Source organism: Aphelocoma coerulescens, chromosome 8 (genome assembly GCF_041296385.1).
Source record: "Aphelocoma coerulescens isolate FSJ_1873_10779 chromosome 8, UR_Acoe_1.0, whole genome shotgun sequence".
NCBI classification, from domain to species: Eukaryota; Metazoa; Chordata; class Aves; order Passeriformes; family Corvidae; genus Aphelocoma; species Aphelocoma coerulescens.
Window position 1 is genome coordinate 21968650 of NC_091022.1, and position 234509 is coordinate 22203158.

Here is a 234509-nt window from a genome sequence, read left to right on the forward strand (position 1 = left end):
TGTGGACATGTCATATACCATATACTTTATATACTTACATGTAGCACGTATTTTTTGTCATCTCTTAAATGTCCTAGAAATGCTTTCTACACCTACCTCCCCCTTTTCAAATAGTCCATCACAGCAAAACATACTTCACCAGTGCCAAAAAAAGATATGCTGAAGCACATTGCTAGGTTTCCTTCTGTTCCAAAAAGCTGTCTACATGTGCAGTGTATCTGCCTCTAGCCACGACTTCTTTTGGGAGTACCTTACCATCTCCTCACTGGACTGGGATGCACCTAGCAAGGGTTGTAGTCATTTGTCTGCCCCCAGCACTAACTTCACCAAAATGCTTCCTAATGGCTTCTGAGCAGCCTGTCCATCTGGTGCCCCAAGGTGAACTGACAAACTCCTCTGCAGCAGAGAACAGGCAGCAGCTCCTTTTAATTTGAGCTGATCTGCCTTCTGTGCACAGCATTGCAAGCGCTACTGAACTGCCTTTGCCTGGGTGCTGCTCCTATCCCTCCTTCCTTGGCATCATCACCTCTATTTTTATGCTTCTGGCCATTCCACAGTGACACCAAAGGTGCTAGAGGATGATCTTGTGCTCTTTCAGACACTTTTGGACCATACTGGATCTCTCTAACTATGCCAAAGGCCCATACGCATTATTAAATCTGGAAAAATACTTGGTAACTATTCTAAATTTAATTCAACTGCACACCTTGAGCTGGACACATTCCTAATGATTCACTTTCTCTGACTCTAAACAGAATTATTCAGATGCTATGTGTCCTCTTCATCTTGAGGTTTTGACATAGCTTTCACGTTAGCTTGATATCCCACTCCCAGTGCCCTGCTTGGAGCATTTCATCTTGGTACAGTGCTGAACACTTTCTTCACTGGGGCCTCCTTCTGCTGCAGGAAAAGCAGTATCAAGTGCAGGCTTTGTGCTTGAGGTTCCCTCTAGCCCTAATTTCTACTGACAGGGAAACTCCTCTTGTGGCACACTGATGGCCAGAAATGTTTTTGGGGGGTTGGGCTTTTTCTGTTTGGTTGGGGGTTTTTCCCCTTTTTTTTTGAGAACATCTCATGAAATTCATGGTGAAGGTTGTTAAGGGGCTGATACTTCTTTCTCATATTAGGGTCCTGATCCCAAAACTGAGCAGTGCAGGATGATCTATACCTTACAGAGTAATTGAATGAATATTACACTTATGACTTTTTGCCTGATGTTTCTGAGGTATTATATTTTATGGAGGCCTTGACACTTTCAGGACAAGTGTCAAAACCTGATTATAATGTATTTTGACAATATTTCTATTAAAATATATAGGTCATCACAAACAATATTTTTGACCTTGTACTTTTTTGAGATCTGAGAGTGCACAAGACTTTACAGCAATCTGTCAAAAATATTACTTTACCTCTAACATGAACTCAAAATTGTTTCTACAGAGCCATTTTTTTCCTTTATTTTTAAAACAAAAGGAAGACATGTAGTATTTGTCCCAGAGTTTAACTGACAGCAATAATTATGGCTAATGAAGACAATGGGACAACATTTTATGAAAGTTTGTCATTTTGACATGACTGAATCATCTGATGTGTTCTATTTTAAGTGGGGATTTTATGTTAAAATAGCCATAGCTTGCTACCATCACTGGTAAAAGGGTTAAGGTTATTGCAAGGTGTTCCAGTTTGGCCAAATCTAGAAGTATATCCTGAGAGAAGGCAGGCTATAACCACCCCTCCCCCACCAGGTTCAGGAAAAATAAATTTTCCTCGAAGGAAAGTGAAAGAGATAAAAACTATTTATTTAACAAACACACGGGAAAAGGGATAATGATGCTAAGTAATAAAACCTCCCACTCTCCTGAGAGAAACCTGGGAAAATTTCAGAGTCCTTCCATAGGTCTCTCTCCCCCCCTCCTTGGAGCTGGGATGGGGTGGTGGGCCCACCTCCAGGGCCAAGGCCTTGGTGGAAAGTCCTCCCAATGTATTCTGATGTTGAAACAGTCCAGCAGAGAGAAAAGGAAAAAATGGAGTCCCAGGAAAAAACCAAAGTTCAACTCTCCAGAGGAAAAGGAGCTGAGAAAAAAAACTGCCGAAAGCTGGCTGGAAAGAAAAGCAACCCGGGTGCTTCCCTTCCCTCTCGCTCTCCTGCCACAGCTGGAAAAAAATCTCTGTCTCTGTGTGACCTTGAACAAGCTGCAAGCTGCTTTGAAAAAGTTTTGTTCAGTTTTTCCTTTCCCCTCTCAGGCTCAGTTTAAAGGCATAGAAAGGCACAAAGTTAATTTCTGGGCATAGGGCAGCACCATGGGATACACATCATAAAGTCACCCCAAGACACAAGGTCTCTCTCATCTGGAGAGAAAGCAGGTAAAACCCAATTTCAAAGCTTCCTTCTTTATTACTAAATTAGAGCTGGTAACATCTTTGGTGTCATGCATTATGCATTGACATTCTGGCAATTAATTACTAGCTCATTGCTCAAGATTCAAGATCTGTTTTTAAAATTTACTTTGTATTGCCAAGTGTCAGTTGAAAGTACCTGATGTTATTATGGTCAAATATTTTATTACAAGATGTCCTAATAATTCAACACAAGCAAGAAAGTAACTTACCTGGAATGTTTTTATGGAACAACTTTAAAACAGGCTGATCACTACATACTCTCTTCCCAGATGAAAGCTTTAGAATTTGTTTTTTAATCCAAGTTATTCTCATTAATTCACATAAATGTTTTCCATATTTGATTTATTACATTCAGTAAGTCTGTCCAGCCTTCACTTGGAAATACTAAAAGATATGTGATGCCTCACTTTTGTGAATTATTAGCTACTGGAATAACCTTAATAACTTTTACTTATGTTTTTACTTTGATGTCTAGCATTGTCTTCAAATATGTCATACCCTCTCTAACCTGATATTTGATTAGAGAGAGTCACAGATCTTTCAATAAACAAAACAGCATTCAGAATCGTTAAAGACCTGGACCAACTCCTAACCTCCAACTGAAAGTCTGTGCAAATCCCCCTGTAATTCTCAGGGTATTTATAATAATTTTGGGGGAAAAAAAATTCTGTGTCCTATAGAAAGCTGATATATAGATAGCCCAGTGGCTTAAGAAGAGTAGATGGAAGATGTGGTTTGTGTACACATTCACCTACCTGTTGACAAAAATCATACATTTTGAGAAATAAGAGGGGAAAAAAATATTATGAACTCCATAGCATTAAAAAAAAGCTTAATTAAAAAATCTTAAACAAATTTCTCAGAGGCATTTTTATCATACCTCTCATTGCAGAAATATTGTAATAAACAATTTAGTAAAAACATGTGCTACCTTGGAACCCAGTCCCCATTAGGAAGCTGTTGGTGCCTGCCCAGCTGGCACCCCAGAAGGGCTCTCATGTTCTTTGGCACATCTGACAGCCCCCTGTATCAACACCATAACAAATTTACAAGAAAAAAAAACAGATAGTGCAGTATTCAATATTTATAAGTGAAAAACTACTCTTAGAGTTATCAACTTATTTTGCCTCTATAACCAGAGTTCATAAATTATATACTAGTCAGTAGCTCAGCTAAAATATTCCATCCAACATCTTATGATTTGTAATAGAAAGAAGCATAAAATAATCATATAGGAAACAGCAAAATAGAAATTTTACACATCTAAATGCAATCTCTAGCAATTCAGGTCTTTTCTCATGCTAATAACAGAACTGCTTAGATTTAACAGCAGAAGACAATTATATGTCACAGAGTGGCCTAATATAAAATGAGAAACTTGTAATATCTGCAAGAAAAATGACATTATTAGCATTCATAGCACAACCAATAATGTACTATATTTCCATTACTTAAGAGTAGCATTTTTTTGATGTATTCAGAGCAATTCTGGATATGAAGGTCTAATTCCTGGACACAATCTCATTACAGCACCCGAGACCTACAGGACTATTGCTGCCTTTCCTGTGCTCACAGGACTTGTGGGCACAGGCTGTGAGGACACATTCATGTTTAATTATAATGAAAATGTCACATAAAGAACAAGAAGGGTGTTAAATCACCATAAAAAGATTTAAACTGGAAGCTGGTAAGGTTTTAATAACACTCTGTTTGTGAATTATGCTTCCAATAACACATAAATGTATTATGGAGCTTTAGCTGGTATAGAGCAGTTTCTTATGGTTTAATGTATTTGAAAAGAGAATGGCTGTACTTTGTGGTAACAGAAATACCAATTATGAATCAAACTCTTCGTTTAATTCACTTAATGATAGCTGCAGTTAAGGCAGATGTTTAAATGCTTTCTCTTCAGTTTGTGAAGAGAGACAATATTCATTCCCCATATTTATGGGAGTGGAGTAATGGAATCCCTCTTTTTCCGCAGGGATAGGACCAAGCCATTGCTGCTGAGCCAAGTGCCCTCACAGAGCCTGTTCTGTCACCTGGGCTCCGGCTTCACCAGGGACCAGCTCCTGCCTCTCCCCTCGCCAGAGAGCCTCCAGCCTTTCCTCTCATCCCAGGAGATCCAGCGTGCACTCTGCAGGCGAGGGTAGTGGGGCACTTCAAAGGGCACTCACACTCCTGGTTCCCGGTGTTTCAGCTGTCCGAGCCCAGGTGCTGGTGGGAATCTCTGTGAGGAGCGGTCAGGGCTGCCCTGTGCCCAGCCTGGCCAGTGCCAGCACAGCTGAACCACTGGAACAACAGACTGAGGGGGGAAACTGCAGGGTATGAGGAAAACTGTGGGAGAAATGAGTACCTCGGAGCACCCAGGTGGGAGGGGAGGAGATGCTCCAGGTCCCTCTGCAGTCCCCAGAGAGACCATGGCAGTGCAGACTTTTCCCTGAAGGAGCAGAGCCTGTGGAGAAGATCCACACAGGGCAGGGGGGAAGCACGAGCTCTTAGCTGTGCAAGATGAGGATGGCACAGGTGCTTGCTCTGACAGTTTCACAGGAATTGTTCCTGCAAAAACCCAACCCACTGAGCCCACCTTGTCTCAGCAGGTGAAAGCTGATAGCCTCAGGCAGCCTCATGTAAAAAGCTACTCAGTCTTCAGATTCTTCATTTTACTGACTTAAAGAAGAGAGGAGGAGGAGCAGCTCTGTTCTTCCAGTACAATCACCACAGTAAAAAGTTGTGGGGCTTTTTTTTTAATCCCATGGTGATGTACTGAGTTCTAGCTCTAGACAGTACCTCTGCAAGAAAAATTAACATGCTATGGAGAATGTGGAAGAAGGGATAATTATTGTATTAAGGGAAGCATTATTCTATTAAAAAAAGGTCTCATCATAAACCCAACCAAAGGGGAGCCATGAGAGAGCCTGACAGCTCAGATTTGTCCTGACTGCTTCTTTTAGGATTTAAATAGCAGCCTTCAAACTCAGCACCCGTTCCTGTATCTGCTTTAGCTGGAAGTGAGAACATCCAAAATTTACACAGATGGACACCTTTTGGCCTCAGAACCACTGCCAGCCCTTCAAAAGCCACAGCTATTCTGCTCCCACAGTTCCATCACTGAGAAGGCATCCACAATATTTCATGTAGATTTAATACTAAGTGAAATATTGATTAACCTTTTCATCTTTAAGTTCTGTTTAGCATTTTATCTCAAATTGGCACCAACCCCCCACATACAACTGGAAAGATTTCAGTCCCTAAATCCATGAAAGCTGCAGTTAAGTGAGTTGCCTCACAAAATCACAATTAAAAGTTTATTTGCATTGTACATAATCACCTCTCTTACACTCTAAATTATCTTGCAATTACAGGGGTACAGGAACTTTTTAAGAGGTATTAAAGGATTTGAACTTGCATTATCTCATCACTCTTACCTAATCAGTCAATAAATCAGTGCATTGTGTATGACTGGGCATGCCTGGCATATTCTTCATGGCTGTCTACCCCAACAGTAAAACTCACTTTAACATCCTGGGCATTTCAGATCCCACACTTAAACCTCCAATGCAACACACAGCCCTCACATTGCAGCATCCCATCTTTAAAAGCCCACAGGAGTACTAACTGAAACCAGCCCCCTGGCCAAGCACATGGTTTGGGATTTGCCTTCCATAGGCTCCAGCTCCACCTCCAGGTACTTTAATCCACTCCCCACGAAACTCCTTTGAAGAAACAATGTCCTAATACATTAAGGACCTCTCTGAATAATAGTCACACTTCTCTCTTAGACTATTGCTTCCTCCAAGACTCTACCTTCTCAAGCCCAGAAAAAAAACAACACAAAAAACACACAGACAAACAAAACAAAAATCCACTAAAAAATACACTAAAAAATAAATTTTAAAATCTTATCAAAGTCTGTTTTCTATTATGTTAACCACTGGCTAGTCAACATCCTTTCCTGGCTTTAAGGAGAGCAGCTGCCAAGAAATGGCCTTCAACTTGCTTACACTGCAGAGGCTTTTTTAGAGACATTCCCCTGCAAGAGACAAGTTCCAGCTGGATGTTATTTTATGTTATTCCCATATGTAAAACATCTTAAAATATACAAGTTACTTTAGCTTTAAGCAAAGTGCTAAAATACAAAGACCAAAACTTCTACTTTATTAAGAGGACAGTATATTAGTTCTGCTCGTCTCTGCTTTTGCTGAAACGAGTGAAGTTACAGCTCACTTCACATGTCCTTAGCCATTATTCTCTATTGCACATTCAAGTTCCACCTTATTAGTCCGACATTTTTTCCAGAAGAAACTCCCATCTGAATGGGAACCTCACATGTTTAAACAAGAGGGGGTCCCACCAGCACCCATCTCCTCTCCCCCCCTTCTTGCTCATGGGGTAATGAATATTCACAGTTCTTATAGTTCCATAATTATGGGTATAAGATGTAGGACTTCCTCCTATTTTTAGATAGTGACACCTCATCTCAAAAGGTTAAAAAAAAAAAATCACATCTTATTGTATGCAACAGCCTAATAAAAATGCTATGTATCAGCATAACAGGCAGTGTGCAACTCTGACAGTTCTGCTTGTGGAAGGAGTTATGCAAAGCCTCCTGGTGTCAGACAGCAAGAACAGCTCTTCTCTTGCAGGAGAATCAAGTATTCCAGATATTTAGCACTGCTTTCCCTTATGTCAGCAGCTTCTGTGAACAGTCCATGCAAGCAAAGGAGACACACTTTCCATCTCTCAGCAGTGGTATACTTGAAGAAAGGCGCACAGGTTTCAGTCTATATGTGCAGAGAATAAAACACAATTAGCAGGCAGGAGAGAACTGTAGAGACGTCTCTCAGGCACATCCTTGTTCAGTCATCTTGTTTACTAGAGTTGCATTTGTGACACAGGAGTACTCAAGGCTGTGGGCTCAGAAGGGGTCTTCAGAAGCCTTCCAAATTCCAAAGGCATGAGATGGGGATAGTTCTACATGTCCAGAGTTATCTGAATGAAGCAAACGTCTAAAAAATTTCCTTTGACTTTGTCTATGTCATCAAATATACACAACAAGATTGCTGCATCTCAGCAGTCTGTGCTGACACCTCACAGAGACCACCAGAGCATTCTCAGTTGCACTTCCAGTTCTCCTTCTCATCAGCATCTGAATGGGTGTGTAGTGAATCCTTTGGGGAGTAAGAAGGAAAAAAAAAGGCGACACATTTATTTTGTGCTTACTTCTCCTTCATTCCTTCCTGCAAGAGGAGGATCAAAGAATCCCAACCCATCCTTTCACCCAGAGGGCCCAGCAAGTGTTACACAACCCCAACACTACAGTAGATATTTTGTCACCAAGAGCTGCCCTGCCACATGCCCTCTCTGCAGTTTCATCTCTCTTGCCACTGCAAGTGTTGATCTTGCTTAGGAAGAAAAAGAAACATCTTGGTGGGAACATGTCTATCCTGGTTGCACAAGGCAGGCTGTGCTAGTGTGAGATTTTTCTTTACCTGGCTTAGAAGCTGATGACGTCTCAGCTGTCTGTAGAATTGCAGCACAGCAGGATCAGCTCTCACTACTTTTGGGTCAAAATCCAGAACACGGAGACCTGCGAGGCTTCGAGCTCGGGAGAGGGCTACGTAAGCCTGCCCACTTTCAAAGACACGAGACAGGGAGATTTCCACACAATCTAAAGACATGCCCTGGCAAAGGCACAAAGAGCTTTGTTACAGAGCAAACAAACAAGAGCATTGTGCTGTACTAACACTAACCTAACCCGTGAGTCTGTACAGGGTACCATCTTTGGTATAAGGTTTTGATTTAAAAAAAAGGGAATCAGTAGAAAGCACAGGCAGTTTTCCACCGTCAGGAAATTGCTAGTAGATAGTAGGATCCACTAACTAACTCCAGTGAGCCTCTTGTTGTGTGAAACTCCATAAATCCCATCTAATCAACACAGCAGGGAAAGAAATCCTGCTGGCTTCAGTCCTAGTAGTTAACTGGAGCAGGCACCATTCTCAAGCAGTCCTCAGGCAGACCTGAGAGAGTCTGGGTAAGGCCTGGCCAGCCCTGTCTCATGGGTTGTCCCAGGTGCAGCAGAATTTACAGAATGGCCTGGTTTAAACTGTGGCATGGGAACAAACTCGCAGGTCTCTAAGACCAATCATGAAGTCTTCTGGAAGGGAAGGAACTTTGAAAACATTACACTGTTATATTGAAAGTTATACTGAAAAAATCCCCACAGCACAGCGCCAGAGGGCAAGTCCAGCCCAAAGAGCACAGCTGTGGTGCCAGCAGCTTCCTCAGTTACACTGCAGAGCTCAGGGTCCCTAATGCTGGTGGCTCTCAGGGAAACACTACTATCATCAGCCCACAGTGGTAAATAATGCTGCTTTATAGTCCAACACCAACTCTGCAGATGGCAGTGCCCTTAGAGAAACCCCAGTAGTACTGACAGCCCATCTGTGACCCTACAGGCAAGCATCACAAGCAGAAGAGATGCTATCTCTCTGCAGCTAGACACATATTCTAGAGTTCCCCTCCAATAAGGGCCTTTCAGCTTTCCCTCCTGTTTCACCAGCAATGCAAGCTCACCCAGGAAATAAGGTTTATAATGGTGTAAAAGTCTAAGACAGCTGACACCCACCTGGCTCTTGTGAATGGAAATGGCCCATGCCAATTTTAAAGGCAATTGCTGACGACTCAGATGAATTCCTGAGGGTCCTTTGAAGACCCATTTCTCCATTTTTATGAGCTGCGTGACCCCACAGAGAAACCTCACTTTAGGCAGCCCTGTAGGAATGGGAGCAGGAAAGAAACAGGGATGTGCTCCTGAAGCTCAACAGCCAGGATGTCAGCAGCTTAAGAACACCTTTTTTCTGCCTAAACCAAACCTAAATCCACAGGCAGTATATAGCATGTCCTGAAATTATGTTTGACACCTACTTAAGCAGGAGAATTTAAGTCAGGTATTTTAGCAGTTGAGATGCAGAGAAAAATACATTTTCCAGGTACCAGAACATTATTCTTTGAGAAAAACAAACAAAAATCCATCAAAACTTGCTTCAACAGAACAAACAGGAAATTCAAATGAGCATACACATTTACATACAGAATACAGAAGAGAGAACACAAGAAGCCTACAGATAGCTACAGCTGATGCAGTGCATGACATCACAGCTCGTGAGAGCCCCAAGCTTGCAGAGATCTCCCTGCTTTCCCTCAAATTATTACCAAGCTGTAAACGAAATTAAGAAGCCATCAGGCACCAATGACAAACTGTTTTGCTATTTTCCCACTTCCTTCAACAAAAGATCAAAAGGCTTACTTACCCTTCTGTTCACTTTCAAATCCTGCAACAACACCTCGTGCCCCATTCACCAGCCCTCGAGATACATCCAAATTCTTTGCTAGCATCACCTACAGCAAAAAAGAAAAATCTTTAATGCACTGCCTGTTCAGCCACCTGCAGCTAAACTTCTTGCCAGGAAGCATAAGCACATCAGGCTGATTTGGCCAAATCATCCTATCCTGCCTATTGCAGCACCATCTCCAATTTGATTGAAATTGTTTCACAGCCTTTCCTTCCTAGGATTCCTAACTACATCATTTTACAGCACTGAACACTTTACTTGAGCTATTTCTGTCCACAGCTGTGAACTCAGATCCAGGGAGCAGCTTCCCCTTCCCCAGGCACCAACCAGCCTATGCATATATAGATTCTGGGAACAACTAAGGAGCAAGTTTCCAAAGCAAACAGTGTTACTACTAAGTACAATCCCACATCCTTTCCACTCTGACAGCCCTAGCTCAGAGCAAGGTGCCCAGTCCAGCAAACATGGCAAGCTGTGCTATACCTTTACAGGCTGGGACTCCTGCTGTACCTGGAGCTGAGACTGCAGGCAAGGACTGCTTGTGCTCTCTGCTACTGGAAAGCTTCCAAATTTGATTGGACATGTCTGTCAAAGCCACAGCAATCACCACTGTCCCCAGGACATGGACCTGTACTCATCCTCTATCTGGGGAAGATTCTAAGCAGAAAAGATACAAAGATTGGGAGTCTTCTTGTGGCCTAGCACAGCCATTCTAGATTGAATTTGCATTCTGTATATTAATCTACTCTATACATTTCTCTGACATTCCTTTATTTTTCTTATGCCATTTGATCTGGTCTATCATACATGTATGTACACACACTTACCTGAGCTCCAAGCTTTAGCTCAACTCTACCACCCACAGGACACTGAGCATCAATTAACTTCCCTAGCATTGGGTCACTATCCAAAGCCTCAAACACATGCACTTCTCCTGTTAAGGAAAGAAAGACAGAAATTGCAACCATTGAACATACTCTATACAGCATTTCAGGAGGTTCAGCATTTATTTCTAACAGCAATTCATCTTTTAATATCCATTTTGCTCTGCTGCTAAGACATCCTCACACAAACCTTGTCACATCTAACAGCAGAGATCTCACTATTGCCTCTCTTCCCTGTATAACTTCCAGAGCATGAGAAGGCACAGGAATCAAAGGTCAGCAGTAAATAAGATCTGAGCAGACAGCATTTTGAGCAGTTTCACTCACTACCAACACCAGATCTCCAAAGCAGAGTAAGGAAGAATCCAAGGGCCAGCAAGGGAGACAAAAAATTAAATATCCTTTAATTCAAGTCATGGCTGGAGAGAGCATGGCCTTTCTAAGATGCTATAGAAAGAAAAAGCAGGGGTGTGGAGGCCATAAGTTACCCACCCCTTCCTCACAGCAAGCAATGAGATTTCTGTCTATTACAAACTAAATAGTGACATTGTGGATTTTTAAACAAAAAACTGTGAAGTTTTTCCCCAGACAGCTCAACTCCAACACACAGAGCTTGGACTGGTGCTGCTGTGCATGACAGAACACTAGTTCCACACCTGACACCCAGGACCCCCATTGCATCCACGCAGAGCTCAGCCCCAAAGCCAGCAGTTTCCCCACGGAGTTCACCTGGTAGCTGGTGCAAGCGTCTCTCATTGGTTACTTCTACATCATCTTTATGGGTGCAGAGCCGCGTAGCCAGGATCCCATCACGCTCAGACCTGTGAGCAGCCGTCTGCATCAGCTGTCTGGTGACCTCCTCTGTGCACCTGGTAGGCAGGAAAAGGGAATTATTCTTTAAAGTGATCAGGAACAGATCTGAGCAGCAGTAACCGCCACACAGCTGGATCTGTCTGTGCAAGCTGCAGGCCTCCAGAGAGGAAGGATGTCAGATAGCAGAGCCAGAATGTGCCCCAGCCCTGTCCTGGCCACTGCCAGCTCAGGATCCTTTGAATTAATTCATAGAAATTGCAGAGAGACCCTAGGAAGTGTCTTTGCTTACCAGAGCAGCATATATGAAACCCGTCTACATTAACTAAAGCATTTATAGCTTTTGCCCACAGCTACACATTCCTGATGGAGCACATGAAAGTGACAAACTGCTCTTTCCTCTGCTCCATCAGTGGGGAGCAGGGATTACAAAGAGAGAGGAGCTTGCCCTCACCTGCCCAAACGGATTGCATTCAGGAGCGAGACAAAGGTCTTGTCAGTCTGTCTCCGCACTTCAGTCAGCTCCATGTTTACGTGGATGCATTTTCTCCAGCTTTTTGCCTGGAAAGATCATTCTCTTGTTAAGAAAGAGGCAGACGTGAAGTATGAGAATGAGTTTAGGAACAGTTTTGTACCTGGAAGCAGAACTTGGTTTCTTCATTAGCCTTGCAGACTGGGGGTAGCTGTAAGAAATCCCCACAGATAATTAGCTGAATTCCTCCAAAAGGCTCATCCCGTTTTCTGACTGCCCTGAAAGGGATGGAAGAACAGTTTTGAATGTCCTCCAGAACCTGGACATAGTCAGGTCCCAGAAGTTATTTCTTAATCTATCAGTATATTCAAAGATAGACCACCTGCAGTGAAAGATGTTTATCCCCAGCTGCATCAGAAGAGCTCAAATAACTAAGCAATGCTAGTAGTGCAAGACATTAAATTTGCTTTGCTTACCTACCCCAGAGGTCATTTACCAGTCTTGGTTGCTTAGTGGCTGTTATACTACAGCTACTTCCCTTTACAAGAGAGACCTTCTGGGCACAGCTGTATATTCTGGACGCAGCTATGTAGACAACACGTAGCTCACAAGATGAAGAGAACAACCTGAACAGCCACAGCTGTGAGTGAGGAGGGGACATGACCAAAACCTATCTCATGGTAAAGGTCTGCCCAGATACTCTGATTTCATACTTCCTTACAGTCCTGTACCAGCAGCTGCCTTGTATCCATTCACAAAACTAAAGAAAGGAAGAAGCCTGAAGTTTAGGGAAATTCATTTCCACTAGTTGTTTGACCTGACAACTGCTCACCTTGCCACTGCCTCCAGCTTGTCAAAGAACTTGCCATCCACCATTGAGATCTCATCGATAATTAAGTGCTGGCAGGCCAGCCAGTGCTGGCGCACCCCTGGCCTCTCTGCCAGCTGAATGCACTGTTCCAGCGGTGCCTTCCCAGAGCCAATCCCTGTCAGAAGAGAAAAAAGTAATGCTTTAGGATGCTCCTGATTCTTCGGGAAGGGAGTGAGAGCTCCCAGCCCCTTGCTGTCGGGCAGGCCATCACCTGCAAAGGCATGGAGAGTAGTGCCACCGATGTGACAAGCCGCCACTCCCGTACTGGCTGTAGCGTAGGTGATGTTCGGAGGGAGGGAGCCCACGATTTTCTTCAGCAGGAACGACTTCCCAGTCCCTTCGAGCGAGAAGCAACAGGTCAATGGCCAGGACTTTCCCCGGAGAGCCGATGAGAGTCTCCAGGGCCCCTCACCTGCAGAGCCGGTAAAGAAGATGCTCTTCCCGCTCCTCACGGCGCCCAACACCGCCTCCTGCTCCGCCGAGAGCCTCGCCGGGGGCCGCCTCTCCGCGCGGGGCACCTGCGGGACAGGCGGGGGTGCGCTGTGAGGGCAGGGCCGCTACCCGGGGCGGCCCCCTCGCCCCGGAACTCACCTCCGCCGGGCGTTCCCCCGGCTCTTCCCCGGCGCGGCGGCGGCCGGGGCCGCACAGCAGGTCCCGCTCCTGCACCGGGCTGATGACGGAGAAGGACGGCGGCGGCCGATCCAGCAGGCGGGGACGGCGCGGCGCGTCCCGCGACCCGGCGGCCACCTTGAGCCGCAGGAGGCGGAGGAAGCGGCGCAGAGCGTCCGGGGGACAGTCGGACAGCAGCACCTGGGCGCCGTCCGGCCCCACGCGCACCGCCGCCCGCCCCTCGCCCGCGAACCGCGTGAAGAGCCTCACGGCGTCACCGACCAGCGCGAAACTCAGCACCGCCGCCGCCGCGCCGCTGCCGCCGGCCACCCGCAGCACGGGCTGCCGCAGCTCGTTGCGGCCCAGCAGCACGGTCGCGTCCCGCATCACACGGCGGCGCGGAGCGAGTCCCCCCGGCAGCGGCTGCTCCACAGCCGCCGTGCAGCGCAGCTCCGCCGCCTCCATCGCCCCGCCGGCCGTTCAAACGCGCCGCGTGCGCCGCCGCCAATCAGCGCCGGGGCTTTAACTCGACGGCCAATAGCAGGCGGGAAGAGAGGGGCGCGAGGCGGGGCGCCGGGCGGGCCAATCAGCGGCCTCGGCGGCAGCACGTGTGCGTTGCCATGGGCGCGGGACGCGCGGCGCCGGCGCGGCCATGGCCGATGGCAGCAGCGACAGGGGACCGCCGGACGCGCTGCAGAACCGCTTCCACAGCGAGCGGGCCAACAAGGAGCGGCAGTGGCAGCTGGTCTTCACGAAGTACACCGTGAACCCCCTCCAGCCCGGTGAGGCCCCGCGGCCACAGGGAACTGGCGTAAAGCCCCGGGGGCAAGCCAAGCGGTGAGGGGAGCAGGGAGGGCGAAGGCAGGCCCGCAGCGCTCAGCTGCACGCCGGAGACAAGCGGCTGCACCCAAGCACGGCAGCAGTGGCCAGTGAGAGGGGTAAAGCTGCAAAGGGCAACTGGTGGTCCTTCCTGTTGTCTGAGGAACTGGTCTGCACGCTCAGAAACAGAACGGAGACAAGACCCATTTGCCCAGATGGTGCCTTTAGTAACCATGTAGAAGTGAGGCAACTATTTAGGACGTGGAACCTACAAATTCTGTGTAAATACAGAGCCAAGATGGGGTAGAGGACCCCAACACTATACCATGTTCCTTCAGCTCCTGGTCTGCTTCCTACCTGCCAATTCACAGTCTGTGATAGTACAGACAGGTGATGTGAGTATTCTTTCAGGTCTAGGTTTTGCAATAGATCAACAAAGGAAAATAATTTCCTGAGACTCGGCACTCTGCAGGCCACTCCTTGGGTGGGGCAGGACTGATGTGGTGAGCACAGGCAGCATCCTGTAAAAGGGCCTTTAGCACACAACGCCATTCCCTTCCTACAAGTTGCCATTAGTCAGTATTTGTAACTCATTATCTTATATTCACATGCAGTTCAATAATCACATATTGGCTGTGATGCCAAATTCACATTGAAGTAATTCACCTGCCTCGTTTCTTTCCAGTTCACATGGTTGCTAGGAAGCCAATGTCTTGGCATGAAAATGTACATGAGCCAACAGATGGTAAGAAGTTTTTCAAAAGCTTGTGATAATTACGTAAGAAAATTAACACGTGAGATTTAATAATTGTAATCAGTCTAAAATATCATGTATGTGTAAATGCCTCTGTGATCATATAAGTACGTTAAATGCTTTTATGATTGTTGTTTGTGAAGCAGGTTTTTTTTCACCTTAAGGCCCTTTCCCGTTACTTTCCATTTTCAGCACAAGTTTGCATTCATGCAATTATGCTTTTATTTTTGTTTTTAATTAAAATAAATATATGCTGTAAAATACACTTAATTCCTTATATTCATACTATAAAATTTTGCTTGAGAATCTAAACCTCTCAAGGGAAAACAAAAATACCTAGAAGCATGTTCTGTACGTACATGTTGCCTGCCATTGCAGATTCTACCTAACCTCCACACAGGTTAAACTGCTGAAATGGCTGCCCAGTCTTACTTCAGAGTACTGTAACAAGAACCCATTTAACAGTTGCTCCCTTAATTCTAACATGCTAATTTTGCCTAAAAATCTTAATGGGTCAGGTAAGGTTGGCCTTTTCTAGTCAAGGACTGAGGAGGGTAGAAAACCAAACCAGGGAAAGACTGCAGGTCTCAGGCAACTGAGAAAGTCAAGAGCTGTCATGGAGCACTGGTTTGTACTAGATGTGGTGTAGGAAAAGTAAGATGGTGCAGTACAGTAGACAGGGATACCAGAACTAACAGGACAGTATTGTCAGGCAAATCTTGAAACTTCCTCAGGAGATATTCAAGTAGAAACGTCACCATGCATTCTGACAATATCATCACAGCAGCACAGAGGCTGCCTCTACCCTTGGCCTTCTTGTTATGGCTTGGAGAGCGTTAAGATTCTAACACAGTCTAACACAGGTGCACAGGTGACTGATTTTTAAACACGCTTTCTTTCATTTGTATTTGTGTCTCGTAAAACAACAGACGAATTCCTGAATCTTCTTCACCGTGCAGTACTGGTGCCAAGAAAGAAATATTCAGAGCCACAAACTGAAAGCCAAGAAATTGGCTGGAACACAACACCTTTGGTGAGTAGGGTGCTTAAAGATTCAGCTCTTTACAGGATTCAGAGATGTTAAGCCTGTCACACTGAAAAATACTCATGCAGGAAAACAATTTGTGACAAACACGGAAAACAAGAATTACTAGGAATGAGCAGAGCCATTCACAGCTAACAAATTTTTAAAGTTTACACCTAAGAGGACTCTTCACACTGGCACAGACTTGTGAACAGAGAAGCAGTACACTTCCCCTGAGAAACCTGAATGCAAAACATCTACAGTGACAGTGACAGTGCACTGCCAAATGCCACAGGTGTACTCAGGGCTGTTTATTAAAGCATTCAGCCATGAGAAATGGTATAACGAGCAATGTGAAGTAATGTACAGAAGTACTGTGAAAAGAAATGTGCTGCTGCACAGCCTCTTTCAAACAAATTGCAAGCAGAACCATAAAATTAATAATCACATAAGTATATCCAAAGCAGATACACCAGCGAGGATTCATCTGGGGAAGTGTGAATAAGCAGGAAGAAAAGAAATATGATTAACAAGCTGAGACATCAATCATATCTGACAAACAGATGATCACTGACTTTGTAGATGAGTGTTTTGAGAAAGGCAAATTTTGGCCTGTTATAAAGAAAACTAAGATAAATAAGAAAATAAGACAGTCTTCATTGACTTCTCATATTACACATCAAGTAAACTAGTTACTCATGACAAAGGTAGAGACAGACATCCCTGCCAAGCTCTATGATATTAAGTAACTGCTGGAAGGATTAGTCTGGCAGGGAAGATGCAACTAAAATTGTGTGTAGGGCAGCAAGTTCAATTTTTAGAGTCAGGACTCAGGATGTTAATTTGTTAAGTTTTCCTTTTTCAGCAGGTTTGACCATGACAAAGCAGTGAACAGCACAGTGGTACCCTGCTCTTCTGTCATTTGGACATTTCTCAGCAGCAGAACTCTGTGCATCACTCTCCTCAGGAGGGACTACCACTATTAATTTTAGTAAAAGCACATGACTGTTTGTCATTTTTGTTTCCCAGGTTCCTTTGGACTGCAGATTCTACTTCCCACGCCGGATAACTGAGATTACAATCCATGGCTACCCTGCACCACGGGGAGAGAAGTCTTAAGGACTACTATGGGGGGAAAGCCACAGATAGAATGTTAATGACATCTAGTGTGTTTGTTAATGACATCTAGTGTGTTAGGCCCTGCTCCTTATCTAGAGAGTCTGGCAGATTTCTGTTGAGAAACAATAGAAAAGAGAAAAGAAAACCTCAATCTGTCCAGATTTGCAACCTGACAACAGTGACACAAATAAACCTATCTGCAAGGCTCTGTATTCGTCTCACTGCTGTTTCTATACCCATCTACACAAAGAGTCTAAAAAACCACTCTAACATCTCAAAAATTTTCAGACTTCTTTTGACATCGGCAACATGACCCAGAACTCAAGGTCACCAGCTTCATCTTAACAGTAGTGGTGGAAAAAGCTGTCAGAATGAAGGGAACAAAGGGCAGGCTTCAGCCACTATTCACAGAGCAGCTAAATATGAGTTACACATAGTTCTGTGCAAACCATTTAATGCATTCACACACCAAAGGTTTAAGTAGAAAACAATCCTTCAACAAAACACACAGTAAGAAGAAATTAGTGATAAGGCACCAGTTTCCACTGACTTCTTTTCCTTGCCATTGTAAAGCATCCAGCTTGCTCCAGAGTTAGTTGCTTCATGACAGCAGAAACACATCTTGCAACACAAAGAAACACAGGAACCACACTGGGGAGCATAGTCCTCTTAACGGGCTCGGTTCTTCATTTTCTGCCTTGCTCTCTTTCCAGGTCTCTTCTGCAAAAAATAGGACAGATTCAGATCTTTATTTTCATGTTCTCCATCTTTGTTCTAGCTCTATAGCTTGGGGAGGATACCCAGGAGAGAGTATTTGTCAGTACATCTGGAGAGGGAGGTTTTGGCATACCAGTAGCAAACAGCACTTTTTAATTCCCCTTCTCATTTTCCTGCTGATACCAAACCAGTCCTCAACTCTGTTAGTAACTGAATTATGCTTAGCTCCCAAAGACAGGCATCACTTCCAGATGCTGGAGGCACCCATCACGTGCTCATTTCTCCCTGCCAGACATGGCCTGGCTTCCTAGACAACCAGGATTATTTTCATGAAACATTTTACTTACATTAAGGGCTTTTTTCCCTCCTTTTCCTCCTCTTCCTCCTTTCCCTGGGCCTTTGTTGTGAGCCACTTTTGATTGGAAGCTGGATACATCATTAAAACTCTCTTTTGTGTTCCATTTTGAGCCCTTCTTCTTCCCACCAAAACCAAACTTCTGATTTTTGTATCGTCTTTTGGCATTTGGTCTGAAAAACAACCAACCAGCATCACTGCCTATATTCCTTGTTGCAAAAAGCTCTCAAAACAGACATAGATACTCATGCTCTCCCATCAACCATCATAAACCTTTCCCCTCATAACAAAGATGATGCAGAAATTAGCACATTTCAGTCTCTGTTCCATTTTGGCCATAGTTTTCTTCTCTTTAGGGGCAGAAAGCCACCTTGGACTTACTTTAACACTAAGCAGAACAGTTTTCTTGTTGCCCAAAATTATCCCCTGAGAAGACTGAAAAAATGAGACATTCTGTGTTTAACTATCTTTTGTTTCTGGTCTCACCCCTTCTTTGTCCGTTGACTTGCATTGCCTTTCTTATTCCCCTGAGACGATGTCTGCTCTTCATCTAGAAAGTCCAGCTTGTCAGAGAGACCTGCAAGAGTGAAGACATCACAGCTACACCTCAGAAAATACTAATTTTCAATCTAAACAAGTAATAGCAACAGGTCACCCACCCTCACTGAAGAACAGCTGCTTGGGAGCCTTTTCACTGCCACTGGCACACGATTCTGCACAGCAGCAGCTGGCCAAGCTCAGGGCCGAGAAGTAGGGATGTAGTGACCACATCACACTGCCCTACACTGCTCACACACCAATACTGCCATTACACATTTGCTCTCTTAGACAAGTTGACTTTACCTTTCTGGTATTTCTTGACTGCATTCAACATATTTTTCTTCTCCTTTTGTCTCCTCTGCAGAATCTCAACTTGCACCTGAGATTAGAAGCAGAATGTTAGTGTTGCTTCTTGCAGTATCCCATACTTTTTTTTAAGGTATCCTATCTTTTGCTCTGTTTTCCTTCAGAACAGCTAGACAGAAGACTAGACAGATTCTGTATGTTTTAGCCAGACTCCTGTCTGGCTCCTGTGGTCTCACTTTTCCAATTCCTCACTCAGGCTCTAAATTCTTGTCACAGATCCTTTTGTACATGTCCTTTTTGTAGCTCCTCACCTTCTTGCCATATTTTCTCATTGCACGGAGTTGTTTTGCTTTCTCAGACCTTTCCATTGCCTCCTGTTTACTCTTAAGTTTCTGTCGAATCTAGTAAGGGAATAGAAAAAACAAAATTTATCAGTAACACAAAAGAAAAAAAGATAATTTTATGATTACTGTACAGTCCCAAAGTCAGGATTTGTGAGCTATCTATGAGTGTAAAAAAGAAAACATCTCTCAATCAGATAATGCCTACAGGCATAAGATCCTTTCAGCTCAAGGAACAATTACAGAAATTCCTGACCTGATCTGTAGCCAAAATCTGGCTAAAAAGACAAAACTCACACAAGAGAAGACAAAGCCTTATAATAGGCTCTAATGGAACTGAGAGTGTCTTGCCAGTCTATTTGGGTGTATAAAGAAGACTTGCTTGTTTCTTTCTTGTCATTATTAAAAGTAAAGCACTGAAAAAAAGTCAGCAATCCTGTAGAAAACATCTTTTCCATTCCCTTCTTGTTCACAAACATTTTTCTAAGGATGCTGCATTACGAAGGATTACAAAGATTTCAACACAGATCTTCGTGATTCAGTGTGTGACTCCACTAGGAGATAAGGACTGTTCTTCAAATGGAAGTCAGCAAAAGAAGAGAACAGTAATGTGCAGGATTGACTTAAGCCTTAGCACAACCTAATTATTGTTTTTCATCTTCTCTAGAAAGGTTCCATCCGAAAGCAAAAGTGACCCAGTCATACATGAACCTTCAAACTAGACTCCAGCTCATGTTTGTTTAACTTATACAATGTAGTCTTTTTTCCAAATCTAAACCAAAAAACAGAGTTCCATTTTGAGCAAAGACTACAGTCAAGAAACAAGTGTGTGAAAGTCTTATTTCCTACACCAGTCTGATTCTCCAAGGCAGATTCATTCAATAACATACTGTTTAAAATCACAGAAAACCAGAACACACTGACAGTAAACAAAAGGTGATACTTAAATAGGAAAAAAGGATTGCATTAAAGCCACAGTCAAGTGCAAGTCTTATGACAAAGAGCAAAAACACAGGAAAGTTTACATCCACTGTTACACATACTAAGAAAAAATCTCCTTTTCTAATTTATCATCCAACCTGTTATAAAAATCCCCACATTGCACTGAAATACCTAAACAGAAAGAAATCTCCTGTCACAAAGTTTCAAACACAATCATTGTCACAGGAATCGGAAAAGAGATGAAGGCCAGTATTCACACATTACACCTTAAATTTACTCCCTACCACAGGCTAAAACGCACACATTACACAGGAAAGAAAGACATTCATTGCACGTACCTTCTGCATCTGTTGGTCTGATTTGGCCATCTCTGCAAAGTAATCATCCGGCCTCCTCGTAGGAACTTGGAGCTTATGCAGCCTAGGGAGGGCTTCCAGGACAGCTGCCTGCGCCTGCCGGTAGCTGGGAGAGAGCACAGCACAGCTGTCACTGCACCAGCTCTGTCACTGCACTGACTCTGTCCCCACACCACTCTGTCACTGCACCAGCCCTGTCACTGCACCAGCCCTGTCACTGCACCGGCTCTGTCACTGCACTGACTCTGTCCCCACACCACTCTGTCACTGCACCAGCCCTGTCACTGCACCAGCCCTGTCACTGCACCGGCTCTGTCACTGCACTGACTCTGTCCCCACACCACTCTGTCACTGCACCAGCCCTGTCACTGCACCAGCCCTGTCACTGCACCGGCTCTGTCACTGCACTGACTCTGTCCCCACACCACTCTGTCACTGCACCAAGCCCTGTCACTGCACTGACTCTGTCCCCACACCACTCTGTCACTGCACCAGCCCTGTCACTGCACCAGCCCTGTACCTGCGTGTCAGGCGCCTCACAGTGCTGACACAAACTGCTCACACAAGCAGGCTGATACTGGGATCTGACAAGCATGGGTCCAGAATTATATATCAACATTCTGTCCATGTCCAGTGCTACTGAAAGCAGCTCAGGTGCCAGTACAATATTAACACTTATATCTTGCACATATACATTTATCTTCTTTCCAGTTAAAGTTTTACATGTTGGAATATAAAAGGCTAAGCAAAACAAGAGAACTATAAGAACACCAAAACAAACCCACAAAGAAAAATCCCTATCTTGTGTTAAAGTCCTGCTATCAAGGAGCTTTTAAAATAAACTTCTCAGCAAAGGATCAAAGTCTGCTATGAAGAGGGTAATTCTTTATTTTCAGTCACACAGCAGCTAAATATACTAGCACTAATTTGTAGTTATTTTGGAAAACATTCAGAGCCATCGAATGCAAAATAACATAGCCCAAGAGTGCCACAGTGACAGCCAGTGTAGCAGTCTGTAGCACACACTAGTGAAACATAACTCCAAAACCGAAGCAGCACGCTGGGACACTACATGAAATTTCTCTTTGACACTTACAAACTCATCTCTCTCTGGAAATCGTTCTCAGGGTCAACGGCAGCAGGCGCAGGAGCACTCTGAGAGACGGGGTCCGTGACCGGGCCCAGAGTCACGTCCAGCCTTTCCACCCACGCGAGCTGCTGCCTGAATTCGGCCAGGCACTGCTTCAGGCCGTCCTGTGAAAGGAGCACAGCTCTGCACAGCACCGCACGGACCGGTCCGCACGGCTGGCCCGGCTCAGTGTCCGCGTCACACCGCGGGCTGCTCTCGGGGCCGCCGGGAGAAACCCGAAATCCCCAGCAGTGCAGGGCACCGGAGCCCGCCCGGCCCCGACTCCCGCGGCCCCGCCGCGCCTCCTGCGCCCCGCACCGTTCCCACGCCGCAGCCCGCGCATCCCCGCTCACCGTGTCATTGCGCCGCTTCGGCCGCTCCTCCAGCACCACGTTGAGCCCCGGCTTCAGCGCGCCCCTCGCGAAGGCCTCCTGGAGCTGTGAGAGAGTTCGGTCACTCCGCGCCGCCGGCACCGGGCGGCCCTTCCCCACCGGTCCCGCCACCGCAGCCACGGGCCCACCTCCGAGTCCGAGAGCGAGGAGTCCTCCGAGTCCGAGCCGGAGTCCGAGAAGGACCCACGCCGCGCCACCGCTGCCGCCATCGCTGCCGCCGCCGCCGCTTCCGGCCGCGTGCGCCGCCGCTTCCGGGGCCGCCGGGGCCGCGGTCACCACGGCGACGGCGGCGGCGGCAGCATGGCGGGGGCGGCCGTGCTGCCCGTGGCCGTGTTCGGCTGCCGGCCGCGGGTGGCCGGCGGTCTCTGCTTCCTGGAGGAGCGGGTGGTGCTGCACGCCGCGGGGGCGGGCTGCCTGCGGCTGCACCTCGAGCACAAGTGGCACAACTTCATCTCAGGTGGCACCGACCCCGGTCCCAACCCTGATCCCGGCCCCGATCGCGGCCCGCCCTGACCGCTCTGCTCCCCGCAGGCACGGAGAAGAGCCGGGGCGTTCAGGCGCTGGCCGTCAGCACCAGCCGGCGGTTCCTGGCGCTGTCGGAGGCGGCGGGGGAGCGGCCGGTGCTGGCGGTCTATGAGCTGACGGCGGAGCGGGCGCGGCGGCGGAGGGTGCTGGCCGCCGCCGAGCTGCCGGCGCGGCAGGTGGTGTCCCTCGCCTTCTCCCCCGACAGCCAGTTCCTGGCGGCCGCCACGGCCCCCCCCGAGGGACACCTCACCTTCTGGCTGTGGGAGAAGCAGCAGCTGGCGGCGTCCGTCCGCGTCCCGGCCGCGGGCGATGGCCCCTGCCAGGTAACGGCTCCACCTCCGCCTGCTTCCGAAACTTCCAAACCCGGGCTGTGCCGGCGTCTCGGCGGCTCATTATTAACACTCCCGTTCACAGTTGACTGGTTCTTCGGGAGCATACTTCACTTGTCAAAAAGGTGCATAAAAGGATCAAACTTTCGTTCAGCAAGTAGCAGGTGCGAGGCTGGACATACTTCAGGACATGTGCACAGTGCATTTTCCCGTTGCCACATGGCTTTTATCCAGGGCAAAAGGAGGAGAGGGCTCTACACTGTAGATTTCATAGTTTTTCTGACCTCTCTTGACATCTGCTGTTGGCCACCCTCAGCAACAGGACACTAGGCTAAATAAAGTTTTCATTGACCCATAATGGACATTCTCACATTTGTATCTGTTGTATCACATGAGATTCTCTCATGAGATCTATGTTACGGGGCCAGTACAACAGGCCAGTGAGTGTGCAATGTGTCCCTCATATCCCTGCAAAAGCACACACTAAATATGTTGGCTGTGCTCAGTAGTTGCAACACACTTCTTGGAAGTTCTCAGTGCACCTTTTCCTTCCTGCAGTTTTCTGTGTGTCTTCTGGTCCCACTTTTCAGGAAGCTTGCTACTGGAAAAACTTGCTAATCAGTAGTAAAGAGGTATTTTGGCCTTCCTTTTGTAATTTAATTTTGATAGACACACTTTTGAAAGGTGGAAAACTGCAATATGTAGTTGTGGAGGTTAATTCTTAGTCTCTTTGGTATTCCTATGTGTTTCTATGAACCACCTTCCTTTGTTTGTTTTCCTGTATCTGGTATAGAAAGTCTTCAGAACAGGTATAATACTTGCTTATTTGTGAACATAGTTGAAAAAAATACTTCCTCTCTTTTTTGTTCCTTAGGTGAGCTTTAATCCTCAAGACAATACCCAGGTTTGTATCACTGGAAATGGCTTTTTTAAACTTTTCACGTATAGTGAAGGATATTTAAAGCAGATGAATTTACAAAGGGGAGAGCCAGAAAACTACTTGTGCCATGCCTGGCTGTCCGAGGAGGAAGTTATATGTGGCACTGATAAAGGCAAACTTAGCTTGTTTGAAACTGGACAGCTGGACTGGGAAATGAGTTTGGAGTACAGAAAACCACCCAAGGAACTAAAAGAAGATACAACAACAAAAGAATATGAGAGGTAAATCTGTTAAATATTATTAGTAAGAGTTCCATGCTTTTGCCTGCAGATTAGTTACTTCCTTCTTGTCCAGTTTATGATGTTGACTGCTGCCTAGCCTTTTTTGATTTGTGCTTCTTTATTTTTAAGTCTTTATGTACTTCCTAATTGCATTTCTGGTGTTTCTAGTGGCCTGGCCTTTGAAGATAATGGTTTACAACAGCATTCTCTGCCTCAAATATCTGCAGTTGCAGCATATTCCAAAGGGTTTGCATGTTCACCTAGCCCAGGAGTTGTTCTTCTGTTTGAGAAGAACGAGGAAAAGGAGGGCTATGAGGAGAGTCAAGAAGTGTGGGTAAGGAGGAAACAAGCTTTTCTAAGCAATTATTCAGCAGAGCCTTGTTTAGAGAACTGTGAGTGCTTCTGATTCAGTTATTAATAATAGCACATTGCTAAATTGCATTGTAAGCATTAGCTAACTGTCCTGGTGATGTCGAAAGGAGTTGCCAAAGGTCACACTGAAAGTCAGTGACTGATGACCTTTTGCAAGGTAGTTATGTATGTTCCCTTCCCACATGTAAAATGTGCTTTGGGGCTGCTAAACTTCAGGAAACCTTTAAGGAACTTTTATTTGTGGAGGCTTTTGGGACTAAGAAGTAGCTTGCATCAGTTTTGAAGAACTAGGCTGTTTGTTTTTTTTCCAAGAAGACGCTGTTCTCCCCTCAGGTATTTATTACAGCTGTCATGAGACTAGTGCACTCTTAAATAATCCTTCTAACTGTTCTATAGCAAACTGTATGCATTGATTTATTGCAATCCCTGGATAAGAACATTAATGAGCTGGTCAAGACTTCATATTCTGGTTCTAAAAGGTCAGATCTTCCCTCTGCATGGGACCCTGTAATAAGACTTGTCTACCGTAACGATACATTACAAAGAACTGTTTTTCTGAAATCACAATTTTTAGGCAGTTCTCATTCTGACACTTGTTAGTTTTTTTCTTGATATTTTTCTACTACCATTTTAATTCTTGTTTAGTGCAGTACTTCAGATTATTGCTGAAATGCTCTCTGATACTTTATTTCATCCATAATGTTATAGATACTGTTAGGTTGTCCTCTTGTCCTCTATTTCCTGCCTTGCAGCAGTAATGTGCTATTAAATATCCAAGCTGTCTTGCTGATATTATGTATGTGTTTATTAGAGGAGCATTACAAGGAAAGTTTGTGTGTGTGCATGCCTTCTACCAAAACATGGAAACCTGGCACAACCCACAGGATGCCTTTCTTGTGCAGCTTCCTCAGGACCTGTTCAGCACTGAGCCAAAAAAGTCAGGCAGACAGGACATTACATGTATATGCTTCAGCCCCTCTGAGGAAACGATGGTTGTTAGCACAAATAAAAATCAGCTCTACATGTTTACCATGTTCTCCACCAAACTTAAAAGGGTAAGTGCAGTTCACATTCACAGCTTTCATGCCCAGTATTGTAATGACACAGGCTAATCAGTGTTGTTTTCTATGATGCATGCTCATAAAATCCTTCAAAGGAACCCTTAAAGCTCAAGATATGAAGAAGTGCTGGGTGTGCATCTCTGAGAGCAGTATTTGTGTAGCCCCTTGCTCAAGCATCCCCCCATGCGAATACCTGATGCTATTCAGCAGAATGATAGAGGACACTTAAGACCATTTAAGGGTGCCTGTTACTGCTGAACCACTTCACTGAGGCTTGAACTGAGGTTTCCTCAATGTAACTGTAGTGGTTTGTGCTCCACTGTAATATGCAGAAATTTTAATGCAATGTTAAAGCTGGAACAGCCATGGGAATCTCATTTGACTGTAAAATGATAGTTGTTGAAGTCTTAGCTAGAAGTGAAACCTCTTTGTGAAATACACACATAATAAAAAACCTTCCCTACTCTGTAGGAGTTAAATAATACAAAGACAAGTGAAAAATGTATTATCATGAAATAGACTTATATGGAATTGAGCACCTAAGCTGTGTACAGGCATATGGGAAGATCTTCACAGGAAGAGGGGTTGTAGCTAGGGGTCCTGTTTCCACATGCAGCCTAAAATTTTATTGGTGCTTCACTTCCAGCATGTGGTAGCTAGACATCCTGGTGAAGTTTTCTATCACTCAGCGCTAGACTTTTTTTAAATATCTGCATGACCAGAAGGTGTTAACTGAATTCTTGCAGGTCCAGTTTTATTTATTTATCTAACTTGCCTTTTTTTACATACGTACAATATGCTCTCACTGCTCTGCCCTGCACCACTTTTCCTGATGATTAATTATAAACTTAAAACTAACACAGTTAGGTTTTTAACACTGTTATGTTCAGACCAGTGCAGTGAAAGGATTAAGTGGTTCCCTCAAATCTATTCTACAACTGTATGCAAAGACCCATGATAGATTATTTTTATCTGACTTACTGCCTGCAACGAAATATTTGTGATTTCCTTGTGTTCTCATTCCTTCTCAGGAGAAGACATCTTATTTTGCATATATGAATTTCCCATTGCATTCTAATTCAATCACTGGTCTGGACATGTGTACTTGGAAACCCATTCTTGCTACGTGTTCCCTGGATAGATCTGTTCGCATCTGGAATTACAAGACGAAGTAACGAGTTGTTTGGATTTGTTATTACCTCTTGCTTTTTTGTATATTGTATTTAGCAGGCAACAGCAGCAATCTCATATGAATGAGAGTGTTGTTCTGGTAAAATTCTTGTGTGGTGTGGGATGTAAATGGTATTACTGACATGATTTGGCAAGTGTGAATATGCAGTGCCTTTAAAATCGGTGCCAAAAGAATACAAAGCTTTTTATATTAAGCTATTTTTGTGTCAGACTTCTTGTGTTTTGGAAAAAACTCTTCAGGAAAGTTTCATTCAGCTTTGTCTTCTGATACTGTTGTCCCATCTCCTTCTTCTTAGCCATAGTTCTTAAGAAAAATTACTCCAGCTATTGAGGTTCCCTGGAGAGAAAAACAAATCTCAAGAGATGTTTGTGTAGGATTGCAATCAGCAATTCATTTGCCTTCTTCATTGTATTCCAGTACACAAGGATTTGCTCTTGCACCTTCCACACCTTCTCTGTGAATCAGAAAGTCAAATTTACTTCTGTTTCCTGTAACATCTGTGTGATGATTACTTAACTGAATAGCAACACACTTCCTTAAGGACAAGGCAGAGTCAGACTGTAGCTGCAGATGTCCTTGCTGGGCCAGATAATGTCCTGTCAGGTGTGAAATTGGGAGTTTGTCCTATTCCATACTGCTAAGGGTTTTCTCTTTCAGCACTTTGGAGCTGTGTAAGGAGTATCAGGAGGAAGCATACACAGTATCACTTCATCCCACTGGCCTTTTCTGTTTGGTTGGGTTTTCTGACAAACTACGATTCTTAAGTCTGCTGTACGAGGACATGCGTATTTTCAAGGAGTTTGCTGTGAAAAAATGTAGAGAGGTAAGGAGTGGTACAAAAATGAAATTGGGCAGTTATGGGGAGCAGAGTGGTGAAGAATGTGACAGAAAACAGAAACTTCTCCAATATATCCTCGTAGGATATAGGATATCCTATATCAAAGCATCGAGAAATGGATTCTGACTATTGGAGAACAGGCCCAGAGGCTTATGTGTAACTGTGGACTTGGGAAGCAGCAGAAGGGATAATTTGCTCAGAAATACTCAAAAACTGAATTTTACAGGGCAAAGCATTGATTAAGAAAACTATAAGTGGCTAATTATGTCATGGAGTTCTCTTTTCATGTAACAATTTGATATTAAAGGATGTAATTGAAATTCATTGCAGGAATGTTTTTATCCATTCCATCTACAGTAATGGGTGGTTATGTTCTTTTTGTAGTGCTCATTCAGTAATGGAGGCCATCTTTTTGCTGCAGTTAACGGAAATGTGATTCAAATTTATTCCAGCATCACCTTTGAGAATGTTACTAATCTGAAAGGACATACTGGGAAGGTTAGTAAACAAATCTTATACAGTACAACTTATTAACATATTAACTAGTTGATAATATGCACATTGAATAGGTAAAGTACAACTTTGGATCTTGAAATTGCCCCAAAAAGTAAAAACAGAAATAGAAAACCCCATTTTCTTTGGTCAGAAGGCAAAGTGTTCATGCACTAGATACATCTGAAAAGTCTGTCCTTAAACTGGAGGTGAAGGATTGGCAGCTGGCTGAACAAAATAAAATATCCCAGTAATAAATTACAAAAACAAAATCTACTCAGTATTGCAATGAACTTTTTCCTGGCAGTGTGTTCATAAAGTAGTTCTTACTGTTGTTTTTTTTAATGCTAAAATAGAATTGGTTGAAAAACATCTAGAGGTTTTGCAGTAAGACTTTGAAGTATGATTCTGAAGTTGTCACAGATTTACCAGTACAGTGACTCCATGCTGTATATCTATAACCTACACATCAAGCTCCTTGGTGTGTTTTGCTTTTGCCAGGTTCAAGCAATTAAATGGAGTGCAGATGACACTAAATTTGTCTCCTGTGACACACATGGTGCTGTGTATGAGTGGAACTTGTTGACAGGTAAAAAGGAGTCAGAATGTGTGCTCAAGACCTGCATCTACAGCAGCATTTCCCTGACTTATGATGCCAAAATTATCTTTGCTGTTGGATCTGACCAAACTCTCAAAGAGATTTCAGAGTCTTCGGTGAGCTAACAAGCACTCTGGATTTTGTTAAATTCTCTGGGGAGGGTACTGGTGCTTTGGTTTCCTTAGCATCCATTTGGTAAATAGGCATCGGTCTGGTTCTGAGAGCTATGACATTCACTGACAGTTTTGTGTTCTTATGTCCTTTACAATGAAACCTGAGATTTTGCTGTAGTTTTATATTTTTGTAATTTTACTTGGATTTACCTAGAAATTTTCTAATCCAGTTAACAAACTAAATAGGCAATATTGTATCAACTGTTCTGCTGAAATACAAGTGCATCACATCTACCACTGTATCTACAGGACTTTTTCTTTCAGAAAAGTAGTAAATTGTATGTAATAACCATTACATCTTTCAGATCACACCAGCTTGGCTTGAAATTTTAATACTGCATATCTATAATAAATACAGAAGTTTTATATCTAAATATTTCTTTTAAATCTAAATTTTTTTTTTTTAAATGTATAAAGTTTGATACTAATTACCGTTCAGGCTATACTTCTATAGGCATATAGATTCTTTTAATTGCATCATTTGCTGCAGGCAGAGGTATAACAATTACTCATGCAATACATAATCAAATACTTAATGTAATGTAAGGGTTTTGTGTGGTGGTTTGTGTTGTTGGTTTATTTTTTAGATCCAGCAAGAAGTGCCTGCTTATGATGCTGTTTATACGACTGTCGCTGTCTCTCGTTCTGGGAGCATGATATTTGTTGGTACATCCCTGGGGACAATTCGAGCTATGAAGTACCCATTAACTCTGAAGAAGGGTTTCAATGAGTACCAGGCCCATGCAGGTGCTGTTACAAAGGTAGCACAGAGTTCTTTCTTTTCCCTGTGGTACCAGCTGCACACAGCTCCTTTAGGGATGATTCTCCTTCCCAATTCATAGCATAATACATTAAAATTAAGGCTGAGTCTGCACATGGAGAATGAATATTGCAGTATTCATAGTAGTCCTGTCTCTAGATATGTCAGGGAATAAGCTGTTGGCTAAAAATTGGCTTGCACCAGGTTATAAAACATGGCATATTGGATGAAGAACTTTGATACAGCTCCTTGTGGAAAGAGGAAGGTAATTTTGTCATAGAATTGTTTAGGTTGGAAAAGAGCTTTTAGATCATCAAATCCAACAGTTAACCCAGCACTGCCAAGTCTGCACTAAACCATGTTCCCAAGCACCACATCTACACGTCTCTTAAATACCTCCAGGGATGGTGACTCCACCACTTTCACTTGTAGATGAGCATCACATTTGCCCATTCCCAGACAGCTGAGACTTCCCTAGTGAGCCAGTACTGCTGCCAAATGACTGAAAGGGCTCGGTGAGCACTTCTGCCAGCTCCCTCAGTGTGCTTTGGTAGGTCCCCATGCTCCAGGAAGCCACATGTTCTGTGTTTTTAAAACTGGTCATAATTTTGGCGTTTTAAGTATCACTGCCAAGTACAGCACCTTGACTTATCCTTGCACAGTCCAACATTAGAATATGAACTTCAGTTACTGTAACTCTACTTTCACCTCATTTGCAAGCTGCATCATCTCCCAGGTACTCTATGCCAGATCAGGCAGCCACAGGAGGTCTGGAGGAGGTGACAGCAGTTATTACTAGATAGTTCTTGGTGAGCCTAGTTATAGTTTCAAAAGAAAAAATTTAGCCACCTGTTGCTCATGCAACTTCTCAAAGAAAAACTCTAGAGACCTTTGGAATTGTAATATAAATTGCCTGCCTGAGCTATAATTGTCTAGAAGGTCTTTTCTGTTTCAGGTTTTTAAAAATCTTCTCTGGCTTTGAGACCAGAAGCAGATCCAGTGTCTACACATACTCTTTCCCTTCCCTTTGTTGTTTCAACCAGGGTGGAACAGAAGTAGAGGACATAATCAAAATGTTGGTAGTGGGGCTATGTTACTATTTCAGCTGTTGACTTTCTGTGGTAGAAATGAAGGGAGTATGTGGGTGGGGAGAAAAATGTGGTGTAAAATAAAACCGTGTCTCCATTCTTCGATGTCTCATCTGTTATTTTGTTGTCTCTTCCTTCTAAGATGACAGTAACAAATGATGACCAATTTCTACTGACTGCTTCAGAGGATGGCTGTATATTTATCTGGAAAGTGCATGATAGAGAAGGTGGGGGACTGAAAGGGGAACAGGAACTTCAGTATGCTGAGGAAGTGTTGATCATGAGATCAGATATAGATGAGAAGGTAGGAGGAGCAACTCGTGAACATCAGCCATAGGATTTCTGCGAATTGCATTTGCATGATGCTTGTTACCAGCCAGTCCTATATGGCTTTGGTCAAAGAGGTTACAGCAAGTTGCTGCAGCAGCTTGTCGATATTCAAGCAGCATTTTACAAACAGGGAGTGTGGAGAAAAGTTTAGACTTTTCTCTAATACTTCCCCCAATCTCTTGAAAACACTTTTAATGGAGTAGAGAAGTAAGAAGATGCATTTTTATAAACTGTCTTGTAAGATAGCAAAGGAGCCTTACTTCTGGAACTTCTTGGTCTGTCTGAAGATTCTCTGTAAAGGCTGTTCATAAATACATGCATGTAAATAAAACATCCTTAACAAGCTGTTGCTAGTGGCAAATATTCTCTCTCTTAAAACTGTTTTCTCATCCATGTCCTAGCAGAGTCAGGCAATACTAGACCTGCAGATTTGTGTGAAAGATCTGCAGACAGAAAGTGATTACGAGCTACGTCTCAAGGACATGTACTGTGAAGGAAAAATAAAAGCATTGGAAGAGAATTTCGCTCAGGAAGTAGACTCCCTTAAAACCAAACACCAGGTATGATTCATATTGCAGAACCAAATACTAAGATATTTTTCACTGAAGAGTTGAACTCAAGCTTGCATTACATATATAGAAATGCCATACAGCATCTGAAGTTATTCCTTTCCAGTTAAGATGTTCTTGATATTTGTAAAGCATGAAAGTACCTTTGAGTCAAGTATCTTATAGGTACAAGGGGATGCAAGAATTGTCCTAGGTGGCCTGTAAGTATCTTCACATAAAAACAGCACAGTAAATACTGCCTGAGACTGAGGATCAGTAGTAGAAATGGGACTCTGCCTTAAAAGCTCCTTTGCATATAAGGTTGCAGCTGCTGCAGGATCTAACAGTTATTCTCCTTAATGCTGCTTTCTTCATGTCCTGTCTGCTTAGAACTTTTTAAGAACATCTGCTGAGGTTTCTTGTATGTTTTTTGAAAATAAAAATATATTTTGAAAATAAAATATACTCCCTGGATGTCTTCTGTTCGTGTGCTTATTGACTTCTTTGTGGTCGTTAAGCAGGACTCCCCTGAAAAGCAAAGGCTGTGATAATTCTTCCCAGCATCTCATTTGTCTGTGTCTGATAATGCTATTCTGTCCATCTGTCTGGAGCACACACTGGATTTCTGACCTGTAATTTGTTATATTTCTGGACTTCTTTTAGATGTAGAAGGCAAGGGATCCAGTAGTAATTTCTCTGTCAGTAAAACAACTTGAAGTAAGAGATTATATACACATGATTCAATCCTGTCAACCTCATGTTCTTTTTGAGCTTTTGGGTGAATATTGTCCTGTTCTGGTGATTTGTTAGTGCTTATTTTGTTGAGTTGTGCATAGTCCCTTCAAGCAGTATTTCTGTTTGACTCCACATAAAAAAGTTCAGTATGAAAACTTGCCAAGTTACTTATTAGTTGTAATATTTTACAGGCTTGTAATTTTGAAGTGCTCTTTTTATGCCTTTCTTGTCTTGTGGCCCTACAGTTGCTCTAGCCGGTTTTTGATAGTTATTTTTTGAGGAGGTTTAATTATTCATTTTAATGTTTTCTTCAAGTATTTTTTCAGACTCTTTGGCTTGTCTCACCGTGGTTTTTTTCATCTAAATAACCTGAGTTTCAACCTTTCTATTTTTCCTCTCTTTTGTAGAACCTAACCTTGTACAAGAAAGCCATTTCAATTCTTGTGGATCCCTCTACCTCTGTTTTATCTCTGCTGGTTTTTTTCTGGGGTTTTCAGGTCTTCTGATAAGTAGTGCTTAGCTATAAAGTTATAATAATCCCAGCTACACTGAAAATTCTTTAGACTTGTTGATTATTGCAAGCAAGTGCCTTTGAAGGTGAATAAAAGTTCTCTAGGCAGGCAAATGGTACTTCCTGTCCAAGTATCAGTACATGTTAGGATTAAACTGAATGACAGCTTTAGACTTGGGGCTAACCTTTCTGGTTGTATCCATCAGACAAACAGAATATTTCTGCTTATGCAAGACCCATGCAGTTGTTACAAGAAGAAAGTGGAAATATTGTAACTATGTTACAATTCCTAGCTTCTCTGGAAAATTTCTCAGCTGTTTTCTTGCTCCAGTTCTTTGTGCTTTTGTAGAAGGTTAAGTAATTTTTAGTGGCAGTCTGACATTCCAAGCAAATGGCATTCAAAATTCACTCATGCTGAGCTTTATGTCATACTATGCAAATGTCAGCATTTTAGGACCTCAAGGTTGCTTCAAGTGAGACAGGGAGCAGCTTGAACTTTAATATCTGGACAATAATTTATGGAACCACAAATTCTCCTCAAGCAGACATACATACAGGAGTGGGGGCTTTCGTCACTCACAAACTTTTCTTGTTAGATTAGGGTCAGTACCCTGTATTATATGAACTTTGTTTGCTGCTTTTCCTTAGCTTTCATTAGCTTAACTTGTCAAATCAAACTAATATCTGGGAGAACTTGTTTTAGTGACATACGGCATCTCAGTTTTGGTGAGAGATTTCACACATATTTCTGTTGTGTATGTATTCCTCACCAGGGGCAAGCACACAAACATTTTGGACATTACTTTGCCTAGTTTCAAATTAAAATATATTTTTCTTTTTTTCTTTCCCTAGATTTTACAGGAAGAGAAAGAAAAACAGGAGCTACAACACCAGGTTCAACTGTCTGAGCTGATGGATCAACAGGCTAGGGAGGTGCAACGGCTAGGTTAGACTCTAACAAGTGTTTATAACTAGAAACAGGGGAAATGCTTTATTGATAGCAAATGATGTGACAGGGAGGCATTACTAGAGTAAAGGTATAAAGAAAAATGAATGTATGTCATGTAGGTATTTGGTGCAGCCCAAATGGTTGTCTAAACTGCACCATACACACACGTGCAATGATGAGAACATGCACATGGGCCCTGTATCTTAGAGGTTTAGTTCTTGAGATTAGTAATTTCTTAATTTTGTTAATAGCTCACTGTGCAAGAACAGTGCAGTCATTCAGTTCAGCAAGGAGGTGCACACAGCCTGGAGAAAACCTGCATTACAAATTCCAGATTTGTAATCAAGATAAAAATACTGCAAATTAGTACCAAAGAGCAAGTTCCCCCCATAAATGAGTCCACTGCCAACTCATACTTTGTAGCAGTTGAGCTTATACCGCTCTGCCATGGTTGTCATCCCAAGGAAATGCCTAAATCAGTCGTCAGTTATGTATGGCTACAGAGTCTAAAGCCCCAGTATATCTGATGAAGAAAGTGATGAAATACTTCTACTTGTAATTTATTGCAACCAGCTGCCAAAAAGACAGTAAAGAATAAGACAGCCGCAGAAGGATAGGATTCATCCCTCTTTTCTATTAGTTTTATCCATTCCATGTTTCCTGTTAACAGAATCTGACAGTAATCAGAAACTCTTAATGGAAAATGAGAAATACCAGGAGCTGCAGGTGAAATCTCAGAAGATGGAGGAGGAATATGAGAAACAATTGCACAATTTGGAGGAAAGCAAAAGCAAGGCTGTGGCGGAGTTAAAAGAACATTATGAGAAAAAACTTAAAGATAAAGCTGTTCTGCTGGAAGAGGTAGGAGGCTTGATTTGCCCTTTGATTTGTTGACCAAGTTTATCTTCAACTGTGATAAAATATTCCCTAGGACAGGAGAGGCTGGCATCTTCCATGCAAACCCTAATCTGCTTGTAACCATGGGAAAATATTTTGACAGGTAGAATAGTAATAAGGAAGACCTAGCTGAGTCACTAACTTTTCAGGGTTTCATACCTTGAGTAACTTGCTAAGATTAATATCCTTGGGCTTTCTCAACTTCATCTCCATTTCTCCTACATCCCAGAATTCCTGTTTATTAATGTGACTTAGATAATACATTTACTGTAATTGAAGAAAGAAAGATTCAATCATGTTGTTCTAGTGAAGAGATAACATTTTGAAAATGGTGAATTACATTCCTGAGCCCTTGAGGTTCTTACCTGCATAATTTGGGGAACAAAGATAAATGTCCTGAATACTTCAAAAATTCCTGTGGTCAAAGACTTCGCTTGAGAAATGCCAGCCAGATAACTGATACTTACATATTTAGAGTCAGTAAATCCTATCACCATTACTGTTTGCAGCCCTGTGTTGCAATACCAATTTGAAGAGAATGTAAGAAGAGAGGCATACAGAGACTGAGGCAAACCCAGGTGTTTATTGGTCCTAATGCATCAGAAACAGCAATTTTAAAAGATCCTAAGTGATACTGGTTTGTTCTGCAGCCAGAACAAGTTTGCTGATGTTAGTATCTCAGCCAGATTCCTAACTTGAAGCATTCAAGTCTTAAGAATTATATATTTTAAAAAAATTTAAAAAAATGAGAACTTTTAATGTGTATGTTATCAGTTTCTAAAGTTACTTTAATCCACTAAGAAGTTATCTTAGATGATATTGCTGCAATTGAATATTCCACTAAATATAGATTCTCCAAGAAGAAACACAGTTACAAATAACCTTTTATTTCTCTCCTTTATTGGTCTCTTACTATTGCCTTCTCTAAGTTTTGTTTTCCTTAACTCCAGGCAAAGAAGAATATGAAGAAGCAGATTCAAGCACAAGAAGAAATGGAGAAACAAATTTATGAAGATGCAGACAAAGAAATCTTGGAAATCAAAGACAAGTATGAGAGAGAGCTCTTGGAAGAAAAGGAGTCCAACATACAACTGAAAGGAGAAATAGGAGTCTTGAATAAAAGGGTATCTTTTATTCTGTGCTAGTATCAGACCTGCACAAGACGACCTGTAACTGAGGGTTGAATGTGATTAATGGCATGTCAATTTATTCCATTAATCTAGTCTGTAAATATGTGGCATTTCATATGAGATCAGTAGTCCATTCTTAGATTAGTTTGAGTGTTTAGAATATTTGGGCAGAAGAAGAAGCTGTCTGCTGGTTGTATTGATGATATGATAAGAGATAGATGATAAAGGAGGTGTGTTTTTATTAGTACACTTTCTCTTATCTACATAGTTTTAAACTATAAATAATATTGTTCATCCTATGACAGGAAAGAAACAAACCTTTTAATTTTTCTAAGATCTAATACTTTGCTTTATTAGTAAAATCCTTATACTGCTTCATTTGTTGCAATAATCCTCATGTTTTGTTTGCATCATCATTTTTTATTGGCTTTACTAGGATTTTTAAGGAGGCATAAAATCTTTTACCTCTTTTACTGTCTGGGTATTACATTTGCCTAAGGATGTTAGAGGGACATTTTTTCTTCTTCGTTTTCTTCAATATTTATCTGGAGACAGAGAGGTTCTTTTCATACCCTCTGCTATCATGGTACTGTCTTTAGTTTCTTTGTCTTTTAGACCTCAGGAATTTCTTCATGTGTCCTTACAGTTTGTCCAGCACCATTCATTGGTTCCAAGTTTCTTGGCTTCACAGATCTTAGTACTAAGGCAGGGATTTTGAGGGTACCCAAGAGCTATGAACTGGGCACCCTTCCAGTCTTCCATCTTTAAAGATGTATGGCAAATGTTCACCTTATAAGAATTTTCCATGGATTGAGTGTTATTTGCAGGTGATGCTCAAATATAATATCCATACCCTTCTTGTTTCTGGATGCAATTTCCTTGCTTCCTTGTAGTGCAGTAGGTATTCTTGTCAGAATATACAGAAAAAGCAAAAATGGATATTCAATCCCCTTTTGAGTTGCAGTTTAACTGATGTGATGCTCCTTCATCATATCTTAGTTTGATATCCTTTATCCCACACTGTCTACAAGGTATCCCACAGAATAGGATGGCCAGGTTGTGCACAGCTTTTGGAGACTGTGAAGTTCTTACTTGTTTGCCTCTCTAGTTGAACAGCCTACAGAAAGAGCTCAAGGACAGAAACAGGGATATTGAGGAAATGAGACTGGAACAGCAGAAGCTGCAAGACATCATTAAATCACTGGAGAAGGAAATCACAGCACTAAAGACAGAGGTTAAAGAGAGAACAGACACTATCCTAGAGAAGGTGAGAAACTGGACAATTTGATGACATCAAAATCACCTCCCTTAATGAAATAGAGATATTTATTTTAATAGTATTTGTTGTGGCAGTATCACGTGACTGGAAACTCAGTTTCAGCTTAAGGAATTTGTGATCTCCAGTTTGGGATTTCAGTATTTAATTTGCATTCTAAGCTTTTCTTGGAGAGCTCAAGTTCAGGATGTTGACTTTCTCATCCCCTGTTCTGGGATCTGTAGATGGTTCAGCATTATTTCCTCCCTCCCATCTAATCTGTAGATTTGCAGCTGAAGTTCAGTCTTCCACAAGATCTGTGACTGCTGGTTTTGCCTTTTCCATGTTTGTGCCTTGTCCTAGAGATCTGTTTGAGAGTGCTGGGTCTGATTTGGATCTCTGTACCCATTTCTTCCAGGAGAAGCATATATATGATCTAAAAATGAAAAATCAGGAACTGCAAAATTTCAAGTTTGTGCTGAGTTACAGAATAGAGGAGTTTAAGAAGCAAATAGAGTCACGTGAAAATCATATTGAGACAATGAGGAAACAGATCGATGAGGTGAGTAACGCTCTCATTTGGCCTCTGCTACTAAACCCCTTGTCTGAATACACAGATGACCCAACAAGTTGATGAAAGATTCCACCCTGTTTGTTCCTTGACTTCATTCAAGGATACACAGTACTGATTCAATATCCTTGCAGCTAATAAAAATATCTGCACACAATAGCTATTTCATTTTCTATCACGTGCTACCAATAATCAACATAGTTTCTGTATGTAATCCTAGATTTTGCTTAAAAATAGATCTTGTCCTTACGTGGTTGCCCTCCATGTGCCCTGAAGCATTTGCAAGATACTGCTTTTATTGATCTGGTGAAAGAGAGTAAATTTCTTCTCTCAGAAATGTTGCAGATTTATGCAAACATAACTCTGCTTAGGGGTTAGGTACATAGACAAATTATATTAATCAGTTGATACATTGGAAATTTGAATGTATTCATACTTAGCATGCAGCAAATTCATTGAGGGAACTTATTTATGATAGAAACTTGCTATGGTCTCTGCATAGATGTATCCTTAGTCAAACTAGGACTATGGTGACACAGTCTTTTAAATAAAATGCAAACTAATGAACAATTTGTATGTACTCCAGACTAGCAAGATGAAATCCCTGTTGTCTTTTTTGGTCACCATCTTGTGCCATAAGTAAATGTGGTAGTACCCTTATTGGTTTTTTCCTGTGTGTTCTACATATGTACCCACAGTTTTCAATCCATTTGTTTCTTTTCAGTTCTAGTTATTGTTGCCCTTACTCTTTCCAGTATTTACTGTTCATTTCCATCTCATCCATTTTTATTCAGATGGAACAGTAGAGCTCCAGTTCAGCTCAAGGAAATGAAGGGGCATCACATAATTTAAATCACTGCGACTCAACAGGGATTTGCACATTCATTCATGTGGTTTCTGTATATTCTGACAGAGGGCAGTGTTGTTACAAAATTGACGTTTCTCATGTTGTCATTCAACCTGAAGGGGGACCTATTCCCTCAAGTCTGTATTTCCAGTTTCTGGTTTTCCTGTTATGTGTTATTTTTTCACATCTCCTTTTAGCCCTGATTTCCTCCTCCTGCTTCCTTTCAGATGGAGGATGAGCTGGAACAATTCCGCAAGGAGAGCACAGAGCTGAAGATGAACATCACACAACTGCAACAGAAACAGAAAGCAACTGCTCGTGAGGTGCACAGAGAGATGGAGAAGGTATGGGGTACCCCCATCATGCAGGTCCCACAGAATTACATTGGTGGAGACAGAACACTGGTGAAGCATTCATCTGAGCAAACAGTTACTTCAAGGGTGCTGTGTCCAAGGACCAAGAGAGCCTCTGGTCAGTGGGGACAAAGAAAGAAAACTCCCAAGCCTGCAACCAGCTTAGATCGTTCATATTAAAAAAAAAAAAAAATCCAGTTATTTATGTGTCAACACACACTGTCCTGAGTTTAACAGAACAGGGAGGCAAATGCTGAACTACTTGTTCCTGCCCAAGCCTAAAATCTGGGGACGCTTGGCCTAAACAGGAGCAGCATGTAAGATACCACCTAGGCATTAATTGGATGATACAAAGGATGGTCTCATTAATGGAGGAGTCAAGGACCCCTTGTTTGACAACATATCAGACATGAGGGAGGAAAAGGGAGTGCAGGTGAAGGTGGAGGAGCTTAGCAGGCAGTGCATGAGTGAGGAAGTAGGTAGAGAGGCCTGGCAGAAACCAAGAGAGAATGAGAAGGCAATCTTGATGTGAAATCAGCAAGCTGTGCATGTGTCTGATGTGTTTTGTCCCTTGCCTTCTCTTCTTAACTGTTGGTGTGTTGTTTCTAAATAAGAAGGTAGGACAGCATTTGGACAATGCTCTCAGGCACATGATGTGGCTCCTGGGAATGTCCTGTGCAGGGCTGAGTTGGACTCAATGATCCTGGTGGGTCTCTTCCAACTCAGCATATTCTGTGATTCTGTGTTTGGGAAAGGACAGTGGGTGATAGCATAATGAGCCACTGGTTTTCAGATGTCATCTCTGGATGCTGGCACTGATATTACCTAGTGCAAGTATCTTGGCTTATTATTACTGCTAAAATCGATTCAACATAGATTCAACTGCTACTGCTATTCAACATGTAGTGCTCACATCCCCAGTGAGTTTTTAATTAATTTTTTTTAATGAAGTGGAAGGAAGTATATGAGAGTTTACACCAGTTCCACTAGACTTTCTAGAAAATTGCACATGATGGAGTGTTCTGATGAACCAAGTAAGAATGTGACTACGTCATTCTTGCAGAAGCAAAATATGGAAACCCTCATCAAACGATTTAAGTCAGATCTTCATAATTGTGTGAGCTTCATTGATGATTCCAAAAAAATGAAAGATCGTATCCGTGAACTCTACACCAAGTATGTGCATCAATCAGACCTGGTGAGTCAGGACCTTTGCCTTCTCCTTGTCCATGACTTTGTCTGGTAGTGTAATTACTGAGGCAACATGCTGTGCCCTCTCAGGTGGAGGTTCAAGCAGTAGATGCAGATTTGCAGCAGCAATACGAGAAACAGCAAGAGTATCACGAGAGGAATTTGGCAGTTTTAAGGAAGAGGGTGATGAAGGATAAGGAAATGCAGCACGCTGCTTACATGCGCATCTTGCAGGTAATAAGCCTTTCCTTGTGGTGTGGAGGGGGAACAAAGGAAGTGGCTGCACAAAAGAGACTTTAGTAACCTTGCTGTTGTGGTTTCTTAGGACTTTGAAATAGTTTTGGTTGGCTTTTGTTTCAGACATTCCTACATTTTTCAAGTGCCTCCATTAAATTTTCTGAACAAAAAGAGCAAGATCTCTGAAGTCAGAAATGGCTGCTGTTTTGTGGATACTTTATCTCCCACTCCCTAAAAGGAGATAGGGAACTTCTGTTGCATGGATGTTTTTAAGAAAATTACTGTACTTATTTTTTATTTCAAACAGTATTTATAGTTGCCATCATAGTCAATTTGCCCTTGTTTGGGTGTCAAGCTGTATCTGCTATGTGGTAATGTTCAGGAATTAATTTTGGAGGAAGAAAAAAAAAAACTTTGTCCACATAGTCCCATGCCTACTGGTCTGAATTCAGAAGAACTTTCTGCTTTTCACATCCAAATTTTTCAAGGAAGTTCAGAAATACATGGGGGATATGTCTATTTGGACTAAGATCTCTTGTTCAGAATCCTTGTAATCTCATGACTGCTGGGGTCAAAGATTCAATTTGTTTTCATCTGGAGTGGGAGGACCTAGAGCCCCACACCAGACATCCTAGGAGGACAGCTTTTCTTCTTAATATGATCTTCTGCTCAGTCAGCATTTCCTTTTCCCCTCACTAGCCCTTTCTCCATTGTTACTTTATTATGCTTCCTCAGGATCATTAAATCTCAATCCCCTCCTAAGTCACCCATTGTTTGCTATTTATTCATAATTTGCTTCTTCAGGGCTAGACAGCAGCAATCTTCTTCCCTGCCCCTGTTTTAATTTTTTTACTCTTTCTATGAGTTAGCTGTTTTCTTTGGCACAAAAGGAGGTAGCTTCAGAAAATAACCTGAAGAATTTCCTTGCTGGAATAGGGTGACAGATGGTGTTCATAATGATAATACTTGATGTCTTGGATCAGTAAGCCTAACATGAAATGATGATTAAAACCAAATTAATAAAACATCTGGAAGATGAAGATATCAAAGATTCTAACCAGCCTGGTTTCTTCAAAGAAAAAGCAGTTCTCTGAAGTCCAGTAGATTAATGAGATTTTTACAGCCAGCAGGAATTATCATGGTCTTCCAGTCTTTCACAGGGGGCTTTTAAGACTAGTTTAGACAAAGTTCTGTCAGGATTTGCTTTGAAAAAGCAAATGACATCTTGACAGTCTTCTAGCTCTGTATTTTTATTATTCCTCAGTTGTGCTTACATTTGCAGAGATATTCCTTCCTCTCTGGGAGATTATTCATAGGTACACTCCACTAGTGACTGCTGCAACAGATGATTAGAACTGTCAAGATAATTTTAATTATTTTTACCAGTTGACAAGTTGCCTGTAATTCAACTATTAGTTTTTCCTCCAGCCTTCTGTATTGGTAATGGCTTCTTTGGATACATGAAAACAGAGACACTGAATAACCTTGAAGTAGTGCTGCTTAAACTGAAGCCCATATAGGATGAAGTTTTCTATATGTCCTACCTGTCTCTGACAGTCAGCACTGTAGACTCTTCCTAGGCTGTAGATGGCATCCATATCACGTGCCATTGTACCTGATGGCCTCATCATCCATGCATTTGATCAGTCCCTTTTCTGAAACAATTAGTTCTTTGCCACAACATCCCGTGACAATGAGTTTTCCCATTAACTTTTATTTTAATCCATTCTGTGACATTGCATTGCAGTGCAAGCATTCTGTCAGAATGCAAATATTGAATTAAAGGCTAATCTGTCTGGAGAGAAGGCCTCTTCAGAAAAATATTATCAGTGTCAACCAACAGCCTTTTAGCACCAAGCAAACCAAACAAGACATTTATACATAGCCCAGATTGCCTCATACAAGATACTCTGTATTATATTTCCTGATAGACCAAAAGCAAGATCTTCATTTGATAGCAGCAGGCAATCACTTGGACCAAACCTATGAAGGTGCTCATGACTAAAGTACACCTAAATGGAAATGCTGTGACCTAACCCTGAAAGCTGGTCAAAAGAAAATTACCTTGACTGATTACTGGAAGTTACCTTCTTTCATGTGTTCTTTCAGGATCAAGCTCTGGAATAAATGCATAGAGTCAAATGTCATCTGTATTAAAAGGCTTGAATTAAACAAGTCAGACTCAACAAAATATTACAGTTCCAGAGCTGCCTGAGCACACCAACTCCTGCTGCATTTATAGTCCAGCATAACCACTGCAAGAGCGACTCTTCCTGCCCAACAAGCTCAGATCTTAATGAATCCACCACTCTTCCTCCAGTCAGTGATTTTCAGCTGAGGAGGAAGTAAAGCACAGCTGCTGTACTTGCCTTAGTGTGAAGTATTGATAATCTTGCCACACATGTGCCCTGAGCTATTGCTGCCAACCTGAACTCGAGTGCAGCCACATACAGAGAGGTGCAGTGAGCTTTGTACTTTGCTACTGACCAGTCTGCAGTTGTGTGGTGCCAATACTTTTACAAGCATACTTGAAGGAACTGAGTCATACGCTTTGCACAATCTTTTATGGCAACACAATTATCTCTATCAACCAAAATTATCATTAAAACAAAAGTAAAAACAAGATTTGAAGACACCTTTTTCATGGAAATATTTCATTAATCCTTGTTCTTATCTCCTCTTGTTTTAGTGGGTTCCCTACTGCTTGAGACAGGTATTATGTGAGGTACCCTAAGTATGCCTTTTTGCCATCTTTTTAAAATATTGCTACATATGATGAAGTTTCAGGGGTTGGAATGGGGCTGTGTTCCAAAAGTTCTAAAAAAACCACCACAGGTAGCTGAAATAGCTATTCGTAGTTCAAGTATGATGGCAGGTGTTTAACATTTGCCTTTGTTATTGATGTGGTAAGGTATTCACTGTCCTTGTAAGAGGCAAATACACAATTTCACTTCATTCTCTTGAATACAGAAAAAAAATATTTAGTTAAAGGTGCTCCTGTTTCTGAATCATGAGCAGCAGTTTTATCATCCTTCACTAGTATTAGCCCATACTGGTTTTGCTGAAGTCTTTGAACCTGTTGCAACAATGGGTAAATTTCATTTACTGGCACTTTCACAGCTCTTCAGCAAGATGCTTCATGGTAGGCTACTAAAAACTTAGAGGATTGAACTTTTATGAGCTGAAAATTGGCTGAAAAAAGAACAAAAGACGAATACATTGCTAACTTTTCCTTATAACAGCATGTTAGCAGTAAGTATCTCAAATCTCCAAATGCTTTATATATTTCTCAGTTTGGAGGGAGTGTGGAAAAGTGATGTCTGTCAGAACTAATGAAGAGGGCTTTGAATAATTGCAAGGAGATAAAGATCATTTGAATGAACAAATACATAGTGACAAATGAAAAGCAAAATAATACACACTGGAGGGAGAGATGGGAATTCTTCGCATTAATTCTGAATTAATTGGATCAATTTAGGAAGGCCCTGAGCTTCCCTTTGGACTTGGCAAGGAAGATGATACCTTGGAGTGCAGCTGAAGTCAGAAAAGCAAAACAAATAATAGTTTTTTGAGCTAACGTGGTTCAAATACTGTCATGTTCTGTGTCACATCTACTGTGGTCTTACCTGAAATGTTGTGTACTCTACTCACTGCCCAGCACCTTCTGCTTGTGATATTGATTCTATACTGTCCAGTGTCTTTCTCAAAGATATGAAGATACATATTGCTCAGCCAGATAGTACCTGTGCTTTTCCTTACAGAGCACGTTGTTTTTGCAGGAAAATGTGAGTCTGATTAAGGAAATCAATGACTTGCGGCAAGAACTAAGGGTCGCCTATGCCCAGGTGCACGACCTCCGGTCAGCACTGAAATTAAACAAGGACAAAAAGGCAATTGAAGACACAGGTGAATAGTTCTTGTATATTTTCCATATTGTCAGTACTCATTGCAGAAGCCCTTTTTGTCCTTGGTGAGCAATTCTATTACTGTGTTTCATTCTAGCTTGTCTGCTTGGTGGTACCTGTTATATTCTAATGTTAACTGTAGAAGCTGCTAATTCCTGCAGATTCTTACTGTTTAGATCTACTCCTTCAGCCCTGAAAGATGCCTTCCCTTGTTCATGCCAAAGAACTGTATGAGCTGGACCTTTGTTACAGTGCTAACTCCTCTCTATTTTATATTCTAGCTCCCTCCAGTGAACTTCTGTTCAGCCCAGCTGTCCTAAGGTTGAATCCAGAGATGGAAAGTGAAAAAATCATAGAAATGCAGCAGCTAGAAATTCAATATCTGCGAGACCAAATCCAGGAGAAGGGACAAGTCGTGAACTGTCCAGGTTCAGTCTCTCTTGGTCAGAAATCTTCCTGAACTGAATCTGGAAAGACACCACAAGACAGAGCAACACTGATGTGGTTCAAGGATGCCTTATTATATCCTCCTGGCAAGATCAGAAATGCAACAGCATAGATTAGATTTACATGGTCTTACACTCTTCCACTAGAAGCATTTGTGCATCAATCAGTGTTCTGAACACTTCTTCTACTTTCCTGAAATCTGCTCTTTTCATGACCTAGGAGCCAAGAGAAAAAAAAAAAAATTGTGTTAGTGTAAAACTAATCTTTGTGCCTTCGTGCTAGGTACTCATCTTTCCCTTGAAAACTAATGTGTCCTAATTCAGAAGAGCTAATCAAACTGTAAGCCTTTTCTGCTAGAATTCTAGTTTGGTGTAATTGTGCTGCAAAATTCAACATCGGCCTTTTATTTTCCAGTATTAAATTGTCCATGTCCATACAAAGGACTGCTGCTCTTAAGACAGATGTCATTGTTATTCCAAGCAGGTATCCAGTCACAGATTAACAACCCTTGTGAGGGCAACCTTTGACTCAAGTACGCCCGGGCTAGAGCCCTTGCTCAAGCATCTGCCTCCTGTCTAGAGATGTGTTGCCTCATCTGCTACAATAATTTCAGCAGGACAAAAAAAGGCAGCCCCGTTTCAGGCTCCCAGAATCTGGAATGAAGTTGAAATCTTATGTCATAACTCCTATAACTTTGATTAATTGATTTTTTTTTGTCTTTTTTCCGACATCCACAATCCCTTTAGTTCAGTTTTTCAGTGAAATTCTCCTAATAAGTCACTCTGCAAAGTACTCATACACAGTACAAAGTACTGTACTCAAAGTACAGTACAAAGTACAAAGTACTCATACAAAGTACTCATACACAGAAAAAGGCAGGGAGTCATTTCTTTAATAATGAGGGGGGGAAATCCTCTGAATTTTTCATCTTTTGTTGTCAGTGCATGACACGCTGTCCCACTGAGGAGTATTTCACATAGATCAGAAGTTTAAGCTACTGGTTGAGCATGGAATGATATGGTACTGTAACAGCCAGTATGTCGCTGGTCCATTTCCTATCCTGAATTGTGGAAAAGTGATGAGTGCTTTCATATAGTTCTAATAATACTATACCGAAGTAGGTGGTGCCAGGGCTGGGTAACATGTAAGCTGCATTGCCATCAGGAATACTAGACTCATTTCCAGGGTAATACCATGGCAAAATAGATGGTTCCATGAGCTCCAATGACTTTGGAGATTTCAGCTGAGTGCTTTGTCCCTGAATGTGGAATTAAGTTTCTTTAGTCTAATTTTTTTTCCATTTTGCATCTTTAAACTGTATGGAGCATAGGTTTCACAGGAGCAAAAGGAAGAAGTTAATAGTTTGTTAATGGGCTAGCTTAACACCCTTTCTTCCTCCTCCCCTCCCCATATAATCATCTTGATACTTCCTGTACAGAAAGAGGATGTAATTAATGTAATTAGTAAATATTTTAGAAACTAGTTCCCTCTAAAATTTTCAGGACACACCCATTTTAATTTGCTAGGCTCTGGTGTGGTATAATTTTCCCCTCTCTCTGTCAGGACAAATTGAGTGCTAGAATCATACAACACACTGCTTTAGTAGTTGTGGTTTAGAGAACTGCAATCAACCTCTCTGAAAAAGAAGAATCTTTTCCTAATATGCATATACAGGTAGAGAATTATTTCTAAATGGTGACTGGTAAGCTTAAAAATATGCCCCTATGTCACTCTTGTTAGAAAAATTTTAAAGGCAATACAAAGCCTGTCAGATGAAGCCCAGATAGCTTCAGCTGCCAGACTAGGCTGAAGAGGATTTTGAACTTGATCTTAGTGGCTAACGGGCAGCTAAAACAGTGCTCGTATAGGGGAGCATTAAACATCAGGCACAGCAGAGTGTTACAACTAAAGTTCATCAGACCTGCTGGAAGCAAAATAGATGTACAGGCCCCTCCTATACTGAGAAAATCAGACCAAGGTCAAACTTCCATGCATATACTCTATAAATGTTTTATAACTAAGTTGTAACTGGATTATGGTTTGTGTGCTAATGGTCTTCTAAATTCTCTCAGGGTGCAAAAACATTTTCCCCTTTCATTCTCTCTTGATTTGCATTGTTCTGTTTCTCCTTTTGGTACCTCCCTAAAGGAGCTGGTAAGCATCTCATGCTCTTATAAATCTACAGCCCACTATTTTAAATGAGTGTATGGCTATCTGAATAAGGTTTCCCCTTAGATGATTTCTTTCCTAACCAGGCCAACTAAAAGACCAGGTTTTTCTGGATAGGGTCAAGCTCATTGTTCAAAGGTGTTTGTATAGTAAAACCCATCACATCTCATTTGTTTTTTTACGTTTGGGACAACAACCTCTGGACTGATGGTATTTTACAAGTCTCAAAAGATCTATCGCATTTTTCTCAGACAAATTCCTGAAGCTGTCACACTACTTGGTTTCTATTTGATTAGCATATCCCAAGCTTCCCTTCTCACAGCCTGATAAAAAGCAAGCATGTGACTTAATAACTGAGCCTCCCTTTCCATTAGCCAGGCAAGAGCTGTTGTTCAGTCCCATTCTCTTCTTCCTGCATTTCCCTGGAGATTTTCCAGCTGCTCAGACTAACGGTAATGATCCCTTCTGCTATCATGAAACCCAGCCAGAAAGGAGGGGACATTCCCCAACAAACTTCAACATTCCTGCTACTCCCTTTTTTAATTCTTCAACTCTTAAATGAATCCTTTTCTGTTTCCCTAATTCCTCTCAAAATGGTTACTCTTTTTTTTCTCCAATGGACTACCAGGAAATATGCTCTTCTGCAGCATGGTAAACTCTGCTGGTGCTGCTGTTTCCCAGCGAGGGGGCTTCTGTAGCTCTCTTTTGATGGGAAGATAGCATCACAATGACATCTTCGCTGACTTGAGTGCCTGCCTGAACTACTACTGTAGAAAGATCAAGCCCCAATATGACTGGATGGCCCTAACCTATACAGTAGAGCAGGAGCTACTTTATTTAATACTAAATATTTGCTGAATGTATCAAATGTCTCCTAGCACTGCCAGCCTGGCTGCAGGCTTCTTCTCACCCTGCTGCCTGGGAGCTGCTCCCTGGCTCTGGCACCCCTTCACCTCCAGCTGGGAGGAAATGAGCCACCTTCCAGGATCGGTGTGTGGCCGGAGGCCAGATCCTGCCCGAGGAGGGAGGGAGGGGTAGCACCTGCACACCGGCGCGGCTCTGGAGCGTCTCCAAGAGCAGCAGCAGGTTTGCTGAGACGCCACCCAGCTGGGGAATGCACCTGCCCGGGCAGGAGGTGACGGCTGCAGCCGGACCTCGGTGCTGCCGCGGCACCAGGAAGGGGAGCCTCACCTGGATCTTGGCAGGCACTTGCAGGAGGAAGGGAAGAGATTTTCCCCGTGTGCTCCCTCGTTAGCTGGATCCAGTGGAAGGAAAAGCAGGAAAATCCATTGCTGCCAGCCAGGAGCAGGGAAGTGTGCTGGGTTGTCACGTACGGGCAGTGTCTTCCGCAGGTGAGTGATCCCTCCTCCCTGGGAGCTGTGCGGGAAGGGCTTCAGCAGCAGCTGCTGACAGGTTTGAGGCTGCTTCAGACTTACTTCTTAAGAGACCCTGCTTCTTGCCTCCAATTCATTCCTTGCACCACTGTTTCCTCTCAGCACGTAAGGCTTGGGAGTTTTTTGTTCCCTTGGAACTCCCAGGCCACCCTTGGCAGAGGTGCATCAGGACAGGCTCTGCGGGGTCAGGATAATGGATGCCTGTTGTGCATACAGAGAGGAAAGGGAACGTGGCATTTTACGATGGAGCGTGCCAAAACTGTCTAGATCTGTGTAAAAGGCAGCTGCACACTGACCCCACTACAACAAGCCCTCCACCATCCTTAACCCCAGAGCCCCTGGGCTTAGGGAAAAGAAAGGACAGTCCACCATCATCCAGGGCTTCCCTGGGGCTTCCCAAATGGTGTCTCATGGCAGGAGCACTGGGAGGACAGATGCTCACTTCTGGGAAAGCATTATCCATCTGTCAGGGGAGAGAGGATGGGATCTCCCCAGAGGTGCAGATTAAACTGCACAGGTTTGCATGGATTTTGAGCAGCCCAGGAAAGGAAGAGCATTGGGAATCAGTGGTTGGTGTGGCAGGCAAAGGAGTGTGGATCTCTTGCTAGGATTTTGGGTGAGACAGATAGATGCCACATAAAAGCCCCATTACTCCCATTGCAGGTTCCTCTATCCCCAGCCCTGAGTTCTCGGAGAAGAAACCTTGTCACATGCTCCCAGGGGCACAGCCAGGCCTTGAACACCATGACATTCAGAGCTTCTGGTTTGTGCATTGGCAGTGATTCAGGCATAAAACAAGATACATGAGCTTCATTCTCTTTGAGCCTATAGGGAGTTAGAACAGAATCAAAGATGCTTAGGAAACATTTCTTCACTGAGAAGGTGGTCAAACACTGCAACACACTTCCTAGAGAATTGGTTGATACCCCAAATCTGTCAGTATTGGAGAGGCTTCTGGGCAATGCCCTAAAAAACATTCTTGAACTTGTTCAGCCCTGAATTGTTCAGGCAGTTGGACTAGATGATCTCTTTGGGTCCTTTTCTATTGAAATACAATTGAATAGACAGAATACAATAGACTAGATTACAATAGACAGAATAGAATGTACTGTTTCAGTTGGAAGGGACATAACAGCAGTTCAGGGCTGACTCTCTTGGTAAAGAAAAGCTTCCTAAAGCATTGGAAGTTGAAAAAATTACATGAATTTATGGGAAAATGTTTATGCCTATTCTGGACTAAAGATTTTTGTGAGGCACGGAGTGGTGGCAAGTCCAAACAGTCTATGGCCAGACCAGGCCAAGAAGCAAATAAGCTGTGATAGACTGGGAAAGCAGGGGGCTGAGGTGGCTTGGATTTGTTTGAGATTGTGAAGCTCTGTTGGCTCTCATCCACGTTGCTCCTGTAAATCATTTTATGTATTGTTATTTTACAGCAAATCTTGTTGGACTCTTTCAGTCTCCATGATGCTCACGAAGTCCACATAAAAGCTGCATAAAACCCTTCCAAGGCTGGAAGTACAAGGAAGTACTGCAGGAGCCTGTCTCATCCCCAGACTTCCCCTCCTGAACCCTGTGGGTAAGCGCTGTTTCAAGGGGTACCCCGGGTTTGAGGAGAGGAGGGAAGTGAGGAATATTTCAAGAGCTGAATTGTATGTGGCTCTGAACTTAAAGTCTTAATTCATATACCATCCATGGTCTGTCTGTCAGATATCACACAGTCAGGCACTAAAAGTTTATAAGTAAATAAATATATGCATGTATCATTCTGAGGCAATCAGCCAGTGTACATATCCCACACCTGCAGCCAGGAGTGGCCAGAAGCACATTGATGATGACCCTCAATTTCCAGTTAAAAAATTGCCAGAGTAGGGGAAAAAAAAAACCCACAATGAAAAAGGAAAAACATGAAAATTTTTGTTTTCCTGCATTCCCAGTGCTTTCCTGTTCTTCCTCCACAGCTGCCAGCCAGCAGTGGGGAAGGACAGCATGTCTTTTTTTTCCTAAAATGTGCCCTTTGGACTTAAAGCATTGTGTGGCTGGGCCAGTCCTCTCCTCCTTTTTCTCTTGCCTACAGAGATGGCAGCACAGAAGGTGCTGGCTTCAGTAGTGAGTAAATGTAGAGATTAATGACCTGTGATCCACAATATCAAATACACCAATCTGATGGGCCAACTGGCTTGTTATGGTCTGTACCAGACCAGGGAGACCAGGTAGCCCAAAGAACACCAATGGAAGGGACAACAGCTTTGGATGGATGTCCTCCCTCATGGCAGAGCAGACATCTGTATTCCTTCCTTTCTCTCAGTCTGATCTGTGCAAACCGATGTGCTGCACGATGCCAAGAAAGCAGATCAGCAAAGCTGCTGTGAGATCTAGGTTCATCCCTTCTCCAAGGAGTGGTGGGTGACAGCTCAGGATAGGGCTGCTTTGGTTTAACATATAATGACAGAGTTTTCTGAAGAGGGTGGAAGGCAACCACCTTCTTCAGAAGAATGAGAAACTGTAACTAGATTTAAGGAGGAATGTTTTCATGGTGAGGGTGATTTAACTCTGGAATGATCCCTGAGGGGCTGTGGATCTGCCATCGGCACCTAAATGAATGGGGCCCTGACCTGCTCAGTCTGACTTTTAGGTGAACTCTGCTTTAAGCAGGTAACTTCACAAGGTCCCATCCCACCTTAATTATTCTGTGATTCTAGGAGTAAAAATACTGTTATTAGCAGCACAAACCCTCACGGTCTAGAGAAGCAAGTGTGGATGGTTTTAGAGCAAAGGTTATATTCCCAGCACATTTTCAAACAGACACAAGGAAACATGAAAGCACACTTCAGTGGAAACCTTTGCGTCTGCAAATAATTTGTTTAATAGAGGTTAATGTAAGTCTGGGAAACTCTCCAAATAATTTGTTTAATAGAGATTAATGTAACGCTGGGAAATACATACTTGTAGAGGTGATACCTAATTTTGTTCCTTGGCCAGATGCCCCTAAGGTTTTATTTTGCTCCCTGTCCTTCTTCTGAGTAAATAAAAAGCTAAAATGGTTAAATTTTAAAAAGTAACATGAGAATGCAGTGCTGTGGCTTGGTTTTTGATCACATTTTCCCTCATTGTGGTTTAGGCCATTGAGATTTTTTTTGTTTACTGTTTGACTTGCAACTTGTGTGCATAATTTGGGTCAAGCAGCAGAAGGACACAGACTTTGCACTTCTCCAAGCTTTATGTTCCCTTAGTCCAAAATCTCAATCTAATCTACAAACTTGCTATCTACTAGACTCACCCGGTAAGGAGGAGATAAGGCCCCTCTGTGCTTGGAGAAGGAAAGGCAGGAGGGACCAGTGTTTAGCACCAAGCTGATTTGCATGGGCTGAGGAAACAACTCCAGACTCAATGTCTCCTCGCCCCTCTCTACTTTAATAGTGCTCTGTGACATCCTCACCTTCCTGGGGACTCATGTCCTGGGCACACGCGGACAACACAAGGTATCTGCTGTCCAATGCAAAATCAAAGTGTGTCCCAGCAGGCACAAACCAACATGCTCAACCACAACAGCTCTTTTCTCTCTCTAATTTATGCTTTCTGATCATTCTGGCTCTAGCCACGAGCTGTAGGTCTCCCACGGGCCTCCCAGCAAGGGTCCCCCCTCTGGAGCCCGGGTTTCTGAGCCGCAGCCCATCGCTGCCCGGGCACTCCAAGCAGCAGCAGCAGCAGCCGGGCAGGAATAGCCCTGTGCGGCTCCCAGGGCGGGTGGCTCCCGGGCCTGCAAACCCGCCGTGGTCACAGACTTCCTGGACACGTGCTGCCGCTGGCAGCAGGCCCCGAGCCACGTCCAAAGTGACCTCATGCTCCATCACAGCCGGGGAGTGACTCAGGAGGAGCTTGGCCTGACACTGTCAGGCGGTGTCTGGTTCGGGCACTCCCCACACAATTGTCCTCCCTCTCCCCCCGCCCCATGCTGGCTGGGCCCTGATGGAGGGGGTTATGAGGGGTTTGCTGGCAGCAAAGGCATTGCCATAAGGGGATGCAGTTTGTGGAGAACAGAGACAGGGAGAGCGATGGGAGGAAAGATCCCTGGTGTGTGCAGAGCTGCCATGTGTGGAGGTCATAAATTGTCCCTGCCTGTGTGTAATGAGCCCCGAGCCCCAGCGCCGAGCAGAGCAGGGTACAGAGTGTGTTTGACATGGGCTGATGGGCTCCTGAGAGCCATTTCTAGCAGGCAGGGTGGCCGTCCCCCCACCCAGGAGAAGTGACACAGCTCTGACACAAGGGACCTGCGTCAGTTCCTGACATGGGCTCCTGCAGGACTCAGAGCAGTTCATGTGTGTGCCTGTGGTGGTCAAGGGTGCGTTATCCATGAGTAGGAGGTGACCAGAGAGGCTGCTCTTGGGTCTCCCGGGTTCAGCCATACCTGACACGTTCCCGTGCTGTCCTCCCCAACACCTCTCCTTGGTTTGGGTACTAGCTGTTCTGGAAGGTCTCTGTGGTGCTGTGGGACTGGCTGGAACACTCACATTGCCAGGGAGGAACATTATAGGAGAGAAATGAAAGTGGTTTCCACTCTTGGTCTAAAATTGTACCCAAAGAAGCATTGAGGGGGGCCAGGATAGTGGGGACACAAGCCTGGGAACCACAGGCTGTGAGCTCATACAAGGTGCTGTGCCCAAGGGAGCCCAGCTAGGCACAGCACCTCGGAGCCACCACTGCCCTTCCCATGCTCCCCTCCAGTGGCAAAGTGCTTCACAGACCAGCAGTGAGGAGAGTAAAATCTCAGGGTGCCAGCTGTCTGAAGGCTCTTTCCAGGGAAGTGCTGAGACCACTGGAGATGAAGCTACCGTATTTCTGTAGGGGACTTGTGTGGGGAAACCACTGGCAGTGCAGGGATAGGGACAGGGCTGAGAACATGCAGTTATGGCAGCTCTCACTCTTCTCAGCCACTGGAGTGGAAGGGTTAAACCCTGGTCCTGACCCCCACCTCCCGTTCAGGGCAGCAGAGCCAGTTGGTGACAAGAGGCTGATGCTGATGAGGGAGCATGTGAAGCCAGAGCTGTGAATGGGGCTTTATCCCAGGAGGGACCTGCCTCTGCTGCATCCCTGCCCTGCTGCCAGCACCAGCTGCAGGCAGAGTCCTGTGGGCAGCAATGTGCCAGCAGCCTCTGAGCGGGGCACACGGCGTTGGGGAGAAAGGAGACTCACCCTTGGGGCAGGCCAGGGTTCCCCGCAGCGCGTGGAGGTCTCCCGGGAAGACGAGTGGCTGATTTGTTCTCCAGCACACGTGGCTTTTGTGAGGAAAGTGCAGTAAGGTCTGCAGGCCAGCCTGGAGCGACCACGGCCCAGGGTTTGGCAGGGCAATATTTGGTACAGGGGAGCAGGGTCTCTGTTTAATGATATCTTCTCTTCTTGACTATTTCAGATGAAAGACACAGGAAAGGAAGGACACAGCCCTGGTTGTTCCCCTATGGTGCTGCTCTGGGAACGCTCCATCATGCTTCACAGCCCAGCCTGGGTGGTGGGCTCAACCCCAGCACATAGACCATAGCTCTCCAGGTGGCACCACTGCAGAAGGAAACTCCATCAGGATCCAAACAATGAGACAGAGACATCACTGCTGGAGAAATGCAGCTGCCTTCACCATCGCTGCTGCCTTGACCCTCCCTCCATTTGCTGTAAAGGTGTAAATTCATCTGTACCACCACTGTGCCCTCTTCACCCAGCTGCCCATCATGCCAGAGCTGGCAGAGCTGAGCAGCCCCCGCACCCCTGCGGATGTGGACCATATCCAGAGGAATATCTTGGAAGAGCACGTGGAGCTCTGGTGGTTCCAGGATCCCAAAAAGTCCATCCTGTGCTATGGCATGGCCGTGGTGCTGATCCTGGCCTGCGGGATTGGGGGCATCATCCTGCTGTACAGCACTAGCAGCCGGTCTGGAGAGTGGCGGCTCGCCGTGGGCACCACACTCTGCCTCCTGGCCCTGCTCGTGCTGCTGAAGCAGCTGCTGAGCTCTGCAATCCAGGACATGAACTGCATCCGCAGCCGGGATCAGATCGAGCTCCTGAAGAGTGGGGGCTTCTCGGACTGCCTGGTGCTGCTGCTGAGCGCCCTGGTGCTGCTGGTCTGCGGGGTGGTGCTCACCATCCTCTCCACCACCACCATGCAGCTCAGCCCTGCACGGCCGCTGGCCAGCATGTTCACCAGCGGGGTTATCCTCCTGACTGCTGGCAGTGCCATCCTCCTCTGCCTGCTGCTATACCTGCTGTGCACCTCCTGCCGCCGGGCTGCCCCTCGGAGCCTGGAGACCGGAGAGATCCGCGTCTTCACCATCTCCGGCCGCCTCGCTGGGAACAGGCGGCTTCCTCCCACTTCCAGCATGGCCAACCTGATCTGACCCAGGACACCTCTGCATGAGCCTTAGCGGATACAACCTGTCAGTGGTGGCCTTTCCCAAGGAAGGGCGAGAGCTGCAGTGTGCCCTGTGTTCCTGTTGGAGATGACTGGCATTTGCTTTACCCCAGGCTGGTGGCACAGCAGAGACTCGGGGTGCTTGGACGGGCTCTGACCTGGCTGGCATTTTATCTCCACAAAGCCTTCTGTGGCAGCTGCTGCCTGCCCAGCTGTGACCCATGTTACAGAGCGAAGGTGAGCCTGTCCTGTACCCCTGGGGACCCCAGTACTTGCTTGGTTCCTGCAGTTCCTGGAACTGTGTCACACATTCTCCTGGCAGGAGAGGCTGTGATTGTGGGTGGTATAAAACCAACCTTTGCTCTGTGCAGAGCTTCCAGCTCCTGAGTGAAGTAGAGCCTCTAGCAGCTTGTGAATAGCAGGAAATATTCTGTGTGTCAGCAGGCATGAGGGAGCCTGGTGGGAGGTATGGCTGCAGGAGCTGCTCCCAAGAAATCACTTGTGTGTCTGTGGGATTGAGTGTGGGATTTGCATGGGATTGCGTATGCCAGAGCTGCAGCATGGCTGGACCTCACATGAAATGCTGTTTGTGTTTGCAATGCCAGGATCTGTTCCAGTGTTACATTTCTGCAGCCCATCACCACCTGTGGTTTATCAAAGGGGTGATCAAGGGGTGCTGGCGTCAAGGCCCTGATGGGTTATCTGTGCTGGACTGAGTGTTGGGGCTCCGTTATCATGCCAGAGTGCTCCAGCTACATGAGCCACAAACAGCAAAGTGCAGTTGCTGGGGGATGGTGATGGGATGCCCAAATGTTGGGGCTAGGGCTGCTCTCTGCAACTGGGGAGTGCCATGCCCTCCCACAGGAGTTTCCCAAGCAGAGGCACCTCTGCTGCCAGGAGCCCTGCAGCTCATCCTAGTCCCTGCTTGTTCCCATGCTGTTTCTGTCTCCCAAGTGCTGCAGCTGCTGCAGGGCAAAAAAGTTCTTCTACTGTCACCTGGACCTTACCTGGAGCTTTTTTGGTGTTCTATCTCTACGAGGTGTCTTGTTTTTATCACCAAGGTGTCTCTCCCAGAGGCAGACTAACAATTAACCCCAGGAACTTTTCCCGTGACTTAAGGCTAATTTACCTGTCAAAATTCTCATTTCCTTCCTAGACTCATTAACCTTTTCACTGCCCTTTCCATAGACATAGATCCCAACCTCCTGCTGAAGATGCTCATGGCATGACCTTCTCTTCCTCTTAGCCCAGTTGGTCAGAGCAAGGTGCTACCACCACGGGCATGGGTTTGAACCCCATGTGGGCCATTCCCTTAAGAGTTGGACTCTTATGTTCCTTCTGGGTGCCTTCCAGCTCAGACTATTCTGTGATTCTTCATCTTCCTGTCTGCTCCCATTTCTCCCTCACCTGAGGTGCTCTGCCCCAGATGTTGGTTTTGCTCATTATTTGCCAAGTTTCCTCTGCAACGGAACAAGACTGAGCTATTATTTTTTGGAGCCTGGTATGAAATTCTTTTGGAAGAGGATGGTAGCTGATTCCCTTACTAACAGCATAAATCACTTTCTGTGTTACACCTGGAGGCAGTGTCAGAGTTCACCATCAGTGAGTCCCCCCAGCTATATGCTGGACAGTGAGGGGTTCATCCCTTCACAGCTCCACACCAACCATCCTCAGTGCAATGGGATCTCATGAGACCACACCTGTATTCACCTGCTCTTGCCCTGCTCCTGCCAACTTTCCTTTGCCTGAAGCCTTGGATCGTTTCCCCCAATGTACAGGTACATCATTTGGGCTTTTCTCTCTGTATCTCTTATTTCTACATTTTCCTCTGCCACTTTCACATCATCTGTAGATTTTATTAAACTGCTGTTTCCTCTTCTCTCTGCATCTCCTCCCTTAATCTGCCCAAGAGCCCAGACAGTGGTGGTGAGCTGAAATCCTCCTGTACTAAATCTCTTCAAAGCTGAGCTATTCTTCCCCTCTGGGCTGTTTGGCCCCAGGTCCACCAGGGACCCCTGTGCCTACACAGGAGGGGACAGGCTAGAGCTGAATGGTTTTGCACCATCACCATTGCTGCTGCTCTGCACATCTGTGTCAGTGCATGTGCACTTATTCCAGGCTGCACCCCCTCTGCCAGCACCAGTGCTCCAGCAGTGACTGCCAGCTCCCCCAGCCTGCACGTGCTGACGGGCCACAGCTGCCTGCACACCAGCTATTTTGCACATCTGGGCATTTCTGTGAAGAGGCCTGACTGTGCCCAGCTTGCAGCTCTGTGCTGCCTGCATGTCAATGTGAATCCTGTCCCCCCCATAGCCCCTTCAAAATGTGCCCCAAGTGCCTGTGAATTGTGCCAGAAAAGGGTGACTGACTGTGGGCCACAACAGCAACCCAAGGAGATAATGGCTGAGAGCAGGCTGTGCCTGAAGGTGGTGGCTGGGTGTCCAGCTGCCCAGAGGGACAGCCTGTGCTGCCCAATCACTCACTGACTCCCCTCTGCAGCACAGGTGCTGGTTTGTTTCTTGGTTCCTGTGTTGTGTGTGGGAACACATAATAAAATGTTAGAGAAGCTGATTGTGTTGAAGGCTGATACTTGAGCGCAGGCCTCTCTGCAGAGCGGGAGGTGTCAGGGCTTTGCAGAGTAATCCCAACAGCCCAGGGTCCCTCGTGCGGCTGTGGTTTCGGATCACCAATTAGTGTGACAATGCCACCACAGCCCCAAAAATGCATGTACTTCTTTCCTGATACACAACTCCCACCTCCAGCTGCATGTTAATCTCCCTCTGCTTAAGAACCCTGACATATCCAGATCCCCTTACCACTGCTCTGTGAACCTGAGACCTGGCCATGCCCCTGAAATATGCTCACATGTAGCACACAAAGCCTCCTGAATATGTCAGTGCTGGCTGGTTTGTTTACAGAGAAGCTGTTTCACCCTGTGGCAGGGCTGAGCCTCGCGGCAGCAGCTGCTGCCTGACACGAGCCTGGAACCAGTCTGCCTGCATGCCTGCTCCTGGTCCCGGCCAGCCTCAGCCCCGCCTGCAGAAACCTGACAGCACGGCAGCTTCCTGGGTGGACACCTGGAGAAGGATCCTCCTTTTCTGCTCTGACCCCTTATATTCCCAGCTCTGCCTGCCAGATGTATTTCCCTCCAAACATGAGTTGCCAGGTTTCACCCCACTTACACTGCAGCTGCCTGAGAGAGAGAGCAGAAAAATACGCACAGACACACACACACACAAGAAAACCTGCCATGTCTGCTTGGTTAAAAAATATGTGGGTGGGCCTATCAGCAGGGTCAAAGTAGACAAGCCATCCAGCCAGAGTGCTGAGGGACTGGTGACATCCTGGACGAATAAGCCTGGGCTCTCCTCCTGTCCTTGTTCCCTGCAAGCAGAGCCCAACCCCCCCCCCCGGCTGCCCCCTCCTGTCAGGGACTTGTGCAGAGCCACAAGGTCCCTCCGGAGCCTCCTTTGCTCCAGGCTGAGCCACACCAGCTGCCCCTGGTGCTCCTGTCCCTATAGCCACCAGCAGGATGTCCCCACAGGCCTTACAGACAGGCCCTGACCTCAAGTGACCACCCCACACAAGCAGGACCCCCCCAGTGTTCCAGTAGTGGGGTCAGGGAAGGTCAGCATTAGCAGCGCCTTGAAGAAGCTGAATTTTGTCATAGCTCTAGTTCTCAAAAGAATGGTAACATTCCAGAAATTCAAATTACCTATTACAGATCCTTTTTCTCCTAAATGTCTCCCCTCCAAGAAAATAAGCTGCTACCTCTGTTCATACCCCTGTTAAAAAGAGAAGCTGGAATTTTTCTGTCTTGGTGATACCTGGATTTGGAGCAAAATGGAAAAGACTCTGCACATCACACAACCAAGATCTGTAATCTCACCTCCTCCAGGGCAGGAAAGGTAGAACCTGCTATGGAGAGTTTGCCTACTAAGTCCCCGCTTAAAAAACTGCATCATGAAACTCTTCCTAGCAGCAGCAGGATCAGAAAATAAAGGAGGTTCTCTGTGTATTGCTGTGCCATGTTTTTTACCTGCAGCAAACCCAACTCTTTCCACGCGCGGCGATTTCTCAGCTAAGCCCTCCTCTCAGCTTTAACCATTCCTTTCCTAAAAGGCAGAGAGTTGCAGATGAATTCCTGCCACATCTAAAAAGGCTGATTTCACAAACAAAAGAAACGTAAATAATGCACTGCTCAGTTTGTAGTGTCTGTTCCACACGGAGTGTCTCATTATTTCCCGACTCTTCCTTAGGCAAGGAGCTGGGAATTTCTGATTTACCCACACCTTGCCTGAGGCAGCATTGGCAGAGCTCAGTCAGAGCTAAAAATCACCAAATATGTTTTGGGGCCTCCACTTCTTTTAGACTGTTCTGAAAATGAAAACAATACCTGTGGTACTCGCTAAGGAAAAAATATGGAAAGCTAGAAGCTCACCAGGAATCCTGCCCCAGCACCTGGCTGCAGTGTGTAAATCAGAGCCCAGCTCTCATTTTGCCACTGACATTTACTTGCCCAGTGTAAGATTACAGCAGAGGAACAGCAGAGAGCAGGAGTTAGGGCAGATAAAAATTGATTTGCAACACTACTTGCTGCCCTCACACAGGAGGTCACATCCATTTAATGGCTATCTTAAACTCAAACAACTTTTTAAGCATCCAGTGGCCAGGGTCATCATTTTTTTCCACATTAACAGATATTTAGAGAAACCAGAAAAATAGAATAAGCAGAATGGTTTTAGTACCTCAAAGCTGGTTTTCATTGCTGTTGCAGCCTAAACTTAGGGCACTTCAGTCTTCTTATTTCAGCTACCTGGGAATAATTAATTGCTGTTAACAGTCAAGAGCCCAAGACAAACCTCCATGTTTCTCAAATGATGTTATTTCCTTATTGCATATGAAAAGGCAGACTTTATTGTATATAAAAGAGTATAAAATCAGGCAGTAATTACAGAACAAGTGGAAGATGAGGATTATCGGCAAATTACAAAAAAAAAAGGGAAAGAAGCAAATCCTTTATCAGGTGACAAAATAAAATGAGCCTCAGCCCTTTACACTTCTCACATCAAAACCACAAGAATGTTTAATTAGGAACCCGTTCAACAAAGTTTTTCCTCAGTGAGGCAGTTCCAGCCTGCGATGGAACTACAACCCATGGTATGGAAAACAAGAGCAGATCTAGGGAGAGCAGCCTTTATGAAGCACAGTTATGTTACAGCTGGATTACTGAACAGCACTAATTTTTATTGTGCCTCAGTGTTTTCGTGCCAAGATCATCAACAAGTATAAAGGTATGCCAGCTTTTTGAGAAGGATAAGACTATAAATTGCCTAAAAGCTGCCTGAAGCCGTTCCTGGTTCACTGTGGCTGCTCCCAAGCCTGGCACTGGGAGGTTTAACATGCAAGAGAGTGCACACAGCTGTAAATCCACTCTTCCTGCTCCTTGAGGGGCATCACGTGCTGAGAGACCTGGCACAAGAGAAAGCAGAGGTGAAAGAGAGTTCTCTTTACTGGAAAACTCCTACCCAATGTGCTGTGCAGGCAAAATGTTCAGTACTTGTATCACTAAATGATTAACATTCATCAGATACACTGACAGCTGATATTTAAGAACTACTGTTGAACTTAACAGTAAAATATCCGTGAGGATTGAGCCTACAGTTTATATTGAATGAAGCCTAAATTCAAATGTAAAACCACCTTCCAGGATGAGGCTATGGATATCTAAAGTGTCAGCAGCAATTTAAATAGGGCCCAGCCTTGCCTGTGTCATGGGACTGCTCTGTTGACAACAGGTTTGAATGAATCCACCCCGGAAAGCTGGGAAATATAAAATAGCTTGGATGCCTCTGCTTTTGAACAAAGAGAGTGTACTTTTAGAAAAATAAAAACAGGGGGTTTATTCATAAATAAATGAAGAAAAACATCATCTGCATTTGTAATGCATTTCCCATCACATCCCATCCCTTAGAACCCTCATTTGGAATTGTCACTAAAGCTCTGCAGCAGGGCTCAGCAATAAACTGTCTCATGGTTAACATGATCCCTAAATCAGGTTTAACAAAAGTTAGCCACCTGCAAATCTCACTGTGCACAAGGACTGCAATACATCTATTTCTGCTTCTGATCAGTGCATGCTTGGTCTGTTTCTCACAGGCATCAATACATGGGATTAAAAGTGGCTAAGTGAAAAAGAAGTAAAATACAGCCTTAGAAAAAGATTATTAAAAATATCACTCAATTGTGCATGTATAGAATGGACAATTGAAATAGGCTCATGTATGAAAAACTGAGCAGTTATGGATTTTTATAGCAAACTGCACAGGAAAACAGGGATACATCAAGTTCATGATCAGCTTTGAAACACCAAGAACTGCTGATGTGTTCTGGTCAGAAGATGCCACTCTCCACATGCTCATTATAATGCTAAAAGTCCCATAAAAGGAAACTATAAAGGTGTCACTTGTTTTTCTCTAAAGTTGGCTAAGCAATGAAAGAACCTCACCATCATGGATTTTGGAGCCACTTCCACAGCAAAAACTGTCAGTCCCCTACTGTTGAGGCAGTTCTTACTCTTCTCATTGTTGACATGAATTATCACTTTCTTTTCAGACTGCAAGTGAAAAAACATGAAGAAACCATTAGTCTTTACAGTCTGTTCTTTGTGTTAACAACTGCACACTCCTTGTACTTCCTGTGACTTTGCTGTGTTACAGGACAGAAGTGCTTAAGGATACTCTTTGAAGAGTAACAGTTTCAAATGGATCTTAGCACCACATTCCTGGTCAAAAGTCACTTAAGACTCACTGAAACAACACAAGGATTTGTGAAGATACAAGTTGGCCTTGTTGAAGCTCACACCGCTGGCCTCAGCCTGTCCAGATCCCCCCGCGGAGCTTCCCCAGCATTCCCACCCAGCTTGGTGAGATCTGCAAACCAAACCCAACCGATACAAACAGAGTGGGCAGAGATCTGAAGCAGAGAGCATCCAGTTGTCTCAGTGCAGCCCTGATCTCCCTCCCTGACATATCCTCAAACATATAAATAACTCTGGAATATCCACCCTAAAGGGCAAAGTGCAAAGCCAAATCCAGAGTTCCAGGAGCCTCAGCATCCACTCCTAATATTAGTCCCCCAACCCACCCCCTTTTGCATGGCTATGCACTAAAAAATACACTTCTTGCTGTGATCTTGTAGGATTTAAAACATCTGAAGTTTAACATCTTACTGTGCTGTGTTTATTCACAGTTCCTGCTATAAAGGAAACTGACAAGGAACAGCACATTCATTGTGGTCTATGGAAAAAGGTTTAAAATCTCTGCTTCTCACCAACCCCTTCTACTTGGATTCACAACTTTCAGCTTGAATTACTAATAAATTACACCTGGAAGAATAATCAGGTAAAAACTCATCCATAACACTCCTAAAATTCACTGCTCTTTGACCTTCTTGTGGACACTGGAAATATTCAATAGCATAAATGCTGTGCTCTTTGCTCTTGCTCTAATTGCATTTCCTGCTGTTAGTGTTTGTTTTCTCATTTGACGATCATATTGTGTCAAAAGATTGAAAAATTGGAATGTGAACACAAAAATATTCACATTTTATATGGTACTTAGAACTGCTTGCCTCATTATAATAATCTGTCCCTGGAACACTGATCCAGGCTCTTCTGAAGTCCCAAGGAGCACAAGCACATCAGGAGGGTTTTTTAATGAAACAGACACAAAAACCTGATTTCAGGAGAAGTAATTCTCAAATATGACCCAAGGAAGGAGAAGGAACAATAACAACAGACATAAACACAAAGTACCTTATGGAAGTTCCAGGCCATACGTTATTTTCAGTCGCAGAGGTGATCCTGCTGCCTGATTTGTAAGTGTGGCTGATGATGTTCTCAGAGCCATCCAGCACTTTGGCCTCTCCTTTATTAACCACAGACCTGCAGACAGCCCTGCTCAGCTGGGAGCCTCCTCCTGGCTTTGCACCTCTCTGCACAGATGTCAATGACAAAGGGCCAGGCCTGCAAGGGAGAATAGGAGTTTTACCATCACTTGAGCTGTAGTTTTTCCCCCTCAGATTTTCCCCCACAGCTCCTAAGTATTTTCTTATCTAAACTAGAATTACCCAGATAGAAATATTTCCTTGAATATTAAATATTCCAAACCTGAGAGCTGTGGCAGTCTTTTACACCAAATGAAAGCTCAGGACAACTGGCATTTTTAGGCCATTTACAGTACACCTGACATGCAGTTCAACACAGCAAACCCTTCCTTGGACAGCAGAATGGCCAGGAATTAAGATGAAATATGAATGTATTCCAGCGGCTGAAAGAAACCTTTCTCCTTTACCTGTCACACTCTTGCTGTTTGTGCCACTTCACACAGATTTAACACCTCTGCAATGTTGCATTGAGCACTCTGGGACTATCTTGGCTACATTTTACTCCTGGTGTAACGACCTGGAGTTTGCATTTTCTTAGACTCCCTCACAGCACCTCAGTTCCTTTCTAAAGCTGTTGGAATCCAGCAGAAATGATTTCTCAAGCTCTCTCTCAGTGCTCCCAAAACATCAATCTTAAATTATTTGAAATCAAGGAATTAAAGAGGCAAGTGAGAGACACAAGTTAACAGCTGGAGATTTTTAGTTTAATTACTGAAGCGTTTGGAGAGCTGTGCTGTCCTTTGGAAAGCAAAGGCTGGAGCCAGAACCCACAGCTGGAATAAGGCACAACACACCTTCCTGAAATTCCTAACTGGAGAAAAACCTCCCCAAAATGCTCTTTCTTGGAGCAGGGCTCTCTCTTGTGGCTGAAATGCAGAAAAACAGCCTTGCAGGGGCTCTGCCAACCGCAGCTCGGAGGAAAAGGACAAACTGCTCATCCTTAAATCCCTCAGCACCATCCCAAGATTTTCACTGACAGACAACTGATATCTCCCATACTGACTATTTTTAGGTCTTCCTAGATTTTATATAGTGACTACACTGACCCGTTTAACAAAGTTAAATACCATTATCAGACTGTGATCCTAAAAATCAGCTTTTCCTCGGAATTAAATTATTTAATTATTTGCATATTCAATGCTTTAATTTTTTTCTCTTCATTAACGACATCCTCTTTCCTTAGAGAGAACTATTAACATCAGAAGTAATATTATTTCTATAAAAATAAATAAAATAATAAAATAAAATCTGTAAGTGCACAGAAACATCAGAGAAATAATCCCTGGTCCTGTAAACAGTGTGTGACCCAAACCCAAAAATTTTAATGAAGCATTAAAATTTCATGTTGAAAACCTTCAGACACTGTTGTGAAAGCCAACAATAACAGAAATAGTTCTGTCTGGAAACTAGGAATTCTAAATCATGTGGAAAAAAATTATCTTTATCCACTTCTGTTATGGTTAGGGCCACAAAAGTGACTTTTTTAAGGAGAAAAAGTCCTGTATTTTCTAAATTTGCTGACAGGTCACAGTTTACCATCCTTATCTTCCTATCACTCCCCACCAGCAGAGTGCATGGATTCTTCCAACAGATAGAATCCAACATTCCTTCCTCTATTACCCCACAAAATCCTGGCTTTCTCTAAAGCAAAGGAAGATTTCCTCTTTCAAGGATCCAAGTACTATCTTAAGAATTAGGAGAATGACAATGGCAGTGGATCCCCACCCTCCTGCAATCAGTCTGTGGCAGACACAAAGAGTGCAGCAGAAAAATGTGCAGTGATTTTTGCTCTGTGACTCTCCTACCTCTGTCATTTCTAAGGCTTTGTTGTAGCCCAGGGACAACAAAGTGACCCAAAGGTCCCAAGGATCCCCATCCTGCTCGTTGGCTTCCATGAGATTCAAAGCCATAAATCCTTGTCTTGTTAGTTCATTTTTCTTCATCTCAAAATTATCTGTTTCAAAGGAATAGAAAGAGAACTTCAAAGTCTCTTCTCTCTGCAAACACCTTTATCCTTCCAAAGCCAAAAATCCCACTCCTGTTAACAAGGTCTAAAAGATGGAGCCAACTTGCAGCCTCGGGGTGGCCAATATCATTTGGGAAAGAATCACCTTGACCAGGCATATGCTGTTTGCAGAGCTTCCCTGTGGATTTGGGATAATGCCTACAAACAGCTGGCCCCTTGGATAACCCAGAAAAGGGGGAGATTTCAAAACACAAAGAGTTCATATTGATTTCTTTTTCTAAAAGTTTGGGGCTAAGCTTTGCAGAATGGGGTATTTTAGGAATGGGAAATGAAAATCAGCTGGAGACAGCACCTTTAAATGCTTCAGGTCCTTGATACAGAAGTGATTTACTTAGTTTCTAAAAAGTAATAAAATTCCAGTAATCCTAACACCCCTCTCCAGAGAGAATATCATAGATCCACAACTCTAATGTCAGCAAACACATAATTGAAATGTCCTCGTGTCAGGGACTTTTAAAAATGGTTTTCTCATCTTCATAACAATGCTAAATCTTTACTATATATTATTAAAAAGGGATTACCAATTTAATAAATCTATCCAAGGCTACAGATGCTGTAATAAATGGCTTGAACTTTGGTGTCTGATGATATTCATGTGAACCCTTCCACTGATTGATGACCTGGTGAAACATTCCCCCGCCTTCTCCTCTTTCCTCTCTTATTTATTCACACATGTCTACCCCTCCTACTTGTGTGGAGATCAGAGGCATCACCCTGACAAAGCCATCAAGTGTGGAAAAGCACATGCAGGGATGAAACAGAGGAGAAATCCAGTAATAGAAATGTATTTTTGTAGGAGTTTTCCATAAGTTAGGAAAAATTCTGATACGTCAGAATTAGTATTAATAGGGCTTGCCAGATCCAAAGTATTTTGGCCAACGTGCCACAGCCTGCAAAGGAATGATGTCAAACCTGACATGTAGTATACAATGAGACACTGGCAACCCACATAAACTCTGGATGCCATTTTATAGGACCAGATGCACACTAATTAAATGTCCCTCTCCACACTTTGTGAGATAAAAAAGCAGCACCAGCCCAAGCTGCACAAAGGAGATCGATTCAACAAATACCTGTGACAGTTTCCTTCCCCATATGATCCAGGATTACAAACCCTGTAGGTTTTGGCAGCTACAGAACAATTAGGAAGGGGAAGAATTCTCTCAGCAGAAGGTCAGTGGCACACACACCAGAATGAAGCAAAGCAAAGGACAGGAGACTGGAAGAAAAGAAAAAGAAAGGAGGAAGAGAACAATATCTACACATGTTCTTGGAATAGGCTACAGAATACCCAGTTCTATCCAGCTGGAAAGTTAACTGATAGTCTTAATTAGTTTTAGGCCTAATTACCACAGTAATGAACTTACCCTTACACACAGCCCAGGCTTCCTGATCACACTTCTCCCCACTAGTCCTCAGCTCAAAGAAGTTGTATTCCTCCAGACTCAGGAGGCCATTCCCATCCAAATCAATTGTTTCAAATATATCCAACAAAGCAGCTCTGAGGGATGAAAAAGGCCAAACTATTTCCAAAGGCTTCCATTTCCTTTTACTGGCTCACAATATTGCCAAGAACTGTTCAGTCTATTTGAGAATATTCTCTACAAATAGTACTTTAGGAACATCCAGATTTAAAAAGCCACATTTTAGCTGGAAAAGAGATTTTTATAGAGGTTATCATGTTTGCGAATAAAACTCACCGGAATTCTTTGGTGAGAGAGAGCCAGCTCTCCATCTTCATCTCTCCACACCAGTTTGGCTTCTCCAGGAATTTGGGGTTTTACCTTCCTCAGCCTACAGCCACTTGTGAAAGGGAGCAGCCAGTAAACCCCAGATCCAAGCTCCCCTCTCCATCCAAACATCTGCTCTTAAAGGAAGACAGAAAAGTTTGGAACAACTTCTCAAATGATGCCGCTCTTTGTTGCCAGTAATATTCATATAGACCTGATGAATTACTTGAAAACCCTGGCAATGCTGGGTTCCCTCCTTAAAAAAAAAATTGGCCGTGTGATGCCATTTGAAGGATAAAAAACAGTGAATCTCTTAGAATGAAAGTTAGAAAAACATGCAGGAGAGAGATGAGGGGAGAAGGGGACAAGAAGTTTATGCTGCCTTATTTCTGCCACAGAATAAGAATATTCTGTGCACTATGAAGTTCAAATGGCAAGGAGAAAGAAAATGAAATGTAAACAAATTTTGCCTTGAAAATGTTGTGTTTGAAGGTGAAGAAATATAACTGAGTTTCTACAGAGTAGCTGTAAATATACCCAGCAACTCAGCAATACTGGGCACAGCTGGAATTCTTTCCAAACACATGGAATTCACACCCCCAGCATTAATACATACATGAAAAAGTAACAATTAAAATAGGAATACACCAAAAATCTCTAACCTCTTTGTGTTGGAGTTCAGTAAAGCTCACAAGCTGTAGATTCTCTTGCGTTTCATTTTCCTTCAGAATAAACAAAGCTGCATCCACTGACAACCAGCGACAAGATTTTCCTAAAAGGAGAAATATCCCCCAAAAATGCTTAATAATGACACAAAACTGTTTTTATTTGCGTGTCAAAATAGGTATTCCCATGGTATTTATTGATGCCTGCTGATGAAAAATGGGAAAAAATAATCTATCCTACACTATTGGGATTTCCTTCCTGTTTAGGCCAAGCAGATAAATTGTTCCAAGCCTTGTGATTGTCTCACAGATAATGATTACTGTTCCTACCACAGCTGGAGAGAAAAGTTGGGTGGCAGAAATAGGGTCTGGCAGGGCTGGGAATGAATGCCCATCTCCAGGTTTGTCCCCCTGGCAGGGGCTGACCCTTCCTTTCCCAGGGAAGTACACACTAGCCACCAGGATTGAGAAACTTTCTGTTCAAAGGTCAGCTCCTCAAAGCACACCCAAATCTGCATTTTATCTCTACTGTCCTGCCCCTGCACCAGGAAAAGGGGAGGGATTCCAGCTGGATTTCCTCAGTGCTCCAGGATTTCTGGCCACAGCCTGCTGAGATAGAGCCCCTGGCCCTGGATCCTCTTGGAAACCTGTACCTGAACCCAAAAAACACCTTCCATTATCCTGTGTTGCTCCAAGCTCTGTCCAACCTGGCCTTGGACACTTCCAGGGATCCAGGGGCAGCCACAGCTTCTCTGGGCCTCCTCCCAGGGAGGAATTTCTTCCCTACAAAATGACCTCAGCCATTCCTGCTGGAATCTCCCACATCCAGACTGGCTCCTCTCTGAGGGCTGGTGCTCCAGCTCAGCATTTGTGCTCCTGGTGAGGCTTTATTTCCTGATTTTCACTTACAACAACCTTACTTTAAAATCGGGAAATGATGTTTCTCTGGATAACTGGATGATCCAGCCTTTGTCCTTTACTCATCACATCTGCTGTTTTCATTTGTTACTCTGCAACTTTTACTATGAATATGTGCCATAAATATACATATTACAGTTTTATTACTTCAGAATTCTTTGAGCTTCTTACTGATATCCAAGCTCTTTCTGTTTATTTCTAAAATACATTCCAGCTCCTCAGCTGAAGCATTAATCAATATTTTGGCTAACTCAGGACCATGACAGGATGGCAAGGACTCCCCACAGTGCATTTCTCAATCCTGGTGAGTTTGGATTTGGAATAACACATATGGATAGCAGCTCTCCAGCCCAGCTCCCTATCCCAAACTTCGCCCTGACAAAAGGAAGGCACTTCCTTTTCCCCTGCTGCCCTGCCAGCCCAGCCCCAGCTGAGGTGTCTGCTTGTGCAGAGTCATTGTCCCAGGAGATTACAGCTGAATCCCTGCTAGGGTGAATTTCAACTCTGCCTGCTGGATTTGCAGATTAACAGCAAAGCACCTTAGCTCTTGCTCTGAGCTGGAGTTTCACGAGTGCAGAGTTTAAAATTCCAAAGGGGCACTGAAACTGGACAACGTGACCACTTAATCACCTTGCACTGTAAACTGACATAAGCCAATTAACTTTACAGGCAAAAAGAGTCTAAGCTGGTGTCAAAAGAGGCTGTGAGAGTTGTTGCAGCTGCTGTCTTCTAAAATCCACATCATCTGCAGCCAAGAAATATCTACAAGTGGTATTTACTTCCTCACTTTAAAGATCACATCTCAATTTCCCCTTCTGCCTCCGAGAAAAACAGCACCATAAGAAAGCCAGAAACAGAGGTTTTTCCTACTGGCCTGGAGGATCCAGCATCACCACATCTAACCCTGGCACACTGGGAGTGCTTTTTGGAAGAACTTTCTTTATGATCACTGTATTTTGATGATTTTGATCCCAGGAGCTTTTATTCAAAGGAAAGATCTTAGTAGGGACTGGTCTGGGAGCTGTGGTAGAACAGCACAAAGGAAAAGGGAGCTACCAAAGGAGAGCAGTGGCAAATAAATGCAACAAGTTCGAACACTTCGTTTCCCTGGATAACTGAGGGGGGGGGAGAAATGTTAGAGCAGCCAAGCCAGGAACCCAAAATTCCTGGGGGAGAGAGCAGCATTTCTAATAAAAGCCCTGTTTGTCCTGCAGCTGAGAAACAAAAGCAGGCACTATTTAACATGCAAGGCACAGCCTGGCACTCAGAACACCTTCCAGCACGTGCCTGAGTGTGGCAACTTCGCAGCACTTGGAAAAGTCGTCAGTCAGGAAGGAACTTTTATAAATGTACTGTGGTATTGGCTTTTCACATGTTCCAGAATTGTTATGAATGGATAGTGATATTGGTTTTTTCATGTTCCTTAACGTGAGAAAAGCTTTGCCTGGGTTCTGTCATGGAATGCTGTAGAATGGCTGCAGTTTGTGTGGACAGTTTGGCAAGGATCGGGGGGGTCTTCACATTCCTGGAAAACCTTATCAGAAGAAAAGAACCCGAAACCAGTCGGAATGAAGCCACGGAAAAGATAAGACTGATAAGATGATACTCAGCAACGCCAAAGAATTAATGAATGATGCATGACGGTGATGAATAGGAAATAAGCGATGGACTTTCAAAGACGATCTTTTGGCTGTAGAGTTGTGCCTTTGAATCTCTGCCGAAGCAGCCGGCCCTAACACCCTTTGTGCTGTTGTTATAAACATATACTGTAATATTGGCTTCTCGCAAGTATTAAGGTAGATATTATATAATGTCAGAAATGCTTTTTGCTGTGTGGATGTAGTTTTCTTTCTTTTTAGCAAGAATATTAGCAAGTGCGAGCAAGTAAGATAACCTCCAAGCGAACAGAGGATGAGGCCCAAGGAGCTGCTAATCAACACTTTGTCCGGGGAACAAAGGGGCCCCAAGGCGGCTCCGCCCGGAGAACGGGGTCCCAGGGGGGCCAGAGCCGCGATCCCCGCTCTGCCCGGGGGGCAAAGAGGCCAAAGCTGCCATCAGCCCTGACTGTCTGGGGAATTAAGAGGCCCACTCAACTATCAACTCCCACCTAGCGAGCCCAAGCCAAGAATCAAAAGGAATAAAAGCACAAGGCAGAAGACTACGCATGCGCTAAAAAGGCGGGACCAAGGAGGGGCCATGCAGAACGGCTCCGGGAAAAGTTTGAATATGCATAAAGAACAGACAGTAAAAATGGTCTAAAAAGGACTCAGCTCGAGCATCAGGTGTGCTCTCTCACACTGTTGTCTCCTAACTGTCCCTTTTGTTAAACTTTCCTTCAAATTTTACAAAGAGAGAAGCTCGTTTTTCAGAGCTCCGCGGGAGGGCCGCCTCACCGCTAATTCCTCCTGGAGGATCCTTCCGCGGGCAGGACCGCATCACAAATAGTCCCTCCCAGCGGATCACTCCGCGTCGGGACGCATCACCGGTGATCCCTCCGCGGGCAGGACCGCATCACAAATAGTCCCTCCCAGCGGATCACTCCGCGTCGGACGCATCACCGGTGATCCCTCCGCGGGCAGGACCGCATCACAAATAGTCCCTCCCAGCGGATCACTCCGCGTCGGGACGCATCACCGCTGATTCCTCCGCGGGCAGGGCCGCATCACAAATAGTCCCTCCTGGCGGATCACTCCGCCTGCGCATGCGCAGAACCGCCGATCCCTCCGCGGGCGGGCCGCAGCACCGCTGATCCCTCTGTTCTGAGCGGTGTTGTGATGTTGGCTTTGTGCGTGTTCCAGAATTGTTATGATTGGATTGTGATGTTGGTTTTGTCATGTTCCTTAATGTGAGAAAAGCTTTGCCTGGGTTCTGTCATGGAATGCTGTAGAATGGCTGCAGTTTGTGTGGCCAGTTTGGCAAGGATGGGGGGGGTCTTCACATTCCTGGAAAACCTTATCAGAAGAAAAGAACCCGAAACCAGTCGGAATGGAGCCAAGGAAAAAGATAAGACTGATAAGATGATACTCAGCAACGCCAAAGAATTAATGAATGATGCATGACGGTGATGAATAGGAAATAAGCGATGGACTTTCAAAGACGATCTTTTGGCTGTAGAGTTGTGCCTTTGAATCTCTGCCCAAGCACCCGGCCCTAACACCCTTTGTGCTGTTGTCTCCTAATGGTCCCTTTTATTAAACTTTCCTTCAAATTTTACCAAGAGTGAAGCTCGTTTTTCACAGAACCAAGGGCACAGTAAATTTGGGGAACAGCAGGTGACAATGCCACCAGATCAGCCTGGGGCTGGTTCTGTGATCACACCCGGATTTACACTTTCTGTCATTTTGGACATAAAATTATTGCCTGGACACGATTCTACTGCTCAGTGATGCTCCAACAGGACCTGTGAAGATCTTATTTGAGCCAGTAAAGCGTCAGACTCACCATGTGGCAATAATGCCAAGGAAAGCTGGCACACAGACCAAAACAAAGCTGGTAGGCTACACTGGATGTCAAATGGGACTGGCAAATAACCTCGATTTCACTTTACTTACAGAAACGCAAACCTAAAAATAAGATAAACACCCCTTAATCTCACAACTACAAACTGAGTTGTTGCTAGTCAAAAAGAAATACTTCCTTGCAGCATACGAACCATTCCAGGTGGAGACAAAATTCAAACTCATTTCAGCATCCTTCCCTTTCATGTTGTAAAACTAAAGATCATCACCTGTGGTGCTCAGGTCTCTCCTGTGGCTGGAGAGCACCATTCAACCAGACCTTAACACCACGTGATTTTAAAGCATTCCTCAATCATATCTCAACCCCCAGGACCAGAAATGCACTTTTCCAGCAGTTTTCTTGGCATTATTCAGCTTTTCTCAGGATGAGGCCACTGAGTTTTCCCCCAGACCTGGCTGCAATCATGAGATGTTCAAGAGTCCCAGCACCTGGACGAACCCACAGTTGCAGCAACAAGTTTCCATGTGCTGTTCCTGTCCTGCAGGGCACTTCCTTACCATGAATGAAGTTGTCCATCCTTCTCTTTGAAGGACAGGGAACTTCCAGTCACTTCATATTTACTATGAAGAAAGAGGATTTTCAGAGACTTTTACTCAACTACACTGTGGTAACCACCAGGGAACTGATGCTTGCAGTTACAGAGAAACCCCACAAACCAAGCATCCCTTAAGCACTCCAAAACAAGGCAAACACATCAACATTTATTGAAATCCAGTGCTTTGCATTTGCTAAAGAAACCCTCTGGTTTTAGTCACCTCATTTCTTGGGACCAGAGGATTTTGCCACTAGGGAGTTTGGCAATGCAGTTCTTGCACTGCTTTCTTTAGGGCAGCACTGCTAAAATGTAGCAAATATCTGGAATCAAGTTTCCAGGGGCTTTGCCCTCTGTAGATCAACCCCCCGGATCTCCGGTTACATAGCCCGGCTTTACCTGCTGCTCATTTACTACCCACATCTTCTTCCACGCGTTTCTCTCCTCCACCTCCCATTTTCCCTGCCTTTGCAGAACATTTTCTGACTTTAGAGCCAATTCTGTCCTAGCACTTGGAATTCCCGTGGACAAAATGCTCCAAGGCAAATTCCTGCTGGCAAGGGCAGCCCTTGGGACCCGCTGCTGCAGCTCTGGCAGCGAGCTCGGCTCTGCATGGACGTGAGGGACTGCACGATCCAGGGCAGGATCCGAGACATTGCCGGCCCTCCACGCTTCCCAAAACACCTCATCAGAGCCCAGCACGGCTTTACCCCCAGTTCTCTGCTTCTGGGATGGAGCTGAGGTGTCAACGATGGAGAACTCGGCGCTGGAATGCTGCTGCCACATCCCACGAGGCCCTGGCTCCACATCCAAAAACCTGCACAAACTAACACTTCGTCCCAGGGAACAAGTTTCCCAGGCTGCTTATTCACAGTGATCCACAGGGATCGTGTTGTGTGTGCACTCAGGAATGCTGCATATTCCAACTCCAACCCCTTCCTAGAACCAATTAATAAACCAATGCCTGCTGCTTTTCCATCAGGGAAGGCTGCTCTACCCATCACTTTCAGAGGTGCACACAGCATCCAGGGATGCTGGCAGATGGAATCAAAGTTGAACAGCTGCCACACATCACAAAAGACAATTTTCTACATGGCTTTTTAAAAATCCCAAACCAGTTATTTGCTCCTTTATGCCCTAAGAAGGCAGCAATCCCAAATTATCTTTTTTTTTTTTTTTTTTTTTTTTTTTTCCGAAGAAGTTAGATATTTACAGGCATTGGGGCACCTCCGAATTTGAAATAGCTTACTCTGAGGTTCTACCCTAAGCACCAAGCACCCTCAGCCCCTCTCTCCTTCATGGTCCACGAGGAAGAAAGTTTGCTACTGGTGCTGGTGTCCCAGGGGAAGAGAATATTTGACATTTGGAAAAGAGCAAATGTAGGGAAAAGCCTCCCTTTGCACACTCGACTTCAGCACACCTCTTCCGACCAACATCACATCCCCCGCTGGGATTGCCTTGGGCTACCAAGTGACAGGAGCAGGACGAACCCACGGAGGAATCCCCCAGCAGTGAGATGCATTCCAGTGCTGTGGAAGGGAGCGCTGCTCCCTCCCAACACCTCACCGCCTCCACGCTGTGCCCTTGCTTTACGCTTTAGCTGGAAAACCCAGCGATGGGCAGAAGGAAAAAGAAGGAAGTAGAGCAAAGTCGTGTTTGCTTCCATCCCTCCGCCCTGGCCAATATCCACTCGCTCCCGCAGGCAGGGAGAGGCTCCCGGGGGGCTTTTCCTACCTGCACCGCGAGCTGTCCCCCGCCAGCCCCGCCAGCTCATCCGGCACTCCCCGCGTTACTTCCACGCCGCGGACGCGCCGAGCGCCAGCGATTTCCGCCGCCGCTGCGCGGCCCCGCTGCCCGCGGCCGGGGAGCGCATCCCGGAGCCGGGGAGCGCATCCCGGAGCCGCGGAGCGCCCGCGGCTCGTCCCGTTGGCGGCGGCGATGCGGGCGGTGAGCTGGATGGCGTCCTTCATGTAGAAGCGGCCGTCGCCCCCCACCACGAGCGTGGCGTCCTGGCGCTCCGCGGGCGGCACGGTGGCCAGCGTGCTCTGGATGAAGTTCTCGCTGTAGTTGGCATTGCTCTGCAACACCGTCACCCGCTTGCGCAGCCCGCTGCTGCCCGGCTTCTGGTCGCCGTAGGGCTTCGTCTGCACGGTCACCATCCGCACCGTGGCCGGCGCCGGGCGAGTTCCGGGAGCCGGGGGGCGACCGCGGCCGCCCGGCGCCGCCGCCGCCACCGCCCCTTAAAGGCACCGCCCGCGCTCCCGGCCGGGCCCGCAGCGGCCGCAGGCGACAGCGCCCGTGGGCTGCTCTGCCCTGGCCCGCTCTGCCTTGCCCTGCTGGCACTGCCCCGTCCTGCGCTGTCCTGCCGATGCTGCCCTGCCACAGCCCCGAGCACCTCCGTGTCCCGCTGCTCTGCTCGATCCGAGCCACTGCCATGGAACTATGGAAAGGTTTAGGTTGGGAAAGAGCTTCAAGGTTTTCAAGTCCAACCGTTCCCCAGCACTGCCAAGGCCGCCACTGCCCCATGTCTCCAAGTGCCACATCCACACGGCTTTGAAATCTCTCCAGGGATGGGGACTCCACCACTGTGCCAGGACCGGACACTTTCCCTGAGATCCAATTTAAACCTCCCCTGGCCCAGCCTGAGGCTGTTCCCACTTGGATTTTTAATTTCTTTTAAGACATCACCAAGACTAAAAAGAAAAGACTGCATCTAGCACGAATCCATGTGATTGAAAAGCATGTTGAAAAGTCCAGAAAATATCCTCCAAAAGATAACAGAAATGCATTTTCCCAGCCCTCAGATTTAAATTTCTTACCCAAAAGATATTAGAAACTTCCAAAAATTACAATATATAATGTATTTTCATGGGTAGCTGATGAGCCCAGAAGGCAAACAATAAGACAGTAACTGAAGACGTACAGTTGAGTTTAGAAATACAGCCTGTAAGAGCAAAAGCTGTCTGACCACTGAAAGAAGCCAGCAGGTTTTCCTCCTGCTCATGGCTTCAAGTGGCACAGTTGCTCTCTGGCCTGTATCACCCATCCAGTGCCTGACCCATTTGTCCCCTTTGGTTTACATCCTCTGAGGTGCATTATTTACTTTTTTTATACACTGTAAATGTTTTAGTGAGTGGAGAAAGGCAGTTAGCAGTGAAATGGAGATTTGAAGGAGGTGGGGGAATTAGCTGTGTGGCAGAGCTTTGAGAAATGCTGTCTTGTATTGATATCTCATGCTCTGGAGCATGATGAAGAGACTCCCGAGCTATCAGAGATGGTAATGACTGGGCTGCGCCCTGGGAAATCTTCCCAACCAGTTGGTACCAGCCTTATGAATCACTTACTAAAGGTGAATGCCACTGCTGCTTCCTGCTTTTAACTCCAGCGTAACCCATGAAGGCAGAACCAACTCCAGCAGAAATAACTTGCAGTTACCTGTGTCTCATGTGCTGTTCATCGCACCACAAAGATGACAGGAATGTAAAAATTATCGCATTCACACTACTCCCCAGTTAAAGAGGCATGTGGGACTCTGTAATGGGTGCTGGGGGAGAGGGTCGTCTCGCCCCAGTGCACATTCCTGGCACTGCAACTGGCACCACTGACAGGTTCGCTCAGCTCTGCAGAGCTGACAGGGCAAAGGTAAGTGTCTTTTAGCTTGTCTTCCTGAAGAGGCAAGAGAGAAATGAAAGAAGGGCTGTGGTGGGACTCAGCACTGGAGAAACATGCACAAAAACACTGATGATGCACAAGGACTGCCTGCACCACAGCAGGTGAAATATGTTTGGACAAGAGCACTCGTTGTGCCACAGATGTAGCCTCTCATTACCACACTTAGAGGAATGTATTTATGGTCCTTGAAAGCACATGCAAAAAAAGCCACATCCCAGCTGTGGGCTGGGGGTCTCCTCCCAGCACTGCCACTGGGAGAGTCCCAACAAACCACTGCAGGCAGAGGCAGGGATAAATCATGCTTTAATCACACCTCAGAATGACAACGCATTGAGGGACTGAGCAGGGCTGGGTCTGGTGCCATGGGGCAGTGGGGCCAGTGCCCAAGACCCCGCAGGCAGCACCAGGGCAGGCTTCTCTTCCCATTGCACTGGGCTCCCTGCGTGCGATAGGCACCACCTCCTTCATCCTCAGCATCCGAGCAAGACTGGGAAAGCTGCAGCTGGTTTGGTGTCCCTGTGACAGTGCAGCCTACTGGTGTCATGCTGGGACACTCTGGGACCAGCTGCCTTCAGCCTCCATCACCATTCCCAGCCCAGCCCTCTCTCCCCTCCTCTCTGCTCCTTTTCTCCTGCCCCAAACATGTGGGGCGAAAAGCCAAGGGCAGGTGGGAAAGGGGTGGAATTAGGGAGACAGCAAGAGGCAGTGGTGGCTGAGTTCTTGTAAGCTCAGCTGGAACGATGCAACTCCCGCTCCTCCTTTGCTGGCAGCTGCTCACTGGGCTGGATGTAGTTGTCCTCAATGAAGCCATCATCATCCTCAGCTTGCAGGTCGGCAGCATCAGGTATGGAATGGCTCCCAAAGGAGCCCCTGTCCCAGCTGTTGCTATCCTCCATGGGGCTGCCTCCAATGGAGCTGATTTTGGGCAGTGGCCGGTGGCGGTAGCTGGCGAAGTTCTTGTGGACAAGCTTGCACTTGGCAGCCAGCGCGATCAGGATGGAGATGCCAATCGCTGTCACTAGGAATCCCACCAGGTATGGCCAGCTCCTTCCCCCCTTCCTGGCAGGCAGTGCAGTGGCTGTGGCACAGGAAAGGCACATGGTCAGCCTTGTGGCACATGCATCCCCATCCTCCAGCTCTCTGCCTGCCTGTGGCATGCAGCCAGCACTGGATCACTTTCATTAGGAGCAACACGTATGCTCTTCACAAAACCCAGCTACCAAGGGGGTGTGAACACTGGGGGCAAAACTGCCTGACAGCTGCCCGATACTGCTGCCCATCACTGTGGAGTCTGTGCTCCACGTGGCTTCATGGCACCTGTTAATTTTCCTGTCACAAAGCCAGCAAACCCCTCCAGGTGTCGGCCACCCTCCCACCAAGCCACTGCACCAGCGTGGCCCAGCAGCCTGAGCCTCTGGGACTGTGGAGCAGAGCAGGGAGCCTCCATCTGCGGGCCTGTCCAGTATGATGGAGGAGAGGAAGGTGCTAGACCTTATGGACACCTCTGAATCTGCACAACTTACTATTGTTCTCGGTCACTGTGATCTGCTGTGCCGTGCTGAGCCCACGAGCAAACCGATGCTTAATCTGGCAGCCCAGGTCCCGAGAATCCAGAGCTGCGATCTCCTGGCCCCTCAGCCCCGGGGGCGACACGCAGGTCACCTGCACAGCTGGGAGACAAATGTGCTAAAGTGGGATGGGGGTCTGCACCCATTCCCTCTCCAGTTTAGGGATGATCCCCACTTGCTCCTGGATTGAGGGGATGCGTTGCAAGACTGGCTCTGCCTTACAGACTCATTGGCCCTCGGCATATTGTAGGAACAACCAAAGGGAAAATTCCCTGACCAAGGAACCATATATGACTCTATCCTTTTAACTGGATATGGACAAATTCATGGATACCTATAGAAACCTCACTGCTCTTACTGGGAGCTGAGCTCAGATGGTTGGAGCCTGACCTGGCTCCAGAGAAGGAGCTGCCAAGCCCTCAGCAGTGAAAATGTGGTTGCTCCACAAAGACACATAAAGATGGATTTAGAGGCCAAAGTGTACATGCAGCCCATTGCCCAGAAGAGTGGCTAAATTATCCTGCTGACATTCTTAGAAATCCTTGGTGTATCTGTGGAACTGCAAGAAAGGAACAGACACATCACATTTTGGTTTGCTGTCCCTCAACAGGGTAGGTAGGACAGGTCCCTGGAGAGCCATCCCAGAGCTTGCCCTGGGGTGGGAGCAAGCGGACTCAGGGTTCCCCCTGCCCGACACCTCCATCCCCTCCGCTCACCTCGCCTGCGCTGCAGCCATTGCTGCAGAGGGTGCGTGCTGCAGTTGCAGACCCAGGGGTTCCCTTCCAGACAGACCTGTGGGACTGTCTCCATCAGCTGCAGGCTCCAAGTGTCCACAGAGACCAGCGCGTTGTGCTGCAGGTCCAGGTGGATAAGAGCCTTCAGTGGCAAAAGGAAAGGGACATCGAGCTCTTGCAAGCTGTTGTTTCTTAGAAGCAGTGTGTGCAAGTTTCCCAGGCCCTTGAAAGTGTCCATGTGGATGTAGGTGATGCCACAGCTGCTCAGGTCCAGCAGACGCAGAGCCCCAAGGTTGGAGAAGACTGCTGGGCTCAGCATGAGCTTGGCATTGCTGGAGAGGTTGAGAGAGTGCAGGGAAGGGAAATGCTTCAAGAGAGTCCTGTGATGGGGCATGACCAAGGAGTTGAAGGAGAGGTCCAAACTGGTGATGTTTCTTGGAAGGGAACTTGGAGCATGCTGAAGGCTCTTCCCACTGCAGTTGGCCCATCCCTGGGAAAAGAGCTACTGTCTGAGATGGGCTATCCATGATGGGGAGCATCTCTAGAGAGAGACTCCCCAAGGGTTCAAATGTTTTAACTAATTACCCTTGAAGAGTTTAAAAAAAGCAAAGACACACACAAGTTTAGAAAACACATGAGCTGCCAGATTGGTGTAGGCCTGGATAAATGGAGAAAGATGAGCAGGACAGCCCAGGACTGAGAGCAGTTGACTGGAACAGTAAAGGAGGAGCATGCAGGGCTGGGGGGAAAACCCAAACGGATGAGGTGGGTGTGAAGGCAGCAGGTTGTCACCCCCCCATCCTTCCTTACAGTTGTCATATGGGGTCAGTGTGCAGAGGGCCTTCCTTTTCCTCCCCTGGATCCCCACCTCCAGCGCCCTGGGAGCTCTTGTGTGACACAGGGGCATCCTCCCAGCTGGAGCAGGGAAGCAGGCAAGCCCTGCCTGATGCAAGGGCAGGCAGGAAGCTGACTGGGCTGCAGAGCTATAGGCACCTGTACCAGGCATCCGTGTCAGGAGCAGCTCCCTGAGCCCTGTGCAGGACAGTGCACCCCTGCTTCCATCTGCCCCACGTTCCTGAGAATACACAGTCAGTAGCTGTGGCTTACTGCTGGCTGGCTGTACCAGTATTAGGAAACAAAACAGACCAAGGACAGTTCACTATCCCAAAAGACCAGCAGTGCAGGATGGAAGGATCAGTCAACCCAAATGGGTGGATTTTTTTTTTTGTTTTACCAGTAAAACAGGGTGCCCCAACTCAGCTAGTTTTGGGGAGCAGTCCCCAGCATGGGTTGCTCCTGCCTGGGCTTTAAGTGGGAGGGGGTCAAACATCCAAACTGAAGCTGCCAGAGAGCAGGTCAGCAATTTAAATTTGGTTGGGCAAGCAGCTTAGTGCTGTGTTTGGATCCTGCAAGCAGAGATGCTGTGCTGTTAAGTTTACTGTGGTCCATACTCCTGGGTTTCTGTGTCTGGCTACATTCCAGCTAGCTGGGCTTTCCATTTCTTTCACCTCTCCTTTCATCCACCTGTCCACCTAAATCTCCTATCAGACCCTGCTGTTCCTGCTTGGTAGAGGAACAGACATACCCTTAAAAACCTGGGATGCTGAGGACTGGGTTATAAGGGGGCCAAGCCACAGGGGCATCACATGGGTCTTGTCTCCAGCTCAAACACAGCTGGGCTCAGGGAGGCTTTGGAAAACACTGCAAACCTTTGGGTGGAATAACTGAGAGGTCAGTGGAAAGGTCAGTGGCCCATGACAGCCACTTTTCCTTCATTCTCTCAGCTCGTGCCTGATGCAGCCAAGCTGCTGGCTGCAGTGCTTGTCCCAGTGGGTTAGTTGTGTTTCCTGCTCCCTGCTGGATGCTCAGGGATCCTGGCCCCATCCTTGCCATCACCCTGGCTCCAGTCACTGGGGAAGGGAGTGAGGGGCTGGGAGCCCTCAGGGATGTGTCTCATGGCTGCTTGCCATGCACCTCTTACGGGGAGCTGTGTTACGGCTGCAGCCAAGAGACCCCCCACAGTCAGAAATGCCATGGATCAGACAATGCCTTGCCAGGCTATGCTCTGGTGAACAGGCTGGACAAGATGATATGTTCAGCCCAAGGCTGTGAGCAGGGGTGCTGCAGGGCTGGGAGCAGGACAGCCAGGCTTTGGACAAGGGTGAACCACCCCTGTGGCTGTTGGCCACTGGCACAGCACATCTCCCAGTTAACTCCACTAGCTCCCATGGGTTTTCATCGCTCATCTCCTCTTAAGCCGTGCAGAGCAGGAGCTGCCTGCCAGGCCCTGCTGCCCCATGGGCACCCCAGCTGTGCTGGAAGGACCAGGAGCGGGGGCCCCTGCCCACCCCCAGCTGCTGACCACACCGCAGCCCCCACGGTCCCCCTACCTCGCGGTCCAGGCTGCAGGGGTGTCCCATCACCGCTGACCAGACGCAGAGGAGGCTGCAGACCCAGCAAAGCCGGCAGGTAGGAGCCATTTGGCTCCAGGAAACTTCCGGCCAGAAAAACAAGTCTCGGGAAAGCTGGGAAGCCGGCAGAGCCGGCCGTGCTGGGCGAGGTGTGGCCGCGGCCGCACGGCTCGGGGCCTCCACCGAGTCCCCACACGCCGGCCCCGCAGACGGCAGCGCCCGGGATCCAGCCTGGCCGCCGCCCCGGCCCCGCTGGCGCCCCGGCCCCGCTCCTCCCGGGCCGGTGAAAGGTGGCGGTGCCAGTTACACATTAACAGCCGCTCCCCATCACCTCCCATCCGTGTGGCCGCCCGTGCTCGGTGACCAGGGGACAGCCAGCATCTGCCCGCCGCACTGTGGGGTGTCCTGGGGGCTGCCGCAGTGGTAGCAGGACACTGGGAGGTGCTGGGGGCCTCCAGAGGAGGAGGAGGAGGAGGAGGGGGCACCCGTGGCATCTGCCCTGAGACGCCGCGTTGGAGGAGAGCAGCCTGAGCCTGGTCCAGGTGTTGGTCCACGGACCTGGGGCAGGGGTACACAGCCAGCCCCGGCCAGGGAGGCTGGGGCTGAGGCAGCAGGAAAGTGTCCTACAGGAAAATAGAAGTCTTGCTGGGATTCCGGCAGAAAGGTGTTTAAAGCAGGCAGCAAACTGGCAGGTCTCTGGGCCCAGCAGCAGCAGCTCAGTGAGCAGCACCTGTCTGTGAAGGCCCCTGAGGATGTGGGTGCCCCACCACCTTCGGCACCCCCCACTGCAGACCTGCCACTTATCAGTAGTGCTCCCTGCCAGCTCTGCCATGGAGTCAGTGAAGTCTGAGAAATCATGTCAAAGCAGCATCTCGTGGTTGGTTTTGGCACACCAGACCTGCTCCTGTGCCCACGGGTGATGGGACAGGTGAGTGGGCAAGGCTGGCAGAGCCACAGGCCAGGCAGGGAAAGTGCTGGCTGCCTCTGCAGCAAGAGGGAGCCCCAAGCTCTCTTCCTTGCTCCCCATTCCCTGGTCCCACACCTGCTCCACAACAGGAAGCCGATTGCCAGCAAGAGCACTTTGGAGCTGTCAGTAACTGGGACAGTGTGGCCCCTCTTTCCCCGGCTCTCAAAGGTCTCCTCCACAGCCGCACGTCCCACCCTTTCCTCAGGGAAAGGGCTTCCCAGCAGCCCGTCCTTCATCCTGTGGGCATGTGCTGGATGCCAACACAGCCAGGCAGCTCCTGCTTCCCAGCTGCCCGGGTGGGCTGGGGATGCTCAACCACCTCACTTCCAGGATGTTCCTATGCCTGGTGGGAGCAGCCCTTAGCCCAGCCTTGCGGGGCCTCCCCAGAACCCACTGAGCATGAAAAACAAAACAAGCATCCAGAGAAGCAGGGCTAGAAAATGTTGCTGAGGCAGCCCAGTCTGTCGGTGGATCTGCAGGGCGTTTGCATTTCCTATCAGGAAATGTATCTGTGCGTTATGGTTTCTGGTATGTGGTGCCATGCATTAGAATGTGCAAATGATAACAAAAAGTGGTATTTTTGTCAGTCTTTGTTTGTTTGTTTTTAGTCTGTTGTGATTCAGCAAAAAAGCTGAGGCCTGTGAAATCAGCAGATATTCAGGTGCTTGGAATGTCCTGTGGATTGGGCAGCTGGAGGTTTCCACATTGCAGAAGAGCAAGTGTGGGGAGCTGCTTCAGCTGTGCTCAGCTGTACCTATCTCTCTGGTGCCTCCTCTGGAGACAGATAAGGTTTAACCGGAGCTGTAAAGTCCTGGTTGAGCATCCCCACAAAACTCCCCAGAAATGTTTCCTACCCTACCTCCAGCCAAAGGAAACTGCACAGATAGACAGCACAGCTCTTATCCAGGTGCTTCTAGAAAAAACACAAGCAGACAAATCACATTAGGTCAGATTCCTCAATGGATCCCTGAGATCTCCTGGGTATGGCCTGGTGCATATGACTCCCATTCTGCAAAAATTCTGTGTAAATAGTCCCATCCCCAAATGGATCCTCCTGAAAGAGGACATTTCAGGGTGCACTGTAACTCAGGCTCTGTGTGATGTGCTCGCCCACAGCTGCCAGGGGAGCACAGAACAAGTTGCACATGTAAGCACATGATAGCAATTAACAGTTCTGAGCCTGACTGGCCTCTACAACCAGCTTCGTTTTCCAGGCAAATGGGGGCAGCTGCACCTGGTGCCCACCTTCTTCAGATCCTCTCCACCCCTCCTGCCGTGGGGTAGCCGGGTAGCTGCACTGTGGAAGCCTCTGCTCACTGCCATCCCTCCCTCAGCATGCCATGGGCACCGCGCGGCCCCAGAGCACTCTGTAAATAGTCGGAAATGATGAATGGATTTCCCTTTCCTCTCCATGTGTGCTTTAGATTTTTGGCCGGATACAGCATGGGCTCAGGACACATCAAAACATGAGACTCACTCCCTGGCAGCCCTGGCTTTCACATGGGAACAGTTTGATTTGTGAGGCAGTGTGAGGTTTGGTGTGTGAAGCTTATGATGATTTCCTGGGGAACATTTTTTTTTGCCAGGCAAAGAGCCTGGAGCCTGCTGGTGGCTGGCACAACCTCCCTGGGATGCTGGGTATGAGACCCTCTGAGGTTGGGTTGTAGCAACGCCATGCCTTGGACAGCACTGGGCATGGGAAAGTGCTCAGGGAAAGCCAGGCTTTCTCCTGCTTCCACTTCCCCTCAAACACGTTTACCACAACACGGAGAGTTTTCTCCCTGGGCAGTGGCCACCCTCCCATGTGGGCTGGGCAGCTTGTTGCCACCCTGCTTGTGCTCCCACTCAGCCCCTTTCAACCCAGACAGTGTCCCCACGATGGGCCACTGCAGGATGAGTCAGGCCCTGGCACAACACGGAGCCCGGGTGGGCCATGCCTCGCACCCCGGCTCGTGGTGGCGGGAGGCTGAGGTGTCGCGAGGTGTGCACGGCCTCAGCCTCGCCGCATGCTGCTCCCCAGGGGACAGCCTGTGCAGGGCTGCTCCCGACGGCTCCTGGAGTCAGGGCCGTCTCCAAACAATGGGTGGAGAGCAGGAAACGCCGCATGGGAAACAGGATTTGGCTCCGCCGCCGCCGCCAGCCACGGCCCCTTGGCCCCTTTCCTTTCCCTGCTCCAGAGAGCCCTTCCCACAGCCGCCAGCCACGGGGCTGCACCGAGGGGATGGGGATGCCACCGCCCGGGCGGGCTGGGGCATGAGGCACTCTGAACCTTGGACAAAAAGCAGGGTCGGGACACCTCCTGCCTGGGCTAGGGGCTTAGCATGGCTCAGGGAACCCTGAGCACGCAGCCCTAGCCCTGGAGGGGTGGGTGGGTGACTTTTCCTGGAGGAGCTGCTGCCAGACGGGGGACCCCAGTGGCCCCCTGGCCAGCAAACCCTGCTCCTGAGCAGCTGGCTGGCCACTGAACCAGCAGGAACGAGGGCATCTCTCTTTCTGTGCCCAGCCTATGCACCAGAGGAGGTGATCCCAGCTGCCCTGGCAGTCAAGCAGCAGCATGGAGAAGAGATGGGGGGCACGGGCAGGGAGCAGGGGTCCTGAGCCTCCGCTCACGTGGAGCTCCTAGGCAGCCACAGCCTCCAGCTCTGATCTCTGTAGCCAGGAAATGCCGGGGATTTTCTGACCTCTGCCAGATTTGGAACAAGCTCCGAGGACATGGGACTCCAGGTTTATCTTCTACTTCTCTTCCCACATCTGGCAGGTAAATCGCCCCTTTTCATCTGCCCCAAGTGAGCAGCCCCTGCCTCAGGGTGGCTTGGTGGGACGAGGAAGCTGTGGAAGCTCAGTGGCGCCATCGGGGCAGGGTTGGGAGGGAGGAAATATCCCTTTGTGATCAGCCATTTGGAGCCCTCAGAGGCCCCTGGCTGCCTCTCCCCGAAATGGGAGAAGAGGCACCCTGAGACCCTCGTTCTGATGCATGCTTGGCTCATGCTGGGGAGCTGATTCAGCTGGGGTCTCCAAAAAGAGAGCAGAAATGCCCATTGTGTCATCCCAAAGGGGCTGCAATGCACCTCGCTTTGCACTGGCTGTGCCTGCTGGACTGAGGGTAGAAAAAATGTCCTGGAAAGGGGGAGACATCTGAGTGACAGGATCTGGCCCTGAGGCAGGGCTGGTGTGGCCATGCTCTTGCCCATCTGTGATGCACCCTCATGCTCCCCCACCCCAGGGGCCATCCTGGACATCACCCTGATCGCCAACGTGCAGAGCCTGTCCCACTCCGACTTCTTCCTCTCCTGCGTCGTGGGGGAGCGTGACGTGAGCTACCTGCAGATCGAGCGGGAGAACAAGATCGTGATGACACACCCCAAAATGGGCTTCCAAAACTACCGCAACCGCAGCAACCAAGTCCAGGCCAGGGGCTTCTCCAAGGCCGACCTGGTGGGGATCCTCTACTGCTTGGGGCGCACCCCGACCGAGCAGGCCCAGGTGGTCTATGTGCACAACAGCCACAATGGTGAGTGGCTTTTGGGGGCAGCAGGAGGCCCCTGCCTGCCAGCCAGGTGCACGGGGGATCTGCCCACCTTGTGCTTCACAATCCCAGCACCAACCGGGGTGGTGGGGGGGCAGTGGTGACCCATAGGCTAGGTTTGGGTTCCACCAGCACCAGTGGGGTGGAGATGGAAGGGAGATGGAAGGGATGTTCAGCTGGAGGAGCATGGCTGAGCCCCATGGAGGAGCCATCTGGGTTTGTAATGGTGACTGGCGGAAGGGCAAGGTCCAAGAGGAAGTTGAGTGCCCTTGGGTTGTGGGGTCTGGAAATCATTAACCAGAGCAGGGGGCAGCCCTTCGGAGCTGTGCCAGCCCGTGCTCCCACCAAAGGCTCAAGGGGAGGAGGTAGTTCTGGGGCAGATCTTTGGCAACCTCCCCGGGTGCTGGACAAACACCATCCCAGGGCAGCACATTGCTGCTACAGCAGTGGGACTTGCTGAGAGGCACTGCCAGGCTGCCCTGTAGCCAAGAGCAGTGCTGGGCTCTCCCACTCCTATTTTGGGCCATAAAAATTGAAAGGGCCTCCCTGGGCTGACCAGCAGTAGGGCTACCACTTGGGGCAGCCCTCTCCCACACTGCCCCCCTGACTTCCCCTCCCTCTGCTTGAGACTTTGCAAAATTATTAGGAGTGAAATTTTCTGTGATGTTTGCCTCAGGATGCTTTTTAGCTCTTTTTTAGAAAGTCTACCTAAAACAGTTGACTTTTTGCTGAGAAAAGGAGGGGATACAAATTTCCCTGCCTGTATTAAGACACAGCTTCAGCAGGGAGCTCGAGTGTCTCCAAGCTGGGGCACAGAGGCTGCTGGTGGGGCCCAAGCATCCCCCAGGGAGCAGGGCTCAGCCTGTGTCCTTGTAAAGAGGCTCAAGCTGAAGAATGGCAGTGGTCCTATTGGAAATGGAGCTGGGTGGTCTGAGCAAGCAGGGCAGCACTGAGGGAATGGAGCAGAGGCAAATGGAGACGGTGTGGGAGGCACGACCACCAGCAGGGGGTGAGGAGCACAGAGAGGTTTCTGTACCCCCAGGTGTCCTTGTTTATAAATCGTGGATGGAGGTGATGGCTCTGGGGCTCCATCCTTGGGACAGTGTTTCCCATGGTGGGGTGTTCTCAGCCAGCCCCCAATCCTGGGTCCACTTACCCAGGCCAAAATAGTGCTGTGGAGGAGCTGGTCAGTGCCTGGGTTCAAGCCCCTGTGGGAATTACAAGTGCCAAAAAGGTGTCTCTTTCACAAGTTCCAAAGAAGCTGCCATTGCTCTGTTTAGAGGAGAAGTTAAGAAAATAAAGGAAAAAGTAAGCAAAAAAATTACATGTTTGCAGGAGGGCTGGATACAGAACCCACTGGGGGGGCTTGGTGTGTGTATTCTCTCCTGTTTAGCCTGAGAGCACACCAAAGCAGGCCAGGGCGATGAAACAGTGGGTGGGGAATGCTGTTAGAGGAAAGCTGGCAGCTCCCAAAAGGTCATGCATGGGGAAGAACTTAGGAAGTTTGATAAATTTTGGAAGCATTGCTTAAAAAACAAAGTAAAGCAACCCAAAGAGGTCCTGAGGAGTACTTTCAGAAGTATTTAAATCTGTTGGTAAACTATTTTTTACACTATCCAGAGCAGAAAGACACTCAGAAAAACAACTACAGAAAACAATTTTTTTTTTTTTTTTGCATCCATGTGCACAACAGAAAAGTTGGGAGAAATGCCAGTGTTGATAGCAGGAGACAGGTGGTAAGCAGCAGAACGGAGCAGCGCAGCACTGCCAGGCTGGGCATGCCGTGAGCAAGGCTGTGTTGCTGCCCGTGGGACACCAGACTTTCCTAAAAGCTTCTGGGTAGGGAGTTACAGGCCTGAAAACTCAGAAACCAGAAAATTAGCAGAAACTGTAATAAAGAGCAGAATTTGTGGTTATGTGGTCCCTGAGAAAGAGGCAGCTTTGTTTGTGGGAGTCTCGGAGGCAGCAGCAGTGAGTATGCCGTGGAAGACCAAAGCAGTGAGGATGTTATGGAAGACATTGTCCACTCAGATTCCTGAAGAAAACTGGGAAAACTCCCTTTCAAAAGTTCTTTGAGAGAAACTTTGCACCCAGGGGGTGGCAGGAGAGATCTCTGCATGGGTAAATAACTGACTAAAAGAAGGGAAAGCAGGAATAGCAGTGGTCCTTGTCACACGAGGGAGTTCCTACTGGCATGGCACCATGGACCTGTGTCACCGACTTGGGTACAAAGAGCTGAACAAGCAGCTGTGCTGGCTGCTGTCCCCGAGCTGCCTGGGGAATGATGGATGCACTATGGAGTGACAGAGAGGGGAGAGATGCAGTCTGGGAGGGCTGCAGTGGTGGAGTGACAGGTAAATCAGTGTGCACAAATGCGAAGTGTTGTGTTTGGGGTCCCGGGGAACTGTCGGTTCTCATTCCAGGGAGTGAGGTGGAGTGAGACAGAATGAGGGCCATATCTGTGAGCCCTCCACTGGGGCTGCAAAGTCCAAGGAAGAGAGATCCCAGCTAGAGGGATAGGTGGGGAGGCGATTCTGGGAAATTACTGCGAAGTGTGACCTCCGGTGCCCTTCCCTGGGCGTCTGTGGCTTGGGCTTCTTCCTCCTGGTCCTTGGCCTCAGAGGGGCAGGACACAGGGCTGGATGTGTTTTAGCTGCAACCCGGTGTGGCTCCTTTTATTGTGTGGAAGCTGGAGTACTGCCAGGCTCTGAAAGCCAGCAGCCGCCTGTGTCCTCCTTTGTGTCTGTCCTGGCACACCCAGGGCTTGGTTTCCCAGGCCTTAAGGTATTTATAGACCCATTTGTGCTCAGGCTGGGGTCTGGCTGACTTATATTAATACTCCAGGAGTTCATTGCTGCAGCACCTGGGGAATCAGGGAAACAGCCATGACTGGGCTGCTGGTCCTGGGGGCTGGAGTGCAGCCTCCTGCACACTTAATTCCCCTCACCTGCTCCACTGTCCCTGCCTGCAGCACTCCACACCTCCCCAGCTGGCAGCAGGCAGGGTGCACCATGCACACTTGTTCCAGATGTGACCTCCCGAGACTACTGCCACCAGCATCCTGTGCAGATGGTGGGCTGGTCAGAGGGCAGGGTGCCAAATTCCATTCTTTGGTGTCTGCCTGAAGGGGCTGAAGGGGCCAGAAAGGGAGCCCTGTCCGTGCAGAGGCTTGGGGGGTCCTGGGTCCAGCATGGAGCTGAGAGACTCCATGGGTGGGTCTCATGGGTGCTGGGCTGTGCCAGGGTGTGTCCTGGTGTGGTTGGTCTGAGGGTGTCACACTATCCTCGGGTGTGAGTGCCCTCAGGGGTGACTGCTGTGAAGCCTATTCCTCCTCCTTCTCCTCCACAGCCCACCTCTTCCCGGTGAAGGCCACACAGTCTGTGAATGTTGCCGAGGCGGCCACCTTCTCTGCCAGGATCCTCAAGAGGAAGGAGACAGATGTTATGTGGAAAAGAAATGGCAAGTAGTTCCAAGAGCAGGCACAGGGCCTGGTGCTGGCCCTGGGGGCACGGGAGGTCACAGATAACCCTCTGTCCCCTTGCAGGCACCTACTACCAGACCACGGACCGGGGCGAGGTGCAGGATGACCACGTCATCCTGACACTCCCCAATGTCAGTGTCAGTGAAAACGGTGTCTACAGTGCCACGTTCATGGGGGACAGCCCTCTGTGGAGTGCCTTCTACCGCCTCATCGTGAGAGGTGAGCAGGGCCCTGACTGCCTGGGGGCTGGGGACAGCCAGCTGTACCCTGCCCTGTGGCAGGTGGCACTCTGGCCCCCTCTGCTCTCTCTGCAGCCTGCCCTGCAAAGAAGTGGGGACCATCCTGTGAGAAGGACTGTCCCGACTGCCTGAATGGCGGCATCTGCCATGACCATGTTGGTGAATGCATCTGCCCTCCAGGGTTCATGGGCACCCGCTGTGAGAGAGGTGAGTTCCACCCGCCCAGCACTGGGTGCTGTGCCCAGGGCATCTGTGGGGGCTCTCTTGCACCCCCAGAACTGAGCACTGTGTCAAGAAATAGCATGTTCATCCCCAGCACCTCCCCATCCGCAGTGCCCTCTGTTTCCAGGCCAGGGCTGGACCACCCACATGGGTCCCAAGTCCCTCCAAGTGGTGATCCAGGACTTGGGGCACCCGAGCCAGCTCTGTGCCATGCACAAGCAGTGCGTGGATGAATGATGGGTGAGGGCAGACCATGATTCTTTTTCCAGCCTGCCAGGAAGGCCAGTTTGGCCGCAACTGCCAGGAGACGTGCCAGAGAGCCCAGGGCTGCCGGGGGCTGAGCTTCTGCCTGCTCGACCCCTATGGCTGCTCCTGCGCCTCAGGCTGGAGTGGCTCCCGCTGCGACCAAGGTACACGGACATGGGTATCCATCAGCTCTCCCTCCCAGCCTGGGCTTCCTCCAGGGCCTGGCTGCTCTGCAGCAGCACCTGTGCAAACCTCTCCCAGTCTGAGGGTTGGCACAGGCTGAGCAATACTGCTGCCTGCATCAGCTGCTTGCTGTCTCTGTCTCCATGGTCCTGTGCCATGGCCAGGGGTAGCAGCGAGCTCTCCTCTTCCCACAGCCTGTCCCCCAGGATTCTATGGCCCTGACTGTGCCCTGGGGTGCACCTGCCAAAACGGAGGCAGCTGTAACCGCTTCAGTGGCTGCGTCTGCCCTGCAGGCTGGCATGGGCAGCACTGTGAGAAGTCAGGTGAGACTGGCACAGGGCTGTGACGGGTTTCCATCCCCCACCCTCAAGTGGGCGCTGGCTACTTCCTCACTGGTGACTGGGAGGGCCATTGGCTATCAGTCTCACCAGCTGGTTCAGCAGGACCCCTTGCCTGCAGAAATAGCCTCCAAGTCTGTGGAAACCAGGACACTGCAAAGGCAACATCTGGTCTGGCATCCCAGCATTATCTGTGCTGAGAGTGTTGCTGAGCCCAGCAGGTGGGGTGGGATCAGGGCTGGACCATAGCATCCATCACCTTCCCCTTGGCACCACAGTCTGATGCAGCTGGGTCCAAGGAAAGGTGCCAGGCTTTCTTGTGCCTGGGGAGGAGCAGGGTCAGCCCTAATGTTGATTTCTGTGTACCAGACCGGTTCCCCCAGATCATCCAACTGGCCTCAGAGCTGGAGTTCAACCTGGGCTCAGAACCCATCATCAGCTGCGTGGCCATTGGCAACCCACTGCCCACCAGTGACAGGGTGGAGCTGCGCAAGGCTGACGGCACTGTGCTCAAGGTCGTATTCCGTGCCCTTGCCCCACCACCATCTCCATGTTGCCAGCTCCCTCAAGAGTACCTGGAGCTGCTGGGCAGCTTCAAACTGACAGGGGGGCTGAGCCAGGGGCTGAGTGTAGAGGCTGACAGCACCCTCTGTGCCACAGCTCATCAAAACCATCATCGAGCCGAAGCAGATCACCTGCGAGTTCGAGGCGCGGCACCTGACGAAGGCGGACACGGGTCTCTGGGAGTGCCGGGTCTCCACAACTGGGGGCCAGGACAGCCGGAAAGTCAAAGTCAATATCCGAGGTGAGGAAAGTGCGGTGGCATAATCAGGACAAGCCAGGCTTGCTGGGGGAGGCTGCCAGCATGGTGTGGCAATACCACCCCTGCCCCAGGCTGGGTGCCTCCCATCATGGGCTGCAGTGCCAGCTGACAGGTTTGGGTGATTATAAAAGACTCTCCTGACAAAGCTGGAATGAGCCAAGAGGTGGCAGATGTATCCATGCTCTGCTCCTTGTTGCTCCCAGTCCCACCAGTGTCATTCCCTTCTTCCCCCCAAGTGCCACCAGTGCCCTTGAGGGCCCCCCGGCTGTTGGCCAAGCAGAGTCGTCAGCTTGTGGTGTCGCCTGTGGACTACTTCTCTGGTGATGGACCCATCACCTCCATCAAGCTCTTCTACAAGCCCAAGGATGACAATTCAGCCTGGTCATCCATTGTGGGTATGTGTCTGCAGGGCTGGAGGGCGCAGTTGGGACCTGCGTGGGAGGGTGAGGTCTGGGGTGGGCAGATGTCTCCACACCAGGCCCCCCACAGTGACGAGGAGGGTGCTGGTGGCAGGGCAGACTGTGGATCATGGGCATGGTTTTGACGTGTCCTCTTGGCCAACAGTCGACAACAGCGAGAACATCACCCTCATGAACCTCCGGCCAGTGACCGCCTACATCGTCAAGGTGCAGCTGAGCCGGCCAGGGGCTGGTGGGGAGGGCAGAAAAGGGCCTGAAGCCATCATGGTGACCGACTGCCTTGGTGAGACTCCATCTCCCCCATCCTGACTCTGACCCTGCACAGCACAGAGCCTGCAAAGTCTCATGGCTGATGCGCTGTGAGGCTTTGCTGCCTTTTTTTTTGCAGAGCCCACAGTCAAGCCTGTGATTGAAGGCTGGTCCATAGAAGACAAAAACATGCTTCATGTCAACTGGAAGTTGCCAAGTAACCATGAGCCAGCACATGGGTTCATTGTCCACCTCTTTGACTCTGCAAGGCAGTTGGTATCTGAGAAAAACATCACGTCCATCTCTGTGCTCTCTGCCCGCATCGGGGACTTGGAGTTTAACAAAGAGTACAGGCTGGAGGTGCTGGTGTACCACTGCACCAGCCTGGGGCCGCCCTCTGACCCCTATAAGGTCATGATCAACAGCAAAGGTGGGTCCAGCAGAACCCAGGGAACTATAACAGGGAATTACAATGATAAATCAGTTATAATTGTAACAGCAGCCATCCCCAGGTCCTGCGGCTCCTGTATCCCATCTCTGATAGAACATGAACAGCTTTTTGGGGAGAATGTGCCCTCCTTTCCTCACTAGACCCTGAAGCCTCCAGCACCAAGCAGCTGAGAAACATCCTAAGCTGAATATAACATTCAGGCCATCACAAACAGATCTGCTCACAAACAGATCTGTTCTCTGTACCCTTGCCCAAACCCTGATAGACTTGTCTATACTTGCAGCCTTTACAATATCCTGTAGCAACAAGTTCCTGATATAATTATACTCTGCATAAAAAAAATATTTCCCTTTGGTTTGCTTTAACCCTGCTGCCAGGTAGTTTGCTGGGTGGTCACTAGGGCCTGGGGAGCCCTGCAGTCCCACCTGTGGGCACACACACACACACACACACAACCCCTGAAGTAGGTGGAAGACCATGGGGAGTTGGAGCACCAGCCTGACCAAGCTTTCTGACAACCAAGGGGAAAGGCATGCACGAGGCCTTTGGGGAGGCTTGGCACCAGCCTGTACACATTGAGAGGACTGGTAGACATCAGGCTTGAGGGATGAGAGGTTTCCTCTTCTCTCTGCTTGTAAGAGCTTTGTATGATTTGGGGATTTGGGGTTAGGGATGTGGGCAAGCAGGAGAGGGTGGTGGGAACTCAGTGTGTGCGGGAGGCCTGAAGAAATAAAATGTCACATGAGTTAGTACACAGGCATTTAGACCTCAGATGTTCTCTGTGGCTGGGAACATTTGGGGGTACAGTCCTGCTTCACTGTGGTACATGGAGAGCAGCTCCACCTCCTCCAAGCAGGGGCCAGGGGTCCCTGGAGGTCCCTCAAAGCTGGCCTGGCTCTGGTTGCCATTGCCACAGGGTCCAGTCCTCACAGCAGCACTGAGCCCCTGCAGCACCAGGAGCCCCGTCCCGGGACTGACACTCTCCCCTCTCTATCCCAGGGCCCTCCTCCCCGCAGTTGCTCTCAGCAGAGCCCGTGTCCGACACCGCTGTCAGGCTCTCCTGGCAAGTGCCTGAGTACCCCAATGGGGGGATCACCAAGTACATTGTGGAGCTGCAGCAGCTGGGGGGCACCAGTGAACCCCAGTGGATCGACACCGACAGCGGCGCCGAGACCACCAAGATCGTTGGGGGCCTCAACGCCAGCACCAGCTACCAGTTTCGTGTCCGTGCCAACTCCCATGTCCCAGGGGAATGGAGCCAGCCTGTGAAAGCCAAGACCCTTGGGGATGGTGAGAGGGGTGTCCCAGCAGGCAAGGGGCTCACAACTCTGCTGCAGCTTGGGCTCAGATTCTGGGTCAGCAAAAAATGATTGGGGTGACAGTGGCTCTGAAGCAGCAGCCCAAGACCAAAACACTTTGGTGTCTTAAGAAAACCTGTTCCTCCTAGTCCTAAAGGGGCAGGCGTGGCATGATGACAGCATGGCACCTACAGGGTGGCACTGCCTTGGCCAGAGGGGAATGTGAATTGAGGGGCCAGAGGAGCAGAGCTGAGCCAGCATGGGAGGAGATAATGGCTTGGCCCAAAGCTGGTTGGAGGTCCAGAAACCAGTAGTTCAGTGTCAGGAGCTGGGCTGTGACACCTTCCCCTCTGTGCCACTGTGGCACCGGGACCTCGGACATGGTTATGGTATCTTCACTGGGGGCCTGGGTGCTGGGAGAGGGCTGCTGTCATGGTGCTTGGCCACTAGTGCGGGCTGGGCAGGGCTCGACCATGGACCACAACCCTGCATCCCTCCTTTTGGCAGGAGCGCTGAGCGTGCCGCCCAGCCTGGGCAGCCAGAGCACTGAGCAGGCGGGAACAGACCAGCAGCTGCTCTTGGCCATTGTTGGCTCTGTGTCCGTCACTTGCTTCACCATCCTCTTTGCTCTCCTGGCGCTTTTCCTCATCAAGAAGAATTTTTTCCACCGGCGCCGCACCTTTACGTACCAGTCTGGCTCGGTGAGTGCCGCCTGCCCCACCAGGACCGTGTCCCCTGCTCCCCACGTCCCAGCCCGATCCAGGTCACGTTCCATAGCCTCCAGTCCGGATGCAGCCAGACCTCACTTCCACACGGAGAGGGTGCGGAGCCCGCCCTTGCCCATGACTCCTGTCCTGCTGGGACTGCCGCATGGGCAGAGAGGTGCCCGGTGCCTCTAACCTCACCTGCTCCCATCTGCCAGGGGGAAGAGACCATCCTACAGTTCAACTCAGGGACCCTGACCCTGACACGCCGGCCCAAGCCACAGCCGGAGCCCCTCAGCTATCCCATCCTGGAGTGGGAAGACATCAAGTTTGAGGACATGATTGGGGAGGGCAACTTCGGGCAGGTAATCAGGGCCATGATAAAAAAGGACGGTCTGAAAATGAATGCGGCCATCAAGATGCTGAAAGGTGAGTGCTGGGGGAGGCAGGCAGGGTGGGCTGAGGGCTGCAGCTGTGTCCTGGGCCATGCTTGTGCTGGGGAGCATCAGGAGTCATTTGCAGAGAAGCAAAGGCCCTTGTTGTAGGCCTGAGGTGTCCATCCCTTCTTTGTTTCCAGAGTTTGCTTCAGAGAATGACCATCGGGACTTTGCTGGGGAGCTGGAGGTGCTCTGCAAACTGGGCCATCACCCCAACATCATCAACTTGCTGGGTGCCTGCGAGAACAAGGGTGAGGCTGTCCCATTCTACCCTCTCCCCAGCCCCACAGCCTCTGCCCAGCTGTGTATTCCTTTTTGCTGGGGAGAACCCCAATAGCCCAACCTCCTCCTGCCCCCAGGCTACCTGTACATCGCCATTGAGTATGCTCCATATGGAAACCTCCTCGACTTCCTCCGCAAAAGCCGAGTCTTGGAGACAGACCCAGCCTTTGCCAAGGAGCACGGCACTGCCTCCACCCTCACATCCCAGCAGCTCCTCCAGTTTGCTTCAGACGTGGCCAAGGGGATGCAGTACCTGAGTGAGAAGCAGGTACATCCCAGCAAGCCCCTCAGATTACCCTTCCCCTGGGGGTTACCCATTGGGTCATGAGGTCCCTGGGGCCAGCAGGAGGCAGTGCGTGGCTCCTGCTAACTGCTCTTCCCTTTCAGTTCATTCACAGGGACCTGGCAGCAAGAAACATCCTGGTGGGAGAAAATCTGGCCTCCAAAATTGCTGACTTTGGCCTCTCCAGAGGGGAGGAGGTCTATGTGAAGAAGACAATGGTGAGGCAGGAGTGAAACATCTCCATGGGGCCTGCAGCAATGTGGTGGGCAGGATGCCCACCATCAGTGTGACCAACCCACCACGGCGGGACTGGCTGGATCACAGCTGTCTTCCACCCAGGGGGCAGCCCCCAGCCCTGATGGTGGCTCTCCTTTTTCCCAGGGCCGTTTGCCGGTTCGCTGGATGGCCATTGAGTCCCTTAACTACAGCGTGTACACCACCAAGAGTGATGTGTAAGTCCTGCAGGCGAGGGCACTGGGCTGGGGCATGGCTGTGGCCCCTCCACCCCTCTCTGGCACAGTCAGAGAGGCAAGGGTGTTGCTCTGGGTGCTGCAAGGGCAGGAGCTGATGCTGGTGCATCTCCCTGGGGAGCTGCTGGCTCTGCCCAGCCTCTGAATGCCTGTTCCACCCTGGGCTTTGCACTGTGCCCATCAGCGGGGCACAGCTGGGCACTCTGTCACAGCCTCAGCTCCTCCCCTTTCAGGTGGTCATTCGGTGTCCTGCTCTGGGAGATTGTCAGCTTGGGTAAGGCTCTTCTCTCTCCCCTGCCTTCACTCAGGCCCCTATAGGTCTGGTTATCCTGGAGCCCCGGGGGAACACCCTAGGGACTGTCACCTCCTCAGCCCCCGCGTGTCTCTGGCTGTAGGGGGGACACCTTACTGCGGGATGACGTGCGCCGAGCTCTACGAGAAGCTGCCCCAGGGATACCGCATGGAGAAGCCGCGCAACTGCGACGATGAGGTGTAAGTGGACAGAGCCTCTTACAGAGCCCCGGCTGATGGTGGCACCCACGTCCTGCCAACCCCACCGCCCCACAGGGCTCACACCAACTTTCAGTAGCTTCTGCCTGGTTGCCTCTGCATTGTGGCTGAGGGATGGGCTGGGGTCCCACACCCCAAACACCTTTCCTGGGCTTTAGTTTCCCGCCTGCTTTCCCCATCTCCCTCCAAGAGCTTTTCTGTCCCCTCTCCTCCTGTGCGCCCTGAGCCGCCCGCGACTCTCCGCCCCCAGGTACGAGCTGATGCGGCAGTGCTGGCGCGACCGCCCCTACGAGCGCCCTCCCTTCGCCCAGATCTCCATGCAGCTCATCCGCATGCTAGAGGCCAGGAAGGTGAGTGCTAGCGGCTCAGTGGGAGGGATGCCCACGGGGCACGGGGCTTTTCCACATGCTCGAGCATCCCTTGGACTCGAGGATGGACAGCCAGCAGCAGAACCATGTGTGGGGGTTAACCCCAGCATCACTTCTTGGGTGTGGGGAGGCAACAGGGCACAGTGCCCATGAGCATGCTAATGGGGACGGGACGTAGGTGTGGACATGCTCACAACTGGCTCCTAACTGGGGTTCCCCACAGGCCTACGTGAACATGGCCCTGTTCGAGAACTTCACCTATGCAGGGATTGATGCCACCGCCGAGGAAGCGTGAGGCTGCGCTGGCACCGCTCAGAGGGGCAACGCTGGCCCCAGCCTGCTGGAACAGTGCTCTGGGGACACAGGGCTGCTCGTCCCGCTCCAGGGCCAAGCAGCCAAATGCCGGTGCCCCTCCCCAAGAGCACCTTCCCCACAGCAGGACTGTGCCATCCCCTCCCTGGCATGGTGCCAGCCACCGACAGCCCCACACTGCTGCGGACACACTGGGATGGCCCCCAAGGACAAGCAGCAGCAGGGTGCTTGCAGCAGAACAGGCAGGAGGGGACCTCCCTCGGGAGCCAGGGTGCTGCCCAAGCCCACGGACACAAATGCTCAAGCTTTGGGGCGAGAGGAGGAAGCAGCAACACAACAGCAGCCCGCCCTGCAGCTCTCAGCGTGCTCTGGGCCTGAGGTGGTGCCAGGGGACTGTGAGCAGTGCTGCTGGCATGGCATGGGGCCACACCAGCAGGTGCAAAGGGACCGTGTTGGCTGTGCACAGCCTCCAGCTCTGCAGTGGCCCTTCGGAGGTGTCAGCTCTGCCTTACGGACAATAAAGATCATGCAACAGCCGGGTCCAGAGGAGTGTTGGTGGGGACCCAGCCCTGCTCCACTGACAGCACTGGGGAACAGGATGTGGGGGCCCAGTGATCTGCTGCTGTGGTGGGCACTCCTTGGAATCCTGTTCCCATTGGGGTCCTCTGATAATCCCCAGGAGTCTCCCAGCATTCCCAGACAAGTCCCGGGTCTCATCCTGCCATGGAGATGGGTTTTCTTAGGATCCAGCTGGGATCCTTTCCCACAGAAACAATTTAAGACTTGGTCCTGTCCCCAAAGGGATATTGAGACCAGACTATGTCCTTCTTTTGCACAGCTGCCTCTTGCATGCTTGAAAATTGTTCCCGCAGCTTCCATTCGGTTGCCTGCTCTTCAAAGGGATGGTCCTGCTCCCCCAGCTGGGTCCTGTGGAGCTGTGCAACTCCACACCCTTCCCACCCTGGCCAGCTGGCACCTCCCAGCACTGTGCCGAGCCATCAGGTAACTTCCCACATCTGGCAAAGTGATGGCTGTGTTTGACCAGCCTGCTCAAACATGTGCTGCCGGGGTAACCCTCACGTGCCCATCCCTCGAGGGTCGACTGGGCTCTGAGCTGACCCTCCTGCAGCAGCTCCTGTTCCAGGCTTCAGTCCCCCACCTGCACTGCTGCTGTTTGTTACCCTGACAGTGGGGGGCTTCACCTCTGCTGGCTTCAGCTTGCTCAGCCCTGGACATGCCATCCAGCTGCCTGTCCATCCGTCTTCTGCAGTCCCACAAGAGGCAAGAGCAGCTCCTGCAGAGCCTGGTATCCCAGCTGGAGACAAGGGCATTTGCACTGTCCTTCTGGGCAAGAGTCTTTTATCCCCAGAAGGTCTCTGAACCCAGTCAATACCATTCTGATTTTATATTCTGGGCCCCAGTGCTCTTTGGTGACAACTGCAGCTGTTAGTGAGCAACCTCTCTGCCCCATCCCTGAGGTCCCCAGTGAACCAGTGGTGGGGACTGGCCCTCACAAACAGCCTGACATGTGCCACTGCCTCTGCACCTCCTCTGCTCCTAGCTGGGAATTGTGTCTGGGGCAGTGTGACCAGTCCTACTCACACCTAGGTCTTTCTGCTTTTTTTGACAACATTTGTCTCTGGCAAGTGGGAGCTGGCTGCTCCTGTCTCCCCTGAGTGCCCCTGGTGCTGTCCCCAGCTGCTGGCCTTGGTGCACTGTGGACACATGTGCAAGTGACTCCTTGTGCCCTGGCTGGTGCCCCCCGGGGCTGTGCAACAGTGCTGTGCCCTGGCAGGGTGGAAGACCCTCCAGCCACCGGTACCAAGCGGAGGTGGTGGACTGGCATGAGGTTGAGCATGACTGTGGGACCTCACTGTGGTGGCTCTGCTCCTGCACCACCACCACCAGCACCTCTGTGGGCTCTGCCAGTGCCCCCTGTGCCTGCAGCTCTGCTCCCAGCACAGCCACAGAGACGGTGCCGCTGGCAGAGCAGACCTGCAGTACACCAGTGCCAGGCGGCACAGGACACAAGGGAGACAGATTAGCTGTCCCATATCCCATGTTCCCATGTGACAGCAGCCCAAACAGCGTGTCCTGTCCCACACAGGGGCCTCCCTGGTTTCTTGGGGGTTGTTTTTCTTCCTACCCCATCCTCCCAGCATGCCAGTAGCCACAAGGGCAGGACATGCCCCCTATCTGATAGGAGCAGTCTCTCTTGGTGCTGCGGCCAGCAGCAGAGGGGTTGTGGCATAGTGGTTTCAGGCACAGGGAAGTACTGGTGGTGGGGAGGGGGGAGCCCCCAGCCAGGCTTCCTGAGCTGCACAGCCACCACTTCCCAGATAAAGGTATCGCCCGGAGGAGCCGCAGCTGCTCCCAGGACACTGGCAAGGACCAAGTGCGGCACGTGTGGCCCTGGCACACAGGTTGCAGGATGGCAGCCTGCCTGTGCCAGGTCTGGCAGCTCTCACTGCTCCCTGCCATCCTGCTCAGCCTCCAAAGCCCACCACCAGCCCCTGAGCCAGTGACATCCCAAGGTAGGTCCTTGGGGCTATTTTCTCCCCCAAAGGATGGGCCAGGGAGGAGCTAGAATGCCAGGTGTGGGCAGCGAGCACCTCACAGCAGCCAAAATCTACAGGATTGGGAAGGGGACATTCCAGGAGGGTGTGCGGGGAGTGTTCAGGGTGAGCAAGGGAGTGCTCTTCTCACTTGTAGGACACCCTGTGATGTTAGGAGTGAAGGAACATCCATGCTCTCTGCAAGCAGAGTTTGGCAGCCTGTGGGTGGTCCCTGGGGATGGCAGCCTGGTGCTCCGAGTCCTGCTCAGGTAGCAGAGGGGCTCTCCACTCATCAGAAGTTCTCAGATGACTTGATGAGGGTTTGAGTGAGACTTAACATCTGATGGCACAGCTCTGCACCACGGGCAATGCAGTGGCACTTCCAGGCTGACCCCAGTGCTCCTACACCAGCCTTGCCATGATGTTACTGTGCTGCCGGGCACCCTCATCTTAGCTGATAGCTGGCCTCAGTCTGGCTCACTGCACCTGCCAGAGCCACTCCCCATCTGTCTCATTTCAGGCTTCTCAATGCATTCTTTGAGAGCCTCTTTAGCTCCTTTAGAACTTTCTGTAACACCATAAAAAGCATTAACTGAATAAAAGCCTGTGGATCTCCTGCTTGTGTCTCCAGCCCTACTCCAGGTCTCTGGCTAGGACAGGCTCGGGAGCAGATTTTGCGTCACCCCCATAGGGGCAGTGGGACTAGGAGGGAGGCAGAGGGTCAGGGTTGGGCTCATCCTCTTTCTGCCCATTGCCTCTGCAAAATCGTTGTGCCCTGAGCCCTCCACTTGCTTGGCAGCACTGCCCAAGCATGGCTGCTGTGGGCTGCAGAATTGGGCATTTGCCCTTCCTAAGAAATGGCCTGTGCTCAGCAAAGATGCTCTGGTAGCCCACAGGACCAGGGTGGCCTCCCACCAATGCCATGGGCCCCTGTGCCACCGAGCTGCTGGGACCTGGCCCCTTCATCTCCTGGTGCTTGGAGCTGGGTGAAGTCATGGAGCCAGCATGAGGCATGGGGTGGGGTAATGGGGGACAAAAAGGAAAGGACGGGGGCGGGGGCAGTGGGGGAGATGGGACAGTGGGCAGAGGGAAGAAGGAAACACAGGGCTGGGGGGATCCAGGCAAGAGAAGAGACAGGGCAAGAAGAAGGACACCGAGAAGGTGGCAAGGACATTTGGGAACTGTGCCCGTTCTTTACCCAGGGTGGGCTCAGCTGGCAGTGCAGTGGATGTGTAGCAGAGAATGGATACACAGCAAATGGAGCAGACATTGGCAGTGGGCTTGTGGGGTCCCAAAGCTGGGGGCAACCCCTGGGGAAGGCAGCAAATCCCAGTAGGAAGAACAATAGGAAGAGGGCTGGAGAGGGTCCGAGGGCAGAGGGAGTGGGGGAGAAGGGAGTGCTGAAGCAATCCTGGGGGCAGCAAGACTACCCCTGTGCATCACACATCTGCATCTTGGGGCTGTCCCCTCTTCCATGACAACAGGGGCAGACACCCATGTGTCAGCAGAGCCACCAGTGCTCTGCATGGAGATCCTGCAGGGTGTGATTCTCCAGTTTGTCCATGCAATGACAAGGAGCATGGTTTTCTGAAGGGGGCAGAGAAACCCACAGGCCCCCAGGACAGTCCCTGGGCAGGGGTTTGGGCCACCCCCCCGTTCAGGACCACATGGCCCCACACCAGCCCCCAGACCCTTTCCCTGGGGTGCTGCTCCTCCTTATCTCACTTCCGCACACCTTCCGGCATGAGCAGGGCAGGGGTGCTTCCCCCTGATCGCTGGGCCCTGAGCACCCCCCCGAACCGCAGGGCTATTTCAGGATGTTTGCTTGTCCTCAAGGACCTCGTGTACTGAGGAGGGGGGCGTGGTGGGGCCGAGGGGAGCCCTGCACCAGGCAGGGCCCCAGTGCAAGCCAGCAGCCAGCATTTGTGCCATGTCCCTCCCCAGTGTGCCAAGTTGGTCGGGAGCACCTGTGCCCCAGCCATGCTCAGGCTGCCCCAGATGCCAGCAGGCATGGGGCGGGAGGAAGCAGGTGGGATGGGGACAGGTTTGTGCCCAGGGGCTCCTTCATGCCCACACTCTTCCCAGATGCTGCACTGCTAGCAGGTGTGTCCGAGGACATCCTCTGTTTCTCCCGCTCCTTTGAGGACCTCACCTGCTTCTGGAACGAGAAGGAGGAGACAACAACTGGGATGTGCCACTTCTACTACTGGTACAGCAGGTAGGAGATGGTGGGGACACAGCCCAACCTCCTCCTTGCTGCACAGAGAGCAGCAGGGTCGGGGTGTCACAGCAATCTGTGCCATCCCAGTAGCTCCTAGCTGCAAGGGGAGATGGAGAGCCCATGGGAGCTACACAGCTGGGGCCTTGGCTGTCCCTCAGTCCCATGGGGATGGCACCCTGCAGTGGATGGTGGCACAGGAAAGGAGATGGCGACACCGAGGTCTCGGTGCTTTGCCCCACATCCCCTCTCCTCAAGCTTGGCCCGAGGCAGGCATGAGGTGCTGCAAGACCCCGCTCTCCATTCCTCAGGGGTATGCCCACAGCGTGTGTGGTCTCTACGTGGCACTACGGGGCTGGTGGGAAGCGACATGTCTGCGTCTTCCCCAGCCAGGACGTGCGGCTCTTCACCCAGCTCCACCTCCGTGTGCTGGATGCCACCACAAACCAGACCAAGTATTGGCGGGAGCTCAGTGTGGATGCAGTGGGTGAGTCCCTCTGACTGGACAATACCTTGTGACAACAGGACAGTCCCCGGACCTGGGTCCCCTGACCCCCTGCCTGCCACGGGGGGTGGCAACACCCTGAGCCCTGCATGCTGGGCACAGAGGCAGCCTTGGGGGGCACCTCCAGGTGTCCCCCAGCAGGACCAGGCATTGCCCAGACCGGGGCTGCTGCGGGAGGGCAAACACCCTGGCATGTTCCCTGCAGGTCTCATTGCCCCCCCAGCAAACATCACGGCCCGCTGGGCTGGGGCTGCGGGGCAGCTCTGCGTGTCGTGGCAGCCACCACTCGCTGACTTCCCGAACTTCTTCCTCTATGAGGTGCAGTGCTGCCCTGCCAGCTCCTCGGGGATGTCCTGCAGCACCACACTGAATCCCAGTGACCCCTCCATCCAGTCAACTGTCAGCACCCACACACCCAGGGCCGGGGCAGCCTCCCCAGGAGTGGGGCAGGTACATAGAGGGGTCAGGGACGGGCAGGGGGGTTTGTGGGCCGCAGTTGCTCCTCAGCCTGGCTCCTCTCTACAGAGGCTGGTCCAAGCCAACACCTGGGTGGTCCTCCAGGGCCTGCTGCCAGGGATGAGGTACCACATCCAGGTGCGCAGCAAGCCCGACGGCACGTCCCTGGATGGCATCTGGGGGCCCTGGTCACAGGCAGTGGCTGCAGAGACACCCCACTCCTCCGGTGAGCAGCCATCCCCTCTGCAGGGGTGCTGGCAGGAACCGCAGGGAGGCACCCTGGGGCTGCAGAGGGTGGGGTCCTGTTGTAGGCAAGGTGCAACACCCAAGTTTTGGGGAACCAAGGGGAAGCAGCTCCCTTCCTTCCCTGGCTCTTGCCTGCCCAGGAGACATCGGGCTGTGCTGCAGTACTCCTGACCTGCGGCATGTGCGCTGCGAATGGAGCTGGGACCCTGCAGAGCCCCACAGCTCCCACCAGCTCTTCTACCGGCCACCTCCAAGTGGGGCTGGCACAAGGTAAGGGGCATGGCAGGCATATGGCACTCGGGCAGGCACATCCCAGGGACCACTGGTCCTGCTGTGTCCCAATATCCCACACTGGGCCACCTGCCCATGCCCTGTTCTGTCCTGCCCTACCACCACCAACCTCATACCTCCTCACCACTCCTCCCTGGCCACATTGTACCTCAGACTTCAGGCAGCAGTAGCTTTCCGGGGCAAGTGCAGGAGGAATGCTGGCTGTGGGAATGCTTTGGTGGGACTGACTGGCTCGCCACTTCTCCCACAGGGAAGATGCATGGCAACAGTGCGAGGAGGTGAGCAGGGGGACAGAGGCCACCCACACCTGCACCTTCCATCCCAGGGCTGGCAGTGCCATCTCCGTCCTGGTGAATGTCACCCGGACCCACATGCTGCCCACACTCAGCTACTTCAAGGAGCCCTTCTGGCTGCACCAGGCTGGTGAGTCCCAGTGCCACCACAGTCCTTGCCTGGCTCACAGGGGACATGGTGTCCCACGTCCCATTTCACAGGAGTGACACATGCCTGTCCCCAACACCAACAGTGCTCACAGATGCCCCACAGCTTGTGCAGGCAACAGTGTCACAGGGCCAGCTGAGCCTGCAGTGGCTGCCCCCCCTGGAGGTGCTGGCAGAGGAATTGGACTACCAGGTCCGCTATGCCATGGAGAACAGCCATGACTGGAAGGTAAGGCCTGGCCAGGACACCCCAAGCAGCCCTGCCCGCCTCTGCTGCTGACACATGCCAGGCATGGGGGCAGGCAAGCCAGACCCTCCCCTTGGCTCCTCGGCCACCTCACAGCAGCCATGCCTCCAGCTCGGCTCTGCCCCACAGGTCCTCCAGGTTCCACGAGCAGCTAGGAGAGAAGTCCTGGACCTACGGCCAGGCACCCGCTACCACGCCCAGGTGCGGGCCCGGCCGGGCGGGCCGTGGTACCAGGGCAGCTGGAGCGCCTGGTCCAAACTTGTTGTGGTTGATGCCATGGGTGATGCAGGTAAGGGACGGGGCAGGGGTGGAGGCTGTGGCCAGGAGAGCCACACGGCTGACAGCAGGAGACGGAGAGTCTGGAAATGGGGAGCACCGGGCAGACGGTGGCAGGGCTGTAAAGGGCTCGGCGTTGGTGGGTCTGGGAAGGGCTACAATTCCAGCGTTCCTCCCCCGATACAGGCTGGCTCATCCCCAGTGTTACGGTGGTGCCGCTGCTCTTCTTAGCAATGCTCCTGGGGCTGCGGTGCACCTTCCCCTCCCTCTACAGGTAAAGGGCTGTGCCGGGGGCAGGCGGGGAGGCCCAGCACCAAGCCTGGGCACCTTTCCCGGGGGGATCAGGGCACCCGACGCCTGGGGTTACCTTCGATGCCCCTTCCCCCGTAACCAGCAACGTGAAGCAGAAACTCTGGCCGCCCGTTCCTGACCTGCACCGTGCTCTGGGCAACTTCCTCCAGGAGAGCAGCAAGCACGGCCAGGTGAGGGGCTGGGGCAGGGCGGCTCAGCTCCCCCCGGGGCAGCTGGAAGGGCAGCCCCCACCGCGTCCACTCCGTGTCCCCCCAGGCCAGCGCCTTGGACAAGCAGCCGCCGGAGGAGGCCGTCCTGCCCTGCCTGCTGGAGGTGCTGCCCGGTCCGCGGGGCGAGGCGGGCCCGCCGCCGGAGCACGCTGGGGGCCGCCTGTCCAGCACCGACATCGCCAACCAGTCCTACCTGCTCATGAGCGACTGGGAGCCGCGGGGAGCCGCGACCGCCCCCGCCCCGCCATAAACGCGCATCCCCATTCAAACACCCGCCTGGTCCCTCCTTCGCCGGCCCGTCCCTGACCCGAGATCGCCCCGCCCCTGCTCCCGGACCGCCCCGCCCCTGCTCCCGGACCGCCCCGTCCCTGACCCGGGACCGCCCCGCCCCTGCTCCCGGACCGCCCCGTCCCTGACCCGGGATCGCCCCGCCGCTGCTCCCGGATCGCCCCGTCCCTGGTCCGGGTCCGCCCCGCCGCTGCTCCCGGACCGCCCCGCCCTCAGCCCGGGACCGCCCCGCCCTCAGCCCGGGACCGCCCCGCCCCAATCCCGCCCCCAACGGCACCCGCGGTCGCCCCGCCCCGCCCCGCGGCTCAGCCAATCGCGTTGCGTCGCGCGGCCGTCGCCTGGCAGCGCGCGGCCGTTGGGTTTGAAACGGCCAACCGGGGCCCCGTCCGCGCGCCCTTTAAAATGCTGCGGCGCAGGCGGGGCGGGCGAGCGGCAGCGGCGCGGCGGAGGTGAGAGCGAGCTGGGGCCGGGGCGGCCGGGGAGGTGCCTTGAGGCGCAGTTTCGAGCAGGGGAGGCTGTGGTGAAGCGGATGAGGGGAAGGGAGAATGCCCGTTAGCGAAGAGAATCCCGAGTTGCGGCTGGAGGAGGTGTCGGCTGATGGAAAGGGCCCCCGACAGGCGGAGGGAGGGGGTGTCGGCTGATGGAAAGCGCGCCGGGGAGCGGTTGGGGAGAGTGGGGGGTGTCCGGTGGTGGGGAGCATCCCGAGGAGCGGCCGCAGGGCTTGGAAGAAGGTCCGGTGGTAGGGAGGCTCGCGGGGCCTGCCGGAGCAGGCTGCAGCCCGGCCGGTGTCCCCGGTGGGCCCGGCTGACGCCGCCCGCCCGCAGGACCATGGCGCAGTTCCTGTTCGAGGCGGACCTGCATGGGCTGCTGAAGCTGGACACGCCGATCCCGAACGCGCCGCCTGCGCGATGGCAGCGCAAGGCCAAGGAGAGCGGCCCCGGGCCCAGCCCCGTCGGCGTGTCACCCATGAAGCCGGCCAATCGCTCCCACAGCTCCAGCAAGACGCCGTCCAAGACACCCGGTGAGCATCGGCCACCAGCGGCAGAGGCTGGGTGCGAGAGTCTCGCCCAGGCTGCTTGTCTGTAGCCATGAGGCTCTGGGCTCCCTGCCACGCTGCCCCACTGGCTTGCTGGTTAGGGAGGAGGAGGTGGGCTGTGCTCCTGACAATCACCCACCTCCTCCCCAGCATGAGGAGGGCAGAGCTCTGAGCACTGGGGCTGTCGAACTGCTAATCCCCCAGCTGACCCTTGCTGGCACAGCTGCATGCTGGGACAAGTGTGGGCAGGACTGTCAGCTGACAGCTTTACATGCTACAACAGTGTTTTTGTATCCTCCCCTTATCTGTGGACTCTGGAATTACTGCTCTAGACCCAAGGAGTTGTCTCCTGACAGTCCCTAACCAGAGCTTGGGGGCAGGGGGGAAAATATAAGTTAGTTGTGGCTGGGCGGCATGAGATCTCAGAGTCCTACTTGTCTACAACTTGTCTGGTGGGTGTGATGTGGAAGAGTGCTGGCTTTGCTCTCATGAAAGCTCTAATACAGGCTGTTAAATAGATGTAAGACAATATTTTCATATGTGAATGCAGGTAAATCTGGATCCAAAATTCAGAACACCCCCACAAAGGCTGGGGGGGATCGCTACATTCCCAACCGCAGCACCTTGCAAATGGAGATGGCAAATTTCCTCCTAACCAAAGAGAATGACCCTGCTGAGGAATCACCTACCAAGAAGGTGAGCATATTGCTAAGTTAAAATTACTTCAACAACCACTACCAAACACCTAATCCTTCCTGCCCCTTTACAGAGAAGTAAACTATAGACACATGGGACTGAGAAGCCCCTGCCATCACTACTTCCAGCTCTGGGCTTCAGGAGCCTGGGATGAGATTGAAGCTGTAGAGATTGCCATGCACTCTAGCCTATGCTGCTTCTGGTAGAAAATTTAGCTTTTGACTAATGAAGCTTTAAAATATAGCAGGCAACAAAAACACAAAGCTGTGGGCATACGCAAAGTGAAACTGCTGGTGGTAGCTATTCTAGGACAATGTCTACACAGGGAACAATTCTGGAATGTTTGACACTGTGTTCTGAAATCTGTTTATGAAGCATTTGGTCACTTGTGGCTGTGGCTTTTCCCACTGGCAACGACACTGAATTTGCCACTGTGTGAAAATGTGAGCAGGACAACGTGCGAAAGTCTGAGGAAAAACTGCTTTGACCTGCCTGTCTGTGACTGACCCTTGCATCACAGTTGTACACCTCCTGATTCTAAGAGAAGGGGACTTAGGTGTCATTTTAACTGCAGTGTGGGGGTTGTGTTTCAAATGCATTGCACTTGAAACACAAGTTTGGGTGATTTGTCTCTGTAGGAGCAACAGAAAGCCTGGGCAGTGAATCTGAATGGTTTTGATGTAGAAGAGGCAAAGATCCTCCGCCTCAGTGGAAAACCACAGAATGCTCCAGAAGGTATGATACAGGGTCTGTGTGAGCTGAATCAGCGGGGGAGATCTGGTCAGGGGAACAGCAACAGAGGTCCTGTGTGTGGTCACAGGAGAGATCAACTGGCTTCTGAGTACTATACACACTGGAGTCTCCTTTCTTAGGGCTCCTGAGGTTGAGGGAGGGCGTAACAGTTACAGTGAATTTATTTAGGAAAGGTGCAATGAACTGCAAATTGCTCACGTGTACTGCAGGTGGCAAGCCTTCATGAGGTCTGTAAGAGATTCAAACTCTCTGCTGTGCACTTTCTGCTTAACTGTAACTAAACATAATGGGATACAAAAACCCAAGTGTTTGTTAAACTTGTTTCCATGAATGAGGAAATTGCAGCTCACCCTGGATCCGCAGTTCAGCCTGTCAGTGATGTTAGTACACTGTACTCCCGTGAGTGTATCTCTTAGGACTTTATTTTCACTCCAAGGGATTCCTAGTTGGGTGAGCAACACTGAGATGGGAGGAAACTAACTCAGGTCAACAAACCTGTTCCTCTGCACACAGGCTATCAGAATAATCTGAAAGTACTCTACAGTCAGAAAATGACGCCTGGATCCAGCAGGAAGAATAGCAGATACATTCCCTCGATGCCAGACCGGATCTTGGATGCACCAGAGATCCGCAATGACTACTGTAAGTAGGCTGCAGTGTTGAGTGCTGGGCATCCAGAACATTCTGCACCAGAGTGCTGTTCCTGGGACAGTGTAACTGGGCTGTTTGTATTATTTTATGCACCCAGGCTAGCACAGACCACTTCCAGAGTGCTCCTGTGTAGCCTTACAGGAACAGTGGTCTAAAGCACTGCATAGGTGACTTGGAGCAGGGTACCTGACCCCACTACGAGCTGGGCGTAGTGACACCCAGAAGGCTACCCCTTACTTGTACGTGTGTGCATGCACATGTGTACACACACACACACACCTGCTGCATCAGCATGGGTGAAGGGCAGGGCTCTCTAAGTAAGCATCGTGTGACCTGCATTGCTCTTTCAAATTGTAGATCTGAATCTCATCGACTGGAGCTCCCAGAACTTCCTGGCAGTGGCTCTGGACAACTCTGTTTATCTGTGGAATCATGCTTCTGGGGAGATTATCCAGCTACTGCAGATGGAGCATCCAGATGTTTACATTTCCTCTGTGTCATGGATTAAAGAAGGAAATTACCTTGCTGTTGGCACAAGTAGTGCTGAGGTCCAGGTGAATGCAGGACTAAAACTAGAAGTGTTGTCTTAGGGATTGACAGAACTGTGGGGCCTGAGGACAAAAGATTGGCTAGCAGGGGAAGGATACCATGCATCTGACTTGTCTTGCCTGGTGTGGGGTGGAACTGTCTGCAGACAAGTACAGGATGCAAGGCAGGGTTTGGTTTGGGGGTTTTCTGAAAAGGGGGTGTTACCTTCTGCGAAATAGTCATGAGATACAAATTTTCTCTGCTCCCATATGGCTGAATGCCAGAGCCTGTGCAGTGACATCCCTAGGGCATAGAGACAGGATTGGATTTCCTCTGGAGAACTTATTGCTTTGCCTCTCTAGCTATGGGACATTCAGCAGCAGAAACGTCTCCGAAACATGACTAGCCACTGTGCCCGTGTAGGAACCCTCAGCTGGAACAGCTACATCCTCTCCAGGTAAAGCAGTGGGTGGAGATGAGTGGGTCAAGGGCAGTTGCCAGTTGCAAATTTCTATACCTCAAGCTATGCGTGGTGTGGGTTAGGGATGGCAGAGAGTAGTTTCTGTCCTGGCTTGGGATTCTTACTCAGCATTTTCTGTTGGGACTGTGAGGAGAAGGTCTCTCATCTGTATTGCACTTTGTGCTGAAGTTGTAAAGAGCTGTTTCATTCACACCAACAGACCAGTGTTGCTGGTAACACTGGTTGAAATGCAGTGGCAGGTAGTCTTGCAACAACAAAAAATGGATTTGAGTGAAAACATGTCAGCCTGACCCTGCAAACCTTCTCTTTTCTCTGCAGTGGGGCACGGACTGGCCACATCCATCACCATGATGTCCGAGTAGCTGAGCATCATGTGGCCACCCTTGCTGGCCACACACAGGAGGTGTGCGGACTCAAATGGTCTCTAGATGGCCGATACCTGGCCAGTGGTGGCAATGACAATCTGGTGAATGTCTGGCCATGCACCCAAGGGGGTGGTGGAGACTTTGCTCCTGTACAGACCTTCACTCAGCACCAGGGTGCTGTCAAGGTGAGCACAGGGCTGCCATGGGCAGATGTCTGTGTGCAAGGCAGATGTGCAGCACTGGCTGGGTGCAGGTTGCCTCTTGCATGTCTTAAACTGAACTCTTCTCTCAGGCTGTGGCGTGGTGCCCCTGGCAGATGAATGTTCTAGCCACTGGAGGTGGCACTAGTGACAGACATATCCGCATCTGGAACGTGTGTTCTGGCGCCTGCCTCAGTACTGTTGATGCCCATTCCCAGGTGAGACATGAACATCAGCTTGGAGACAAACACCTTCTGGCAGCACACCTACACAGAGCTGCTGATTCCTCAGGCCCAGAGGCATGGGAAAGGAGGGGGACCATGCTCACCTCTGACTGGTGAGCAGCAACATAAGCAGCGTGTCTTACCTGTGTTACGGCCTCTTCTCAGGTCTGTTCTATCCTGTGGTCAACAAACTACAAGGAGTTCGTTTCAGGCCATGGCTTTGCACAGAATCAGCTGGTTCTATGGAAGTATCCAACAATGACCAAGGTCGCAGAGCTGCAAGGTAGGTGGACAGGGCCTGGGGCAGGACTGCTGTTAGAGGTTGAAGGCAGCTGCAATCCTTTGTTTGAGCCTGCAGCATCACTGATACAGGACGGTATCCAGGGGGCCTGGTGCTAGGAGCAAGGCATGCCCATGGGCTGTGGAAGAAACACCATTGCTCTGAATGTATGCTTGGGTCTGAATTCATGCTGCCACAGCCAGTGGGGGAACCAGCTATGCAAGCTGGCATGGCTCATGGGAGCATACAGAAGTAAATGTGCGGTGTGCCAATCAGCTCAGCCCTGACTGCACACTCCTCATCCTCAGGTCATACTGCCAGAATCTTGAACTTGACCATGAGCCCTGATGGTACAACAGTGGCCTCGGCAGCTGCTGATGAAACACTGAGGCTCTGGCGCTGTTTTGAGATGGACCCCATAAAGAAGAAGGAGAAAGAAAAGGCAAACAGTGCCAAAAGCAGCATCATTCACCAGAGCATCCGCTGAGAGCACTGGGTTGTTGTGGGGAGGGGGGATATGTGGTTTACACACTGTACAGTATTTTAAATGTTTAAATAAACTGCTTAACTTGACTTTTTCTTAATGGAATCTGATGGAAGAAGAAGCCATTGCTCCCAGACCCAAGTCCCTCCTCCCTGAGGTTGGGGAGCTGGGCAAGGGCTGGAGCCTTTGTTCTTTAGGGCCAGTTTACAGGCAGCCTGAGCCTAGCACAGCCTAGCAGAAGGATGCTGTGCAAGGGCTGCAGTTGTTTCTGTCCCAGCTATGCTAGGTATGTCACCTGCCCCATCTAGATGCTGACTAAAAGCACAGCAGCTCCACCACAGGCTCAACTGAAAGTATAGTGTCTGTGGCCCCAGTTTCTCATGTCCTGTCTCATGACCACATGGTCTTACTGTGGCTCTGCAGGCAACCTTCAGTTTGTCTTGTTCAGCTACAGGCAGGCATCAGTGCCAGCTTAGGGTGCTGGAGTAGAACAGCTACTTTTGCAGTGAGCTTAGTACTGAAAGCTAAGAAAGTACTTTCTTGGAAAAGAAAAGGAGGAGGGGAAACATAGAGCAACAGCTGTCATTACCCCAAGGGCCAGAAAGGGGCTGGCACTGGCATAAAGCCTGATGCTAAACAAAAGGTTAGTTTACACTGCCACAGCCAGTCTGGATGTCATGCAAGAGCCATGCAACGCACCACCAACCCTGTGCTCAGCCCTTAGTCACGTATTCTTCCAACAACTCCGATGTGTCTTCCCCTCCTGCTGACAGGAACCCCTGGTGCCTAGCTGAGGCTTCATGCAGGGAAGTAGGCACTGGGGCTCAGCTGACATTTGTTAGAGCTTGACTCCCCTACACTTGGAAAAATGCCTTTTTTCCAGGCTGAATTGTGCTGGAGCAAGTTGCATGGAACATATTTGAGGCCTTACCTGATATGAGCAAGAGCTGGCTCAGCCATGCTGCTCTGCATAGTGGAGACAGTGTCTGAGGTTGTGGGGCTGCACCAGACCCATCAAGCCTGTCCTTCAGCTGCTGCACCAGCATTGCCAGGGTCTGCTGGGTACACTGCACAGCTGATTAGCACCTTGGCCAAAGCAGCTCCACAAAGCCTGTACCTCCCATCAGCCCTCAGTGATTAGCTGAGGGTGGATTATTAACTGTTTTCACCTTCCCCTCTGCACAGTACCACGCTGTACCTAGCACCACCTCTGCCTCCTGAGCTTTAAACCAGCTGGAGCCTTCAAAGGTGACCAGTGGAAGCACCAACTTGTGCTGTGCCAAGACCAGTGAGGGTGCAACCACACACAGCTGATTTGGGGGGCACAGTCTCAAAAAACAGCAGCTGAGCCCAGCACCTTCCCAGCAGGGCTGCTGGTGCCTCCCCATTTGGCCACTTGGGAAAGATCAGAGGAGGTCCAAGGAAGGAGCTCTCCCTCTTCAGACGCAAATCCTAGGGCAGCAGCTGTATCTAATGGGGAAGCAGACAGGAACCCAGATGCAAGGTTGGGCTCTTCTCCAGAGCTGTGCTGCTGTTGTAGGAGCCCTGCCCCACATCCCTGAACTTAGGTGCTGGGAGTTAACACAGGCTTGCCCTGTAGGCCCACAGCTGATTAAGCCTTCCCCTGGTCCCTGACCTGGAAGGAGGGCTTTATATGCCTCAAAGTTGCTGTAACTTTTTCACTCCCATATAAGAGCAGCTCAGCTTTCTCTGACAGGCTCTTTCTCCTTAGCACATATCCCACCCCCATAAGTTGGGCATTACCCAGCCCTTGAAGGTCCTCTGAGCATGACTAGAGGGTAATGATGTTGCAGGGTCTTTGGCCCCATACTGGTCCCTACAGTCCTGGAGTGAGGAGGAGCAGAAGAAGGAAATTGGCACTGATCCAGCAGGCCCAGTAAACACAGCCCTATAAGGTGTGAATTCAGTTCACAGCATGACAGCATATTAATTACCAAGTGCCATGGCAAGTCCATAGAAGAGCACAGCTAACAGGAACAATTGGAGGAAGAGAGAGCAGAGCACATGCAGGGAACAGCCCATTCTAAAATACCAAGCAGAAGTAGTTTAAAGCATTGTTACTATTTTGAGCAAAAGCAGAGACAGTCCTGCCTTTACCAAGAGGCACCTGGAGGGGAGGAGGCTTGACAGGAAAACACCCATGGCAGCTGGACCATCACCTACAGTTCCCGAAGTGGTTGACTTCTGAGCACTGAACTAACATTACACACCACTTCAGCACAGACCAGAACAATTTCTCGTCCAAGCCTTTACTCCCAGAGAAGCAGCAACAACAGTGCAGCAACCAGATCCTACTTTAGGGCTTCATACATACAAGGACACTGAGCCCTGTAGAAGAGGGTGATGCCCATGTGTAGTTTAGGCATATTAGTCACCCCAGTTCAGGTCACTTGAATATGCTTTCCTACATTTCAGAGCATGGCCTTGAGGTGTACAGCAGCCCAGGTGGGAGCAGCAGAGCTCTCTCACACCAAGCTCTGTTCCAGGGCTTTGGCTGGAGATCCACCAAAGCCTTCCCACCCCACAACCAAACCTACGGTGAAACCCAGCATCTGGAAGCTGCTGCCCTAACACATTCCTCCCAGCCACAAGCTGCCCAGCTGGCTCCCCACTCCTCTTCCCAGGCTTGAGTCAGCACCCAGACTGGCCTCTACTCAAGCGGGGGCCAGTCATGGTGTGATGGGGGAGGCGGCCCTGCACACCCAACAGCACTGAAGGGACACCAGAATGAGACAGTTGGAAAGATAACAAGAGCCTAGGCAGGCAAATATGCACTGCTGCAGCAAAAGCAAGGCAGCAATAACATCAACCTCACTCTGGCCAACCTGAGCTACATCCTGCACAGATCCATGCTGCAGGGGCCTTCATAGATGGCAGCAGTTTTTGCTTCAGCAGATGCAGTAAGCAGCAAAGTGCTGTTTCCCAAGCACTCAAGTTTCCAGAGTTTCTATTCCCTGCTCTGCCATACCTCAAAAATCCCCTGATTTCTGAAAAGCAGGAGTTCCACCTGGGCAGGTGGCCCAGAGCCCAGCCCACACCCATGCTCCACCCCAGTCATTTTTTGACAGGGTGGAGTCACTTTCACAACAGAGGCCTTGACACATATCCAGCCCTAAGCACTGCTCTACCAAAACACTTGGAAACAATCTGCCATCTGCTTCATCAGCACACAACTATCACTCTCTTCCTCCAACACAAACCTGTCACACCAGCTCCTTCTCCCAAGCCCTGCCTCCAACCACACTGGGTAGGACCAAGCACCTGGAACAGCTTTTGCTTACACTGAGCCAAGAAAACAAGAGGACAGAGCCATTTCTCCTTCTGTTTGTTTATTTGTGATAGAAGAGCAGCCCAATCTGACAGGGCCTGGCTCCTTCACCTCATCCTTGAGGCCATCAGCATGTTTTGGTTACAGCCAGAGCAGGTGACAGGCACCAGGCCAGGAGAGCTGCTGCACTGCACTGCAGAAGAGCAGAGCACATCTTCACCCAGGCCCAGCCAGATCCACAGAGGAAAGAGGTGCTCACTCTTGCACCACAGCTGAGCACACTAAAACTGCCCTCTGCTGTGCTCAGGCTAGGCCAGAGCAGGGCCGGTCCCAAGCAGGAGAGCCCAGGAGCTGATCCTATGGGCACTTATTGCTCAAGTCTTGAATTTACAGGAATGGAAGTGGTCCAAGACTAGGCTGAGCTTGGTCTCCCCATTCCAGAGCAAGCCACCAGCTGCCACAGAGGATCAGGTAAGTGTGGCTTAAGCACACACTGAGCACCCAAGCCCAGGCACAAGAACAGCAAGGCAACCTGGGCTTATCATGTGGGGGAAGCCTTTCAGGCTGTCACAGCCCCTGCTATGTACTAGGCACAAGGTATGTGTACTGTACTGGGCAGGTCTGGGCCCTTAAGTCCCGTAAGTACTGCCCCTACGTTCTCCACAGACACACCTGGGCACAGATATGCCAGGGCAGGACTCCCAAGCTGGGCACACAGGGACCAGAAGGGACATGCAGCACTGTGGCATGGAACAAAGTGGCACAAGGCATCGTAGAGCAGGAGCACTCACACATGAGCTGGCAGTGGCAAGCAGCCAGGGATGAATCTGCTCATCCACAAAGGCTCTTGTGAGACAGGGAAGAGGAGAGGGCACCAGGACAGGACTCGGTCTCTTCTTTTGGTCCTACTCAGAAGGAAATGGCCCCTAGGCAGAAGAGCCAGATGTAGGCACTTGGGGGAAGTTCCTTTGGAAACACTGGAATGGGACTGCAGCCCCACAGCTGTGATGCAGGCAGCTGCCTCTCTGCTCAGCAACACTGAGAAACAGCACAAGCCCTCCCAGGAGGGGAAGTGGCCCATGGCTGCTCAGAGCAGAGGGGCTGAGCATGCAGACAGGGGACAGCAGGACTGGGCACAGGGGTACAACAGTCTGTAGGCACTTGACTTGGCTAGTGGCACCCAGGAGCAGAGGGACAGGTCCCAGCTGCCTCTGCCCCGGGGCTCTCATTGGCTCTGGGAGCGCTTTACCCTCTAGTTGGCTTTGACCTTGCCATTGATGACAGTGCCATTTTCATGGATGCTGCTACCGTTGTGCTGGGCTGCTTGTTGAGCCACCCTGGGCAACCGTTTGCCCTTGGTGTAGGACTGGTACCAAAAGTTGGAGAAGAGGATGAAGAAGATGGTCCCATAAATCCAGATAAGGTGAATGAAGATGGGGAACTGGTACTGGCAGTTGGGCATGAAGTAATACTGGGAGATGTGGACGGAGACAATCACAAACTGTGCCTGGGAGCAAGGCAGAGTAAGAACAAGTTATTCACAGGAGCAGGATCGGGAACCCACTAGAGACCTTATTTTTAAAGGAAACACCTAGAATCCTTTCCCAGTCTGAAGCAGAGGTTCTTATGGTGAGGCAGTCAGCAGCAGCTGGAAGAGGCAGGCACAAGTCTCGGGGCAGCATATGCCTCTCACCCTCCCAACACAGCTGCAGCCCAGGGGCAGCAGGCTGAACAGCACCCACACCCCAACCAGGCTGGTAGGGCTATCAGAGGCCTACAGTGGGGCAGAGCTGCTAAAAACTCAGAGCAACATGCTACAGAGGGGACAGCTACAGCTGCTGGCTGCACCTTTCAAAGGTACAAGGGCTGGCCTGCCCTTCACATCGGGCACGTGCTCTGCCCCACCACACAGACTCACCAGCTGGATGGCTGTGATGTGCTTCTTCCACCACAGGTACTTCTGAAAGGCAGGTCCTGCTGCTGAGAGCCCATAGTAGAAATACATGACCACGTGCACCATGGAATTGATCATGGCATGGAATGAGCCCATTCCCCCTGTTAAGATAGATTTTCCTTAGTGTAAGCCAATACTCCACAGCAATCAGCACTACACAGAGCTGCTAAGAGCCCAGCAGGGCCAAAAACCCCTTCTCAGCATGCTGGGGTAATCCCACCCAATCTGTGTACCCAGACAGTTGCCATCTTACCTGGACCAAACTTTGCTCCCCACCACCAGCTCCATGGCAGAACAGAGTGGTGAAAAAGGTGCAGGAATGTGACCTGTTCATTCTTCTTCCGCAGGACAAAGATCACCTGCAATGAAAGCCCAACAGCATCAAGGACCTGCAGCCCTGGGAGCAGCTAGAGCTGGGTGGGCCACTAATGCAATGTCTGATCTCAGTGATGCTTCTCTCCCTCCCTCCACACTCACTGTCATCACACATTAGGTCACTCCACAGATTCCAGAGCTGTAGCATGTCAAGAGTGGCCTCAGCAATACTCCAGAGTGGCCTCCTTGGCAGTGATGCCAGGCAGAAGCACTACCCTGTCAGACTGGAAGGGCTGCAAAAGCACCTATCCCAAATACACTAGGCCTCAACTCCCCACCCAGCAAGTGGTGACAAGGCCTTCTCAGTAACTCACTCACCGTGTCTGTCAGTTCAATGAACTTGGAGAAAACAAAGAGCCAAGCAACACTGACCATCTGTAACAGAACAGGTTAACATTAGAGACCTCAGCCTGAACATGTCCAGTGACCAAAGGGCTTCATACAGTTACCCTGGCATGAAACCAAGGCTCAGAGACTGCAAATCCTCTGCCTCAGGAAAGGCAGGAGCTGTGACCCTGCTGTCCAAACAGAAGCACTAAAGGCCATCCCCACTTATCAGGAGAGGGATGAGAACTCACCCTGAGGGCCTTGGGGTCCTGTGAGAAGTCCACAGGGTCACATCGCCAGGTATACCCAGTAAGCCACCCTGCCATCAGGAACTGCAACAAGAGCATCATCAGGGTGAGGTCCAACACATCACCCACTGCACATCAAGCTCTGCACAGAAGGGCAGGGAACAAGCCAGAAAAAGGGCTCCCCATCACCCACGCAGCTTGCACACGCTGCTTTACACCCACCTGACCAAGCTACCAACAACTCACCTCATAGACTATGTAAAGGGAGAGTCCCACCAGAAAGAAGTTGTATAGCACCATGAACTTCTTCAGGTTTAAAGGCTTCCTGTTGGCCATTAGCCGGGGACCCAAGGATAGGACAAAGTAGACATATCCCAGAAGGATGCCCATCACAAGGAATGGGGACTGCATCAGTGGATAATCAGCGATGCGGGGGTCTGCAGAAAGAGCCACAGTGCAGAGCAGTTAGCATCCTCACCCCAGCCTGCTGCCAGCAGTGCTACTGCCACAGTGGAGGCAAGGACACCGCAATCCTGTTCTAGGACACAAGTGCGAGTAGAAAGCAGTCTGGGAGCAGAGGCTGGTGAAGTCAGCTAGACTCAGCACAGTATAGCCTGAAGCCATGCTGCAGGGCAGCCTGGAAATCTTCTGCCCAGGAGAGCACAAGTGCCCCAAAACAACTTGCACAGGCACTGAGATAAGACAGCCTCATACCAGGCAGCACAAAAACCCCAGAGTTGCATCTGTGTAAAGGCAAAGACAGGACACAGTTAGACCCAGGGATTCTTCAGGGATGCCAGACCATCCCCCAGTGCCTCTGGCAGTAAAGCATGTAGTGCTCCCTGTCTGATAGCTGGGCAGAGCCAAACGCTCACCTGCTTTCTTCATGAAGTCCTGATACATAGTCACAATCCCCTCCATGGTGGTGGCAGTATCTCTGTGGAAAGAGGCAGGGAAGATCAGATAGCTGTTTGCCCAGGAGGGCTGCCTACAGAGCATAGCCCTGCAGATCAGCAAACTCCAAGTCCAGTTTCAGAGAAACAGTCATGTATCTGGCCCGTGCTGCTCTCAGCTGATCATGCACCAGCATCCACTTTCCAGTTGAGCCACAGGCCTCCTCATTTCTCACAGAGCCTGGCCCTGTTCCCCCAACTCTGTTGGAAACCCCATCATCCAATGTCAGCAGTCTTTCCAAGGCAAGAACCCAATATTTCAAGCCAGCTAGGGAAGCTTCCAACCTCAGCACTGTATCTCTAGCCCCTTAATCTTGCTCCTGCTGTACAAGCTCAAGCATTATCACCCACAAGCACTATGACATTGCCACCAGCCTTGGCACCCATACCTATTCAGCACACTTGCTCCATCTGACCCTGGTGAAGAGATGCAAAGCTAGCCCACAATCCCCACAGAACAGTGCCTCTATTATCATCTTTGGGCTCCTGCCAACTGATTCCCACCACAGAAGCAGCACACCATCACTGGCCGGCCCATTACATGAGGAAGGAAATCCATAGGTTCAGAAACAAACATCAGTTTCTGGTGTCAAAGTTCCTGGTTTCACATCCTTGCACAAAACCTTCCTGACAAGAAACTACTACCACGTAACCTAGTACCTCAAAGGCCAGGTGCATCCTGCTTGGCAATGGCATTTCCACTCCCCTTCCAGACAAGAGAAAGCCATATGATACAAGGCTGCAGGAAGAAGAACTGGCAATCCCCTCACTTGCTCAGCCTCACTATGAGCACACATCAGACAGTGATCCAGGCAGATACTCTCCAGAAAAGCAGGAAGGGCCCAGGCTCTTCCTCTCAGGCAAGTTTGAAACACCCTCACCCATCCCCCTTGTGCTCCTCAACCTCTCCCCAGCCCACAGGGCACCAGAGCAGCAGGAAGGGAGGCAGAGCACAGGCCCAGCCTCACCTGACTCATCCACCTGCAAGGGAAGCATTCCCAAGAGCTGCTACCAGACATTCCACCTACCCCTTTCCCTGCAAAAAGGTACAGAGGAGTCACTGCCCACACACAGCCCAGGGAAATGGGTCCCCAGTCCAGTCTCCCCAGGAGGTATATTGCTGCCACCACCAGGAAACACACAGCCTCCTCCAGACCAGCAGCCAGGAGGCTGAAGCCAGAGTACCCTTCTTCACAGTAAGGTCCCTGAGTACTCAGCAGCCACTGCCACCTCAAGCCCTCACCAGCCAACATCAGCACTGCTCCTTTAGCTTCACAGCAAGAGGAAGAACTCATTGTCATCTTTGCTGCAGGCAGGATGGCAGCAGACACTTCCTGTGCAGAGCTACCAGGCACCTCCATGCCAGGCTTTGCTGGCAGTAATCTTCAGGGGGGCCTGACACACACCATTCTGGATCACCATTCCCTGCAAATCAGTTTGGTGCAGCAGCAGCAGCACTGGCTCTCTGCCTGCGCAGTCATACCCTCTGCATTCCTCCAGACTGGGGAGTGCCACCTAACGTCTCTGCAAGACAAGCAGGCAGGAAGAGGTCTCCTCCTTCACCTCAATCCCCCAAAACACCCATTCCACCAAACAAGGCTCCACAGCAGCCTGCACAGCCATGCACAAAGCCCAAGAAGTTTTGCTGTGTTTCAGAAAGCATGGAAGGTAGTTCCTTTTGCCATCTTGGAGGCAGATGGAACAATAGGACAAAGCCCACCTAGGACTGATCCCCCCACACATCAGGGGCACCTCAGCAGCAATCTAGCTGTTCACCCTCCCAACCCAAGGTTTCAAAGGGTTTAATAGCAAGTAATACTCACTTGTAGTATCACCGTGATACAGGTAATATTTAAGGTTCTGGGCACTGCCAAGATAATCCGCTCTCCACACACAGCAAAGGCCAGCTACAAGTGTAGCCGGAGCTATCGCACCCTTAAGAGCCACTCAAGGCTCAGCTGTGGGAAATGCAGTAAGTACAAGTCCAGAAAGCTGCTGAGCTTTATGTTGCTTTAATGGCTAAGAGCAAGCTCCAAACTTGCCTGTCTAGTTTCAGCTTTCAACCACTGCATCCAGCTACACCTTTATTTGCTAGATTGAGGAGCCCTCAAGAGTCAGTTCCCAGCAGAGGCACCTGACTATTCAAGCTGTGTTTATCTTATCAAGGTGAATGAGTCAGCCTTACTACAGGTCCAAGGCAGAGACAAAAATCCTGCCGAGTACTTGCCTGTTTTGGGCAGGCTAGGATGAGAAGAGAGTATCAGCTGTCTGAACTCAAAGCTACATCTCACACTGCAGCAAAACACTTCAGCTCAGGCACCTTGGATCACTTTGCTAACCCTGGGCCAAAGGCTCCAGAACCACTGGCCAACCAGGACCCCAGCTCAGAACAATTTGGGGTCCATAACAACTACTCCCCCAAGTAGTGGGAGAAGCCCATTTCAATCCAGGGCTAGCACAGAAGTCCCCACCAGCATGAACAGAAACAGGTCCCTCTTACTGCTGTTTTGTGAAGCACCTCCAACACTCCTACAGCCACACATACCACAGGAAGTTGAGAAGGATTGGACTTGTCCAGAAGACAAGCTCTGGGCAAGCACCTGGGGCAGAAACAGTAGAATTATGCTACATGCCCTTATGGAAAGGACTTATGCATTTTCCACAGTTTCTCTAGGCAGAACAACATCCTGCTAAATTAAGCTAACAGAGCAACCACAGCTCTAGGGAAATCCCTGAGATCTTCAGGTCTTTGCAAGACCTGGCATCCATCCACACTGGTATGCTACATCATCTTGCACCAAAGTGGACAAAGTATGCCTTGCCCAGCCAGCCAATGCAGGTATGTCTTGCCCTCCTCTGTCCCCCAGTGGGCAGCCACTGGCCACGGGGCATTGACAGCTGAGCGGTAAAGTGGGAGTTGCAGGGCAGGCCCAAGTGTCACCTTTACTAAGCAGGGGGGTGTGAAGTGCACCGGCCTGCCTAAACCATGACTGCTCCATGCCAGCCTTTCTGCTGTAGGCAGGGGTTTTTCCAGCACAGAGCAGCAAGTGTCCAGGAACCTGAATTCCCCCCTGCCACCTCCTCTGTGCACAACACCCCTCTGCTCTTCAAGAGGGGTTCACCATCCAGACAAGCATCTGCTCTTGCTCTTACCGCACTTCACACTGCGCCGCACATCACACACTGTAGGCATTCACAGCTCAATGGGTGGATCTGTCCTCTCTGCACATGGGGGACACTTACTTTCCTCTGACTCCTCCTAAATCCTGACCTTCTTAGGCAAGGAGATGAGGAACCCAAAGCTGAGCCTTGAACAGCTGAAGAGAAATCAAGCAAACACGTCCAAGCATCCCAAATGAGCAGGAACCCTAGGGGCCCAAACACGCCCTGCATGATACAGAGAAACCTTGCAACACATCTATCTCTCAGCAACAGGGAGTCACTTCCCCATGTCAGACAAAAAGTTCCCACTCTTTGCAAACTAGAGTATCAGGCCACAATCTGCTCCAGTAACCAACATCAAGGATTAAATACTTGCTTACACCAAGCAATGTGTACACTGCATATTTCCAGCAAGCTATACAGCTAATTAGTGCAACTTCAGCAACAGCAAGGCCTTTTATGACCAGCCCCAGTCCGACCACAGCACTGTCAGAACCATGACACTGGCAGAGACCAGAGCTCAACCCAGGTAGCTTTGTTAACAGCCTTGCAGAGCACATATCTCCCCACACAACAACCATCTGCAAGCAACAGACTCTGCCCCAGACATCCAGCACTCCTACTCCTCAGCATTCAGGTCAGAAATCAGTCCTGTAATAAGTGCAAAAGCAAACACCCTCATCTCCCCACCAGTTTAATTAAAGGCAACACCAAAATCATCTGGTAGGTGGCCACAGAGCTGCCACCCCAGGGAGAGCTGGCACACTGCCCATGCTGAACTGGCTAAAGCCAGCCTAGCCCCTGGGGGGCTTCCAAGGGAGTAGCAGCCCTCAAAGGGCAGGAGATAACCAGTTGGCCAGATGTGAAACCAACTCACATCCCTGACCTACAAGCTGGCATCAAGGCTTGCTGCCTGATGCAGCTTTGAGCTCCACAACCTCTCAGGAAGAGGCATCTCCCTCCTCCAGCTCCCCACCATAGCACCTGCCCAGTTGCCTGGAGTTCCAGAAAGTCATTGTGGGGTCCAGCAAGGCCTGCACACAGCCCCCTGTGCCCATGGACTAATTTCCCTTCAGAAGAGTGGAACTGATCAAGCCATGCTCTGGCGGCCCCAGACAAGGGACAGAAAGGGATGTGTACTACACATATAAGGCACCTCAAAACATCACCACCAAGAGCTGCCGGTCACAGCTCCAGAAGCTTTCCTGAGCTTATGCGCAGCAAGATGAGGAACACAAAACTTTATCTGCCCCAAACAACACACAAGCAGCAAGGCAGTCAGAGCAAGACAAGAGGGAGAAGGAGCCCTGCCAGCCATAAGCTGCAAGCCCCTGTTTTTTTATCAGCTCTGCAGTGGGATCACTCAAAGACTGAAGTGTACAGTGAAGCACAGAAAACTGCATTTGGATCTCCTCTGCTGCTCTGTGCCCAGTGAAAGGGAGAGAGGTCTGTAACCAGGCAGTATACACTTATTTCACACATGGCATCTCATAACACCAGCTCAAACACATGCAGCAGAGGCCACTCAACAGGAGGGCTGTATTCAAGTACACTTGCATTACTGCTAATAATTTCAGCCATTCTCTGAAGACTCAAGATAGCGTTGTCCACATACTTCTAAAGCAATGTTTTTTTCTCAAAAGAAATCAATCTAAAGACATACCTGTCACCAGCCACAGAAGTCAAGTCTGGCAGAATAACCAGAGCTACGTCTAAAGTGTGGAAAGCCATACCAACAGATTAGGGCAGAGCAGTAAAGCAGCCCTCCTAGCCTGACACCTTAGCTCTGAGGACTTGGGGCAGACTGATTAGTGTTTGAGAACAACCAGTCACAGAACTCAGTCCACAACATAACTACAAAGACTGCCAGTAAACTTAATGCTAGCAGCACCAGATAAGTTTTCCTATTTGAATCATATCCATTTGTCACTTCCTCTGGTTCACCTGCTTCATGCTGAGTGTCAAAGGACACAGCCAACAACCTGGTACCGTATGTTCTACATCAGCATATTCCGAAGTCAGTACAGGAGGTCTGTGTTCACAGAAGGGATGCAAACCCTCAAAGTCATGATATGGAACAGCTCTTGCAAGAGCTGCCCTTGCAACCAGTGTAGGAGTCACACTAGCTGGGTGATGCTCCTGGTACGCTGGATCCAAGTGGCAGAAAGTGTCCTGCCTGAAGCTGAGCAGTTTCCTCATCTTCACCAAGTGTGTGTTAATACCGTACGGCTCTCTCACAAAGTGGCTGTAGAACCCTGAGGCCTTTGGATAGTATCCTACATACAGATTAAGCTCTCCCCTTCCCATACGCACTGGAAGCGGAGAAAGCAAGAGGAGACACCCAGATTAGCAGAAAGCTCTGACTGACAGTCACAAGCTTTCAGGGAAAGGAGGACACCCATTGCAATAGGGTACTGGTAACCTTGTACAAAAATCAAGGTACGCAATCAGACCTCAAGGTCCCACAAGAGCACACCTTGCAGCAAGAGGTTTATATGCACAGCATACTTTTTTCAGGGGCAGCACCTCCCCAAGCTGTTAAGAGTAGGTTTACTCCTTATCACATTCAAAGCTGGTGGCTGCATATTCAGAGAACTGGTGTCAGTAGAGGTGAGACCAGTCAGAGAAAGAAACAGAAAAGGCAACATTAGGCAGAAAATCTGACATAGCAAGGAACAAAGGAGTAAAGAAGTGAAGGAAGAAAAGAAACAAAGTGAGATAAGTACAAAAGCTGTGTCACTCCCTCATACAGCACCAGGAGAAGGGAGAAAGTAGAGATGGCTGGGCTCCCTCTCCAAAGTGAAGGCACCCAGCAGCCTCCCAGAGTGCACAGAGCACACTCAGGAAGGACAGAACTAGGCAGGTGACAGACGGCAAGCCAGGCTAGATTAAGCAAGGCCAACTTCTAACACCTGCATCCAAAATCAGGTCAAGCCTTCTAAAGCCACCTAGCAAAGAAACAGTGTACCCCTGTCTGGAGGTGGGACAGGCTGTACCACAGCATTCATCTCTGATTTTAATCACTATGCAAATGCCTCAATACAAGGCTTCATCTCTGTTCTCACAGCACTGGCTGTAATAATGATACAGTAATGATTAGTGTGCTCTGCCCCATTCAGGCCTGTGCATTCATTAGACAGGCACATCAAAACAAGGTGGACATTAAAAGTCTACAAAGCAAGATGCAGAAAGGAAAGACTCCCAAATTCCCTCCAACGGCTTTATTTGGGCTATTCAAGAAGCCCAGGTGTGAATCCAGAGCCACTTCTCAACAAGACAAGGGGCCACTGCCTGGAACTTATCATGATATCAGCTTTGGGTCCTGTACCCTTCAGACCAAGAAGGGAGTGCAGTCACACAATCTTCTAATAAGAGAGCAGGATGTTCTGACAGTATGAAGATGTCATACTCCAGTAGCACAGTATATGCATCTAGAACCCAACAAGCCTGAGGCTTAATGGTTACCACTTTTAAGCAGGTTCACAGCCTTCCAAGCACAAAAAAAAGTGAAGCATGAGGCCCGGTTATCTCAACACAGGTGCAGATAGACACTCAAAGTCAGCACACTTGCTTCTCCTGCTGCTCCTGTACAGACAGGGAAAGCCTCTTAGGGTTAAGTAGAAGCAGCACAAGTTATAAAATCTGTGTATGTACAGAGCAAATCTTAAACTATGAGAGAAAGCTAGCTGATCTTCTCCACAGGGCAAGAGCTCTCCTTGCAACAAAGCTGGAGAACTTGCTGCCAACGACAGCTCACCACCCTGATCCATCCCACAGGGAAGAATCAACCCTATGAGACACTAAGGGAAATCAAGAAACATCAGACCCAGTTACCACCTCTGCCAGCCTCAAGCCACTAAAGGCTCAAAATGCAGACAACAGGCCTGATGGTGGGGAACAGGCTGTGGCAGCTGCAACTTGTCATCTCTGAATGATAGCAGCCCCACAACTCCTGCAGGGAAGAGTCCTGGCTCCTGGGGACAGTCTCCTCCCTATAAGAGCCCAAGCTGCCTCACCTGTTTGACTGGCAAGAACCAGACTTTCCAGCCCTAGTACTCCCACCATCTGACAGCTACCAGCACTCCAACACAAAAGCACAGAAACACAGAGCATCTCTTGGGCCATCACAGGTACCACTCCCCTGTAAGTGTCTCAGGCTGAGTGTTGACTGTGCTGTAACCCCCAGCAGAAAAGGGGACAGCATTCACCTGCAACATTCAAGGACAGTGCCCAGCCAAGTACCTGCTTCTGACACCACCTTCAAAGGTTCCTCAGGATGCAAAGTTTTCTCTACCAGGAGAGAAAGGAGACATCATGCAACTCCAATAAGCTCCCTTATTTTTATCTCTAACATATGGTATGAGACACCTCTAGGTCAGAGTGGGCTTTTACTCCCCAAGTCTCAGTTTTAACAGTACTTTCTCTCATATTACACTTCTGCCCTGAAGGACCACATAATCCCCCCCACCCAACAGACTTTCAGGAAACAAAAATAAGAGTACAGCACAAGCCAGGACTACAGAAGCCCAGGCTGTGTGGGTGGCACAGCTTAATCGCCACAGCAAGATGCAGCAAGTAGATGCTGCAACAGCTGGCATCTTCCTGTTTCTCATAGGAACAGGCCATAAGCAGCAGCTCACACCTACGAGCTAGAGGGGCTTCCTAGGAAAGAGATAAGGCACAGCAGTCCCAGTCAAGCCCCAAGGGCTCAGCCAGCTGTTTGACTCTAAACTATACTCAAGAAGCTGCCCAGCAGGTCTGGTGGGGAGGTCAGCTCCATCCAGCTAGGAATCTGCCCTGGCTGCATTCTGGTAGAAGAGAAGGTGGTCAACTTGGGACAGCACAGCAGGATGGATGCACTGTTTCCAAGAGGGCAAGAGATGCTCTGAGGAAATGCACTAGTCGGTAAAGCACCCAGTGTTATCCCATGCTGCCCACTGAGCATAGCAAGGGGTATTCACCCCCTCCTCCCTGCCTTTAGGACTTCAGAACCAATACAATCAGTCACAGGGAAAGCACCTGACAGCCCCCCTGCAGGCAGCAGGCACTGAGGCATAGACTGCCACCCCCAAAGCCTCCCCTCTTGTTGCAATGCCTATTTATGCTGTCTCATTTAGTCTGTTACAACGTAAAAAACAAGTAGCTTTCCCAACTGCCCCTTCGTTACAACAGAGGAACTGGCCCACGTAAAGCAATCTACCGATCAAGCTCTGTACTGCCAGTGGTTATTGAGCCCGCAGTGGCCCAGGAAGCACAGACCCCTGTGCACGACCACACCAGTGCCAGGTGAGCCCGAAGCCAGGCGACTGCTGCCACCAGGGGGGTGACAGTGACGACCTCCTCCTCCTGCCACCGCGTTCCAGAGAGGGCCAGCGAGAGGCCAAGCACCTACACGAGCCGGCACTCAAAGCTGACATTGTGTCGCAGCAGCGGGGGAGGCCTGGTACTGCCACCCTGCCCGCAGGAGGAGGGAAGAGCCATCTCAATGGCTACATTGATGCCGAGAGCTGGGTAGAAGAAAGCTTCCCGGCCGCCGGGGGCTGCTCTCTCCCCGCTGCAGAGAAGCCCCAGCAGACCACAGCCCTCGGCTGCTCAGCGTATTCGCAGCTCTCAGCCCGGTGCCCACGGCAGGAGCCGGGCAGCGCCTCGCTCAGCCTTGCTGCCACCCCCACGAGTCCCTCTGGCACAGGCCCCGGCCCCGCTGCCGCCGGAGGGAGCGCCGGGTCCCCCCGCCCGGGCGGCTCCCGGCCCGGCTCGGGTGTGGCGCGGCCGGGCCCGGAAGCGGGGCCGCGGCCCAGCGGGGCCTGGGCGGCTGGGAAGGGCCGCAGCGGGCCCAGAGAGGCCTCGAGCCGCCGCCGCGATGTGTGGGGGTTCAGCCACCTTTCAGCGAGCCCGCGGCGCTGCTCCGCTGCCTGTGGAGCTGAGACAGTCCCGCCAAAACGCCAACAGGGCGATGCCCATCCCGTCTCTGAGGCTGCGCAGCCACCGGTCCCTGAGCCGGGGAGCCCTGGGCTGGGGCCACCGGCCAGCAGTGGGGAGGCAGCCCCGTCACGGCCGGGACCCAGCGCGGCCTCTGGCAGGGACCTGCCGGGACGGAGGCGGGTGTTTGTGCCACGGCACACAGAACGGAGGGACAGTCCTTCGCCCCGGCCGGCCGGGAAAGCATCCCGGCCTCGCACAGAGGGGCGGCTCTGCCCCGAAGGAAAGCAGCCGACTGCGGGAAGGGAATTGCACCCTTCCCTGGTACCAGAGAGGGTGCGCTGGGGCAGTGGCACCAGGCTGTGAGCCAAGGAACACTGCAGCTCCTCACACAATCAGGACCCTGCTGGTTTTTAGAAAAACAACAAGCCACTTCAACAACTCAACTCGGACTCCACTTGTGTCCCTCCGTCTGACACGGGCAGGTTTGCACACCGGTGGACTTACCACACACCCCCTTACCGGGGGGTGACAACCTTTACAGCCGCACCCAGCGTGATCACCCGCCAAGGGCACGTCACATTATCACAACACCCATCCCACCCATCAGGCCACGGCCTCCCCCGACGCGCCCCTCCACCCCTGTGGTGAGGGAACACCACACACCTCCTCCCCTGACCATCCCAGGTGACAGGAACATCGACATACATCCACGAACCTCCTCCAGAACGCTGGTTAACAGGTGCCAAGCCAGCACATGGCTTCCCTAGGGCAGGATCCGCTGTTCCTGGCAGCAAAGCTTAGGCCACCAAAGCAGCTGAACCCTCCTGAGGCCTCCCCAGCACCCTCGCGCCCTGCGACCACCTTCTGAAAGCCCCATCAGCACACCCCAACAACCAGCCTCAACCTACCGTTAACCTCGGATACCCCCACCCAAACATCCCAAAGGACAGCTGGGACAGGTCAGCCATCTCCAGCCCACCCCCTCCAGGCAAGAACGGGCCCCACACCCTCCACCCCCACGTGCCCACGGCCACCCGCACTCACCACCAGCCGCACCCCGTTCTGCCGCCGCCACGGCCGCCCCCGCCATTAAAGGGAGAAGCCCCGCCCCCTTTCCCTATGCCGATTGGCCGAAATGGCATCGCTCCGCCCCCCGGAGAGCCGGGGCCAATCGGCGCGCACACCGCCTCCCGCCCGTTCCGTGGCCGCGCCGGGAGCCGGGCGGGCTCGGGGCCGAGCGGCGTGAGGGGAAGATGGAAAATGGCTGGGAAAAGGATGCGGGTTGGGGCAGGGTCAGAGTGCGGTGCGGAGGGCTGGCTCGAGGGTGGTGGTGACGGCATGAAGGAGACCCGTACAGGTCCATAAACCGGCGGCTCATAGGCTTGTTTACTCCCAGAGATACAACAACAGGCACCGCGAGCTTTCGGAGACACAGGACAGAACCCAGAGACGCCTACTCTGACCGTATGCAGTTTCTAGAGTGTTTCAATCCTGTGGCGCCTTCACGGCCATGCCAATCTGCATCCTAAAAAGCGGCCGGGACTTGACTCGTGCTCGTCTGGTCTGAAGGCGTTTTCAGAACTCATTATTCTAATTGTCAGGAATCTTCTCGTTTCCAGCTTAATTTGATGCACGGCTGGTTAATAAACATTTGTTCCTGTACCAACGTTGTAATTTATCACCCAGGTGCTGCCTTGGTGTTCATGCTACAGTGTATTTGTAGGCTCCAATCACCTCCCTCTCAGCCATTACAGGGAAGACTAAACACTAAATATTTGCGCCAGTCCTTAAGGAAATCAATTTATAAAAATATCCACAAAGTACCTTACTAGTAACCTTCTTTGTGTCCTGATATGCTCCCTTTCCTCAGGCTTTACTTTCATCTTGACCTTAACCACTCCTTCCCACGTAAAATTCCTGTGCTTTTTTCTGCCCCAACATCTACCAAGGTTCCTAATTGGTCCCAAAACTCAGGGCTGCTTCCCTGGAGTCCATGCAGGGCCTATAGCTTTATAGAAAGGGGGGTTTTTAACTATCAAGTTAGTCGACATAATAAACTTTATTTTATCCTCCATTTCATGCCTGTGTGCTGTGTTACTCTTTAACTGGATACTGTTAACACCAGACTGGCAGAGCTGAAGCAGTCTGGATCATTTTTTCTCCCGTTTTAAGTATAGGCATCATTCTTGTTTGTTACTCTTTACATTTTTTTCTCTTTTGTCTTCCTTTTCTTTTGCACCATTACTCTATTTTTAGTTGTTCTGTGGTCCAATTCAGTGGAAACCTTGCTGTGTAGTTTGTCAAGAAATTAGAGATCATCAGCGCATTCCTTCACACTCCCTAGTATTCTTTTCCACCTTGTATCCTGCATCTCATAGCTTTCTCCAAGCATTCCTTCTCTCTTCTGGATCCACCCTTGCTGGCAGGCTTGTCAGGCTCTAACAATGGGCCGCAAATTGCACAGCCCAGCCTCTTCCTGCTATTGGAATTAATTTCCAGGTCACTGTATTTTCTTCTGCTCTGAATGCAATTTATTTCTCCTCTCTTGGTCCTGTACTCTATTTCCCTGTTGTGTCTGCCACCTCCATCATTATTTCTGTGTGGTATTTGCTCATTAGTTTTTCCTTTCTACTGCATCTTCTGCTTCTCTCCTTAATTCTCCAACACACTGAATAGATTTTACTATTTTATCTCTCCTCCGTTTGTTCTTCTTTTCACACTCACCAGCTTTGGTGGGTTCCCTTTGTCTGCATGTTGGCCTTTGTCCACCCCTCATGCTCAGCAGATGCCTGCAGTTCCTTAGCGTTCACCCTTCCCACAACATTCCCAGTGCTGCAGCAGCCTGGGCAGGAATTCCAGCTGAAGCTGGAGTACCTTGGTCTGCAGGAGCAGCCTGGCTGCAGGCAAGTGGATCTGGTGCCATGCTGTCCGAGAGGGTGATGTGGGGTCCCCTCCTAACCCTCGGGGACAGGCCTCCAGCAAGAACTTGACTAATCTGCTACTTGTTGTGGATCCAGGTTTCTGCCTTCCAGCATCTTTGGAAGCAGGGTAGCACAAGAACACATAGTAAAGAAAATCCCTCAAAAACGAGAGAGGTGAGGGAGACAAGTGATGTGACCTGTTGTGTACAGCCTGATCTTCCCAAAGTGTCTTGAGAGAGAATCTCTTACGGATGGGTAATCCTCTGCTTCCATCTTGAATCCTGCCCATCTGACCTGAAATCTGGGAGAGAGAAGCTGTTTGCAGCCAGCCAAGCCTGTCACCCTGACTGCAGTCTGGACCACCAGACCAGAGATGATCCTGTCACATGCCTGCACGAGGGTGTCCTGCCTGCACTAGCCACTCCTGCAGCTGGCAAAGCCCTACAGGTCATTAACTCTTCACCTGCAGTTCAGGAAACAACCTAGCTGTTGTGTGCTTGGTCCCAGCAACCTGGGCTGCACCAGGCTCCAGTTTGGAACAGTTTAAGCTCCTTCCTCCGTTTCTTATCCTGGAGAACACACCATTTCCACTTTAGCTTTCGTGAGGGTCTTGCTGGTCCTTAACATAGGGATCAGATCAGATGGAGGTGGGTGGGAGTCTCTGCATTCCTCCTTTTCACTGTTCCCTCCACTGGTCCTTGTCTTCTGCTTTCTCCTTGCTCCTTGCAGAGCCAAGTGCACTTCTCTTTCTCCTCATCACTCTGCCCTGGTGCAGAAAGCAGACCTGGGCTAATGTAACTGGCTGAAGGCACAAATACTGAAGCCATCCTCAGGGCAGACGATGACCAGACTATCAGATGGGAAGGTCTGTAAGAACTAAGCAATGGAAAAGGAATGAAGCTCATTGAGAGGTTATGACCTCAGGGATTAGTAATGAGAATTTCTTCTGCATGTGATGAGAGATGCTGGTGCAGTGTTGCACCTTTTCTTTGCCAGTCTTGAAGACTGGCTTAGGCTCACCATGCAGCTGGGTAGGAAAAGGGAGGTTTCAATCTCTTCAGGTGTCAAGTTTCTCATTTTTCAGAGAATTTAGAAATTCTCAAAATCCTGGTTTTCTGGGGAACTAAAATATCGTTTGGATGATGCCTGGTTTATATAGTAAATTTATTTTCTCTTATTCAGTGAATTTATAACTATGAATTTATTTTTTTTTAAATACTGATAATTTGAATAATGAGAGTTTTATTTGGGAAAATTATCAACATTATTCAACTTGAAAAATCTAAAAGAAAAGAAAAACTTCAAATGAATTCAGTGAAATTAAACACATGCACAATTGGCCCTGTAATTTTTCAGTAATGTATTTGACACACATAGCTAGTAAATTTACACATCTTATTAGACTTGGGGAGTGAAAAGATGATTTACAGATCCTCCCATCCTTTTCTTTTTACTCCTGAAAAACCAACGATTTTGCATGTGATCTGATATAAATATTGAATGTAAATTGGCTCTCTAATGTTTTACCCTTCTCCCTTTCCCTGAGAGTGGACTCTGAAGCACTATCAACCACAAATTATTGCTGTACACCTTCTCTGTGGCTCCATGGGAAAAAAAAATGATAAGTTGATTATGCTTGCAATCACAAAACATCCAAGAAATGCTCCTTCAACACCTCTGTCTATACTGAGAGAATCAAAAAAAGCTTTCATAACCACTAAAAGTGGTGAGAGATGACACTATTCAGCACCTGGAGGTCCATTAAATGCCATCCTGTCACTTTGCAATTTCAACAACTGGAGGAGGCCGGGTAGGCCATGCCTGGGCGTATGTTGTTCAGGCAGATGTGTTGCCTCTTTCCACGGCTGATATCAAGATTAAGTGACTCACCTTGTGCAAAATTTTGTGTGTTATTTCTGCTGATTACATTGTAGTGTCAGTAAAGGCCAATTACCCCACCACTGTTCCCCTCTCCCCTTAAGCCAAAAGAAATGCTTCATTCCTGGAATTCAAGGTCCTTATAAGCCCCTCAAGCTACCAGCAAACAACATACAACATTTCTGTAGCCAGCAGGCATGAAATGACCCCGCTGAAACCCCTGTTGTAATATGACACTGTAGTTTTACATTAAAACATCACCTGGAAAAAAGCATTCCATGAGGTGAAAGGGCAGGTGGAAGCATCACCCGGAAGCTTGCCGGCAGCGTGGTGGTGCACTGGAGCTTTGACAGCAGACTTTCACCCCAGCGTGTTTAATTGCTGGACTTTGCCTGCCAGTCGGGGTGGGCAGCACACATGGCTGTTGTTTCCTGCTGGGACAAGAATTCTTCATCAGCTGCACAGCAGCCTCTCCAGCGTGAGCCCTGACACCAACCTGCACGGGCTGGCAGCATCATCCCAGCAATACAGGACACCCTGGGTCCTCCACAGACATGCTCACTCTAGACCTGTTAAAGCATCCTTATTTGTTCCTGTGGCCTATAGGATAACCTTACGGAATAATGGTGCTTTTCTCAAATCCACCAAATCATGGGGTGGGGGGCGGGAAAGAAGCAGAGCCATAGCCACAGCAAGGTGTCTGAGGATACTAAATGCCTGCAGAAGCACATTCTTCAGTGTCTCTGCATGGCAGCAGGCATGGCAGGGCCACCTGAAGGCCCAGAGTGGACTGACAGGAGGCTGGAAAGGGTCAGGAGGTCTGAAGGTTTCAGCACACGCAGCTCAACAGGAGTCCTTGGTTACTGTACAAGTATTGGTGACTGTCCACATGCAGCACACCTTGGCAGAAGACCACAGGAGCTCTGGGAGCTCCGTCTCTTGTAGGAACCTGAAAATTGCCCCTTCTCAGGGAGCTTTCAAGGCTGTCTCATGGGCGCATGCTCCTGAAGAGAGAAAATGCAGGTGATGAGAAAGCCCTGGTCCTGTTCATCCCCAGAGACCCCTTTCCATATGAAGTAATTTCATTTTATCTCTGTGATTTAAAGCCCACATGAGTTGATCATATCTGGTAACCTGTCCCAGACTGCCTGGAGCCTGAGAGAGCAGCTTGGCAAAACTGGGTGACTTCTTCCCTCAGGCAGTTGGGATTACAGTCAGATTTGGTGACTTGACATCCACATGTCACTCTCCACAACTGTGTCCCAGGGCTGTCCTCCTAACTTGTGGAACAGCAGTGCCATGCAGCTCAATGAAGTGAGCAAAGGTAGAAGAAAAAGCCTTCCCAAGTGCTCCAGGCTGTGCTGGGGACTTTCCTGGGAAGACTTTGCCTTGACCTGAAGTGGCCACTGGGTCCCCAGCAGAGGCTGCCCAGGGCAGGGGTCCCAGGTGCTGTACCTTGGCCATGGGCAGCGGGGTGTGAGCTGCCAGGCGTCAGGCCGAGCACACTGCTGGTCACTGCGCAGGGACTAAGCCATAGAAAGGATATTGTCAGAGCAGAGGATTGTTCTGGGAGAACAGGCTGCACAAAGAGGAATTGTTTTTGCCATTAAATGAGGCTGTGTTTAGCTCCAGCCAGGGCTGGGCTTTGCTTGCCTGTCTGGGATTGTGGGTTGGCAGGGGATGATGTCCTCCTTGGCCTGCCTGGCATCTTCTCTGCTTCTGAGGTTGTCCACTGGCACAGTCAGCAGCACAAGTACGTGCCCTGAGACATATGGTGGGTAGGGAGAAAAAGGAAATTGAGGGATAAGAGAATTTTGTGGCAGGCCTGCCATGGCCTCCTGCACCTGCCTGGCAGGACTAAGGGGCACAGGGGAAGGGGAGAGCAGCAGCTGGGCAGCTGCCATGGTAAGTGGCTGCAGTTTCTCCCAGTGACAGCTATATACTCACCTCTCCAAACAGTGTTGTTGATGGCCTCCCTGGATGCGTGTGTGCAGACAAGCATCTTGCACCTGAGCTCCAGCAAGACACAGCAGAGAGCACAAGACACAAAGAGGCAAAGGAGAGGGAGCTGCGTGCTCAAAATGTGGGTTGGAACACTGTTATAATTTCTTATTGCTTTTACTCCCTGTGTGAGCGAATACCAACATTTAAGAGCAATGGTGGACGCAACCACAGAAGCTTTCTGTGAGTCACTGCTTCCTCAGCAGCTGCAGGGGGCCTTCAGCAGCCCAGGGCTGCAGGTCCTGCTGCCTGGCTCCTCCTGCCTGCAGCCCCAGTGCTGCCCAGCTCCCTGCCCAGCCCGTGCTCTGCAGCAGGGGCTGCACATGTGGCAGCTTCCGCACAGCTCCATGCAACCAAGTCACAACCTGATGCATTGTTCTGCTGACTGGAGCAAAACCGGCTGTGCTGTGATGACAATGATGATGATGACTGACACTGTTTCTACTGCTATGATGCCCATGAGAACCTAAATGTACAAAAACAAAACAGCCAAAATTGGCTCCCTGGCCCCACTTACGCAGAACGTCTTTCTCAGGGGGATGCAAACCATTCCTGTATTAGCTACTGCCGTGAGCTCTTAGGGCAGTGATTTGAAGTGCTGCCACACTGCTGCAGCCGAGCAGGAGACAAGAGCTGTCTCTCTCATATCACACAGCAGGACCCCGACTTCAGTACTGCATCAGTACCAAAAATAAACTCCATGTAAACATCCCCTGCACGTTTCAAAGCCAAATTCCCATGGGAGCAGCACAGCTCCGTGCTGCACACCAAGGCGGGCAGAGCCCAAGACTGGAACGTGGCAGTGGGAGACAGACACATCCCACCAAAGCCACCTGGCAACAGGCATAGAGGGAGGAGGTCTGCATTCAAAAGAGGAACATCCTGGGAAATGCTGCAGCTTTGAAATAACACCCATAGACAGCAATGCCCCAAAGCATGGCATTTGCCCGAAAGCATGGCCAGCAAATAAAAAACTTAATGCAAAAGTACCCTGGGGCACAGCCTATACTCAGAGGAAAGGAGCTGACATGCCAGGCAGGACTTAGCACCACTGCTAATTCAGTGCAGAGACTGCTTAGACATGATGGTAGCAAAGGGAGAAGCCTTACAACAAGCAGGTAAATCAGTGACAGAATCTGAGCAGCAGTGATAAGATAGCTGCTGCAGGAACTACAGCTCTTGATCCCCTGACTTTGGAAAATATGCATCTCAGTCAGGAAAATACATGCAGTAATTTCCTTTCTTTAAAAAACATGCACTAAAAAAAAAAAGGGGACAAAGGCTTCTTCATAGGAGCCAGCCAGCATGCTTTGCATTAGTCTCATGTACAGGGCTACCCCTAAGGAAATTGCAGAAGGTTTTTATTAATTTCTAAGTGCAGGTTTCCACCAAGGCAGTGTTCCTGGATCCAGCCAGAGAGCTGCAGTATCATAGGGACAACAAACTGTGGAGTCACATCAGCTTGAACTATTTTTATGGCATGTATTATAAATACATTCAAACATCCCATTTCTTGAGCATGAGCTTTTACCCTCACAGCATCTCCGTGAGGCGCAAAGTGGTAACATTTTATGTCTAAGATAGTTGAAGATTTATTGCGCTTGGGTGGAAGGAGGAGATCCATGGGATTTTTTGAAAGCACCTGTGTATTCATTTGTAAGCACCAGCTGTCACACAGACAGGCTCTGCCTCTCCTGGGGCCACCAAGCTCATGTGGGGAGCCTGGGAAAAAGCACAGACCCAGACTGGGGAGCTGTTTCCATGACTTGACCATTTACCCTTTGTTTGTGCCTTTGACTTTCAAGCAGTCACTGAGCTTTTCAGAAGTCACTTAAGACGCACCTTTTGCTGCTGTTTCCATGTATTTGTCTCTCCTCTGCGAGCTGCAGGTGAAGCTGCTTTGGAAACAATGCAGATGCAAAACTTGGCTGCACACCCTTTGGCAGCACTCACTCCTTTATGTCGCTTCTTAGCATAAAATAGTGCTCAGGCTCTCTCAACCCAACCACCACAAGACTTCTCCTTTGGTCCCAGAGGTTTCTGGCAGAAAGATCCTGTCCTAGCAGGAGGATGGAAACCAACCCCACAGCCCACACTGAAACCCTGCCTTACCTGTGGTATGGAGCGTGGAGAACTGAAGAGGTTCCCCTCACTCCTCTGTCCCCCTATCTTTTTGGTCGCTTCTTCCCTCACACCTCATGTACTTCACTTCCACTATAAAGGCTTAATGACACCCACTTAAAAGATCCATAGGTTAAAAAAACAAACAAATGTGTTATGTTTTGCTTGTTTAAACAAAAGAAGACATCTGTGTGCACATGGCTGCTTGGGGACAGGACAAGAGAACAAACAAGCAGCAGGTGTTTGTCATGCTGATCGCTGGATGCAGAGAGATGCAAGGAAGTGGTGGCACCACTCTGAGCTTCATGGCTCCCAGAGGTGATCTGGCCCAGGGCAGCAGCAGGACAGGCTGCAGGCACGACCCCCAGCATGTGTGATACAGACTGGGAACAGTGGGCCTGTGGGCAGCTGGGCAGGAAGGAAAGGCAATAAATATCTCTCTCCTGCATTTGGGAGGAAGCCAGATGAAGCATTCCTGTCACAAGGGTGAAACACTTTCCACTCTAACAGTAACTCAGGAGGATGTTAAACAACAGTTGCATAAGGCAAATGTTGAAAATTCAACAGTCTGGGTATCCTGCATCTAAAAAAAAAAAAAAATCCATTTTTAAAAATCCAAACTACTAATGCTGAGATTCAGTAACACAAGGAAACCTGGAGAAGCGCCAGAGAACAAGCATGCTGATGTTATGCCAGCATTTTAAAAAAGTAAACAGGATGGCCTTGTAAACAGGTGTGTCTATTCGACAGACATTCCATGCAAAATAATGACCAAAAAAAATGTGATCATATTGATAAAGACTTAAAGCAGAGAAATATAAATACCAATCAACAAGGATTACAGACAATAGGCCTGTAAGACTAACATGATCCTTTTTTTGGCACTGTATATTCTTAGGTATCAGAGAGCTGGTATGGCAGCGTGTGCGATCAAGGAACAAGCTCACGGGCAACCTGGCCAAGTGCGGGGCAGCAGAGGAGCTGCTCCCTGTGGAGCTGGTACTAAGCATATGTTTGCAGCAGGGAGGGCTAAATAGTCTAAAGCTGGTTACCTGGATAAAAATGAAGCCACGATGGGTACAGCCTGCTGTCCTGGGAGCCCCAGGCATCCCTGGGACAGTGGGGCCACGCAGAGAAAGCACTGTCTGCAGCAGAGCCTGACAGGTACTGAGGGGAGGCTTGGGGGGCCAGAACAAACCAGTGTCCTTCTCCATCACTCTTCTGCACGGGAACTGGAGCCCAGACAGCCCAGCAGCACCTGCCATGCCAGGGCTGAGCCTCCTCCCTGTCAAAATCACCCATCTTGGAAGAGATGGTTTCAAAAGGGATTGGATAAGGCAAGGGAAAAAGCCACAAGGGTTCAGAATGGCAGCACATCCCATGCTCACAGGAAGAGTGTCCTTCCCAACCACCTACTTGGCCCCTAACACAGCAGAACACAGCCTGAGCCTTTGCCCTGGCACAGCAGAATCATACTTTTATTCTGACACAGTGCACTGGGAATGGTGAATCCCTGTTGGACTTGCAGACCACAGTGACAAGCAGTGGACCATGAATTCCACAGTGACTTTATGGGTAAAAGGCTTATTCCTGTTCCCTGTTTAAACATTCTAGCACTGACAGCAACCGGATAAGAGGTTAAAGCCACTCTACATTTGAAATTCCCATTCCCACAATTAGAATAGTGTGTCCTGGTCCAGCGTCCCAAAAGACAGAGATGCATAAGGAGATTTGGATGTGAGTCAAGAAATGAAAAATGGAAAATATGCCTTAAAGCAAAAGGGACTTTCACCAGTTCAGTCTGTCAGAAAAAAGGATCAGGAAAGCTTGATCGTAACATGACTCCTCTGGTATTAACAACGCAGAGGCTCAGTCCCTTCCTGAGAAGATCCACTGACTTGAAGGGAATTAAAGAAATGCAGCTTCAATCTAAGGTGCAACAAGAAAAATAGTTTTTAGAACAACCTACCAGCCACTGTAGCAGAGACATATCAGTTTAAGAGCAACTGTTTTCCTAACAACAGTGCTCAACAAGAACTAATTCACGGCAGTCTGTGTCATGCAGGAAGTTACACTGGCGAGCCTGGCCAGCCTCACTGCTTTATAATCTACGGAAAAAACCCTGCCTGTGTTTCTCTTCCTCCAGTCCAAGTGTGTGAAAGGTCTGGCCTGCCCCACTGGAGGCGTTTTTGGGAGGCATTTTGCCCAGGTTAGTGTGGGTAGCAGGCAGCCTCTGTCTTAGGCTGCCCAAATGACTCCAGCCAGCTGCTGGCCCTGAGCTCTGGCACTGAGGCATTTTAGCTTTATAAGGAAGCCAGTCCAGGAGGATGAAGTGAAGCAGCAACCCAGAGCTGAGGCTCCATGAATGATGAGTGCCAAGGAGCTGACACATACAGTATTCTGCCTTCCTTTCCAACCAAAGCAAGGACATGAGACAGAGCAGGAAACAGCCATTCCGTGGTTCTCAGCACATCACAGGGAACAGCCATGCAGGCTCTGACTCCCTGGCTCTCAGGCTTGGTTTTGCACAAACCCCTCACACTGAAACCAGTAACTGCCTTCACACCAGCTCCCAGCTGCAGTCAGTGGCTTCTGAGAGAGCCTGGACATCCATGTTCATTAGGAGAAAAAAGCAATTGCACCAGTCTGGCTGGGATGGTGCCACTGCAGACACGTCACTGGACTCATTTGTAGTGGAGCAGCTTTGCTATTGTATAAGCTGTTTGTGCTTCCAGCTCAACTTTCTACTTCCCAGCTCAGTGCTTTTCAAGGGCCAGCATGTCAAAACGGGTCAATAACTGCTCTAGTCACAGCTTTGTGGATGGTTTTGTTTTGGGAGAACAGCTCACAGCCTCCACAAATAAGCTGGATCTGATTAGCTCAGAGGCAAGCAGTGCAGGAGCAGCTGCAGGCTGTATCTGCTGAGTGGAGATTTCCTCACCCAAAGATTGCTGACAGATGCTATTGAGTAAAACACAGTGCTGGCTTTCAACACAAGTCAAAAGGAAGTCCATGCAAGAGCAACCAGAAGCAGGACATTCGTCCTTTAGGATGGTGCTGTACGTACTGACAAGCTCCGTGGGCATGCGCCCCCACCCTTTTGTCTCACAGGAATCTCTCATAAGGCAGATTGTATGTTACAGCTCAAGAGCAGAAAGTATAACAGGGATGGCTTCACAGTGCCCAGTTCCAAAGAGAAATGGGCCAGACTTCACAACCTGGCCCATACAGAAATGTCACAGTCCTGAGCACACTGAAGTACCTTTCTGAAGTGATCAATTAATCCTGAAGCAGCTAAGAAACTTTATAGAAAACACAGAAGCAGAGAAGCATGGAAGTGAAATCAGATCCAGCTGGGATTTGCTGCAGCATCAGAATACAAGAGCTCTGTGCTTCTGTTCCTCATGTGCTGCCTTCTTGCTGTAGGCCTTGAAATAGTCCTTCCTAGTATTTTGCCTTCTGGGGAATAGCCATAATTGGTTTTCTATGCACGAGATGTTTGCTGCTTATGTTGGCACCCAGCTGACTCACCCGACAACACCCCTTTACGCATAAACCTGCAGCTCCAGCGCTCAGCCTCCAGCATTTTCAGTGTGGTTTAGACTGGAGCTGCTCTGTAGCCTTACCCAAAGGGACATAAGAGTCCTTATGATTCGAGAGATGGACATCAGTGTCTCACAGTGAGCATAACAAGGTCTTTATTAAACAAGAGGGAGTAAAGAAAGAACATACCAAGTGAACAAGCAGAAACAAGGAGCTCTATGCAGCTCTTCAGGTTCTGTATCAGGAAAGGGTAGTTATCCTCCAGGCCAGACCTGGAGAAGCTGGCATCAATACCAGAAAGAAAGTCCTCTGCTCTGGCTGAACAGAGAAGTATCCAAGAGGCATGGCCACCAGCAGCTCCACACAAGCCACCCAGCACCCAGGGAAGGGCCGTATTACCCCATCTTCCTGGATATGGTGTGTGGATATGTGAAGGGACTTGGAAGTCCTAGAAGGAATCCAGGTGGGGTGCGGGCAGCAGTAACAAATGTTGCTGTTCCCCAGGTCTGGTTCATCTCAGCTCATCTCTGATACGGATGCATTGAGGCAGATTTTATATTTGTTTTTATGCCACTCGGCATTTTTCCTGGAGAGGGAAAAAAGAAAAAGCAGTGCAAAAATCAGCAATACGAGAGGACATTTGCTCAGGAGCATGTAAGACTCAGAACAATCCTGTCTGGGCTTTTCCAGTTTCACTCCAGGCTCATCTGCTACAGCATCTTCCAGCGTCTGACCTACACAATCAATCTCTTCTACAAATTGGCATCTCTCTCTGCTGACAAATTTCCTTGACAATTCCTGTGTCCCCCTGCTATCCCCTCCAATTCTATTCTTTTTTCATCCTAAGCAAGCCTTTCTCTTTGTCAGGAGGCTCCTACAGGAGTGTCAGACTTACTCAGTCTCATAGAAGTTGCTGGCAGCACCACACAAAGAAGAACCAAGACTGTGTCCACGTCCATTTCAGAGTCTGTATCCCCTGCCCTGTAGCATTATTTATAGTCAGGGTGTATATTTAAATTACTAAGCCTCTCTCAGATTTCTTAATTTCTTGTAACCACATCCACCTCTTGGGCATTATTACTCTCTGTTGATACCAATCTCACATGTGTTCAAAGACATCTTACTGGCAGCTTACAGTAAGTGTAGAATGCTAGACAAAACTAAGATGATCTGAAAAATAAACAGTGATTAAAGAGCAGCACAGAGGGATAGTAAAAAAACACTCCAGTGTCTTCAAATAGATGCAGAAAAAAAAGGATAACTTCTGAAAGTTAAAATTATAGTCTGGCAGGACAAGAAAAGATTTGATAAGCAAATGCCTAAAATGATAAAGATTATTAAACTTTCTCGAACATATCCAAAGTGGGTCATTGCCAGCAATGAATGTGCAGGTAACTGATAGATATCACCAACAATCAGGAGACAAATACTGCTAGATATTGCTCCAAAAGCAACAGTGAACAGGACTGCATGGTTCACCCACATCTGAGACACAGTGAGTGGTTGTGGTGTTCCCAGTCTTGAGAACAACCAGAAAAAATGCAGGTTAAGAGTGACAAGGAAGGTCCAAGTTATAACTTCAACACAAAGTCACATTAGAGAGAACAGGACTTGTTAGCTAAGGGAAAAACACCTAAAAATGGACAAAGGAAGGAGACAGATTTCCAAAACATGAAAACCAGTATGGAGAAGGTAACTGAGGAATGCTTATTCACCATTTCTCACAAAATGGGTAAAAAAGAAAAATGCAATAAAATCATCAAGCAGAATATTTAAACATAAAAAGGACTTTAAGCAAAATGTGATAAAGCTGTGGGACATATTGCCATAGGTGTTGTAGAAGTCAAACTGTAATTCAAACAGGAACTGCAGGAATTAATGGCTACTGTACCCAATGCTATCAAACCAGACTCTGGCTTAAAATCCCTAAAAAACAACTGTGGTCGAGAGATCCTTTGTTCTTACATTCTTTCAGCCTCAGCTATGAGCACTATCAAAAGCAGAATAGTGAGACAGACCTTTGATAAAACCCGCTGTAGCTGCTCTTATCAAGAGGTACTTTCCCCATCACACAGGCTGGACAAGTGCTCTCCTTACCAGTGCACTCTGCTTGGCCGACAGAAGTGACTGCCTTCCCACCCTGGATACAGTGTCTCTGGGTATTCAGCCAGCAATCACAGAGGTCTTCTTTGCTACCAAATTACAGTGGAAATGACTTTCTAACTCTTACATAAACACGTGTTTAACTTAGAACTGTATTGTTGCTTAAGCACATATCCTAACAACAGTCATTATACACAGGCAAGAAAACACCAATTAGGATATCCGATATCCTAAATCCCAATTAACATAAACATTCTGACAGCACAGGGTTAGCCTGTAGGTCCCCCCAGGCCAAGCCCATTCCTGACAGCAGAGGATTTTTAAGGAGGAATACCAGAATAGGGCAAGCCTGCAGTGATATCCCTGCAGAATACCTACTCTGCTTTTAACAGATTGTGGCTCAGGGTCATGGAATCAGAGTTGGTATCCTCAGGATTACCTGTCACCTGATTTTTCATCCAGAAATCTATGTACTTACTTAGTTTTCCATCTCACATAAACATATCTGCCTATCACACACTAGGCAATGTGCTCTACAGTGTAATTATTTAGTATTCAGAAAGTATCTCCCTTTTGTTCCAAATCTACAAGCCCACATTTTGATTGGTGCATTTTCACCAATCCTTCTGTGTCATGGGAGACAATGAACAATCATTCCTCATTTGCCTGCTGTATATAATTTGGGATTCTATAGGCTTCCACTTTCTTCTCCCTAGCCCAAAGCTATGCCCACTAGCAGAGAAGATATCAGAACTGCCCATAATATTGCAGGTGTGGGTGCCCAATGGATTAACAGAATGGCCTAAAGATATCCTCTATGCTCCTTTTCTAGCAATTCCTAGTATTTAGTTTGTATTTATGACCCAACTGAACACCCAATTATTGTCTTTACAGAACTCTTATATCATAGATGTATTTCAAAAATACAAGTAACTAGGTTAGAGTCCAGGTGCTGGATGTGTACAGTCAAATTTCTATGCCTATGTATTTCACTTTATATTCAATACAAATGTCATCTACTGCTATTAAGCAAAGTCACTTTGTATAGGAAAACCTTCTAACTTTTTACAGAAAACTTTTGTTTTTTTCTTACCTTAAATAACTCATTATCATCAAACTTTTCCACTTTATTGCCTACCCACAACTTAAATTTCACAGGAAAATCCCCAGTAGAGATCCCTGAAAAACTACACTGTGATCTCCCTCCATATTGATTCCTATGTTCCTAAGTCTATCATTAAAATAGTCTTGCAGAGGCAGTTAAGAAGCTGAAGCTGGTTGGCTGGGATCCATCTCAACCTCTGAGCCAATTTTAAACAGGTATGACTACACTATTAAAACCTGACTCATGTTATTAAGGCCAGAAAGGAACCTCATACTTAGTTATATCTAAAAGGTGACTGGGGAAGAATTTCTACATCTGCATTTGTCTTTCTTGCTCCCTGGATTTCAACTGATCTCAGACACAGAACTTCTTTACCTGTCTGTCCTGCTGGTGCCATCTGCACTCCTGCCAGCATTGGCTGCTGCTGAGCTGGTGCACCTGTCATTGGGACCTGCTGCATGCCCGAAGCACCTGCAATGATGGCACCAGCTCCCGGCTGGCCTGACTGGACAGATGCCCCAGAGCCCGGGGGTCTCCGGTTTGACAGCCCTTTCCCAAAGGCCACAGCTGCTACCAGTGCGTTGGTATCTGCAGGGTTGAAAGTCTGCTTATTCTGTCGTAAACCTGTAAAGAAAGAAGTTATTTTGGAAGTTATTTTTAGACTTGGCAATCAGGTCTAAAAAGTAGCATAGCTGGTCTTGGATTTACTTTTCAGCTACTTTAGTGCATGCAATAGAGATGAGTTTCTTACAAGCTGTCCTACAAGAGTCTCAGCAAGGTCAAAGAAGCTGCAAAATCCAGGGACACTGGTGAACCAAGAGCTTTTTCACTGAGAGCAGGGCATAATCTGCTCAAGGAAGGAGAAGCGAATCCTATGGCACGTTACAAGCACTGTGATTTAGGTAAGAAATAGCAACACCCCCTTTTAGAGACTCATGAGCAACACGGTGTCTTCAAGTTTTTTTGCCACGCATGTGCCCACTTACACTGTTAATCCCAGATACTGGACAGAACCTGTGCTCAGGTCCTGTGTCAAAGATGACAATAAAAACAATGCCACTGCCTTTAAGAGTTGTGTGTGGCCCTCCCAGGAACAGTGAACACCACTACCAGAAAAAGCTGGCCATGAGCCTGAAGCACCCATTATCTAGACAGGATCACACAAAAGCCTGCCAACAGGTAGTCTCCTTCAGAACAGAGCTAAAGGGTTTCTTATTCACTGCTGCTGCATTTTCACAGCTATTTTTATTAATTAAAGTCGACTGGGAAGTTTTCTTGGCAGATACTTATCACCTCCTCAAAGGGGGATATGTCAAAGGGTTGGAATAACCTTCCCACCATGCACAGATCACACAAGGAAGACACATGCACCCACAGGCTGCCTTCTCAAATTAGGGTGCTCCAGGACAGCTAATGTTGCATCTTCTGGAATGTTTTCATTTATGGTGCTCACCTGTATTTCCCATACTTCAGGCTCTCCAATGTATCTATTTTGCCTCTACTCTCTCAGGCCTGCTGCTTGAACCCTGTACTCCACTCCCACCTCAGTGACATACCTCCACTTTCAGATTCACGCTCCTCCTTACTGATTTTCTCCAGCAAATTTGAGCACATTTTGTTCAGACTTTGGATCTGTTTCTGCAAAACGAAAACTGTCAGAAACTGCCAGGATACCTCCAACTCAGTACAAATCAGCAAGGTAAATGAACAAGCTTTCTCTTCCCAGGATCTGTGTAACCAAAAGTAAGCGTTTTTCTAGCTGAGCTGAGAGCACCCAGTGCTAATGCATGCAGGAGGGCACTGTGGGGATGGGATAGCCTTCGCCTCTGACTGGTTGGATGGCACCTCCTGTGAACAGCCAGAGAGCTGGATACTCTTGTGAAACTGTGGAGGAAACCAAACCTCAGCTAGGGTCAGCTGGAGACATCTCAGATAGGAAAGGACACAGCAAAAAAAAGAAAACTGTCAAATGGAAGAGTGAAGGAAGCAGTTAAAGGGCATGTTGTGCCCTAGGGATAAGAGGCAGAAGTATCAAACTCTTCTTTACCTACCTGTGCCGCATCAGGGCTAATTCGAGCTGCATCTGTGATCAGCTGCTTCTCCTGCTCTTCCACCTCAGGGTCGGGCTTAGTTCGAAGATGGTCGGGCACTACTTCATGGCTGAACACCGGCACACGTCCCTCTGTCTGCCGCTGCAAGAGTGGGACAATAGGCTCACTCAGAGCCTCCGCCTCCAGCCCAGCAATCACGCCGCTCCAGACCAGGGCACAGGCCATGGTGCTGAACAAGGCTAGTGGGGAAACCTTGATCTGGGGAGCATTAGGAAGTTTCAACAACTTGTCTAGGAATTTGCATTGTGCCTGTTTAGTTGCAGCAACATATTTATGAACAGGAACACCTTCTGTAAAGTGTATCCAGTGCAAGCGTTTGTAGGTGAAAATCCCACAGCAAAGCAACTCTCACACAGAAGTACTTGTTGCCTTTCCTTCCTTTACACCCAGAGCTGAGGAATGCCCAGCACAAATGAGTGACAAGATGAATACTCAGGCACTCAAGCACTTTCTGATACTCAAGGAACATGTCTTACCATGATCTCCTCATCACGGTCTGGAGACAGCACTAGGGGGATGATCACCTGGTTTCGCAATAGTGGGGTCTTCTCATGCTTTAGCACTTTATTCAAGGTGTTCAGCTGTCCTGAGAGCAATGCAAAGCTGTCCAGAACTGAAGGCCTGGAAAAGCAAATAAAGAAGATAGAATAGGGAAAGGGGATGCCACAGAGGGCATTTCTCTCTTCTTCACTCAAATGGCTGAGGAGGGAGGAAATAACATCATTAGTCTTCAAATCAGTCTACTTCAGACAGTAAGCAGTAAAATCTCGTGCTGAATATGCAGGTGTGGACAAACCCCAGTCCTTACTGGAAACGGCTCAAATGCATCAAATACCTCAGGGACATTACAAGCAGTACCACTGAAAGTGGCAGTTGTTCAGGATTTCAGTAACATACACAGAAGCAATTCTTTCCTTGTCACTACCTCTCCCAGTGAAATTCTGGAGCAAGGTCTAAAATAATTTCATCCCAAAGCAGTACAGCCAGGAGAGAAAATGTTTATAGCTTGGCTATCCAGACTAAGTAATAACGAAGCTAAATAACTGATAATGTTTTCAAGGAGGTCCTCTTCAGCTTGGTCTCTGTGTGGGATTCATCAGCTCTTCTCCCTTCTGCAACATTAACTGTGTTAACTTGTCTGTGAAGCTTTGCTGCAGAGGCAGACACTAAGATACCACATAGTTTATTAAGCTGCAGCTATAATATCTTTATGCTCCATATTTTCCAAGAAGAGAATGCCATCTTGCAAGTCTCTCAAACTGTGTGGCAAAGCAAAACTAGCAAAACACAAAAGCTCAGTTTATATCAGAGCCATAAAAAGCTGGAAAATGTCAAGAAGTGTAGAAGGAACTATGGCTCATTTTATAGTGTATGTAGGTCTCTAAGGTGCTTCATCTGAGAATGTCCACTCATTGCAGATGCAAGTCTAATTCCCATAAACTGTCTGGATTAAAAGGTGTTAGAATGACTCTATTGCTCTACAGCATGAAGCCAATGGATTTCAACCATTTTTCTGGTGGAAGATGTGCAGTGGTTCCTCCAGCACAAATGTGAAAAGAAAATTGAAACCTACTGACAAGAAGCTAATGGTTTTTAATTAATCCTTTGAGCAAGAGCTTTGGCAGTGATCAACAGCGAGACACCTTACCATGTGAGTCGGTCATATTCATTCTCCAGCTTGTAGATAAAACTGACCAAGGAGTTCTTCAGGTCGGCCACCTGACTGATGAGCGTCTCCAGGGTCAGCTCCAGCTGCTTCTCCTCTCTCTAAAAATAGGCAAGACAGACAAGGGAGGAGGACAAAGGTGTGAATCCACACCCATGCATCCATAATCCAACCTGTCCTACAGACAGCCTCCTTTTCAGAGGAAGCAGAGATACTGGAGATAAAAATCCCATTATTTCACACCGACCCCTTTCCCTTGGATCAGACTACTTAGGCAAGAGACTTGTATCTGAGACAAACACTTGGCCAGCTGTCCTGTTAAAGATCTAGATGGGTGTAGTGAAGACATCATCACTTACATCTGCTTTTTACCACATCAGGCAAAGTCATCAAAGCTATCTTTGTAAGCCACTTAAGCTAACTCAGCTCAAAGAAGATTAGCATTCCCTCAGCCTTTTCTGACAGCAGCTGTGGGTGCTGCAATATCTTCATCCAAAACAGTCTTTGCAAAATGACTAACAGGTCCATGGACTAAAAACTCCAGTTTGTGCCCTTCACCTCATTCTTTACTTTCTTTCTGCCCATGTGACACTGGCAGCTGCCAAGGAAACTGGCAGCTCCTACTGGCCTTGTTCCCCATGAGCTGTGGGAGGCCCTGCCATGACACAGACCAGTGTCATAACCACACACGCCCTTTACCTCCTGCCTTTTGCTGGGATTACATTGTTTAAGAAATCTTTCCCACTGACATTCCCTTCCAGGTGAGGGAGGACAGTGACAAAGTGTCAGGACTGTGGATCTGCTGCCAAAGACACCAAGGCATGCCCTTGACTCTCACAAAAACCCCCAAAACTCTTATCTACTTGAACTTACTTGTACCACAGTATTGTGCAAAATATAATTAAAGTCCCAGCCCTAAGGAACTGCTCGTGTAAGTTCAGAACTGTACAATAATAATCCATGAGGAGGGTGGGACAAAGCAGTCAAATAATAGAAAGGGAATACCGATTAGGAAAGCAGATAGAGTAACTCAGGCTGTTGGCATGCTTGCTATTGGGCTTGTTGTTGCTCTGTTCAAATACACTAGCCCAGTGCAAGCTTCATGGAAAGATTATCAGGCACCTTCCATGTTCATGAGAACACTGTATTATTTATTCTATTTTATTTGTACTCTGACAAGCTGGTAATCACGGATGAGACTTCATTTTACTTTAACCACCTTAGAATAAACAGCTGGAGCAACCTTATTAAAATTTGATCCCCAGTCCATGGAGTGGATTCATGCAACAGATTGCTGCTGGCTGTTCCACCTAGAGATAAAAGCACTCTCCTTCCCTTTGTGACGGGACTAGTCAGTTCCTGTCCAATTAAGAAATATGCCTACAACTGTGTGCACTGTGTTTGTGCAGGGAGGTTAACTACTGCCTGTGTTACAAGCTGGGCTGGTAGCCAGTGTTTTACTGCAGGGGTGCCAGGCATATGCAGCCATGGCAAGTGCCCTGGCCCACTGCCTGCGCTTACCCAAGAAGCCCTGAAGAGGATGAATGAAACCCCACCGCACAAGGATCACTCTCACGGCAGCAGTGCACTCCAACCCTCCTTCCCTAAGCTCTTCCCAAAGCCATTAGGAGCTGGAAGCTGATACAAGCATTGCAATAAGCACACAATAAGACAGAGCAGTGACTCCAAGGAATGCTGGCCCTCTCCAAGGGGACACTTTAAGGAGTTTGTTAGCAATGCTAAATTGTGCCGAGGTAGTAAAGACAGGGCTCATGGTAGGGGTTGTGAAGGACCTCCTGATATGGAGCAACTGAGAGGTAAAGGTGAAATCCAGAGTAGGTAAAGATAAAGCAATGTAGGCGGCAAATCAAATGGAAAAAAAAAATCCTGATTGGCAAAACAAAGGGGGAAAAATCCCCCCTGACTTTTTGTACACAATGACATTATCTGAGCTGATAACGTTGTAACTCAACAACAAGATCTCGGGATTGTCTGAGGATAACCCATGAAAACATCTGCCCAATACTGAAAAGGCAGGCAAGGAAGTAAAAGCGACCACAGGATTTATTAGGAAAGCAACAGAAACTAAGGATCATTATGTCACCACATAAATGCACGCCTCCTTTGCATCTCGAATATTACACGTCACTCTTGTCCCTCAAACTGAAAAGGGATAGAGTAGGAATATGTACTAATAAAGGCAACGAGGATGATGAAGAATATTCATAGTTCCAAAAAAAAAAACAAACCGTAAAAAACCAGCAAAAAGACTGGTACGAGCAAGTGGCTAAAACAAGGAGAGACAATGTAATAAACCCTATAAATGAGTAATAGCGGGACAATCCATTTTCACTTTCTTTTCCAGCAGGACAACCAGGAGATCCGCATGAGGCCAGCAGACTGCGGTTTCAAACAAACCAAAGGAGGCGGATCTTTACAACCTATTAACCTATCATTACCCTCTGCAACTCTTCTTTGGACAACACGGATGCTACAAATTCAGAGCACTTAGTAAAGTAATTCGGTTCTTCTCCCATTAACGACATTTCATTCAAGCGGGGCCAGGGCACTCAGCTGTACGAACACTCACCCCACAGCCGTGCAGCAACAAGGGGCTGTTGCACAGCAGAGCATCGCATCGGCTGCTCGAGGGCGCGCTCGGCCTCCCTCCGAGGGTGCCCCAGCCTCCGATGGGCTCGGCCCCCGCGCAGCCGCCCGGCCCCGCTCCCCCCGGCCCTCACCTGCATGGCGGCGATGGCGGCGGCGATGGCGGCGGCGGCACCGCCCCGTTGTCCCGGGGGAGCGGCACTTCCGGGGCGGGGCCGCGCGGACATGGCGGCGGCCGAGCGGCCCGAGGGGGAGGTGGGAGCGGGCCGGGCCGCGGGGCCGGGGGAGCGGGGCCGGGCCGGGCCGGGCCGGGCCGGGGCGAGGGGCGGGCGCAGGGGACGCGGTCGCCATGGGGAGCAGTGGGGCCGGCAGTGCGGGGCTGGAGCGGCCCGGGGTGAGCGGCGGCGCGGGCGCTGTCTGGGGCTGCTCCGGGAATGACCTGGGCCGCCGTGCTCCCGCCGCAGGTGGAGGAGGCAGGGCATGTGTTCCTCCTGATGAAGAAGGACTATCGCATCTCCCGCAACGTGCGGCTCGCCTGGGTCCTCAGCCGCCTGCACCAGGTGATCCGGGCCGTACCCGAGCCCGAGCTGGTGAGTTGGTGCTCAGGGCTGGATGGTGTCAGCGCGGCTGGTGTTGCACCACCCAGCAGCACCTGCACCCTTCAGAGTATTTAAGCCCTATCTCTTTCTCTGATTCTTCCTTTGGTATGGCTTGGTGTTCTCTCATGTACCGTTTGCTTGTTCCGGCAGGTGAAGTCAGAAAATGAGCTTGATGTTCTCAGCATCCTGCCTAACGGGTGGCAGCCAGACGAGCCGGTCCAGCCCAGGCCCTACCTCCTTGTGCCCTCTACACGGGTCACCTTCCTGGCCCGCCAGTACCGATTTGTGATTGAGCTTGATCTGAGCCCTTCCACAGGGATTGTGGTAAGAGCAGAAACTCTGCATTAAAAGAGAAACCCATTTATATTTGCTGAGAAAAGGTTTATTGCTCTCAGTGTCAGTCTTAACTTTTGCAGAAGTCTTGCTTTTCCTGGGAGGGAGCCATGCTGTGCCCCTGGCTGGGAACTAAATGCAAATCTTATTTCTCCATTGGATGGTGAATGTGTGACTTCTGTTTACAAGAGCTGTCACTTTAATCTAGCTGCCACTGCAGAAGGATGTTTGCTGTTGGCTCTGCACAGTGGGATAACCAGCAATGAGACTGAAAGTCCTAGAAGGTGAAAAAGCTGTTCCCTTTCTCTGTTTCTGTAGGATGACTCAACGGGGGAGATAATTTTTGATGAAGTGTTTCATGCCCTTTCCCGATGCTTGGTGGGATTGTTAAGACCCTTTCGTATCCCTGGTTCAGACATTATCTACCAGCCAGAGATCTTTGTCACCATCCAGGTGTATTCCTCCATCATTGGCCTGCAGTCCCACCAGGTAAAGTTCAGGATCTCCCTTGGCACAGCATGAGAAGCTTGCTGTGGTTTGCAGGTGTCCTGTGAGCACGAGGAAAGCAGGGGCAGGTGTCAGCTGGGCTCTGTTATCTGTGATGCTGCAGGCTTGTTTCGCTGAAACACATGGCCTGGCATGATGCAGAAGTGTATGTGAGCAACTTCTCCTTTCTGAGCAGGAAGCAGAGGTTTCTCTGGAGAATGCTGCCCTCAGGCACGATTCTAGAATTGGGCCACAGGGAATATTTGCCTCATGTTGAATATGTGCTTGTTGTTGTTCTTGTTTTGTTGTTTGGGGGTTGTTTTTGTTTTTAATTTCTGTTGATTTATTCTTTTTGCCTGTTCTGATTAGCTTGAAGCATTCAAGCAGAGCTTGTATGACCAAAAGGTTGTCTGCCTGTTCCAGCTCTGTAGCAGGGGTTAATTCAAAGATAATTGCTTCTTCCTACAAACCTTGGGTTTTTTGCACTGGTATGAATATGCTTCTCCGTGCTGGAGGGTGCAGCCAGCCCCAGTATTGAGATTTATCAGTGAGATTTCACCTGTGTCAGGGCAGGTCTGTTTAAGAAACTCAAGTCTGGTTTATGGGGCCAGCGTGGTTTTTGAAGTTCGTCCTTGATCTCTTCCACCTTACAGTATTTTCATGTAACTTACACGTTTCTGGCGGTGTATTTCATCCCTTTGCTAATACCAGGGAAAGTGTGTGGTAACAGGAGGAGCCTGTTAGTCTATGCTTGTTCCCTCCCTGCCCAAGCCTTCTGCCAGGGTTTGTGTTGTACCTGAGGAGTGTGGCCATCGCTTTGGTCTGTTCTGAGGTGCTGCTGGAGTAAGCCTAGCAGGAATTTCTCCATTTGCAATTGATGTTTTGTGAATTATCTTGTCCAGCAATCCTGCACACACCATCATGCTGTGCCTCAGTATCTCCTCTATTTGCACTATACTGAGCACTCTGAAGTCGCTACATTTTTCTTCTTTGGATCTCTCTAAATTCCCACTTTGTGCATGAGGCCATGAGCTGTGATCTCTGGGTACTACTGGATAATTATGTTTCTTTTGTGGAGGAAGAGGCATATGTGTTTATCACTCATCCAGGAAAGACTCTCTGTGGTAATAATTTATTTCTCTGATGTCACTATGAGGTCTTGCCCATATGAGGCCAAGGGAATATGGATAACATGCAGCATCCCACCAATCTGCTGAGGTCTTTGCATGTTGTATCTTCTTTGCCTCCTGGTTGTGGACAGGAATTTCCTATACCAGGGTGACATCTGTAAGCACAGGTGTTGTGCCCTAGGGAGTTTCTTCGGTGGCAGGCTTATTCTGTCACATCACTCAGCCTCTTTTGTAATGTCCACTCTCATTGTTTCTTTTCTTTATTTCAATTTGCTGTTCTTCTTGGAAGATAATTTGATCAGTCTAGAGGTGAGATAGATTAGAACAAACAGGCCTTCCTTCAAAGTGTCAGATAACAGTTAATGGCTTCTAACAATGATCCCACATCACTTTCTCCTGGAGAAAGTCAAATGAAGTAGAAGTTTCTTGCCCAAGAAGGAGATTTGCCAAAGTGTGATGTAAGCATCTGCAGTGGGGTGCACAGCAGGTGCCATGAGACATCACTGCTCACAGGCACTTGTCTCTGAGCAGGGACAGAGAGAAGTGGCCTGTGCTGTACCTGTGCTTTGTCAGGGAGATATTTGAACTCCCCTGTGCAGAGCTGTGTTCCTGTGTACCATCTTGGGGTGGTGCTGTAAAATCTTAACTTGATGACTGACATGTGTGTCCTTGGGCCAGGTACTATTCCAGGGCTGTCAGCTGGATGAGACGAAGCGTGAGGCCTTTCTGCACCAAGTTTACACACAGCTCTGTGCCTTTGAGAACAAAGTGGCAGAGATGCTTCAGCAACAGTATGAACCCAAACCGCAGGTAAGGAGGGCAGAGGTAGTTGGGCTCTCTTGGCTTCCTGGAGATCTGCACTCTGAGGCCCCTCTGAAGTGGGGTGGCAAGAGGAACAGCAGCATAAGTCTGCAGAAGGAACAGCTAAGGAGTTGGTGAGATAACACTGTGGGATCCAGTAATGAGATGTGAACACTGAGGAAGCAGAACCATTAAGTGTTTAGAAGGACTGGTGAGGATATTTACCTTCCCTAAAGTTAATGTGCAGTAAGATGGCCTGACTGTATATCATGGGAGAAATGGTGTAGGGTGTGCTTTCTGTCTGAAGAAGATGGTGGGAGATGTGCTTATGTCCATATTATTAATCTGCAAATAGCTGTGAATATGCCCTTAGCCCTTTTGACATTTCTTGAATGAAAGTACTTGTTACCATGAAAACTGGCAGTGAAACTGAATAAACAGCTGGTGCAGTTTCAGGTGCTCCTTGAGTTCTGTGACAGATGCTGCTTAGCAGCCATGGATATATGTATCAGCATATTAATGATAGAATCCTAGTACGATCTGAGTTGGAAGGGACATTTAAAGATCACCTCCCTCAACCTGCTGGCCATGCTGCTTTTGATCTTCTTGCAGTCAAAGTCATTGTTGGTCTGGCTGAGGTTATGTAGTCCTTAATTAGCATTAGTTATTAGAGTTTGGGCAAAAAGGAAATAAAAAGTCCCAAAATCAGATGACCAAGAGGATACTGGTGGTGAATTGCAGTTGCATATCTGAAGTGCTGGGAGTCTCACATTGTAGCTGAAATTTGTATGTTTCAATGCTAAAACTGCCAGTCCTGAAACAGAAAGTAGATTGCCGGAAGTAAATACCTCGACTAGTGAGACCAGATGGTGGTTTTGCAGTGCTTTGTGTGCATTCCTGCTTGATGCAGTATTTCTCTCATGGTAAACTACCCTGTAACTTCTTCCATGCAAATGGAGGAGAGAGACGCTCTTGCAGGCCAGAGGGACTGGTGAATCCTGCCACAGGGTGTGGGGTGGATGTGGGAGGCCCCAAGGGAAAAGGCAGGGACTGAAACTTTATTCACTTTTGAAGTTGCACTAGCTGTATCATTGTTAACAAGTTTCTGAATTTAAGGCATCTGGCAATTAAAGTGATGGATAGTCAATATTTTTTGCTCTCAGACTGCTCCCATTTGTGCATAGCAAAAGTTTTGTTAGTTCTGGTTTTCTTTTCCCAACTCCAATTGTCTGTAGCTTTGCAGAGGGGGGGTCTCAGCCATTCTCTGCATTAGCAGTAAAAATGAAGCAATATTTTATTACAGGGTTGAACTGCCAGAGCCTTATGGGGATTAAGGGACTATGAATACAGTAGGTTTCTCACTGGTGTAATTATACAAATTCCAGGCTTTGCCTAGGGGATATTTTTCATAGAAGATGTGGGAGAAGCCTACCTGCATTTGTTTATATCAACACTGCATAACAAGGGCCATTTGAATTAAATGCATAGGCACTAGACTTAGTCCTTGTGAGGCTTCTTTCCCCCTCTGCTGCAGAGCTTCACGAGTGGTAGCTGTCTCTGCATCTCCAGTGTTTCTGGGCTGAATAGAGTAGATTAAGGAGATACTGAATAGCTGCAGCTTCTAAATGGCAAGGGGAGAAAGAGGTGTTCGCCATCTCTTTAACTGGGAACTGCTTTGCTCCACAGAGGAGTTTTAGTGACCCTGAAGTGTCTCATATCTCCCCTTCTGTGAGAAATCAGCTTAGAATAAAGCTCTGAGCATGCTGTGCCTCCACCTTCAAGCAGCCTTGCCCAGCTGTTCGAAGCAGCCCAAGTGACCAGGATTTTAAGAGCACCTGGAAGTTAAAGCTACAAATGGAGTCTGCTGTGGTGCTCCAGAGTACCATGGGACTGCCAGACTGAAGGTGTTTGGAAGAGCGAGAACTAGGGCTAGGCTGAAATCTGCCCCATGGGGCCTTGCGGGTTTTTTTTAAACTTTTCCAGGTGGATTTATCCCCCCTGAGCCAAGAGAGCCCTGGTGACGTGCAGGAGTCATCTGGGAGGAAGCCCAGCGTGTCTGTTGTCACTGCTGACGTTGGCCTGGTCAGCATGGTCCGGCAAGGGATCCTGGCCCTGCAGCTGCTGCCCTCCAACTCCAGCGCAGGTTGGCTGCGTCCTCGGGGTTAAGGTTTGCCCAGTTGTTTGCAAAGGGCTGTATTGCTCCTGCCGTAGGCTGAGGTTAATTTCGTAAGGACTGGTGTGTGCATGGACCCTTCTCTTAGGGATGAAATTTCACCAGAGCCTTTTACTCTGCTTTCTGGGGGCAAATTCTGGTGGTGGGAATGGGGAGGACAACACTGTGCCAGGGGCCATGTGCCATGTGCCATGTGTCAGCGTCGGGGAGTTTGTGAGGCAGTGCAACTGTGACTGTTGCTCAGGGCAGCCTGGGGTGTGAAGAGCTGTGCCCTTTCTGTGTGCTCTGCTGTACCTAATCAGGATGTTTGCCAGCTCCATAATGCTTTGGAAGCTCTAAACCAGCCTCAGGATTTTCCTTCTACTTTTGCCCTGCCTAAGCTTTGTCCCTGGTGAATTTACTGGGAGAATGATAACTGTTTGAGATGGAAGATGCACTAAGATGCTGCCTTGTTTACAGGTATTATAATAATTACGGATGGTGTGACCAGTGTCCCTGACGTGGCTGTGTGCGAGACTTTACTCAACCAGCTGCGCAGTGGCACAGTGGCCTGCTCCTTTGTGCAGGTATGTCTGCTGCTACCTGGGAGTGTGGGTACCAGAGGGAGGCAGGTGGATTGGTGGTGATGGCATTCACCTCCAGAGGAGAAGTGGGGGCCTTCTCTGCCTGTTTGAATCCTTTACCAATCATCTGCCTTGTCCTCAGCGCTGCTGTTGTTGCTCAGGTGTCTCCTTTATCCATCCCATAGGTGGGCGGTGTCTACTCCTATGACTGCAGCTTTGGCCACGTTCCCAATGTGGAACTGATGAAATTCATCGCCATGGCCACTTTTGGTGCTTACCTCTCCACGTGCCCTGAGCTGGATCCCCTGAGCCTGGATCTGAATGTGTATCACAAGGCATTTCTACTGTACTCCTTTCTGCGTACTGGGGAGTCCCTGAATCCAGAATATTATTGTGGTGAGGAATGTGCATGTCTTTCTTCCAGTAGATGGGTGTCTTAAAGCACCTCTCTTTGGGGTGACTCCCCAGGCTTGGTTATGCTGATACTGTCCATTGTCATGCCTTCTGTAGGCTCTGGGCACAGTTGGTCATCCCCTCCTGGTTCCAGGAATTGGGTGGACCAGGGAAAAATAATGCCCCATTTTCCACCATTCCCCTGATTTAGCAATCTGCAGTTAGGCCCACTGTGCTGGGACTTGGAGGGGGTCAGAAGCACTTGCCCACCCTTCCGTGCACCCTGGCTAGCTCGCAGGCAGGAATGTTCTGGAGAGCTTGTCCTAACAGGGCTTGCAGATGGCAGTTTGCATTGAAAAACTAGACCCCTGAGAACTGTCCCAAATGCCTCTCCTGGTTTTTCTTGTTTTGTGACTATTAGTGACTGAGAGTGTCAGGAGAGATTAGTTTAGTTACCATAAAACATGGAAACACCCTTTCATGTCCCAGCGATATGCTGGTGCCATCTGCGTTCTGTAACTTGGCAGCAGAAGCCACATAAACTGGCAAGTTTGAAGAGAGCTAGCTTGGGACTTGGAAATGCTGAATCTTAAAAAGATCAGCTGTTAGTGGTTTAAGCTCAAGTCTTCCACATCCCAATACCTTTTAAAAAGCACCCAGGAACTTAAAGTTTTCCAGGGAAATCGGTAAAGCCCCAACGCTTGCTGTGTGACTGTTGAAACAGATGTGCAGTTTCTGCCTGTCCAGGCTGGATGTGGAATTCCAATGTGTGTCTTGTCACAAAAGCTGTCCCAGAGGAAGCAGTGCCTGTCACCCCACCCTGTCCCTTTCCCAGGCCTTTTGGCCACACTGATGAACCTGTTTGCTGTATTGCAGAATCAGGAGTGGGTGTAAATGGTGCCTGAAGGATGTACTGTTCTTCAGGCCAGTGAGTGTTCCCTGGCAGCTTTTTTAAAGCTCTTGGGGAGGCCTGTTGCTGCATGATGGGGCTCAGGGGAGCTGCTCCCTCACAAACCCATCCCTGCCATTTGCAGTGTCCCAGCACAGGCTGTTCAATGAACACCTGGTGTCTGCAAGCAGCAACCCTGCGCTGGCGATGCGGAGGAAGAAGCACACGGAGAAGGAGGTGCACGCCGACCTCGTGAGCATTGTTTCGGTCCGGCTGCGCGAGGGCTACAGCATCCGTGAGGTCAACATCACCAAAGGTGACTCTGCTGCCTTAAGGGCTGGAGACTCAGATAGGACTCTGTTCTCAGCTGCTTAGAGGAAAGCACAGCATCTGCCATCTCAGCAGAGTGGTGGTATTGTGGAGGAAGGAGCCATTTTCCCCAAATTCTGTTTTCACAAATAATTGCCTGCTGCATGGCTGCCCAATATTGTGTGGTTATGCACTTGCCAGGCTTGCTCTCTGTGGTTGTGCCTGGGGAGAGACAGCCAGTGAAGCACTGTATCTTGGAAATGATTCCCCACAATTGCAGAGAAACTAGTGACAGAACTGGGGTTTGCAGAGTTTTTTGGGATTTCATCTATATTTCTCTTTTTTTTCATCCCTTTCTAGTTCTTTGCTAGATGCGCTCCAAAATACTAACACAAAGTTGAGCCCTTTGGTACAACAGGCTTAATGCCTCCAAACTATAGTCTTCCAAAGGAAGAAATTGGGTGAAACAAGGATATTGTTAGGTGAAAATGTCAGATCAGTCAGGACCGTGATCAATTCTAGAAGACCATAAAACCTTCCAGTGATCCTGTTCTCTTACCTGACTCGCTAGACATGGCACCTGGAGGGTGAGAACTAGCTACTGACTAGGGACCTTGAGGGGTTTGATTATCCTAAGGAGGGCCAGTAAATCCTACCTAAATTTCCATCTCCAGCTGTGACTAGTGCTAGTACTTTGACCGAAGGGGAGATGAAAAAATCCAAATGCAAGCTTATTAGGACACAGAATGTGTTTTACATCAGAGAATCAAAGTCTGTGATCTCCAAAACCATTCCAAACTTGCCATGTGATGTTTTCTGTGAATTTACTGTGGTCTGCCTGAAAAACATGTAAATACCTTCTGCCACTGCTCTGGTTGGAAAACCGTCCCAGAGCTTCATTGCTCTTTCTCTGGCTTCCTTTCTAAACTCCCTGAGACCAAATTCGACCTGTGTGACTATTATTTTTAATTAAGTTTATCCGCCTTCTCTGACTTCCACAAACATATTAAAGGGCATCTTTCTCCTTGTAACCTACCTTTTGGCAGGTTAATATTAAGCAAGCTAGTATTTCACCTTTATTTTGTAAGGGCAGGCTTTCTGTTTTGTTTATTCAGGTTAATAGCTCTATTTTTTTTCCCCTTAAGCTGTTTTCCTTTCAGTTTGATCTCATGTTTCTCAAAACAGTTGATAAGAGTGTTTTAAGTGTAGTTTTATCAGTGCCTTATTCAGCAGTGTTAACACTTCCCTGCTTCTGAAGTGAAATAACAAATCTGATAGACTGGGAATCATGTGAACTTTCTCCATGACTGTATTGCAGAAATCCCTGAATCTTTCATGCACCTTTTCTTTCAACTGATGAGTCCTTGGGGGTGTTCTGTTGGGTTTTGTTTGTTTAGTAGTCCCTACATGTGCTGTCCTTCACATGATAGTACTCTTAAGTTCATCTTGCTCAGTTCACCTCCCTGTTCCTCTGTGATGCCTGGGAATTGAAGTTCTTTTGCCTTGATGCATCTTACAAACTGAATGGATCTAAATCACCTTTTTTGGGGGGAAGATTGCTAGGTGGGATAATTAGGTGGGATAATTTCTAAAGTTGGTCTTCCAGGAATCTCCCTAATTTCTTGTTTCAGGAATTTTCTGTTAAAAGTAAGTGTCTGCTAAGTTTTCCCGGTGAGACAGCCATTCTAGTAATGTCTGCAGATTGCTTTCACTAATGTAGGTGTGCCATGAGATTACTTCCCTTAAATCCAGGCAGATCAGATCCATTGCACTCTCCTTGTTTAGGAGTGTCTGTGAAACAGTGTGACAAGTCCGTTCGTGTCCACACTCAGTGTCTTTTAAAATTCTTCTGTGCACAAGCTCACTTACAACTTGCACAGTGCTGGATAAAAAGCCTTTCTCTTTAATCTGGCAGCAATGCTGAAGTGCTTTTGGTGACTGTGTAGTCCTATACAAAAATGCTGGAAGAGCATTCACCAGGTATGAATCATTCAAAAAGCAGTCAGACAAGTTCACTTTGTATTTTTTTTGCACAAAGGTATAGCTACAACCTCTGGCTCAGGATATTGTAAAGCAGTGAATTCCTGCACTCTGGAGGAATGTATTAGAAATATCACAACATGTTACCATGCTCCCTGCATTTTCCTCCAGGTATTTGCCTACTGGCTTTTACTCCTTGGAGTGCTAAATGGATTGGTCTCCCATTTTTACAAGAGCAGAGAGCAGAAGAGCAGCTGCTGGGTCAGAGTTACCTTCTGTGGTGAATAGCTGTGGGCAGGTGCACAGGGAGGAGTAAGAGCAGGATAAACATACAGGATGATAATCTCTATTCTGCTTTCCTTTTTTCTTCCTTTGAGCCCTCTCTAGCTCTTTGTGGCTCAGGGGCTCCTTGAGCCAGAAATACTTTCTGTGTATTTTTTAGAAGAATTTGAAATTGAAATGTCAGAGGTATCAGAAATATAGAGTGTACTTCTATGCAACCTTCAGACTAGTAGCAGATAATGTTACTTAATACTTTGGAAAGGCTAAATGCTCTGGGGAGTTGCTTAAAAATTTGCTGAGCTAACATGTAAAAGTAGAGTTGAGAAATGATTAAGACATTTAGACATTTAGCACTGCCTTTGCTAAGGAAAAGCATGTTTGCCTAATCAGGGCTCTCTGAGCCATTCTACAGAGAAGTGGATAACAAAGAACAGTTAATTAACCTGGATTGCCAACACTTGCCAATTAAAGGCTGGTAAGGAGCCAGCTGGCTGTGAAGTGAGAGGAAAAAAGTGCAGTTGTGGACTTTGACACTGTCGCTTTTCTCCTTCACTTTACCAAAGACAAAATAGATTAAATAGCTAGCTTTGTGCTCAGAGTTGCCTGTAGATGTTGTTTGTGATATTTATAAGTGTTCTGGTTACCCTCACTATTTGATTTTTATATATTTAGGTATTTAGGAGGCAGCTTGGTTAGTTAGGAATGCAGAAGTACTTGTGAAAGGAAAAGGATTGGAAAGTATGGAAGGAAAAGAAGCTTCAGGGCCATGGTGCATAATTGAGTCCAGCTCTTTTACTTTCTGGAACACTGTCAGGGGATCTCCCTCTGTAGCAAAAAAAAAATTCTCACCATTTTGTGTTGAGGGCAGCCTGGAGGATGGTTTTCAAAACATCATCTTCCTCTGTGAATCAGTCCAGCACCAAAAATGGCTGGGCACTAGCTGGCCAGTGAGAATGGCTATTCTCTAGCGACAGGAATCGGGAAGACAAAGTGAGTTTTCTAAAAAAACAGAGTTGGACTTTGTGAAGGAAATCAAAGTAGGAAGAATTTTATTAGCTATAAAGTCAGGAACAAAAAGAGATTACTTTGCAGTAAGAAAAAGCTGAAGATTCATCTACGTGTAACTTCAAACTAAGTAAATATTTTGCCAGTGTTTTTAGTTTTGCTTGTGTGGGATCATAGGAGTGAAGCCAGGATGACTAATGGAAACAGAGGTGAAAATTGGAAATATTTTCATTTATGATCTAAGCAAAAATGTGGGAATTTACTTATCATGTTTTCTGTTGACGAAGTAGAAAGGCTTTATTATGAGAACAAAAATATTGTGCAGAAAGCAGTGGATGAGCCCTAAAGCAATAAGAGTGAGGTGGCAGTATGAAATAAAAAGAGATGAATTTATAAATTCTTGTTTAGCCTCTCTGATAAACTAGACAATCTTCATAGGAAACAACAGATGGTGCAATCCTGGCAAGTGCAATTATAATAACACAAACCATCCATTGTATAAAATATTAGTGACCTGAAATAAAATCCTACTAATCCCCCAGATGAAGTACAGGTAAAATACAGTATACACTTCTGATCATCTTTTTTTAAGAAAGGTGAGTTCTTAATGTATAGGAAGGTCTGGGTCTGTTAAGGGGAATGAATGTTCTGTCACAGTAACAGCTGAAACTGAGTAAGGATTTATTGGTAGTGCACACTCCCTGTCAATGTTATGGAAATAAAAGCTTCTCAGAATAAAAATGATTTAATCAAAAGAACAACCAAGCATGAATTTGGCATGTACTCTGTAAGGTTTCTTCTAAACATTGATGGGGGAAGAGTGCTCTGAGGGAACCTCCCAGCAGGGACCGTGAGAGCAAAAAGATGGCTTTAAAGTGGAGCTCAATCAGCCTGTGAAGGGGATGACATGATGTGCCTCTGACAGCAGCAAATGCAACTCTGCAGGAAACAGAGCATCCAGGCTGATGATCTGTCCAGAAGGTTTCCAGCACATCCAATCACTTATCACACAAACGCTGCAAGTCTGGCAAAGTACAGAGCCAGATGGACATAGAATAGATGATCGAGCAGCTGAAATCGCAGCGTGGTCATGTGTTTCCCTGGGATGTTTCAGTACAAATACACATGCACAGTCAGCAGGAGTGGGACAGGTCTCTGCTCTTTTGGCTCAGCGAGGCCTGCTGTCAGGTGTTAGTGTTAATCTTATTAGACAGGTTTGCTGAAAGGAAAAGGTAAAAATGTACAGGTTGAAGAATAGGTGAATATTCATTCTTAACAACTTTGGGAAGAGAATGTAAACGTGGTGAGAAGCTTTGAAGACTGAAGTTCTAGATTTCATGAAATACAGTCTGTGCAGGATGAATAGAGATTAATTCAAGAATTAGGCCTCACCTTCCAGGTTGTTTATGATCTGTGTCCGTCAGATGGCTGTGTTTCTGCAATGGGACGGATTAACTCTGTGCAGTGTGGATGACAAAACTTTACAGTTTAATGGCCCTGCTCATCTGTGCAAAGCAGTAGTTTTCTTGGAAACAAAGATGAGGTTGTGAAGAAGAGAGCCCATTGCAAATGTCAGCTCTTCCTCTGAGTTTCAGATTCCTTCCCTAGTGCAGGTATTACATGTACACTTAAAGAATTGAGAACTCTTCACCAAACACCTCAGTGCAAGCAAAGCCTCCGTTAAGTGAGGAGAGAGAGTGACTTCAGCTAAAGCAAACAGTTGTTAGATCACTTTGTTCCCCTCAGTAATCAAACGATCTCATGGTACTCATGAATCTCTGGTCAGAGGTGAAGCTCAGATGTGTATGGAGCAAACACCTGAACTTGCTCTTCTGCTCCCATGCAGGTGGGTCTCAGCTGGAGGTGAAACTGGTGCTGCTTTGGAAGCATAACATGAGGATTGAGTACTTAGCCGTGACACCTTGGCCCCTGGACCCATCAAAACGCAGCACTTGGGTGGAAGTGACAATGGAGGGAAGCTATGACATTTTGCATGACATCAGTTGCACCATGAGGAAGCCTATCACCAGTCTGTACCGCACCACAGTCATCCGGCGCTTCTGGAACACCTTGCAGAGGTGAGCTGGACCATGCCCAGCAGTTTCCAGTGCCCAGTGTAAACAAGTAATTCCTTCCTTGGCATGAGGCTTTTGCAGGTGGCCATCCCAACCCAGGGTTCAGAAGGAATGTGCTCTGAGGAGAGGACATGACTGGTAACAAACTTGTTGTCTAGCCAAGGAAAAGACTCAAACTGGTCTGTGATCTAGTTTGTAAGGATGCTTCAGGGTGATGGTGTGGCTGCTCCTGAATCTGGATCCTGGATGCAAACCTTACCTCTGACTGCCATCCCATGGAGGTCATGTGTTCTTACAGCACACCCATGCAGCTGTGCTGTGTGGTCACACTGGGAGCAGCAAACACATCACACATCTCTGGGGCTGAAGTGCCTGGGGTCATAAACATTTCCCGGCCAGGGTGACTGTTACATCCAACTATTTGGCAGATTCCTTTTCTAGCACTTCATTTCCAACTCTGTGCATCCTCTGTGTGGATGAGGCTGCTACACCGAAGCCCCTTTAACACACTGTACTTGGGCATGGAGTTCCAGCATTTCCCAAGGAAGCTCTGTTGGTGTAGATGGGCTCCCAGTACATAGGGCATGCTGTGTGTGCAAGCTCTGTGCTGACTGGGGCAGCAAGGGCGAGAGCACAGGCTTTTGTGGCTAACTGCCTCTTCTTTTATAGCATCAACCAGACAGATCAGATGCTGGTACATCTGCAGTCTTTTGACACAGTCCCAGAACACTTTACCATTCCTGAGAGCACCAAGAATGGGGTGCCCCTGTTCTACATCCCCCCAGGATCCACCACTCCGGTATGTTCCCTCTCTCTCTAATGTGGGACAGGTTGTCTCCCCTGCCTGTTCTTGTACTCAGGCTTCATCTCTTGCTCATTTTGTCTTCATCTTATCCTGCTGAGTCAGAGAGTTCGGGTGTGGTACAGTCAACATCCCATGCCATGCATTTCCCCCTCTGAGACATCACCCTATGTCTCCATTGATGCAGCTACAGCTCTAAGCCCAACAGCGAGTCTCCTAAGTGTGCTCTAAACCCTTCTGTAGTGCTGTGATGTGTGAGACCAATGGGAAGGCTGACACGCTTGTTTTTGCTGTGCTTTTTCGTGGACACCCCATAGGCCTGGAGTTGCTGCTGGCAGTGCAACCACTGCCCTGGAGATGTAGCTCAGTACTGTCAGGTGAAGATACACGATGTGCTGAATAGTTGTTTAATAGGCTCATTGCTCTGAGCACTCATGTGGAAGGTGCAAGAGAGATACTTGCCATCTGCACAGCAGAAACGAAACAAAATATGAGCTAATAGTTTCCACTGCAAAATTCAAACTCATTGAAGCTCACTAAGCAGAAGAGCCAGCATATTATCTGTTCCCTGCTACCAGTGTCTTTGGCATAGATGGAAGAGGACTAGCAGATATTAAAGTTAGGGATGCATTAATTTCAGAGAATTATTCCTTTTGTTTTACTGTTTAAGTCCTTATTTAGATTTGCCTAGTGCATTTTCCCTGTGTAGGGTTATGTATCCTAAAGTATATCTGGAACATCCCATCTTGTGGCTAACCACCACTGTATTTCTATGTCAGCAGTGTTGCTATAGTTGGTGGAATCAGTGTCACCTTACAAACCTCTTAGAGTTGCCCAATGCCACCCATTCTGGCACCCTATTTGCCTGAGCACTCTCAGATGAGTAATCTCAGTGTTTAATTACTTTGCTGACACAAGCCATATATCCCCCTCTCAGTCAGAAGGCACACAGTTACATATGCCATCTTTTTTGTAGTTGATTTACTTGATGCTAAGTAGTTAAATTCCTAATTATCTTGACATTTCAGGAGCCTAATTTATTTTTGCTTACGCTGTACTGCATTTCAATGTGAGCAGACTTACTCTGTTCAGAGGAAATTACCCAAAGCCAGGGATGTGGCCTTCTTGGCCTACAACAGCTCAGCTGCTAGAGAAATTCTTTCTCTGAGTAGAGCACTTTCATGCTGAATATTGTCCTGTCATTTTCTCAGGTGTTATCTCTGCAGCACAGTGGGTCTGACTCAAGCCATTCCCAATTTGCCTCCTACTGGAAGCCTATCCTTTCCATGGATGCCAACTTCTGGCAGAGATGGCTACACATGCATCGTATAGTCATCCTTCTGGAGCATGACACGTATGTAATGGTCAGGGCTGAGCTCATGTGCACACTGTGGGCCAGCCTAGGAAAGCAGGGTGTCCAGTTCAGCCCAGCTGAGGAGTTGCAGCTCTTTTGCAGGTGCCTATGGCCAAGGGAAGGGTTTCACTAGTGGAGCCTGATGGATGCTGAAGGTTTGTTTATCTGAGAGGGACAGTAGGTTAAGAAGTCATCTTTGTTGAGAGTGGGAAGATAAATTGTTTCTCAGATCCCTCTTGAATTTTGATTTCCTGATTGCAGGGGGTATGGGACCATTCATTTGGGAGCTAACCCACATGCTTTTGTTTGCTGCTGGAAAATGTCTTTCCCAAAAGCACTGCCTACCTGAGGCTGGTCCTAGTTACAGAGTTATGTGAATAATAGTCATCTATTGCATGGAGGGAGATGGCATACAAGGGATGTGCTTTCTGTGGTGTGGAGATTCCAGTGCACTCAGGGAGTGTGGCTCTCTCCACTGTGAGATTAGGGAAGGTGCTTGTTTGTTGGCTGCTGTGGAGGAAAAAGGCTGATAGACCAGTCAGAGTAGGATGGATCCAGCAAAGCCTCTGTGGGTTTTGGGGGAAGAAGAGAAACTGCAGCTCTGAAATGACTTTCTGCCCACCCTGCAGGCCTGTGCCCAAGCACCTGCACACGCCGGGCAACAACGGCCGCTACAGCACCATCCAGTGCCGCATCTCCCACTCGGCGCTCACGTCCCTGCTGCGGGACTGGAGCAGCTTTGTGCTGGTGGAGGGCTACTCCTACGTCAAGCTGATCCATGGGTGAGTGGCTCTGACACAGTGCCATGTGGGGAATCAGGCGTGTGGCCAGACCAAGAATCTGGTTAGACCAGTATGTGGTGATGGGCCTGAAGCAGATGTTTACAGGAGAGGAGGAGAGCTAGACAAGGGAGTATGAAATCCTGCAGTTTCTGAACTGTTCCATTGTGTTCCAGGCACAGCCCAGAGGGAGAGGGAAGCCAGCTAGGGTGGTTTCTGCATGCTAGAACTGATATGTGGTACTGTGAAGTTGTGTGGGCTGTTTGCCTCTGTGGAGCAGACCTCTGCTTGGTCTGGCATGATAGAGCAGCAAGATCCATGCCATTTCAGCCTTGTCCTAATCCCTCCTCCCTAGGTCTGAGGATCTTACCCCTTCCTCGTTCTATGTGGTACGAATCATCTCCAAAGCTCCCTGCATGGTTCTCCGGCTGGGGTTCCCCATTGGCACACCTGCACAGGCCAGGAACAAGGTGAGAGCTGGCTGTCTTCTGAATGTGGAAACGGTGGGTAGATCACAGGCAACACTGGGCAGCTACCCTCTAATAAGTAACTACTGTGTTAAGGCTTAGATGGGTTTGAATCTGTTGTAACAGAAAGGGTCAGTTGGGACAAACTTTCTTTGTTAAGTCTATGAAAGATCTAAACCCAAAGACTCGAGGATCAATAGCATAGCTGGTCACATGGATGTTTTTCCCACTGCTTAATTAAACTGTGGGGCTTGAAATGACTCAAAGGTTATCTAGTCTATCCTTCTGGCCAAAGCACAATCAATACCATCTGTAAAGAACAGCAGATACTTGTCTGACTCATCTGCAGAGACCTCTGTGATAGATGTGCTACACGTTCCCTGGGCTGTCTCTTCCAGTACATGTATATTGAATCTCTTGGGCAGGGAGGAAGTTAATAGTTAAAATGCAAACAATGCCCCACATAAGCAGTACAGGGAGAGAAAAAAAATTAGTACCTAGGAAATGTTTTCAGGATAAAAGTCTGCCAGAAAGACTTTTAATAACCTTTTTGTATCAAAAGAAATGGGCTGCCCCAGTCAGATGCAGAAGGTGGAGTTTACCACCAGTTACAATGGCTGAGACAAGTCTAAGTGTTCCTAGTTAAAGCATAAGTATGAGAAAGATGCCCTGCTATTAAACTGTGTGAACTTTTTAATATGAACAAGAAGTTTATCATTAAATCTAGGTCTTTTATCTTCATGAAAGAAATCTTTGGTTTGTCTAACTTAGGTTTAGTGTTAGAGATTAGTCTGAGGAGAAGCTGACAAACATGGGAAGGACCATCTCTTTCTGAGATAATGAACCCAGATAATACTAAAGGTTCTGGCACTCTGGCAGATCTGCCCTTTTATGTCTTTAGGGGATCCAGGACTTGGGCACTGGTTGCTGGGCCAACATGTGGGCTTAGTAATGCCAAGTGAAAGGTTTTTGTGAAGGAGTTCCCTCTGGCAGGTACAAATCATTATCTATTTCATGTAGAAGGTGTGAGACAAGTGCCATACCCAGCAGCTGTGGACAAGCTTCAGGTCATTGCAGGAGGAGCTGTATGTAGGTCATAAATTGTATCATCCACAATATTTTTTTTTTTTTGCCTGCCGTAGGGCTGATTAACTACCCAGTGTGGAGGATGGCAGTAGGACTTAGCCTGCTTTGTTTAAGGAAAAGAGGTTTTTGTGCTGAGCAATTCAAATTTCCAATGCTGAAGGGAAGGAAAGCAACTCATACAGTTGACTTTCAGAAAGCTTTAGGTGAGACTGTGTAGGGCACAAGTGTAGAACTGTAGGAATGAGGTGTCATAAAACAGAAACTGGCTTGGAGAACAAAGTGAGGAAATTGAAAAAGTGCTCTGTTTCATCACAGCAGAAGCTGTTTGTGATTTTCCCAATCTTTTTTTCTAGTCAAAGGATAGGGAATTCATTTGCAGAAAGGTAACAGGTACTGAGCTGGGGAAATGTGCAGGTGGCACAAAGCTATTTCAACCTTTGTGCTTTGGTGACACGTAAGCAGCACAATGGTGACTGGAGGGCAGTATGGATAACTGCAAAACAGGGATTTGAGAGCTTAAACACAGTTAGTGATTCTGTGATATCAATATGAAACCACAAAGGGGTCCCAAGTGGCAGGATAGTGCAGGAAAGAGCTCTTGTTTAACATTTGGGTTTGGGGACATTCCTTTCCTTGAAAAAGACATAGTAATGATGGGAAAAGTTACTGAAATAATTAGTGCTGAGGAAGATGGAGAGCTGCTGTTCTTCTGTTTGCCTACAATGGTAATAAAAATTGAAAAAAGTTGAACAAAGATCATGGAAGAAACCTAACTGTAGAAATTTCATATAAAACGCTGGGCTATTGTGGGAATCAGATGCTGGCATGGGTAGAACCATATTCAGAGCTGCTAAAAGCTAAAAAGAGTAATCAGGAAGTCATTGTGAAAGTATCTTGGAAAAAGTTAACCTAAAAAATAACCCAGGCTCCTGAAACCTTTTGCCATAAAGGTTTGACAAATGAACACAACAGTGAGGGAATACATAAGACAGAGCCAGACTGTTCCCACAGCTGATATGGACTAGTTTACATTTACTGTGGGCTGTTGAGGAGAGGAGGAGGGAAGAATGAGGGTGGGTGCTTGGACTGTTTCTGTGGAGGAGCTGGCATGCAATTAATTTGTTTTTAATCTGAGTTTTGGAAGGCAACTTCTTCAGCCTTGAAATAGTCTTGGGGGTTTTTTAACGTTCCTTTTGCTTTTAAAAATACTTGCAGTTGTTAAAATAGGGACCAAAGAGCCTTGTGTCATCTTGATCTTGGTCTTGCTAGTGCCTCAGAAGTAAAATGACCTTTAACTTCTGCTCTTCTGTGTATTCAAGGAGTGTTGTATTCCTTTTGGTCAAGCTCTTGTTCTAGACACTTACTTTGAGTAGTTTATGTCTCCAGGCAAAGTTGCTCATGTTTACCTTTTGCTTTTGCCATGACAGATAGTGGAAGACTTACGGGACCGAATCTTGCAGCTGCGCTTTCCCCACAGGGTTCAGAGCAAGGAGGCAACTCCAAAAGCAAAGAGGAAAATGTTGGGCAGTAGTTCTCCCTCCAAATCTCCACCTGTGGCTGGGGCCCAGTCAGCCCTCTCAGACAGACCCTGCCTTGTTGTGCTGCACAAACCATTGGAGAAGCTGCTTATCAGGTAGTGATGGAGTACCAGGCTGTCAGCACAGCCCCCTTACCCTGGGAACTGGAAAAGGGGAAGGTCTGTGCATGGTGCTGTCAGTTGTAGGATGACAGTGCTGTGGATGAAACTGGTGCTTGTTGGGGTGGGTTTGGGTTGCATGGCTGTGAGTTGCAGCAGGGGTTCCTTGTGGACAGAGAGATTTGTCACTCCTAATTAAATATGATATAGAAGTAAATTTAGTTACTGCTGTCTGAGCAGGATCCTGTGCTGGGCCAGCCATGTTCTGCTGCTGGAAGACGCTGTCCTGGGCCCAGCAAGTGGGTTGTGAATCCAGATAGCTCTGACTCTGAACAGAAAAAAAATACATTTTTTCCATCTCAGCATGCCACACTTCTGCCCTCTCCTAGGTATGAGAAGCTGCCTTCTGACTATCGAGCCCCCTTCATTCTCAACCTGGAGCATCCCCCCGTGTCTGGTCCCCTCACCATGGTGGCCAATCGCACTGCCTCTTCAACCCTGGCCTCACTGTCCCGCTACTTCTATCACCAGCGCTGGATCTGGAGTGTCCAGTCAGGGCTGGCACCGGCTGTACCCATCACTGCTGTGGCCCAGCTCCTTTCCACACTCACAGAGTAAGTTGCACACCTGGCAGGGGTCCTTTCTCCAAGCTAGTCATAGGGATACAGGGAAAGAAAGGTGGACCTGAGGCCTTATTATAGGTAACAGTTGAAGCTATGCTGCACAGGGTTTTGGTCCTGTACACAGCTTCTGGAGCCACTTGGGTCAGTGCTTTACCCAGTTCTGCAGCTGTAGTTGAGGAGAATGAGAGTCCTGGAAAACATGCAGAAGGGCAAGAGGTGTTACTGTGCCTGGAGTGTGCTGATCTTCACACAGGCTGTTCTGGCAGTGTTGTATCTCCCCATTCCCTGTGTGTAGCTCCCTGTCTTGGGAAGGACGGTGTTTTGGGGTGAAGGGTACAGTCATTCCTGCATTTAAAGCTTACACTATGGGTGGAGAAGTCCTGCAGGTCTGACTTCCTCTCTGTTGCAAGGGTTCGTCTGTCAGAGGGTTTCCACTTTGCATCCAGTGGGGATGGAATTATCAACATGGTGCTGGAGCTGCCCATACAGGTGAGCCTGGGTTCTGTCCTCCTGTGGACACAGTCCCTCATTGCTGGTTCTGGGTATAGATTCACCTTTCTGTGATAGGATTTATCATCCGCTTCTAGCACACACCCTTGACATGTATAGGGAGAAAGTAAAGCAGCTTGTGGTTTGAGCATTTTTCTGCCTTCATCTGCAGATGAAGAGCTGCTTTGCTGGTAGGGTCATGCTGTGCTGGAGTTCTTGGGGTTGGGACAGGCTTCCTCTTTCCACCACTGCTAGTGGAGCTGGGTGATGGGGCTGTGCTGTGTAAGGGGGTACTGGGTAGGGCTCATGCAGTGTCTCCCCTCCAGATTGATGGCTCGACTGAGAGCAGCAGTGACAGGGAGAAGCACACCTGTGTTGTCCAGTACATCCTCTTCCCGCCCCACTCTACCTCCACCAAGGACAGGTGAGGCCACTGTTCTGCTCCCAAGGAGGGTTGGCAGTGGAGTCACAGCTCCAGGCTTGCCTTTTGCAGTCAGTGTGTGTGGAAAGGAGGGAGGCCTCCACCATCTAGTCGAGATAACCAGTTATCATGGATTGATCGCCAGATTGCTGGGGCTTCGCTTGCCAATCTTGGGTTCCTGTGGCTCCTCTCACAGCTGTGAGAGGAGTTGCAGTGGGCTACTAGCTCTGTGCCATCTCACAGAACTTTCCTTTTGATTTCCCTCCAGCTTTTCCACAGATGATGACAATGATACAGAGGTAGAGGCCATTGAAGTGGACACAGAACTGAACCTGGTCACTGAGTGCTGGGTAGAGCCACAGAGTGGCCATGTCCACAGTACTGCTGAGAACTGGAAGCACCTCCATGGCTTGCCCTACCAGAAAATACCTAAAGCAGTGAGTCCCTGAAAGGGGAGGGGCATGGGCTCTTTTGAGGAGGGAGAAGGCTTTAATGCATCGCAAAACTGCAGGTAAATACTGAGGGCCAGAAGGTATGGGAATGCTGGTCACAGAAGAGTCTGAGACTTCTAAAAGAGGAACTGGCCACTGGCCATAAAAGGTTTCTGGATTGCAGTGCTGTGTATGTGACACTGCTGTGGGATAACTGGGAAAATGCAAATTATTTTGTGAAGAGTCATTCCATTGGAGAGGAGCAAGCTGGACCAGAGCAGGGACTGCAGGTAGTACTGCCAGCACTCCTCCTGAGCAAGGTGGAAACAGGCTAAAGGGCTGGTGGAGAAGGAGGGGGCCATCAGTGAGAATAGGGCAACTCAGGGAACAGGTTTATGGGTGTTCCCTCTCCTTACTTTTAGACTCTTTTCTTCTGCATTTGTGGGTAATAATTCTGCACAAAGTGAGCCTTGACTGCTTATTGCAGCTGTACCCCCGGGACCTTGCGTGCATTGCCACCATGCTGACCTTTGAGTACATCAGCCAGCTGTGCCAGAACAAGGAGTGGGTCTGCCCTCCTTCAGACACCAAAGCTGCTGAAGGTGAGTCCACCATCTATGTCCTAGCAAGCTTGATGGAGCAAAGAAGCAGCTAGGTCTTGAATGTCTCAGGACCTGTAGAAGTTCCTGGAAGCTGGAACAGGTATTTTGACAACTTTGTAGACTTTGATGTCTGTGGGTCACTTTGTTGCACTTACGCTAAGCTGGCAGAGAAATTACTTCATCCTGGGAAGGCCTAAAAAGCGTTGAGGCTTTTCTGCCTAGGCTGGAGAGGTGACAAGGTGACCTTGCTTGAGGGGGGTTGGTCCAGATGACCTTTCCAACATCAACCATTCTGTAATTTTGTGAGAGGAGCTGACTTCAGGAGCAGGTGGAATATGAGCTCATATCTTCAGTAATAGGCCTGGTGTGCCTGAGCAAATGATTTTACAGAAGTTGTAAAGGATGTAAAGAAAGAGCTCCTCTGTTCTCAGTTACAAGTCACAGTTCCCAGAGCAGTTTGTGGGATGTTTGTTTTCTGGTGGTCCTGTTCATCCCTCTTGCAGATCCAGACATGGGGCCTGGCTTTCGAGTGCATGAGATCCCATTCCAGTTCAACCTCATGAAGCTGTTGCCCAGATGCCAGCAGGTGGAAATGTTCTTTCTAATGCTGACAAAAGGTAGGTACCTCTTTACCACCTGCCTCCCCTTGTCCTCCCTCCTATGGGCAGCCTGCTCCACGTGCTTTTCTCCCTGGGCAGCAGCATGTGAGCACTGTCATGCCTCTTTTAGTAGCTTGATGCTGTTCTTCCCAAATCTGCAGCCCCAGGGCTGTCCAGCTATATTGCTGCCTTTCCTGGGATGATAATTTGTAAGAGCTGCTTTTGAAATCCTTAAACCTAGATAGTTGCTTTGTGGTGATGGTTTCTAGTGTGTACTCCCAGCATCTCCACAACAGTTACAGTAGCAGAGTGGGTCAGTGCAGGGTAACTAATGATGCCAAAACTACAGGGCCTCCTCAACACTCTCCAAGTCGCAGAGGTGCTGGGGAAATTCCTGGCTGTGTGGAAGTGTTGCTTTGCAAAGGGCTGTCTCCTGGGGTCCTGGGCGGATGGTGGCTATGGAAATGCTGTCTCTGAAGCTGCCATGGTTCCATTTTGAAGCAGAGAATGAGGAGGTGACCAAGGACTCTTCGTTTGTGCCCAATGAAATGCTATTAAACCTCTTCCACGGCTGCCTTCAGCATGACCTCAGTGACCGGGAGATCCCCATGGCTGATGCCGATCATGTGGCTTTCATGGAGCAGGTTCTGCAGCGGGATCGTGATGGCCATCAACCCCCCTTCATGCTCCCTGTGATCAGAGGTAAGGACCAGGAGTGTGGCAGTAGTGACACCAGGAGCAGTGAGCTGTTTCAGGAGCATTGCTTTCAAGTCTCATCTTCAGCTGGTGTTTCTCAGGTTGCTTTCTTTGTGCTTCATTTCAGAAGAAACCTTAAAAGCTTCTGGGACCCTGGAGCAGCAGGATGCTTCTGCGTCCTATCATCTTGTTGGCAGTAATGGTACCAGGGATATGACTGGCTCCACAAGTACTCTGCAGGTACTGCTGTGCTGCTGTCCTTCTCCTGACCCCCCTCGGAATGCAAGGCAGCAGCTGTTAAAGAGCAGGAGAGTTAGAAGGGCTGAGAAAGATTGAAAGGCAGCTGTTTTTCCCCACCTTTGGCAGCAGTTTAAGCTGTATCCTGTGGCTGAAGTCAAGCAGGAGTCTAGAAGGTATGTAGATAGTTGCATTCACTATGGGCCAAGCCTGTTACAGCAGCGCTGGTGCTGTGCTGCAGATTGCTCTGAAACCATGGGCAGTCACTGCCTAGAGGTCAGAACCGGCCCCAGAAAAGCTGGCTAAGCATCTCCTGACTGTTGTGCTATACTCCTGGAGCCAGGCTGCTCCCAGAATGGTGACTTCTAGAGCCAGGCTGCTCTGAGAATGTGCAGAGGTGACCAGGGTGATTTCAGCACTGTGTCAACCAGCAGTCATGGAAGAACTTGCACTGTGTGGTTGCTCCCTGCCTCAAGGTGGGCCTGTGCCATATGCCATGAGTTTACCCAACTTCTGTTCTTCCCTCAGAGCCTTGGCAACACAGAGCTGCCTGAGGATGATGTGACGCTGAGTGACACAATGGGGCCCTTTCCCCCTCAATGGCGATGTTATGCCAAGCTGGTCAACCCACAGCATGTGTTCCTGACCTTCCTGCCAGCCACCTTTTCAGGTGAGGGGGTCTGTTGTGGGGAGCAAGAGGAGGCAACAGTCCTAAGCATCTCCTCAGGAAAACAGAAAAACCAGGATCAGCTCTTGTAGGGTGGAGAGAAAATTGAACAGCAGAGTTTATGTGCAGTCTTTTTGCACCACATGGCCAGGAATAGAATAGTGCCAGGTGTTGAATATCCTGCTCTTCTCTCCTTGGATGTGGTGCTGCCCACATAGGGTTTTCAGGCAGGGGATGTGGTGTTGAGTTGTTTACTGGCTGCAGCCATTTGGACTGTTTTCCCAGTAGGGTTGTTAATGAATGGAGTAAGGAGATTGCTAACGGGATGGTCTAGAAGAGTCCCTGCTTCTGGGCATTGGCACTGGTCTGGCTTCCACTGAGTCACTGGTGAAGTCTGCTAGGCTCAGGTGAAACTGCTTCTACACACAAAGAGGTAGCAGGAAATCTGCTCTCTTGGGAGTGTAGATTGAGGGGTTAAGCTGTTTTCACTGGACAGAGGATGATTTTATTTTCTTTTCCTTCAGATGTACAGAAGCTGATGGCTTGTGGGCTGGACAAATCTCCGAAAGATGAGTGTCGATCTGGAGAAGATACCATGGGACCTGTCTGTGCCGAGCGAGTCAGGGCTGAAGAGAGGGATGCTGCAGTGCCATTACCAACCCTCAGCATAACACCAGCCCAGGGTACTGACAGCACCTTGCTATTCTTGAGCATACTGTTGAGCAGATTAAAGCAGGAGGAATAACAGGCTGCTGCAGCCTGGCAGCTCCTGCCTGGCAGCCAGCAGAGTCAGTACAAGAGGCACAGTGATGTTCATGGGGATATGAAGGAGTGTAATGTGAGTTGGGTGCCCATGGCCTAAGGCTGGTTCCTTGTGGGCAAGGAGGTTGCAGGTAGATAGAAGCTACTAGGAATGGCAGTAGTGGGCTGCAGTGGAAAGTCAGTGTCTCTCATTTCATGATCCACACTGGCACTGTCAGCAGCACATTGTCTTAGGGAGAAGGGCACAGTTCTTGAAGTATATGGGATTTGATTGCACAGCCCCTAGGGCAGATCAGCCATGCTTGCAGTGAGGATGAAGGGTTGTGGTGCTGCAGGAGGCAGTGGTGGTGGTGATGAGCAGTCATGGCTGTGAAGAAGGGGATCAAGGTGGCCAAAGCACAGGGCTGAGTGGTTGGGTGCTGGGCGAGGGTGAGTGGTGAAGCTTGAAAACCCAATGTCTTAACCGTGATGCTTCTGTGAGAGCTGTGATGTCTCGGACAGGAACGAGGAATCATCAGAGACCTTTGTGTTAGAATTGTTTCTTTTGCAGAAGTGAGCCATGACCCTGGGGAGCAGAGTGGCCCCTCCCGGAGAGATGTGCACATCTCCTTCTGTCGCCAGAACTCACAGTCTGAGCTGGGCGAGTGCCGCCGGTTTCGCTGCCCCATTTACATCTACAGCTGCTCTCTGGAGCTGTTACGGGAGCAGCTCGTCAGCCCACGGGCACACCGCCCTCCTCGGGACATCTTTTTCAGGTAATACCAACCATACTTGGTACCTAGACAAAAACCAGAGGAGTTTCCTTGACAAGAGGCTGGCTCTAGCCCTGCCGTCTTGACTTGGCTTGGCCTCTCTACATTGTAGAAGCCACTGCCTGTGCATGCCCTAGGCTCCGCTTTACTGGCACCAGAGCTATTTACAGTCTAAAATGTGCTTCATTGGTACTACAGGTCATGGTTCCTCTTTTCCAGGTCCCAGTCTCTGGAACGTCCTCCAACTGCTGCTTGGCTGGACCACAAGCACAAGGAGTTGGTGACTTACTGCACGCTGCTGCAGGAGCACTCCCACCAGTGCTATGTGAAAGGTGAGCAGCAGCACAATGGGAGCTGTGGCAGGGCTGGGGTTGGACCCTGGATCTTCTTCTAAGAAAGCAATGTCTCATTTTCCTTGTGATCTTACTCCAGGCAAAGGGAGGAGCTGTGGGACTGATGTCCCACCAGGAGGGATTTAAAGATGCCTCTCTGCATTCCCTATGGGCCTTGCAGCATCTGTTCCCAAATCTGTGGAGTGCTGTGAAGGAGCATCCCTTCTTTGATGCCTTCCTCTCACCTTCAAGGTGGCAGATCCCATGGGCACTCTGGTGTCACCCAAGCCCAGGCTAACATGTAGCATTAGGTGCCCTGGCTGCCTCCTGTCTCTCCAGGTCTGTGTGGGGACATGGTGAAGATCTATATGTAGCCACTGCCTGACTCCCACAGCCTCACATCCTTGCCATGGAGTGCTCAAGCACTGTGTTTATCTATAGGGCTGTTCAAGAGCCTTCAGCAGTCACACAGCATCAGCTCCCAGGACCTGCTTACTGCCATGGATTACTGTGAGGAGCTGCTCCAAGAGATTGATATCACCAACTTCCTGCTGACAGTGTGCAGCCATGTCCGCTCGTTCCGAGAGAGCCATCAACATTTCCACACACACTCCAAGACAGCCGGCTTCCAAGTGGGCAGCATGGAGCAGGAAGAGGAGCAGAGCTCTAGGGAACGAGGTGTCTTGGTCTCTGAGTCAAGGTAGCAACCCACCACAGTCTTGCTTCTGTTCTTAGCATTGTGCCAGGACAAATCTTTCTTCAAGCATATTTTAGTGCTTGCTAGAAGGAATGCTGTAGGGCAGAGTCTAACAGCCACACAGAAGAGCAGATATTTACAGCGAGATACCCACCTGGTGGGTATGGTGTCCACCAGGACCTTCTATTTTTTAGTCTCTGGTGACATTCATCCTTTCTTTCTCTTGTAGTCTTGGCTCATTACTGTCCCATCTGGCCTGAGCTGGAGGGCAGTTTGTCTGCAAGCCTTGTTTCTGGAGAAATTGTGCATCTCCTGCTGCTTGACTCATTTGAGTTTGCTGTTGACTCTGGTGTAAATGACAGCTTTGTTATCCTTTTCTAATGAATAAAGTGTCACTTTTTTTTAATTAAAACTCTGGAAAAAATGCACAAGAGATAATACCAAGGCAGAATTGAAATATGCTAAACTTCTGTCCTATTCCTTAGGGTATTTATAAGATTTGTATCGCCTCTGAAAACTTCAGGGGGAAAAAAGTGCTATGCCTTAGTGTCAGTCAAAGAAACACTTAGGTCCTTTGTCCTCAGCACAGTTCCTTGATGTGAGTTCACTAGCATTTGTTGGGAATCTCCAATGCTGTGTCATCTTATACTGTAAATCGTTGAGGTGAGACTGTGGTTTTGAAGAAAGCTTAGTGTTTGAAGTCAGGTGACTTCAAGTGCTGCTTTCCCCAAGAAAAACTGTGGGAGCATTGTTTTTGTTACAGGACATTATGAATCACCTATCCCAAAGCAAGCTGCATAAACTTTTCCTGAAGGGTGTTTATATACATTGTGACACATTGCACCCAGATCTGCCACCTCCATCACCGGAGTACCTGCAGAGTGCTTTGACCAGTCGACATCCCACTCCCCAGATTGCTTTTTCTGAGTTTTAGGGTCTGATTCTGCCATGGAGCTGCTGAGTGGCCATGGGCCTGAGCTTTGCTGCCCAGCCTCTGGGGTGCTGGCATGGTGGTGCTTGCTGTGAGGTGCTCTGAACTGGCTGCTGGTAGTTCAGGTTGCTGCAGGCCTGTCCCTGTAGTCTGTGTCTCTGTTTCCCAGGCAGGGTGTGTAGTGTGGTGTACAGGCATGGCGATGTGATCAGCATGGTTAAACTACCTCAGGCCTGGCTTCAGACAGCATGAGGCCTTATCTGGGCATGTGGGTGGCTTCTGGGCTGTGGATTTGTGGGCGTTCAGGTTGTGTTGACACTGATGAGGTTTGGGGAGCTGGGAGGTGGGATACTGGCAGGATGGATAGCACATAAAACTTGTGTCATTTCTCAATCTGCCTGCCTGACCTGTCCACAACCCTGTCAGTGCTGAAATGGAGGACTACAGCGAGCAGGACTCCCATAACATTGCCAGCCCCACGGAGGAGCCAAAGAGCAGCGTGGGCACCAGCTGCTGTTCAGAATTTCCCCTCTCACTGTTGGAAATTGGACAACCCTGCCAGGCACACCCAGACTTGCATAAAATTATCCAGGTGAGGAATGTGCAAGCTTGACCTGGCTTCGACAGGAGGGTGTAGAGTAGGATGTCTGCTTCATATGTGGGATTTCTCTTTTAGGAAAAATTCCTGGAAATTGGAAGTTTACATTTCAAGCCAGTGCCATCAAATCCTCACTATTTCTTCTACTGCCCACCATCAGCCAAGAAAGAGGTAGGCATGGGGCTGTCCTGGCAGGCACCTTGTGGGGTAGCTTTGCTTAGTGTCAGATCTGGATTTGGAGCTGGCAGACCCATGGGTAGACTGAGTCCCTGAAGCTCCCATCAACAACCTGCTATATTGCCTGGCATGGTTCTAGTATGTGCCCTTTCTCTCTCTGTCTCAGGAAGAGGCATCTCGGGATCAGGCAGACAGGAAAGGCAGTGAGGACATGGAGGGATCAGAGGCAGAAATGGCAGCTGAAGAAGGTAACATTTACTTGCTCTGCCTTGGAAAAGAATATGTCTGTCCATGTGGTAATGCTTTTCAGGGCTAGGTGTGTCTGCTGGGGTCTTTGGAGATGTGAACCAGGTTTGGTGACAGGGAACTTGTATCAACAGGAGCTGTGTCTGGATGTTGCATTGCCACAGAGAGTGACCCGGAGCTGGAGGTGGAGTACCGTGAGAAGCTGGAGCATGAGTTCCCAGACACAGATTCCCTCTCGGACTCCAACACGGTGAACCAGGATGATGACTCCTTCAGCGTGCTGGGAGGGGACTCTCTCAATGAGCAGGAGTTCCTGGAGCAAGAGATGCCCCCGCTCTTTGTGCACCTGACCTGCTCAGTGAAGCTGCGTAGCCAGCACAGCTCCATGCCCGTGCAGTCCCTGCCAACTTGTCTAGGTAAGAGCAATCCTTGCTGGGAGGTTAAATATCAGTAGTGCTTCAGTCAGGTCCCTGCTGGGTGAGCAGCCCCTGGAACAAACATGCTGTGTCTTAAACAGCAGTCTCTCTGGACCAGCCTTCCCTGTACAGAGCCCCCAGGGTTTGCCGTCATCAGACAAGGGCTTATTTACCAGGTCTCCCACTTGCTGTGGGATTGGTCATGGAAGGTTGAAAGGATCATGGAAGATGATGGTGGCCTTCTTGAGACTGTCCAAGTGTGTGTGACAGCCACCTCTTGCAGTCTCTGTACTTGCCACCAGGTTGGGTATGTGTGTAAGCAGAGATGTTTGTTGCTCGAGTCCTTTGGTTTGTGATCTCTCCTCAGGGGAAGTTCTGGGCTGCCTGGAAAGCTGCCAGGGCTTGAACACCATTGACTTGGGAGACCTCTGTGTGACCCTGGACATCTTTGTGTTGACACTGCCTCTGGAGATAGAAGTTGTGAACACAGACATCCTCCACAACAGGTAGGTGGAAAGAGGCCCAGTCACCTACCCTCTGCCTGCTCTTCCCAGATAGTCATTCTTGGCTCATTTCCATGTACTGAGATTTATGATTCTTCTTCTCACAGAGCCTGTCACAGTCTTAACTAAAATATTTCCTAGATAGGCTCACCTTCTGTAGAGATCCCTTTTCTGCTCTCTCTGTCTGTTCGTCCTCTCTGGCCCCATGCTCAGGCTGCTCTCTCTCTTGTGACAGGTGCACCTCGGAGAGCAGTGTGTCCTTCACGCGCTCTCCCGGGCAGCCATCCTCTTTCCGCTCGGATGAGGATATCATGCACAACCTGGAACGGCTCCCGTCCACCGGAGATGAGAGGTATGCCACTGCAGGTGTAAAAGCCCCTCACAGGTTCCTTTTACTGCCTGGGAGCTGCACTGTGGTGGCTGCACGAATGAGAAGGACTGGTTGATTCTTTTGTCTCCTCTCTCCTAGGCACCATGCCCTTTCCAACCTCCCTGGAGTGCACAGGCAGGCTATTGAAGCCACTATGAATGAGGTAAGCCAGACTTGCCTCCCTGCTTTCAGCTAGAGCACACAACTGTTGTTCCACTCTTCCTAGCCTGCTCCAATCTACAATCTGTCATCTGAACTGACTTAGGCTTTACTGGTGTAACATAGGCTGTTAGCCTTGTGGTTCCCAAAAGCATGGGATTACCTTGAGAAAATTCTTGCTGCGTTTGGGGTGGGCCAGGCAGAGCTGCCTTCTAAAGGCCTCTTCTTAGGTACATTCAGGAGATGAGGGATGTGGGTGATGGGAGAGGCTGCCTTCGTCCTTTTGGGGCTTGGGTGAGAATTGGGGCAGGCCTGCAAACACAGGTCACCTGGATGTCGCTCTGTGTCCTTGCTCTGCTTAGATTCGCTGGCTCCTGGACGATGAGATTGTGTCAGCGCTGCGTCACTCACAGGTCATCAGCACCTCCATCCTGCACAGGGTGGCCACCCACATCTATAACTCCAAGGGCCGGCCCAGCTGCCACAGCGAGGTGGTGCTGCTCCAGTTTGTCTTTGGGCCTGAGCACTCTCTGGAGAAGTTCAAGGAGGTAAAGAGAAGGCCCTGAGGCAGCACCATGCTTTGCTACCAGGATGCTTATTCTTCCCTGTGTTTCAGGAGTTTAGAAGAATGGCTCTGCCAGGCTACATGCTCAATGCAGAAGGCGACGACTACCATTACATCTCCATCAGCCGCCTGCACTCCAGGAGGGCTGCTCCAGACCCTTCAGGGACACCCTGCTTGCAGCAGCCAGCTGGAGGTGGCACCAGGACAGCCCTGGGCCAAGCAGGCCAGGAGGGGAGCAGTGAAACAGAGGCAGAAGGCTCTGAACTGTTACACCACAGGAGCTGTGTCCTCCCAGAAGGTGGCCAGGGTCTCTGGGAGTGGCCAGAGGGTGAGACACGCATTGTGCCAGACACAGGAAACCCTGCAGGTGGAGGCAGCCACACACAGAATGAGGTGAGAAGCACTGAGTGATCTGTTGGTGAGAAGGTGTGGGACGCTGGTAACAGAATGTAGAAGGATGATGGGATTTTTTTTTCAGTGCCTGTTTTTCTGGCCATTTTTGTGACCTTGGCTTTATGCAGGCTCCAGGAGATATGCTGAGACTTGATCAAAGCAGACCACCAGGCCAGGACTCCCTGGAAGAGGCAGTTCCAGAGACAACCATACAGTCATTGCCATCCTCATCCTCTGAAAAGGGAAACAGCGAGAAATCACCGTTGGTGACACCATCTGCAACGAGCCTGACTGAGTCTGTAACGCAGGGCAGGGAAGGTAGGAGCTGCAGTGTGGGTAGGATGTACCTCAGCCTCAGAAACTTTTAAGGGAAGAGCCCAGTTCTGGCTGTGACATACATAATAGAACTGCTACTCCTGTTCCTGTCCCTAAATACCAGCATTGTTACTGAGGACTTTGGTCTCTTCCTTCCCAGGTTCTGGCAATTCACTGCTTAACAGTACCCAAGGTACTAGGCTATGCTGCTGCACTCATAGCCCTAATGACAGTTCCTGCTGACTTCAGTAATGGCTGTGAGAGCCCCATTTGCAAGCACTGCCTCCCCATGGCCAGCACAGTCTGGTGTGATGTGATGTTCCTCCAGCACATGGGGCATGGGGAGGGGCTTAGCAAGTACTTCCATGATCAAACCCCTCTTCTGTTTGCAGGCTCCAGCAGGCAGCGTCCCAGCCGCGTGCAGAGCCTCGTGTCGAGCCAGGGCAGCATGGACTCCGACCATCTTGGTGAGTCTGCTGGGGCAGGGAGGATGACAGTGTGTGGTGACACTAGTAGTGACGCACTGGGGGGGTCTGTGTGCCTGGGCTGGGGTGAGCCCTGAGGGTTTGTGAGTGGCTGCCATGCCCAGGGAGGAGGTGGTTTGCCAGGCCTAGGGCTGAAGTGAGGATATATTGCAGGTTATGATGGGGGAAGCAGTGACTCGGAGTATGAGGAAGCATTAATGAGCGACCAGGAACCCAGGTGTCCCCTTATGCCGGATTTCTGGCTCATCATAAAAATCCATCAGGACCGAGTGGAGGTCTATTATCACACACGGTAAGGAGGGTCCCCTGTCTGACCACTGCCTCTCTGTACCATGACCTTGTTGCCACTCACTCATCTCTGGACAGGATCTCTTCCCTGCCCAGTGTGGGTGGGAAGTTGCAGACTAGGCTGGTGCTCTATAAGGGGAAAACTGCCATCCTTTCCCACTGTTTTCCTGCTCCCAGCACCCAGTGACAGGCACTGTCCAGGTGCCCTGCTGACCCCATTCTCCCTTTCTTTATAAAGCAGCCTGAGTGTGGAGAAGGCAGCATCAGCAGAGACAGAAGAGGAGCAGCCAGGGGAGTGCCAGAGTCTCAACCAGGTGGTGGTGAAGAAGATCAGTGAAATCTGCAGGGTTGTCAATCAGGTAATAAATCTCAAGAAGGCACTGACAGAGCTGCCAGTGATTAGATGGCTTAGATGAGAAGGGACCTCTGGAGGTTGTCTAGTCTGGGCTCAGCTCAGAGGAGGGCCTGGGGGGCCAGTTCAGCTTGGCGGGGTCAGAGGAAAAGAGACTCAGTCTGACCCTAAGCACTTCTTGCTGTCTTCTGTGGCTGTGCAAGCAACAGAACCAATCTTTCCTCACCCTTTGCAGCGCTTGCTGCTGCAGGACCTGCATGACAGCCACATATGCAACTCATTACTGGTGGCAGAAAGTGAGGAGGACATCTGGAAGAGTGAAACACCCTATACTTCTTACAGGCAGCGTGTGATGCCCACGGATGGTATGAATATTCCCTTGGCCATGCCTCAGCAGCAGCACTACAAAGATGCCTAAGAAGGTGTTAACTTCCATGCTATGGCCCCAGCTATGTGCTATGTTCTTTACAGATTACTCTGTAGAGGAGAGCTACCAGCCCCGGGACTACCTGGCTGCCACCATGCAGTTCATGCCAGGGCACTTTGCTTGTGAGGTGGTGTGGAGCACACTCATCCACGTGCATTCACGCCTCAAGATGGGCCCCAACATGGGGGTCTCACGAGGTATGTACAGCCCAGGTTCCCCCCGGTTTGGCGTGTCGGGGGTCCGGCTGCTGGCTGGATTGGCACACCAGAGAAGGGTATGTGGGATAGCTAATGTCCCACATTGCCCACAGCTATCCAGGCACTTCGCTCGGTGCTCAACGCCTTCTCTGTGGTGAACAGGAAGAATATGTTTGTCTACCAGGAACGTGCCACTAAATCTGTTTTCTACCTCCGGTAAGAAGCCAGTGGGACTTGTTGGCCTGACCCTGCCTTGCTACATGTGTTACACCAGACTGAGAGCTTCTTGGGACAGAAAGTATCTGCCCAGCCTCAGGGACTGTGTTGTGACCCAAGCACAAATATCTGATTTCTGATGAGTCAGTCACATCAAGCCAGGCCCATCCTGCTCTCCTTGTGCTAAGCCTTTACACATGGGAGGAAAAATGATGGCTTTTTTGAAGGAGACAGAGAACAGATTTTCCACAAAACTCCATATTCTAGTCCCCACAAAGTGCACAGGGGACAGAGCAGGGAAGATGTGGATCTTCTGTGGATGTATGATGCTGTCATCCTTGGGGATGGAGGCTGGCATGTCTTTCTCTTGTATTCAGGCTGACTGAAACCACCCACAGTGGGAAGGTGTGGGAAGCAGAGAGCAGCCTTAGTGCATCATCTCGCTCACTAGCACTGACACGCAGCCAGGAGCCCATTTACAGTGAGGATCTGATGGTGAGTCTGCTGCTCTCTGCGAGCGGATATGGGCGCTCATGGTCACCGGAGTGGAGGGAACTCAGTAGTTCCAGCAACCTGGATTTCACGTGGGGTGAAATTTACATTGTAGATATGTGGAGTGGAGCGGCAGTGGGTGGCATCTGCCTGACCCTGCTGACAGCCTGGGACAGTGATGGATCTAGAATTTATATGAAATTACTTCCACAGGGCTGTTTTTGCTTCTCCAGGGTTCTCGTTCCTCACTGGACACTGCCTCATGCCGTAGTGTGGACTCTGCCCGCCCTGTGGGACAGATAGACAGACACATCCAGCTGATGGTCCATGGTGTTGCCCCAGCAGGTATGTGTTATAGCACCTGGCAGCAGATGAACTGTGCTGATGTAAAGCAGTGGAACAGAGCTCTGCTCCCTGCCATCTTTGCTTGAAGATAGAGGAATCTCCCTCCTGAGCAAACAGCTCTTCCTTAGCTCATAACTGCTCTCTATTCTGTATGGGTGAAAATAAAAGGAAAGGACCACGGTCCACAATGAAACCTCCTGCAGACCATCTGCCAGCTTTCCCTGTGCAGGAGTGCAGTTGTCTTTGCCTACTGCACCAGCAGTCTTCTGTGATCATAAACCCATAGAAAAAGATGTCCGAAGAAATTGGTGGTGGGGAGTCATGTTCCCTATGGGAAGTGAGTGTGAGGGTGGTACATCCTGAACAGGGAGGGAGAGGTGGCTGTAGTCATTCTTACTGGATGGGGTGACAAAGCTGCTTGTACCTCTGCTCACTTGCCAGGGCCTGAGATTACGGATGAGCTGGTCAAAGTGCTGCGCAGACGCCTGGACGAGGCCACCCTGGATATCATCACGGTCATGCTGGTGCGGAACTGCAAGCTGACCCCAGCAGATGTGGAGGTACCTCACTGGCTATCTGCTCTGTTCATCCCAGAGCACTTTCCTACATTTTGACCTGTCTCAGCTGCTCCTGCCCCAAGGAAGACCAGGGCAGTTTGCTACATCCTGTTCCCTGCTCCAGTGCTGAGGTATACACTGTGTGGGTGCCAGGGTAGCTGGGAGATTCCCTTTGCTGGGTTTGCAGCACAGCAGGACTTCCCTGTGCCCTCCTTCCCACACCTTGGAATGAGTGTCTGCCCCCATCTTGGGGCTGCCCTAGGCAGGGCCAGGAGTTGGACTTTGATGATATTTGTGGGTCTCTTCTAGTTCAGGATATTCCATGATCTGTCTCGGGGCACTAGGTCTAGGGTTGTGCCCACCACACTCTCCCCTTGCAGAGCCATCTGGCATCATTTGTATCAGTATTAGAGCCCCAGGGCAGCCTGCTAGTACCAGCTGGGTTTTAAAGCCTCCTGTGTGCAGTTTATCCAGCCCCCTGGGACGCCGCCCACAGAGGTCCTGCAGTTCTCCCTGCCGCCCTCAGCCCTGCCCTGGCTGCACGCCGTGGCCTATTACCTGCGCCAGAACCTGCTCATCTTCCTGCACACCCCCAAGTACACCGACAGCAACGTGGAGCACCACTTCAAGGTGAGGAGGGCTGGGACTGGGACAGCAATCTGCCCAGCTTCTAGCTGCTGCTGAGGGCATTTGTTGGGGCAGCTCAGACACCGAGTTCCCAGCTCTGCCATGGAGGGTCAGGGAGAAATTGACACTAACTCCTGAAGCCTGGGGGAGTTTTACAGGACTGAGCACATCCTGATTAGCCTGGGCAATCACTTGCTGTGCAAAAAGCAGCAACCACAAAGCTCATGCCCACAGCCATGTCCCAGGAGCATGGGAGAAGATCCCCTTTCAAAGCTGAACTTGGCTCATTGTATGTCTTGCTCAGATGTAAGGACTGAAACATCAAGATTAATAAAAATTTGGGAGCAGCCACCCACCCCTTAGCGTGGCTATAGCAAAGATAAAGGATGAAGCCAGATATGTAGTGCCACATAACTCTCTATGAGCTGTAAGGGGTTCCTTCACCCCAGCAGTGGTGAAGGCTGTGTTGGCAAGTGTTTTGAGTAGCTCTGGATTTGATTCTACAGGTTTGGGGATGAGCTGTGCATACACACAAGCCTCTTTGCAGTTAAGGCAAGTTCTCTAATCTTTGTCAGTATTCTTCTTTATTCTCCTTAGCACTACTTCAACCACAATGGGAGCATCCCTGACCAGGATCTCTATCTGTACAACAAGCCGGGTGGCCAAGGCACTGGTGGAAAAGGTATTCTGCTCAACTCTTTTCAAACAGGGTATGGGGCTGTGTGTTGGGGAGCTGTTTTCCATGCTGTAGAGCTATGAGTGAGTGAGGAGGGGCCAGTGCTGGGGGAGTGTGTTCCTCCACGGCTGGAAGGTGGGTAAGGTGTGTGCCTGAGGGACTGCACGCCTTTGCATGTGTGGCAGAGCAAACTAAGGCCTCCATAGAGCAACTTGCTAAGCCTGACCTGTTGCTGCAGGAAGCAGCTCTAGACACAGCGAGACCTCAGTGTGGGGCCAGAGGCTCTGTGGGGCTGGAGGTGGGAGCAGTTGTGGCAGAAGCCTTGCTGCAGAGGGAAATCTGGCTGTGTGTAACCAAGTGTGGGCTGTGTGGGCGATGTCCTTGCTTTTTTCTCTAGACTGCTGGAGGAGGGATTGGATAGGGCCCACCCTGCAGCAGGCTGTCATGTCGTGTTTTGTCCAGGCCGTGTGGTCTGTCACCTGGCCATTGCGTGTCTTGTGCCCCTCATGCACCATTTGAATGTTCTTCTGTTATGTAGGTACCATGTCGGACCTTGTGCAGCACCTCTTTCCACTCTCTCACTTCCAAGGTAGCACCCGTGGCTCCAAGTATTACTCCATCTCCTTTTCCCATGCAGCTCTCTGGTCCCAGCTGATCTTGCTTTCCTTGTGTTGTGGCTTCAGCTCTGACTCCTCTGTGTGTTTGTGTGTGTGTGTCCATTTAGCTGAGCCCTGTTTCTTGCTGGCTGGATAAATGAGCAAACAGAGTCTGCTGCCCTGAGGTGGCAGGTCAGTGATTCCCAGCTGCCGAGGGTCCGTGTGCTGCCCTGTTAGCTTGCAAGCAGTGAACTCCAAAATCCTGCATCTTTTTTCCCACAGATCCGAACAGGCATCTCTTCCCTGAGGAGGACAGGAGTCCTGATGTTTCAAATGTCATTGATGCTCCAGGGTGCAGCATTATCACTCTCCCAGTGGCTGTGTCCCAGTGTGGGGTGTTCCCTTGCTTAGCAAAGGGCTGGAGTAGCCAGGCACCATTAGATGTGTGCTTTGTATTTCAGTGAGCCTAGGTCAGAGGGGGCTCAGCATCCCCCACAGATGGGAGGTAACAGTTCTCTAGCACCCCACCTCCAGTGCACCTGGAAGTGAGACCCTTGGCAGCTCTTGCTAATGTACCTATTCCTACAGCTCCAGAACTCAGATTTTGAGTTTCTTAGCTGTTTTTTTGGTTTTTTTACTTATGATTTAGTGGTTCGATTTCAGCTTCTCCATGCTCCTGGAAGCCTTGTTTCCTGCAACATGGAGGAGAGCCTTTCTGCTCATTGAGCAGGGGCAGGCTGCTGACCTGGCCTGCTTGAATTGTGGTCAGTTGTTCTCATGTCCTCAGCTGAGACAGACTGAAGCAGAGCAGAGGTACAGGAATGATGCGATAGGGACATGTGCCAGAGGCTGAAGGGGCTGAGTGTGGTAATTTATCCAGGAGAAGAACGGGAGTAGTCCATGATTACCACATGATCATTCAATCATGTTGGTGGGCCTGGGGGTGACTGCCAAGCCAGACTGTTGAGGAGTTTGTGCCCTTTACTGTTTAAAAAAAGTAAGTCTGTCTGGTAGAGCTCATATTCACTGCCATGTGGGGCAGATTTCCTGCTCTTGATATCTCTGTATTAACACCCATGTCCTGGAGAGCTGCCCTGCTGCAGCAAGAGGCTCTGTGGGGATTGCTCATAGGTGTAGTTTCTTTTCCTCAATGTGGGTGCACATGAGCTGCCCTCTGATTTCAATGCCTACTTCTCTCCTTTGTGAGCATCTCTCTCCGTCCCAGTGCACTCTCCCTTGTGTCTGCTATGCCTTGAAGGAAAGGTTGCTGCAGAGCTTATGCTTCACAAGGAATGATAGAGACTGGGTGGTTGTGCTGCTGCTGCTTAGACTGGGTACAGCCTGCTTGGGCTGGGTTTGTCTCCATGCAGAGAGGGCACTTGTCCAAAGGGATCCAGTCAAGGATGCTTTGGTTTCTCTGTGGCAGTGGAGTCTGGTGTCACTGCCATCCTTGCTGGGATGGAGAAAGAGTATGGGCTCAGCAGTGTTGCAGGGCTAAGGTTATTTGCATCTGGGCACATCACCCTTAGGCAACATTGGGGCAGCTTTGCCATCCAGCCACCTGAGTGCTGTCTTAGTCAGGGGGCTTTCGAAGAGAGTGGGAACATTTCAGGTTACAATGTGAGGTTTGGACCTCAAAGCTACTTCCCTGGTGCCCTGACCATTGAGCTGGGCCGTGGGGAGTCAGTGTTTGTTTCTGCTCTGGTCCATTGCAGGGCTTCTCCTGTGTGGCCCAGGGCTCACAAGCTGTGGGCTGTGAGGCAGGAACCACACAGCTGCTCTGCAGCTCTGAACTGTCCTGTTGGGCATGCATAGAGCTCAGTAGAGAGAGCCAACAGGCAGGGTCTGAATTTTTGTCTGCAGTGACTCCAGGCTAGTCCTAGGTGCGAGCCTGTCTTGTTCCCAGTCGTGCCTGGTTGGAGTGGATGGGGAAGGCACCTAATCTTGTTCAGGTGTACAGTGAGGAGGGGGCTGTGAGTGTAATCTCCAACAAGGTGTCAGATCTGCAGGGACTCTACATCCTTCACAGCCTGGAGGGGGCTGCTGGAGCATGTCTGGGCCCTGTACTCTGTCCCTTAAGAGGACAGGAATGTGAGCCCCATCTTGGATCAATCTGCATAAAGGCTCACCTGGTGCAAATAAAGATAATTTCTTCTTGCATGTGGTGCTGGACAACCCAGGAAGCTCCTGCAGGGCAAGTGAATCTGCTGTGACTCTACAGGAGAGAGATTCTTGCAATGATGGGGACACCCTGTGCCAAACCCCATGCTTCTTACCCTGGCTCCCCACAGGCACAGCTGGTCTCTGTTCCCCTGGCTGCCTCCCCTCCTGTGGGCCCTGCCTGCCACATGACACTGTGCAACTCAAGTGGTGACATGATGGTCCCAGCTGCGGAATGGCAAGGTGTAGGCAGGCACTGTAGGGGTGTACTTGGTGCTGTGCTGATGGAGGCTGTCTCGGGTTCTGCCCTGCAGGAATCGCGTGCATTGCACTGACATTCGTGGATGAGCATGGCAGCCCCACCTTGCTGCCCCACGGGGAGAGGCCTGACCCTCTGAAGCTGCCTTCCCCCTCACCCATCGTGGGCCTGCTGCAGGACACCGACTTTGAAAGCCTCACAGCGGTCAGCAGGCACCAGCCAGGGGCTGACCCCCCGCCTTCAGGTAGGGAGTTGGCCAGCAGCTGCCAATTGCCTGCGGCCTCTGCATCCCCTGGAGCACCTCAGAGGGCTGGTGAAGGCAGGGTTGAAGAGCCATGCAGAACTACCCTTTCCCCACAGAGCCCTGCGTGCTGGTGCGCCTGGATATCTGGGAGAAGGGCAACATCAGCCTGCTGCAGCTGTCGGAGAAGCTGCGCGGGGCCCTGCGGCACGCACTCTGCGATGCTGTCATGGAGTTCCTGGTGCTGCCTGCCCCGCTCTGTGTGGAAGCTGCCTGCCCCCTGAGTGCTGCAGACCTGGAGGACCTGAGCTCTGCAGGTGAGAGCCTGGCCAGGGTGGCCACCTTGAGCCTCCACTGAGCCTTTCTCCTCCTGCCTGGCCAGCAGGAGCTTGCCTGTGCTGGGGGGAGTCTGGTTGGGTGGGCAAGGAGGGAGGAAGCTGCTCTCCCCTCTGCCGCCTGTGTGGTGTGATGTCTTGGGGAAGAAGCATCATAGACATTAGTGTTGGAAAAGATTTAAGGGTCTGCCTGCTCCCCAGGACCGTATCCACTTTGCTGGGTATTACTAATGGCTCTTCCCCTTCTCTCCAGTCAGGCTCTGGCCAGACACAGTGTGGTATACAGCAGCTTTGCAGGGGGAGGCTCTGCAGAGTCTGATTTGCTTTGTCTCCCCAGGAGGCCTAAGGAGGACCATGTCAGAGACCAAGGGCCTGGTCCTGCCCAGTGTGGGGCCTGGCAGGAGCTGTCCTCCACCCTTGCACTTCACCTCTGCATCTTCACCAAGCTCTGGAGAGCCAGTGACACCCACAAGCAAGCTGGGGCGCCGCAGCTTCTGGGACATGCTGGTAATGTTGCTGCAGGAACAGGGCTTGTAAGGTCCTCATGCTGTGTCAGGCCAGGAGGAATGGACAGTAGGGATCTAGCTGGGGGTGGGAGGTCAGGCTGGCAGCAGGGACTTTGAGATCATGGCACTGACTGGGCTGTGTATGTGCATACCATTAACTTACCCCTTTCTCCCCTAGAGCAAAGCAGAGTCCTCAGAGCTGGGCAGCCCCAAGACTACTGATGACATTGTGCTGGAGAGGCCAGAAGAGGCTCGCACGAGGCGGCGGCACAAGACTGAGAATGTCAAGCAGCACCTGAGCCAGGATCGGGCCGCAGCCACAGCTGAACTGGAACAGGCACAGAGGCAAGCACAGCCTGCAGGCTGGACAGCCAGGATGTTGTTTCCCCCCTATCTGTTGTACATTGCTCTGCATCCTGATGGCCTCTGGACCACATTTCTTTTTCTTGTACTTTCTCCCTTACACAGACAGTTTAGGAAAGCTGCCTTGCACACACAAAGCCTTAGCCCTTATTGCTGGAGCGTTGCTGGGAGTACAGCTGTTTCTCCCTGCCAGAGATCCCTTCTCTGCACTGTGGGGCCCTGTGCAACACCTGACACTCATGGCTACTGACCAAGAGTGACCCAGCTCAAGGATTGTATCAACCTGAAAAGAAGGCTCCCGGGGCTCTGCTCTGGAGCTGGGAGGGGACTGTTGCACTTTTCTACGTTCACTACAGATGACTGATCTAGTGTAACTGTGCTTCCCTTCCCTCTCATCAGGCGCCGAGCCTGCCAGCTGGAAGAAGGAGATGTAGGTACCATGCACCCACTCTTCAATCAAACCTGCCAGCAGTGGATGGCATTCATGAACCACCTGGGTACGTGTTTTCAGGTCCCAGCTCCTCCAGATGGGCTGGGAGTGGGCTTTTTTACGCAGAACTCTCAGGACAAGTCCTCTTACAGCAGCATCCATCTTTATTCCTTGCCAGTCCTAGTTGCACACCCTGTCTCTCCCCAAACCTCACCAGAGTCACATTTGTCTCAGGGGCAGCATCAGCATTAGAAAGCTGTGGCAGGAGGCCTGGCATGGACCTGTGCATCAGAGCAAACCTGCTAAGGCCTGTGGTTACATCTGCCATGCTCCAAGTCCAGGGCTTGCCAAACTTGCCTGCAGCAGCTTTGGAGAGACCTGGACTCCAACAACCAGCTGTGGTAGTGATTTAGCTCCCAGAAGTAGCAGGGACAGAGGATCTGAGCCTCTGCAACATGCTCTGGGACTGTGAAGTTGCATGGGAGACCCTCACTCTTGCAGGCAGGGAGGGAGAGGAGGAGCACACTTCATATCCAGGATTTGGGTTTGTATGGCTGCCACATTGCTGCTTTCTGGTTCCCTTTGACTTTGGTGTTTGTACACCCTCTCACACTCCTGCTGGCAAAGTCGAGCTCTCCTCTTCCTCTGATGAGGAGTAAGCCAGGGAACAAGGACTAAGTGGGGGAATAAAGCATCGTGCTCAGCGCATACAGGGAGTTTGGTCCAGGTGCCATTTCAGGCCAGAGCCTGAAACCGGGGTTGTTTCAGGCTGCTTCTTCTCCTTCATATAAGGCTCTTGTTCTCCAGCTCTGCCTGCCTCAGGCCCTTAGCCCTCTCCACTGCTCATGTGGGCAGGATGTGGCTCTGGGGCAGCTTGGCACCTTGTCCTACAGTATATCTTCCATGCAGGGTGCCCGTCGGTGCAGCAGTGCTCCTTGGAGATGGTTTCTCGTTTCCTCCTGTCCTCCATCCTAGTGGAAGTGGTGAACCTGGTCACTGCCCTGGCAAGTGACACCACTGTCAAAGTGTTTGAGCAGATCTGGTGAGTTATGTGATTCACAGGTCACCGTTTGGCACCAGCAGGTGTTGATCAGCTGTATTTCTACTACCACAGCTCTACTTGTCAGCCACCTTTGGGGCCTTTCTTTGCAGCTACCATCGGGGCACTGCCTTCTTGCCCTATAAGTCTGGCCAGAGTGTCAGCCCTCGCCCTGGAGTCATCAGACACTTCATCCTGCTGGGACGCAACTTCCAGCAGTGGCGTTGCAGCACAGAACAGGGTGAGTGCCTGGCCATGGTACCCAGGACTGTGCTGGGGTCTCTTGTGGGGGGACAATCAATGAACAGGGTTCCCCTCCTTACTGGGACAGACTGCTTTTACCCAGAGGTGGGCAGTGGGTTGTCTGGTTTTGCCTTCAGAGACCTTACTCTCATATGTGTTTGTAACAGCTTATTTCAAGATGAGCTGAGCAGTATTGTGGCAAAACATCCTGTCATGCCACCTTAATGGCATGATGGGACGTAAGAGTGGGATGAACCAGTACTGAGGGTCATAACTGTGACTTCTTCCAGCTCACAAAGGGCTCCAGCGCTTTGAGGCCATGGAATTCAGCTCAGCAGAGAGAGGTTCTGATCCCAGCCTTGGGGGTCGAGACCTGGTGCCCCGGCAAAGGTTCCTCTTCCTGGAGATCATTGACAAAAAGGTAGTAATGGTGCCTGTGTGATGTTGCCTCCTCAAAAACTGTTCCCCGATGATCCAGGTCTAGAAAGAGGAGAGGAAGAGTGCCTCTGCAAGCAACCAGCCTTCCACAGGGAAGAGTCCTCCAAAGCAGCTGTGCAGGATGGCTCTGCTTGTGTCACAAGTATAGCTGCGGGTTCCCTGCAGCACTCTAGGGAATGCCAGGGCCCACAGCCCTTGCTGTCTGTGTTCAGCTGTCCTGCTGTGGGCTGTAATTGCCCTTTCCCTACTCACAGCAAGGCCCAGGCTGGGCTCTTGTACTGCCAGTGCAAGTACAGCCACCACCACTGTTGTGGCTGTTAACAGGGGACTGTAATTGAGCTTTTGCCATTCTCCCTGTTCCAGCCTTGTCATCCAAAACTGGCTGCAGCAAGTACCACCAGAACACCTGGAGTAGCCTGTGCCACCATGCAGGGTCTCTCTGAGAGTCCTTAAATCTTCCCCTCCTCTCTGTCCAGCTGACACTCTACACTTACAACTGGTCCCCAGACCTGGGCGCCAACCTGAACTGCTCCCTGACTCGCCTGCTGCAGTGGCAGAATGCCCGGTCACACATCGTGCACTGCCTGATCAGCCAAAAGCTGGGACTCTTCCACCACCACTGCTTCATGGACACACCATGGCATGAGGACAGCAAGCAGGTAGGGCATCATGCCAGGCAGGGCAGTCTTTTCTTCTTCAGGAAGGGCCTTGGGGGTCTGAGGAAGTTTGCAGGCACCTTTTGTCTGCTGATTGGCAGGGTATCCCGAGACATTCATATGTCCAACTTAACCATTCCCAGCCAGACTGTTGCCCTACTCTTGGAGACAGAGGTGGAAGGGGAAGCCAGGTCCTCCTGCTGGTAGCACTTATTGGTGACTAAACTATTTAGGGTGAAGGGTGCTGAGGCTGAGGCCTGCTCTTCTTGGGACTGGTAGTGGAGAAGACTAACACGAATCTCAGCAGATGGCCAGAACTGGATTTGCTCTGTCGGTTCTTGCTCCAAGACAGTAAGGAGGCTTTCATGGCTGTATCTGTTTGCTTAGGAGCCAAATCCTTTCTTGAACTCCACATTGGAGGTGGATGCACTGATCCGGAGCCCGTGTCCCCCACCCAGCAAGGAGCAAGGCCGGCTGAGCAGCTCTGCCCGCAGCCTCCCGTCCCTGCACTTCCATCCTGACGTGGTGCCCTTTGATGAAGCTCTGCGGGATGTTACCACCATCAGGCGCATACCCCACGGGCCTGACTCGGGACCTTTTGACCCCGTGGCTCGGCATGGGGCCCAGTTCCTGGAAATCAAGAGCATGGAGAGGAAAGGTAAAGCAAAGGGACTGATATCATGGGAATAATCTCACTTCTGGAAAAGGAGAGCAGAGCAGAACGAGAGTTTTGACAGGGGACAGTTTTCTGCAGGAATGGGTGATGGCCTGTTCAGGGTGGGAGTAAAGGAGAGTAGCAATACTTGGGGCTGTGGCTTGATGCTCTTGTGACTGCTCTCTTTCCTCCAGAACTGGAGAAACAGATGAAGATTGAAAACCTCTTTGTCACCTGGCAGCAGAGATCAGCTCAGTCCAACATGCCTATCAGTGTGAGTGCAGCCTGGGCAGGAGGTGGGCTGGGCCTTCTTACAGCACACTAGGAGCACCAGCAAAGGGGAGCACTAAAGCACCGAGCTTTAGTGTATGTTGGGGATGGTGCTAGGCAGTGGATGCTCTCTGCTTGAACTTTTGGGGATTGTAGGGCTGTATGTTGGGGATGGTGTTCTCTGCTTGAACTTTTGGGATTGTGGGGCTCTGAACCACACTTGGGCATGGGGCCTCACTACCCAGCACTGGAAAGGCTGTAAAGCAGGGGATTCCCCCAGTTAGGTCCATTTGAGCAGCATTGCCGTGTCATGGACACCTTGTTCCCAGCCTCGGTGAGGGGTGAGTGCTGTAACCATGCCCCTCTCATGTCGTGCAGCTGGCAGACCTGGAGACTCTGAAGCAGTCCTCACGCCTGGTTCACTACTGTGCCACCCCCTTGCTCTTTGACCCGGCCTTCCGGCAGCAAATCCAGACTGACCAGCTGGGCAAGGTAGAGGGGAAGGTGAGTGTCAGCAAGCACCAGGAGGTGCTTATTGGTGACTGAATTATTTAGGGTGAAGAAGGCTGAGGAATGGGCTTCCCACTGCACATTAGAGCCATGCTGAGCCCAGGCCTGCTCTTCTTGGGACTGGTAGTATGAGTAGTCTTTTCCCAAGACAGAGTGCTCTAGCCTCACTCCTACAATACAGGATAAATTTGAAAGATGGAGACTGAGAAAATCCTTGGGTCCTCAAAGCCATTCTCCTGCACCCACACTATCCCTGGAGAAAACTGATTTTCTTTTCTACTCAGGGAATTCAGGGCTGAGTCTGGAGAAGCCATCAAGGGCACTGTCTGGTACTGATCTTTTAAGGAAGCAAAACTTTCTTATGCATTCAGCAGACAGACCTGGTAAACCTTTCTTGGACCAAACAAATAGCCGAAACAATTGAAAGCAAACCAGCTGAATCCTGAGCAGGTTGCAACCTACAGACTGTAACCAGTGCAGATCCCATACTGGCTGTTCACAGTCAGTATGTGTGTTGGAAGGGAAGAATAGGCTGTTGTAATTTATCAAAATGTCAAAAGGATTTTGACAGAGTCTTTAAGCAGAGGTTGCTACAGAAATTGAACACTCACAAGTGAAAGGGAAAGTATCATCACAGAATGAAAACTTCACTTTGTTTTTGGAACAGAGCAAAATGGAAATTGGTTATTGGATTTGAAGAGCCTCGCAGCAGGGGTTTCAAGGTGGTGTATTGGGTTCAGTATCTCCAGGTCTTTTATTGGGACGTATGAGATGCCAGGTTTTGCAGTGCTGGAGGGCTGTTCAGATAGGTCAGAACAGAAAAAGACTGCAAGGAACTCAGGAGATAGCTGAGTAGCTTGTGAAATGAGAGCTATTGTGAGAGCTGGGATCTGGTTCCCAGTAAAACAGCACAATATGGAGAGAAATTTGAACTCTTTTGCATTGTACACTCACTGCAGAGCCTCTACAGAGCAGACATCTCAGTGGTTTCTTCAATTTGGGAACAGCTGGGCACAGCAGACACTGGTTAGAATACACCAGAAAGGGGTGTTAGTATAATGGGAAATATTCTAATACATTTCTAAAATGCTACTGTATTAATGTCTTCATCTGACCAGTAAGTATGAGACCAAACATTTGTGGCAAAGGCACTGAACTGGAGAGACTTGGAGAAGGTCAGAGAGTAGCTGGAGCGATGCCAGGTTAAGTGACATCTCTTGTGGTTGGTGGAACAGATAGGCAGAAAGCCAGATAGAAACATGTAACAGAGCCGCAGGCTTAAGGTAGAGAGATCAAAAAATGAAACCGTAGTCTCTCTCAGCACAAAGAAAAGGAGTATTCAGGACATCAAAAGGAGAACTGAAAGTGTTTAGAAGGAAACACTGTTCTTTTTCAGTGCTACTGAACTCCTAGGAAATCCTGAGTAGTCAGCATGATTCATAAGGGGGTTGGACTCTTACCATGGCAATAGGAGCTGAAGCTCTGAGCTGTGCATGAACCAGTTGTGAGCCCCTAACATTTTGTGGAAGCTGTTCTGGGGGGCAGATGTGAATTCTGGCACAGGCTATTTCCTGCAGGTTATTGCAGTGCTGTTAGGTCAGAGCATGGCTGGGTAGATCTTGGATCTGGCATTTTGGCACATGTACTAGGACAGTACCTGGAGAACCAGATGTTAGTGCTCTCTGGCAGAGAGAGATCTACCTTTTGCTCAAGCAGGGCACCTGGTGTCCTCGGCTGGGGCCAGTCACAGCAGTTTTCCTTAGCAACTTTCTCTTGCAGAAGCGCCACCGCTCCAATGACTCTACAGCTTCAGGGAGGGACCGCAGCCACAGCTGTGACTCAGCAGAAGCACTGCCCTGCAAGGTGAAGGAGGAGCCGTGGCTGCAGGAGATGTGCAATGCCTTCCTGCAGCAGTACATCCAGTACCTGCAGAGCATGGGCTTCATCCTGGTCCAGGTGCGGCCACCCTCACCCACCACTCGCAGGTCAGTGATGTGCTGGGAGCCCTGCTGTTGGAGAAAAGCCACCGTGCTGAGCTGTGCCCTAGTTTGACACAACAGGTCTTGGTTCCCTGCTCAAGGCTGACTCTGCTCTCATTTCCAGTAGCACGAGCCGGATCCGAGCTCTGGCAGCAATGGGAGTGGAGGGTAGAGGGTCCTTTTCCTACACAAAGCCAAAACCAGAGGGAAGTCCAAAGGTGAGCACGTTTCTCTTACAAGGGTGGAACTGGGATGGAAGTCAGGCTGTGGAGTGGGCCAGTTCTGGTTGGCTTTTGAAACTGTCTCAGGCAAAAAGGATGTGGGAGGGCAGAGAAAGCATCAAAACCAGCCTGTCTAGACCAGCACCATCTTTGGGAGTTTGGGTATGATGAGATCTCTTTGCCCTCCTGCATGTCCTCCTACAGGCCTCAGAGCCACTTCCTGGCACTGGGTGGAACCAGGGCAAATACCAAAAGACTGGTAACAACTTGGAGGGGCTCAGAAGAGGAATAGGATGACCTAGAGCAAGGATAGCTGCTTTTGGGTGAGATTCTGGAGGATTACCTGTCAGAGAATCTTCAGCATCTACAGTTAAGGGCAACTCTAGGGCAGAAGGATCTTTAGCTAGAGTGAGATGAATGCAGGAGTTAACGAGGTTAGAGAAGATAAGCCTAGAATGACTCTACTATGAGAGCAGGCTGAGGTTCCTCATGTATAAAGAAGTGGCAGCTAGGGAGGAACAAGTCAGAGCTGTACAAAATTGAAGCTAACCTGGAAAGGGATTGATCTTTTGCTGTCTTATTCAATACAACACCTAGAGACCATCAAATGAAAGTAATTGGAGCCAGTTTTGAAACTAAGGAGAGTGTTTCTTTGAGCAGCAGCTAACAGTGGTCATCATCAAAAGGTTTTGTGAACAATTAAGATCTTACATGAGTTTTGTGAACATGAGCTTACAAGACAAAATAAGTAAGTACTTGGAAGAGAATTCCATTGGAGTCTCCAGCTAAGCAGAAACCACCCATGGCTCTTGGAATCACCCAGGGATGATGGGAGCATGTAGCATTTACTCACCCTTTTCCAACACTTTATTGGCACCTGCCTTTGGCTGATGTTGGTGCAGGACTGTGAGTAAGACAACACCTTGCAGATAAAATGAGAAGAGAGCAATCTGCTGAGCACATTAAGAGGGGGCAAATGAATTTGCTGGCAGCTAAACTCTGAATTGTCTCTGATAGCTCTGTATCAGGCAGGGACAATGGTCTGGGGACACCTCAGCAAGGAGTGAGGTTCCATGGACACTATCCTTCCTTGGCTTAGTGTCCCACACTCTAGCGACACCATGTCCTGAGCAAGCAGGAGGCGAAGGGATCAGTGTGCCTGGTGTGTTCTCTCAAAGACTGTTAGGTTTGTTAGGACTGTCAGCTCTGCCATATCTCCTCTCTTCTCTCCAGTGAGATTGCTCAGTTGAGGAGGCCCCTCTATTTCCACCTCTGCCACAGAGCCTTGTGGCAGCTTCACACCCTTGTGCACCAGAGAGCCTCTTCAGCTTTGTCCTTCTCTTCCCAGAGCACAAGCCCTGCTGTTGCCACCTACCATCTACAGAGAGCTCTTCCAGGTGGGATTGTGCTCATGGAGTTGGCCTTCCAGGTAAGAAAGAACAAGAGACAAAGTATGATCTCTGGAGATTCAGGGACAGTCTTCAGAGGTGACAAAAGGGAGTGACGAGGAGTGCAGCAGGGACATGTGATTCTTCATTTGTCCTGTTTCTTCCATGGCCCTGCAAGACTGGGATCAGCTGGAGATTATTCTGCAGGGCTCAGAGCAGTAAGAGTTGCCTGTAGGAAGGATAATGAAGGGCTCAGCAGCAGTTAGGGTGCTCTCTGCTTAGCCACATGTTGCCTGGTCTGGCTTGGTTCAGACAGGGTGAGACAGAACATGGGGCAAGAATGTCTGGGCCCCAGCCCAGAGCGTGAAGCGTTGGGGCTGTGCTCCTTCCCTGGAGAGGCCCAAGGCTGTGCTGTGCTCTGCTCACGTGCTCTCTCCTCCAGGGCTGTTACTTCTGTGTGAAGCAGTACGCACTGGAGTGCTCACGGATCCCCATGGGCCAGTCTGTGAACTCTCAGGTAATGGCTTTGCAGGCACAGCTGGTGCTCATCAGGGTCAGGGGATGCTTTGTGGGGAGGAGTGATCTCTGGAATGGAATGGGCAGTTCAGGTATAGCAAGTTCTGGAGAGCTCTGTTCCCTCCTCATGGAAAAGCCTTCTGCAGCCACGTGCCCTCCATGGCGCTGCTGGAGCAGAGCTGGAGTGCAGTAAAAGGGGGTGGGAGGTTTGGCAAGAGGATGACTCTCATCCTAGCTTGGGGAACAAGACAGAACAGACTGGGGAGGAATAGGAGCAATTCTGGCAAAGATGACTGCTCTAGAGAAAGTCAGTGCATGGCTCTCTGCTTCCCTTGGAACAAGAAGGAAGTGGAATGGGAACAGGCATCTGTGAACATGATTGGCTGCCCTTTGCCAGAGGAGATTACTTTCTGCACCAGAAAAGTTCCTTCATACCTCTGTGCCTTGCTCTACAACACTGGGGCTGCCTGCTCCCTTCTCCTTTGTAGGGTCAGGGTGTTTCCTGCCTGTTCCCAAGGGCACTAGGTGTCTGTGTAGAGGCTGGACAGCCCCAGGTTGTCTGAGACCAGAGGCATGCATGACCATACTGTCCTTTCCAAGGTGCCTCTGTAGCAAGACTGCATCTTATATATGCCAAAAGTGTCTCTCCTAAGCTTAGAGCCTTCCAGGGCCTTGTCTGCGGGTTTGCTGACTCTTTCCTGGAAAGCTTGCACATGCACAGGGCAGTGGTATGAGGCTGCATTCTGCTCTGATGCTGGGACAGCTGCACTGGCTGTGCCATGCCTTGTCAGCAGGGCTTTGCAGGAGGGTGTGAGGTGCCTGGCAACATTTCTGCCTTGACTCCCTGTCCCTCCACAGCTTTCCATGCTCTTCACGGAGGAGTGTGACAAGGTGCGGGACCTCATGCACGTGCATTCGTTCAGCTATGACTTCCACCTGCGCATAGTCCACCAGTATCTGCTGGGCTCCCACATGACTCTCCGCCAAGGCTACCATCTCACCAGCTTCCTGGAGGATTTCATTGCCCATCATCCTGACATCCCCAAATTTGGCCGCAACCACGTTTTCCAAGGTCTGTAGGTCAATGTGTGACCAGTCTGGGGTTGATCACCAGCACGTAACTTGGCAAAAGGTTTCCAAGTCCTTTACAAATAAACCTGACCTTTGGAGTATTCAGGGAGATGACAAGGTGGGGGTGATGGGAGGGGCTGAGCTCTGGGGGAGGTCCTTGTTGCCCTGTTGTGGAAGTGGCAGGTTGGTTGCTCTGTCTCCTGGAGTAGATGGGAGGACACTGCTCTGCCCAGGTAAGAGGCACAGAGTGTCTCCTGTGATAGCAATGTATTTTTCCACTAGGCACGCTGGCCCTGCCTACCAACATGATCACTGCACACCAGCTGTACAACTACATCGCTGACCATGCCAACACCTACCACATGAAACCCCTGCGCATGGCCCGACCGGCCACGGGCAGTGACAGCAAGAAGGGAACACCGGGCACAGAGCAGAACGAATATGCACTTGTCTCTATTTGGAACAGGTGAGTGCATCTGCTGCAAGTTCCTGGAGCTGCTGGAGATTGGTGGCAACTTGCCAGTCCCTTGGGACACTGCTCAAGGTGCCAACAAAGCTGACAGTTCTACACTGTGCCAGACAGCAGTTCTGGCCAGTTCTTCTGAGATGGCCATCAGGGGTGGTGTGTATGTGTGCAGGTGCATTTGACATTTCCTGTGGCACTTCTGAGGAGTCCTGCTGTGTGGAATTCCCCATGTCCAATGGTTCTGTTGTGATCAGGAGCCCTGGGAGAACAAAACGAGGTTTCCTTCATATTGATGTGCCTTTTTTTATCACAGCTCGGGCTCCTACAAGGACTCTGAAGGTCTGCGTCATCATGATGACTTTGACGTGTCCCTCCTGGTTTGTCACAGTGCAGCACCATTTGAGGAGCAGAGTGAGGCAGAGAGACGCATGCTCCGGTGAGCACTGGGGGCCAGTGACAGCAAAGCTTCCTGGCTGGGGAGGAGGGCTCTGGGAGGGACTGGTTCTGTCTGAAATAGCACAGGCAGAGTTATTGGTATCTAGGGAGGATCACTGTGAGAACTTGGGCAGAGAAGCACCCTTTCTGGCAGGGACAGAGGGGCCTGTGGTTCACTTGCAGTGCAGCTGAGAGGGGAGCAGCCCTTCCCCATGTCACAAGTGTCTCCTTGCTCCCAGTTTGCGTTTCTACGTCATCATGACAAGCCAGCGGGAGCTCTTTCCGCGGCTCACGGCCGACATGCGACGCTTCAAGAAGCTGCCACGCTTGCAGCGGGAAGTGCTGGAGCCTGTGGTGGGCCGGGCAGCCTGGGAGGCAGCGGAGCCAGAGCCAAGCCTGGGCCGGCAGCCGTCGGCAGAGCGGGAGCTGTGGCAGGACGTGGAGGACAGCAGCGAGTTCTATGTGGGGGGCACACAGGTCAAACTGGGGCCAGGGCTCTTCTACACCTCGCCGCTCTTCCCCTTGCTGGCCTCCGAGGTGGCCTCAGCCCAGAAGCAGCTCAGCAGCATGGTACAGCTGGCCAAGTGCCACTGCCGCAGGGACAACCTCTGGAAGCGCCTCTTCCTTCTGGAGCCTCTGGCTTCTGACAAGCTGAAGCTGGGCAAGCTCTCCCTGGTGGAGCTGGAGGAGCTGCTCGACGCCGTGCATGGGAAATCCATTGCAGATGTCGACCCCCAGCTGGTGAGCAGCAAGGATGGGGGCACAGTGCACAGCAGCTGCTGTTCTGCTCTGGGGATGAAGTGGGGAGCCAGGTGAAGGGGCATGCAATGCACATCTCTTCCTGCTTGGTGGGAAGGTAGAGGCAGGAACATAGCTCCTAGCTGGCAGGGGAAGGGGGAGACTGCATGGACCTGTCTGTAGAGAGTGAACAGCCCTCAGTCAGCATCCTCAGTGGGCTGTGAGGGTTGCATCTGATTTGGGGTCTGGAGGCTGCTGTGGCAATATGGCTGCTGGTGCCATGGCTAGAGGGAGGATGAAAATCAGGCCTTTTCTATGCCTGCAGGAATGCTTCCTCACCATGACAGTCTCCTGGTACCAGAGCCTCATCAAGGTGCTGTTGAGCCGCTTTCCCCAGAGCTGTCGGCACTTCCACAATGCTGAAACCGGCACCCAGTATCTGGTAGGACACAGCCCATTGCCCACCTGCAGCCTCTGTCCCCATGTCCCTGTCCTGGGTTCTGTACTGGCTCCTCTCTAATGTGCTCTGTGACTCTCCTGACAGGTCGTGCTCAACCAGAAGTTCACAGATTGCTTCGTTCTTGTGTTTCTCGATTCTCATTCAGGAAAAACAGTGAGTCCTTGGGGACAGAACAACAGCTATGTTGGCTCAGGCCAGGAATTTGTCTAGATTGATCTAGCAGTGGCCAAGGGCAGGTGTGCGTGAGAGCACGACCAGGTCAAGAAGCTTGTAATGCTTCTCTTAAATACTGTTCCAACATCTAAAAATCGGTAGCTTAGGGCCATCCTGAGCTACAAGTGGCCTTTGCATTTATTTAATAGCCCTCCACAGCTTTATTTCCTTTGGTTCATTTCTAGCATCCACAATTTCCCCTGACTTGCAGCTCCATGAGGCAGTTGTAGTCTAGGTGAAGAACTTCCTTGGCTTAATTTTGTAGCTCTTACTGTTCTTTCCATGTGATGCCCCTTTGTTCTTGTATTAGAAAACAGTGAGCACTTGATCCTCTTTTCCTTCACAGGATTGCTTTTGGATCATTTTCTCAGCTCTCTATCCAGGCTAAGCAGTCCTTCTGTATTCAGTCCAAAGTCAGATCACACTGGGTCTGGGTGGGAGGGGCTACTAGTACTGTGGGCTGCTCCTACATGGGCAGAAAGGAAGGGGACCTGCACTGTCAGGGTCCCAGCAAACCTGCAAGGACCTTTCCCCTCACTGAACTTGATGGTAAAAATACTTTGCTTTCAGCTGTGCTCCCAGGCAGGTTACAGGATGGGTCACAGGGAATGCAGCTCCATGTGAGAGCAGGGGATCTACAAGAGGCTTCAGTCCACAATAAGGCTTCTGCAGACTGCAGAGTAACTGATACTGTATAAAATAAATCACACTCCATCTGAAAAGCAGGTAGCAGAGAGAGAAGACGTGGTGCTTGCTGGAAGGCTGCTCAGTGCCTCCTGCCACCTGATGGTCTTAGTGTCACCTTGTGTCACCTTGTGGGCATTGATATGATATACCCAGCCCTCCATCCCCTCTCCCAGTGACTCCCATTTTGTAACAGAAATCCTTTGTTTTCATAACACTGTATTTTGTGCTTAGCATTCATCCCATTTTTGTGGTCTCTCAAAACTCTCTCAGGTTTTTTTTGGCTTTTTTTTTTTTGCATTATCCCAATCCTCTTTTGAATTAGTGCCTCAAATTTTATCAGCACACTCCTCATCTTTGTACCAGACTTGTTAAAGTACTAACCAATGTGAGTCCCAAAGCCTGTCCTGGAGGAACTCTGTGACCTCTCTACAGCCTGCTATTTTCCCCTTTCAGCACTGCCATGTTCTCACCTTATAATTTTTAGCTAATTCCTATCTTCTCAGCTCTCCTAAATTTCCCATGTGGCACCACATCAAATCCTTCCTGAATCTCAGATAAGATGTACCATGATTCCTTTGTCTAGAAATGTTACCTTATCAAAGAGAACTTTAGTGTTAGCGCAGCACTTCAGTAACACTGAGCTGTGTTTCCCTCATGGTTCTGTCTCTCCCAGCCTGCTCTGAAGCCTTGCACGCTGCTGGAGTTGGGTTCACAAATCACTTCCTTTCCCCTCTTAAACGATGGTGGTGCATTTGCTGTTTTGTAGTTACACAGCTCTTCTCATGATTTTACCAGTTTGTTAGGGATCCTGGCTACTGGATGTGCTGCATTTCAACTCTGGAGAACATCCCGTCCCTATGTCTTGATGCTGATCTAAGTGCACTGAGTCATTGACATTTTTGTTCTGCTTCAGCTCCTGCAACCTCTGCCTGCTCCCTACTCCCCTCTGCCCTTGCCCTGCCTTGTCAGTAAAGTCACAAATCGGAGTGGAGCAGGCAGCATTTATTTTTAGGATTGCAGTTATTACATTTAATCTCCTCCTCTTCCCCATTTGTTGCACTCCTACTCTTTGCCTTAGAAGAAGAAATTTCCCTCTAATTTCCCTGGAAGCTCCAATTACTGTGGAGGCAGTAGGATCCCCTCCTCCCCTCTGGCTGCTGCCAGGACTGGTGTAACTGCAGATGCATGAGAGCTGGGACAGAGTGGGCAAGTCTTTGCATCAAACTTCCACCAGAAAAATTGGGAGGAGGCTCCAACATGCTCTGTCACAGGAGGAGGCACTAGTTTTGTACCATTGGCATTTTGGGACTTCTCCCAGTATTTGCCTAACACTGCCAAAGAAATGTCCACACACCTGGGCGAGGGACTGCACAGTGCTTGTCTGCATCCTGTCTCCTGACCCTCTCCTCCCTCTTGGCAGAGCCTCACTGTGGTTTTCCGGGAGCCGTTCCCAGTGCAGCCCCAGAACAGCGAGAGTCCTCTGCCACAGCTCGTGTCCACGTACCATCACCTGGAGTCAGTTATCAACACCGCCTGCTTCAACCTGTGGACGGGCCTGCTCTAGCACTGGCACCCACATCCTGGAGCAATGATTCCGACCTCGGCACGGCCGTGCCATTGGTGACCATGGGGAAGAACAGGTCTCTGGGGGGACCTGTGCGTGGGCACTGCAGGCAGCACTGCCGGTGGCACACATGGCTACTGACCTGAGGAGCCAGGGGATGTGCACCTCATCGCTGGCTGGCTGGTATGGCCCTCGTGTACTGTTTTCAGTGGGTTTGATATGAATGGCCTTGAAGCAAACAGCAAGGGCAGGAACTTGGCTGCTGCAACAGCCTGGCTGAAACAGAGCAACTCTCAGGGACATGGCTTTGGCATCCATAGGTGAGTTCTGCCTGCTGGGAAGGCACTGAGGAGCACACATGGCACCATCTTCTGCCCAGGGCAGCACTGCACAGTGCTCTGGCTTTAGGAGGAAAGACTCCTGACCACAGGGCTCCTGGCAGTGAGGAAAACTGCTACTGGCCTTTTGCTTTCCTCGGGAGAGCACAAATGGGACAGGAAGGGTGAACTGGGTCACAGGAAGGTTTTATGGAGGTGTACATTTGAGCCATTGGTGTATCTGTGAAATAAACTGAACCAGATCCTTGCTCAGTCACTGTAAGCTGTGGAAAGCTGCCTGTAGAGGATGCAGAGTGGCCCTGACTATGGGGCTGGCTGGGTTTGCTCTGGAATCTGACACTTGCTCTGGAGCAGGAGCAGCAGGCCGGTCAGCCTTGAGTGTCCATGGGCAGGCAGCCCCCACCCAGCCTGTTACCTTGGATCGGACAGCCTGGGAGAGGATGGCTTGCCTCACTTGCAGCCCTGTTATAGAGTCAGTGCTGGGTACTGGCAACAGCCTTAAGAACTTCAGTACCTGGAAGTCCAGAGCGTTCTTCCCACAACTTCAGGCACCAGCTGGAATGCTCCCCTTATTAGGGGAAACTGGAAACCTCTCCCTGGACACCCTTGCAGCCTGGAAAGTAAAAGTTCTCTTGTGTGCCTGAGCCATCCCTAAATCTAACGTGCTGCAGGTGGTACTTGTGTAGATGAGGGTCCAACAGCTTGGACTGACCCAGTAGAGCCTGGGCAAGGGAAATATGACATAGACCTCACTCTAGCAATCATCCCACCCACCACACTCCCATAGTCCTAGAGAAGACACGTGCTCCTCTGTTAAGCCATTGCTTTGTCTTTTATTCTCATGGTTTTCTAGTTTTACTTGGCTGCCTTGCTGGTCGCACCGTGCTGCAGCCCTCTGCTTTCCCAGTAGGATCGCAGCCAGCCCAGACCTTCCAGGGTGTCTCCTGCAGTGACAGACAAGGTCTCCTGCTGCAGCTGGAGAAGCTGGAGCAGCTTCTGTTCAGGACAGAGCTCTCATCACCAGGTAGGGACTGACACCCACTACCTGTGCCCCCCAGGACCTGCCTGTTTTTGCACAGTACCCAGCCAGCTGGTCTGTGCTTGGAGCTGCCCATGGGGCTCAGACCTGCAGGCCCACTCACCCTTCGGAGCATACTCGCACCCCACGTAGCCAGTGTAGCCAAGGGACTCCAGGAGCTCAAAGAGGTAGGGGAAGTTCAGCTCCCCAGGGCTATCGGGCTCGTGCCGCCCTGGTACCTGTGCAATCTGGATATGACCTAGGGAGAGAAGGGGAGAGGCCGTGCCCAAGGCAGCCCTGCCTGCAGCCTTCTTTGGCCTTTGGTCACTCAAGGTGACCCAAGAGTAGCCCCACACCCCCAGCCAGCTACAGCAGAGCCTAGAGCAGGAGGGCCCCTGTCAAAGCCACTCCTGCCCAGTGGCTGCAGCGGAGCTGGTCAGGCGCAGGGCGTACCGATGAGTGGGAAGTACGTCTCCAGGTTGCGTGACAAATTGCCATCCATTATCTGGCAGTGAAAGAGGTCCTGGGGGTGAGAGGAAAATGGAGGGTGCAGCTGTTCAGCAGTGAGCAGTTAAGGACAGCTGTGCTATGGTCCCTGTCCCATGTCCCCAGGAGGGGATAACAAGCCCATGGCCACCAGAACTCCCCTGTAGACCTGTGCAGGTTTCCCTCACCAGCTGCAGCTTCAGGTTGGGCCGTCCCACTTTCTCCAGGATGGCAGCAGCTAAGGGGACAAGAAATGAGAGATCATTGCCCCCAGGGTCGAAGCTTTGCAGAGAAGCCCCAGGACCCCCCTTCATCACCTGTGCTCCCTCAGCATCTGCCTGCTAGTGAGGCAACCTCCTGCCTTTCAGACTTTGGAGATCCTTCTCCTCCTCTGAAGGAGACTCTTGGTGTCTGGCTTACCATGGTGTGGGGTGTTCAGATAGTAGCGAGGGTCAGTGATGCGGTTGTTAATAGGCTCCAACAGTCCAATCATGTCTTCCTGTAACACAGTAATGTCACTCTGTGGAGCATCCTGTCATCTCTGCAGCAGGAATTGTAACTTCCCCATGCCAGGCTGGTGGGGTATTCTCCATCTTGGGTATCCCAAGAGCTGCACACTCAAAGCAGGACCCATTCCCCACTTACCTGGGACAGGAGGTCAGCAGTGTATCGGAGATTCTCGATGAAGGTGGCTTCCATCTCACCTGCCACTGCAGCCCGCTCTGTGCCCAGGGGCACCCGCCCAGCCATCACATGAATCCTACAGGCACAGAGAGACAGTCACAGGCAGCAACTGCAAGCAGCTACCCTGATCTAACACTCCTTTCTCTGCTGATGGCAAAAGGGGCCAGGCTGGGGGAGCAGACAGAGAAGGGGTTAGAGGAGCTATCTCCCCTGCAGGAGGCACAACAGCAGCCAGCGAGCTGCCAGACAGGACACAAATATGCACCATCTCAATACAGAGAGCGATGACTTTGAACCTTTTGCCTGACAAATCACAGACCTTGCCTCTTTCCTCTTTTGCCATCTGCCTTCAGCTTTCACCCTGAGGCTGGAGCTTTCTTGGGGTCTCGCTCCTTGGGGGGCCCCAACCCAGCCTGCTGGGCAACCGGCATGCTGCTTCTGCCAGGGCCTGCCCTATGCATGGAGTCACTGCTTGCTGGCTGTGAGCAGGGAAGGGACAGTGCCCCGTGCTGGACTGCCCTACCATGCAGAGCTCAAGGGCCAGGCCATCTTCAGCCACCATTGCGGAAGGTGAACAGTAGAAACAAAAACTTTTTCAATCTGCCTTTACCAGTGTGCAAGTGGCACTGGGCAGCCTCTCGCCTGCCTGGCCCATGCCCTCCACAGGGCTTTGGACTGAGTTTCAACGGGAAAGAATGGTGCAAAGTGGAATAAAAGGGCCCTCTTGGTTTTCTGAAGGGAGCGGTGCCAGGCTAATTGCATCTTTTACGGTGTCTCTGCTGTGCTGGAGTCAGCGTGGCCTCAATAAAGCAACTGTTGTGGTGTCCTGGGGGAAACGACTGGTGCAATTGGAGAGGAAAAAGGGAGGATTATCCTGGGGACTGTTGTGTGGAGGTGGGAACAAGAGCCTCCACTGCGACGGGCAGGGTCAGGCTCGTGCCTGGCAGCTCTGGGTCCACTCCCAGCGAGCACGCTGAGACCGCGGCCCCGCACAGCGGGGTCTGCCCCGAGCTGGCTCCGGCCCGACGCAGCCGAGCAGGAGATGCTGCCCGGGAGAGGCTCCGTGCCCCAGCGGGGGGAGGCACCGCGGGGCAAAGGGCGAGCTCCAATCGGGCGCAGCGCTGGAGCTGGAGGGCAGCAGAGGAAGCCCCCCCGGCAGCCGCGGGGCCGGGAGCGAGGCCGGAGCGGGGGTCCCACCTCGCACCTACCTGCGGCAGCCCACCGCCCGGGCGTAGTGCACGGCCGCCTCCAGGGCCTGCCGGAAGGCTGCCTGCCGCCCGGGCACGGCCGCCAGCCCCAGCTCGCCCGCCTCCTGGTCCCCTGGGAGAGAACGGCGGGGTCAGCGGAGGGCCCTCGCTATCCCGCGCACGGGGAGAGCAGCGGGACGCGGCCGTACCGGGGGGGGTGTTGAGGAGCGCGATCCGCACCCCCGCCCGCTCCGCCGCGGCCCGCAGCTCCAGGGCCGGGCAGGCCGCCGGCCAAGCCGCCTCCACCGCTCCGAACCCGGCGGCTGCCGCCGCTTCCAGTCGCGCCGGCAGCCCCGGGAGCTCCTGGAAGAGCCACGAGAGGTTGGCGGAGAAGCGCAGCGCCATGGCGGGCGGGGCGGGGCGGGGGCGGTGCTCCCGCGGCCACTCGGGGCAGCGCGTCCCGTGTGGGCGGCCCCGCCCGTCCGCGGGGCGCAGCGAGCTCCCGTCGGCGGGGACGGTGCTGGACTCCGTCCCGCGGCCGTGCGGCGCGCTGAGGGCTCCGGGACGTGCCCGCGACCCTGGCTGAGCGGCCCCACGCCGCGCCCCGGCGGGCAGAGGCGGCCCCGCGCTGCGGGGACACGCGTGGGGTTCCCGGCTTCGCCAGAGGGTCTGCGGGACAGGGGCGTGCTGGGGGTGCGTGGCACCGCGCGGCTGGAATCCGCTCTGGGAAAGGGGATTTTGCCAGGTGTTGGCCTGACACACGCAAAGCGCCCTCTTAATTGGTTTCCTGGGGAGCTTGTCTCTGACAGCGTCTCATTATGAGAGAAACCCTCTCTCCTTTTGTCCCATGCTCTGCATATTTTACCATAAAATGTTCATCTCCACTTCTGCAGAGCTGTGGCTCGGGCGTGCAGGATTCTGACCCCGGCGGTGCCCGTAGTTCCCAGTCCCCATCCCCCGTGCTCTGTGTGTCCCCAGGAGCACTCCCAGGCTGCAGGTGGGGTGCGTGTCCTGTCCGGCCCATGCCCAGCGGCTGTGCCGTGCCTGGCAGAACGGGTACCATGAGCCGTGGACATTTTGCAGCCTCTTGTGCTCAGCTTGTTCTTGGGGGCTCCTACCCCGTGCTGGGGGAGCCCTGCATGGTCCGACTCCTCTGTAACTGCTGTAGTAGCCCTCTGCAGCCCCAGGCAACTGTAAGCCCCAGGAATTCACTGTCCTTTGAGTGCCCAGCCTGGACAGAGGCCAGCCACAGCAACAGGTTTTTGGTGGAAGGTCAGGGCAGTGCTGGCCAAAGGGATAACAGTGGTGAAGCTACCCACTATGGAGTCTCAACTCAATTAAAGCTATTGATAATCAATTAGAACGGGCTTGACTCAACTTCTCAGAGTAATAACCCAGACTGTCAATTGCAGGGAGTGGCATCCATGTCCTCAGCACACATGTCCCCAGGACACAGACTGCTCCCTGCCTGCAGCTGCCATGCCAGGGGAGCGCTGCACCTTACACATGTCCTGTGGCCTCACTCTGTGGTGCACAGGGGTTGTCCTCCCCTTCACTCTTTCCCAGGAGGTGCCTGAGTGCAGGGGGGTGGATGGCAGAGCTGCACAGTCATTGGAATCCCCAGAACAAGAGGTGGTTCCTGCCTGGCCTAGGGCTGCAGCCTCGCTGGGTCCTTACACCTCAGAAAGGCATTCACTGAGGCCATGCATTGCCCCGGCCCCAGCCATCCTGGTTGCATCTCTAGCTGGAGCCTGGGCCCCTGACAGGGTCAAAGCCCAGGAGTCAGTGTGTGGGAGCAGGAAAGCTTTGCTGGGTTGAGATATCAGTGAATAAACACAGAACTGAGACCCAGCATGTGGGTAATCTGGGCAGCTGGATGGGAATGCACAGAGCCCTCATGTAAACCTGCCCTGCAATGGCAGGCGAAGCTGAGGGCTCTGTGCTGAAGCATTAATAGCATCTTTATGTCTCTGGTAATATATTGCATTGATTTTCTCATGTTATAACTGCGGTTCCTGCATTGCAGGCCGGTGTTTTGTCACTTTACCTTGACAGGACGCAGAGGATTTACTCCCTGCCGTGGCACATGCAGCTCTGGAGCCGTGTCTCACACTGGTGCTGGGGCCTGTGCTCGGCACCCTCTGTGTGAGGAGACAGCACAATGAGCATGGGGTGAGTTGGACCCCTGTATCCCTGAGGAAGATGAGGAGGGGGCTGAATGGGGTGCTGGAGTGGGAGGGCAGCTCTGTACCAAGCATCTCTGCAGCTGCCCAGGAGTTTTATTAGCCTGAAGGAAACGTAGCTCCTGCACATTTTATTGTCGAGCTGACATTTCGTCGCAGACCCAGCTCTGGCCTCTGTGATGGCTGGGATGGGGAAGTGGCAGTGCCTTGGGGTGCCCCGCGGTGCCAACAGCGGCAGCCAAGCCAGCCCCCCACCCTGAGCCCAGTGAAGTGGGGACACCAGTCCTCTCAGTACCCCATAAATCTCTCATCTCGTTGTGCTGCAGGGAAGGTTTTATTTTTCTCCTTTATGAAACATGTTTTAATTTAAATTGAGATTTCTGTATTTTAACTGCTTGTCCCAGACTCTCAGGTGGCTCAGCTGGGGGCCATGAGGGATGAGGTGCTGTGGGCTGGGGTGGCTGGATGGCACCATCCCACTGACATTTGTTACCTCTGTCCCTCCTGGGCACCCCCAGATCTGTCCCACTCCCCCTGCACCCTGTGGCTGTGCAAGGGAATCCAGGGCTCAGGCTGGGAGGGGGTATCCCAGGCATCCTTTCCCCCCAAGTTTTCTTCTCTCCTCTAAAGCACCCCAGTAATTTGCAGCCATGTTTGGATTTTGGCTTTTACAGTGAGTAAATTCTAGCCTCCTTATGTGTGGAAAAAGGCTGGGAAAAATAATCCACATGTGACCCAGCATCTTGCGGAGACAGCTGCAGGAGCTTTGCTTGTATTAAATCTCATGATTTTTCACCAGTTAAACCTATGCCCCCAGGGTGCAAAGGAGCCAAGAGATGAAAAGCCTCTCCACAGGATCCAGCACCAACCCAGCCCCGCCTCCCCACCCATGTCCCCCGGCCCAGTGTGTCCCCACAATGGCTGTGCCCTGAGCCCCGTCAGCCCCAGCACCTGCCAGGGTGTCCCTCCCAGCTGCCCGGTGTTGGGGCAGGGTTTGCTGAGTGGTGTGACCTGGCTGGCTGCATGTGTATGCCCTCCTCCTTAGCACACCTGAATTTTTTGGACCTCCTTTTTTCCATGGCCATGGGCACCAGTGGGACTCGAGGACCTGGCACCGAAGGGAGGTGGCAGCCCCGGTGCCTGCTGGGGACTCCTTGGTGGGATTGTCACTCTGTCAAGTCCTCCTCTGCTTACCTGGTCAGTGCATACTGTACAGAGTTAATTTGTTAATTAGTGTCTTTCTGCTGCTGAGCCACCTGTTTTCTGCCGTTGAAGTCTGCTGTGCCCTTCAGCCACCTTTGCTGCTCACTCAGTTTCTACTTCCTAATATGAGGAAGCTGCCTTGGCTGCTAATGATGGTGTGCAGCAGTACTGTGCCATAGCTGGGGCTTGCCCGGGTCCTGTGGGGTCCTCCCCTCCTGGACCCCCTTTCACCTCCTCTTCCTCTTCTTCATCTTTGCCTTCTTCTTTTATTTCTTCTTCCTCCTCTGCTCCTTCCCCTCCATCCCTCCACCCCCTCCATATCTCATCTCCTCCCTTCCCCTGTCCCCCTATCCCCTCTGTACTTCTGTCCCCTCCATTTTTCTGGTTGAAGGCACTGCACAGCACACGGGAGATGCAGGGAAAGTTGGCAGTCCCTCCCAAAGCTGTGACAAAGATTCCTGCAGGATGCCTTAATGAGCACATTGTCCAGCTCAGGCCTCGCTTTCTTCCAAAAACACATGGATATAAGAAAATCTATATACCAAGTTACGGGAAACAAAAGCCCAACCTTTGCCAGCTTACAGCTATTCTTCGTCAAGAAGGATTGAACTGGGTGCAAATATGATATAATCCCAGCAGAGCCAAGTTAAGGACTGAGCACCCCTGCATCCCTGCAGCTCCCAGCAGGGGTGGGCTCTCCATCAGCTGGCCAGGATTTTCTTGCTATTCCAAGATTTCACAGGAAATTAATGAGGAGGCCAAATTCTCCTCCAGCTCTTGGAGGAGGCCAGGGCGGGCGGTGCCTGGGCCCGCTGAGCTGGCAGATGTTGTTTAACATTCCCGGCAGTAATTAATAGATGGTTTCATCACTCTTGTACAATTCAAGCATGTTGTCCTGCTTCTCTCCAAATACAGAGCAGAAATATTTGTTAAACGTGGCTGGTGTTTTTGCCTCATCATTAGTGCTCGAGCAGCTCCAGCCGCTCCAGGATTTATCATCGTGCCAAAATTTCTTTTGGCCTCATGATGCTGCCACAATCCCTCCCTCCACTGCTGGCCCCTCCTGTCAAGAGGCTCCCTTTATCACTTTCCCTCTGATTGATGTCCTGCTGGTTGCACCCTCTCCTTTACATCATGATTATGGATTCCTCCCTTTTCCTTTCATTACACTGCAGGAGGATGGGCTTTGGCCAAAGCATCTCCCTGACCAGGGGCACTCTGTGGAATTCAACTCAGAAAGGGTCTGCAGGGATCACTCCCACTTCCCAGCACCCATGATGAGATGCAGGGGAAGGGTTCCCCTGGGGGTGCTTCATCACACGGTGTTCAGGTGGGCTGGTGAGGCCACCCCAAGCAGTGACATATGTGGGGACACAGCCTGGGCAGGGCTGGGCACAGCACGGTGACATCAAGCAGTGGCTTGGAAGCAGGGCAGAGCTGCCTTGAGGGAAGTGGCAGCCCATTAGCCAGCATCGCTGGCACCCCAGGGAATCACTGCAGATACAAATTAATAGGAACCTCCCAGCTCATCATTAGTTATTAATAGTATCTATTAGTTATTACCTATTAGTTATTAATAGGAGCCTGCCCGCTTGAGTTCACTCCCAAACAAAAGGAAGCGGGTTCCCCCCAGGAGTGCCCTGCTCATGGCAGTGGCACGGCACAGTGTCAGTCCCCATGCCCAGGGAGGAGACATAGTGGGAACACAGGGGACAGGCATTCAGCAGGGCCCCAGTGGCAAACCTGACAGGGGAAAGCAGGGCCCAGGGAGGGAAGGGGCTGCTCCCACTGCTGCCTGCCTGGCTGAGCCGAGGCCGGCGAGGTGCACGGGGTCTGAGTTCAGCTTTTCCCTGCCTGGAGGCGCAGGGATCCTATGCAGCCCGGCACCTCCAGGGCACAGCCAGCTCCTGGCTCTCACCCCCTCCCACAGCCCCACGGGGCTCAGTGACCAGCCCCAGCAAAGCCGGCCCCAGCACACTCAGCCGTGGGGCACAGGAGCCGGTCGGTCCTTGTGGCCCCATCCCCAGCACAGCCCGCTGCAGCCCGGTCACCATGTTAAGCCATCTCTTAATTAATCAGGCTGATTGTAATGTGTTTTTAGGGCATTAAAATTCAATTGTGGAATTCTCCGCTGGCTGGGCTCGCAATGAATACAGAAGTTTGCCTAATTAGAGCTGACACTCAGCCGGCGGGAGAACCAGACAAACAGCCCCGCCAGGGCTGCCCACCTCGGGCCCCTCGCCTGGCCCCAACACCCCCATCCCTGCCTCTGTGGGGACCAGCACCGACCACCCCCGCCGTGGGCACCCAGCTCCTGCCCTGGGCACCCAGCCCCTGCCCTGGGCACAGCCCAGCGCTGCCTGGCCCTGGTATCCTTGGGGACAGCTTCATCCGTACGCCTGTGCCAAACCCCTGTCCGGGCACCAGGCAAGAGCAGAAGAGATGTTTCCTCATCGGCAGCATCAGGTCTTCGTTGTCATTACCACGGCAATTATCATCTCATTTGGAGTCTTTAGCTGCCATAATCTGTCTCTTGCACTGATTTATTCCGCAGGTCTCTTCCCCAGACGTGCAGGAGGGAAAGAGTCATCAATAAGGAGTCAACGAGCTCCGTCTCCCGGGAAAGCCTCTTCCTACCCGGAGCTGAGCAGAGGTGCCCGGCAGCTGGACCGTCCTCCCGAGCAGAGCAGGGCTGTCCACACACAGCACATGGCCGGGGCCGAACCGAAACCTGTCACTTCCCGGCACCATTGCGGAGCCGGTTTCCCCAAACCTGGCGCGTGTTTGTTATTTCAGCTGCACCAGCACACACGGGGCTGAACTGGCCATGCACACACGGGCGGGCTGGGAAGCAGAGGAGGGTGTTCACTCCTCAGGGACGGACAGTCACCCAGGGGCCACTGCGTGCGGTCACCAGAGCTCCCTGGGCGGGGTTATCGCTCCTGCCTGGCTCTGGCTTGGCTGTGCCAGCACAAGCCCTGCTCCCCCCTCTTGCTCCTCTGCCCCCCGCTCCATCCCTGCCAGGAGGCAGCCGTGCTGGCCGGGCGCAGGGCAAGCAGGGCTGTGCTGTGGGGCTCCGGGCTGGTGCATCCCTTGGGAAGGGCCCTGCAGTGACAGGTGATGCAGGGGGAGGCATCTGCTCACACCGGCTGGCCCCACTGCCCAGCTCTCCCTGGGCATCACTCTGGGGCAGCACTCAGGTCTCCTGACTGCTGTGAGCAGCTACCCAGCTCTCCCCATACACAGGACACCCCAGGCACAGGGGCTGGTGGCAGCAGTCACCCTCGCTGAGCACATGGAGCAGGATGCCATCCCTGCAGTGCCTGCAGGAGAGATTCTGTGTCTCCACAGCCCATGGTGCCCATCCCTGCTCCCACCCCAGACCCCTCAAATAGCAGGGTGCCTGAGGCAAGTGTGGGGTCAGCAGGACAAGGGGAAGCCATCGGGTTTGGGCACAGGTAGGAAGTAATTGCCAAGTCCCCTCAGCACAGCTGAGGCCGGCAGTGGGGCACAGTGGATTGGGGCAGGCAGGGTGGCAGTGAGGCTGTCGTTCCTCACAGCTCCATCCCCAGTTCAGTGACTCGGCTCCCATCCCACGGTTGCACCCACCACAGCTAAACCTGCCTAATGGAATCCACTTACATGCAAAATCCCCAGAAAAAAGTGGTAATTAATGAAGTCCCTTTCATTACCATTATGCAAATGCGATTAATTTCAGCTGTTATGAATATGCAAATATTACAATTATGCTTAATTGCCAATGTGTGTAGGGGAGTGGGCAGAATATCAAGTCTCAGACCAGGGCCCAGGAGCTTTGGGGTGCAGAGACACTCCAGGACGTTTCAGGCAGGAGGGGGAAGGCCAGCTAGAGAGGCTCTACCTGCTCCTGTGGGCTCAGCAGGAGTGTGTGTGAGGGGACAGGCAGCAGGGACATACGTCAGCCACCATCTGCCTGTGTCAGGGATCCTGCATGAGCTCCTTCTTCCCACCCCCCAGTGCTCCAGGAGAGGCTCCACACTGCATTGTGACCCCTAACCCCTCTGCCAGGTAAACCTGTCCCCAACAACGCTGTCCCTCCACTTCCACTTCTGTTCAGACTCACATGACATTCATTCACTGTGCTGCAGGGAGGAGAAGGAAAAGGAGCACGAAGGCCACCAGGCGACGTGGTGCTACAGGGCTGGAGGCAAATGGCAGTGGGAGGCAGAGATGCGCCTTGACCCTGCTTCCTGCCAGCTGAGGCGATGCTGGCCCCATGCCCACACACGGTGCCACTGCTTTTAGCAAACCCCGGCTGTCGCTGGTCCTGCTGCAATCTCAGGATTGGAGCCACTTGCTGCAAGGGAATCCTGTCCTCTGAGCCAGCTGGGCCCTCCACCCCTTCCCTCACCATTTAGTTGAGGGTTTGGCCTGTCCCACTGCCTGGGATGCTCTGGGCATGGTGGGGCTGGAGGTGGGGGCAGTCAGCACATCAGACATCACAGGTGCTCTGGCAGGGCTGCAGCAGGCGGGCTGTGGAGATTCCCTTCATGGGGCCACGGGATGTTCTGTTTGGGACCATAGGGATGTCCTGCGTGAGTCCCGCTCCCTCCGGAAGGCAGGCAGCAGCCGGGGGCCGGGCCGTGCAGCCGGCAGCCAGCAGGCTGTGCTCCTGCTCCCCACAGCACTCGGATGCACGCAGGGAAAGGCCGGAGCAGGGCACTGCGCTGCGGCCGCGCCGCCGCCTCCCGCCCCAGCGCTCATCCTGTCCCGGCTTGAGCCCGGGGCTGCCCCGAGCCGCTCCCAGCTGTGCTTGGAGCCGGTCCCAGCTGTGCTTGCAGCTGGCAAAAGAACCTTTCCCGAGGCAGAGCAGCCCACACGTGCCCGCGCCTCTCAGCCCCGTCCTGCCATCCCGGTCCGGGCAAGCGCCCCGTCCCAGCCGTCACAGCGGCCCCGGACTGGCAGAGAGCAGAAGAGTGGTCCCTGCCTGTCCCGGGTGAAAGCTGCTGGCCACTGGCCTTGCACGGGCTCTGTTGTGCCACAGAGGAGAGGTGTGCTGGCTGGGGAGACCGTCTGTCCCAGCACCTCTCGTTCTGTCACCTCCAGCTCCCCACTGCAGCCTTTGGGCTCCTGTCCCCACTGGTGCAGGGGGAGCCCAGGCTGCCACCCCAGGGAAGGTGGCAGAGGAATGGGGTTGTAAGGACACTGCCACCTCTGCAAGGACCCTGGTGCCTGCTCCCCACAGCCCCAGCAATCCCATCTCCACAGTCCAGTGAGGCTGATGGCTCTGGGGCTGGGGAGCCTTTTCTTCACCCACCACCACAAGTTTCTTTCCCACAGTGACAGGGACTGGTTGGAATACACATCTTCCCCTCTGTGCCTCCAATGTGGAGACAAAGCAAGACTCCCCTATTACTCAGGCTAATTGGAGCACCATGTGCCTCATTGGAGGACCTCTCACACACAGGGAAGAGAAACCAAGCAAGGCAGAAGGTAACAGGGTGCCCAGGGGCTGGCAGGGACAGGCAGTCCCCATGCCTGCACCCAGAAGCACAGCCTGAGCTTGTCCCCAGCCCCAAATCCCTCTGGCCTCTTCCCATGGGGCTCAGCTAAAAAGAGAAGGAGAAGCAGGAGATTGAGAGGCTCCTCAGAGCTGCCTCTTGGTTTCCAAGGCGATGAGACATAATGGCTGTTCATCCCGGCAGGGTCATCCCTCTGCGCTGGAGCTCTGGAAGAAGGGGCTGGGGTTCAGCTGCAGCCCCCAGCCCTGGCATCCCAGCCCCCCAGCCGACTGGAATGTGCTGAGCACCCACAGCCTTGTCCGTGCCGGGGCCAGCTCTGCTCCGTGCAGGTCAGCACTGGCCAGGCACTGCTCAGGGGCACAGTTTGCTTCACACAGGCTGTTCCCTCGCCATCAGTCGCCATCAGTGCCGGGGAGGGAGCAGGATGTTTGATTCCTCCACACAGCTGCCACCGTGTCCTGCAGATGTTGGTGGGGTGCCCAACCTGGGGTGACCCTCAAGGGTTTCAAACCAAGTGTGGCCACCCATGGGTGCTGTCACCACTGTGTCCAGTGGTCCTCTAGTGATTCGCAGCAGGTGCTTGGGGTATGACAAAGGCACAGTCACAGCCCTGCTCCCTGTGATGCCCCTTGTGTTTTCCCAAGTAATTGAATTCAGAGAGATTTCTTCCCAGCAGTGCCAATCGATGAACCCCGTGTTACCAGCCCCTCCCCTCACCCCCCCACCCCACCCCCCCGCCCCTTGGGATGGATATGGGCAAAGGGAAAAATTGAATTTGCGGCCATTTTCCTTGGGATTTAATTGGGCAGTCTCACCTCGTTGCCTTAATCCCGGGCGCTGACGTGCGCAGCAGAGACGGCAGCTCCCCGTATTTATCACTTTTCAAATATTTGCCTCTTTGCAGTTGTGGGAAATCGATGCTCCCGCCTGTGGCATGCCGGGAGCGACCTGGCCGGGCGGCCGGGCGACTGGGGATCCATCAGCCGCTGCCATCGCTATCGACAGGGCGATTGGGGTTTAAGAGGCACTTTGATAGCAGGACCGGCACACATTAAGTGCTCGTCATCAGGGGATGATCATGACTTATTACTGCTAATTCTCCCCGCGCAGCGGCGGGGCTGCAGGGCTCTTCCCTGCTAATCGCCGCGCGGCTCCGTGCCGAGGAGCCGGCGGAGGTTCCCACCGCGCTCCCCGGGGACAGGGTGCCGTGTCACCCCCTGTGCTCCCGCTTCGGCCCTCGGTGCCTTCGGGGGTCCGTGTCCCCAGGGCGCGGGGTATTGCTGGGGGACCCTCTTCCCCACAGAGAAGAGAGAGGGTTTTCTCTGCCCCCTCAGCACATATCCAGCCTGAGGGAGGCTGAGTCCCTGCCAAGCTCCTGCCAGGCCAGATGGGATGGTGGAGGGACTGCGAAGCCCTGGTGCAGCCACAGCTGCGGGTGCCTGTGGAGAGGGCAGATGCCCATGCTGTGCCCCTCACCTCTCGCTGAGCATTCCCAGGCCCTGGTGCTGGCTGCAGTTCCTCTATTGTGCACCATTGCTCCCCTCAAGCATCAGCATCCTGATCACTGGGGGTCTCAGCTGGACAGGAGACAGGACCAGCATCTGTGAGAATAGCAACGCTGCCAAGGAATCCTGTACAGCTGGTGTGTAGCCCAGGGATGCGGGACAGCTGGGATGCGTGGTGTCCGCATTTCCTGCAGTCTGGAGTGCAGGGGAAACTCTTCTGAGCTCGTGCCAGGTAGCCCTCAGTGCTCCTGATCACTGTCATGATAGCTTGGCTCTGGTCCCATGTTCGCCTCCCTGGATCCCTCCTCCCTGGGGTGCTCCAGGATCCCTGTGAAAACCTGAGCATCCTCCAGTTCCCTGGCAGAGCTACTGTGGGGCAACCACTGAGCCCTTTGCCAGCATGGGCTCTTGCTGTGAAACCAGCCCGATTAGTGTCATCCAGCCCTGTCACTTGGAAGGTGTCCAGTAATGAGCAGCCAGAGAGAGAGGGATCCTCGGTGGCAGCAAACAGACACTGCTGTCACCATGCAGTGCCTCTGGCACACCAGGGCTACCAGCTCTGTGCTGGAAGTGGGACCATGGAGGCACTTCCCAGTGGACCCATGCAAGGGATGGGAGCAGCAAGTGATCCTGTCCTGTCCCCTCTGGGTAGGGAAGGTGGTCCCAGACTCCCTACATTAGCATTGAGACAGGTGGGGGATGCTCCTGGGTTGCACAGAGATCCCCCAGCCATGGTGCAGAGGACAAAGGTCTTGGCAGCTGGATGCCAGAGCCTTGCTGGCATGGGGTGGGCACACCCAGAAGGAAGGGCATGTGCAACTGGGAATGGCTCCATGCCTGGCTGCTGCAATCCTGCTGGAATCCATGCATGCATGCATCCATCCATCCATCCTTACATCCATCCTTTCATCCATCCATTCCTTCCTCCCTTTCTTCCTCCCTTGGATCCCTCTCTACAGCCTGGCTTTAGCTCACATCCTGGACTGTCCATCTTGGGGTCACACTGGGGCTGGCTGCTCTGGCAGTGAGGACCCTGCTTCTAATTTCCAGCCCAAATTCTTTCATGGCCAGTTGAAACCCATCATTCGTGTGCCAATGCTGTACTCCAGCCTGGCAGTGCTGTGCCCTCCTGCATGCTCATCACAGTGTGCTCAGAGGGAGAGAGCCTCTGTCCTCCAGCTCCTGGAGGTCTCCATGGGGACACCCTCAGGTGGACAGCTGGATGCTTGCAGAGGGCCTGAGCCCAGTTTCCCTCCTCAGCTCCTTGTCCTGTGCCCTTGCCCTGTGTCCCCAGGTCATGTGTCCTGGTGCCTGCCCTGGTGGTGTGAGATGTCCATACCCTGTTCCCAGAGCCACCCCCGGTGTGACAGGCTTCACCCACTCGTCCTCATTGCAGTGGGGGCTCACTGCCCTCAGCCCCACAGGTAGCCTTTAACAAGGGACCTAATGAAATGAAGGGGTCAAACCAGGTCCATGGGGCTGACCACCAGCTCGCATGGCCTCAGTGCCACTGCCACCAGTGACTCCAGCAGGGTTCCCCGGGGACTGTGCTGCTCAGCCTGATGTGAGGAGCAGGTACCATCCTGGGATGCTCTGGAAAGGGCACAAGGGCCAGCTTCCCTCCCTGCTACTGCCATGTAGGAACCCCTTTCTGGAGATGAAAGATTCATCAGAGGCTGAGCTGGGGTCTGGGGCTTTGGAGGATGGGAATTGGTTTCCCTGTTAAGCGCTGGGTTTGGCTTTTTTAGCAGCCTGTTTATGGGAATGGAACCGCCCCAGCGTGAATTATTCATGGCCCCTCGAAAGCTCATTCTCAAAATATCAATTTCTCCAGTCATGTCAAGCAGCACTTAAGCCTAAAAGCCTTGTAAAAATGAACCACTGGCCCAGTGAGCCGGGGAGGGGATGGAAGCAACCAGGAGCAGAGCTCTGCAGGGGATCCTTCCCTTGGCCTCTGCACCCACCTGGCAGGTCCAGTGTCAGGAATTTCAGGAGGGGACCTAGCATGGGGTGGAGAGTTGGCATGGGGATAGCAGACATCACCCCAGAGGGGAGCAAGGAAGGTGACTGCAGTGCCTGGGGACACTCCCTCAGGCTCTCTCCTGGGCAAGCTGCTCTTCTCAGGCAGAGGGGATATGCAGATCTCCCTGCTCTGGGCATCACGGCAGCATTTATGGAGCCACATGAGGAATTAATCAGGTGGAGGAACAGGGACAAGTGCAGTCATTAGCAGAGGGAGCTGCTGCAGCACAAACCAAGACAGCCGTGGCCGCAGATGCCACAGTGATGCTCTCCTCCCGCGGGGCTGCAGCTGGGACACTGGGACCCTCACACATTTGCACAGAGCCCTGCTCAGCAGGTCACCCTCCCTGGCTGGGGCCATCAATGCCAAACCCTCTGCTTGCCTGCTGGCACAGGGAGGAGGGCAGGGCAGGCAGGCTGAGGGCATCCCCGGCTACCCCAGCAGGGCAGCCCCAAGTGGCAGCAGGGACCTTGCAGGCAACGGCTGGGCCAGAGCAGCACTGTTGGTAATTACTAATTAAAATGCAGATGCTCCCCAAACTGCAACTTTTAGTTTCTCTAGCAACTGCTAAATCGAAAGCAATGAGGCAGGGAAGCACCAAGTGATGCTGTGGGTGCCACTGTGCCAGTGCTGGTACCAGTGCTGGTGTCAGTGTAGGCAGGGGATGCTGGTCCTGCCCTGGTCCAACCCCACAGCCTTGTGTGGCATTTCCAGCCTCGATGCTAGGGAGAGAGTTGGTGGGTGCCCCAAGCTGGAGGGGGGGCTGAGCCCACGAGGGTCAGCAGGCAGCATCCTGCCCTCCCCCTGCCTCACACAATGCAGTTCCCTGCAGTCCATGGGCAGGAGAGGCTCAGCTCCCAGCAAGGCTGGGTTTATTCCTTGCCACCTGCTCCAAGCCCACCACCTGCTGCAGGTTCCTCAGCACCACTAGCCCCAGCAGGCCCGTGCGTCCTGCCCTTGCCCAGTGTTCACAGTGGTGTCAGGAGAGTGGAGAGCCCATGGCCAGACTGGGTAACCCAAAGCGGAGATGGAGGATGGTTTTCCACAGAACCAACTGCTCGCAGGAAAGCAAAAAACACGAACAAATAGAAAACTCAGAGGTTAATGTGCCCTGCCCACAGAGCTGTGTAAAATGTGTTTCAGGAAAGAGAACACCCCATTTCTCCTTACACCTACACCTAAACACAGTATCACCTCATGTTGCAACTTGCTCTGCTGTGCTATCCCTGGCACCTCAGGCTGTGATGCTGCAGCAAACCATCTTCTTCTTCACTATCATTTCTCAAATCTTCTGCACACCAGGGAAGTCTTTGCAACCTCACATTACCTGTTGCTGCAAACAGTAAATAGTTTTAATCCCCAGGGTCTCTCCTTGGCATAGGCTTTCTCTGATGTTTCCCCATTAACAGGACCAGGTAGGGAATCTGTCCATGAGCAGGTTTTTAATCCATCTGCTGTGTCCTCTTAATTCCACATAAAACAAGTTTTTAATCAAAATGTCATGTTGCAATAAGTGAAATGCTGAAGGGAAATCCATGGTGCTCTGCTGGTGGAGCTGTCTGTGCCTGCCAGGCTCTGCTCCTGCCCAAAGAGGCAGTGGGTCTGCTGCGCAGGGCCGATGTGGGACATAGAGTGGGCTCCCTCCTGGCTCTTTGACATGACCCCAGATGAGCCCTCCCCTGTTTCACTGGGTTCAGCATCTCCCCACTTGTTCTTTGCTTTTTGCAGCATCTCTTTTTCTTTGCCATCCTTGCCCAGGGGAAAGTGGCTCTGCCTCCAACACGAGGTTTGGGCCATACTCCAGGTTTTGGGCATGGCTCTATTTTCCCTTTTTTTTTTTTTTGGTCTAAATTAATGTCTGGAGGACTCATCAACAAGACCCCTCTGCAATGGGGTGATCTACCTGCACCCATAGACCTGCCCCTGCTGCACCTGCACGTTCCCTCCTGCTGCAGGGCTGTGAGTCACCTGCCCACTGGCATTATCAGCACCAAAGTGAGTGCCAGAGGGGCTGCCCAGGTGCCCTGGGTGGGAGGATGTCAGCATGTGACAGTGTGATCATTTCCATGGCAACAGTGTATGACAGCATAGGCATGGTTTGCTGCTCCACGGTGTTGGTGCCGGTGCCTGGAGCTCAGGTGGCCCGTCAGTGTGTTCCTCCTGGAGGCGGCAGCATGGCATGGGCACCTTCTGCGGGGTGCAAAGGGCTGCCATGAGCCTGAGCAAACCCACAGCTGGTCCCTGACCACCTTTGTGAATGTGGGGCAGAGCTGTGCCCACAGCTGGCTCAGTGGAGGCATATGGGAGCCATGGACCTCTTGCCCAGGTCCCCTTGCTCTGCAGTGAGGGCAGAAGCCACTTAAGAGCATGACAACATGGTGGGTGCCACAGGCCTGCTGCTAGCATGAACCCCTGTCCCTGGCAGACACAGGGCAGGGCAGCATTCCTGTGTGCCCTGTGCCCCTTCCCGAATGAAGGCACTGACATGCTGACACTGAGCCCAGCACCCCTGTTCTGAGCAGAGCCAGGAGGAGCCAACCCTGAGCCCTGGTCTGTGGGGTCTGGCAGCTCCCACTCCCTCTGCTCCTGCACTTCTGCAGCCCACACTGTGCCCAGGGTGAGCATCCACAGGCCACGGCTGGAGCTGAGCGCGGCAGGGGCTTTGTGGCCAGCTGGGAACATGACAGGTAGGGAGGGACAGAGGGCAGGTGAGCAGCACATGAGTGCTCAGCCTTGCTCCCATCCCTAGCATGCCTGTTGCTCAGAGAGACCTGCCAGGGAGAATGGAGTGGGCACTTAATCTCTCCCTGTAAGTTTAATTAATGGGCTGCAGCACTCATTCTGTGCTGCTGCCTTAATTGGTACAAGCTGCAAATGCTGTGGAGCCTGGAAAAAAACATTTGGAAATGAAAAATATATTAAGCAGGAAACAGATCAATGGTTCTTAATGAAGCTGATTCGGGGGCTGCCTGTCGTCGAGGGGCCGGGGCCTGAGAGACACAGCTGCTGCTCAGGCTCCATGGCCCGGGCACCTGCCCTCCTGAGAGAAATGAGCAGCCCTCGGGACCGGAGCGTCAGGAGAGTGGTCTGGGGTTGTACCTGCTCTGTTTGGGGATGTGGGGCTATGGGGATCTTCCCCTACATTTTTGGGGGGGCAGCTCGAGCTCTCCTTGCTACAGCTGGAAAAGCCAACCCTGCTCAGCTGGAGCCCCATCCCGCCTCTGCACAGCTGGAGAGGCACCCCAGGCACAGCTGAAAAATCACCTTTGCACATCTTCAGCCCCTGGAACAGCTGTAAAGACCACCCAGGGCACAGCGGGAAGGGTAATCTCAGCACAGCCAGCCAATGTGGGGCTGCCCCAAGAGCACATCCAGCCCCAAGGGCCTGGAGTGGGGTTGCTGAGGGCTGTGGGCAGAGCTGTCCGTGTTTCTCTGTGGTGGTTTAATGGGAGTTTCTCCCTTTGCATGGGGCAGGGACATGGCTGGGCTGATCTCTGTGAGGGGGCTGGGGGTGCAGGGCTGTGCTGAAGGCTGTAATTGCCTCAGCTGTGCACAGAACATTAGCTGTGCTTCCCAGATATTTACACAGGGGAAAACAGAGTCATAACTCACCAAATAAATAATCTCCCAGGCGCGGCACTCAGGCAGCAGGTGCCCCCTTGCACTCAGGCAGCTGGCCCAGCACAGAGCAGCCTCCACCATCCCTTGGGGGCTGGCAGGACCCCTCAGGCCACACACTGAGGGGCAGAAAGGGCACCCAGTGAGCTGGGAGGTGTCCTGGGTGCTGGGATGCAGCAGTGCAATCCTCCCCACTGAGGGCAGAGGGGTGAGACACCACGGACTGGCTGTACACAGCTACGTGTCCCAGCTCTTGTGCAGATTAGGATACCTCCTGCTCCCTTCAAAGCCGTGGGTCCAGAAGAGCCCTGCAGGTGTCCCACATGCCAATGTACACCCCAAGAGCACCCACTGCTCAGAATCCAGGCCCATGAGACCGACAAATCTCCCTGAGCCCTGCGCGGGAGCAGAATGCCACATGGGAAACGGGGAACTCGGCACTGGCCCGTTTCATGCAATACATTTCATTTAATATTTGGCATTTCACTTCATTTACTTGACAGCCAGCTAACAAATTACCACTGCACGGTATCAATAGCTCCAGACTGTGTGGATTAAAATCTGTTTAACCAATGGATCTGAAGAATAAAATAGTGAATGAGAGCAGCATGGCTGCAAGGGCTGGAACTCTGCTGGGGCTTCAGCACAGCTGGGAGCAGAGCAAACTGTGTTCTGATATCCAAGGGGGCTCAGCCACCAGGTGACCGAGTGGGAGGACCCTGTGGCTCCCCATGCTGGCAGGAGCAAGGAGGACCCCAGCATAGCTTGGTCCAGTTGTGAGCAGGGAGCTGTGGGGATGAGCAGCCCCTCCCTGCCCCTTGGCTGCCTGGCTGGTTTGGCAATAGGCTGGGGTCTGCAGGGACCACTTTGATTTCCTGATGCTAAATCCCAGCCCCACTAATGTGATTGCTAACAGCATGTGGCCCCTAATAGGGAAAGTACCCTGCAGCCTGCCTGCCTGCCTGGTACAAATTGCAAATCTTGTTACAGGGTTGTGTCCAGATTTTTAACGTGATAATCGCTCCCCTGCTCAATTATACCTCTGGCTCAGTGTCCTGATGGTCCCCAAGAAAGGGTTAAGCAGCTGCACTCTGCCGTGCCCAGGGGGCAGAGATGGGGAGGACAGGGGTTGCTTATGAGAACCCCATTATGGTGCCCGAGGGTTCCAAGGGCTGCCCTTTGGTGGCAGTAGCCCCACAGGATCCCCAGTGATTCCTGGCTGGGGGTGAGTATATGCTGGCTATGCTGCCCCACACGCGGCCCCTGCCCCATGGGTAATCCCAGGGCCCCCCTGCTAATCCCAGGGCTGGGCAGCAGCAGATGAAGCCCAGTCCTGCATTAGTTTCCCTCTCACCAGGCTTGGGCATGGCCACACTTCTCCCAGTCAGCTACTCATGGGCTGCTCCTCACAGTGTCTAGTTAGAAAAAAGAGAAAAAAATGGATAAATAATTTAAAACATGAAATCCTTTGCATCTCTTTAATGGTTTGCACTTTCAAGGCCTGGTGTGCCCATTAATTAGTGAATCATATCAAACGTGCTCTTGCCTCACATCTCACCTTGTCTCGCTGTCCCTGCTGTCCCCAACCCTTCCCCGGTCCCCTGGCATGTCACCAACAACCCCTTCCCAGCTTGGGGCCCTGTGGTAGAAGCCCTGGCCTGGACTGACAGCCCCAGTGCAGCACTGGAGTGCCCACAGGCTTCTCATGACATCCCCCTGCCGTGGGGTCTGTCCCTTGCTGCTCCCGTTGTCCCTGGGATTGCTGGTGGGCGCTGTAGTGGAGGGATGGTGAGACTGTCACATTTCGGCTGACATTACATATTCATTACTCAGTATCTTTTTCAAGCTTTTGAGCGTGTTATGGAATTGAGACCACGTAAGTACAGGGATCATTTTCCTTCTCCCACCTCCAAAACTCAATCACCCCGCAACAGGGTGTAATAGCTGTTTAGCAATACGCAGGGATGTTACTCAGCAGGGGGAGAAGGATCCCATGTCCCTGAAAGGTGATGGATGCGTAAGTGTAAATTACTCAATCCGAGTATTTAACTGCAGAAGTGGTGAGCTGGGGCACGGAGGTTGTGTTCAGCCCCAGCTGTGGGTACACGCTGCTCTCAGCTCCACTGCTCCTCCCCAGCCCTCCTGCCTCAGGAGCCAGCCCTGCTCCCAAGGGATGCACAGCCATGTCACCAGCCAGCCCTGCTCCTGGTGTCACAGCCCTCACAGGATGCTGGGTGTCCCTGGCCCCGCTGCAGCCAGGGCAGCAGGAACAGGCAGGGCTGCTGCCTATGGGGAGCCCTGGGTGCGTGCCCGCTGCCTGCAGTGTCACAGGAGAACTGGGTTTTAGTCCAAACAAAGAGGTGTTTTCAGAAGGCTGAAATTAATAACACAAACCCTAATTTAAAATTATATTAGGCTATCAATTACTCCCCAAGCGTCCAAGAGCTCCGCTGCCAGCATCAAATTGCCAGCTGTGATAAATGGTTTTATTGGAATTTCATAAGGTCTGAATTATTTGCAGATAGGAAATTTTCATAGAGTAATTAAAATTTTGTAACAAGCTGAAGTGCTTTGTGGCAATCCCCCTCACTGCTGGCCCAGGGCAGGGTCGGGGGACTCTCATGCTCACAGGCTGTCCCCAGGGTCCACCATGGTAAGGGTGGCCTTGCTCGTTCCATGGGAGCATTGCAAGGAAAAATCCTGTGAGTTTGGCAGATTGGAAGAGACAATTATCCAAACCTGAGTGGTTGGATGACTGTAATGTGTTTGGCTTGAGACAGGACTATCCAGCCTCATTTCTTGTATTAGAACTCTTCTAATACTCCAGTAAAGAGTGAGTAGAGGAAAAACCACTCGACAGTTTATTCAGATTTTCAAAAGGCCTTTCAACAAGATCCAGCACAGGAGGTTACTATAGAAATTAAGTTGTCGTGGAGCGAGAGGCAAAGTATTGCCATGGATCAAAGGCTCACCAAGAGAGAGAAAACAGAGAAGGAATAAATGGGCAGTTGTCATCCCAGCACAGGGCAGCTGCGGGGGCTTGCAGGCTCTGCCACAGCCCTGCATCGCTTAACATATCCGTGGGGTGTCTGGGGAGAAGGAGCAGCACTTTGAGAGACGATGTGGAAGCTCTAGGAGGGTTTGAGGCTGCTGGATGTGGGAGGTGCAGCGTGGGCAGGCAGGTCATGGCACGCTGCTGGGCCAAGCTGCAGCACTTGCTGCCTCGCCTGCCGAGCTGTGCCGGTAGTCGGGGGGATGCCCCAGGCACTGCAGCTGCTCCCAGCTTCTGGAACAGGACACACTCCCAGGGCTGGTAATTTCCAGGGGAGATGGTCGAGGTTCAGCTTAGCGAGCAGACAGGCTGGCAGTGCCATGCTGCCAGCAGTGCTGTCTTGTCACTGGAATCACCCTCTGCCCTGGCAGTGTCCAGCGGGGAGAGGCTTGGCACCCAGAGCTGCTGCCCAGGGAGCAGAGCCGTGGGCCCCCAGGCTCAGGGGACCCCTCTGTCTGCCCATGGCACAACGGTGAGGGGGACACATCTAGGGATGCTGTGACCCCCGACTCCTCCACAGGACCCTTTTGCACGTGTGGGTCCCAGATGCAAGGAGCAAAGGGGGATTTACACCCTGACAGGCAAAGCCACGCCACACAAGCAAGAACATGATGAGTGACTCTGAGTCACTCACACACACCCTCAGATGAGGTGTCCAGAGAGGTGCACACACAGGAGGAGAGGTGGGGTGTGCTCTGGGGGGTGCCCAGCCCACCCAGCCCATGCAGACAGAAGTTCAGTAGAGCTCTGGCACATGGCTGCCCCATCCCATCTCCTGTCCCTGCAGGCAACCCTGGCAACCAAGGACCGTGCAGGATCAGCACTGGCGCCGAACTCCTGCTTCTCCCCCGCCGAGGAGAACCTGTTTAGCAGGAAAGGGGCCCCACAGTGCCTATGTGCAGATAAGGGAGGGAATGTAAACACCCTCCCAGCTCCGGAATCCCAGCTATCTGAAGTAGCAAATGCCTCCAGAGCAAATTCCTCCTGCTCCACCTCCTGCATCAACTGTGGGGGCCTCGATCTGCAGGGACATGTCCACCTCTTGCTGTTCTGCAGCCCCCCATTTTAGTTCACCCCACACACCTGTTTGCCCCCTTCACCTCTACCTGACATTTCCCGGGCTCCCTCGGAGCTTCCCAGGCCACCCCATACTGTCACCCCCTCCCTCCAGGAGGATGAGGGGTGGTGGTGGTCCCCCCCTGCTCTGGCAGCCTCAGCCTCCTGCTCAGACCGGTTTTGCCAGATGAAATATCTCTGCCATGCAACCCTGACAGCAGTCAAAGAGAATTTCTCACTGATTTCAGCATTTCTCACCAATTTTGGCAGCTGGAGAACAGCCATGCTGAGGTAACAGAGGACTTGAAGAGGCTCAGGATGTTTCAGGGCACCCCAGTATAGGGCAGTCAGCACTGCTGCCTGGTGCTTTGGCTGATGTCAGACAATAAAACTCTCCTCCCCGCTCTGAAATTAGTAAATGCAGCTGCTGTTTGCTCCCTTTCTGCACTTTGTGGGCTGGGGGGACAGCCCTGCTGCGACCATGGGGGGATGCTGCAGGGGGTTGGGGGAGCCACTGGTCCCCGCTGCTTCCTTTCTCACCTGTGTGCTCGGTGTCCCTCCTGTCCCCCTCAGCATCAGCTGCAGCTGCTCAGGCTGCTGCCTTGTGATCATGACCAGGTGCCATTGCTCGGCAGGGACGGATGCAGGCAGGGGTGCCACAGCACTGGGAGAAGGAAAATGCACCTGGGGACGTGGCTGGCAGAGCCCCCAGGAAGCAGAGAGGAGAGGGCACTTGAAGGCATGTGGGGCCACAAGCCAGGAGTGCTCGAGCTCGCATCACAGCATCCTAGAAGGCTGCATCTGCAGTGAGAAACTCACAGAGAACCTGTTGATATGGCAACCCTGCATGGGAGAGTGCGCGTCCCGCTCGCTTCTGCATCCCCTCCCTGTCCCCTCCGCACACGGTGTCCCTCGGAGCCCTGCAGTGTCCTCAGCCAGCATGGTCCCCGAGGGCCACACCTGGGCCACAAAACTCGTAGTTGAGGGGGTGAAATACAGTCAGATGAAGCAAAATGCTGCACGCAGTGGAAAAATAATCCCAGCATTCTCAGACAACATAGGGCTTCCAATTGCCTTTTGGATAGGAGACCCTGATGTCCCTGTGGGCTCCTCTCCCCAGTGCCAGTGATGCTCACAAAAACTGTGAGAAGGATGGATGGATACTGGAAAAAGAACAGAAACCACTCAAAAAAGGGGTGGTAGTGTGGCAGAGCCATGGGATGAGCAGTGCAGCTGGTGGCTACTCTGGCTCAGCGAGGGACTGAGCACCATCCAGGTGGGGGGACAAGCTGTGACTTTTAGTATAGAAGAAATTCAGTAGCCTGGAAGTCCTCACTGTGTCTCTCAAAACAAGGAGAGTACCCAAATTAGTTGGCTTGTCATTTTTAAAATCAAAGATATACTTTCTCGTGACACAAAGTGCAGTCTCATGGGTCTGGTGGGGGCAGAGGGGGATCAGTCCCCACGTGCCCAGTGCTGGCCCTTTTTCTGTGTATGACAACACTGGCAGTGCCCACTGGCTTCACCCAGCCCCATTTGGCTGCTTTTCCATTCACACTCTTCCACATATCCACCACTGGAGTCAGTTACAAATCAGCCCTTTTCCCAGGGCTACCTATTTTATATGGGCACTGTTGGGCAGAGCCCTCTCCACCCGCTACTTGTCTTTGGAAATGTGAGAGTTTTCCTGACTGTGAAAAGTCACTGCACAGTGAAAATCTCCCCTGTCCTGCACTGCCAGTGTTTGGGGGTTTTGGGGAGGCACAAGCATCCCCACGGCATCCACCACTGGCATTTGGGAACATTCAAGAGAAGGTGTCAAAGAAGTAGGTGAGAAGCATTGCTGGGCACATCAGACATCAATTTTTCGACTGCCAGCACTGAGGCTGGAGGGGTCTGGGTGCTCATGTGCAGGGAGGCAGCCTGGTGGCACCACCAGCTCTCAGGTCTTTGTTTGGAAAAGGTGGAAGTCACTGGTGACAGCAGATTCTGGTTCTTTAAAATCAAGTGGTGCTTAAAATTAAATCTCTTTGCTGGTGACTGAAATTTGGTGGATGAAAAGCATTTCTCCACATTTCCAAGTGATTTTTTGGTGGAACTCTGCCACTGGCCTCCTTACCCTCACCATGTGTTAGCCCCAAATATGGTGATGGGCAAGCTGCCGTCAAGGGATGCACAGGTCACCCTCACTGTGACCCCGGGAAAGGTGAGCACAGACAGCAAGCAAGGAATTGCTATGAGATGCAATGAAGCCAGACTAGGAGCAATTCCTCACTGCACAGCTGCAGTGGGCTGCTTTAGAATGTGATTCAGATCTACTTCAAGAGCTGCTGAGCCTTTAATCACACCTGCTAATCCCCTACCTGAACCTTTACCTTCATTTTCCAGGGACTTTGGTGCCTTATCACAGCGGGGTGGTCTCTTCAGAGGGGCCCCCTGAAGTTTGGTGCCTCCAGCAGTCCCTTATGTAAGGTCCAGAGCCAGTGCTGACACCGCTGCAGATGTTTCTCTCGTCACAGGGGGACAAGGCTGTGTGCCCAAGTCCCAGCACAGCCCCAGCGTCTGCAGCGATGCTTGAGCTGCTGCCAGTGGCTTTCCCTCCCCGTGGGCTTGTTTTCTGCCTCCCCCTGACCTGCTGTGCCCAGTGTTACACCCAACCTCTGACATGTTCTGGCAGCTCAAGAGCACTCAAGGAGCCACACAGACACATCCCCCGGGTGTGGGTCTGCAAAGCCAGCACGTGCAGGCAGTACTGATGCAGCACATCATAGCCCCAGCACAGGGACCGCCAGCCTGTGCCAGAGGATTTCCTAGATGGAAAAACGAATTTGGATGAAAAGTAGGATGACTCCTTGCCAGAAACCCCAGCAGTATGGTTGGTTGGTGGACCCCAGCTTGTTTTGCCCTTGCCCCTCTGCCAGCACTGGGGGCTGTAGAGAAAGTCGCTCCTCAAGAGCCATCCCAGGGGTGAAGCTGTGACCCTGAGCAGGTGCCTGGAGGCAGGAGGTGGGGTGAGGTATGCAGGCAGCAGGGGCTCTGGCACCCTTGGGAGGGGATGGCACCACAGGGATGACCTTCAGGAGCAGTGGCAGGATCAGCTGGCAGCCCTGCTGTGGGAGGCAGAGTGAGGAGGCCATTAGGAGTGTCGGATGTCTGCGATGCCATTACACACGGGACGCCTGTCTCCGCACCTGGTTAATTATTAACGGAGGCTGTGTTGAGCTGAGGGGGGACACAGCCAGGCCAACCTGGCACTGCTGCTCTGTGCAGCAAGTGCTGCCAGAAGCCATTCTCCAAGCCAAGCACAGCCTTTCCTGCAGCAGCCCCCACTGACTGTGGCATAGCTGCAAGGCAGCCCTTGGAGCAGGGAATCCCACATCCCACAGAATTGCTGTGCCACCAGCCAGGGACAACACACGTTCACAATAACGCCTCTCTTTTCTCCCCTGCAGACTTGTGCCTTTTTTCTCTTCTTCTCTCCTCCTGGCTTTGCCATATGCAATAAGGAGTAAATAAAGAACACTGATGTAAGAAAAAAAAAAAGGATCAAGGGAAAGGCTGGGAATCCTTTCTCTGCGATCTCACTCACACCAGCCCCGGGACTCTGGTGTTCCCTGAATGGGTGGTTTACAGGGCCCAGGGACTGCCTGCTCTAAGCCCTTGATGCTGCAACCAGGAGGAACCAGACAGAACAAGGAAACCACCATCAAGCCCTGCTGGTGTGACAGCATGGGAATGCCACTCCAGGCCACGATGGGAAATAGAGGAGAGGGGTGACTTGAAGAGGCACAAGAGGTGACTTCCACTCTAAGACACACATCCAAAGCACTGTTTGCATGTTTTGCAGTATTTTCTTCTAACAAGTCTCATACAAGCCCCAGTTTGGCTTTCAGCTGCAGTTTGAGTGACTGGTGGAAAAAGAATAAAAGATTTCTGTATTTCAATAAAAGCCCACTTATCTCATCCCTCTCCATCAAGGCTACTCCACATTCTCTGCCTTCCAGGCTCAGTGATTTACATGGTAATGGCCTCTTCAGCCCAGGGTCAGATGAGGAATTTCACTGGAGCCAGACTGCCGGCTTGGCCTTGAGGCAGAGGGCAAGGGCCACGGGTCTGCCCCAGCACCCTGCCAGCAGCAAGGTTCAGCAGAGAACCAGGTTGGTGAGTTCGGGGGAAGGCATGGGGAGAGCCCTGGCAGCAGGCTGTGGGGTGCCCCAAGGCTCCCCAGCACTCTGGGGGCTGTGGGGTGTGTTCATGGCACGAGCCTCCCGGCAGGACCGCTGGAGCTTGGCTCGGAGCACTGCTTCTTCCCTGCTCGTGCCAGATGGTGACTGGTGCAGAAAGGCAGAAATGTTTAGTAGATATTTCTGTTCTGTATTTGGAATGAAGCAGGAGGATATATTCATCTCCAGATGATACTGTGGATGGAATATAAATCCTGCCATCTGTAACAATGGGGGATGTGAGGCATGATCTCCTCGAATTCAGCATTTGCAGATCATCCAGACAGCTGATGCTCAAGAGTCTAGAAGGAACTAGCTCAAGCCAACGCCACAACTTAACAGATCTTAGAAAAATGGTCAAATTCCAAAAGACTAGAGAAATGTCAGTGTAGTTCCAGTGTTTAGAAAAATTTAAAGGCACAGCCCAGAGACCTGCACATGAGCTGGTTCATGTCTTTTTGTGGGGTCTTTTTTTGGACAGCCTTTTAGGTCTGATTGATAAAGGCAAGTGTACCATTACAGCAAACTGGAATTCCTTAAAGCATTTTTCCTATTACTACCTGACATTTGGAATGCAAAAACCCACGCTACAGAAGGAATTATCAGAGCACACACTAGATGGACTAAAACCTGTCTCACATCTCACCATGGAGTGGCTACTGGGGAGACTTCAGAGGATGGAGGTGTCCTCAGTGAGGTCTCTTGGAAGAATCTGTTCCTGTTGCAACAGTGCGTATGTTTTTATCCAGTGGTCAACCTGACCATGAAAAAGCTGTGATGGTGAAGTCTGCAGGTGATGCAGTGACTGGTAGGGATGTTAATAATGAGCAGGCCATATTGCTGCTCTAGCATCTTCTAAATTGCCTGGTAAAATGGCCATAATCCAACTAAATGCATTTTAATATGGGTGCATACAAGCAAAGACAACTGGGAACAAAGATCACAGCCTTTATCTCCAGGATGGGGCTTGGAAAGCTGTGACAGTAGAAGGCTCATGAATGATTTCAGGTAACTGACTCCACATGAGCTGTCATTTCAACAGTGTGCTGAAAGCATCCAACATCTTCCTTGAATATATAACAGGAGAATATCAAACAAAAGCAGGGGAGCATCTCAACTCTTCATGTTACTGTTGAAATGATTACTATGGGTTATTGGCAACCTGGATGTCCAGAATTAAAAAGGTCACCAAAGTTCAGGAAAGGAAAGCCATACATACTATCCAGGCATCAGAAAGCAAGCTCTGGTACAAGACTGGAATGGTACAAACTGCTCAGTGTGCTGAAAAGAAGATTGAGGGATGCTCCAACCTCAGCCAGAAATGTTCCTGACAGTCCAGCAGTCTCCGTCTCACAGAGGAGCAACAAGATCTGAAAACTGAAGCAGCAGTTAGAAAAATTCATTCTAGAAAGGAAATACAAGATGCTAGCAGGAGGGCAGGAGATGTTGGATCAGCTACCTAGAAGGCAGCATTTTTACCAATTTAACAGCCAATTCCTGTATGTGAGATAAGTAAATCCAGATTTTGGGCAGGCTCCAGAGCCTTGTTGTGCACAAACCCTTCTGTACCCAGGGGTGCTTCAGCTGTCCCAGGGACACCAGGACCACCTGTACTGGCCTCAATATGTTCGTGGCCTGCATGCCACAGGGGCAGGAGGTAGCTCAGGACTGGTTTTGTTTCCTTCTCTTGTTCTTTCTCAGATGTTGAGTCCAGCTCAGCAGGGCTGGGCAGCTGCTCAGGACACTGGGGTTGGATGCCCTGTGGAGGTGTCACCCTGTGCTAAGCTGAGCCTTGAGCCCATAGCAGCACACTTTGTGTGTGCCCCTACCCAAGCACCTCTCCAAGCATCCTGCTTTTTTTCTGAAAGATAGAAGTGTCTCATTTGGGGAAAAAAATGCTGTGGATATAAAGCAATGTCTCTTCCTTAGTGATTTTGGGTTGGTTTGTTTTTTTTTTTTAAATCACAAAAATATATCTATTTCTTTGAAATAAAAAGTTTGGGAGTTTGGTGTGTTATTTTATTTCCTTTGCCTCTTCTCCCATCTCTTTCCCATTAGTTGTTCCTGCTCTGGAGTGGAGCAGAAGGATAGTGGGTGGGGACTGCCTTATGACTTTTCCCTTTCTAGCTGGAACAGGGCCAAACTTCTTCAACTTTGGAAAAGTGACAAGAGAGGAAAAAAAAAAAAGAAGCACTAATTCTGGTCATCTGAAATGGCAGAATAAGAAAAACAGGGGTTTGAGCTGGGTTGGTTTTTTTTTCTAAAGAAGAAAATGAGAGTGTGTAAAGTAAAATCCATAAACACACAGGTGGAGAGAATGTGACAAAAATAAGGGAGGGTGTGCAGAAGAGTCAGATTTTGAAAATTGAAACAAATTAATGAAAATATTTCATTGGAACCAAGGAAAACAGAAATAAGATTTTTCATGAAGTTACTTTTCCATTTTTTTTCTGTTTGGGCAACAGCTAGAGAGCCCTGTCAGGGACACAGTCTCATCCCTTCAGGGAGTGAGCTCGTGTCCTTTGCTAGGGACATCTGGAGAGCCCCTGGACCAGGCAGCCCTAAGCAAGAAGAGGGTTTGAGAGGCCCGAAGGAGGTGTCTCATCCTGTCTCTGGATGTGGATTTCGGAGTCTGCACAGGCAAAAAAATGTGATGAGATTTGGAAACTTAGAGGGAGAATTAGAGAGGGAATAAGCAAAATATGTCAGAGCTGTCTCTGCACTGAGGCTGGAAACCAAGGGAATAGGCAGGAGGAATGAGAAGTTCTCATGCATGAAGTCAACTGTGATTTGGCTAGCATTGCAGAGGTTGGGGGGAGGGTATGTGACTGAAATACCGGTGGGACACTGTGCAGAGGAACCACAGGGAGCAGCACTGGACTGCCAACCCCCTGAGCAGGCATGCCTGAGGGGGGGAATTAGCAGAAACCTGGAGAAGACAGCAAAGGCAGCTGCCACCACTGCAGCCATGGAACGCTATTACACCAGGATGGAGCCTTGCTGCTGATCACAGGGCACATGGGAGACTCTGATGTTGTGTAGAGGAAAAACTCATTTTTATTCATAATTAATTGCAATGCAGATTAGTGGATGCACATGTGATGGCTTAAACCGTAAAGCTCAAACATAGGATTGTTGAAAACTTAGTGACTCATTAATAACAGACTTGTATGGAGAGGATCATTAAGTAAATGAGTTACAGAAGGCTGTGAGAAACTGCCATAACCTGAACCTCAGCCAGAGGCTTTTGGGGTGAAATTCAGCATGGGCAGCAGGTCGGCTGCTGGGCTGTACATGGCTCTTGCGTAGAGATAGGGGGATGAAAAGGCTGGCAGGCACCAGCAGGGCTCTAAATCCCTCTCTGCAGAATAAGCAGCTATTTATGCTGCATCGTTTCCAAAACAAAAGGCTAAAAGTGAAAAAAAGAAAGGAGGAATAAGACATTTTCTGACAGGCGGGAGTCCCTGTTTGCTAAGTTTTGTTGGAAACACAAGGCAAAAATCATATCATGTTTAGTCAAATATGCCACAAATGAAGCAGAAAATAATTCTCTCTGGTAGTGGCAGAGTTGTGCCAAGGTGCCTTCTGGCAGAGAGCGTAGAGACAAGATTGCATGTGCAGTGAATGTCAGCAGAGCAAACCCTTGTACAGGGGCAAATATGTTCAAGTGAGTGGTCAAAGTTTACAGGGAAAAGGGTGAGAAACGGGTGTGCAGTCACCAGAAGTTGGCAATGTTGCCAAGCACTGAAACCCTTGCCTCTGTCCACCCAAAACATCACATATTTGGTGTTAATCATCTTCCAGCTTCTGAGGAGGCAGTTGCATCAGGGTTTAATGCCCTTCTCTGAAGCTTTGTGGGATATTAACTGATTTCCCTCCCCTACAAGACAAAATAAATTGGCCAGAACTAGGGGATAGATGGGTTCATGGAAGTATCCTTGAAACTGGAGCCCTGGGCAATGCTGTGCTGAGCCAGCCCGGCCCTGAGGCACGGGTGAGGGCAG

The 234509-nt window shown here is 50.1% G+C and overlaps 14 protein-coding genes across 27 annotated transcripts; 7 read left to right on the plus strand and 7 right to left on the minus strand.

Annotated features, from left to right (window-relative positions):
* Positions 1–5262: 5262 nt before the first annotated feature.
* On the minus strand, positions 5263–13881 carry PIF1 (PIF1 5'-to-3' DNA helicase). Of its 2 annotated transcripts, XM_069023510.1 has the most exons (12): positions 13384–13881; positions 13205–13310; positions 13004–13129; positions 12754–12907; positions 12085–12199; positions 11904–12010; positions 11369–11508; positions 10583–10689; positions 9714–9801; positions 9029–9174; positions 7893–8084; positions 5264–7571 (listed from the first exon to the last, which is right to left on the minus strand). In XM_069023510.1, the coding sequence occupies exons 1-12, from the start codon at positions 13864–13866 to the stop codon at positions 7515–7517; spliced, it is 1821 nt and encodes a 606-aa protein (XP_068879611.1). In that variant the 5' UTR covers positions 13867–13881; the 3' UTR covers positions 5264–7514. The 2 variants fall into 2 exon arrangements, with proteins under 2 accessions (XP_068879610.1, XP_068879611.1); XM_069023509.1 differs by having other exon boundaries at positions 5263–7571; positions 13004–13310.
* Positions 13882–14053: 172 nt separating this feature from the next.
* Positions 14054–17325, plus strand: CFAP144 (cilia and flagella associated protein 144). The gene is made up of 4 exons (XM_069023124.1): positions 14054–14183; positions 14906–14965; positions 15904–16007; positions 17028–17325. Exons 1-4 carry the CDS (start codon positions 14054–14056, stop codon positions 17115–17117), a joined length of 384 nt encoding a protein of 127 aa, XP_068879225.1. The 3' UTR covers positions 17118–17325.
* Positions 17326–17554: 229 nt separating this feature from the next.
* On the minus strand, positions 17555–22427 carry EBNA1BP2 (EBNA1 binding protein 2). Its single transcript, XM_069023120.1, has 9 exons — positions 22324–22427; positions 22157–22240; positions 21771–21928; positions 20657–20780; positions 19347–19436; positions 19033–19108; positions 18676–18766; positions 18182–18362; positions 17555–17837 (listed from the first exon to the last, which is right to left on the minus strand). The coding sequence occupies exons 1-9, from the start codon at positions 22402–22404 to the stop codon at positions 17787–17789; spliced, it is 936 nt and encodes a 311-aa protein (XP_068879221.1). The 5' UTR covers positions 22405–22427; the 3' UTR covers positions 17555–17786.
* A 68-nt stretch (positions 22428–22495) lies between these two features.
* On the plus strand, positions 22496–44718 carry CFAP57 (cilia and flagella associated protein 57). The gene is made up of 22 exons (XM_069023119.1): positions 22496–22652; positions 22727–23043; positions 23924–24210; positions 24379–24544; positions 25485–25637; positions 26675–26814; positions 27493–27658; positions 28058–28171; positions 28667–28879; positions 29524–29697; positions 30927–31088; positions 31519–31674; positions 33761–33854; positions 34528–34718; positions 35705–35878; positions 36993–37151; positions 37558–37701; positions 38785–38901; positions 39974–40108; positions 40192–40335; positions 44118–44244; positions 44525–44718. The coding sequence occupies exons 1-22, from the start codon at positions 22496–22498 to the stop codon at positions 44701–44703; spliced, it is 3669 nt and encodes a 1222-aa protein (XP_068879220.1). The 3' UTR covers positions 44704–44718.
* A 3405-nt stretch (positions 44719–48123) lies between these two features.
* Positions 48124–57866, plus strand: TMEM125 (transmembrane protein 125). Of its 2 annotated transcripts, none has more exons than XM_069023121.1 (3): positions 48124–48211; positions 49687–49829; positions 53661–57866. In XM_069023121.1, exon 3 carries the CDS (start codon positions 53971–53973, stop codon positions 54631–54633), a length of 663 nt encoding a protein of 220 aa, XP_068879222.1. In that variant the 5' UTR covers positions 48124–48211; positions 49687–49829; positions 53661–53970; the 3' UTR covers positions 54634–57866. The 2 variants fall into 2 exon arrangements, with proteins under 2 accessions (XP_068879222.1, XP_068879223.1); XM_069023122.1 differs by having other exon boundaries at positions 48135–48211; positions 49710–49829.
* Positions 57867–59546: 1680 nt separating this feature from the next.
* On the minus strand, positions 59547–74158 carry LOC138114057 (EF-hand calcium-binding domain-containing protein 7-like). The gene is given in 10 exon segments (XM_069023125.1): positions 59547–60119; positions 61156–61263; positions 62487–62625; positions 62627–62673; positions 64400–64548; positions 65988–66121; positions 66321–66337; positions 66339–66482; positions 67013–67122; positions 73719–74158. Coding segments are annotated over 10 exon segments (963 nt in total). The 5' UTR covers positions 73759–74158; the 3' UTR covers positions 59547–60044.
* Positions 74159–75942: 1784 nt separating this feature from the next.
* Positions 75943–80637, minus strand: C8H1orf210 (chromosome 8 C1orf210 homolog). Its single transcript, XM_069023333.1, has 4 exons — positions 80349–80637; positions 77941–78448; positions 77180–77326; positions 75943–76734 (listed from the first exon to the last, which is right to left on the minus strand). The coding sequence occupies exons 1-4, from the start codon at positions 80436–80438 to the stop codon at positions 76385–76387; spliced, it is 1095 nt and encodes a 364-aa protein (XP_068879434.1). The 5' UTR covers positions 80439–80637; the 3' UTR covers positions 75943–76384.
* Positions 80638–83494: 2857 nt separating this feature from the next.
* Positions 83495–96717, plus strand: TIE1 (tyrosine kinase with immunoglobulin like and EGF like domains 1). 4 transcript variants are annotated; one of them, XM_069023126.1, is made up of 23 exons: positions 83495–84094; positions 84560–84847; positions 88211–88321; positions 88407–88562; positions 88658–88789; positions 89074–89214; positions 89428–89556; positions 89941–90086; positions 90232–90376; positions 90631–90789; positions 90959–91096; positions 91202–91492; positions 92513–92824; positions 93319–93632; positions 93734–93944; positions 94093–94203; positions 94312–94502; positions 94622–94735; positions 94899–94969; positions 95221–95261; positions 95383–95479; positions 95748–95847; positions 96089–96717. In XM_069023126.1, exons 1-23 carry the CDS (start codon positions 84049–84051, stop codon positions 96158–96160), a joined length of 3516 nt encoding a protein of 1171 aa, XP_068879227.1. In that variant the 5' UTR covers positions 83495–84048; the 3' UTR covers positions 96161–96717. The 4 variants fall into 4 exon arrangements, with proteins under 4 accessions (XP_068879227.1, XP_068879229.1, XP_068879228.1 ...); XM_069023128.1 differs by having other exon boundaries at positions 83496–84094; positions 93319–93512; XM_069023127.1 differs by having other exon boundaries at positions 83496–84094; positions 92513–92803.
* Positions 96718–98387: 1670 nt separating this feature from the next.
* MPL (MPL proto-oncogene, thrombopoietin receptor) lies at positions 98388–104182 on the plus strand. The gene is made up of 12 exons (XM_069023130.1): positions 98388–98711; positions 100818–100941; positions 101262–101437; positions 101661–101905; positions 101981–102137; positions 102298–102427; positions 102699–102871; positions 102975–103117; positions 103265–103492; positions 103579–103685; positions 103806–103893; positions 103979–104182. The coding sequence occupies exons 1-12, from the start codon at positions 98609–98611 to the stop codon at positions 104180–104182; spliced, it is 1878 nt and encodes a 625-aa protein (XP_068879231.1). The 5' UTR covers positions 98388–98608.
* A 436-nt stretch (positions 104183–104618) lies between these two features.
* Positions 104619–110007, plus strand: CDC20 (cell division cycle 20). The gene is made up of 11 exons (XM_069023391.1): positions 104619–104669; positions 105045–105241; positions 105807–105952; positions 106591–106687; positions 107219–107347; positions 107714–107910; positions 108247–108341; positions 108684–108915; positions 109023–109148; positions 109320–109437; positions 109743–110007. The coding sequence occupies exons 1-11, from the start codon at positions 104623–104625 to the stop codon at positions 109919–109921; spliced, it is 1563 nt and encodes a 520-aa protein (XP_068879492.1). The 5' UTR covers positions 104619–104622; the 3' UTR covers positions 109922–110007.
* Positions 110008–113251: 3244 nt separating this feature from the next.
* ELOVL1 (ELOVL fatty acid elongase 1) lies at positions 113252–127231 on the minus strand. Its single transcript, XM_069023132.1, has 8 exons — positions 127193–127231; positions 116987–117048; positions 116358–116548; positions 116115–116195; positions 115855–115911; positions 115415–115520; positions 115126–115262; positions 113252–114714 (listed from the first exon to the last, which is right to left on the minus strand). The coding sequence occupies exons 2-8, from the start codon at positions 117030–117032 to the stop codon at positions 114460–114462; spliced, it is 873 nt and encodes a 290-aa protein (XP_068879233.1). The 5' UTR covers positions 117033–117048; positions 127193–127231; the 3' UTR covers positions 113252–114459.
* An 11511-nt stretch (positions 127232–138742) lies between these two features.
* MED8 (mediator complex subunit 8) lies at positions 138743–148334 on the minus strand (the record flags this gene model as incomplete). Its single annotated transcript, XM_069023312.1, has 7 exons — positions 138743–139198; positions 142196–142444; positions 143377–143458; positions 143872–144012; positions 144408–144552; positions 145580–145698; positions 148188–148334. Coding segments are annotated over 7 exons (948 nt in total), but the record flags the coding sequence as incomplete, so codon positions are not given.
* A 10-nt stretch (positions 148335–148344) lies between these two features.
* SZT2 (SZT2 subunit of KICSTOR complex) lies at positions 148345–203022 on the plus strand. 9 transcript variants are annotated; one of them, XM_069023135.1, is made up of 73 exons: positions 148345–148459; positions 148669–148794; positions 148954–149127; positions 149455–149625; positions 151431–151562; positions 153537–153696; positions 154186–154292; positions 154475–154685; positions 155717–155887; positions 160994–161225; positions 161892–162021; positions 163236–163378; positions 164008–164160; positions 164513–164627; positions 167138–167343; positions 167736–167960; positions 168380–168458; positions 168785–168882; positions 169148–169316; positions 169798–169912; positions 170416–170529; positions 171013–171213; positions 171335–171447; positions 171973–172114; positions 172636–172794; positions 173424–173628; positions 173845–173957; positions 174399–174657; positions 176012–176177; positions 176262–176354; positions 176527–176608; positions 176741–177022; positions 177390–177528; positions 177761–177877; positions 177995–178058; positions 178417–178602; positions 178671–179012; positions 179141–179330; positions 179488–179520; positions 179720–179794; positions 179966–180104; positions 180339–180459; positions 180688–180817; positions 180924–181076; positions 181190–181292; positions 181670–181787; positions 182018–182129; positions 182571–182689; positions 183152–183316; positions 183911–183995; positions 187060–187248; positions 187365–187562; positions 187918–188087; positions 188265–188431; positions 188849–188946; positions 189789–189921; positions 190032–190159; positions 190452–190582; positions 191076–191258; positions 191643–191913; positions 192105–192184; positions 192559–192684; positions 194470–194675; positions 194794–194887; positions 196239–196319; positions 196721–196795; positions 197653–197866; positions 198148–198331; positions 198645–198767; positions 199006–199507; positions 199830–199946; positions 200049–200117; positions 202285–203022. In XM_069023135.1, exons 1-73 carry the CDS (start codon positions 148352–148354, stop codon positions 202426–202428), a joined length of 11028 nt encoding a protein of 3675 aa, XP_068879236.1. In that variant the 5' UTR covers positions 148345–148351; the 3' UTR covers positions 202429–203022. The 9 variants fall into 9 exon arrangements, with proteins under 9 accessions (XP_068879236.1, XP_068879238.1, XP_068879239.1 ...); XM_069023137.1 differs by having other exon boundaries at positions 194797–194887; XM_069023138.1 differs by having other exon boundaries at positions 180342–180459.
* A 557-nt stretch (positions 203023–203579) lies between these two features.
* Positions 203580–206558, minus strand: HYI (hydroxypyruvate isomerase (putative)). The gene is made up of 8 exons (XM_069023144.1): positions 206351–206558; positions 206163–206274; positions 204916–205030; positions 204691–204769; positions 204459–204508; positions 204238–204307; positions 203909–204043; positions 203580–203710 (listed from the first exon to the last, which is right to left on the minus strand). The coding sequence occupies exons 1-8, from the start codon at positions 206544–206546 to the stop codon at positions 203622–203624; spliced, it is 846 nt and encodes a 281-aa protein (XP_068879245.1). The 5' UTR covers positions 206547–206558; the 3' UTR covers positions 203580–203621.
* Positions 206559–234509: the final 27951 nt, after the last annotated feature.

Coding starts and splice junctions, on each gene's coding strand:
- EBNA1BP2 (XM_069023120.1), bottom strand. CDS start 22,404: ATGGCGGCAGCGGTGGCGCGGCGTGGGTCCTTCTCGGACTCCGGCTCG. Junction 22,241..22,323: donor CCTCGCTCTCGGACTCGGAG/GTGGGCCCGTGG, acceptor ACTCTCTCACAG/CTCCAGGAGGCCTTCGCGAG. Junction 20,781..21,770: donor TTCCAGAGAGAGATGAGTTT/GTAAGTGTCAAA, acceptor GCTCTCTCCCAG/CTACCGGCAGGCGCAGGCAG.
- MPL (XM_069023130.1), top strand. CDS start 98,609: ATGGCAGCCTGCCTGTGCCAGGTCTGGCAGCTCTCACTGCTCCCTGCC. Junction 101,906..101,980: donor CCTCCCCAGGAGTGGGGCAG/GTACATAGAGGG, acceptor TCCTCTCTACAG/AGGCTGGTCCAAGCCAACAC. Junction 103,894..103,978: donor AGAGCAGCAAGCACGGCCAG/GTGAGGGGCTGG, acceptor GTGTCCCCCCAG/GCCAGCGCCTTGGACAAGCA.
- TIE1 (XM_069023126.1), top strand. CDS start 84,049: ATGGGACTCCAGGTTTATCTTCTACTTCTCTTCCCACATCTGGCAG. Junction 88,322..88,406: donor TGTTATGTGGAAAAGAAATG/GCAAGTAGTTCC, acceptor GTCCCCTTGCAG/GCACCTACTACCAGACCACG. Junction 90,790..90,958: donor AGCCTGGTCATCCATTGTGG/GTATGTGTCTGC, acceptor CTTGGCCAACAG/TCGACAACAGCGAGAACATC.
- TMEM125 (XM_069023121.1), top strand. CDS start 53,971: ATGCCAGAGCTGGCAGAGCTGAGCAGCCCCCGCACCCCTGCGGATGTG.
- ELOVL1 (XM_069023132.1), bottom strand. CDS start 117,032: ATGGAGGGGATTGTGACTATGTATCAGGACTTCATGAAGAAAGCAG. Junction 116,549..116,986: donor GGACTTCATGAAGAAAGCAG/GTGAGCGTTTGG, acceptor CTCTTTCTGCAG/ACCCCCGCATCGCTGATTAT. Junction 115,521..115,854: donor TCATTGAACTGACAGACACG/GTGAGTGAGTTA, acceptor CTTTCATTGCAG/GTGATCTTTGTCCTGCGGAA.
- CFAP57 (XM_069023119.1), top strand. CDS start 22,496: ATGGCGGGGGCGGCCGTGCTGCCCGTGGCCGTGTTCGGCTGCCGGCCG. Junction 34,719..35,704: donor AAGCTGTTCTGCTGGAAGAG/GTAGGAGGCTTG, acceptor CCTTAACTCCAG/GCAAAGAAGAATATGAAGAA. Junction 40,336..44,117: donor CTTACATGCGCATCTTGCAG/GTAATAAGCCTT, acceptor TTGTTTTTGCAG/GAAAATGTGAGTCTGATTAA.
- SZT2 (XM_069023135.1), top strand. CDS start 148,352: ATGGCGGCGGCGATGGCGGCGGCGGCACCGCCCCGTTGTCCCGGGGGA. Junction 178,603..178,670: donor CTCTGGAGAAGTTCAAGGAG/GTAAAGAGAAGG, acceptor CCTGTGTTTCAG/GAGTTTAGAAGAATGGCTCT. Junction 179,013..179,140: donor GCAGCCACACACAGAATGAG/GTGAGAAGCACT, acceptor GGCTTTATGCAG/GCTCCAGGAGATATGCTGAG.
- HYI (XM_069023144.1), bottom strand. CDS start 206,546: ATGGCGCTGCGCTTCTCCGCCAACCTCTCGTGGCTCTTCCAGGAGCTC. Junction 205,031..206,162: donor CGGGCGGTGGGCTGCCGCAG/GTAGGTGCGAGG, acceptor CTGTGCCTGTAG/GATTCATGTGATGGCTGGGC. Junction 204,770..204,915: donor CTGCTGACCTCCTGTCCCAG/GTAAGTGGGGAA, acceptor ACTGTGTTACAG/GAAGACATGATTGGACTGTT.
- PIF1 (XM_069023509.1), bottom strand. CDS start 13,866: ATGGAGGCGGCGGAGCTGCGCTGCACGGCGGCTGTGGAGCAGCCGCTG. Junction 9,802..10,582: donor AGCTAAAGCTTGGAGCTCAG/GTAAGTGTGTGT, acceptor TTTTTGCTGTAG/GTGATGCTAGCAAAGAATTT. Junction 8,085..9,028: donor TTTCCATTCACAAGAGCCAG/GTGGGTGTCAGC, acceptor TGCCTTTGCCAG/GGCATGTCTTTAGATTGTGT.
- CFAP144 (XM_069023124.1), top strand. CDS start 14,054: ATGGCCGATGGCAGCAGCGACAGGGGACCGCCGGACGCGCTGCAGAAC. Junction 14,966..15,903: donor TGTACATGAGCCAACAGATG/GTAAGAAGTTTT, acceptor GTAAAACAACAG/ACGAATTCCTGAATCTTCTT. Junction 16,008..17,027: donor GCTGGAACACAACACCTTTG/GTGAGTAGGGTG, acceptor TTTGTTTCCCAG/GTTCCTTTGGACTGCAGATT.
- C8H1orf210 (XM_069023333.1), bottom strand. CDS start 80,438: ATGGCTCCTACCTGCCGGCTTTGCTGGGTCTGCAGCCTCCTCTGCGTC. Junction 78,449..80,348: donor CCTGCAGCCTGGACCGCGAG/GTAGGGGGACCG, acceptor CTCTTTTCCCAG/GGATGGGCCAACTGCAGTGG. Junction 77,327..77,940: donor ATGGCTGCAGCGCAGGCGAG/GTGAGCGGAGGG, acceptor TTTGTCTCCCAG/CTGTGCAGGTGACCTGCGTG.
- CDC20 (XM_069023391.1), top strand. CDS start 104,623: ATGCTGCGGCGCAGGCGGGGCGGGCGAGCGGCAGCGGCGCGGCGGAG. Junction 104,670..105,044: donor GCGGCAGCGGCGCGGCGGAG/GTGAGAGCGAGC, acceptor GCCCGCCCGCAG/GACCATGGCGCAGTTCCTGT. Junction 105,953..106,590: donor AGGAATCACCTACCAAGAAG/GTGAGCATATTG, acceptor TTGTCTCTGTAG/GAGCAACAGAAAGCCTGGGC.